General features: G+C 41.6%; 7 protein-coding genes across 18 annotated transcripts; 5 read left to right on the top strand and 2 right to left on the bottom strand.

The window, feature by feature from the left end:
• The first annotated feature begins 17730 nt into the window (after positions 1-17730).
• Sec24b (SEC24 homolog B, COPII coat complex component) lies at positions 17731-87418 on the top strand. Of its 8 annotated transcripts, none has more exons than XM_048333341.1 (24): positions 17731-17934; positions 28972-29709; positions 33649-33819; positions 43330-43434; positions 51305-51385; positions 53970-54208; positions 59179-59360; positions 62195-62297; positions 64478-64604; positions 65579-65688; positions 68902-69014; positions 73200-73318; positions 73407-73462; positions 73705-73911; positions 75566-75689; positions 76050-76208; positions 76385-76558; positions 77674-77784; positions 79851-80026; positions 80576-80713; positions 81422-81526; positions 82513-82605; positions 85691-85794; positions 86574-87418. In XM_048333341.1, the coding sequence occupies exons 1-24, from the start codon at positions 17796-17798 to the stop codon at positions 86686-86688; spliced, it is 3789 nt and encodes a 1262-aa protein (XP_048189298.1). In that variant the 5' UTR covers positions 17731-17795; the 3' UTR covers positions 86689-87418. The 8 variants fall into 8 exon arrangements, with proteins under 8 accessions (XP_048189298.1, XP_048189301.1, XP_048189300.1 ...); XM_048333344.1 differs by having other exon boundaries at positions 17732-17934; positions 33667-33819; positions 59176-59360; XM_048333343.1 differs by having other exon boundaries at positions 17732-17934; positions 33661-33819.
• Positions 87419-93653: 6235 nt separating this feature from the next.
• Positions 93654-128161, top strand: Mcub (mitochondrial calcium uniporter dominant negative subunit beta). The gene is made up of 8 exons (XM_048333845.1): positions 93654-93774; positions 114162-114237; positions 115468-115638; positions 121329-121433; positions 123593-123753; positions 125117-125320; positions 126320-126436; positions 127982-128161. The coding sequence occupies exons 1-8, from the start codon at positions 93688-93690 to the stop codon at positions 128033-128035; spliced, it is 975 nt and encodes a 324-aa protein (XP_048189802.1). The 5' UTR covers positions 93654-93687; the 3' UTR covers positions 128036-128161.
• Positions 128162-128785: 624 nt separating this feature from the next.
• LOC125341720 (caspase-6) lies at positions 128786-157279 on the bottom strand. 5 transcript variants are annotated; one of them, XM_048333840.1, is made up of 9 exons: positions 156866-157279; positions 149899-149975; positions 148807-148972; positions 134786-134828; positions 134163-134309; positions 133624-133700; positions 132105-132280; positions 130066-130222; positions 128786-129375 (listed from the first exon to the last, which is right to left on the bottom strand). In XM_048333840.1, the coding sequence occupies exons 1-9, from the start codon at positions 157080-157082 to the stop codon at positions 129134-129136; spliced, it is 1302 nt and encodes a 433-aa protein (XP_048189797.1). In that variant the 5' UTR covers positions 157083-157279; the 3' UTR covers positions 128786-129133. The 5 variants fall into 5 exon arrangements, with proteins under 5 accessions (XP_048189797.1, XP_048189799.1, XP_048189798.1 ...); XM_048333842.1 differs by lacking the exons at positions 148807-148972; positions 149899-149975; positions 156866-157279 and adding exons at positions 135438-135538; positions 138885-138927; XM_048333841.1 differs by lacking the exons at positions 148807-148972; positions 149899-149975; positions 156866-157279 and adding an exon at positions 138885-139002.
• A 704-nt stretch (positions 157280-157983) lies between these two features.
• Cfi (complement factor I) lies at positions 157984-188993 on the bottom strand. Its single transcript, XM_048333839.1, has 14 exons — positions 188841-188993; positions 185637-185678; positions 183771-184050; positions 182193-182346; positions 179026-179207; positions 178124-178237; positions 177797-177907; positions 174028-174051; positions 170587-170637; positions 165487-165590; positions 165207-165310; positions 162805-163082; positions 160591-160695; positions 157984-158378 (listed from the first exon to the last, which is right to left on the bottom strand). The coding sequence occupies exons 1-14, from the start codon at positions 188892-188894 to the stop codon at positions 158161-158163; spliced, it is 1821 nt and encodes a 606-aa protein (XP_048189796.1). The 5' UTR covers positions 188895-188993; the 3' UTR covers positions 157984-158160.
• A 7150-nt stretch (positions 188994-196143) lies between these two features.
• On the top strand, positions 196144-204521 carry Gar1 (GAR1 ribonucleoprotein). Its single transcript, XM_048333846.1, has 7 exons — positions 196144-196714; positions 197016-197247; positions 198682-198836; positions 199686-199745; positions 201498-201642; positions 203550-203615; positions 204176-204521. The coding sequence occupies exons 2-7, from the start codon at positions 197025-197027 to the stop codon at positions 204187-204189; spliced, it is 663 nt and encodes a 220-aa protein (XP_048189803.1). The 5' UTR covers positions 196144-196714; positions 197016-197024; the 3' UTR covers positions 204190-204521.
• Positions 204522-209125: 4604 nt separating this feature from the next.
• On the top strand, positions 209126-222398 carry Rrh (retinal pigment epithelium-derived rhodopsin homolog). Its single transcript, XM_048333646.1, has 7 exons — positions 209126-209231; positions 212980-213170; positions 215906-216005; positions 216851-217004; positions 217990-218158; positions 220534-220712; positions 222284-222398. The coding sequence occupies exons 1-7, from the start codon at positions 209126-209128 to the stop codon at positions 222396-222398; spliced, it is 1014 nt and encodes a 337-aa protein (XP_048189603.1).
• Positions 222399-225441: 3043 nt separating this feature from the next.
• On the top strand, positions 225442-243632 carry Lrit3 (leucine rich repeat, Ig-like and transmembrane domains 3). Its single transcript, XM_048333645.1, has 4 exons — positions 225442-225557; positions 228739-229211; positions 239619-239924; positions 242403-243632. Exons 1-4 carry the CDS (start codon positions 225442-225444, stop codon positions 243557-243559), a joined length of 2052 nt encoding a protein of 683 aa, XP_048189602.1. The 3' UTR covers positions 243560-243632.
• Positions 243633-257835: the final 14203 nt, after the last annotated feature.

Raw genomic sequence — 257835 nt, 5'->3', positions numbered from 1 at the left:
TGCTGAATATTTACCATGAGTATGATTCGGGATTTTGATGCAAAGTAGATGGAAGTTGGGCAGTAGATTGGGGTGGGCTGTAGAGGCCACATTTCCATCTAAAAATCAGAGTCTGGCTGGTGGGCATGGGGGATTTGTTACATTATTATCTCTTTGAACATATTTAACTTTTTTCTATAATATAAAGTTTTAAAATACATGAGTAGTAAATAAAATAATAGAACCAGCGGGTCTGTTTTTTTAAAGGGGGAGGGAGAGGAAATGTTAGGAATGGTATAGTTTTCCAGATACTGCAAACAAGAAGTCAATAGCAAGTCAGGTGTGGTAGCATATGCCTGTAATACCAGCACTTGGAAGGCTCAGATGGAGGATCTTGAGTTCCTCAACAGCCCAGGTTATTTAGTAAGACCCTCCCCTGCCCTCAAAAAACAGAACAAGTGGCATGTTTGGCACAAGGTATAGAGTGCTTACCTAACAAGTATGAGGCCTTAGTCTAAATCCCAGAAACACACACACACACAAACACACACACACACACACACACACACACACCCATAGGAAAATACCTTCCTAATTTTGCACAGAAATTATTTCCAAACGAGGATTTTATACCTAGATAAAGTATAAATTAAGTACAAAGGAAGTAGGAAGTGCCCATGTAGATTGGCCTTAGATAAATCAATGACTGTTTATTCACTGTACCCATAAGTAAAGTAAGGTATTTGGGTATCAACAGAAATAGGTATATATATTTGATATGGAAAGAGGAGGTCGTTTTCTTCCAATTATTTCTGATTGCTTCCTTTTGAGGAATTCATAGGCTTATGTGTGGGATATAGGCAAACAAACAGATGATTGTTCCTGTGAACTAAAACAATATATCAAATTCTCTAATTGAGCTATACCTAGTCTCCCCGCCTTTTGGCTTGGAAAAGGATTTATGGGGCCGGCAATGTCTGAGATGAAGCTTAAAGAATGTGTAGTGGTTTCACGAAGAAAAAAATGAATTTCACTTCAAGAGAGAAATACTTGCCTTAGAAAAGACACAAAGGAATTGAGCACACTCGGTGTGTAGCATGCCGGCACAGCACAAGGCACACAGCACTGCATACTGGCACAAATAAAGTCACTTGGTGGTTCTCATGGGCCCGGCCTATCTGAGTGGCCTATGGCCAGAGAGGAAACCGGTAAGCTTTACTCAGCCATCTGCAATACAAGTGTTAGGTTTCTTGTTATGAAACAGTAGAGTTAAGAAACAAAATACTAGGCAGGCCCTGGCGGCTCATGCCACTTAGGAGGATAAGATCTGAGAATTGAGGTTCGAAGGCAGACAAATCCTCCAAATTCTTATCTCCAAATAAACAGCAAAAAGCCGAACGTGGAAGTGTGACTCAAGTGGTAGAGCGCTGGAGGAATCCAGCAGGAGCCCTGAGGTCAAGCCCTGGTACAAGAAGAAAGAGGAAGAGCAGGGAAAAGAGGAAGAGACAGAGGAAAAGGAGAGAAAGCAACGTGTTAAAAATTGTATTCCCTGGGAATATGGCCTAGTGGTAAAGTGCTGTCTTGTATACATGAAGCCCTGGGTTTGATTCCTCAGCACCACATATATAGAAAAAGCCGGAAGTGGTGCTGTGGCTCAAGTGGCAGGGTGCTAGCCTTGAGCAAAAAGAAGCCAGGGACAGTACTCAGGCCCTGAGTTCAAGCCCCAGGACTGGCAACAAAAACAAAACCAAATGAAAATTGTCTTCCAAAAAGGCAATTAAGATCAAATAAATTTAAGAGCCACCCAAGATGGTAAATTTCTCAGTAGCTTAAATGTTTCTCCTACCAAAACCACTTCTGTCGTCGGTTTTAGGAGGATTGTAGCTTGCCCACATTCACTAATTATTCTTTTGAACTAAGATTAAATTTAACCTCTCTTGGCTGATATTCTAAATAATATTCTTTTAATTCAGCAATGTTTATCTTTATTTGTTTATTGCCAAGTTTGTTCTACAGAAAATATTGATCATGGATTCAGATAGACACTGTTTATATAAAACATTGATGTGGTGTTTATAGTCAGTGTGAAAGGCAGATGCCAAAGAAATATATGAACATTAACTATATAAATGATATTTTATATGGCATGAGGTCCCTACCTCATAATACAACCAGGGTAAGTTCAAATATTCCAATAACATTCAAGTCAACTTTAATCTTAAAATACACTTCATAAATATAATAGTAATTTTAATAGATGTTATGAGCATGGCAAGGAAAAATGTACAACCCAATTTTGCCTTTACTTGTTCATTTTAATGAAAACACTACCTCCTATTTACTCACCCCTATGAAACTCTTTTTTTTTTAATCTATGGTGAGTCCTGGCCAATACTAGCTAAATAACAGTACTTATTACAGGGAATGGAATGTATAAGAACATACAGATCCATCTTCTCTTAAGTTTGAAGAAAAGGAGTCTTTGACTCAAATAGAGCTTCTGTTTGTTGAATGAATCTGTTGCTCTAACCAAATGACTATAAGTCACAATTTAATTGAAAACCAGAAGGTAAAAATAACGACTACTCACATAATATCCTTCTTTCTTCATCGTTGCTTCTGGAAGGTAGGTCCTTCCTGGACTATGAGTCACAGCCTCAGATCTTGCCAGTTTGTTCCAGGAGAGGGAAGTTTGAGACTGCAGTGATGTTGTCCTTGTGAGCTTCACTGCTTAAGAAGGCAAAAGTTGGGCCCGTAGCTCATGCCTGTAATCCTAGCTACTCAGGAGACTGGAACCTGAGGATTGTGGTTTGAAGCATGCTGGGCAGAAAAGTCCATGAATCCCTTATCTTCAATTAATCAGCAAACAAATGCCAGAACATAGCCTTGAGCAAAAAAGCTAAGGAACAGCACCCAAGCCCTGAGTTTGGGCCCCAATAGCAACACACACACACACACACACACACACACACACACACACACACACACACACTGAGAAAGGTGGACAGTCTACAGTGTGGATAGCTCTATTGTTCCCCATAGGCTACAGAAAGTGAAAAGCAATCTAGAAAGAGAAATACTCCACCCCTTCACCCCCAACCTGGCCTTCTTTGAGTTCATGCCTTGGGTATTTTCTTAACCCTTCATATCATGGAACTTTTAACAACTCAATACTAAAAAGTAAATAGGATCATGGCTCATAAAACATACAGGTTATGCTTGATATTTTATCAGCCTGGAAAGAAAATGAATACAGCTTGAATTTTGAGCCAGAGTCAGAATTAAAGTTTCCTTTTTCCTGTAAGACTTGGATTGGTTGCTACAGACTTTTACCAAATTGTCAGATTTAGAATTATAATATTTGTTATCAAGTGTTTCTTCATTACCAAATGTTTTGGGGCATTGTTAAAAGAGCCTTGAGCTGGTACCTGTGGCTCACGCCTAGCTACTCAGAAGGCTGAGATTCAGCGGATCAAGATTCGAAGCCAACCTGAGTCTGACAGATTATATTTTCAATTAGCCAGCAAAAATCAGGGCTGGCGGATGGCTTAAGTTGTACAGTGACTGACTGGCAAGGCAAAGCCCTGAGTTCAAACTCCAAACAGAAAAAATAAAACAATCATAATAATATAGTAGTGTCTAAAGTTTTATTGCATAGTTTATTTAACTTTTTTGTATTCGCTATACTTCCTGTTTTTATATATTCCTTTTGCTTGTTTTTCTTTAAAATAATGATCGTTAGCATTGACTTATTAGCTTCACACTATATATATATTTGCCAATCCTGGGCTTGGATTCAGGGCCTGAGCACTGTCCCTGGCTTCTTTTTGCTCAAAGCTAGCACTCTGCCACTTGAGCCACAGCGCCACTTCTGGCCATTTTCTGTACATGTGATGCTGGGGAATCAAACCCAGGGTTTTATGTGTACAAGGTAAGCACTCTTGCCACTTGGCCATATTCCCAGCCCTTTCACAATATTTTTTCCATATCCAAAACAAAAGTTGTAAATGACCACTTCTTCAAAATCATATAAAAATGAAAATTATTTTCTTCTTCATTCTTCTAATAATAAATTATAAAACAATGATGATAATGAATTTGCAGATGAAATTATTTTCTTTTGGTTAATTCATGTACTGTAGCGACACCTACTGGACATTTTGGTAGTTTTAGAGACACATTGTTTACCTTCAAAGTCTGAAACTGGCTTGTTTTGAGGAATGAAATGCCTGTGGATATCTATTTTTAAATATTGCTTGCTAAGCAAATGTGTGAACTTACATAGAATTCACTAAAGTAAAAAAAGGCACTCAAAGCTGGTGGTTCACGCCTGCAGTCCTAGCTACTCAAGGGGCTGAGATCTGAGGATTGAGGTTCAAAGTCAGCCTGGGCAGGAAATTCTCACTAGAAGTATCAGAATTTGGAACCTTGAAAGGTGTAAGGGAGCAAAATTGAGTCATTTGCATAGGGTAAAAACAGAATCAAGACATTATTATAAAATCCAATCATGGAAGCATTTGTTTAGTCATACATCATCTGTCAGCTAACGCTAATATATTATAGTCTTGCTATAGCATAGACTAGATCATAATAATATAACAGACCTGTGGCCTGAGTTTTCTATAGTCTATGAGCTGAAAATGAATTTACATTTTTAGTCTTGTAAGAAAAAGAAGGCAAAGACTATCTGGCCGAGATGTGACACTTGCAAAGCCTAAAATACTACCTACTGACCTCCTGCCACAGGAAAATATCTACTATCCAATGAATTCAGGGCCTAGAAAGGGAACAAAAGAATAGCAATAAGTAAAAATGCAATAACTTATCATTTCTAACCCTTTATTATGAACTCAAAACTGGTTAAGCACATATATTCATTATCTTATTCAGTCTTCACAAGAAGTTCCTATAACATGACTATGATTGCCATCAGTCTACCACTGAAGAAGCTAAGACTAAAGAAGGCATCATAATCAAGTCACATAAATAACCAAATCTGGGGTCAAAATCCAGGTGTAAGCACTCCCTACCCAGTTCAGGTATGCACACAAATAAACAGAGATAGAAAGTGGTGGAGATCCAGAAAATAGAAAAACACCATATACTGTGGAGGAAAAGAAAAAAAAAAAGGCTGCAATAATATTTCCGGAGGGACAATCAGGAAAGATCCATGCACAGGGAACTGTGGTGTGGGTGTGTGGACATACATGCACATGCGCATACACACAAGCACAGGCACCACTAGTTGGGCTTGAACTCAGGACCTTGAGCTTCCATTTGGCTTTTCACCTACAATTGACTCTTTATTATTTGAGCCACACCTCTATGTCTGGCCTTTTGCTTGTTATTTGTAGATAAAAGTATCTTGACTTTGTCTACCTGGGCTGGCTTTGAACTAGGATTCGCAGGCCTCAGCCTCTTGAATAGCTAGGATGACAGGTGTGAGCCACCAGCGCTCAGTTGCACACTCTCTTCACTTCGACACCCTAAATACAAAACATCGTTGCCAGGGCTTACACTCATGGCCTTTCAGTTGTACTCTCCCACTTGAGCCTCTCTTCTAGTAATAACTTCTTTTTTAAATGCTAGCCAACACTATCACTTCATTTTTTTCTCCTTTCTATTTTTTTTTATTTTCTGTAAGTAGTTGTATTAAAGGGTTTCGACTCAACATATCAATTTATGAGTGCAATGCATCTTGATCAATGTCATCCCTTTCATCATCTCTCTCAGCCTCACGCAATCCCTCCATTCACGATCACTTCTTAAGCAGAGTCTGGGCCAGGCAATCCCAAGGGTGAGGGTACTGAAGCCAAGTGCAAAATGGCTTTGAGATTGTGAGTGCTTTGGATCAAGGTGAAAATGGGGATGAGAGCAAAAGCCAACACAAAGCCAGAAGTGGCTGTATAAAACCTAGAGCTGAAAGAATAGGAAACCCAAATCACAGAATAGAACCACCCCTGAAAGCTGGGTCAGGCATTTGGGACAGAAAGTCCTTGTAGTGTAATGGCACTATGCAGCTGAAACCAGCATGCCACGAGGAAGAGCGGCCCCTTCAGTGTGGCACCAAGTCAGATACCCACAGTCTACTGACTGGGAATGTTGATAAGATGGATGGGACAATGGGACTAAAGAATCTAAGCACATACATGCTGAAAGGATGACAAATAATGAAAGTTCACATAATCAAATAAGATGAATCAGGTAGGCGCTCACAGAGGGGAGCTTTGACTTGGATTTCGAAGCTCATATTCTTGGCCTTCTAGGCTAATATTGATTCTCTTGGCTAGTTTTCAGACTTGTGCTATGAACTCCTTTCTTCCCCCTCAGCTCCACATCCCTGGCCTCTCCATATATGAATCATCACTGAGCCCACAAGGAAAGTTCCAGTAAAGGAAGCAGGTTGGGCTGGTAGGGGAGCTAGGCTGAGGCCTTCTTGTTATTTGCTGGATACCACTGATTTCAGTGTGGATTTATAATGCAGCAGCTGTGTTTCAATGTCTCCTGCTAGCTGCAGAGAAAAATCCATCAATTAAAACAGACAAAAAGAGACCACAAAGCACTTTCCCAGTTACCCCCACATTGACAGTCGATAGATTACAGCCACATCTTTAAGTGTTCTGTTGGTCGATTGTATTACTTGGCGCTTTTCATGCAGACCTAAAAGCAGGTGATGTATTCGGCTCTACTCCAGAATTGAAAACTTGTGGAATAGAATGTAAACCTACCTAGAGTTTTATGTGAATTTTTGTTCAGCTTTGGGGGTTTGGTCTGTAAGCTGTCATTCTTCATGCACAAAGAATATTTTTTTTTCTTGATGCTAGTATTTCCCACATAAACTTCCCCATTGATGGCTGCATCTACCCTATGTTATATACAGGCTGCTGTTAGGTTCCCAGAACTTTCTGGCCTCAGACAAACTGAACTTGATTCTCTCTTACCACCCATCCTGCTAGGAGGGAGAGAGATTCCAAGGGACCATAGGCTGTGGGCAGTAGAGAGATTTTTTGCTTGTTTATTTTATTTTATTTTATTTTATTTATTTATTTTTGCCAGTCCTGGGTCCTGGACTCAGAGCCTGAGCACTGTCCCTGACTGCTTTTTGCTCAAGGCTAGGTAGTATGCTACCACTTGAGCCACAGCGCCAATTCTGGCCTTTTCTGTTTATGTGGTGCTAAGGAAACAAACCCAGGGCTTCACGCATGCAAGGCAAGCACTCTACCACTAAGTCACATTCCCAGCCCAGTAGAGAGATTTTTATGGAGAGAAAGAAAGAGCTGGGGAGAAGAAGTATATATAGAGTTGCTGGCAGGTTGGAGGCAGGGCTCAGGTGGTACAGTGCCAGGCAATGAGTGAAAGTGTCAGAGGCTGAGTTTGAGTCCATTTTTCACCCTTGTGGGACCTGAACAGGACAAGCTGCAGGAAGGGGTGAGGGACTGGCAGTGAGCTCTGTGGCATGACTGGACCCAGGGACAAAGTGGTGACCCGCAGAGATCCACAGCAAAAGATTGTCCTACTTCAAAACATTATCAAGAAGCTGGGTGCTGGTAACCCATACCTGTAATCCTAGATACTTAGGAGGCTGAGATCTGAGGACCAAATTGAAAGCCAGCCTAGACACACAAATCTGAGAGAGTGTTATCTCCAAGTAGAAAGCAAAAAGCTAGAAGTATGGCTCAAGTGGTAGAGCACCAGTCTTGAGCAAAAAAATCTAAGCAAGAACACAAAGATCTGAGTTCAAGTTCAAGTACTAGTACAAAAGTTTAACTAAGAATATAAAGTGATATCAAAATATCAAGAAATATATTTGCCAGTGAATGGATTTGGGGGACCGTGGAAGAGACTAACGCTTCAAAAAATAAAATAAGGGGCTGGGGATATAGCCTAGTGGCAAGAGTGCCTGCCTCGGATACACGAGGCCCTAGGTTCGATTCCCCAGCACCACATATACAGAAAACGGCCAGAAGCGGCGCTGTGGCTCAAGTGGCAGAGTGCTAGCCTTGAGCGGGAAGAAGCCAGGGACCGTGCTCAGGCCCTGAGTCCAAGGCCCAGGACTGGCCAAAAAAAAAAAATAATAAAATAAAATAAAATAAAATAAAGGCTCCCTCTTTGCTAGACTTAGGAGACCTGGTGTAATTTTACTAAGATCAAGCTATGTGGCCTGAGTTTGCATCCCTTGGTACCTGTGAGTTTGTTCAGGTTACATTCTTGTGAATAAAAAAAAGTTTTGAATAAAGCATGTCTTCGCCTCTAACCTCTATAATCTCCCACTGTATCTGGCTGCCTCAGCTTTTCTAACACTATTTTTTCCCCTAGTCATGTTTACCAGTGGGCCACATCCATTGTTTATGGGACTAACACAAGACATAGAATAGCTGTGTGTCATCAGAAACAAGGGGTTTGGAAAAAGACATCTCCCCACCCCCGCCCAGCCCAATGAAATGAACTATCACTGCTCTAAAAAGAAAATATCAACACCACCACAAACCCACATCTGAGAAACAGTCTAGGAAAACATCTGGAAAATAGCATTCTGTTAACAAACTATTAGATGAAAATGTTTGATTTCCCACTCCCTGAAGTTACACACTGCAAAAGCAGTTAAAGAGTCTTATGAGCAAGCAGATCTTGGCAGCAGATGAACAGCAAGAAAGTCAGGTGTTTGTACTTGCCGAGTAACAAGTGCCAATGTGCAGATTGTAATTCAGTCTGCCCAGTGCTAGAAGAGCAAACCACACTGTGAGAAAGCCAGCTCTCTGATTGGGTGAGAGTAACCAGGCAACTGAGACATGACAGCAAGCCCTCCTTTTACTACAGCAGCCACTTCCAGGGCAACATCTTAATGAAAGGTTTCTTCTTGTTATATTTCCAATTATTTGCTTTTACTCACAATTTATATTGTGGTCTGGAAAGAACCATTTCTAAACAAGGCATTCTGTAAAGCATACCAGATGTGGGAAATACCATAAGACTAGCCTTAAAAAGAAGGGGAGGGGAGGTGTGAGCAAGGACTGTATCCATAACAGACAGAAAAGGAGTCTTCAAGGGAGTGAACAGGAAGACAAAGAAATGGTTAAATGGGCTAAAGATCATCATGTGAGTCTTTCCAAGTCCCTGCCTCAAAGGGCCAGAAGATTATATTCAATTAATAGATTATATGCAATTGACAGTTTGAAAAAAAGCAAGGCCAAAGATGTAAGGCAAGGGGGGGTGGGGAAGGGATGTTCTGAGGTGCAAGTGGTGCAGGTGGCTCAGGCCTGTAACCCTAGCCACTCTGGAGGCAGAGATCTGAGGATTGTGGTTCAAAGCCAGATAGGACAGGAGGTCTGTGAAACTCTTATCTCCAATGACCATACACACACAAAAGCCAGAAGTGGAGGTGTGGCTCAAGTGAACTGGCACAAAAAAAGAAAGAAAAGGAAGGGAGGGTGGGAGGAAGGGAGGGAGGGAGGGAGGGCAGAGAATGTACTCAGACATCTGGGTAATATGATTATTTGCAGTCCTTATGTGCTCATTGAAATTTGCCATTCTTGAGGATTTAGAAGGATAACATTCTTGCAATGATTTATTGTTGAACCCTTACTATGTATCAAGTAAGGGTCTAAAAAGTGTGGGAAGTAAGGAAAAATAATCCTGAACAGAAAAGACAAGAGCAGTCTTTCATGAATAGCAAAAGATGTGGTAAGGTTCTTCGTTAAAATACCATTATTTTATTTTGGCTTCAACGTAAATTTTTATTCAATGAGATGTATGCCTTTTGGGGACTCAGCCCATTCCCCCAGTCACAGAAGAGAGGCTACCCCTACTCCCTTTGAGTACTTTAGCCAGGTAATCTCATGAATAAGTAATCACAACTCAGGAAGTGAGACTCTATCTGAAAATGCCCAGTCAAAAAAGAGCTAGTGGACCAGGCATTGGTAGCTTGTACTTGAAATCCTAGCTACTCAAAAAGCTGAGATCTGAGGATGGCAGTTTAAAGCTACCCTGGGCAGGAAAGTCCATGAGATTCTTAGCTCCAATTAACCACCAGAAAACTGGCAGTGATGCTGTGGCTCAAAGTGCTAGCCTTGAGCAAAAGAGCTCAGGGACAGTACCCAGGCCCCAAGTTCAAGGCCCTTAACAGACCAGAAAAATAAAGGGGATGTGCCAGAGGTGTGGCTTGACAGTTGAGTGCCTGCCTAACAAACATAAAACCTCTGCCAAAAAGTCTGAATCGAGGTAACAAGTTGGATAAGAAATGGACGCACTGCCCTATGTATGAAATTGTAACCCCTCTGCACATCACTCTGACAAAAAGAAATGAAAAAAAATTGAATCAATCATTCTATTTTCTCTGTCCCAAGGCACTTTATTTATACTCTCATCTTGGAAATGAATATTGTTATTTTTACATGTGGTTTCCTTCCCAAAGAAACTGTTAGTTCCCACTCATCTTTGTAGTCAATCAATTGATAGCTGCTGTACATTGTATACAGTAGGCATTTACTAAATGTTTGTATTCAATGCCATCACACTCATAAAAGGTGATTATAATAAATAAAAGTAACTTCATAATTGTCTCTGAAGAGACTTCCTCTTACACCTTTAACAGGAGGTTTGCAGAAACCTTGGAGTACTGGTTTATACTCATTTCTAGAAGACACAGAGACTCAGGTTAGCTTAAGTAGAAAGGAAGGGGAAGTTTCTTACTTTGGGGAGTAGGGTCAGCACTGAGTCTAGAGCTGGCTGGAGTAGGTCTTCACTGCTGGCTACAGTGCCTCTGTCTCCTTCCTGTGAGTCTTCCACTAGCAGTGACAATTTGTCCAGTCATTTGTGTTTTTTTCCCTTTTCTTCATGGATCACAATAACAGACTTTCAAGGCAGAAAAGATAGTGATCGTTATACAGTCTTCTGTCAGGCTGAATATGACCCGCCATAGACCCAGAAAAAAAAATTAGCTCCTCCACTGAAGATTCCAAAATGTTGCTAGTGCCAAAGATAACACTGCAGTCCCATCAATTTTAAGTTTACACCACCAACGCCTGGCTGGGAGATGTGTCTGGGATCAAGATGATGAGGGAGGCCCAGGAGGAAAGTGACTGGAGCTAGGGAAGTGATGTGCTCCACATGAGACACTTAGAAAACTCTAGATCATCTGTAGCTTGCTTTGTAATCATCTGTCAGTATGTTGAAGACAGTGTTTAAAAAAAAAACTTTTATGCTACGATACTTCTTTTGGTTGGACTGCGGTTTGAACTCAGGATTTTGTACTTGCCAAGCCACACCCTGAACCTTTTTTTTTTGATGCTGGTCATTTTTGTGTTAGTTCTTGCTTCCTTCCTGGGAAAATGTCATAATTAGGAAAATAGGTGTATGCCCTCATGCCCATCTGTCAGTTGAAAAAGAATATTGGGAGTTTTTCTTGTAATTCTCCTATGTGCTGGGATTACAGAAATACACCATTGCAGTTGGGATAACATCTTTTTAAATTGGGTATTTTCCTAAAGAAAGTACTGTTTCAGTTTTCCTGTTATTTGAGTTTATCCTTTCAACTAGTACAAAGGAAAAATAGTCAAACCCTCTGTAATAAGAGAAGCATTGTTTCTTAGGATTGTTTAGCTTGCATGGTTGCATAAAAACAAAAATAAATGTGCTTTCTGGTGCAGATTTAGTGTATCAATTCTGGCTGCTTCCAGCAGGTGGTGTGGAAGATCGCTTTTGGCAGTACTAGTCAGCATTTCCAACTCTTTGATGTCAAACATAGCTAGAAAATCAAGAGTATTTTCAGGGTGAAGAAAAGAAGGATGCTCGCAGCCTAAGGAGACTAGTATAAGGATAACCCCAGGACCTGAGGTGTTCTGTGATCTAAAGGCAATTGCCACCTTGGTCCATCAAACAAGTAGTAGCCCACAGTTGCCTGTCGGAAATAATGGTTCCCTGATTTGGGCCATCTTGTTAATTTGGGGGCCTACTGTATATTTTTTAAATGTTCTACAAATGTTAATACCAACATCTATATCAATGAAAGAAAACTACAAAATCTAAAGGTGATAGATGAGTGATTCTAAACAGTGGTTAAAGCAGAGAACTAAAGTTGCATAATAGTGAATAGTAAATACACATTAGACAATCCACTTGAAAAGAGGGAGAGAGGTGAAGAAAAATCATGCCATCTGTGAAAAGACTATTTACTATGGGACAATTTATATCCCTCACAAACTGATATATTGAAGTCCTACCCACCCCCAGGCATGTATTTATTGGAGTTTGGCCTTTAAAGAGGTGGTTAGGGTTAAATGAGATAATAAGGCAGTTCTTGGTTGACTGAACATAAGGCCAAGTGTAGACCCAGCTATTCAAGAGGCCGAGGGAGGAGGATTATAAGTTTAAGGCCAAACTGGGCTAGGAGGACATTTTAAAAAAGAAATTTCTAGAAGGTTCTAGAAATGGTCTACATATAACCTCCTGTACTTGCAACACAATGCAGAGCATAATTGTTCTTTGTAACAAAGAGGTTGAAAGCTCTGAATATGTTTTTGTTATAAAATGTTATAAAACTGTTATAAAATGATAGTAGATGTTCTAAAGGAGCCATCAAGTTATGTGGCAGGTATTCAATAAGTGATGGTTCCTTCTTTCCAGTCCCTTAAGAATATCAGTTTATAAATTCTCAGGTGGCAGAGACTATGGGCTGTGATTCTCATTTCTGCAGTGGAATATGTAGGGTTGCTCAATTTCACTAATTGCATGTGACAGTTGTGAAGTTTGAATTCTTCCATACCCCAATATTCTTGTCTTTCCTGTAGTTCCTCTGCCAAGGAACAGTAATTGTTGTCACTGACCTGTATCTACAGTATTTCCTTTCCCTGCTCTTCATTTCTTGCTTCTGATATGTGGCAGAATGGAGTATATGCTGTAATTTCTGTTGTCAAAAATAATACTCATGTGTTCTGTGTGAGAATGTTCCCTCAGTACATGTACTCTGATGCAGAGTTTGACTCTGGGGGCAATTATTTGCCTCGCCATCCCGTTTTTTTTTTTTTTCTTTTAGAATCTAAGTTGTGTCTTAGACGGTTGAGGTATAAATGATAAATGACATCCACCCAAATGATGTAGAAACAAGAAGGGCAGTGAAGTTATTTATTTCCACTATGGATCAAAGGAGTGGTGGAGCTCCAACTAGAATGCCAGAACAGAAAGAAGCAACAAAGATTCACAAGAAGCAAGCAAAGAGACACGAGAAAAGATAATGTAGCAACTTTGTAGAAGAAATACAAATCAAAGTCAGCAAGAACATACATAAGATTCTGCATACATTTCAGACAGACTGTATTCCTCTTTGTATCTCTAACACATGACCTACTAAAAATGCAATGGATGTGTTAACCATTCAGATAAAGGAGAAATTATAATGGGAAAGTGGCTTAGTGGTAGAGTGCTTGCCTAGCATACATGAGGTCCTGGGTTCAATTCCTTAGTACCAAATAAATGAAACAAAAAAAAAATCATTAAATAAACCCTAACACTTTTTTAAGTTGGGGAGTGGGACATCTAAATGAAAATGTGCTCTACAGAGATCAAATGTGATTTTAAGACTAGAGAAGAGAAGACCTGTGGAGGAGAATGGAAAGCCAGACTACAACTGAGACAACTGGATGGGGGAGATGGTGCTCAAGTGTCCTACTTCTGCTACTGAGAATGAGGCCAAAGCTGGGGATGATAAATAGTGACACATGGAAAATATCCATTCTTCATTTGTGGCAGCTGCTTCCGTTCTAACACCTTCCACAGGACGGAGTTTTCTGTTGGCCTTAGCATCCTCAACAAGTTTGTACACCAAGCACCTGAAACTGCCACACCAAAGATTATGTTTGGCATTTGTGGATATGTAATCACCAATGTACAAAATATCACTTTGGAAAGTCTACAGAAGATTGAAGTCTTTTAAAATAATAATTTTTTAAAACCACCATCATCTTGCTAAATAAAAAAAAAAAAAAACAAGCCAATTGAGCTTAACTTTTCTACTCAAAAGCAGCAGGTTTCCAAAACATTCCTCTGTTTCAGGGCTACTGGGCAATGTGTTAGCCAGTGACAAGATATCACAGGAGGGGCTGGGGATATGGCCTAGTGGCAAGAGTGCCTGCCTCGGATACACGAGGCCCTAGGTTCGATTCCCCAGCACCACATATACAGAAAACGGCCAGAAGCGGCGCTGTGGCTCAAATGGCAGAGTGCTAGCCTTGAGCGGGAAGAAGCCAGGGACGGTGCTCAGGCCCTGAGTCCAAGGCCCAGGACTGGCAAAAAAAAAAAAAAAGATATCACAGGAACAAGGATCTGTTTTGAGCTCAAGCTTCGTTGGTTTCTGTCCATGCTTCACAACTAGGTTGATTTCAGGCAGGCTCGGGGAGACAGCACACCATGGAGGGTGTGGTGGAGAAAAGCTGCTCACCTTCAGGAAGCCTGGAAGCAAAATTAGGACTAGGAAGTAGCCAGATCCACAGTGCATCCTTCCATCCCTGCCCCGGTGACCCACTTCCTTCACCTCAGCCCTCCCTTCCAGGCTTCTGCCACCTCCAAATAGCCACTCCACCAGGGGTCAGGGCAGAGCCCTCCGGACCTCATCTCTAGAGATGAGTGCCTAGGCATGCTTCAGACACACCCAGGGATGCGCTTTACTGCTGCCTAGACACTTCCCAATCCAGTCAAGCTGAATCATCATAAAGGCTGGTTGAGTCCCAGTATTATGGTTCTGACTCTAAGTATATCTGGGGTTGAGCATGGCCATTTGCATTTCAAACGCTTTGAGAGCTACCATTCTAAAGAACACAGCCTAAATACATAAAACTGAAAGTCTGACAAGCAAAATAGGATACTAGAATTTGGACAACATCCCGAGCAGAAACCTAGATTAACCCTACATGGCTGTAATGAATTAAATAGAATTTTGGTTTGATCTCTGGTTCTACTCATTAGAGGCTCATGATTTTTTAACTAAGATTATTTGAGCTCTGGGAATCTTCATTTACTAACCAGAAAAATGAGGATAAGAGAAATATACCAGACTGATTATGAGAATAAAAATATATTAATAACTTATACTTTGATATTTACATGTATTTTTACATATACAACAGTAACAATAAATAACAGTAATAAACCAAGTGACTACTGCAGTGCTTCGTTACCCAGTAGGCATCCGTCCAACCCTTCCTTCGCCTCTCACACAAGTGTTGAAACACTTAGGAATGCTGTGCAGTGATGTGTTTTTGAAAAGATGATGGAGGCCCTCATGCAAAAGATTCTTGTAGGAAAAGCAAAGTATCTTTTCCTTCTGCCCTTCTAGGTTCCCAGCTGGGACTCCTGTCACAAAGGTTAGACTAACAAAATGTATTCCCTACCCATTTTATATGACATTGGGAGCTTCTGAAGGAAATAAAGACTTGTACGGAGGGTTTGATTCATTTTAAACCAATGAAGAATAGAATCAGGGGGAAATGTGAGAGGATAAGACTGGTAAGAATAGAGGCGTGCTCAATGAGACCCTTTGGGCATTCCTGTCTTTGGGACTGAGGGTGCTTCTCTCTGGGATGGGGGGCAGGGCACCGCTTCCACAGGTGTTAAGACCTGTACTGGAGGAAGGCCAGAATATATCTGCCATTCAAAATTCCTCCATCTTAAAATACTCATTGTGGCACACACTGGTATAGTATGTCACATGGTCACAAAGATGCTAGAAGACTACTACAGTGAATTACTGGGCAACTGGAAACAGCTTAGGTGTTAAGGATGAGGGAACAAGTCTAAGGAAATATGGGATCCCGACCCTCTTCATTTAAATGAGTTCCTTACCGGGAGGATACATTTCGGGTGCAGAAAGCCAACTGCCTAGCAATTCCTTCATCCAGGTAACAGCAGCCCTAATTCAAGCTCAGAGGACTCCTGGAAGGGCTGGAGTTTGCAACTGTGTGCTCTCCTTGGTGGAGTGTGATCTTTTGCTCTGTGTGGAGCAAGCTGTGGAGTGGCTGCAAATGCCATGAAAAATGTCTATCTGGGACACAGTGTAGTCAAAAATCCTAGGACTCAAAAAGTACAAATGCAACTACAAAATTCGATTTCTAATTTGATTCAACTGGCCTGTGGGAGCTGGTGGCTTAAGCCTGTAATCCTAGCTGCTCAGGGGGCTGAGATCTGAGGATGGTGGTTCAAAGCCACCCTGGACAGGAAAGTCTGTGAGATCCTTAGCTCCAGTCAACCACCAGAAAACCAGAAGTGGCGCTGTGGCTCAGAGGCAGAGTGCTACCTTTGAGCAGAAGAACACAGGGACAGGGCCCAGGCCGCGAGTTCAAGCCCCACATCCAACCGACCTCCCCAAATCAATCAACCAGTCTTGTTAATTCATGGCAACCACTAAAGAAAGGCTTCACAGCTTTCTAGGACCACAGTAAACTTGGCGCTTTGCCATGGTCTTGCAGAAAATAAGGCTGATACACAATGCTGAAGAATGTTAGACCCCAATCTGGATCTAAGCAATTCCATTTCTGGCATAGGACGATGGGTGTCTACCCAAAATTTGCAGAAGCCAAAACGGCTTGGGCAATGTAGTCCTGGCTTGGTTAGCAGAGTGGGCAGGCCCAGAGAGAAGCACAGATTTCACTTAAACGGAGCCAGCTAATCTCTGACTTTTGGAGACCACAGCACCTCCAAATACCAACAGGATGAGCCAACCCTTAAAAAAAAAAAGATGTGTTCTATCTTTGCAGCTAAGGAGGGAGCTAAAAATCAACAATAATAATTTAAAATATTTTAAAAAAAAAGAAAAAGAAAAAGCCAGGCATGTGTAGCTCCGGCCTGTAATCCTAGCTACACCGGAAGCTGAGAGATCTTTTTTTTTTCTTTCTTTCTTTTTTTTTTTTTTGGCCAGTTCTGGGCCTTGGACTCAGGGCCTGAGCACTGTCCCTGGCTTCTTTTTGCTCAAGGCTAGCACTCTGCCACCTGAGCCACAGCGCCCCTCTGGCCGTTTTCCATATATGTGGTGCTGGGGAATCGCACGGAGAGCTTTATGTGTAGGAGGCAAGCACTCTTGCCACTAGGCCATATTCCCAGCCCATGGAGGCTGAGATCTTAAGATCCAAAAGACGGAGATCTGAGGATCATGGTTCGAATCCCAGGCAGGCCTGTGAGACTCTTACCTCCAATTAACCACCCCAAAGCCGGAAATGAAGCTGTGGCTGAAGCGCTAGAGCACTAGCTAGCCTTGAGCACTGGGCCGAGGCCCTAGTTCAAGCCCCAAGCCCAGCACACACAGCGGCGGAGGGGTGGCGGTGGATGGGCTCTGGTTCTCACCGCTCCGCACCGACATCCAGCGTCCCTCCTCCCCCCCCTCCTCCCCGCGGGCCAGGCACACCGCGGACCCCCCCATCCCCCCCCGGGTAGCCGCGGGTTCCCGGCCCCCTCGCCGAGTGGCGCCCGGCGCGCCGGCCGGCTGGAAGCCAGGGCGGAGGCCGGGATTCCTGCGCGGGCCTGCGACCCGCCCGGCCTCCCGGGGTCGGCGCCGCCCGGCTCCAGCCCGCAGGGGGCGCTGCGGGGGCGCGGCAGCGCGCGCGGGGAGCAGCCCCCGGCCGGGGTCCCGCGCACGGGGGTCGGGGCTGGGAGGGGCTCCGGTGGCCGCGGAAGCACTGAGCGCGGCCACGGGCGCCTGGAGCCCGGGCGGCTCCCCGGGTGACGCGGACGCGTTCCTTCCCCTTCCTCTGGCCACCGGGCCCCGCCCTCCCTGCCTTCCTCCGCCCACCTCCCCGGGCCGAGCCGCCGCCGCCGCCGCCGTCCGCGACGCCGTCATGTCGGCCCCCGCCGGGTCCCCTCACCCGGCCGCCAGCGCTCGCCTCCCGCCTAAGTTCGCAGGAGCCGCCGCCTCCGGAGCCGCCACGCCCGCTGGCCCGGGCCCAGGCCCAGGCCCGGCACCGCCGCAGCAGAACGGTGAGGCGGGCTGCGGCCGGGCGCGGCGCGGGGCCTAGTGCGGGCCGGGCGGCCTGCGTGGCGGGTCGGGGTCGGGCCGGGGCCGAGGTTGGGGTCTGGGCCGGGCCGGGCGGGGCGTCGCGGCCCCGGGAGCGGTGGGATCGCGGTACGGGGGCCGCGAGGGGCCTCGCGGGGCGTGGATGGCGTGGGGGGCCGGGCGGGGCGCGCGGGGGAGGGGCGCCCCGGCGTGGGAAAGCCGGGACCGGGCTGGTTACCGCGGGGAAGGGGACCCCGGCACCCCGAGACCTGAGGCCGGGAACGTAGGACATGGAGCCCACGTGCGGTGGGAACGTGTGACGTCCGTGCCGGGCGCGGGCCGGCTAGTTGCCCCGAGCGACCCCTGGGGCGGGCAGGGCCGGGCCGGGCCGGGCCCGCGGCCACGCGTGCGTGCACGGTCTGGGGGACCGCTAGGCGGATGGTGCCCTCCTGCCTTCCTGGTCAGCACGGATGCATCGTGGTTTTCTTTTTTTAATTTTTTAATTTTTTTCTTTTTTGAGGCCCGGCGAGCATGTTGCCTGCCTGGGAAGAGAACTTCACTTTGCACTCCAGTGTGTGTGAGTGTGTGTGTGTGTGTGTGTGTTTATTTTGGTAGACAAAGGGGTGTAAATGCGAGTGTCCCCATAACGCTGACCCCGTTCAGCCCCCTCGAGATCTGTAGTGGCTGCTCTGCGGGGCTTCTGGCCCCCACGTTTGAAGTTGGCTTGCAGTGTTTTGAAAAGGGAGCCAGGTGTCAAACAGGATCTAAAACCAACACCTTGAGAAGAGGGGGGGGGGGGGCGGGGGGGCTGGTATTCCTCCCTCCTCTTTTCTAGTCCCACTTCCAGAAATAGAAAATTGTGCCAGAGTTGGTTGGTTGGTTGGTTGGTTGGTTGGTCCTTTGGGAGACAAGGCCTTCTCCAGAAGCAGGTACGTGTCAAACTGGTCTGAGTGAACAACAGGGTAAGATCAGGGTATTCTCTCCCTCCCCCCTCTCCTTTGTCTAGATCCACTTTGAGAAATTGGAAGAAAAAAAAAGTGCCAGAGTTGTTACCTACTTGGAGGCTAGGGCTCCTCAGGGTTCATGCTAATATTCTATGCAAGAGTGTCAGTTGAGAAACTGGTCATCTTTAGGACAACTGGCCTCTGGAGATTTGGGGTGGTTGGTTGCCCATTCGACTTGATAGTACCCTCCAATGAAAACCTTCAAAAGTAATGGGCTGGGTTTAGAAGGCACCTTGGTTCCGTGTTGATACAAACAAAACTACTCCCCAAACGATTGACCTATTTCATCTGATTTGCTAGTCAAAATTTACTAGACTAACCATGTCTGAGTTTGGCACCTGATGCTCTTGAAAAACGTGGAAATTCATCATTCAGCCTGTCGTATCTAATTTGTTAAACAAACTTGCTTGATGCTTGTCTGATAACTAGCTACTCCTCAGTTTTACAACTGGTGCCTTTCAAACGTGAAATTCGTCATGCATGCAGAGAATCAGAGGTGGAGGGTGTTCTTTCATAATCCTTTGTCAATATTATATACTTCATTTCCAGCAGTTTTACAATAAAGGGATTTGAATGTGAACAGTGTTGCTGGTGTACACTTGTCCTGAGCATAAATAAAGAAATATTTGTGAGCAGTTTTCATTCTTGTAACCTTAATGTAAGTTCTTGGTTACATTTTGTTTTAACAAATCCTTGTGTGAGGAAAGGAGATGATAATTGAGAAATAAGTGACAGGTCTTTTATGACATCAGTGATTGACAGTGGTTCAAGGCTTGCTTTTTCTTTGTATTTTCTCAGTACATGCTATCATCTGGATGAACTTTTTTTTTTTCCAGTCCTGTGGCTTGAACTCTGGTGCTGTCCCTAAGCTTTTTTTTTGGCCAGTCCTGGGCTTGGACTCAGGGCCTGAGCACTGTCTCTGGCTTCTTTTTGCTCAAGGCTAGCACTCTGCCACTTGAGCCACAGCGCCACTTCTGGCCGTTTTTTATATATGTGGTGCTGGGGAATTGAACTCAGGGCTTCATGTATGCAAGGCAAGCACTCTACCACTATGCCATATTCCCAGCCCCCTAAGCTTTTTTGCTCAAGGCTATATATAGGGCTCTACCACTTGAGCCACAGTGCCACTTCCAGCTTTTTCTAAGTGCTGCTTCAAACCACAATCCTCAATTCTCAGCCTTTTGAGTAGCTAGGATTGCAGGCATGAGCTACCAGCGTCCAGCTAGAAGAGTTTTTAAAGTGGCAAGTGTTTATTTTAGCTTTATAAATTTTATGGATCCTCAGAGCTGCCAGGATGTTTTACTCAGCCAAATAGGATGTTAAATTTGTAAGAACAAATCAGTGTTTTGATGCCAAGCATAAAGGATGCTTGATTTCCACTGTTTATAATCATTCCTTTTCTTTAAAGTTGCAACAGTCATTTCGACATCTGTTGCCTGGCAACCAGGGTTAGGCTAGTAGATTAGATAAAACCCTCTTTTAACTTGACCTGTATGTTGGAGACACTGCTAGTTGGCTGGGGCTGGCTTGGAGAGGGATTTGACAGGTAGTGGTGGGAAGGAATGGCTGCCTGTAGGAGGAAGGTACAGCATGAACAAAAGTCTGGGAATGTTTGTGCACTTTGAAATACTGGGCTTAGGAAACTGAAAGCAAAGGTAGGAGTAGCAGAGAAAAGCATGGGGCTGGCAGCTCAGAGTGGTTACAAGGGGGCCAGAGCGCAGAAAGGCCTTAAAATGCCATGCTCAGGAATTTGGAAATAAAGAGCTAGGGGTCACGTTTGCATTTGTGGAAGGGATTAGTTTAAGTAGAGAAGCAACAAGATTAAATCTATTTTTGTTTTGTTTCCTAGTTTCAGAAAAAAAAAGTCATAAAGATCAGGCAGTTATTTGGATTTCTGATTTATTCTTTAATCTTCCATGAACCATTTTGCTTTATTGCTCTTTGTAGAATTCCAGACATGGAATAGGCCAAATAAGAGTCTAAAATACCATGGAAGACAGAACATGACATAAATATGGTTTCTGAGCTGGGTTTCTGTCAGAGAGCATCTAAAACTTGGAGAACTTCTTGGGTGACAGCAGTTTGTCTTGTTATTTGTGGGAACATCTGGACGTGACTTAGGGTGGGGCCTCAGATTGCTTTGAGATGAGACTGGTACAGAAAGACTAAAACTTGAGAAGGTTAGAAAGTTTGGTCTTTACTATCAACTGGGGGGGGGGGGGGGGGCGGGGCGGGGAGAGGCTGGCCCCTGAACAGTAAGATTTGATGAGCTTCTGGGTTGCTCAACAGTGGTAGGTACATGAAGCCCACTCCCTCCTCCCATTCCTTGCTTTGTGAATCTCCTCCACTGGCAATTCTTTGTATCCTTTCTCATTTTATTGACCTATCTCTATTTGTTTAATTATGTTTGTGGTATTGGGGATTGGGCCACATTTCAGTTATGCCAGGCAAACATTCTACCCCAGAGCTATAGCCAAAACCTCTCCTGTATCCTTTATAATGTCTCTGGTAGTGAGCTGATCGATGTGTTTCTCTGAGGTGGGGATGTCTCTTGGGATGCTGCCCTTTGCCTGTGTGATCTGGTCTCATTCAAGGCGATGGGGTGTGAGTTGAATCCGTTTAGAGGATGTCCAGTTGCTGTCCGCTGGGGAACTCCACACAGCTATCACCTAAGTCTGCAAAGTTAAGAGTTTCTCCCTAAGATACTTTAGCAAATTTTTTTAAAACAGTTGTTTTTTTTTTCCCCCCAAAGGAGATTGTAGAGTCCTGAGGGGAAATCAGGAGGAAAAGAAGGTATAATATTCTCTACATTTTTTCTCTGCCTATTGAGATTTCTTTTAAAGCTGAGTCATCAAACATAGAAGGGTTGAGTGAATTAATAACCCAATAGTTATGTAGCTCCAGAATGATTCCCAATTAACTTGAACCTAAAGGTATTTTTTTTTCTTTTTCTTTTTTGTTAATACTGAGGTTTGAACTCAGTTTGAGGGTTTGAAGCCTGGTGCTTGCTAAGCAAAGACTCTATTACTTGAACCACACACCCCAGGCACTTTTCAGGCTGGGTTTTGTGGGTTTGCCCTTGGCGGGCCTAAATCCCTCTACTTACATGTGTCTTGTTTAGCTGAGACATCAACATATTGGCTGAGCTGGGTGGTTGGGGTGATCTCTTGTAGTTAGGACTCACAGCTTATTGGTTGAGATTGGGATCTTAATTTTTTTTTTCTAGGCTGGCCTCAAATCCTCCTGATCTCTACCTATGGAGTGGCTGGGATTACAGGTGGGAGGCTCTGCCCTCAGACTTGAAAGGGGTCTTCTGTGTGTGTATGCCCATCCTGGGGTTTAAACTCAGGGCTTAGGTGCTGTCCCTGAGCTTTTTGCCCAAGGCTACCATCACTTGAGCCACAGCTCCACTTCCTGCTTTTTGGTGGCTAAGTGTAGACAAAAGTTTCATGGACTTTCTTGCCTAGCCTGGCTTCAAATCTTGATCCTCAGAATTCAAAGTCTCCTGAGTAGCTAGGATTACAAGCATGAGCCACCAGAGCCAGATGGAAAGTGTCTTTTTAAAGTTTTTTCTTTTCCTTACAGCCGAATATGGTAGCAAACACAGGTAGGAGGATCAAAAATTTGGAGAGCAATCCTGGCTACATAATGAGACCCTGCCTCAAACAAAATAAAACAAAACCAAAAATACCCTACACAGAGTAGAAGCATTTTTTTTGTAATATCAATATGCTATTGGTTTTTTTTTCACTTAACTTTTAGATGAACATTTTTGCATGAAAGTGTTTTCTCCCCACCATATGTCCTTTCCAAGAGTGATACTGATGGCACTTTTATCAGTTTAATTGTCAGTAATGCAAGAAATGAGAGTCTAGTTATTAAAATTCATTATGAAAAGGATCAGTAAGCACACCATTCACCTAGCGATACAATCTGGTTCATCAGTTACAGGAAACCCTTCAACTTTGAGACCACATGCAAAATTTAAAGTGATGCTAGTCTCCCCAGTGTGTCTGAAGTATGTTCCCTTTGGCCAGTGTCTCAGGTTTCTAGTCTGTATTTATCACTGCCCAGGGTATGGTATAAAATAGCTCTCTGGATGCATAATTCCTTTCTACACTGACTAATAGATAGCTCAAGGATCGTTACAAACTATTCACTCTGTATAAACAAACACCTTTTATCCATGTGTATTAATTTTTTAAATCTATATGGCTTTATTGGCAATGACTCAGGTTTCTGAGCATATAGTTGTAATAATTTTGTAAACCACAGTCATTTCCATTAATAGTGTTTTAGCTACCTTCCTCTTTTTAGTTCATTTGTAAACCCTCAAGTGTTTGATGCTAGAGACTTTGTGAAGTGGGACAGAGGTTGAGTCAAGCTTTATAAACTTTGCTAGGAGTAAAGCATTTTCATAGAAAGCACTGTAGAGTTGTTAGAGGATGACGTCATACATATTCAGCCCTGGAGAAGCACTATTTGCAATAGACTGAGCCAAACTCAGAATTTCCCAGAAGGCATGGACTGGTGAAAAGGTCGCTCAAGGTTTTGTGGAGAAAAGGTACTTAGCATCACTGAGATCTTTGAGCTTTGGCATAAAGATTCCTTCCTTGTAGATATGGTGAGACGACTGCATTAACTGAGGTGCTGTTTGGTGCTTAGCAGGGAAGTCCCCTCAATTCCACGTCTTTGGAATATCAGCCATTCTCCGAATGGCAAAGATGATGTGGGGTTTTCCTCATCATACTTCCAGGAGCATTCCACAGTATATACTCATTTAAATAAGTGACCTGGACTTTGTATTGCATTATTGTTTTGGGAGACTTGCCACTAAGAGGAATTTACCCCCTTCTTGCCTTTAAGGTTCAGTCAGTATCTCGGCCTTTCATTTTCTTCCACTTTCTAGATCTCTCTCCCACAAATCCACTCTTGGAAGGTTTTTTGTAACAGGCCATGCACCTTAACCAGCCAGCTTGCAGCCAGGTGGGTTAGTTTGCTTTCAAATATTTGAAGATTGTATGTCAAAAGCCTCTTGTAATAGGATCAGGAAAAACACGAAGTGGAGAGAGAAGTGGAGTAGTAAAATAATGTCTAGTTAGCGGCCAGTTGACGACTTGTAATAGGGAAGAGGTCAAGTGGAGCACCAACTGTGTCCAAAGTTATGAACAAAATCTGAATGATCAGGTAGGATTGTGTGGATCAAAGCAAGGCACTTAAAAATATATGGGAGGGAGAGCACTGGAAGAACAATATTCAAGGATATGTTGGGCTTTTGGAGGTTTTGGGAAATTAAGCTAGGAGGTTTGAGCTTCATTTGGATCAAAGAAAAGCCACTGGAGACTGTGTGGTAGAGCAGTTTGGTTACAACTGTCATGAACTACAGGGTAATGAAAGTGGAACAAAAGGAGGAGCATTTTGAAGTTTTCCAAACCAAATTGTATTTCATGTGTCCTAAGAAAACTCATGTATAGTCAAGCACCAGTGGCACACACTTGTCATCTTAGCTGCTTAGGAGGCTGCCATCAGGAGAGGGGTGGTTTGAAGCCACCCTGTGCATCAGTGTCTGCAAGACTCCAACTCCAGAATAGCCCAAGTGGTAGAGCGCCAGCTAAGCAAGCAATCTTGCACCCTGAGTTCAAACCCTTGTCAAAAACCAAACTAGCAAAAAACACCTTCATTTGTTGTTGAAAGCATGGCCCTGGTTCCAACACCAGTACTGCCAAAGACAAATTTAAAACTCTCATTCAGTGTGTGTGTAGAACAGTGATTCATAGCCCTTTCATACATTTTTAGTGGCATTCAGAAAAGAATTTGTCTTTGAACATGTGCATAGAAAAACCAAGTTTGGGGATGGTATTTACTTGATCCTGTTCTGAAGCCTTTAAAAGGAAAAGTAAAATTATTCTGCCATTTCAGCTCCTTTGGGATCCCCTGAGGCGCAGTTCTTACTCGAGCTCTGTGTGTGTGTGTGTGTGTGTGTGTGTGTGTGTGTGTGTGTCTTCCCACCTGCTCAATATTCTGTTTGCTTTCATATCAGAATCATGCATCTTTCGTTGTAGCAAATGTAAATTTTGCTTACTGATCAGACTTTGGCAAAGGATGTGATGTGAAGGACTTAGAGAGTGTCCTAGTATGCTGAGGCACACCTGTTGAAAACCATCTTGTGAAGGAGTAAGCTAGCCCTGAAGCAGGACAGATAGGCACAGATCCCAGGGGGAAGAGCCTTTGCAGCGTCTTTTCTGTTCACTGCTGTGAGAGATTGCCACATGTTGGAGTCTCAGAACAGCATGGATTCATTAACTGTAGATAAGAAGTCCAGGTAGGCTAAAACCAAGATTTCTCTACTAGACTGCTTTCCTTTCTGGTGAATCTAGGGGAGCATCATTTTCTTTGCTGTTTTTCAGTTTGTGGAGCTTTCTACATTCCTTGGCTCATGGCTGCTTTCTCCATGTTCAAAGTCAGCAACATTGTATCTCTGAAATTCTTGTATAGCCTCTTTTCTGCTTTTAAGGATTACCTTGGGACCACCTGGATAATCAGAGCTACACTCTAGTACAGTTCATCTGGTTAATTTCCCTTTGCCATGTGACTTCACATAGTCACAGGTTCCAGAGATTAGATTCTAGATAGATGTCTTACTGACCATGTTAAAGAATTTGAATTTTTCTTAAAGAGAAGCCATTGGAAAGTTTTATACAGGATGGTAATGATCAGATTTGCTTTCCAGGAAAATCACTCTGCTTATATTTGGCATGGTCATTGGCCAAAAGAATTGTGTCATATAATCAATTTAGTAGATCATTCCCAACAATTGTTTGCATAGATGCTTTAAAAAACCTTTTTAGTTTAGATGGAAGTGTTCCAAAAATAGTACAGGAAGGATAAAACCTTTCCCTCAGCATTAATATTAACAGCTTATAAAACCATGGGGCATTAGACAATTTATCAAAACCAGGAAATTAAAATTGGTAAAATATAATTAACTATGCTACAGTTACTTATTTCTTAAATTGCATTCCATCAGTTTTTCTACTGATGTCTTTTTCTGTTGTGGGATCCAGTTCAGGATATCATGTTACATTTAGTTATCTTGTTTCTTGTTCTTAGTCTGTGACAACTTCTTGGTTCTTATTTTTCAATCGAGGCAACTAAAGAATACTGGGTGGATATTTTGTTTTCAGTTACTCATTTTGGATTTCTGATGCTTTCTCATGATTAGATTGGAGATAGCAATTTTTAGAGAGAATATAAAGGTAAAATACATTATTGCATCATATCAGGGGTTACACAATACCAGTTTGTTTTATTACTGGTCCTGTTCACCTTATGTTAACCAAGTAGGTCTTAGCTCAGGCTGCTATTAAAAAGAAAGAAAGCATAGTTAAGCAACAGACATGTATTTCCTCAAAGTTCTGGAGCTTGGAAGTCTGAGGTCAGAGGAAAGGCTTCTTTTTACCTTGTTGCTGTGTGTCACTTGACCTTTGCTTGTTAATTGTGCATAGGGAGATCTTTGTCTTGTAAGGCCATTACCCAATCATGATGGTCAAATTGGGTGCTGGGGCTTCAACACAATAATTCAAAGTAGGTGCAGGGGGGTGGGTAGAGAGGGATAGCTATAAACATACAGTCCATAGCAGAGATGATTACCAAATTCCTCCACCATGAAGGTGTTTTTTTTCCTTTTACTACTGTGTTGGTTAGAGTGACTTGCTTACCTACAGTATAGCTTCAAAAGAAGAGGAATTAAGCTCTAGCGCTTGGGATGAGATGTATTAAATACTGTTTCTACACATGTTAAAATCGTCACAGTAATTAATAACTATTCTTGAGAAAATAGATGTTATTCTATCCCACTTCTCCTTAAAATTTCCCTCACTAATTTTGCCATTCCCCAGGGACACTTGCAGCAGGCATTACTACAGAATCCTAATGGTGAATTTCCTCTGAATTCATTATTTGGAATTTTTCTCTAAGGAAAATGTTGACTGCTAATTCCTTTTTAAAACTTGGTCATATACTTACATTATTATGGACTAAACATATTTTGTTCTTTGAATTTTATACTTTTTTTGCCAGTCCTGGGGCTTGAACTCAGGGCCTGAGCACTACCCTTGGCCACTGCTTGCTCAAGGCTAGCACCCAACCACTTGAGCCACAGCACCACTTCTGGTTTTTTTTCTGTATATGTGGTGCTGAGGAATTGAACCCAGGGCTTAATGTACCACTAGGCCACATTCACAGCCCTATTCTTTGAATTTTAATCGAATTATGTTTATTTATTTTTATCCACATTATTTCAACTTTAACCACTGAGAGATTGGCTTCTGCATCTGTTTTCACCATCCTTTTAATTTTTTGTGGTCATGTGATTCTATAAATAAAGGGAGATTTATCTCCTTTCCAGTCTATGGCTATATTCTTTCTTAGCTTGGTGGAGTAAATATTTTGAATAGGAGTGGAGAAAGAGGGCATCTCCTTATCTTTAGATTTCAGAAACATTCATTCTCTCTCTATCTCTCTCTCTCTCTTTCACTATTACGGATGATTTCCTTCTAGGGGATGTAGGGAGTGATAACTTAGCATGCTCAACTTTTGTTTGATATGCAGCATCACAAACTGAAAAAGGAAAAAAAAAGTTCCTCCTAGCCTTAGTCTTAGGAAGCTTTAAAAATTATTACTAATGAATATTAGATTTTACCTAATGCATTCTAGCATCTATTGGTGTAATATGGCTTGTCTATTCCTAGAATTACATTTGATGTATTCCAATGTTGAAATAGCCTTGCATTTCTATTGTGAACAGGTATGCTAATAATGTATTTTGTTTTTGTATACTCTGCTGCATTCTACTTTCTGATGCTTTTGTTCACAAGAAAAATTGCAGCTAAGTTAATAAGTACTTTTCCTCAAGATAATCTTCCTATGTTAGCAATGTAATACAAGTTCATCATGGGTAGTCTTATTTTCATTATATAATATTAGAAACCTTTACTCCAGGGTTGAGATTTAATAAAATTAATGAATTTTTCTCTGTAACGTAGGATTTGTAAGTGACAATGTCTTTTTTCCCCTGTGATTGCATGTGGTGAAGAATATGATGATTACAGTGTTTGTAGCACAGGTGTAGCATATGCTTTCATATCCTTAGTACAAACGTCAACCCATCTCTCTTATCATGAAGGTAGTTTTTAACCCTCTTGCCTCCAGCTGACACCTGAGTGCTGAGATGATAGGTATATGTCACCATGTCTCATGTAATAGTTAAGTTTTAAAGGATAAACCTTTAAACATCTAGTAGTTTTACTTCTAGGTTACTTATGAAGATTCATCATAGAAATTAACCTCCTTAATTTTCAATTTACCTTCTGAAATAAATAATATCAATGAGGATTTGGTAAATAATGTTACCTCCAATGAAATATTGTGTAGATTTTTAAAGTAAGGATTTATATATTCTAACACAAAAGGATATTAATTACTACAAGCACATTGTAGAACTTAGTCATGGTCCTGTTTGTATTTTTTATTTAATGAAAGTTATGTGTACTCTGACTCTACTGAGTTTGAAAGATGCTCTCAAACTCACTCCTGTGATAGTTGCGGGGCCTGATGTATCTTTGGTTGTTGGCCAGAGAATTCCTTTGCTCATGACATTGCCTTCTCCCTAAAGCTGTTCATAATGTAGCTTGTTTCTACCAAACTGAGTAGTCTTGAGAGAAAGAGTCAGAATCGAAGACTAGGCAAATCTTAGAAGTGATGTGTTGTCTGCTATTGGTCATGCAGGCCATCCTGGTTTGTGAGGGAAAGATACTTAAGTGTCTGAATACCAAAGGTGGGAGGCTCATTAGGGGCCATTGAAGGCTCGCTTCAACAGGTCTATGATAATCTGTTTCTTTTGTAATGAATTGATATTATGAAGGATAAAGTTTGAATTTGGTCAACATTTGGATAGGAACTGTTTGAAATTTTATGTTTATACATACCTGTAAACACTGGCTTTCTTGTTTTTTTCAGGTCCAGCACTGAGTCAAATGCAGGTTCCCTCTGGGTATGGATTCCATCATCAAAACTATCTTGTCCCCTCAGGACATTACTCTCAAGGACCTGGAAAAATGACCTCCATGCCATTGGATAACCAGTGTGATGATTACTATTCTGGTCTGTATTCAGTACCCACACAAAATGTGGTGACTCCAAGCACAGCCCACCAACCAGGAACACAGCAAATGTATGGCAGAGGTCTTCCTGCCCCTCATGTGGTGGGATCCACTCCAGGATCTTTCCCAGGTGCTGCATCATCAGCATCCCATTTGCATACGAGTGCCTCCCAGTTACACCCCTCTTTTGTGAATCACTACAATAGCCCAGCCATGTACTCTGCCAACTCGTCCGTTGCTTCTCAGGGATTTCCCTCTACTTGTGGTCATTATACTATGGCAGCTGTTTCTAACGCGGTGTATCCTAGTGCTTCATATCCTTCTCTGCCTGCTGGTGACCCATATGGGCAAATGTTTACCTCACAGAAGGCTCCAGCTGTCAGGCCAGTTAAAGATAATTCATCTTCTGGCCAAAATCCAGCTCTCAGCCATCCGTCACCACTTCCCCCTCCTCCACAACAGCACCATCAGCAGCAAAATCTTTCAGGATATAACACCCTACCATGGGCCGCTCCAAGCCTTCCATCAACCCAAGACAATCTCCAAAACCACATGGGATCCATGGCTACACCCAACAACAACTCAACAAGTACCGGTAGGTTGCCAAAGCATGATTCAAAATCAATGCATCTCCAATCAGGTGTTTACTTATGGGAAGGCTAAAGATGATTTTGCCTAATAGAAAAAGTGAAAACTAGCTCACCATAGCAGTGTATTTGATGTTTTTATTGAGATAATTTATGGCATATCCCCCCATTGATGATTAGCCACCTAACCATATTCCCTGTATAACTTAGTTCCTTAGTTGGGTTCTTAGTGAATGCTGATGTATTTTATGCCTCTACTATAGGGCATTAATGTGAATTGGGTATAGAGCAAATTGGCAGGGTCCATTTGAGAGAAATGCCTGGTGGCACGTTCTTTTTCATTCTAGGTCAGCTTGATCCATCCAGAGCCCCAGAAAAGTAATGACCTATAACATTACAGTGGCTTCTCTAAAACTGTTTTATTGTCCTCAAATTGGCAACTTAGGATACAGGATAAGGAAGATGGACATAAAGTACATAAAGAATACCATGGTAGTTAGCCTTTCTGATCTTCCTAAACCCAAAGTGTAGTTAAATGGCTTAGCTTTAAAATTATAGAATATATGAAAAAATACACATATATGTTATATTTTATATATATTATGTTTAAATATATATCGTGTGTGTGCGCGCACGTGTACGCATGTGCGTGTGCACATGTGTACACACATGAGCATGTGCACTGGTTCTGGTGCTTGAACTCAGGGGCTGGGTGCTGTCCCTGAGCTTTTATGCTCAAGAATATACTCTTCCACTTAGGCCACAGCTCCACTTCCAGCTTTTTGGTGGTTAATAAGAAATGACTCAAACAGACTTCGGGCTGGCTTCGAACCTTGATCCTCAGATCTCAGCCTCCTAAGATTACAGGTGTGAATCACTCGTGTCCAGCAGGATTTACTTTTATCGGAATAACAAAGGAATAATCTTTTGAGAGGCTATCCAGAGCCTAACCCTCATATATATCATATATGAGGAAATAAATTCTGTATAACTTACAAGGAACTAAGGAGCTACTCGGAACTATCTAAAGAACTTCCTTAATATAAAAACAGACAGAAGATTTACTTTTGAAGTATGCTTTATGTCTCTAAATATTCCATCAACTAAACAGCAGTTTGACAATTTACTTTGCACAGTGCCAGATGTTATGTGTGGTTTCTTCAGTCACATTCCCTTTGGAAAAGGACCAATTCCTTTTTGATTGGCATGCCTCTCTGGTCCTTACTGTTGGTACCTCTGCTTTCCTCTAACGAAAACTTACATGCCTGCTTTGTGCTGAAGTTCTTCTAATGTTGAGAGATTAAATAGTAAGAGGCTTGTTCTTATCCACATGCACTCTGTAGCCCATCTTTGTGGAGGCAGACATCCACACGAATGTGAATGGATGAAACGCTTCCATTATTTATGTGTCATGAAGCAAGGACTTGGGGTGCTTACAGAGCTTAATTTAGGTGTGTTTGGCCTGTTAGTCATGAAGCTTAGTCTGAAGTTAATCATGAAGCTTAGGGCAGTTTTGTCTGAAAAAGTGAAAACTTGGCTACAAGATGGAAGACGAGTAATTCTCCATATATAAAAGAAATTGTAGGTAAATTAATTATTTAAATTCAGAAGGGCAAAACTTAAGAGAAAATATAGAAGGCTGTCTCAAGAGAGTAGGGAAGGATTTCTTAACACGTATGGTACTAGTTATGAAGGGTAAGCATGATAAAGTTGAGTAATTTTAAAAAATAAATAACTTTTCTTAGTACAAAGATGTAACCATGAAATCCTCTCTTGTGTGTCTATTTCCTTTTCTTTCTCTTTTTTTGGTACTGGGGATTGAACCCAGGAAGTTGCACTTGCTCGGCAAGTACTTTGTCACTGAGCCACATCCCAGCCCTCTCTTGTGTATCTAATATAAGCCAGTAAGCAGCTTCTTCATAATTGAAAGACAACTTAAAATGAAAGAACATTTGAAGTGTGAAATGCTTATTCCTATGTTTTTGTTTCACTTCTAAATATTCCGGGGCGGGGGGTGGGGGGGTGGGGGGGGAGTCCTTTTAGAACTCTGTGGATATGAGTCAGTTAGGATCTTGATTCATCAGGTGTGGTAGGCCTAGCAAGTTTCCACATAAGTGCTGCCAGTTGTAGACTATGCTAAGCAAGGAGACCCACAAAAGCAGCATTTGCTATTTTGCTTGCGTGGCACTGTGGCAAATGGTAACATTTGTTTGAAGTACTGGGCCAAATAGACTATAATCTCTCTGTGGACTGAAGGTTTCATCTCCTGCAGTCTGCCCCTGGGGCTAGAAGATTCTGTATTCTGGCTACATACCTCCCCCTAACCTTTAGCACACACACTGTGAAACTATCTTAGGGAAACTTCCACCTCTGCACCTGGGAGGGGCTTCACAAATAGGGTAATGAAAATCTTCCTTAAGTGTTGTGACCATCCCATTATTTAGACTGCTTTCTACCTCCTTCCCCCAGCTGCTTTAAGTGTTCACTATGCGGAAGTACAGTATAGCAAATTGTATTCTGTTATCATAGTCCTTAAACCTAGGTTTGTTTACATATATACATCACAGGTATGGGTGTGTGTGTATTGCTAGAGTACATATACCTATAATAGTGTCTGTTCATAGAACATGGCTCCTGTTGTCATTACTCTTTTACCATAGGCTTTTCAGGCATCTCTTTATAGGATAATTTTAAAGGTGATCCTGTAGGTCAGTGTTTTTATAACTACAGGCAATATATTTGCTAATTTGAGGTATCTCAAAGGCTACTGTGAATCAAATGTACTTTTATTTGAGACATCCAACATGGTGTTATGGTGAAGCCCATAGTTTTTGAAATAAGGAATCTGGTTAAAACCAGCCCATAACAAATAGCAGTTTACCATGTTAAAAAAAAATGCAGCTGAAATATATGTATATCATTTTTGCCAGTCCTGGGCTTGATAAGCTCATGGCCTGGGCACTGTCCCTGGCTTCTTTTTGCTTAGGGATAGCACTCTACCACTTGAGCCATCGTGCCACTTCTGGCTCTTTCTGTATATGTGGTACTGAGGAATTGAACCCAGGGCTTCATGCATGCTAGGCAAACACTCTACCACTAAGCTACATCCTCAGCCCCACTTAAAATATTTTTTTATAATTCAGAAATCACATTACTATAGTCAGGTAAGTTCACTCATCTTCTTACCTGATACATTGTTACATAGTACAACAGTTAATGGTAATTGTCATTGTGTTCATTTTGTTTAATAAGGTGAGGAAGTTTATGAAATGTTTTAGAAAAACTGTCACTAAAATTTGGAACATGGGGTAGGGGCATGGCTAAGCAGTAACACACCATCTTAGCAAAAGTGAGTTAAACTCTAAATTTAAAGGCCCTGAGTTAAACTCAAATGAAAGGTAGGTATGGGTGTGCTACTCAAGAGGTAGAGCAAGAGCAAAACTTTGAGTTCAACTCCCAGTAGCACCCAACTCCCCCCACCCCCCAAACACAGTTAGACAGATAGATAAGTTGGAGAATCATTTAAGTTTCTTTGGAAAATAATTTCTTTAGACCGCCTTTTGTTGTTGTTGGTGGTGGTGGTGGTGGTAGTAGTGGTGGTGGTTGTGGGGCTTGAACTCAGGGCCTGAGCTCTTTTGCCCAAGAATAGTGTGCTCTGTCACTTCAAGCCGTAGCATTACTTCCAGTTCTTGAGTGGTAATTGAAGATAAGAGTCTCATAGGGACTTTTCTTCCCTGACTGGCTTCAAACCTCGTTCTTCAAATCTTAGCCTCCTCAGTACTAGGATTATAGATGTGAGCCACCAGCACCAGCTAAAGGGCCTTTTTTCCCCCTATATAGAACACATGAATGTAATGCTACAAGTTTTCTAAAAAATTTCTATTAAGTTGCATTTTGTTAATACGTCTATTTTAATCTACTTCACATTTGTTGCTGTGGATGAATAGTCTTGTCTTCAGTTGCAGATTCTCTGTCTGGTCCCAGTATGCCTCCCAAGTCCAGTTCAGTAGTACCCACTGTTCTGCCAGGAGCTCCATCAACAAGAATGCCTCCTGCGAAGCCCCCAGCCGAGCCTGTGGCTTCAGACACACCGCCATCAGAGCTGTTCCAGCAGAAAGGTATTGGAGAAGTTTGTTGTTTGATACACACATGTACACACATGCACCAATAGCTGATTTGAAAAAGTCATACTGTAACCATTATCCACAGAAAACATGAAAAAAGTAATTTGTGATCTTAGTTCAATTGTGACTGTTCCTTTTTCATATTTTAATTTCCATTGTCATTTTGATTGTTCTACATAATTACATTTTACATTTTGCTTTTACATTTATTAAACTATACAGTTTTTTATGTATGCAGTCTTTTTTTTTTTTACCATTTTTCATTACTAAACATCCTTTGTGTTGATGTATTATGATTATTGATCCATCCCTTTAGTATGAGCCATTTATTTTTTAATGTTGTTATTGAAAGTTATTAAAGTTATTTTAGGGATAAAGCAGCTGAGATTTCCTTATTTAGTGAATATTTTTGTGCTACTTGATTTCTGTACAGGTTATAATTATTAGTAAAAAATAAACTTTGAGGAGTGAAAATGAGATTATAATCCACACTCTTGCATAGTTGGCAAACAAAAGTTAACTTGTTTATTACTCTTAAATAAGTGACTAGTGATAAAAAAAAAATGTATTTTTTTGTTCCTATTTCTCTACATTGTCTTTTCTTCCAGAAATTTTCTTGGTTAATTTCTGTCTGGATAAAATTTCAGCATATTCATGTTTCAAGCTAATGTATTTTTCATTTCATCAGAAATAGTTGAACTCTTTTCAGGAATCTTCAGTTTGTATTTTCAGAGCAACTATTATAATATATTCAGAACCTTTCTCTGCAATGTCATCTTCCATTGAGCTTGAAGAATACTCCCATTATGTTCTGGAAGTCAGGAAAGGAAATAGCATCAGAACTTGTTAGGCTGATTTCACTGCTTGTATCTGCTTAGTGCTTATATGGCCTGCAGAGCCCTTTCTGTCAACTGGTCAGTTTACACTTTGTAAACTCTTATTTTTGTTTTAATTTCAAAGTTAGCATACACTGATTGTACAAGAGGGATTTCATTGAGACATTGCTGTACATGCATCCATTATGTACCAATCAAACTTCCCCTTTCCATCACTCTCCCTTACCATGCTCCCTCTGAAAATAATTTCAGCTGGTCTCATTCTATTCTCATACCTGCAAATAAACTACTTTGGCTATATTCATCCTCATTCACCATCTCCATTAGCTCTCCTAGTGCTCATGTCCACAACAAAGCCTATTTTACTTGCCTGTCATTCATTTTCTTAAGTATGTACTAATTGTAACATAGGGTTATAATTTCACCACAGTGTTTCAAACATGCATGTGTTATATTTTGTTAAGAATAGCCCTCTCAAATACATTCTCTTTCCCCACCTTTCCAACTCTTTTATTGACCAATAGTTTTCATTGAGATTGCTTATGTCGTCTTCATACATAGTTGTAATATTTTTTTTAATTCTTTACCCTCCATCTTTCTTTTTCCCCCTCCTCCCTCATTCCCCCTAGAGTTCTACAATTAGAATCATGTTCTTTGTGTGTATGTGTGTTGTGTATTTTATGTGTTTAGGCACATATATATATATGTACATATATATATGTCTGTGAATAAGTTTTAAGGTCTAGCTTCTACTTATGAGCAAAAATATTAGGCTCTTTGAAGTTATGATTCTTCTTTCCTGTTTAGGCACATATATATATATGTATATATATATATGTCTGTGAATAAGTTTTAAGGTCTAGCTTCTACTTATGAGCAAAAATATTAGGCTCTTTGAAGTTATGATTCTTCTTTCCTATTTCTCCTCCTTTGCTAATCTATTTGTCTATTAGGATTTATTTCTTTTCTTTTCTGGTTTTTATTCATTTTTTCTCTTCTTTCATGGATAGGATTCCTTAAGTATCTTTTTTTTTTTTTAATTTGTTTTGTTTTTGTTGCCAGTCCTGGGGTGTGGACTCAGGGCCTGAGCACTGTCCCTGGCTTCTTTTTGCTCAAGGCTAGCACTCTACCTCTTGAGCCACAGCGCTAATTCCGGCTTTTTTCTATATATGTGGTGCTGAGGAATCAAACCCAGGGCTTCATGTATACGAGGTGAGCACTTTACCACTAGGCCATATTCCCAGCCCTTAAGTATCTTTTTGCAATACTGGTTTAGTAGTAATGAGTTCCTTAGCCCTTTTTATTTATTTATTTATTTATTTATTTATTTATTTATTTATTTATTTTTGAGTGCCAATCCTGGAACTTGAACTCAGGGCTTAGGAACTGTCCTTGAGTTTATTTGCTCAAAGCTTATGCTCTACCACTTGGAGCCATAGCTTTGCTTCCAGCTATTTGGTGGTTAATTGGAGATAATTTCACAGACTTTCCTGCCCCAGCTAGCTTGTCTCCTGATTAGCTAGGATTACAAGTGTAGGCCACCAGTTCCTAGATCTCTAAGCTTTTGTTTATTTGTTTTGTTTTTGTTGCCAGTCCTGGGGCGTGGACTCAGGGCCTGAGCACTACCCCTGGCTTCTTTTTGCTCAAGATTAGCACTTTACCACTTGAGCCACAGTACCACTTCTGCCTTTTTCTATATATGTGGTACTGAGGAATTGAACCCAGGCTTCATGTATACAAGGCAAGCACTTTATCACACCATATTCCCAGCCCCTCTAAGCTTTTGTTTACCTCTATTATGAAGGGATGAAGGATAGCTTTACTGGGGTACACTAATATAGACTGACAGTTTTGGGTTTTTTTCCCCAGTCCTGGGGCTTGAACTCCAAGGCTAGCACTCTACCCCTTGAACCACCGCGCCATTTCCAGCTTTTTCTGTTTATGTGGTACTAAGGAGTTGAACCCACGGCTTCATGCATCTAGGCAAGCACTCTACCACTAAGCCACATTCCCAGCCCATGAAAATGCGTTTGTCAGTGAGATGAATGGGCTCTCCCTCTCTCCACTAGATCTTTATATTTGGATTTCATGTGATTCATTGATTCCAATTTCCATCTTTATATACCAATTAATGATCCATTGCATTTCAATTTCCATCTTTATACACATAACTATTGAGAATTGTCACATAAAGTAAGAATGGTATTGGAAGACTTCTACTAAAGCGGTATTCTTTTATTTTGTTTTTTAAATCATTTTAATCCTCTAAGTCAAATTTCTTAAATTGCTATTGGTTAGATTTTGTTTTCTAGTTTGTGGGTGGTTGTGTTATTATCACTTTGATCTAGAAGTTTACAATTTAATAAGTGCCTTGGGCTTGCTGCTTACCTGAAATACACGTCCTACCTCATTTCCCTTTTGTAAATGAGGAATCTGAAGTTCAGTGCACTTAGTTTCCTACCCAGAGACCAGCAAACTTTGTGGAGGTGAGGATGACCCACGCAGACCTCGCTCCAAGCTGGCTGCTCCTTTCTCCTTTCCCAGCCGGCATTCAGAGTTTATGTGTCTTTACACTGTCGCCATGCAGTACCTTACCATGTTCTTTAGTATTCCAGAGGAAAAACGATTGGATATTGGTCATGGGTTATGTAAAAGTGTTCTGTCCCTATAACCTGTTTGGCAAAGGCAGTTCTCAAAACAGGCGTGAACCTACAATCGTGAGAAGTAATAAATTCACCCCTGAAAGTAGTAAATATAAAATACAACAAAGTGAGAGCTTTCTGAAATGGATGAATGCTGCATTATAATTACATTAACTAATTTTTATGTAGAACGTCTTTCGTCATTGACTGAGGGATAGGATTCATCTATTTGCTTGTTTATTTTCCTGGTTCTGGGGCTCACACCTTGGCACATGCTGGGCACTCTCCCACTGAATTGTAGCTTCGACCTTGTAGGACTTTTCTAGTGTAGCATGAAAAAAAATCTAGTAATCCTAGAAAAGATTCCATTTGATGTTCAAAGAATTAGCCATGCTAAAGTGGGTATGATAGCATATTCCTATAAGCCTCAGAAGATGAGACAGAAGGATAACTAGCTTCAACCCAACTTGGTTGTATTCTGAGACCCTGTAAAACTTCTTTGTACAACTACTTAGTACTAATTTTATTAAGCACCATAAAAACTAAGTGAATTAGCATTCCTTAGTACACTGGTCACTTAGGTTTGGTGCGTGGTTTTTCTTGGTTTTCCTTCTTCTAGTTAATGACTTTTCTTAGAGATGCATATTACCATTAACTGATACTTGTTTTAATATATACAAAAAATACATGTTTTTAAAGTTCAAACTGATGATAATGGTTAATACTTAGTGTTTAGTTCAGATGAAGTATCATGTCTAAGCATTTGAAATGTATTACTTAAACCTTAAAACCACTTGAGGTAGTTCTCCCTCCATGTTCCATGTTCTCCATATTCAGGTGAGGTCAGTAACGTGGCCAGGACAACACCTCCAGAACTAAAATTGAGCCCAGCCCCCATTCCCACCTGGTCGGTCATGTTGCTTTACTATTCACTAGTTCTTAACCTCTTCTCACTTTATTTTCAGAAGACTTTCAAGGGCAGAGATTCTTAGCTAGTAGGGAGCAGGTTGGGACCTTTGTGAAGGCAAAATTATTATTTAAATAAATTTGTCATTATTCATACCACCCTAGTTTTCATATTTTGGAATGTAGACTTTTGCTCCGAGAGGCATTCCTCTGTTTAGTGTGTGTTACGTATCTATCTCACTGTGGTATGTCTGTCCTGGAAAAGGCCCATGGGTCAGGAGGCAGGAGGAAGTGTTCCATTTAGTGCCAGAGATTTTTTTACCCTGCTGAACAGTGGGTCCATGGAAGGTTTATGTAAGTCAGGGTTCTGTGCTTTCTTTGGGAAGTGAATGAGAAAGACTATATAAACACTGGCACGTCTTTAGGAAAGAAAGTACAGAAATTGATATCTGGAAATTGGTTTCTGAAAGCCCATTCTTTTGGGGGAACTCTTGAAAAGTCTTCTAGTAGTCTAGGAAAGGTAAAAGTTGCTCAAAATTGCTGAATTAAAAAGAAAAAGAAAAATCTAACCCCTCCTAGTCCTCTTAAGATAATTTGCTTTATTGCATCCATACCTTTCCTAAGCAATCCCACAGGATATGACTCCTGGAGAGTTTTGCCTGAGGTATCTTTACTAGTAAGTAGTTTATTTGGAATAGCCTTTCTTTCAAGTATCACCCCACCCTGGGAGAGGCTCAAACCCACTGCTTGTACGTGCTGGACAGGTGCTATACCACTGAGCAAAACTCAGCCCTCAGTATGAGTGCTTTGTTGTTTTTCTTCTCTCATCTTTCATTTTCTTGAGAAGATCTTTTTAAACTACTGGTGCCTGTTCATTGCAGAGTCATTATGTCAGAGTCTCTGGAGTGTTTCTTGCCTCTGGGTTAACTAGATTCATAGATTAGAAACCCTGGTTATGACAGAATGAATTAGAATATAGCATTCTCTCTCCCTTTGATGGTGCTGGTAGTTGTAAGAAATCTCTGAACATTTCTATACTGGGTTTCACTGTGCGCTCTCTCTCCTATACTTAGCCTGTATATTTTCATGCCTATGCTCAGGCGCTTAAAGAGGACCCTGTTGAACAGAAGCACTTTGGGAAGTGCCGTTCATGTATTCACTCATAATATACCATTGGTGTATTCTAGAGTAACTGATGTGGTGGTAAGCTGCTGTGTGACCGGAACTCCTCGTGGGCGGCAGTGTCTGTATCTGCTGCACACACCTCCAGCAGGACAGGGGAATGTGGAATGATTATTCTGGAACTTGTACCCTTCCTTTGTGAATTCACTCAGGTGGCACGCTCTTGTCCACTAATAGCCCCAAGCTTTTAACAGAATTTACTTGACACACAAAGGTGAACTAAATTCTTAACCTAAGAGTTACAGTTGGAGAAAAGTGCATGACATCATTAATGTATGGTGCATCATCAACCAGAGCATAATCTAAACGATTTTTTAAGTATTTCAGTGCACTAAATAGCTGCTATATAATTTTTTTTATCATTATATGGCCAACTCATTGTTGTCAATTAAGCATTGGGATGTTTTTATTCAGTGATCTGAAGATAAATAAGTAATAAATAATAAAGCTGGATATAAATCAATTCTAATATGTGTATGTGCATACATATGTGTATGTATGTATGCATATATGTGCATATGTATGTTTGTCTTGTGTTTTGACTCCTATGGTTGGTGTCAATAACTAGTAACATTTAGTCTTGAAAAGTGATTTTTCTTCTGAATTTTTTCATACATTTTTGCCTTCTCTCTCTCAGTACAGTGAACAGAATTTGTTCTTGTACCATCTTTATCTTACGTACATGTACATATATGTGTGTGTGTGTGTGTGTGTGTGTGTGTGTGTGTGTGTGTGTGTGTATGCCAGTCCTGGGGCCTGTCCCTGACTTGAGCCACACATAGCTCTACTTCTGACTTTTTGGTGGTTAATTAGAGATAGAGGTCCCATGGACTTTTCTCCTTGACTGACTTTGCACTCTGATCCTTAGATCTCAGTCTCCTGAGTCAGATTGCAGACATGAGCCACTGGTACCCTGCTTTGTATGCATGTCTTTTTAAAGTGCAGGGCTAATAGTGTTTGAGTACTTTACTTTAAGCAGGGCATGGTGGCACGGACCTTTAACCCAAGGTCCATACAAAGTGGAGGTAAGAGGATTCTCAGCTCAAGGCCAATCTGAGCTACATGAAGAGGTCCTGTGTCCAAAAAAAAAAGCAAGGGAAAGAAAAGGAAGAGTGAAAAGACTGGCAGGGAGGGAAGGAGAGAGGGTGGAATGGGAAGGAGGAAAATAAGAATGGAAGGACTTTTATAACATTCTTAAAGAATAACTCCTATAAAACCATTTACTAGTGGTTTGCTAAATCAAAAAGCTTCCTGGAATATTGAGTTTTACTCTCAGATGTATTTGAGATAACTCCTAATTTAAAACAATGTTTTAGCAAGGTAGCAGATTTTCCATGGTACTTTCAGTCATGGTGGGAAGGTAAAGCTTCACCCATCTATACTCCAAGCTCAGCTTCCTTTTAGACTGGTTACTCCATAATAGCTTTTTCCTTACTATAGGGATGAGTTTTATTTCTTCACAATGATAGAGTGTACCCCGAAAACACAGTGAAGAATGCATGGCATGGCGGTATGCCTTTGCCATTTCATAGCTTCTTTGTCCTTTCAGTGCCACCAAGTATTTCTAGAATCTTATTAGGTTTCTTAGGTTTTCTTTCTTCTTCTTTTTTTTTTTTTTTTTTGCATGTCCTGGGCCTTGGACTCAGAGCCTGAGCACTGTTCCTGGCTTCTTTTTGCTCAAGGCTAGTATTTTGCCACTTGAGCCACAGTGCCATTTCTGGCCACTTCCTGTATATGTGGTGCTGGGGAATCAAACCCAGGGCCTCATGTAGAGGAGGCAAACACTCTTGCCACTAGGCCATATTCCTAGCCCCTCTTGATTCTTATTTTCAAAGTAGAACCTTAAAATTTTCCTTACAAACACATTCATTCTTATTCATAAAGTCTTTTCATTCTTAAGATTAATTTTCTTTTCCCTTTTAAAAAATGTATGGATGTTCCCAGCTACTCAGGAGGCTGAGATCTGAGGATCACGAGTCAAAGCCAGCCTGGGCAGCAAAGTCCATGAGACTCTTAGCTCCAATAAACTACTCAAAAAAGCCAGAAGTGGCACTGTGGCTTAAGTGGTAGAATGCTAGCCTTGGACACAGAGGCTCAAGGACAGCACCCAGGCCCATGAGTTTAAGCCCCAGGGCGGGAAAACCAAAATTATGGTTGTTAATTTTCTCTGTCTGATTTCACCAGACTAAGTAACAAAAGTATCCAGTCAAGGGGAGTCTTACACAGTTACTAGTACTAAAGATGTCCATTTTCCACAGTCTGCCTTCTGTAGGATTGGATCCCAGGGCTGTGGAAGGTCTTAACCTTCCTCATAGTCCCATGTAGGAAGCAGTATATCAGACCTGATTGATCACCTCCCCTCAGGAGATCGTCCTGTCTAATTGTCAACTAATAAGGCTCTTGGATCATTTGTTTTGTAAGGTACACTGTGGGCCAGAAACTGTGCTGACTACAGTATCTGAGTATGTTTTGTGTACTATATAAATGCTGTTTAGTGCAAATGGTTGCTTTCCATCAAGAAAGCACTGTCCCAGAAGAAAACCACAGTGACCCTAAGTCAAAGTGAAACATGGCTGGGACCCTCTTCTCCCTAGGACACTGAAGACAGAGGTTAATCATTGCTAGAGCACTGTTTTGTATTGCTAAAGTTTTGTTACCAATAAACATTTGTTGTTAGCACCTTTGGAAGCACTTATTTTTTTTTAAATGTGCTAAGATATTGGGTGCTAAGGAGACTTAAGTCCCTGATTGACCTTTTTCTGGGGCCCCAGTTTCCTTGGGTAGAGGACTGCCAATCAGGGAGGCTGGACTGGCCTCATGCTAAATCCCTGAGCACAACTCGCTCCAGAAGACACTGCCCCACAAGCAGCTTAAACTGGTGTCAGGCTCAACAGAAGATTAACTGTCACAACTGGCACTTCTACCCAGGACAGGGTAGAGGGGACGTCAGCTGAACAGAGTACCTCTGATTGGTGCAAACAAATCTTTCATTTGCATAATGGACTTTTTGGTGCAAACACAATCCTTTTGCAAAGTAGGCCAACTGTATTATGATTGGTACAGGCACTTCTTTCCTTCCTCCTTCTAGCTATATAATAGGCAAGAGGCTCAGCTCACTTTGTCAGCAACTGGGAGACACTTTTTTGTTGTTGTTGCTCCACTTACTCCTGAGTGATCTTGCCACCTTGCTGCTATCTCAAAGAAAAAGAGAAGCAGCAGCAGTGGCAGGGAGGAAGCTGCTCTTGCGAGAAGCTGAGCAGCCTGAGGAGAACTGACAAGAGCATGGAGCAGGCAGCAGGAGGCAACAGAGGAGATGGGTATGCATTGGAGGGCCCCAGCTCACCTGGGTACAAAGGTCCTCTAACACTTAGGGCTTCAGGTCCTCTGCAGTATGAGATCCTTGGTGGAGAGACCTCTCCTGCTACAGGAGATGAGTACCTAGAGCTCTGAAACCTGCGCCACCATCCTAGCTGTCAAAGGCCGGGGACTGACTGTCCCTGGCACTGTCATCTACTCTGCCACATGCAGAGTCTGGAATAACGGAAGTAGCTTCTTCTCACTTGCTCATAATTTCTATTTGGGTAGAACAAAAGGACCCCACCTAGCTGGTATGTAACAAAAAGAAGGCAAATGTAGCAAAAGAACTCAGAAAGGCTTTCTTAGAATATTGATGTAGTTTCTAAGTAATGTCAGTGTAATAATACATGTTACTTTTTCATACTTAACTGGTTAGTTCATACTCAAGCTGCTTTTACTAAACTGCTTCGCAGAAATTTTCTAATGGTTGTAGTTTTAATAATACATTTGCTAATATTACTGTGCATGCTGGATGTTCTTTGGAATGTCAGAGTTCTTTCTCACTTTTAATGCAATGTCAAATTTTATTTCTTGTCCTTCATGTCGGTTTGACTCTTGTGTTTGTGCTTTCCACTTTACAGGCATGCAGTATGGTGAATATGTTAATAATCAAGCTAGCTCTGCACCGACTCCCTTGTCATCAACTTCCGATGATGAGGAAGAGGAGGAGGAGGATGAGGAAGCAGGTCTGCTTTAGCTTTACACCAGTTTTTTGATCTTTCCCTACTCACATTTTCTTTTATTTCTACAGTCTTAGCCTTTAAAAAAAGAAAGTGTCTCTGGAGACTTAGCACAATGAATTTACTTGATTTGGATTTAGACAGTTGAAATGAGATATGTGTTTTATTTCTCCTCCTTTGACTATTGCTACCATTTTGTTAGTAATAGAATACATCTTTCATGATGTCAGGTGCTTTTTTTCATTCAGTCACCCGTTTCTTTTCATGTCCTGTGCAAAGCATTGAGTCCTGACTGAGCCATGGCTGTAGCTCCCTTTTAGGAATAATGTTTTCTGCTTTACATGCAATTTTAACTTAACCAAAATGAATCCGGTGAATAGAGAAATAGATGAGGTTCTCTTGGTCTCTCCTGTCATGTACTTATAAAACTCAGAATTTATAATTACTTTCTTGGTTATAAAGTAGTTGTCAATATCATGTCAATTAAAGAAATCATGCAGCTGGGTGCTGGTATCTCACACTTGTAATCCTAGCTACTCAAGAGGCTGAGATCTGAGGATTGTGCTTCAAAGCCTGCCTGGGCAAGAAAATCCATGAGACTCTTAGCTCCAATTAACCACCATGAAACAAAGTGGAGCTGTGGCTCAAAGTGATAAGAGTGCTAGCCTTGAGCACAAAAACTCAAGAGACAGTGCCCAGGCCCTGAATTCAAGCCCCCAACTACCACCACCACCACCACCACCAACAACAACAACGAAAACAAGTCATGCACATGTTTGTGTGGTACAACTTGTTTTTTTCTATCTTGATAAATAGAATACTTCTGAAAATAAGCAGTTCAGTTCCTCTGTTAATTTTAATAAAGACTGAACCAAGAAGTGATGGTCTGTTAAATTCCTATAAAGAGATCCGAGTTCTCTGCTTTTATGATTAAATTTGTCCTATGTGTGTAACCAAATGGTTTAATTTTCTGTACATATTTTAAAATATTTAAATCTTTATGCATGATTTAAGGGGGATTAAAAAATAGGAGGTACCAGATGGGGAATAATTATTGTACTCAATAAAAATAGCCATTTACCTTTCTGAAATTTGTTAATAATATAATATGATCTTAAGAGAAAAGTTGTGAAAAGATTGAAAGAGATTCCTATATGCTTTACCCACTTGTTTTGCAATTCTTCTTATTTATTTTCTGCTACACTATTTGACAGCAAGTTGGAGAAACATTATGAAAAGACAGTGTCTTACCTACCACAGTACAGCTATCAGGAAATTAAATGTGGATGCAATATCTGCTGCATAGCCTATAGTCAAATACTTTAGTTGTCTCAGCTAGATTTTTAAAAATTATTATTGTTAATCAATTAGATCATTTATAGCTACTTCAGTGGTCCAGATCCAGTCCATGTTCATGCATTGAGTTTCATTGTCATGTCTTTTTGTACTCTTCCATAGTTCCTTCATGAAAGCCTTTCTTGACCTTGATATACTCAGAGACTGCAGACCAGTTATTTTATAGTGTTTCTCAATCTGGACTCAATCTCTATCCTCTTGATAAGATTCAGAACGTGCATTTTGACAGGATTTCCAAAGCAATATTTCATCCTATCTGAGGCAGGAGATATTAATTTGTTCCTATATTGATGAGATTAACTTATTCTACTACATAGTAGAATGATCTAGTTTCTCCACTGGAATGCTAACTACATTTTCCTCTGGAAATGAGCAATATATAACAACATTCTTTCAGAATGTTTGTGTCCTATACCTATGAAAGTACATTCCATTGGGTCTGATACTCATTGATGTTTTTCAAACTCGGACAGCCTTCTATATTGATGGGTTGGAGTTTTATTATAAAGAAGAATCATTGATACCCAGCTTGTCTTGGAGTTGGCCAATAGCAGTTCTTTCAAACTAGCTCTTATAGTACTTTAAAACATTCCCTGAGCCTTTGAGTACTTACTTGAAGTACTTAAGTACACTTAACCTGCTGCAGCCTTGGAATGAGCCATTGCTCCAAGGAGCTAGCAAGAGAAATGTATTTGTAGAAACCAAAATGCAGTGTAATATTTGCAGAGCTTGGCTGAAATCTGCGAAGAGATAATTAGATTGATCAATCAAGAAATTCTTGCACCCCTCCCTCTGCCCCGCTCATATTAAGAGTAGGGAAAGAGAAAAGAATATTTGAGTCATTTTTGTTTTCTCTGTGTAATGTTTACTTGTTATACCTGACTAATCTTCATAGACTGCCTGTCATTACTAATAATGAACAACTTAGAAGTGTGAAGAGTTCATTTTTTTTTTCCTTTCTGTTACGTGGTAGACATGGAATTTGGCTTATACTGTTTTTTGTGTTTTATTACCACTGTGAGGAACTAAAACCTCTTCGCTGGTCATTTTCAAATTGAGCACCAAAGCTAATTTATTGGCCTTTGTTGACCTATGTTACTTGTCTTCTAGAGAGAATGAAATCTTAAGTTGCCTTTTCTTACATTTTTTATAAGCTTCAAAGATTCTGTCCTTTTGATCTGTTCTGTCTTCCTTCCTCAGAACTTAGCTCCCTTTTTTCCTCCTCTTTTTCTCCTTTGAAGCTGTGACAGAGTCATTATAAGAATGAACAGGAAATGTCTCCCTAGTTCTGTAGTCATATTTGCTCCCAATGCGGTCTCCTCATTCTTGTTGTCACTGTGGTTGGTGTGAAGAGTAACCCGGAGTCACCTAAGGTTTAGCAGCAGGTCAGTCATTCATGAAACCAGTATAATCATGGGAGAATCACAAACCTTAAGTGCTCCAAAAATCCCAAACTTCCCCTCTCACCATGTCACCACAGTGGACAGTTCCACCTTTACCTCCTGAGAGATCACAGTCCAGCCCAGGCACCCTAGAAACACCATCTAAAATTACCTTTAGGCTATGTTGCTACAACATAAATGATACCTAAGTGAATTTTGTATTTAGACTTGGTTCTAAGATACCATAGCACTTTGGCAACTGTTCGAAAATCTGAAAAGAAATAGAATGTGAAACAATTCTGATCCCAAGCATTTCAGATAAGGGCTTTTTCCACCTATATTTTGGTTTCTATTGCAGTCCCAAAGACCAATGCAGTAGCATAGCTTCTGACCTCCAAAAATTGCTAGTATGGTAGGGAAGCAGATACTACATATGATTACAGAACAACTTGGGAAGAAGAAAATGCCTTAACTTAGAAGAGGAAATGATTTTCCGCAGCCATATAAAGTACATTTTCGAAAAGGATTTGTGAAATAGGCCATATAGGGAACAGAAATCCAGGCTAACAGGCTACCACCATGTGCAGTACAATAAACTAGGGGAAAAGTGTTGTATTGCATGATAGAAGTTTTATATGACTGAAGAGGGCACAGGCATGTCTGAGAAATGTAGGTGAAAGGCAAGCACACCTAAACAATGTTATCTAGGATGATGGGGAATAGTAGAGGTATTTAAGCATGTTCAGAATGTCATTATAAAAGTTCCATGTTCTGTGTGTACTTGTTTTCATTTTAATAAAGTTCAGATTGGTGTTGCAGTGATGGCATGAGCTAATGAAAATACTAATTGACATAATTAAAACATGCTAATTTACATAATAAGATTTAGCACAGCTTAACATTTAATGTTTTGAAGTTAGGTTCCTCTAATAGCAGATGTCAAGCAATTCAATAAGATAGAAAATGTTTCTGTAAAACCAGTACTTTAAAGTTTAATATTTACATTGGGTTGGGCATGAAAATACCTGCAACATGATTAAATAGCATTTGATCTTTGAAATACTTTGATATGTGTAACATTTTATCTTTGGGCTGTTTTCAAGCATAATTCTTACTATATACATTTAAATTTTTATCAGAATTATAGTATTTTAACAACTTTAATTGTGCTATAATCCACATACCATAGAACCACTTACTTAAATTATACTTACTATTCAACAGTTTTTAGTATATTCACAGCTTGTCAGCCATCACTACTGAGTAATTCCAGAACATTTGCATAACCCCAAATAGAAACACTGTATGCTTTAGGAAAACTTTCCAGTCTAGTTGAGCAGCACACAGCTCTAGGCAACCACTGACTTACTTTCTATCCCCATACATATGTGTCTAAACGTCTCACATGAATAGATTACATGATAGTGCTTTTTTTTTTGGCCAGTCCTGGGGTTTAAACTCAGGGCCTGGGCACTGTCCCTGAGCTTCCTTAGCTCAAGACTAGCACTCTACCACTTGAGCCACAGCACTATTCTGGCTTTTTCTGTTTCTGTGGTACTGAGGAATTGGACCCAGAGTTTGATGCATGCTAGGCAAGCATTCAACCACTAAGCCACATTCCCAGCCCACAATCCTGCTTTTTACTTCTTTTTCTTAGCACAAGTATGAGCATTTCGTTCCTTGTTACTGTTTGAAAATATTCCATTGTATATATAGGTTCTGTTCTATTTTATCTACTTATGAGTTGGACTTTTGGATTGTCTATCTTTCAACTGTTACAAATCGTGCTACTAAGAACATTTGTCAACATATGTTTATATAGGCTTAAGTTTTCATTGATCTTGTGTAAAATGTCTGTGTTTATAGAAACTTCATACAGCCTTTTGAGAAATTACCAAACTGTTTTCTAAAATGTCTATGCCCCAAAGTTATACTTTTCTATATTAGCAAAGGTTGGTATTGCTAGTCTTTGGTAATAATTAATTTAGGGGATGTGTAGAATCTCATTTTCGATTTTCATTTCTCTGACAGCTAATGATATTTAACATCTTTTTATATTCTTAAGCTTTTATTTTCTTTAGAGACATCTTTGTCCATTTTTACCTTTTCATTTTTAAGAATTCTTTATATATTCTAGGTAGTTTTAGATAATAGGATTATAAATATTTCTGCCTTGCAAATTGTCTACTTTTCTTGTTGTGTTTTTTTTTTTTTTTTTTTTTTTGGCCAGTCTTAGGGTTTGGACTCAGGGCCTGAACACTGTCCCTGGCTTCCTTTTGCTCAAGGCTAGCACTCTGCCACTTGAGCCACAGCGCCACTTCTGGCCATTTTCTATATATGTGGTGCTGGGGAATTGAACCCAGGGCCTCATGTATATGAGGCAAGCACTCTTGCCACTATTGTTGTGTTTTTTTCTTATTTTAAGGTATAGCAAACACCTATATTGCTGTGTGTTATTAAACAGAGTAAAATTTGTTCAAATAAAAGAGATTCATATGCAGGCAGTAGTGGTTGTACTCTTTAGAGCAGTTTTTTTGTTTTGTTTTGTTTTGTTTTATCTGTTGTGGGGCTTGAACTTGGGGCCTGAGCTGTTTCTGAGTTCTTTCACTCAAGGCTAGTGCTGTACCACTAGCCATAGCTCTGCATCTAGTTTCCTGGTAGTTAATTGGAGATAAGGGTCTAATGGATTTTCCTGCCCTGGCTGGCTTTGAGCTGTGATCCTCAGATCTCAGCTTCCTGAGTAGCTAGGATTACACACATGAGCCACCAGTGCCTGGCTAGAACAGAAATATTTTTTAACTTTAAGCACCCTACTTTTATTCCTTTTGCCTTTGATGTCATATTAAAGAATTCATTGTCTAATGCAAGATCATGAAGATATCCATATTCTAAGAATTTTATAGCTTGAATTTAGGCCTACCATTTATTTTTGAGGCAAGACCAGTATAAGGAAAGGATGTGGCTTCATTCTTCTGCTTATGGATATGCCAAAGGATTCTAACACCATTTGCTGAAAAGAACATTTTTCTCCACTGAAATATCTTGGTAATTGGTTTTGTTATATCAAGGTAAAATTCCTATCACATAAAACTAACCATTTTGAAGTGATATTTACAACATCTATCATGTTGTGCAACCACCACCTCTTTCCTAGTTCTGTGTCCTAAACTAGATTGAACTAGACAGAGCCAAACATGTTGATCATCACAAAAATAGAAGTTTATACTCATTAAGCAATACCTCCCCATTTTAGCCTCCCGTAGCCCATGACAGCTGCCAGTCTTTCCTCTGACTCTGTAGATTTACCTCTTCATAGCATTCATGTAAATGTGTAGCCTGTGTCTGTCTGCTTTCACTTAATGTTTTCAAGCTTCCTTCACTTTGCAGCACTGGTTGTACTTCATTGCTTTTTTATATAAACATTATTACATTTTGTTTATCTATCTGTTGATGACCATTTGAGTTTGGGGTTGTTTTTTTTCTTTCTTTCTTCTTTTTTTTTTTGCCAGTCCTGGGCCTTGGACTCAGGGCCTGAGCACTGTCCCTGGCTTCTTTTTGCTCAAGGCTAGCACTCTGCCACTTGAGCCACAGCGCCACTTCTGGCCATTTTCTATATATGTGGTGCTGGGGAATTGAACCCAGGGCTTCATGTATGGGAGGCAAGCATTTTTGCCACTAGGCCATATTTATTCCCAGCCCAATTTTTGGAGTTTTTTAAATGCTATTACTTTAGGACTTTTTTCTTTGGGGGATAAAAGGTTTCAATATATAGATGAATGGGCCTTGAAGTCCTGCTGCTCCTGCCTCTATCTCCCATGTCCCTGCATGTACCAATATCCCCAACCCTGTAAGACTTGCAGCCCTACATATCAGTGTTCTGCTTTTGTTATAAATTCACAAAAGGAAAAAAAGGAAGACCACTGTTTCTTTATTAAGATGAAAAGTGTGTGTGTGTATATATATATGTGTGTGTGTGTGTGTGTATATAGGTATACATGTATATATTTGTATATGAGTATGTGTATATGCATATACACAGATATATACATATATGTATACATATATGCATATATACACATATGTATACACATGTACATATACATATATACATATATATACGTGTGTGTATATATACATATATATGTGTATATATATGCAGCCGTATTCTTGTTAAAACAAAACAGTCTGCTTACTATTTAATAAATATTTGTGTCTTCCACCTACTGCTTATAACCCTCATACTCTGGATATGAAGTAGCTTCATATCCACTGTCTCATTTATGCCTCACAAGAATATTAGAAATATCATATAGGGAATTAAGTAAAATACTCATTTTCTGGAGACAATATTAATTATTGTAACTTAGCCGCAGTTATGTAGCATGTAAATGACAGAATTTTGTGGACTCCTAGTCTCGTGCCTTCAAATCATATTCTTTGCTGAGAATAGTGTTCCTACAGAAACTGTAGCTATTATGCCATTCATGCTTAATTCTCACAGTTACCCAATGAAATACTGCTATGCATATCCATTCTTTTCAACCTCAGCTGTAATTTAAACATTGATTATACTGTTGATTTTAAGAGCCAAGGTATATCTTCTGTACTAAAGGTTTTGTCACTTTGAAGTAGACCAAAGTCCATTTTTAAGAGAGGGGCCTAATACATTTTCTATTTTACATGTAAGTATATACTGTAGCACCTCTGAATACAAATACAAAGATTCCTATAGTCTTAACACTTACCTTCATTAGATACTCTTCACTCATAATCCCTTACTAAGTATGGCATTCTGCACATGAATAAACTGAGGCACAGGAAAGCTTAATAATATTCTAGGAATCAGCTCATGCTATGGACTCCTAGGAACTTTTCAGAAAGTTTCTTGAATTATAAAATTCATTGAGATTTAATAATCTTATACTTGAATGTCTGTTCTCTTAAATATGTTTGACTGAATTTTATTCTGCTCAACTTCCTGTTCTCCCCATGCTTATCCCCTATTCAATTTAACAAATTCGTGTTTTAAAAAATGTTTCAAACAGAAATCATTTAAATTGTGAATACACACAACTTGCAGCACTGTTGTTAGATGTACTGTAGTTTTAAACTCAGCAGATGTTCGGGTTTTCCCACAGGCGTGGACAGTTCTTCTACCACAAGCAGCGCCTCGCCCATGCCCAACAGCTATGACGCCCTGGAAGGAGGCAGCTACCCAGGTACCTTACTTTGTACTTGCTCCTGTTCACTTTACAAGTTACTGGCCACCAGTTGGTTTCAAAGGAAACATCTTGCATGTAGTTAGCAAACTATTTTTAACAGAAAAAAAAAACAGAGTGGGAGGACATTTTCCTGACATTCCTCAGTCCTAATTTAATTATATCCATTGTCTTAAAATAACTCTAAGTATTGTTTCTAGGAGGCCTAAGGAAATCATCTTATTTTAGTTATTTTTTTCTCTTGCCTTTTTCAAGGAAACATCTAATTTCTGTTTTATGCTTAGATCCTTGAATTTCTTTCAATTAGCTCGACTCTTTATCCCCCCCCCCCCTCTACTTGGTAAATAGCCCCTGGGCGTAGTTTTGGAGGCATCACATAGAGCTGTATCTAGAACTAACTTTAATCATGTGTAAGAGTACAGGAGTAGTGGATAGTATCAAAAGAAAGAACAACTACTTGACACTTCCCCCCCGCACCACACGCACACCCAGTGACTTCAGATTTCAAGACTAATAGGACAAATAATTTTGTCCTCATTCCTTACCACTTTGATTATAATCCAGGATGAAGTTTAACTAAAGTTGGAGTACTATACTTAACCATATGCTATCCATCATTACTGTTCTGTGAATCAGTAGAAAACTTTAAACCTGTCAGCTTACTGTAAAATACCTTCTTTTTCAAGAATATTGAAATATTCAAATTCAAAACATTTTTCTTAGAAATTGATGAGTATGTACATGAATGGGTGTGTAAAGTTACAAATGGTTCCAAAGCAATCAACATTGAAGTGTTGCAGAATTATTTTACTTACTGAAATAGTGAACACTACAACCATCATTTTGTGAATTCTGAATTATCCTGAAACAAATGTCACTTGTGACAATTAAAAGATTATGGCCTCAAAGCCAGACATCGGTTTGTCTGTATTCAATCAACAGATTTCAATCTTCTAATAAATTATGCTTCAACACAAGTTTTCTAGTAGCTGTTTATCCTTCACTAAAATAAAGGAAATATTTAAGCATCTATAGCAAAAATGGTAATTATATGTCCACTACTGGGATAGATATTGGGTCTATAGAACTTTTGAAATATTGTCCTTTCCTAAAGGAGAGATTTAGACTTTCATGTTTATGACTTCAATTTTTTGTTTCTTAAACTGATGCCTTGTCATGTTAAAAGATCTTTCTACCTGTGTTCCCAGAAATAGAAGGCACTATGGACTGTATTAAACCTCTAATCCTTGTTAGAAGTCTAAGGGGTTACCAGAACACACCAATAAGCTAAGCCTTGTGTAATCAGGACAGATGATAGCTAAATGATCAGAAATGTGTTTTCAAAATTAGAGTCAGTAGACTGAACAGAAAGATGTGATTCCTCAAGGAACTTTTTTAAAAAGTTATTAAATCAGCTAATTTTTAGGATGTATGTTGCAATCTTTTTTTTTTTTTTTTTTTGGCCAGTCCTGGGCCTTGGACTCGGGGCCTGAGCACTGTCCCTGGCTTCTTCCCGCTCAAGGCTAGCACTCTGCCACTTGAGCCACAGCGCCGCTTCTGGCCATTTTCTGTATATGTGGTGCTGGGGAATCGAACCTAGGGCCTCGTGTATCCGAGGCAGGCACTCTTGCCACTAGGCTATATCCCCAGCCCTGTATGTTGCAATCTTATTGATCATGAAAATACACCAAGTCTAAGCTGGGCATTGGTGGCTCATGACTACAATCCTAGCTATCAAGGAGGCTGAGATCTAGGATGGCAATTTAAAACCAGCCAGCACAGGAAAATCCATGAGCCTCTTATGTCCAATTAAGCGTCAAAAAACCTGAAGTAGAGCTGTGGCTCAAGTGGTAGAGCACTTGAGCAACAAAGCCCAAAGACAGCGCCCAGGCCCTGAGTTCAAGCCTCAGAATTAACACAAACATAAATAAATAAAACACAATTTTATAAGGAAAAAATTAAAATGATCACCCAGAGATTTGGCTCAGGTGGTAGAGAGCCTACATCAGGAGCCCAACTACCAATCAAACCCCATTATGGCCAAAAATACTTTTAGGGGATTGTGGAGATGTGCTACTCCTACCATGGACATTTACATACTTGGCAGGGTCAGATAAAGAACAAGTTAGGAAAAAAAGGTAGTTGAGACTGTTGTTTCTTCGGCCAGGATCTCGGTATGGCTCAGGAATAGCGCAGGTATCCTCCAGCTCAGCATCTTCCCGCTGTGCCTCCTTAGTCCTGGGGTTACAGGCATGAGCCACATGTCCAACTTTCACACTGCTGCTTTGCTTCAGTTGCCTCTTAACCTCAGTCCTGCTGAGACCGTAATAGCTTGGAACAACAACAAAAAAAACCCAGCATGAGCTGTACCAACTAAAGAATGTATTGATTAAATGATACCCAAGGTGGAGTAGTCCTTAAAACTAGCAAAAAAAAAAAAGTGACAAAGCTGGATGGTGTACATTTAGAGTTTGTCAGAGTATAAAGTTTTGAAAAGAAAAGAGGAAATGCTACAGGTTATTGTTTGCCAGGATCAAATCTGTCCTGATACGCAGTTTGAACACCATGTTTTCCCTCTTGTTAGATATGCATTCTTCATCAGCAAGCAGTCCTGCTCCTGAACCTGGCCCTGAACCTGATCCTGCTCCTTCAGCTTCTGCTCCGGCTTCTGTTTCTGCTGCTCCTCACCCTTCAAAAATGGTTAAGCCTTTTGGCTATGGTTACCCCACTCTACAGCCTGGTTATCAGAACACAACTGCACCTCTTAGCTCTGGGGTACATCCCAGTAACCCCGTGTATTCTGGATTCCAGCAGTATCCTCAGGTATGCATTCAGCTATGTGAAGACTGTACAGGTTACCAGTTCTAACCAACCCCTAGTGAGCAGTTTCTAAAATTCTGGAAGCAGCATGCATTTGTGTTATTTCTGTATGCACACAGAAATGCTCTGGACAAATTCACTCTTTATACCATATTCCTCTTCCTTCCCTCTCTTCCCTCCCTAGCGATACAATTTTTAAAGAGGTTAAATCTAGATTTATCTTTCAATCTGCAGTGCACAAGTATTCATTTTATAATCAGGAAATTAAATGTTAAGTTTTTTAAAAAAAAATCTGTATTACTAAGCTGGCATTGTCCTCAGATAGTGACATAGTAGGATATGGCTTAGGATTTATTTATTTTAGTCCCTCCTCTTCCCTCGAGGCACTCTCTGACATGAAAATGACCCTGGTGAGAGCCTCTGTGCACATAGCTCAGTAACTGCTGCCAGGACCGGTCTGACATGACTTCTCCTGAAGCTGCCTCTGCAGGATTTTATCCATTTAACTGTACACAGAACAGTGAGTGTTTCACATCTTTATCTGAGAGGAAAATAAATACAGAGAAATGACTGAAACGAAACGGAACAAGTGTTTCTACTTAAACTTTTTAGTAGGCTTATGGAAATCACATCTTATGCTAACTAAGAATGAAAATTCAAAAGGAAATTGATTCTTGGAAGTGCTGGACAAAAAGAAAACAATTTATTTTGCATCAATGAATGGTGTCCTATCATGCCTTCAGGCAAGAGTTTAGATCTTTGGACAAATCTGACGCACTGCTGGTTTTTGTGAATGACACTGTTGGAATATGTGAATGTCCCTTGTTTTATGTTATGTGTTGTCTATCGATAAATTTATGATTTGAGGTACAGAACCTGTACAGACCTCAAAATCTTTTTGTTGTTGTTTGGTGCAGATCCTAGGGCTTAAACTCCGGGCCTGGGCACTGTCTCCGAGATTCTTTTTCTCAAGCTAGCATTCTACCAATTGAGCCACAGCTCTACTTCTGTCTTTTTCTTTTGTTTTTTTGTTTGTTTGTTTTTCTTGGCCAGTCGTGGGGCTTGGACTCAGGGCATGAGCACTGTCCCTGGCTTCTTTTTTCTCAAGGCTAGCACTCTGCCACTTGAGCCACAGCGCCACTTCTGGACATTTTCTGTATTTGTGGTGCTGGGGAATTGAACCCAGGGCCTCATGTATATGAGGCAAGCACTCTTGCCACTAGGCCATATCCCCAGCCCTACTTCTGTCTTTTTCTGAGTTGTATTGGAGATAAGAGTCTCATGGAGGCTGGGGATATAGCCTAGTGGCAAGAGTGCCTGCCTCGGATACACGAGGTCCTAGGTTCGATTCCCCAGCACCACATATACAGAAAACGGCCAGAAGCGGCGCTGTGGCTCAAGTGGCGGAGTGCTAGCCTTGAGCGGGAAGAAGCCAGGGACAGTGCTCAGGCCCTGAGTCCAAGGCCCAGGACTGGCCAAAAAAAAAAAAAAAAAAAAAAAGAGTCTCATGGACTTGCCTGCCCTGGCTGGCTTCAAACTATGATCCTCAGATCTCAGCCTCCTGAATAGCTATGATAACAGGTCTGAGCTGGCAGCACCTGGCCAGACCTTAAAATCTTATTTGTATCTGTTAAGAAAGTATGGCTGCATTTCATCTATGATTAACATCAAACCAATTTTAAGGAGGCCATTTACTTTTGAAGTGCTAGAATAAGGATACAGTTCCTTAGTTTAGCTCTAGGCAGCCTTTTGTAATATCAGTGAATGCTATTAAACATTTCACATTATGTAGTATAGTGGCATGTTTGTGAAAACAACTGGCTTTCTTTGTAGTGATTTAATTTGAGATGATCTTAAGTGTTGGAAAGCCTTTGAGGAGAAGAAATTTCAAATTTGTTTTTTAGGAAAAAGGGAGCTGTGGCTCAAGTGGTAGAACACTAGCCTTGAGCTCAGGGATAGTGCCCAGGCCCTGAGTACAAGCCCAAAAACTGGCATGCACAGACACACAGACACACACTCACACATGGTTTTTTTTTTAGTTGAAAAGTAGAAAAATTGTTGCTATTTAAAAATGAAAAAAATTAGAAAAATAAAAAGTATTTTAACGGATATGTGAAAAAAAACCTGATAGTAATATTGTATAGCTTAAAAAAAAACAAAAAACTAGTCCATGAACAGTTGCAGAAATATAGGTAAGCAAAAGGAAGAAAAGATCACCCAATACTCCCTTCATCAAGATATAAACAACATCTTTTGGGGTCTGTTTCCCAGATTTCTGGCTTTGTGTCTTTGCTAGTAAAGAAACTGACCATCCAAATGACATATTTAAACAAAAAAAGTCGAAATGTGGATACTGTTTTGATAATTTTTAACTATCAGTATAAATTTAGTATCTTTCTATATACTATCTATCCTTTATCATTTTATAGCTGTATGTCTTTATAATCAATCAGTCTACCATGTGTTGGGCATAATTGAATGTTAAATCATCCTTTTATATACACACACACACATACACACATGCGTGTGTGCATTTTTCTTATTATCTCCTTAATGAAATTTCTGCGAGTGGAATTAATGAATCAAAGCACATAATATCAGAAGATTAAACTTCATCTCTACTTACTCAGTTGCCTTTTTAAGTCCTTACTTTATGGCAGCACTATTCTAGACACTAAGCGTACAAGTTTTATATATGCAAGAGATACATTTCCAGTGTGGTTGCATGTTGCTTAGCAATGGAGAAGGCAATAGGGATGAGCTAAAGAAGGACCATAGTCAGAATCTAGGATTTTACCCAAGTGAAAAAAGGAGACATTGAAGACATCTAATTTACATACTCAGGGAATTATCTGGGCTATTGTGTAAAGAACTAATCAAGGGTAAGAATGTTTGAAAAGACAGAAAAAATAAAAGCAAGGAAACAATTGAAGCTTTTTCATAATGCAGAAAGTAAGTGGTTATGCCTTGAACGAATTACAACAAAGGTAGTATAAAATGGAAGATAAGGGATAACTTTTGACAGACTGATGGGTATCAAGAGTAACTTCCAGGTTTTTTATGTGCAACTAGGTAGAGGTTAAAGGATTTTATTATGTGAAGACTGGGGGAGGAACACAAATAAAAATCAAGTTGACCACATTAAAATGCCTAATAGATACCCAGAGGGCATGTCAGGTTGACGAGTGGTTGGTAGTCAGTTGTGGAGAGGTAACTTGACAGTTTATTTTTCAAGAGGAAGTACATTTGTTTGCCTGTTTATCCATCAAACTACACAAAGATTATGCTATGTTGTTCTGAGTTTGTATATGTCCTACAAAGCAAGCGTGCTAGAATTATTTTGTATAAGCAAACATGTTTCAGATCATGGTTTCCAAAGTATTTCACTCAACCATGAACTGAATATATCTGAGGAAGCTGGAAATGAGGCACAAGTGGTTGACAATTTGCCCAAGTGTAAAGATCCTCACTCAGTTCAGCATAAAAGGGAAGACAAAGGAGGAGACTGAGAAAGAAATAAAGACTTTTTTCCTTATTGTTCCCTACATAATAAATACAGTGTAATAACCATGTACATAACCATTTACGCTGTAAGATTTAGATTATAAACACTCTGGAGAGGAAGATGTGCTAACCCTTCATGGATACCAAGGGATAATCTTCAATCAGGCTGTTACCACTAGGAACTAAAATTTTCATCAAAAAAGAACAACAGGTATAAAATAAAAGTAAAACTATTATCTTAGTTGAATTTGGAAATCGGTGTTAACTCATTTTTTTTTTCTACTTACCATCATATGTTAATTATATAGGACTCTAGATATTCAGACACGGGGGATTATGAAGAGAGGAACACAAAGGCATAATGCCTGTGTGCATTTGATCATATAAAATATTTATCAAAATGAGGGCTGGGAATATGGCCTAGTGGTAAAATGCTCACTTTATATACCTGAAGCCCTGGGTTCGATTCCTCAGCACCACATATATAGAAAAAGCCAGAAGTGGTGCTGGGGCTCAAGTGGTAGAGTGCTAGTCTTGAGCAAAAAGCCAGGGACAGTACTCAGGCCCTGAGTTCAAGCTCCACGACTGACACAAAAACAAAACAAAAATATTTATCAAAATGAACTCCAGGAAATGGAAACAAGATGTTTTTTCTTTGTTAAAAACAAAGCAAAAAAGGACCATATTTCTGTTTCTACCTATTGCAGAAGTCTGGAAGCAATAGTACATTAAGGCTGAGCAACTTTATAGCCCAGATTCTGGTTTCTAGATACCATCTTTATTTAAAAGGAACAAGATTCCTGCAAGAAAGCTAGCAAAGGCTACTTAGGGTTATTAAAAGGTTACTGGGAGCTTGAGGTGTAACTTAGAGGTAGAGAGCTTGTCTAGAATATGCGAGACTTTCAGGTGCAATCCCTAGCACTCATGGGGGTGGGGGATAAGTACTAGTAAATGAAATAAAATGGCACTGGAGCCAGCTTGAAGGGACTTTCAGTGGCCAAAGATTGAGTAGTTTGAACATTAAATAAATAATGACTAATTTTATTAAACTAATTGGAGTAAACACAAAGCCAAGAACTCCTACTAAAGTATAAGGAACAGAAAAGAAAAATAAGCAGTGCACAATTCAGTGAAGATATTTCTTAATCACTAACTCATTCAGAAAATTGGTAATTGAAAAACTTGGAAATATCTTAACATTTATCCTGCCTTTCCAGTGTGAACAATTTAAAGAAACCACAGTCTTATTGTTGCTGGAGTTTTGTTGTTAGATTTAGTCTTGCTATTGAGAGTTCAGCATATTCAGTATTTGGAATATGTTTTAAATATGACTGCTCTGTTGAGTCATTCTGTTACTCAGTTTTCAATTTCTTCACCTTCTTGGTTTTATTGAAATCCTGTATCTGGAATAAGAAACTTTCTTCATGTTTGTGAAGTTCTTTTGTGTCTTGGCTTTCTCTCTGCAGCAGTATCCTGGAGTGAACCACCTCTCTTCCAGTCTAGGAGGGCTGAGCCTCCAGAGTTCTCCACAGCCAGAAAGCCTGAGGCCTGTAAACCTCACTCATGAGAAGGACATTTTACCCCCCACTCCAGTCTGGGCTCCTATACCTAACTTGAACTTAGAACTCAAAAAGTTAAACTGTAGCCCAGAGTAAGTATTCATTTATTGTGTGATCTTTCTCAATATTATTTGATGAAAATATTGTATGCTTTTCAAAAATAGAAGTAGTGTGGTATGAATTCCCTGATGGAAGCTTTGGTTCATATGGACTTTCCTCTTTCAGTTTCTGTAGAAGCTGATGGAACATTCCGATTAGGTCCCAGGCCCCTGTCACCTGTACTAGGGAGATGAGGTTTATTTGAAGTGTAGGTTTTAGATGCCCAGGCATGACTGCATTTTTCATTTTGTTAAATCTCTTTCCTCACCCTATACTACAATTAATTTCTGATATCTCCTATGTAAGAATTTTCACACATGTTCATCAGGCTTTGCTTGCAAAGGACACAGATCTTGCTTGTGTAAACCCAAGAACAAGTTTATATAAAGCCTGTGTCTCTTTGAATTTTATCTTCTCACGCAGTAAAAAAAAAAAATACATATACATATATGATGACCATTAACCCCACCTTGATCCAGTCTGAATTTAGGTTTGGATTTCATTCGCTAAGAAGAATTTTTTTTGCCTCCCCTGAAGAAGAGTTGCTGGCTACTATATCTGTACCACCACCTCCTGGTGCACTTCATGTGTGCCCAGCTTTGTACTCAACCCCCAGGGCCTCCCAAACTAGATGTTCTTGGGTCTTGCCTGCTTTAGTACTTTCTCTCCTAAGAATAGGTTATTCCTCTTGGTATACATGCATTGTAGAAGCCATTATACTGCTCTGAGACTTTCTCCTCACAAAGTAAACTCATTCCTGGAACAACATCATCATCTTCCTTGCATTACAAAATTGATACTCTTCTTTAGAGTTAGTGTTTTACTTCTCCTCAGGCAATAGTTTTCCAGAAACTGAAAAGTTCTCTTTTCATCAAAAATTTTAAGTAGGATTCAAATATGCAAAACAGGAAGTTGATGACCAGGCATTGGTGATTGTAATTCTAGCCACTCAGGAGGCTGAGATATGGAAGATCAAGGTTCACAGATATCCTAGGCAAAAAGGTGCACAAGATTCTATCTCTAGTTAACCAGTAAGATGCCAAACTGAAGGTGTGGTTCAGGTGGTAGAACACCAGCCAAGCAAGTTTGAGGCCCTCGAGTTCAAACGCTAGAGTTTGAACCATTAAAAACAAAACAAATAAACATTTTTAAACAACAGGAAGTGAAACCTCTGACCATTTCCCTTTTTTCTCCATACCATTATAGACATCCCATCAGTGATTAAGGCAGTGAATGCTCAGATCACTCCTATAAAACTTAGTAAATCATGGATGGTAGGTTGATGACAGCTGCCTATCCTTATGATTGTAAGCTGCTCTCATGTTGATTATAGCCTTGTATTACGAATGGTTAGGTATTCCCTGAGGAGAAGAATGAACTGATCCTGACCTAGCAAAATGGTGATCTTGCCTGTAATCTCAACATCAGGAGGATTAAGCACCAAGAGGATGAGACAGAAGAGAAAAGAGGCCAGCATAGATAAGAGTACATAATGAAACACTTTAAAGACAGTGATAGAAAAATAAAAGTAGATAAAAAAGTAAATGAAACTAAAAATAACCATATATGTTGGGGGATACGGGGTGATACTTAAGTGTTTGTGTATGGTTTATTAAAAGTAAAGTAATTAGGAGTACAGACAGGTTTTAGAGTTGAACAAATCTAGTAGCTTGAGACTACAATTTATGTAACCACATAAAATAATTGATATTGTCAAGTGGGTATCATACTTTGGATTTTGGAACTTTTCATGTTCAATATTTTTAGTTTAGGGTTGAAAAAACCTATAATATTAGGGCCTACATAGTAAGATAAATCATTAATTCAATAAATATTTGCCAACTGCTTTCTAAGTTAATAAGCACAAGCCTCTGTTTCTATGTTTGGAGTAGAATTATAAACCAAACAAAGCTCCTGATTTCTATGGAGTCATTCTATTAGAGAAACATATTATGTACCATCAAAGTAGTAAGTGTGTCATATAATATCAGAATATTACAGAGATGGAAGTGAGGGTGCTGGGTGACTTGTTAGTTAAGGGTCTGTAAATCTGAATACACTGAGAGAGCAGCCACAGGGTGGTGGGGAAAAAAAGGGTTTTAAGCTGCCTAGACAGCAAAGGAAGTCCTGAAGCATGAGCACCTGGGTGCGTTCAAGGAACAGCAGCCTAGAGTAAATCCATAATCCTACACAATGTTATCCACACTTCTTAAAATAACCCTTTATGGTCTCCAAGCACTATGGCTATTTCTTTGGCTGCTCCTTTATTGATCCTTTTTCTGTTGACCTTAACTTACTCCTTCATAGGTTATAGCACTCTGTGTGCTACAGCAGTGGTAGGACGACACAGGACAAAATGACTGTGATCTCAAGGGAAGGGGCAGGCAAGGTTCTTAGCTAACTAAAGCAAATCAGAACGGTGGATAGCACAGAAATGTAAGCTCAGAAAGAAGTCATTCTTTATAGCCTGGAGAGAGACTCTTATGTTCAAAGTAGGAGCTGGTGGAAAGGAGTAGAAATCAGGATCATCTGAGTTCAAGTCCTAGTATGCCTCTGTACTCCGTGCTTGTGTCCCACAGCCTTGTCATAATGGAGTCTGTTTTTTCCTGAATGTGTTGTACTTTTCTCCCAGGAAAATGTGTGGTCCTTGATTTAGGTCTTTTAACAATATATGTATGCCTAGTAAAGTAGCCAGTATCTTCCTCTCTATTGTTATAATAGCATGTGCAAATAATTTTCATCTGTGCCCTTAGATGTTGTTAGTTATCCACTATTTCAGTGTATTTTTTCTGACAGCTAATGAACTTCATGTTTATATTTATTGCAGCTCATTTCGGTGTACTTTGACAAATATTCCACAGACACAGGCTTTATTGAATAAAGCTAAGCTTCCTTTAGGATTGCTGTTACATCCCTTTAGAGATCTAACGGTAAAGTAATATTTTTAAATACCTTGGATTTATGTGCTTCTGTAAAAAATACTCATATTTGATATTTTTTAGAATTGTCAACTTAAATTTTTGTAGTGCTAGAGATCAAAGAATGTTGATCTTATTTATTTGAAGTTACAAATAATCATTTGTGAAATTCAAGTCAATAAGCATTTTCTGAGTCTCTTCCAGTCAACCCTAAACCAAGCATTAATATTACAATGAACTTTTCCCAAAGAAGTTCTTGCCTACCAGAGAGTCAACATGTAAAATTATATTCAGGGTAATTACATGTAATTAGTCAAATTCTAGGGATATTTAACAGTGAATATAGTGTAAGAAGTACTTCCTGACTGCCCCAGGCTCCATTCTTATGCTTTCTTTATATTTAAATAATAAATCCATAAACCTTTAAAAAAAAAAGAAGTAATTCTCTTTGGATGTAATAACAAAAGGTTTCCTATAAGTAATGATCTGAACCTCATTTTCGGAGATTTCAAGCTCCATGACAGATGCATGGTGCATAGGCTTTAGTAGTCCTCTATTAAAACAATAATGTCTAGATTGGGAGGAACATTGATTGTTCCAAGTTAGCAAATAAACTTCGTAACTGTAGGGAAAGTATTAACAGTGTAGGAACTACTGAATAGAAACAACTTTCCTACAGTCTGTTTGTCCTAATACCTAGTTAGCTACATTCTTATATATCCTAAGTTTTTAAAACTTCACAAAAAAGTTTTGTCAGAAACATTTTATTTATAAGTTGCTTCTGTCCTGCACTTTTTTTTTTTAAACTAATGTGGCTTTCTATCCATCCAGTTGCTACAGCTTTAATTTGTCCTCTGTCATCAAAGAGTATTGGTTGCCCAGCCTCCATGTTGGATGCTGGAATCCAAGATCATTACACTTCCTCCTGGAGTTTATTCTATACTCCGTGTGTAGAAAGGATCCCAGTGAATAGAAAGTACAATGGAAACTTAGACTAAGTACCCTAAGTTTATACTTTCAATCAGTACCATTTAGTCACCTTCATACTATTACAACTTTACCCTTAACATAAGCTAAGACAATTAAGTTCCTGTATCTACTCGTGTTATCTCAATACAGATTCTATACACAATGCCCGCTGACCGTATACATTCTACATTAAATATATGTATGTATATCACACTATGATGTTACCAATGATGTCTTTTGGAATTTGGACTTCCAAGAACATTTTTCTTCTTTCATTTTTAGTTAATTACATTTTCTGATGTAGTTATATAATAAAAGTAGTATATGGGGCTGGGAATGTGGCTTAGTGGTAGAGTGCTTGCCTTGCATGTGTGAAGCCCTGGGTTCTATTCCTCAGTATCACATAAACAGGAAAAGCCAGAAGTGGCGCTGTGGCTCAAGTGGTAGAGTGCTAGCCTTGAGCAAAAAGAATTCAGGGACAGTGCTCAGGCCCGAAATTCAAGCCCCAGGTCTGGCAAACAAAAATACAAACAGAAGTAGTATATGTGGAAAAAATAAATATAAAGATAATGTTTGTATTTAAAAATGACAACAAGAAAATGTATGTTATTATTAATAAAAAGCAAGGATAATAATAAAGTATGCTAAAATGAGAACAGGTTAACTCCAGTGCGTGGAATAAATATTAAGTGACCTCTTACTCTTTATTTCCATGTAAAGTTCCATTTCCACACTAAGAGTGGAGATGTGCTTCTTTAAGGCACATTGTGTTTGGCTGCCTCCAGCCTCAGCCCCTACCAGCTATGCTGTTACTCCACGAGGCAGTGGCTGATAGTGTGGTGCCACATACTTTTGTCTTTTTGCAGTGCACAAGTCAAGGCATTGTTGCCTAGTGCTGCTTTCTTTCACTAGTGTTTCTTGAATCCATTTGATGAGCTGTAGCTTACATCATTTTCTTGGCCAACCAGGCTTTCTTTTGGCTTGTGACATTGGTCGCATCTGGTGTGACTTTATCGTTGTGTTGTTACGGTTACAAGAGAGAAAGAAAACCACAGCTGCTTGTGTGGTTTAGCACTGCCCTGGATTTAATTAGGACAGTTCAACACGAAACCACACAAAAGTCCATCTGTGGTTTCTGCTCTATATATGGAGCAGAGCATTTAGTGTTCTGTTTTTCCCTGGGGTTCTTTTTGTTGCTACAACATCTTTATTTTCTTTCCCAGCAATTACCAGTGATAACATCAAATACCATTGTGAGGTGCCGATCTTGTCGAACATACATCAACCCATTTGTGTCCTTCATCGATCAACGTAGATGGAAATGCAACTTGTGCTATAGAGTTAATGATGGTGAGCTTCCGACTCTAACCTCAGTGTGTTTTAGTATTATTCACATTGCTTTCTTACAACTTTGTTGTTATTACTCTCTCTATCGCATCAAAAACAATTTTCATGCCATTTTTAATGGAGAGATTGTAGATTAGGGTAGTTTGATTTGGGCTGACCGCAGAAGTAAAGAAAATGACAGGTCAAAGTAAAAAAAATATTCAAAAGAGTGATGGCCAGTCAGGTGAATTCTTGCACCTGCTACTTCAGATTGTCCTCCATGTTTGTATGTTTGTGTAGTTGGTTCTTTCAATTTAGGGAGAATAGAGTGGGAGGGGAGTTAAGGGTACCTGTGCATCTGTTTGTTTCCTTTATACATTGTGTGTATGTGAGCGTGTGCACACATGCATGCACTAATACTGGGACTTGAACTCAGGGCTTTATGCTGCCTCTTGGCTGCAGAGTCTCAGGGACTTTCCTACCTGGGCTGGCTTTGAAACATGATCCTGAGATTTCAGTCTCCTGAGTAGCTAGGATTACAGATGTGAGGCACCAATGCTCAGTCTCTTCACATATTTCTTGCATCTCCCTATTATAATTGCTTTCATATTTATGTTACTCTGTTTTTTTCCTCCTGTCTCATGTGATGTAATAAACGGTACAGAAGACTAAGAAGCAAGGTTACCTCTAATCTGATTCCCTCATGTGATTGAGAAAATAAGTTTTTTATCTGTCTTCTTTCCTTTTTTTTTACATTTCTTTTTTTTATTTATTAAATTTTGTTGACAAGGTGTTGTGCCAAAGGGGTACAGTTACATAATAGGGCAGTGTGTACATTTCTTGTGCTATCTTATACCCTCGTTTTTCTTTCCCTTTCTTTCTTAAAGGAAGATTAAGGGATTTGTTTTTACCATTAAGTGTTCACAAAACTGTTGGTATTCCTCATAAATATTGCTGCTAAGTGTTGATCTTTAGATATGTTCCTCCCTCTTATCCAGTTCCTGAAGAATTCATGTATAACCCTCTTACTCGATCGTACGGAGAGCCTCATAAGCGACCCGAAGTTCAGAATTCCACCGTGGAGTTCATCGCCTCTTCAGATTACATGGTAACCACTCACTGTGAAAAGTCTAGTCATGGCTAATTACACAATTGGTATTTTCTGTGAAGTAATTTTTTTTGCCAGTCCTGGGACTTGAACTCAGGGCCTGAGCACTGTTCCTGGCTTCTTTTTGCTCAGGCTAGCACTCTACCACTTGAGGCACAGCACCACTTCTGGCCTTTTCTATATGTGGTGCTGAGGAATTGAACCCTGGGCTTCATGTATACGAGGCAAGCACTCTACCACAAGGCCATGTTCCTAGCCCCTGGGAAGTGAATTCTTGTGCACATTTGAGTTGCCCACAGTATTACTTAAAAAAAAAAAAATTAATAGTGAAATTTGTACTTAGCAAATAGGAAACACTTTCTAAATGTTACTTGATCTCCCAGAATGTTTTAGTTCACTAAGAAATGTTTGCAGTGTCTTAGGGTGAGCACTAGCATTTATACTTTATTGCCACATGGATTTGGTTACTTGTCTGGAGTGGATATACATACTCTTTCACCATATAAACTTTAGTCACTTGGAACAGAAAATGTTTTTGCCAAAAACTGCAAGTTTTGGGGGTCTTAAATATATCACTGATTTCTCCCAATACTTTCACTCAATTTTTTTCTTCCTTGTACTATCAGAAAATTCTGTCTGCTCTTTAAATTAAATAGACTCTGAATCGCGTTCTTTTTTCCACTTAGAAATATGAATTTTTACAGCTGGGCATGGTCGTTCACTCCTGTAATCCCAGCAATTGGGTTCATGAACAGGGCCCAGCATGGGCTACATAAACAGCTACAACAACAAGAAAACAGCTGGGTGCCTGCCGATGGCTGACACCTGTCATCCCATCTACTCAGGAGGCTGAGATTTGGAGGATTGAAGTTCAAAGCCAACCTCAAACAGAAAAGTCTGAGAGTCCATTCCCATCTCCAGTAATAACTAACAAAAGCCAGACTGGAGTATGGCTCAAGTAATAGAGCATGAAGCAAGCAAGCAAGCCCAGCCAGTTCAAGGCTCAGAGTTCAAACCTAAGTACTGGCAGGAAAAAGCAAATCAAGCAAAAAAAAAAAAAATAGCCTATGTCCTGCTCATTTTCGTTTTGGCAGTACTGGGGTTTTGAACTCAGGAGTTTGCACTTGTTAGATAGGTACACTAGCCTTGTTAACTCTTTTCAGATCGTCTCACAGTTTCATATGGCCAACCTCAAACTATAATTCTGCTTCCATTTCTCTGTCTCTGGGGTTACAAATGCAGACCACCATGCCTGGCTTGTTGATTAAGTTATGATTGAGCCCAGGCTGGCCTCCAACTGTTATTTTCTCAATCTCTCTCACCACTAGCTGGGATTATAGGCATGAGCCAACCGCTCTCAGCCTTCTCTGTAATATTTTCTGATGTGGAGAGTTCCTTTTTGGTGATGTTGAGGTTTGAACTCAATATCAAACATCACTTTTCAGGCAGGTGCTTTACCACTTGAGCCATGCCCCAGCCTGTTTTAATATATGTATAATAACTATGTTTTATTCTATATCTTCACTTCTAATCTTCGATGGCTATAACAATTTATAGTGCTACTAGTAGAGAAAACTGCATAAGAACAACTGATGTTGGTTTCCCATCTTTTGTAATGTTTAAACTCTTACGTAATCTTGTGTGATTTGTCCTGTGATGAGGTAACTACACTTTCTGTGTCTATTTCCTATCAACTATAGTAAACTTTCTCATCACTTCTCTCAGCTTCTTACCTTTATAACTTACTATGTTCTCAACTTCGGGATCCTCAGAAACTTTAATCTAATTGATATGGCAAAGCAAAAAAACTTGATTTATTTTTCTTATGATTTATAATGACCTTTCATTGGCATTTAAAAAAACAAAACAAGCCAGGCACCAGTGACTCAGGCCTGTAATCCTAGCTATTCAGGAGGCTGAGATCTGAGGAGCACAGTTCAAAGCCAGCTGGGACAGAAAAGTCCCCATGAGACTCTTATCTCTTATCTCCAACTAACCACCAGAAAACCAAAAGTGGCACTGTGGCTTACATAGTAGATTGCCAGCCTTGAGCACAAAGGGGCTCAAGGACAGTGCTTAGGCCCTGAGTTCAAGCCCCACAGCCAACCAAATAAACCCAAAAAGATACACTGCATGAGCTTGAGGTTGGCTCTGTGGTAGATTCCTGGCCTAGTATATATGAAGCTCAAATCTCCAGGACTGGGGGGTCGGGGGAAGACTTGGCATGTACTCATGTATACGTGTACATTCTGGGACTCCAAAGAAGAGAAACATGTTATGATGAGCCTTCATTTACCTGTCACTAAGCTGCAGTCTTTACCACCAATAAATGATCAGTTTAGTCATTACCCCAGCCCACTTCTCTTTCCCTTGCCTACCTTGGAACTTACCAAATGCTAATCTGAGACATCTTATCATTGTACCCACAAAAGATGCTTGTGATATCATCAAGAGGACTTAATTTCCCCTTAGCACTTAACCTTCAGGATTCAGCCACTATCAGGTGACCAAATAGATGACAATGGCAAGTTGTAATTTTTTTATAATAAAAAATAGAAGCTTTCACAGACTGTGGCTACACAGCTCAGTGGCAGATTGCTTGCCCAGCATGTGCGTGACAGCTCCTCACTTCATCCTCAGCACTGCCCACAAGGACTTCTTAATTTAACATTTTATGTGAAAAGTGTGCTTACAACAGTTTGTATTAATAATGAATCAGCCCACCTTTTCCTTAAATGATCTCTTAGCCAACATTCCTTATAAGGAAAACATTTAACACACTTATTCCACTCTTCTGTCTCTTGTGCTCAAAGCCCAACCAATTTTGCAAGAAAGGAATTTTATTTTAAAGGAAAGCATGGCATATCTTAGAAAATAGCAATCTTTTTTTGTTGTGCCATTTCTGGTACAGTATACTCAGTAAATATTCAGTAGTAACACTGATGTAAAAAAAATTGAATAGGGGAAAAAATGAAAGAAGAAGTAACTAGATATGGAAATAACGCACATGCCCCACAGTAGATGAATGGATTAAGTAAATGTGGTACATATACACAATGGAATTCTATGCTTCCATCAGAAAGAATGACATTGCCCCATTCATAAGGAAATGGAAAAACTTGTGAAAAATTATATTATGTGAAGAAAACCAGATGCAAAGAAAAAAAAAATTGAACCTTCTAAGTAAATTGCACTGTTGTTTTTTTCTTTCAGCTTCGTCCTCCTCAGCCCGCAGTTTACCTGTTTGTCTTAGATGTGTCTCACAATGCAGTAGAAGCTGGCTACTTGACAATCTTGTGCCAGTCACTGTTAGAAAACTTAGACAAGTAAGACTATATTTTTTGACAGTTATGTATATGTATATAAATATAGAAAAAGACAAGTGTTTATTTGTAATTTATTGGTTGGGTTTTGTTAAATTTAGTCATATGTATCTATAAACTTTCTGCCATAAAATAAAGAGCCTGCTACTTGAGTTTTTACAATTTCATAACTTAAAATTTGTTTTGTTTTGTTTTGTTGGTCAGGAGACTTGATAGCATGGGTGCTGTCCTTGAGCTCTTTCTCACTTTGAGCTACAACTCCACTCCAGTTTTCTGGTGGTTAATTGGTGATAAAAAAAAAAAAAAGTTTCATGAACTTTCCTGCCTGGGCTGACTTTGAACCATAAACTTCAGATCTCATCCTCCTGAGCAGCTAGGATTATAGGCATGAGCCACCGGGCCCCAGCTTAACTTAAAATTTTTAACGTTTAGTAAAAAAAAAATTAGATAATTCCAAAGTTACCATCTGACTTAGATCACGTAAACACTGTGGCTCAGAAAGGAATAACATAGCCTGGGTATAAGCAATCTGGATGAGGGCATTATCAAACATGGCTAAATCCGAAGGCAATTATGTTGAGTAACTGAAGCCAGGCACTGAAAGCCGAACACCACATGGTTGAGGACCGGATAGGGTCATGGAGATGTTGGTCTAAGGAGACAATTTTAATTAGACAAGAGGATCCACTCAAGAGATGTGTTGTATGAGGTGATGGCTATAGTTAGTACTCTTGAAAAACTAGTTATATAGTTGTACTCTTGAAAAATACTAGGGAGATTTGAAATATCCTCAAAAAAATGTAGTTAACCAGATTTACTCTGACCTATATAAGGGATATCTAGCTATAATTTATGCAGGGAATTATTTTTGTAAGCTTTTAATTGTACCAATGAGTGAATGGGTTGTGCTTCACATTTTGGCGCTTTAGCAGTGAGCTGTGTTATGGAAATGAAAGCAGAGTACAGATAGGTGATAAGTGGTTTATACCCAGCCCCTAGTTTCTGCTTGTGTCTCTGTCAGTATTAGTTATGAAGGAGTCTCTCAACTAGCTTTAAAAGTGATCTTTCCAAATCTCTGGAAACAATGTCCTTTGTAAGTTTTCCTCCAACCTTCTTTTCTTTCTCTCTCTCTCTATCTCTACCTCTCTATCTCTATCTCTCTATCTCTATCTCTCTATCTCTATCTCTCTATCTATCTCTCTATATCTCTATCTCTCTCTATCTCTATCTCTCTATCTCTATCTCTCTATCTCTATCTCTCTATCTCTATCTCTCTATCTCTATCTCTATATCTCTATCTCTATCTCTTTCTCATCCTGGAGCTTGAACTCAGGGCCTGAGCACTATCCCTGGCTTCTTTTTGCTCAAGGCTAGCACTTTGCCACTTGAGTCACAGCGCCACTTCTGGCCGTTTTCTATATATGTGGTGCTGAGGAGTCGAACCCAGGGCTTCATGTATACGAGGCAAGCAGTCTTGCCACTAGGCCATATTCCCAGCCCTAATGTAGAACTTTTGTGTCTTTATTCTTTTTTTTTTTTTTTTTTTGGCCAGTCCTGGGCCTTGGACTCAGGGCCTGAGCACTGTCCCTGGCTTCCTTTTTGCTCAAGGCTAGCACTCTGCCACTTGAGCCACAGCGCCACTTCTGGCCGTTTTCTGTATATGTGGTTCTGGGGAATCGAACCTAGGGCCTCATGTATACGAGGCAAGCTCTCTCGCCACTAGGCCATATCCCCAGCCCCGTGTCTTTATTCTTAATGGAAGTATTTGCGCTTTAGTGCAAATACAAATATCAAAAACAAATATTTTGGCCTTGAGTGGGAAGAAGCCAGGGACGGTGCTCAGGCCCTGAGTACAAGGCCCAGGACTGGCCCAAAAAAAAAAAAAAACACATAAATATTTTAATTCAGAAATAGTTTTAGCAGTCAGTGCCCTGTGGGAGAGTACTCTGCAGAGAAATGTTTCCTTTGTCTTTAAACTGCAAACCTGAATCCTGCAGAGTGCCGCCATGTTTCTGAAGTTCTGCAGTGCCACATGCATTTGTGGAGTGGGTAGAGTGAGCCCCTGGCCCTTCTCACCACTGTAACAGCACACTTCCTATTTGTCCTCAGACTGAAAAGTATGAAACTACATGCCTTCTGATAGAGGCTATGCTTAAAAACATGAGAGACTATTTGCAAATCAAATAGATGGAAAAACTAAAAAGATGAAATTGGGAATGGAAATAGTTTTTTAAATATTTATATTTGATTACAGCAGGCAATGACAACATTAGGAAAGTAAGAACAAAAGTAATAGGCTAGCTACAGTATAGAGCCCTAATTTTGGAAACCATTGGGAAGGAAGAGTTTGTCGCTGAGGCCGTGCCAGCTGGTCAGTGTATTTGGCTTGTGAGGTGGGTCACCTCCCCCCATGCTTCGCTGCTAACCAGTGGCCCTCTGTACTCAGCAAAGAAGAATGTAAAAACACAATATGTCTTCATCAGGTGTGGCAAGCTGCACACCTGTATTCTCTTTTCTGAAATCGTTTACTTCACAGATTATATCTGAGTAGCCTGATCAGTCATCCTTAATAGTAATAATGATGCTTCTTGTGTTAATGCACATTCTAGTTTGGTTTCTTTCAATACCGAAAAATATTTGAAAGGCATTGCTAAAACAATAAATTACATGGCTGAAGTCAACATTGTTGGTGAAGCTTTGAAATAGAATTCAGTAAGATATTCTTAATAGGAAAAGCCTGATGGGCAAGGGAAAGGATCATTTGCTTGTTGAGTTGTTTTTTTTTTTACTATGGCACTGAGTTTTTGAAAATGGAGTTCTAACAGAAAATGTTGTGAAGGTTGGTTGTAATTTTCCATAATGTGTTTTTGTATAAAATTTTACAATAAAATTGGCATCAGGCACTAAGGCTCAAACCTATAAATCCTAGCAACATAGGAAGTGGTGGTTAGGGGATTGCAGGTCAAGGCCAGGTCTGGCATTTAATTCGTGAGACTGTCTCAACCAGTAACTGAGCGTGGTAGCATCTTCCTGTTGACCCCAGCTGCGAGAGAGCCGCAGTAGCCGGGCATAGAGTGTGAGTGAGCGTCTGTCATCTGCTTAACATGGGGAGCACATGGAGGATGCCCAGCCCTGGTTTAAAGCAAGACTGCTTCAAAAAATAAGCAGGCCTTAGCCAGGTGCTGGTGGCTCATACCTGTAATCCTAGCTTATAAGGAGACTAAGATTTGAGGATCATGGTCATGGTTCAAAGCCAGCCTGGGCAAGAAAGTTGTGAGTCTCTTATCTCCAATAAACTACTCAGAAAAGGCCAGAATTGGCAATGTGGCTCAAGTGGTAGAGCGCTAGCCTTGAGCAAAAGAAGCTCAAGGACAGAGCCTAGGCCCAGAGTTCAAGCCCCAGGACTGGCAAAAACTAAACAAAGCAAAGAAACTTACGCAAAAAAGAGGCTGGAAATGTGGTTCAAGTGGTAGAGCACCTGCCACTGTCAATGCATGACTCTGAATTCAATCCCCAGGAGGGAAAAAAGTAACAAACTATAGTCTGTCATTGAAAACTCTACATGTGCCAGATTTCATCTAGGTTTAGTTTCTTCCCACTGAATCCTCCTACCCTACTGCCAGTACCAGAGCTTGACCTGTTGCTCAGCTCTTCGCTGTCATGCTCATGGCTTGTGTTCTACCACTTGAGCCACACCTCCAGCCTTGTTTTGTGTTGGTTAATTGGAGTCTCTGGGACTTTTTTGCCTAGATTAAATTTGTACCACGATTTTCCAAGTCTTAGATTCCTCACTAGTTAAGATTACACACATGAGCCCCTAGTGCCCAATTCTAGTTATTTTTTCATTGGCATATATTAAGTTATACACGGTAATGGGTTTTATCATAACATTTCCATATCTGTATATGTTTTTGTCATATTTATCCTCTATTAGTTCTCATCCCCCTTCTTCCTATGGCCATATTCTTGCTTATATAGTGATATCATTTTTGGAAATACAGATTCTAAACATGGTAACACTTTCATCTGAGAATGAAATAATTCATCCTTCTAGTTTATGTTGTATATTAAGTTTAGATAAGATCTCCTCTGAAATTTAAAGTGTATTGGTTTGACATGACTTACTATCTCAGTATTTTCTGAAATAAAATGTTATTTTGAATTTTAAATTGCCATTTTTATCTTCAGGCTTCCGGGAGATTCCCGAACAAGAATAGGCTTCGTGACCTTTGACAGCACTATTCATTTCTACAACTTACAGGAGGGACTGTCTCAGCCGCAGATGTTGATTGTGTCTGACATAGATGGTGAGCAGGCAGCAACGTAAAGTAACAAATAAGGTTTTCTAATTTGTTATATTCCTTTGACTTGATTGGTTGATTGTTTTCCCTATAGATGTTTTTCTACCTACACCGGATAGTCTACTTGTGAATCTTTATGAAAGCAAAGAGGTGAGATTGATTTATTTCCTTAGAATATTAAAATATATCTGTCAGTTCAGCTGGTAGCTAGATATTAACATTTATTTACTTGATGTGGTAATATCAGGCAGTAGACAATATGGATAGAATTTCTGTGGACTCTTCAGTTTACAATCCCCAGAGATGCAGTGACACAAACTATATTCTGGAATGTTTTAAAGAATATTGTCTTATCTTTTCAGTAATCCAACTTTTAATCTTTGTTTTCCCAGCTTATAAAAGACTTATTGAACGCATTACCAAATATGTTCACCAATACACGAGAAACACACAGTGCCCTTGGTCCTGCCCTTCAGGCTGCCTTTAAATTAATGTCTCCAACAGGGGGCCGTGTGTCTGTATTTCAGACACAGTTACCTTCCTTGGGTGCAGGACTTCTGCAGTCCAGAGAAGATCCTAATCAGAGGTCAAGTACAAAGGTATTCTATGTTTGGTTTCTTTGTCATATCTACCAACTGTGTGAGGACTTGTTCATTGTTCTTTTAACTTTGTTAATAATAATAGTAGTAGTAAATAACTAGGAACAGATTGATTCAGATTATTTTACTTTAATTTGTTTTTGTTTGCGAAAGCTTTAAAAAAAAATTCAGATGTCACTTAGTCTAATCCTTTTATTTAAAAAATGAGGAAATAGCCAATGGCTCATGCCTGTCATCCTAGCTACTCAGGAGGCTGAGACATGAAGATCATGGTCTGAACCCTGCTAGGACAGGAAGTCTATGACTCTTGTCTCAAGGTAACCAACAAGAAGCTGGAAGTGGAGTGGTGGCCCAAGTGGTAGAGCACTATCCTTGAGCACAAAATCTAGGGTCAGAGTTTAGGTCCTTAGGTCAAGCTCCAGGATTGTGTCACACACACACACACACACACACACACACACAAATAATGTGTTTTTCTAAAGGATAAATGACTATTTAATGATCAAGTTGTAGCTTAATATTCTGGCCTCAGTGTTTTTTTTGATTATACATGTGGAAAACTTAGTAAACCTGAGCCATTTTCATTTAAGATGCTCATGCCAATAGTAAACGTTTTTATTATGGATGTAATACCAATCAGCAGAGGGGAAAAATGCCATCAATAGTCTTACTATTAAGATATCAGCATTTAGTTATAAAAATGTATTTAGCATAATTAGGCATTCTTTATACTATATTCTAATGCTGGCCTTCATTATGAACTCTGAGATTCCTAAAATACTCGAAAGTGGGTATGTAAAGCATGTATTTACTAAAGTAAGTACAAAAATGTGCAGTTTAACCTAGCTCTTCAATAGCTGGGATTCAGTACTGAAATCTTGTTGATCTTTGTACTTGTGTAACAGTATGGGTTGACATTTACTGGCACTCGGTCTGGAGTTCTGTTCACCACTCAATAACTATGTCATCTTAGACAAGTTGCTTAATGAGTTTTGCCTCCTTTTTCTTATCTTTGAAAAATAGATAATGGCTGGGATGGCTCTCAGTAAGAGTCCTGCCTAGCATGTGCACAGTTCTCAGTGCAATCCCTAGCATTAATTCATTGATTACTTAATTAAAAATCCTATGGGAAGGCCAGTTACAGTAACTCATGTCTGTGTTCCTAGCTGCTTGGGAGGCAAAGATCAGGAGGGTCATGATTAGGTTCAAGATAGTCACAAGAAATTAGCAAGACCCCTCATTTCAACAAGAAAGCTGAATATAATGATTCAACCTGGCTCTGAGGGGGCCATAGGAGGATTTCAGCCCTAGATGAAAGTGTGAGACCTTATCTGAGAAGAAAACAAAGCAAAAATGGCTGGAAACCTTTTGCTGAGCTTAAGCCTCAGTACCACAGAAAAATACATGTATGTGTGTGTGTTATTATAAATATATGTGTGTGTATATATTTTATGGGGTACATATGAGAATTAAATTATGTGAAACATCTGAATCAATACAGGCTGAAAAGTGTATATTTATAAATTTTAGCTATTATTGTTGTCAGGAATCTGTGCCAGAACCCATAGTGTGGTAGTAGAACAGATACAAGAGAGACATAAAAACGTGTATGTGATTAAACGTTTCTGGCTCTTCCTCTGATCTGTTGACTTAGGTAGTACAACACCTTGGCCCTGCAACTGATTTTTATAAGAAACTTGCTTTAGATTGCTCAGGACAGCAGACTGCGGTGGATTTATTCCTTTTGAGTTCACAGTACTCTGATCTTGCTTCTCTAGGTAAGATGTCATTGCATTTATCTGCTTATGTATACATTTTTAGCATATGATTAAATCTGACCTTGTCCTTTACACTTCTCAGTTTTGGAGGAGAAAGGCATGTGAATTAGATGCTTAATGTCTGTGAGGGTTATCTGTAAACTTTCAAGCCCTAGACAAATATGAAGTGACAGTATTTTGTTTATGTGCTCTACAGTAAATATGTTTGTTTTATAAATATTTTTATTGTCTCAGACTTACGTGTTGTTTGTCTTAAACCTTTTCCTTGTAATTCAGATTTTTTCATAATAGAATCTGTACTATTGCTAGACAGGTAGAACATCCTTGCTTCTGTAGCTAATACTGTGTTTCTCTCTGAAGCTTGCATGTCCAAGTATTCCGCAGGATGCATCTATTACTACCCATCTTTCCACTATACTCACAACCCTTCACAAGCAGAAAAGTTACAGAAAGACCTGAAGCGCTATCTCACAAGAAAAATTGGATTTGAAGCTGTCATGAGGATAAGATGCACTAAAGGTATAAACTTGTAAATGTGTGTGTTGTTACTTGTGATCTCCCCATTTGGTTTTATCAGTAAGCAATGTCTAAAATGCCTCCTTTGATTCAAAATCAGAAGTGCTGACTCTTCTTTTGTAAAGTAACTTTAGAGACTGCTGTTACTCATCTTCTGTACCACACTCTCTGTCTCTTAGGTCTTTCAATGCATACTTTCCATGGAAATTTCTTTGTGCGTTCCACTGACTTATTATCTCTTGCCAACATCAATCCTGACGCTGGGTTTGCGGTGCAATTATCCATTGAGGAAAGTTTGACGGATACTTCCTTAGTGTGCTTTCAGACGGCACTGTTATACACGTCAAGCAAAGGTAAGGCTGTCAGAAGTAGAGTGAGGCCTGCAAGAAGCCCCTTCTGCTTAGTGGAGTGAGGAGAAGGAATGGATGCACTGGGAACTAATGCAACTTCAGCACTTAATCAAGAGTGTGTTCTGATAAGTTCTTTGGCTTTTTTTGGTTTGTTTTTCTGTCAGTCATGGGGCTCAACCTCTGGGTCTGGGCCCGGTCCCTGAGCTTTTCAGCTCAAGGCTAGAGCTCTACCACTTGAGAAAATCACAGTTTTCTGGTGGTTAACTGGAGATAAGAGTCCCACAGACTTTCTGGCCTGGGCTGGCTTTGAACCTTGATCTCAGGTCTCAAGCCTCCTGAGTAGATAGAATTACATGAGCCACCGGTGCCCAGCTAAGTTCTTTGGTTTTAATACTAAGTTTTTGTGGGTTTTTTTGGACAGTCCTGGGGCTTGAACTCAGGGCCTGAGCACTGTCTCTGGCTTTTCTTTGCTCAAAGCTAGCACTCTGACACTTGAGCCACAGTGCCACTTCTGGCCACTTTCTATATAGGTGGTGCTGGGGAATAGAACCCAGGGCTTCATGTATACGAGGCAAGCACTCTTGCCTAACACTAACTTTTAAATCTCTAAATAACACACTATGTTTTGTACAGGCAGGGAAAACTTGCATTCTAAGGGTAATACATTTCTGGCGAGCTAAATCCCTTCTTTGAATTAATTTTTGCATTGTAAATTAAGGTATTTATTTGTTATTTTGACAGCCTAAGTTTTCTTATACTTGATTCTGTTGGGTTATTAAAAATATCAACATTAAAATAAAAACTAGAATGTAAATTTCAGCTACAACTACTCATGTCTTACATAGTCATAGTGTGCATAGTTGGAGAGTGTTTCATTTTCTTGGGCACTTATTACTCAGGCTGGGGATGTCGCCAGTGTGAGAATGCTTACCTAGCACACTCAGGTCCTGGGTTCAGTCTCTAGTACCAAGAGGGTAGAAACAGAAGAGCACACTAACCATGTTCATTTTAAAACTTGGAGATACATTTCAAAGTCCTGTTGATGATTTAATCTGGCAAAAACTGAACTGGCAGTAACTGAAATAAGACTTGTTATCACTCTGTGCACATTTGTTCAGGTGAGCGGAGGATCAGAGTGCACACACTTTGTTTGCCGGTGGTGAGCTCCTTAGCAGACGTGTATGCCGGAGTGGATGTTCAAGCCGCCATCTGCCTGCTGGCAAACATGGGTGAGTGAGAGCGAGGGAGCAAGCGGGCCAACCAAGCCCAGCTCGCCAGCCGAGGCAGTGACGTGAAGGTGGGCTGTGCTCTGCCCTCGCAGTCCCTCATTCAATCCCTCATTGTACATTTCCAATTATTGTAGCATAAAGCAGATTAATCTGTTCTTATATTCCTTACTAATTCTTAGTTTAGCAATCTGTTCGGATTTATGATTGCTAAAAACTGTTTTTAAAAAATCTAAATGTCTTCAAATTGAACGTATGAGAAAACTGAAGTGTAATACAGTGGACTAAGCTCAGCACTGAGCTATTGGTGCTAAAACCAGAAGTCTGTGTCCGGCATTTCCATTTAATTTCAGGAATCAATATGGTGTTTTGTTTTTCACAAATCTTTATTGATAAAAATTTAGACTATTAGTGAGCCTTGTTCTTTCCAATTTAGATCTGGAGTCATTTGGGCAAAATTATAATAGCATTTCCTCGGGACCTTTCTCGCAGGTGTGCATTGCTGAGAACGGAAACTAGGGCTGTGTACACACTTGGGCAAGCACCGCCCCACTGAGCTGGGCTCACTCCTCTCAGGATTTCAATTTTCCAAGTGTCATTTTTCTGTCTAGAGTTTGAATTATGTATACCATAATGTTTTTCCCCCCGATACCTTTATTTTTAGAACATAGGCATATTTATTTAATAGATTCATTTTTCTCATTAGTACTGGGATTGAACTCAGGGCCTTGCCTCTCAAGCTAGGTATTCTGCCACTTGAGCCATGGCTTCAACCCTTTCTGACCTGGTTATTTTAGACGTCGAGTCTTGGTTTTGTTGTTGTTGATGGTGGCGGTGGTAGTGGCAGTGGTGGTGGCAGCAGGGCTTGAAGTCAGGGCCTGGGCATTGTGCCTTTTTGCTCAAGGTAGTACTCTACCATTTGAGCCACAGGGCCACTTTTCTGCCTGTTACTGGGATAAGAGTCTCATGGACTTTTCTGCCCAGGCTGGCTTTGAGCTGTGATCCTTAGATCTCAACCTCCTGAGTAGCTAGGACTATAGACATGAGACACCAGCACCCAGCTAGAGTCTTGCCTTATGCCTGTGCTGAAGACATCTACTTCTGCTTCTTTGTGTCTCTCTGGACGACAGCTGCATGCCATTGAGTTCTCTGGCAGCTGGGGTGGCTGCCACTGAGCACAGCCGGGTGTGAGATGGAGTCTCACAAGCTTCTGTTTTGCCAGGACTGGTCTCAAACCATGATCCTTCCACCTACTCCCCCGTGTCACAGTGATTAAATGCTTAAATCTACACTCAGCCCTAGAACGTTTCATTTTAAATTAAATATATTTATTTTACTATATTATATTTGCTTTGAAATGTCTTATGAAAACACATGTTTAGTCACATGCTGATAGCTCATGCCAGTAATCCTAGCTACACAGAAGACTGAGAAATCTGGACTGTGGTTATAAGGCAGACAGGGCAGAAAAGTTTGTGAGAACCTTTACCACCAATTAATCGGTAAGACACTAGAGTTGTGGCTTAAGTGGTATAGCACTAGCCTTGAGTGAAAAAGCTAAAGGACCAGTGCCCAGGCCCTGAGTTCAAGCTCTAATATTGTACCAGCCAAAAAAGTTCAGCTTGCCCTCTTTTTTTTTTTTTTTTAATCTGTTGACCTGGAATGCTTTGTAAAGAAGATTTTAGAGGATCATAAGAGATTACTTAGATTGTGTGATTTACATGCAGGAATCAAAAAATGGTTCTTCACACATGTGACTTTGCTTTAAGTAATGGAAGCTCTCCAGGGCTTTATCAGAAATAGATGCATAATGTACATTCTTTCTATTAAGAATAGCCAAGTATTTGGATTTGAGAGATTAAAACAAACAAGTGTCCCAAAGAATAGAAGAATTTAGACTTATTCTGATAGCACATATTCGGTTTAGGAAAATAGGTAATGAATTGATGTGTACTGAGGGGACAGATGAAATGCATTCTGTTGGTGTCTTGGTGATTCGTTCTGTGCTCTCTCGGGATGCTCACAGGGAGCTCATGGCTAAGTACCCTTCCGTTTGGGTTGCTCTGCAGCTGTGGATCGCTCCGTCTCCTCCAGTCTGTCAGATGCGAGGGATGCCTTGGTGAACGCCGTGGTGGACTCGCTGTCTGCCTACGGCTCTACTGTCTCCAACTTACAGCACTCGGCGCTCATTGCTCCCGGCTCCCTCAAGTTGTTCCCACTCTATGTTTTGGCCCTTCTCAAACAGGTAGCTCTACATGTTGTTATATTTAATAAAGTTTACAAAAATCTCAGATTGCCTACATGGAGAAATGAAGTTGAGAGGTTGCTTTTTAATACTTAACCGGAGGATTCATGCACTTCAACGTTGTGCTTTTGAAGAATAGGGAAACATGAGTGGGAAATGAAGGAATACAAATACATTTTGACTCTGGTGATACCATATGTATGTTCTCAGTCCATCATCCATGTGAGTATTAATGTGGTCTTGGCCCACTCTTAATATGTGCTTCTGAAAACAGAATAAGGAGGGGATCTAGTTTTTTACTACCTTCCCATTATTTTGAACACCACAATAAGTGTCCAAGACATTCATCATGTTATTTAATCCTCACCCCAGCCTTGAAAAGTAAGTATTCTTTTCTCTTTTTCTTACAGTGGTAATATAGCTCAGAGACACTTGCTCGCTTTCTTAGTAAATGTCAGCTGAAATGGAGTCCAGGCTTGTCAATTTGAAGACATGCTGCTTCTCTGATTGGAATTTCTCTACTCTGTGTGTTTGACTTTTTCCTTATAGAAAGCATTCAGAACGGGCACGAGCACTCGCCTTGATGACCGTGTGTATGCCATGTGTCAGATCAAGTCTCAGCCACTTGTTCACCTGATGAAAATGATTCATCCCAACTTATACAGGATAGACAGATTGACAGACGAGGTATGTGTTTGATGTCACTGTTTTACAATCTTTTCTCTTGTGTGGTAATAGTACATTTAAGAATTATCAGTCAGTAGTTATGGAATTTCATATGTGAAGTAATTTAACTCATACTGGTTATTCCAAAGCTAAAGAGTAGAGTGATTTTCTTTTTTTTTTTTTGGCCAGTCCTGGGGCCTGAGCACTGTCCCTGGTTTCTTTTTGCTCAAGGCTAGCACTCTGCCACTTGAGCCACAGCGCCACTTCTGGCCATTTTCTGTATATGTGGTGCTGGGGAATCAAACCCAGGGCCTCATGTATATGAGGCAGGCACTCTTGCCACTAGGCCATATCCCCAGCCCTAGAGTGATTTTCTTGATAGACAATATTCTTTGACATTAATATTAATTCTGAGCATAGTAACCTGTTAGTAAAGAAATGTAAAAATGTACCTTGCTATGTAGCAGAGTTAGTAGTCATATTTTTAATATATTCTGACACCAAAAAGGGAAATGAATGGAACAGATCCATTTGTGTTTTTACTTTTAAATTTTGAGTACATTTGATTGTTTTAATGCTACAGCCAAAGTGCTAATATATAATTAGTATTCTTTACATTCTACAAAACTCTCAAATGGTACATTTTAATATGTCATAGAGTTAGTGGCCACTAATTCCCAGGTGTGGTGGCAGAATGTTAGCTCACTCACTTTGTACCTTCTTTTTCAGGGTGCGATACATGTTAATGACAGGGTAGTGCCTCAACCACCCCTTCAAAAATTGTCCGCAGAGAAGCTGACGAGAGAAGGTGCTTTCCTTATGGACTGCGGCTCTGTAAGCACCTCTGTCACATTGTTTCCCTGTTCCCGTGGCCCACAGGGGACACTTGCCACCATGCTGGGAGGGATGAGGACACATGTCAGCCTACACGTCATCTTATTATCATAGATTAATCCACTTTTATGATCACTGATTGCATGTGCTCAGTAGAGAAACAAGATGAATTCTCAATGTTTTACCTTGAGAATCATAAAATTCAAAATGACCTCAAGAGATTATCTAGTTCACATTATACCAGTTGAAGATATCCCAGTTAAGAAGTAGCTATTTGGAAGGAGCAGGGCAGGTAAAGGGTGTTAGAATGGTCAGACAGCTTCAAACGGTTTGGATAGCCACAGAAGAAGGACAGCCCCAAGAGTTGAAAATAGAAAAAGTGATTGAAATACAGCATCTCCTTCCTGCGGGAAAACCAGTGAAGTAGGTAAAATACATGTAATAAGAAGACTTGATATTTAAGTGGAGATGTAAACCATTACCTGGATCCTTCTGTGTAGCTCCAGTCTTTGCCAATTTCAGGTTTCATTCCTTCTTTTATGTTTCTGCCTACTGTATTTTAAGTAATTCATTTGACCTCTTTTTCTCATGAATTCTCGTATTCGTTGTACATTAGTTTTGCAGTGAGGTAGGTTCTGTTGTTACTTCTCCATGTTTACAGTGTATTCCAATCAACTTAAGTTCTCTATTACTCTGCCTTCCTAAAACAATCTGAACAGGTTTTATTGTTGAGTTTCCATACATGCAGGCACTCTTCTCTCACCGTATTCTTCCTTCTTGTTAGCTCACCTCCCTCTAGCTAGCTTCCCACTTTCCCCAGCAGAGCCTGTTTCTCCATCCTCACCTCTGCAGCTCCCTGTGTGTCAACAGCTTTCATTGATGTTCTTTAACTTGTTTTTATATACAGCTGTGCGTGATAATTGTAAGAATTAACTAACTAATGTTCACTATTGGGGCATTTAAATATTTTGTTGATTTTTTTTTAGGTGTTTTACATTTGGATTGGCAAAGGCTGTGACAATAACTTCATAGAGGAAGTGCTTGGATGTCCTAATTTTGCATCAATACCACAGAAGATGGTCAGTGGACTTTAGGCTTTTCTTGTGTGCTGGTACTAGGGCTTGAACTCAGTGACTGAGCACTGACTCTGAGGTTTTTGCTCAAGGCTAGTGTTCTAACCAGTTAATTGGAAATGAGATTATCACAGACTTTGCTACCTGGGCTAGCTTTGAACCATGAGCCTCAGAACTCAACCTCCTGAATAACTAAGACTACAAGCATGAGCTACTGCCAGTACCTGGCTTGGCCAACGTTTAACTTTGTCGTTAATGTTAAGGTTTATATGAATTTAACTTTTCATGCGTATGATTTCAGTGGCTTTTAGTATATTCACAATGTTCTACAACCATTACCACCATCTAATCTCAGGACATTTATTTTTATTACATAGTTCTCCTCTTCGCTTTCTCCCTGGCAGCTAGTACTGTGGGGTTTTTTAATTTATTAACTTGCTGTTGTTGGATAGGTCATATTGAATGACTCAACATGTGGCCTCTGTATTTAGCTTCTTTCACTTCATGCATGCCTGGCTTATACTAGTACTCTGTTTTATGTGACTGAAGATAGTCCCTGGCTGGATGGTTACATTGTTTCTTTGGGAGGCTTTTGTGAATGATGCTGCATGAGCATTTGTGTGCATGTTTTGCACTGTCGCATCTACACTGAGGAATAGAACTGCCACGTCATGTGACCACTTTCATGTTTAACTTTCTGAGGACCTGCCAAACTCTTCCCCAGCAAGTTTAAATTATTATCTGCAGAATTATATTATACTACTCTTTTGATTAATGACTTAAAAATGCTGTATTTTAAAGTAGGCCTTAACCAACAAGGAATATGATTTTGAAAGTAGTTCAGTATCTTTAATTGAAACAAAAGGCCTATTTTATTCTTGAGTATTGTAAATACGTTCTTTTTTCTGAAATTCAGACATTCATTTAATCTTTATTGCAATTGTTTTATTTTTTTTTTGCTCTGAAAATTATTCCCACTTCAAAGATATAACAAATGAGAGTATTAGGGGAATATTTGAAAAGGAAGAACAGTTAACAGAGGGGAAAGGTAAATTACAAATATGTCTTACTAAGTAGCCTTATCTAAAGCTGCAATTCTTTAAGTATTGTGACACTGGCACAATAAGCAAATCACTGGAGCCAGTTAAGAGTGCAGAAAGCATTTTAATTCATGAAGAATACTTCAAATTGCTATGGTAAAAATGGAATATTACAAAAATCAGCTTGGGATCATTGATTAGCCACTAGGAGAACAAATACAGCTGAATATTTACCTTATTCCTTGGAGTATATGACTCTCAAAAGGAGGCCAGATGTGGCTGCACACACTTGTAATCTAAGCTACTCAGGAGGCAGAGAACCGGCAGACTGTGGTCCATGGTTTAAGGCTAGCATGGGCAAAAAGTTAACAATCCCCATTGCCAAACAAGCCAGGCAATGGTGGTACACAGCTGTAATCCCAGCTCATAGGAGGTGTAGGTAGAGGACCAAGGACAAAAAGTATGTCTGTATCTAAAATATAACTGAAAGCAAAGGACTGAGAATGTGGCTCAAATGCTAGCAGGAGGCCCTGAGTTCAGATTCTAGTACTGAAGATAAAAAATAAACCCTAGGAAGATGTCAGAAGAAACATTTATACATATATAATATTAAAATGGAAAGGCCTTTGTAAGACAGTAATCTGAAAAAATATCTCAGAGCATCAATAAAGGACATTTCTATTTGTTAATAATAAAGCCAAAAGATATACAGTAGAAGTATGAGATTATCTGCAAGATGTTGTTGGCTTTTTATTTTTATTTTATTTTTATTTTTTTGCCAGTCCTGGGCTTAAACTCAGAGCCTGGGCACTATGAGCTTTGTTTGCTCAATGCTGGTGCTCTAACACTTGCCACAGCTCTACCTCCCACTTTTTAATTGAGGTTAAAATTCTCAATGGTCTTTCCTGCCTGGGTTGACTTTGAACATAGATCCTCAGATCTCAGCCTCTTAAGCAGCTAGGATTGCAGGTGTGAGTCACTAGTATTTTTTGTTTTTGTTTTTGTTTTTGTTTTTCCGGCCAGTCCTGGGCCTTGGACTCAGGGCCTGAGCACTGTCCCTGGCTTCCTTTTGCTCAAGGCTAGCACTCTGCCACTTGAGCCACAGCGCCACTTCTGGCCGTTTTCTGTATATGTGTGGTGCTGGGGAATTGAACCCAGGGCCTCATGTATACGAGGCATGCTCTCTTGCCACTAGGCCATATCCCCAGCCCGAGTCACTAGTTTTTGTTTTTTAGTTTTTGAAAAAAAATGCTTAAACTTTCGTGGAGACCTATTTGACAATATCTATTAAAATTAAAATCATATACTACATAATTCAGTAAATTATTCTTTAAAATATAGACCATAAATGTATTCATAGAAATATAGTTATGTACAAAAATACATATAGCATTACATACTTAGGTGGCTTCTGTGCACTTAGTGGAAAGGATATTAACATGAAAAAAATCCATAATGTGATCCATTTTTACTTTCAAAATTATGTTTGCAAGTATAGGAGTAGCTATGTATGCTGAGAAAATCACCATCTATGTGGTTTAAGACCATCAAAGGCAAAAATGTATGTTCACCAGGCCCCTTCTGAAACAGTAGCTGGGTGTGCCGCTGTGCCTGCCACCCCAGCCTCAGCGGGGAGCACAAATGAGAATTGAGGACAAGGCTGGCTAGGGCAAAAAGTGAAGCCCCAGGTCCAGAACAGCCAGAGGAGAAGGGGCTGGAGGCGTGTTTCAAGTGTTAAAGCAATTTATACATCTTTCCTGTTCTTACATTCAAATTGTAAATGAAAGAAACATGAAATTCTCCGAGTAGTTGTTTTTAGAGTGAAGTACAATGTATGACTGCTAATTGGGTGGGAAACTTGGTGGTAGCTGCCTTCATTTGACTATCACCATCAGAAGAAGCATTGACGATGTAGCAGAGTGCTGGTGGCATGCAGACATTGGGAAGGTTTTAACTACTTGTTTGCTACAAGCTAAAGTGCACTGGTGTGTGATTCCGTGCTACCCCTGTGGAATTATCAGAATATTGCCTAACAGTGCTTCTCTTTCTAGACACATCTTCCAGAGCTGGACACACTTTCATCTGAAAGAACCCGGTCCTTTATAGCTTGGCTCAGAGACAGCAGACCACTAAGCCCAGTGCTTCATGTGGTGAAGTAAGTGTCTCTACAGCTTTTCCTGTGCAAACTGAGCAGGAGTTGCCATTCAACAAAGCAGCTTATGAATACAGTGCATCTTGATCACAGTAATCCCTTTTAACATTCTCACCCACCCCTCCCCGCCCACCCCTTCCCTCACTTGCCTTAATTATGTAGGCTATACATTGTATTCTTGACTGCAATCTTTCCCCCTCCTCTTCATTTCTCTACCCCTCTCCCCTTAACCCCACCCTACTCCTTTCAAGTATCTGTTTCCTGATGTTTATGTTGTTCAACTTTGACTTTGCTTATCTAAGAAATTACACTATTTGATTTCTCCCTTGAATCTTATCACATTTCAGTTAATCCCATTTGTGTACACTTGAATACCACCCAATATATTTACTTATCTGTTTATAAACTAATTCTAACTTCTACCTGTGAGAGAAAACATGGATCCTTTGTCTCTCTGGGCCAGACTTACTTCACTTAAAATTATTTTTTCCAGGTCCTTCCATTTCTTTGAAAATGATACAATTTTCTTTCTAGTACAATTCCCCTGTGTATATATACCACATTTTCTTGAGCCATTCATGTGCTGTAGTGCATCTGGGCTGACTCCATACCTTGGTTGTAATGACAGTGCTGCAGGGGACATGGTTGTCTGAGCAGGATTCCTCCTCAAAGCAGACATTAAATGACACCAGAATATGTCCTCGGGATAGAATGTCCTTCCCTGGCCAGTGAGCCCCCATGTCTTACCCATCATGAATCTCTCCTCCCTTGCTCTCTTTCAGAGATGAGAGTCCTGCCAAAGCAGAATTTTTTCAACACTTAGTTGAAGACCGGACAGAAGCCGCATTCTCTTATTATGAATTTTTGCTTCATGTTCAGCAGCAGATTTGTAAGTGAAGTAGATTGAAACTGAACAAGAAGACAAAGCTGCCTCGCCAAAGCGAAGCCTGATCTTCCGGAGGAACACCGGGCGGGTTGGGAAGGAAGCGCTCTCTGTCACCTGCCTAAGGTGCTGGCAAGAGGGGAGGGGAGAATGGCTTGGCCTAGCTAATAGTGATGATGATGCTCTTTCACTAAGTATGTTTCAGTTGGTTTCTACACATTTCCAGTAGTGCAGTCAGCAGATTTATGTAGCTATGTGGAATGAAATGTCATAATGTAACATTAGATCATTTTTCTCCTTAACATAACATTTCTGGACTTGAACTCTGACAAGAGATGCCAAAAGGCAAGAGGTACTGTGTTACTCGTTTATATGAATTACTTTTTAACAAGGAATGATTCGTATTCATTAAATGAATTGAACATTTTCTCTGTAAAGACAATAGAATTTCAGTACATGAGCTATAGAATATATACATATATATAATGTACATAAGTGTTCCATTTGTAAAGAAAATGTAAAAAATGTAACTACAGAATATGAATTGCTTAAACTGTGCTACATTGTTGGATGACAACTCTTTTTGTCGCAGTTAGAGAATGAGGTTGACTAATGCATATTATGAATTGAGTCCACAAAAGAAACACAAAACTCTTTGTAATTCTGTTAAATCTTTTATGTGGATTTATTTATGATCAGCCTACTAATTAAAAATATTTTGCTTGACAATGGTTTGGTGTTTCCTTTGTTTGGGTTATTTTGGTTGGAAGTTTTTGTGGCTGGGATTTGGTGATCTTTTTACATATAGACTACCATGAAGTTACTTCTTGGAGAAAATACTATACTTCAGTTAGGAATCTGTAAATCCATCAGTTTCATTGGTTTTCTGTTGGTATTCTAGAAACATGATGCTATTTTCAAAATATATGTAACTACCTAGCATTATCTTAAACTATCTTATTCATTTAAAGTCAGCAATTTCCTGTATACTTGTAATAAGAAAACTTTAATAACCCACTTGACTATTGTTTTAGACTTGAAGATTACATCATGAATTTTGACATTGTTTTTGTTCTACTCAAATCTCATTCACTAATAGCTTATTTACAATTAAAAACTGCTGGACATAATACTTTTAGTTGTAGAATACAGCTTTATTTTGTGCACCAGAAAATCCCTGTTGATGACTTTTGAAGAAAAGCTGTTAGTGGGTGTTGATATCCTGCTGGCTTTATGCTTTGGTGGATCTCTTTTCTTTTAGATAAAAATAAAAGAACTCTCACATTCTGTAATGGAAATGAGAGGTTAAATGACTCACCCTAAATGACATTACTTACTAATTAGTGACAGAGCTGGTAATAAAAGACAAATGTTCTCACCACCCACCACCTACACCCACTCCCGCCCCCCACCCCCAGGACTGTACTTGGCCCCTCTAAAAAGAATGATACTGACTGAGCATCAGGAGAGGCTGCAGCTAAACACTGACATTTGACAGTAGGAAAGACAAAAACGGATATTTTGGCATTCAGACAATAAATATTTATAAGCAGGTAATGCTTGCCAGATACTATTTCCAGGCACAAAACAACGTTTTCATGTCAACAAAGCTTAGGTCTAAATGGAGAATGTGGAAGGCAGAGGCCAAGTGTGGTGACTCCTGAGAAGGGAAATGAGGCTGGGCAAGAAGGCTCAGTTAATGCTATGACAGTGACAGGCAAGGGCCTTCTGAAAGGTGAGTGGGGTTTTTTTGGAAGAAAAGCTAAGAGGAACTGGGTGCTGGATGAAGGTGCCTTTGGATAGCCATTTGCGCTGAAAGATGCTACAGCAGGAAAGAGGGAACCATCTCCTACAAGAATAAGGTGCCGAGTTGACCATTGCTGGTCAGTGCAATGATCTAGCAGCAATGTGGGCCATCTGGGGTTGTGAGTCATAGCCACAGAGGGAATCTTTGTTATCTTTGTTTACTTGGTATCTTTCCCCTAAGCATGTTCAGTGCTTGGTAAAAAAGCTGGATTTATTCAGGGTTGGGTACAAGAAACAGAATCAAGGGAATTGAGAAATTTGCAAGGGGGAATGGACTCAGAATGGGTGTAAGTTAGTGGGCTGAGGAATGTGGTGGTTCCTTTGAGACCAAAGAGCTGTTAAGAGTAGGACTACCAGGAGGAGGCACTAGAGAGATCATCAAGATGCTTGCACTTACGTGGGGAGTTGGATATTGCTGGTGCTGTATGGACTATGTCTCTGGCAGTTGCGATATTGAAGAGTGGAGGAGGTCAGAGCATGAAAAGCCCACAGTTAACATGGATCCTCTATTTTGAGTAGAGATAGAGATGTGAGGGTTATAAAAAAATTGGCGGTGGCTGCAGGTATGATGTGACTTGATGGCCTGAGTTGGAGCACCTAAAACAGACAAGGAGAATAAAGAATCTGGAGTCCTACAAATGAGATACAGGAGTGCTCCTGGGGTGTGGAATCAAACCCAGCCACTTCCTGGAAGGTTTGCAAGGGAGGCAGAGTCCTCCAAAGTCTCTCATCGTGCAGTGTGTGGAGGTTGAAGTCAATTACCTGGGCAGAGGCATGATGGGATTGATTACAGAAGCATGGTGGAATTGATGACAGAGTCTTTTGGGGGTTGATTGACAGGAACATGGTGGGATTGAGTGACAGAGGCATGATGGGATTGATGGACAGAAGCATGGTGGGATTGATTGACAGAGACATGGTGGGATTGATTGGCAGAGCATTGTGGATTGATTGGCAGAAGTATTGTGGAAATAATGTGGCGAACATATTCCCTGCCTCTAGTCATGTCCTGTCCTCAGCCATCTCAAGACTCTGCCAGCCGGCATCCCAGAGCCCACTTTCAGTCCTGGACTCATGCTGTGAGCCCAAGAAACCTCATTCCACACATTGCCCAGCATTTTCTCAGATTTTTTTTTTAACCCCTCACTATGTAGCCCAGGCTGGCCCACAACCCATGGTCCGCCTGCCTCTGCCTTTGAGTACTGACATATCTGGTGTACCCTGCACATGCTGTATTCTTTCTTTCATGGATTTGGTTTTTCCTTTGTCTTAAAAGTTGTTGCTATACCCAAAGTCCTGTTTATTTTCTTCTAGGTTATATCTTAAGAGTTTTATGGTCATAAAAGTTTTTAAAAATGAGTTCATTAAGAAATTTGTAATTATTTAATGAAATCAAGGATGAAGTGCTTTATTCTATCTTGTAAAATATATTTACTTGTAGATTTATTTTCTCAGAAACTTCTGCTACAACAGAAATTTAGACATGTTCATTTGTAACAATAAAAGCTATTTAAATTTTCACAAACTGTGGGAACTTTGTCCATGGTATCCATTATGTCTAAAGAGCAGGAAAGTTGCCTGGCACTGGTGGTTCATGCCTCTAATCCTAGATACTCAGGAAGCTGACATCTGAAGATTGAAGTTCAAAGCCAGCCTGGGCAGAGAAGTCTGTGAGACTCAGATCTCCAATATACCACCAAAATAGCCAGAAGTGGTGCTGTAGCTCAAGTGGTATAGTGAGCTAGCCTGAGTAAAAGGAGCTCAGGGACAGCCCCTACGCTCACAGTTTAAGCCCCCCGATTCACACACACACACACACACACACACACACAAAGCAGGAAAACAAAAGTATAAACATAATGCACACTTTATATTTTGGTTTTTATAGAATTGCTCATTACAAATATACAATAATTTGGCATCTTTTGAAAGTTCTGTTGCTTATTTTAGGTTTCCATCATTACATTGTAATGGCTGAAATTTCCTTATGAAAATTCCTTGTGCAAATGCTCCCTGAAGTAGCACGTCACATTAAGTAAGATAGTCACTTTCCTTTAAGGCAATAAAAATAACAAAATGCTTTGTTAAGTGTATATTACTGAATGGAGTTTTTGTTTTCTTTTTTGGTGCTGAACTCAGGGCCTAGGTACTATTCTTAAGCTTTTTTTTTTGCTCAAGGCCAGTGATTTACCACTTAGCCACAGCTCCACTTCTGGCTTTTTGTTGATTAATTGGCAGTAAGAATTTAATGGACTTTTCTGCCAGGAGTGGCTTTGAGCCTTGATATCCACCTCCTGCGTAGCTAGGATTACAGAAGCATGAAATCACTGCCTTGTTTACATTGTCTGTTATTGCCTCTTCATGAGCTGCACAGCCGGTCCCTAACCCTGTGAGTTATGTTCACCTTGCAATACAATCTCTGGCCCTATACTTTTAACCAAGATACTAAGGTGGAGCTTAGTGATTCACACCTGTAATCTTAGCTACTCAGGAGGCTGAGATCTGAAAATGCTGATTTAAAACCAGTCTAGGCAGACACATCCTCCAATTAACCAACAAAAAAGTGAGGCTGTGGAGATGGCTCATTAGTAAAATGCCAGCCATGGTTGAAAAGCCCAGTGAAAGTGCAAAGCCCTCATACTGGCACAAAACTAAGTTGGCCAACTTACTAGTGTGTGGAAAAAAAACTTTTTTGAAGCCAGATGCTAGTGTTTCACACCTGTAATTCTAGCTACTCATGAGGCTGAGATCTAAGGATTGTGATTCTAAGTCAGCCTGGGCAGAAAAGTCCCTAAGATTCTTACCACCAATTAACCACCAGAAAACCAGAAGCAGTGCTGTGGATCAAGTGGTAGAACACTAGCTTTGGGCTGAAGAGCTCAGGGATAGTGCCCAAGCCCAGAGTTCAAGCCCCACAACCAACCAAAAAAATTTTAAAAGACTTTTTTTGAATCACAGAACATATATCTCTGTACCCAAACTAAATACAGCTCCAATTCAACTTACTCTGTGTGGACCCTTGAGAATAGTCAAAGACAGCCACTGCCGCCTGACCTGTGGGCATGTGTGACAGAAGAGGCTGGGGAAGAAAGATGTAGTGGTTTCAGCTATTCCAATTAAGGTATCTTTAGAAATAGTATGGACAACTGAGTGAACACATTGCTGTGCATACACATACCACATGTCCCTGTGCTTTGGGAGATTTTTGGCAAATGAACAGCCCCAAAGCTAAAGTGGCCTTAGTTCTGAGTAAATTCACTGCACTGGCTCCTAACGGTGTGATCACTGGGCCTTTGCACTTAGCACTCGCCCACTTGGAGCCTTTACCGTCACTTCTGTTTGCATTGTGTCTCCCTTTCCAGCTACACTGTGCACGCCAGGGCCAGTGCAGGGCTTCACTCATCCTTGGGTGCTTAGCACAGTACCTGCTTTAAATTAAAGATTCAGTTGATGATGAATAATGAAAGTATGCTTGTGGGAAGGAAGACCTGTGACAAAATTTAAAACATATGACCGGAAGTTGTGGACTAGAATGCAGAATAGTAATGCACAGAGACAGGAAGTTCCCATGCCAAGAGTTAGAGGTGAGAACTAGAGACCTCAGACTGAGCTACTTAAGAGGCTGAGATCTGAGGATCCTGGTGTGAGGCCAGCTTGAGCAGCAAAGCCCACAAGACTCCTACAAATAACCAGCAAAAAGCCAGAAGTGGAGCTGGGGCTCAAGTACTAGTGTGCCAGCCTTAAAAGGAAAACAACAAGAACTAAAAGTGCCTAGATGCTAAGCTCAGGCCCAAGAACCAGCACCAAACAAATGTTTATTTTACCACCATTAGTGTATGCATGTGGAGGTCACCCACAACACACCCCAGCTGTCTAAACACTCAGAGGGGCTCAGCAATGTGCTGACCTTAAAATGGAAAGTAGACATCTTCTCTCCCTCCAAGAAAACTTTTTTTTTTTTGAGCAGTAGTTAATAGTGGAAAAGGACTCAGGTAAAGTCATTTCTTTTCCCAAAGGAACTTTCTGTCTCCTGTGACACTAACTACCCGGTGGGGTTTGATTTTCAAAACCCCAGTGCTGCTTAACTCAATTAGTCTTCAATGGTCCTGTTCCTCGACCAGCCTGGGTTTGTCCTTATGCCTGTGCTAATGGGAGTTGATTCCACTTGAGAGCTGAGGGAGGGGAAGGCAATGGATTAGTGGTTAACAGAGCCTAAGCAGGAGTCTTGTTTATTGTTCTGGTTTACATCTATCTTCCTAACCCCCAGGGAGAGATGTTCTCTACCACCAGTGAAAGATAACAGGGCTGGTGAAACCCCACAGGCTTTATCTAGGAAACAAAGAGCAAAGGTTTTGGGGGGGGGGGGGTGTTTTCCCAGGTTCTTTCTGGTTTGGGGTGGTAGAAGTTTTAGTATCCTGGAGGTTTCCAGGGTTGGTTTTGTTGTTGTTGTTTGTTTTTCCTTAGTGATCGTCCTCAGGGGAAGCGACCCCTGTGTAGTATGACAGCTGGGATCCATTGACTCTGGCAGGTTTCACCAATAAAGAGCCAGGTAGCAAGTTGCATTAAAAATAAATAAGTAAATAACAACAGGGCTGTAGCTCCCTAGTGAGCTGGGGACTCGGCCCGGCCCAGCCTGCGAGCCCCCACAGAGAGGTGAGATGGGAACCAACCCAGCCGGGGGTTCGACCCGGACGCCCCTGCTCCGGCGCCGCATCTCCCTCCAGGCCGGGGATGGGAGGGAGAGGGCAGCTCGCAGCACTGAGCACCCAGCACCCAGCACGCGCCCCCCAGGCGTGGATCTCTCCTAGGAACCTCTGCGGGAAGCCGGGCACGCCCCGCAGAGCCCCGGCTTCGGAGAGCAGAGCTGGGGCGCTCCTGCTGCGTGCTGCTTTTGGCTGCTCTCGGGTTTGAACTCGGGGCCTTCGCGGCCCTCCGAGCCGGGTCCTCCGGCCCTTTTGGCCTCGGTTCTTTTTAGGATGGGAACTTTTTTTTTTTTTTTTTCTTTTTTGGCCCGGGCTAGCCTCGGGAGACCGTGCGCCCGGCCTCCGCCCTCGGAGTCGCTGGGGTTTAAGGCTTTTTTGTCGGAGGGGAAAAATCTCGGCCGGGGCCCCGCCCTCCCGCCCGCGCCCACGCCGCGGCCGCCCTCGGAGCCGCCCCGCTCAGACCCGCCGGAGCCCGCGGCCGGCGCGGGAGGCTGCGGGCCGGGGATGCTCCCGAGGAGGCTGTGGCGCGGACCTCCACGGCGGCCGCCCGTCCCCCGAGCCCCGCACCCTGCGTGCCCGCCCACGTCCTGGGTAAGCGCGGGCGCGAGGCCCCCACCAGGGTCCGCGGGTGGAAAGTTTGCGTCGGGCAACTTTGGCGGGAGCGGCCCGGAGGCCGACAGGTGGTGGTGGGGCCGGCGCGGGGCGCGGGGCGCGGGGCGCTGGGCGAGGGGGTCCCCGGGCCGCTCGGAATCGCGAGGCCGGGATCGAGGCGCGGGATAGTGGCCTGGCCATCCCGCAAACCGGGAGCACCTCGCTCCCCCGGGGGCCTTGAGGACCTACTGGACAGACAGACACACATGCACACTCGCAGACAGACAGACAGCTGACCTAACTAGGGCGAGATGGAGCCCTAGCAGGCGGGAAGGAAGGGGACAAGGGAACATGGGGCGTGGGGGTTCGTTTACTTCCTGCCCCCACTCGGTCTAGTTTCAAACTAGTTTCAGATGGTGATGGTGAGCAGGCAAAGGCTGAGGAAAAGAAGCGTCAGCAGCAGGCAATGCGACTTTCCGGGCACTTTCACTTCTTGTTTTGGGGGATTTTGTTTGGCTTTTCTTTGCCTCCCCAGGTCTCAGGGCATCAGCCTTGGATTGATGCAAAAAGTGTTGAAATGCATTTACAAAAAAGAGTTGGGGGGGGAGGTTCCCCCTTGAATGCAAGCCAGGGAAGAATGTGTCATTGTGTTAAGAAACAGAGCCAAACTCCTTAACTTGTGAAACGGTAGGCTTAGTAAAGGAATTGGGGACAGATGCCTTTTAAGATAGGATCTTCTTTCCTCCTTGTTTCTCATGTGTGTGTGTGGGGGGGGCGGGTCGGGGGGCGACTTCACTAGGGTTTGAGCTCTGGACCTCACGATTGCCAGACAACGGACAAGGTGCTCTACCTTTTTGCTTGCATTATTGGGGTGGGGGGGGGTTAGGCCTCCTGGTTTTCCTCTGGCTGGATTGGCATGGTTGGTAATCATTCTGCTTATCTCTGGTGTAGCTGAGATGACGGGGGGGGGGGGGGGCACTGCATCAGCTGTACTTCATTGAGATAAGGTCTTGGCTGGGCTAGCCTGGAATCTTGATTCCCCCTGATTTCTACCTCTCAAATTACTAGGATTACAGACATCTGGCCCTTTTCGACTTCCTTATTTTTTGGCACAGGATTGCCATAAGTAGCATAGGCTAGACTTGAACTCACTAGGCAGCCCTGGCTAGCCTCAAACCCCACATCGGAGCACTGAGAGGATTACAGGTGGGAGCCACCATATCTGGCTCAAAGGATTGTGCTGTATTAAGCTTATTTAACAGTGTTGGGGTGCTGGGATTGGAACCAAGGGGCCCACAAGCTAGGCAAGCACTCTACCACTAAGCTCCATTCCTAGTCCTTCAACATTTCAAATAGCACTTAATGGATCCCAGGAGTGGCTGATCCTGTCTCTATTATTTGACTGCCCAGCAAGAATGAACAAGAAGAGAACAATGACACCGGTGAGCTTGTTAGGTCTAATCATAGGCAGACCATGCTTGGTGCTTTGGCTGTAATTAATGATTCTCATAAACCTTACACTTGAACGTTTTTTAATTTGCAGACTCTTAGGTCACCTGTCCAAGACAATTTACTGGACTTCAAAAAAAATAGAGATGTTAACATGTCCTCCCTCTCTGATAAAGCTCCCTTCCCTCAAGAACAAAGCTAAGCTCATGCCTATCTTGTATGAGGCTTTGCTTAAAAATCTGATGGTAAGGAAATTGATAGAGGTATCCTGGCCCCTTAGGAGGTTTAGCTAAAATGATTTTTTACTAAACCATTTTCTGCAAATCAGATTAGCTTGCTACATCGTTTTTCATGCTAAGGTTTCACTGATTGTCTCACTTGACCAGAATTGTCCCATGACCAAAGACAGGTATTTTATGTACCCACCCCCATAAACATTTAAACCCCTGGAGCCCATGAAAGTGACTGGGGGGATGTGATTCGCAACCCAGTCTCTCCTAACATCCTAGCCTGCAAGGACTTGTCATGAGTTAGCATCTCAAGCCTTTCCCAACTGTAATTGGTATTTTCAGAAATTATGAGTGTGCCTTACCGGGAACATTTAATGACTGAAAAAAATGTAGAGTTCCCATCCTTTTTTGTAGGGAAATCATTGTCAGTGCTTTCCCAGCAGTAGAGAAAACAGCTCAGTTAGCTGACATGGGTATGTTTAGTGTTTTTGGAAAGAACACAATAACAGAATGTGTGCATCTTGTATTATCTTTGGCCTTGTGTGTTGGTCGCTTCTGGTCGCAACATGTCTGCTGCCAGCATGTTGGTCTGGTGGTTGTCAGGGCGATCTGTGGCTCCTGCTGGGGTAAATGTGTGTGTGTATGTGCGCGAGCGCGCGCGTGTGCGTGTGTGTGTGTGTGTGTGTGTGTGTCAGTGTGTGGGATGCGGATTGGAGTGATCACAATGCCCTGTGAATTCTCTGGAAACAGAAAGCTATTGCTGAGCTGTGCCTTTCTGCTGCTTAGGCCAAGAAACTTTCCTGAAAGGATTTCATGCCCCCAATATAGTATTTCAATCCCTCCTCCCCACGAGCTGTATTTAAATATATATATTTGTGAATTTCGCAGCTGCTTATATTTTGACTGGGCTTAAAAAAAAAAAACCTTTTAGAAACAAACGTACAGGTTGGAGGTGTGAGGTGTGGCTAGATGTGGTAGAGCACTAGCCAGTGTGCAGAATCAGCAGGTACTGAGTTCGAGTTCTAGTCTTGGACCTAAAAAAAAAAACAAAGCATAGGGATGGGTTCAATTCTGTTCTGAGATGTTAATGTGGAAGTTGTTTTTATATCACTCTTACTCACTTTCCTGCTGTCCCACCTCTTGGGCTTTTGTTGTTTTTATTTTGATTTATTTATTTTTACTGGTGCCTTGGGGTCTGCAATGCTGGTTCTAAGGTGCGCTTCTGAGGGTTGTTTTGCTATTTATTTGCACTAAAAAAAAAAAGAATCGATGCTTTGAGCTCAAAGTGCTTCTCCACCAGTTTGTTTATTAAATACTAAACATTACCATTTCAGCATCTTAGGAGTCAGTGCTGTGCGTGTGTACGTGTTGTGGGGCTTGAACTCAGGACCCCCCTCTCTGGCTCTACCATGCCATCACTCTACCAACCACTCTTCCACTTCTACCTTTTTAAAAAAATTGTTATTATAAAGGTGATGTACAGAGGAATTCACAGTTACATAAGTCAGATAATGAGAACATTTCTTTTTGGGCATTGTTACCCCTTCTTTCACTCTCTCCCAGTTTTTCTCTCCCTACTTCCAGATTTTTACTGGTTAATTGAAGACAAACTTGATCTTCAGATCTCTTATTTCGTGAACTCTTAACTGCTGTTACTTGATTTGACACAACACCCAAAGGAAATAAAAAGAGGGAACATATATAAATGGTGACCCTATTGTATTTCAACTGAAGCTGTAACTTTTGTAAGGGATATTATATTTTTCAGGATCCCCTTTTGGGCACTTAAAAGTGCATTAGCTCTTTTCCACACCTTGGACATAACAGTAAATAACAGATGTCTTGGATGTGACTGGAGGGTCGAATTCTTTTTGACAGGTGTGTGTGTGTGAGTGTGTGTTTATGTGGGAACTCTCACTTTTTGCTTTTGGTGTATAAATTCCCCTTCTATTCTAAATGAGCTATTTGATGAGGTGTTTGATTTGTGTTGGTGTATGTATGTATATATGATTTTTTTGTCTTGTGTTTTAGTGTTTTGGCATAGCACCTTGTCTTTCTGTGTGTTGCTTAGGTGTTCTTGAACTCCTCTAAACTCTCCTTCTTTAGTTCTGGTATTACAGATATATACTACATTCCTGGCTTCTGGATGGAAGAGGACGCTTGAAAAAGGTGTTGGTGAAGAAAACTCCTCTTTCTTGAGGCTGACAGTAATAGGACTATAAGCCTGAAAAATGGTTGCAGAAAATATTTTGCAAACAGATATCGTTGGCTTTCTAAGCCTTTGCTAGAGGGTATCTGTGACATTTTATAGCCCAATAACTCACGTCTGCAAGTCTTCCTGGGGAACATTCTGGTTGATGCATAGAAACCATTTTCACTTTCCCCTGAAAAAAGGTTCAAAGGAACTCATCAGTAGCCTTTCATGGGTTTCTTCCTCAGAGCAAGGTAAGCCAGCTTTTAAAAGATGTAGCTGGTGTGGCTGAGCGCAGGCCACTTCCTGTGGCTCCTCTTAGGTTTTCTCCTCTCTCTATTACTGTTTCCGGGATTCCTGGGGCAGCACTCTCCCTCCATTCCCCATCTTCTTTGCCACTGACTCTTGAGTGTCAGTGGCCACCACCTCCATGATGAAGTCATGGCAGACAGAATAATGAGCCCCAGTTTGCTTGTGGCTGTGACATTGCTAGTGACATCACCAGTGACATCCCTGTAGGGAGGGGTGCTTGTTGGCTTCCTGCATGGGTCCCAAAAACCATGTGATAAGTAGTATTTTTCTCCATCTCTTGATCACCTCTGCCCATGCACAGTTGGCACATCATAAATGCTTGTCTGGTAGAGGAATGAAGGAAGGGAAGCAAAAGAATGCTGTGTGTGGTTCCTTTCAGGTCTTGGCTTCTGAGTGTCCTCAGCTCCACTTCATCTACTGGAGGGAGATCTTGAGACATTCTAGTATACTTTGTGTGATAAGAGCCTTGAAAAATTGAGTTTTTAACCAATGTAATCTTAGGCACATTTAAAACACATTATTATTATAAGCCAATAGAGTCCTAACTTGTATTTGGGTTAGCTGTTTGGTTTCAGACATGCTTATCTGTCAGGAATTTTTTTCTAGTCCTGGGGCTTGAATTCAGGGCCTGAGCACTGTCCCTGGCTTCTCTGTGCTTGGCTAGCACTCTACCTTTTGAGCCACAGCGCTACTTCTGGCTTTTTCTATTTATGTGGTACTGAGGAATTGAACCCAGGTTGTTGTGCATGCTATGCAAGCACTCTACTACTAAGCCACATTCCCATCCCGATCTGTCAGGATTTTTAAAGAACCTAATTTGTATAATGTAGAAAAACATAAAATCTAAAAGGAAAGCCTGGTATGTAAGCATTTTATTGAAGTGTGTGGTGTGGTTAGGGTAACTGTTCATATGTAGGGGAGACATTATTTTATTTTCTCCATAGACAAGGAATCTTCCTTAATGGGATTCTGAGTATTAGATCATATTTGCTATAAACTTAAAAAGTGCTGCTTTGTGATTGCCAAAAGCTATCAGTATTACTTCAATAAGCTTAAATCATTAAAAGTTAATGATTAGCTCTAAATAATAATTTAGAGCATTACTTTAAAAATCAGTTATAGGGGCTGGGAATATGGCTTAGTAGTAGAGTGCTCGCCTCATACACATGAAGCCCTGGGTTTGATTCCTCAGCACCACATATATAGAAAAGGCCAGAAGTGGCGCTGTGGCTCAAGTGGCAGAGTGTTAGCCTTGAGCAAAAAGAAGCCAGGGACAGTGCTCAGGCCCTAAGTCCAATCCCCAAGACTGGCAAAAAAAAAAAAAAAAATCAGTTATAAAAAATATTGTTATCTGGATGCCAGTGGCTCATGTCTGTAATTGTAGCTACTTGAGAGGCTGAGAACAGGAGACTCACAGACGGAGGCCCATTCTCAACCCAGAGTTGGGTATAGTGCTATGCACCTGTCATCCTAAGCTCCGTGGGAGGCTGAGATTGGCCAGCCTGGATGGGAAAGCGCATATCCACGGAGGGAAGTGAGATGTGGGGGCATGCATCTTTGATCCCAGCAACAAGTGAAAGCCTGAAGCTGGTGGACTATGTGGGGCATACACATAGGCAGGAAGCAAGACCTCATCCTAAAAAATACTCGTGGAGAAACAGGGCTGGCAGTGTAGCTCAGCAACAGAGTGCTAGCCTAGCGAGTGTGAGGCCCTGAGCTCAAATCTCAATGCTACCAAAAGATAGCTTGTTCATAAAGATGTAAATCCCTGGCATAAATATAAAACATGACAAATTTATAGTAGGAATGTAGCTTGATGCTAGTGGCTCATGCCTGTAATCGTGGCTACTTAGTAGAACTTTAGATTGTGATACAAGGCCAGCCTGGGTGAAAAAGCCCATGAAATCTTTATCTCCAATGAAGCACCAAAAAGCTAAAAGTGGAGGTATGGCTCAAGTGGTAGAGCGCCAGCCTCACTGAAAAAGCTATGGAAGAGTGCAAGGCTCTGAATTCACACTCCAGTATGGACAGAAATGAATATAATTTGAGCATTAGGAAATACATTCCAGAAGTGGGGCCTGTAGAGTTGGAGTGACTAAAGTTACCTGTTGGTCTTCTAGTTCTGGGGGCCTGGGTCAAGCTGACCCTCTAGGGGTGCATGGCAAAGTGTGAGTACTGTTGAGGGTTCAGCTATTGACCGAGGAACCCAGCCCCGTGGTTGCCACTCATGAACCCCCATCTGCAGCCTTGAATGTGGGGGTTCTTCCTCTATGGATCTGGAGGATCTTTGTCATGACAGTAGCAGTGCCCCAGTGTCTCTAGATCTAGGGGGCAGGGTGGGTAAGTAGGATGGCATTTATATAGTGACATGGAGATTCCACTTGTTAACTAGAGTCCATGCTGTAGCTTCTGCTGCTACTGCCCTGCCCAACTCCAAGGCCTGCATGTAAGCTTTTATTTCCCTGCCCTTCACTGGGTTCCCTTACTGTGACTTGCAGGGATGATGAGATGTTCAGACTTAAGGCCCAGTTCATACATTTGAATTGCCCACATTTCCTTTGTTCGTGGAATGGATTGTGCCTCAGCAAGAGGAAATCCTAGAAGAAAATAGATGCTAGAGTGGCACTTGTGATGGCAAAAGGTTGGGTACAAGCTGCTGGATAGTGCCTTGTAGAATCAGAGTTGTGCTACTGGCAGCAGGCATTTGTGGTTGCAGTGCAGCCTCCGTATTTACACCAGTCCAAGGCCTCTAGTCCAGCCTCTGCCAGTTAATTGGAGATGGAGTCTTCTGGAATTCTCTGCCTGAACTGGTATTCTAGGTCTTAGTCTCTGAAATAGAACTACAGGTATGAGAAACTGGCACCCAGCTTTGCAGTATCAAATGATGTTTCTTTTCTGAATACTTGAATGCTTGTAGCATTATCTCCCTCCCCCTCCCCCTCCCCCTCCCCCTCCCCTCCCTCTCCCCTCCCTCTCCCCTCCCTCTCTCTACCTCCCACTGGTGTCTGATCTGAGGCTTGAACACAGGGCCTGGGAGGTTTCCTTTAGCTTTTTTGTTCAAGGCTCTACCACTTGAGCCACAGCTCCACTTCTCCACTTTTTGGTGGTTAATTGGCAGTAAGATTCTCACAGGCTTTCCTGCCTCTGCAGTCTTAAAGCCACAGTCTTCAGATTTCAGCCTCCTAGGTAGAAAGGATTACAGCCAGTAAGAGCTCTGGTTTTTAATGAATTGGTATCTTGTCTTCTATGTGGCTGTAAGAACCTGGTACACAAGCCTTTCGCCCTGATAAACTCCTTGCTAAGATCTGAGTTTAGACACAGCTTTCAGCTTACGTACTACCATACCTCCAGTCCCACATTTTGCTGGTTGGTTGGATATAGTCTCACAGGCTGGCTTTGAACTTTCATCCACCAGGTGGCAGCCTCCTGGGTAGTAGCTAGGATTCTGGGTATAAGCCACCAGTACCTGGCCACATCTGAATTTTTTACTTTTTTTTTTTGCCAGTCCTGGGGCTTGAACTCTGGGCCTGGGCCCTGTCCCCGAGCTGCTTTTGCTCAAGGCTAGCACTCTGCCACTGGTGCCAGCGCCACTTCCGGCCTTTTCTGTTATGTGGTACTGAGGAATCGAACCCACAGCTTCATGCATGCTAGGCAAGCACTCTACTGCTAAGCCACATTCCCAGCCCACCTCTGTATTTTTAATGCCAGTTTTCTTTTTCTTGCCTAGGAATGGTTCTGAGGTGAGCTTTAAAAGCCAGGCAGTGGCTCTACTCCACATCATGAGAAACCTCCGCTGACCTATTCCTCTATCTACTAAGTGCAGCTTCCAAAGTGGAAAGAATGGAGTGTTTGTCAGTTTTGCAAGGCATTGTGGGTTACGTGTCACTTGTCAAGCAGGACCTCTTACTAAGCTCAGATTCCTTTGCATGTGGCACATGGCTGCCTTTAGCTGCCAGGGGGCTTCAAGCTGCAAGAATCTTGTTTCAGCCAAACGTTGATGCCTCAGGGAGGTCTCAGTGAATGGGTAGCTGTATGTGCCTCGGTCCTCTTGGTTGGCAGCAATGTAGTTTTGTTCAAGGGAATCACTGAATTTCAAGGCGTGATGGAGCCTCAACTTATAAAAGTCACTCCACAGTGGGTATTTACAGAGCGATTTAATTCTGGAATTTCAGGTTGGTAATTTAGGCTGGAACAGGAACACCAGACACCCGCTGGGTTCATTAAAAGCTGCCCTCTGGGCTGAAACCTAATAGAAAGGTGAGTGGAGTCGCTGGTGCTCTCTAAGCTGAAGAAGGGGGAGGAAAGCATTCTAATGGCTCTGTGAGGATGGGAGCCTGCCCCCCCCCCCCCCCCCACTATTCAAGTTGGTGCAGTAATACCTGCTCTGAAAAGAAACACAGCTAAGAAAAGATGCTGACGATGTGGCTTCAGGAAAAGATTTGTGATCCGTAAATAACTGAGCCCCAGTGCAAGTTACAGAAATATCATCATGTATACCTAGAATATAAATTTAATGGTGTTTTATAGATTAGCTTGTTATTTTTTTGCCAGTCCTGGGGCTTAGACTCAGGGCCTGAGCACTGTCCCTAGCTTCTTTTTGCTCAAGGCTAGCACTCTGCCACTTGAGCCACAGCACCACTTCTGGCCATTTTCTATATATGTGGTGCTGGGGAATTGAACCCAGGGCTTCCTGTATACGAGGCAAGCGCTCTTGCCACTAGGCCATATCCCCAGCCCTAGATTAGCTTGTTATAAATGTGGTCTTAAATAAAAAACCTATTTGCCAGGTACTGGCAGCTTATACCTAGAATCCTAGCTATTCAGGAGGCTGAGATCTGAGGATTGTGGTTTAAAGCCAGCCTAGGCAGGGAAAATTTGTGAGACTCTTTTTTTTTTTTTTTTTTTTTTTGGCAAATTAGCTGCCAGAAAACTGGAAGTGGAGCTGTGGTTCAAGTGGTAGAGCACTAGCTTGGAAAGAAAGAGCTCAGGGACAGCACCCAGGTCCTGAGTTCAAGCCCCATGACCACCACCACCATCAACAACAAAAAATACTACTATGTAGGATAGCTGAAAGGTGCTGTACCTGAGGGTAAAATATGAGTATATAAGACTAAAATCTACTGTAGTAGTTTTGGGCTTATTTCGAAAGAGATGAAGAGACGTTTTACCATATTCTGTATGTTTCCTCACATTTATTTAATATTATTTTGGCTTATATGCAGCTTTTTGTTGTAATGTATAAACTTGAATATTGGTATTTATCATTCTCTCTCTCTCTTTTTTTTTTTTGCCAGTCCTGGAGCTTGAACTAAGAGCCTGAGCACTGTCCCTGGATTCCTTTTGCTCAAGGCTAACACTCTGCCACATGAGCCACAGTGCCATTTCCAGCTTTTTTATGTTTATGTGGTACTGAGGTATCAAACCCAGGACTTCTTGCATACTAGGCAAGCACTCTGCCACGAAGCCACATTCCCAGCCCTTGATCTTTCTCTTTGTTCCGTTGGTTGTAGGGTTTGAACTCTGGGCCTGAGTGCTATTCTCAGCTTTTTCAAGGCTAGTGCTCTACCACTTTGAGCCACAGAGCCACTTCTGGTTTTCTGGTGGTTAATTGGAAGTCTCACAGACTTTCCTACCTGTACAAGCCATGATCTCAGATCTCAGCCTCCTCAGTAGCTAGGACTACAGGTGTGAGCCACCAGTGCCTGGCTAATCAGTTTTTTTTTTTTTTTCCAGTTTTTAATGTATACTTTTGAGGTGCTAGAAAACATTTCCTGTTGCTTTTCCTGGTACTTCAGTAAATTATTATTTGACATCACATAGCTATAGATTGCCATGGTTTATATCCTTGAGCTTTGTATTTTGTATCCTTGAACTTGGATGTTCTGCAGTTGTCCATGAAACACTAGTAAGGCCTCCAGTAAACATATCCTAAAGAGCTGTACTATAGCAGATGACTGGTGTTGTGCTAGATGGAGTGGTGGGGGGCAGATGATGGAAGGGGTAAACAGTGATCAAAATGAAGAGTACTCATAAATAAGACAGGTTGAATTGAGAAAGAAAAAGATGCTGGATGTGCTGGTGGCTTGTGCTTATAATCCTAGTTATTCAGAGGCTGAGCCTAGGCAGGAAAGTCCATGAGACTTTTAACAATTAACCACCAAAAAGATGCAAGTGGAACTGTGGCTCAAGTGATGGAGTGCCACACTTGAGCAAAATAGCTAAGAGACAGCACTCAGATCCTGAGTCCCAGCCCCAGTACCAGCACATGCATGCACACATACATGCACACACACACACACACACTGTACTATACTATATAATATATACTTATACATTATACTGGAAGTATATAATATTATTGATATAAACACATTTTGAACTGTCTCAAGCCTGGATGTAACAAAACATAAAATATCATTGTAAATGCTGAGGAACCATATTCTTCTAAGACTTCTTATTGTTATCCCTCACTTTGCAAAAGATTAGTTTGGGTACAGTGAGCATATACTGCCTATTTTAGGTATCATAGATGAAAACCAAGTTAGCAATGCTAGAAAAGGCAGTGTCTCTTAATGGAGGGCGAGGGAGAATAGTACAGGTGTGCCTATACTTGACCTGGCAGTTGTGTACCAGAGAGCTGGGACTTCCAGTTCATCTACAAGCCCCCCAGGAATGAGGGATTCCAGAATCCTGGCGTGGTGGCTCAGGATGGGCTTTGCATTATATGTGGGTGACCCAGGCTGCATCAGGGCCATTATGTTTTATTTGGGATAGCATTTTAACAGGACTCTGACAAATCAGTGGAGCTTGGAGACACCCAGGAAAAGTGACTCGTGTTGAGGATCGTATGGGAGATGACTAAAAAGGCTAGATATAGTTTGAATCTGGTAAGGAATAAAGCAAAAAGAAAGGAGGATGCTTGTATTCAAGTATGTGATATGGTATGTTGTGAAAGAAGATTGTCATTCTGTGTTGCTTGAAAACAAGGAAACTACTCTCAAGATTGGAAAGAATAGATTGGTAGGATTTTTATAGTTTAACCAATTACTATTTTTATATGCTAGTACTAAGGCTTGAACTCAGTCTCGTGTTTTCCTGTAGCTTTGTCACTCAAGGTCAGTTCTCTACCAATTAAGTTACGCTTCCACTTCCGGCATTTTGCTGGTTAATTGGAGATAAAGATCTCTGGGATTTATCTGCCTGGGTTGGCTTTGAACTGTGATCCTCAAATCTCAGCCTCTAGAGTAACTAGAATTTCAAGCATGAGACACTGTGGTACCTAGCTTAAAGTGAACTTGATCATCCCCAAGGGCATTCTACCTCCAGTGTTTTCTGAGCTCCCTTAGGTACTCACTTTTGAGGTCCATCACAAAGTCAAAAACTGCTAAGGTTCACAGACTGAGGTGATAAGATAACAGGGGCTGGGAATGTGGCTTAGTGGTAGACTGCTTGCCTAGCATGCATGAAGCCCTGGGTTCAATTCCTCAGTACCACATAAACAGAAAAAGCCAGAAGTAGCACTGTGGCTCAAGTGATAGAGTGCAAGCTTTGAGCAAAAGAAGCTCAGGGACAGTGCCCAGCCCTGAGTTCAAGCCCCAGGACTGGCAAAAAAAAAAAGCTAAAAGTTAGCCTGCAGCTACTCATCCCTTGCTGTGCTCACTCTTCACCTTCTGTTGTGCCCAACAAGAAAAATCTTTGAGTTGTTGATAGTGCCAAATCACTTGTGTGGGAGTGGTCTTGTTTTTAGACTTTTTATGCAGCTATTAATCTTTCTGTAAAAGCTTGGGGTTGGCAGGTTTGTATCCTGGTTTTGCCAGAAGGCCGCACTGTGGTGTTAGTCATAGCTTGCCTGAGCTTGGCTGCTCTACCATCAGGTATGAAATTCACCTCATGTTGAATCCAAGAAGATTCATTTAATTAGTTTACCCTATTGGGTGAGACAATGCTCCTGTTTAATTAGTGGAGTCTGAATTTGTGCCAATGACTAAGCATTGTAATCAACTGTGCCTTGGTAGCCTTGCAATTATGTGAAAAATATCAATGATCTCTTGGAGAGAAAGTGTATATTACCTGAATGTGCCTTTAGCAATGAGTAATTAGCTTTCTTAACATTTCAGAGCTGTGAACTTAAAGCTATTAAAGAATAGACAGCCAGAAGCCAGTGGCTCATGCTTATAATCCTAGCTATTCAGGAGGCTGAGATCTCAGAATCGAGGTTCAAAGCCAGCCTGGGCAGGAAAGTCCCTGTGACTCTTATCTCCAGCTAACCACCAGAAAACTAGAAGTGACACTGTGGCTCAAGTGGTAGAGCAGTAACCTTGAGCTGAAGAGCTCAGAGACAGAGCCCAGGCCCAGAGTTCAAGCTCCACGATGGACAAAAAATAAATAAATCTCTCAAAGATACAACAATGACCTTAAACTTGTGAATATTATATTTTAGCATATTAGTATTCCTGGTTTGTCAGCAAAACTTTGTGGTCTATGCTTGTCACTTTGCATTTCTGGAAACTTCTACTGCTGTCTCCATGGCTCAACACAAGTGACCATCTTAGTATAACATGACTTCCATTCCATGGACTGAACTAGGGATTTGGAATTGAATCTAGGATTGCCAACTCCACCGGCTGCCCTTTTAGTCGTGGAGTTGTACTTGGAGCTGTTTGCAGGTGGTTATTTTTCTGACAAATGTATGGGAAGCCACTTGTGGTGATGCTTATGTCCAGAAAGGAGGTGAATCCTGGGTCGACAGGACATTCCAACTGTAGTACAGCACTGCTCTCTGACTGCGGCCCATGCCTGGGGCTTAGGTGACCCCCCCCTCCAGACCCAGGAGCCCCTGCCTCTGCCCTTAGACTTGATTTCCATTCTAGTTGAAGCAAAATCAGGTACATGTATGTTCCTTCTATCCAGATGGTAAATATCTATATTCATCCAGATGCTAAACCTGTATCTATTTGCCATCTAGGATGATAAGTCCATATAGCACTGATCATTCAGATTTAAAGGAAAATCACCAATATCTTGGTAGAAAAATGGGCCAAAATGGGACTGTGATCTCAAAAGAGAAGAAAAATGTGTTCAAGCTTAGGAAAAAGTGCAGCCTTGCCGTAACTAAAGAAATATTTAAAAAAAATTTTAATGGGATGAAGAGGGACTATCTTGCCCTTTTCTTCATCTTGACAGAAAAACAAAAATAGTGCTCCAAGCATAAAGCATAGCTGGCTGTGGAAGCTTCTAGATTGCTAAGAGAGTTTGGAGTGATTCATAATTCATGGCCCCAACAGGAAACAGATGGCCGCTCCAATTTGGATAATTAAAGGAGAGTTTGTATACAAAGGATTATTCCCAGAGGAACCAGGAGGGGTGTGCAGGAGCCCAGGACTGATTTGGGGGTGGGGGGAGGCCGTGAGAGGAGTTGTGGGCACAGCCCTGCATCAAGCCAGACGTGTAGAAAGGATTCCTGTTAATATTCACATCCATTAGAATTGAAATCGCAAAATTCTCGGCGCCTGTGAAGATGTCAGGGGCATAATGTGGCAAATTTCTCAGTCAAGCGAATACTTATTTTCTACAGTTTAGTGTCAGCAGCGGTTGAATTCAGCACTCCTTTTCCTTGGTTAGTAGTAATAGTGTGTAATGATGGCTCATGCTCAGTATGAGTGCTCTCCTCTCTCTCTGTCCCCCCACTCCAGTCCTGTTGCTCGCTGCCCGCATCGCCCTCACACTGACAAACAGGTGCTGAACCCAAGGTTCCCATGGACTCTCGAGACCCACACCCCCTCCTCCGGTCTGCCCAGTTGTGGATGTTTCCTTTTCTTTTTTTGGTGTCAGTTACTGGGACTTGAACTCAGGGCCTTGCGCTCTTATGCTCCTGCTGAGCCTTTTCTGCTGCTTAAGGATGGCATTCTACCTACATTTCCAGCTTTTTGCTCCTTCATTGGAAATGAGAGTCTCTTGGATTTGTCTGCCTGGACTGGCTTCAAACCATGATCTAAACCAAGAAAGAGCTTCTAAGCCCTGAGTTCAAGTCCCAGTACTGGAGCAAAAAAAAAAAAAAAAGGAAAAAGGGAGGATGGTGTTTTGGTCATCCCATCAGTGGGTGCGAGGAAGAGGGAGGGGCTACAGGGACCCCAAGCTCCCCCTTGCAGCCTGAGTCATCCTGTGCTCCTGACATCTCCCAAGGCTAAATTATGCACCATCAGCATTTGATCCGCAAAGGCCCAGAGACATGCAGCAACACGCTCAGGAGCACTGGTTCCTACATTTGAACCAGGTCTGCCTACTGCTCTTTTTCTTGCTTTCAATGGCTCAGACAGGCAGCAGGTAAGAGCCGACCCTTCCCCTGCATCACCCTCTGGCATCCCCCTCCCCCATTACACCACAAAGGCCCCCAGGGCAGGCAGAACAGACCCGAGTGAGCTGTTGAGCCAGTGGGTCTGTGCATCCGTGTCTAGGGCTACGCTGGACCACCATCAGTGGCCCAGGACACTGATTTTTCCAGAACCTGTGACATTCCAAGAGATGCGGCATCTGATCAACAAGAGGATTACTGCTCCCTCTAGCTCAGTTTCTAATAACCCCAAGGAAGTCAGAAGTCGGGGGGGGGGGGGGGGTTGGGGTTGGGAAGCATAAAGAAGCCTAAGTAAAATAAAACTCATGTTTTATTTATGAGAAATAAGCAAGACTGAAAGCCAGCATCAGTATCAGTGACAAAATGTAACCATTTTGAATTTTTAGTGCTACAATCTCCAATGACTATTTTTTTTCAGGTCTTTTAGCGCAATTACTTACTCCCTGGCATCCTATCAGATAAATGAGGGAGTCGGGGCCGAATTTCCCTTTGTGTCTGCTTTCTCCCGTGCCGCCTGCTGCTCCCTCTCCAGATGTTGGAGGCTGAGAGTCTCCGGGTGGAAGCATCTGTCAGCTTCCCCTGTTCCCAGAACCAGTAATTGGCAAGGCTGTGCTGCTCCTCGCAAAGAGCCTGGGGGAAGAGGTGGAGTCTCACTTCGGAGATAGCTAGGTGTTTCCATTTATATTTCATGCCACCTCCTGAGAAGCCTGTCGTGTCTGTCCCCAATTCAGCAGATCCCTCAGAATTTCTAAAACAGCAGCACTTATTATGGGATACCACCAGCTGCGCTCTGTGTGGCGATTGGGCGTTCAGTAAAGAGCAGTCTGAATGGTTCCGCATGTGATGATGTACACCTGCAACCCGCAATCCCTGCATGAAGAGGCCCGAGAATGTTGAGTTCAAGGCCAGGCTGGGTTATATAGAGGCAGGCCCCATTTCATGGCCTCATGGGTTGTTGAGCAGTGTGGTACTTCTATGAGTGTTACCATGAGGTTCCATTTGCATATTTTCTTCAAGAATGGGCATTAGGATACCTAGGTGGCCTATTTGCATGCGATTCCCAGGGTTATCTCAGAGCTTTTGAAGAGCGCCCAGGGACCAACTGGTTGCCAGCATGGTAGATGATGACGCTGAAAAGGAGAAAAGGCAGCCCCCTAAGTGGCCCCAGCAAGACAGGACAGCACAGCCAGAAGATCAGGCAGGGGTCAGGCGTCCCCATTGGAATGGAGCCCGGGAGGGGCTGCCCCTGAATGAAGCAGGCTCAGTTTCCCACCCCAGCTCTTTCGTAGAATACATACCCACAGTGTAGACTGTAATTGTATTCCTGAAAGGCTTTTCTAGAGTGAGTGGAAATCTCGGGAAAATTGGATCCATTTTATTACCAATGAGGCCTACTTACCAAGGACTGAGAGCTTCAAGCTGAGACTTCTCATGAGTTCTTTTACTCTGTATATGTGTATGTGTGAGAGAGAGACAGACAGATGGACAGAAAGTATATAGCTCCGACTGGCTTTGCATTACTTCAAGATACCCTTGCCTTGACCTCCTGAATGCTTGGATTACAGACATGCGCCACTAATAATTTCCTTGTGAAATACATATATATGTTTATGTATAAATAATAACTAATATATATATAATAATATATATATATAAAATAATATATATCATACAATACATAGGATACATATGTATATGTATCATATACATATATGATATCTAATACATCATAATATAATTGAATATAAATACATGTAAACATTGTATATGTAAACACACACACATATATGTATATATTCTTTCCATAGTCAAATAGATAATTTTATTTCATTACCCAAAGATAATTGTGAGGGCTACGTATGGTGGTACATACCTGTGATTCCAGCTATACTGAAGGATGACAGTTCAAAACCAGCCTGGGGGCTGGGAATATGGCCCAGTGGTAAAGTGCTCGCCTCTTATACATGAAGCCCTGGGTTCGATTCCTCAGCATCACATATATAGAAAAAGCTGGAAGTGGCGCTGTGGCTCAAGAGATAGAGTGCTAGCCTTGAGCAAAAGGAAGCCAGGGACAGTGCTCAGGCCCTGAGTCCATGCCCCAGGACTGGCAACAAAAACAAAAAAAACAAACAAAACCAGCCTGGGCAAAATTTGGGACCCCATCTCAAAAACCAGCTGAAATCAAAAGTACAGGCTCATGTCTCAGGTTGGTAGAGTACTTGCTTAGGAAGAACGAACCCCTGAGTTCTTTCTCTAGAAATGCAAAGTTGTGAAACTATTTCAATATATCATTATACATGATGAGAAGAGAGTCAGCCATTCTATTTCAAGCAAGAGTTGTACCAGAATAGGCTTGGCATTGGTTTTGGGGAGGGTGCTTCATTTTAACTATGGCATGAAAAATCATTGAATGTCTAACATTAATTTTTTTTTTAAAGATACCAACTATCTCTGCATTTGGGAAAAAAAAGAGATAACAGTAGAAACATTCTTACTCGAAGCTATTTAAGCTCTGTAGTCAAAGAACAGAAGTGAATATGGTGGCTCGTAGTGGAACTGGCACAGTTTCTATTTGCACCCCAGTCCTTCCCTCCTAGCTTTGATCGTTCTCTTTGGTCTCTTGTCTGTCTGTCATCTATAGTTGAAGGCATATTGGGAGTGATGGGAACAATCTAAATGGTTGCTATAATGGAACACATGAGGCCAGGATCTAGCTGAGAGCCCATCTGCCAAGGGCCTCTGTGATGGGAGGAACTGCAGTGTGCCAAGATGGCGCAGGGCACCCACCAGCGTCAGCGGCTAACTGGCTTTCATGGCACACTGTCGCGATATCGTGTTAACCCCTTCATCCATGAATGGATGAAACTATGTAGGAAGGCAGAGCCTCCCAGGCCTGCCGCCTCCTACCCACTGATCCCACCTTTGATCTCACAGAGAGGATTCGATTTCAGCCCGGGTTGTGGGAGAAGGGGGTGTATTTCAAGCCATAGCATAGCCTATACTCTCCTTTCCCAAAGTTCAGTCTTTTTAACTCAGAAGCATGAAGTTTTCAAGAAGTCTAGGGCTTTATGGGTAGTGGTTCTGGAGGAAGCTGGGTAGAGAGTCTGCCAAAGTGGCTTGACCTAAGAATGTTCTCTCTAGGGTCCGCTGAGTGATCTTTTTCACCCCAGTCGTGGGGTTTGACCTGAGCACTATCCCTGAGGTTTTCTCCTTAAGACTAGGCTCTACCCCCTTTGAGCTACAGCTCCACTCCGAGTTCTTGAGTGGTTAATTGGAGATAAGAGTCTCTCGAGACTGTTCTGCCTGCGCTGGCTTTGCACTGTGATCCTCAGATCTCAGCCTCCTGGATTATGCCCAGTTTATGAGTGATCTTGGTGATTCCTGAAGTTTGGTTTTGTTGGTCCCTGTGGGTGGTTCGGCCTTAGTGAGAACTGAGTTCTCCTTGGGAAAGACTTAGACCTCTTATTAAAATACCTCTGATATGTGCTGCAGTCATGAATGTTTTCTGTCACATTAAGGCCATGTTTTCCTAGTACTAAGGCATCTCAGAGATGCAAATCGAATCAGAAAAGTGTTTGTGGAGCAGGACATCCAGGCTGTGATCAACCACCCCAGTTGTTACTTTGTTTTTTATTTTTTATTTTTGCCAGTCCTGGGGCTTGAACTCAGGGCCTGGGCAATGTCCCTGAGCTTTTGCTCAATGCTAGTACTCAACCACTTGAGCCACAACACCACTTCTGGCTTTTTTCTGTTTATGTGGTACTGAGGAATCAAGCCCAGGACTTCATGCATGCTAGGCAAGCGCTCTACCCCTATGCTACATTCGCAGGCCTGTTACTGCTTTTATGTTAGTTTTCAGATAGATTCACTTATTTTTTGCTCAGGTCACTTTGAACTGTGATCCTCCTACTTCAGCTTCCCACATAGCTGAGATTACAGGCGTGTGCCAGTTCCTCCTACATGCACACACTTCCATTTTGCTTGTTAAGATAGAAGGTCTCACCGACCTGTTGCCCAGATTGGCAAAATTTGTCCTCCTCCTAATGTCTGCCTCTGGGTAGCTGGGACTCAGAGGCATGAGCTACCACACCCAGCAAAAACAATTTTCTTTTGTAGTGTTGGGGAGCAAACTGGGGACCTTTTGCATTTTAGGAAAGTACTCCTAATCACTGAGCCACATCTCTGGGCCTTTGAATACAACCTTAATGGATGCATAATCATACTTTGTACATTCATAATTTATTTAGCCTTCCCACTGTTATTGGATGGCTGGATTGTTTCCAGCTTTTTCCTGTTATAAATAATGTTACAGTAGAGGTAAAATTGAATTAGATATTTATTAAGCCCATAATAAGGAATATGCAGAGATTTTTCCTCCCCTTCCCCTTATTTTTGATCTGGTTTTATACTTATTTTAGACCAACACCTGTTGGGGAGGATGAGGAGAGGAGTAGCTTAGAACAGCCTGAGTGGTTCAGTTCACCTGTCATTAGGCGTTTGTCCCAGGTGCTCTGTCTCCGTGCCTTTCTCATTCCATGCGTTTGCTGTATGTATCTCTTGTCTCCAGCCAGGGCCACATGGGCCATCTGCCTTGGGTTCCCGTGGCGTCTTAGGCATGGGCCTGGGGAGTTCGCTGAGCCGCTGATCCCGGGAAGGGCTATGGAGTTGTCCCACCTTCCCAGCCCCACCACCCCTTCATCCGGCTCCATAAACCTTGCACGGATGGAAATGTTTCTCTCGGGGCCTGCAGCATCCATCCCTGTTGTCCTTGGCCCTGGCTCTTCTGGTGGCTTTTCTTCCTTCCCGTCTCAAGCCTCCCATTCTCCTGCTCCATCGGATCGCTACCCAGCAAAACGACTCCCAAAAAATGCAGCAGGGGTACTCATTAGATGTTATGTGGAAAATGAATGGGACAATTTGGGGAGGGCAAGGCAGGACAGAAAGGGAAAACCTGGGAGAGAATGAGGGAAGGAGTGACATTGTCCAAAAAGAAATGAACTCTTTACCTGACATATAACTGTGACGCCTCTGTACATCATTTTTTGTAATAACCATTTTTTAAAAACTCCCCAATTTTTGTCTGAGGCTCTTCCTTGGGGGGAAAACACAAGCTAAGACTTGGGTCAGTTATAATTTTTGTTGTTGTTGTTTATAGTGCTTATTGCATTTGTCCGATACACTTCGTTGTCCTCACTCCCCGCCCCCCCCCCTTTGAGAACCCTGTCCCAGTGAGACTGCTACAGCATACACAGTGGCAAGCCAGCAAACGCCAGAAAGTTCAGTGAGTTTCTGAACAGTCTACCACAGCATATGTGGGAGGTTTGCTTGTCATTGTGTTTGTCATAGGAGGTTAAAAAGAATCTTCTGGCCAGGCATCTGTGGCTCATGCCTGTTGTTGTAGCTACTGAAGAGGCTGAGACATGGAGGATCATAGTTCAAGGCCAGCCTGAACAGAACATCTGTGAGACTGCATCTCCAATTAACAGCAAAAAGCTTGACTGAGGGCATGGCTCAGGTGGCAGAACACCAGCTGAGCAAGCAAGCCCGGCAAGTGTGAAGACCTTGAGTCCAAACCCAGAAAATAAGAGGAAATCTTCTTTATTTCAGTTTTTTTTTCCTCCCAGTCCTGGGGCTTGAACTCAGGGCCTGAGTACTGTCCATGGCTTCATTTTCCTCAAAGCTAGCACTCTAGCTTTTAAGCCACAGCGCCACTTATGGCTGTTTTCTGTATATGTGGTGCTGGGGAACTGAACCCAGGGCTTCATGTATACGAGGCAAGCACTCTACCACTAGGCCATATTCCCATCCCAGATCTCCTGCTTTTTAAAAAATGAAATAATTGTATTTCTTGCAGATTTTGTGTGTGAGGCTGCGTGGAAATCCAGAATATTCCCAATTGCACCGTTTTGGGACAGCGGTGCCACTGGACGGTAAGATCCTATCACTTCTTTGCTTCCTGTGCTAATTGGTGGTTTCTGTCATAAAGACAGTGTAGTCAGGGCTGGAGCAAGACAGGGTTGTCCCTTCCTCCAGCCTTCCTCCCCTCCCTCCTTCCCCCCTTCCCCAGCATACCCACCCCTGCTGGGGTGTCTCCCCTCCCTGCTCTTCTATTCTATTTTACTTGTATTCTTATTTTTATTCTTTTATTCTTATTTTTGGTGTCAGTAGTTCTGGGGCTTGCACTCAGGGCCTGGGCTCTGTCCCTGAGCTTTTTATGCTCAAAGCTAATGCTCTACCCAACTTGAGCCACAGAGCCACGTCTGGCTGTTTTATGGGGTAGGGTGAGTAGTTTAGTGGACATAAGAGTCTCACAGACTTTCCTGCCCTGGCTGGGCTTTGAACCATGTTTTTCAGATCTCAGCCTGAGTAGTTAGGATTACAGGTGAGGGCCACCAGCACCCGGCCAGTCCTGGGGCTTGAACTCAGGGCCTGGGCACTGTCCCTGAACTTCTTTTGCCCTAACACTCTACCACCTAAGCCATAGTACCATTTTTGGCCTTTTCTGTTTATGTGGTACTGAGGAATCGAACCCGGGCTTCTTGTATGCTAGGCAAGCACTCTACCGCAAACCCATATCCCCAGCCTCCTCTAAAATCTCTAGGGAGTGATTATCTTTTGACAAATGGCTACCCCAGTAATCAGAGGAGCTCGAGATGAGTATGACAGTCTCCACCCTCAGCCCCTCGGTGCTCACTGTGAGAGCTCTGGCAGAAATCATAGCCTGGGGTGGTACAGGCTACCACGAGATGCCTGGCAGTGCACTGCACTCAACTCACCGGATGCACGGAAGACGTTTGGACAGGAATTCAGACAGGAATTTCACGTGTAAATGTTCCTTTTAGAATTCTTATATTAAAAAAAGATTATTATACAGGTGATATACACAGGGTTATGGTTATATAAGTCAGGTAAAGAGTACATTTCTTTTTGGACGGTGTCACCCCTCCCCTCGCTGTCTCCCAGTTTTCCCTCCCATCCCTGCCCTGCACAAGGTGAATTGTTGATTTTCCACACAATGGCTAGTGAGTACCACTGCTGCATTGGTTCACCCTTGGCTCTACCACTCCTGTCAGAATTCTTGTAGTTAAAGGCCTTTGGAAAAACATATGTTTATCACTGCTGTGTGGGCTCTCTTTTTTTTTTTTTTTTTGTCTTAACAGAAATTACAGTGAATTATAGACATGGCCTTCCTGTCATCACGCTCACATTGCCATCGCGAAGAGAGCGCTGTCAGTTCGTGGTCAAGCCCACGCTGTCCACCGTGGCTTCCTTCCTTCAGGATGTGCAGAACGAAGACAAAGGGGTCAAAGACGTGGCCGTTCTCACAGCAGGTACACAGCTGCACAGCGGCCCCGGACCTGGGTGTTGGTTCTTTTCTAAAAAGAATTTCATCCTGTAATTCATTATAGAATAGTTCATTGTCCTTTCTCGAGTTCTTTGTTTACACACACCAGTGTGATTTTAAAAAGGATAACCACATTGAATACAAAATCAGTGAAATAAGTTTACAGTATAAGTTCAATTACTTGTTCCCTCAACTTCGCCATGAGTACTTCCCCTCCACCCCCCAATGCCCAACCCCCACCCCGCATTGGCATTAGCCCGTTTGTAGCAAAATTGAAATACATAGGAAATGAAGTATAGTTTCATTGGTCAAAATATCTGGTAATTAAATGCACAAATAGTGCATTTATTTTGTCATCAGAAATTATAGTCTAGTATGTTTTTGACAATTCATTCTTGAAATATGTATATACACATTTGCTATATACATACATATTAGCACACATATATTTGATATATATGTAGGTATATACATATGCATGCACACACACACATACACACATATATACATATCCCAACAGAGGCGATTAGTTTGGCACCGCTGGCTCATGCCTATAATCATATCTACTTAGGAGGTTGAGATCTAGAGGACTGTGTTTGAAGCCAGCCCAGGCAGAAAAGTCCAAGAGACTCTCTCCAATGAGCCAGCAAAGAACAGGACTCAAGTGGTAGAGCACTAGCTACTAAGACAGCCCAGCAAGAGCTCTAGGCCCTAAGTTCAAGCCCCATACTGGGAGGGGAAAAGATTAGAGGTGATGAATAATTTAGACGTTACAACCCATTGAGGATATGACTTCTTAGTTTCCATGGTCTGAAACCAATTATCCCCTAAAACAGAATGAAGAATTACTCATTTCAGGCCAACATTCAGAGGGGGCTACCTGATAAAAATAAGTTAACGTTACCATTTTTCCTGTAATATTAAATGCACAGTATCAACTTAAAAGTTAATCATTACTGTTGCAGTTTTGAAAATATTTTTCTTATCCATGTTCAGAACCAATTTGGAGATAGATACAGAAGTTGGAAATTGGAGATTAAAGAATTAGTTCATCCAACAAGTATTTCTGAAGCATCTAACACATGCCAGGCCCTTTGCTAAGGAAATGACCAAGGAACAAAACAGTTACAGTCTTCTGCCCCATGGAACCTACATTTTAGGAGGAAGAAGTAATGGGAGAACACAACAAGTAAAAAGCAATAAATATCCAGGTGCTGGTGGCTCACGCTGTAATTCTAGCTACTCAGGAGGCTGAGCTTTGAGGATCATGGTTTGAAACCACCCAGGCAGTAAAGTCCATGAGGCTCTTATCTCTAATTAACACCAGAATGCTGGAAGTGGAGCTGTGGCTCAAAGTGGTAGAGCGCTAGTCTTGAGCAAAAAAGCTCAGGGACAGTGCCCAGGCCCTGAGTTCAAGCTCCACCACCCAAAAAACAAAAAACAAAACCAGTAAATAAATACAAGAAAGCCATAAGTCATACATTCTGAGTGATTTAGAGAAAGCAGGCAGGTCACAGGTCAGCACTAGAAAGGGTATGTTCACAGAAAGTATTAGTTAAATGACTAAAATAAGGGCATCTTGCTTTTTCCAAAAGATTGAACAGCTTTGCAAACACACAATGCAAAGCAAGAGAGTAGGTAAGTCGAAGAAACTTTTCCCTAAGATTTTAAGTAAACAGTCTGTTTAGTCTGATGTTGAGTCACTTGAGGTAACACCTTTTCCTAAGAACTGACATTGAGTCCATTTTACTGCAGGTGTAAGCAGATACTTGCCGAAGAATACATGAAAAATTTAGCATGATAGCTGCTTTACAGTGTTTCATGTCCACTTTTGCTGATTCATATTTTTGTATAAAGGATAATATATTTCAACCATATTTACTTCTTTTTATTATATTTTCTTTTTGTGCTGGTACTGGGGCTTGATCTCAGGACCTCATTCTTTGGCTTAGATTTTTTGCTCAAGGCTGGTGTTCAACTACTTGAGCCATGACGCTACTTCTAGCTTTTTGTTAGTTAATTGGAGTCTCAGGACTTTTCAGTGTGGGTGGGGTTCCAACCTCCATTCTTACCTCTCAGCCTCCTGAGTGGCTACGATTGCAGGCGTAAACTGCCAGTGCCCAGTAGCTGCTTGCTTTTTATAGTAGTATTTTAAGAAGCAGATTTGAAGTCATTTTATGTAAAATTTAAATGGCATGAGGAGAGTCAGATAAAATGATAGGTGTGTTGCTGTTTTTATCTTGGTGGTGGTGGTGTTTCCATTTCCTGGAGTTTTTTTTGTTTTTTGTTTTTTGTTTTTTGCCAGTCCTGAGGCTTGAACTGGGGCTTGAGCACTGTCCCTGGCTTCTTTGTGCTCGAGGCTAGCACTCTGCCACTTGAGCGACAGTGCCATAGGTACTGTGCCTCTGTGTTCCTCTCATAAGAGTGTCCTCCTTTGGTCTCACCATGAGTGACTGCTTAGAGTCCTGTGTAATTTATCATGTCCCAGTGTATTTTAGGTCCAGCTTCTGCATATGAGAGAAAACATGTGCCATTAGTCTGAGCTTGGCTTACCTCACTTAACATGATTTGAACCGGGTCCATCCATTTCCCTGCAAATGACAGAATATTATGCTTTCTAATGGCTATGTAAAATTCCATTGTGTATAAGTATCACAATTTTTTTTTCATCCTGGGGTTTGAACTCTGAGCAACTTTTACTCAGAGGTAGCACTCTACCTCTTGAACTACAGTGCCACTTGTGGCTTTTTCTGTGATTAATTAGAGGTGAGAGTCTCATGGACTTTCCTCTTTGGGCTGGTTTTAACCAGAATCCTCAGATCTCAGCCTCCTAGTAGCTAGGATTACAGGTGTGAGCCATCAGCACCCAGATTTTTTGTTGTTGTTGTTAACTTTAAAGAGACTGTGGCTCTGGTGGCCCACACCTATAATACTAGATCTGAGGATCACAGTTTGAATCCAGCCTGGGCAGAAAAGTCCCTGTGAGTCTCTTACCTCCAATTTACTACTCAAAAGCTGGAGATGACGCTGTGGCTCAAAGTGATAAAGTGCTTAGATTTGAGCAAAAAAGAGCTCAGAGATGGAGCCCAGACCCTGACTTCAAGCCCCATGACAGACAGAGAGAAAGAGATTCTGTGGGTGACATTTGTTTGGGTTTAATTTGGGCTTCAAAAGTGTTCTGAGCTGTCAGAATTTGTTTTTCCCACTGTGTGGGTTGAATTGTTTGGCAATTCTTGGGAAAATGATCTCACCCCAGCTGATGAGCAGAAACCCAAACAGCCAGACTCTATAGAGTCAGAGCCAGGTGCAGACTTGACAGATGGCAGCAGCAACCAGTTCCCATACCACAGCTGGAGAACGTGGTTGAACCACAGCTGAGCAAACACCTGACTAGACAAAATACACAACTGCAGGTGGACTGCTCTGAACAGAACTCAGATAAGGAAAACTCCAGCCCGCACTAGTTTTCTACTGGTTATCCAGTGGGTTTGCCTTTTTGTTGTTATTTTTGTTATTGTTGGTTGTGGGGCTTGAACTCAGGGTCCTGGTGCTGTCCCTGAGCTCTTTTTGCTCAAGGCTAATACTCTACCATTTTGAGCCACAGCTCCACTTCTGTTTTTCTAGTGGTTAATTGGAGATAAGAGTCGTATGGACTTTCCTGCCTGGGCTGGCTTTGAACCTTGATCCTCAAATCTCAGCCTCCTGGGTAGCTAGGATTTCAGGCGTGAGCCACCAGCGCTGGCTTGAGTTTGTCTTCTTAATACCTGGGTTACTTTGTAATTTTGTTCAAAACAAAAGCCAGAAGTAGGCTATATCAGAAGCTGTATACAAAAATCATGTTGTACTTGAAAAAATTAAGATTCTTTTCCTTCTTATTTTTTATTATGCTTAAGTAGTTTTACAAAGGGGTTTCAGTTCAACATTTCTGTGCGTGAGTGCAATGCAACTTGATCAGTGTCATCCCTTCCATCATTCCCCATCTCTTCCAACCCCTCCCATCCCTCAACTTACCTAGTTCCATTTTGCATATACACATTGAATATTATGACTGCATTTGCCCACCTTTCCCCTTCCATTTTTCTCCCCCCTCCCCTTGGCCTTACCCTCACCCTGACCACACATATTCCAGCTTCCTGATTCTCATTTTGTTAAACTGTAAGTTCACTGTTCAAAGGAGTTCCACCATTGGAACCCTCTCCGCATATATCATGTTTTAGTTAACACGTTGGGCATATATGCATATGATCTTTTCTTTTATTTATAATTTAGATCTAACTTCCACATATGAGGGAAAGCATGTCTCTTTTATTTCTCTGAGTCTGACAATTTTTTTTCCAGAATCACCCATTTCCCAGCAAATGGCAGAATCTTCCTAATGAGTAAAATTCCATTGTGTGTGTGTGTGTGTGTGTGTGTGTGAGTGTGTGTGTGTGTGTGTGACATTTTCTAAGAGATTGTTTTCTCAAATGTTCCTAGGGCAAAACCAAAGCTCTCGAGAGTGCGTCATTTCACTAGAAGGGCTGATGATCTTGCCCGGGACATGCTGCTACAACTCCCAGCAGCAGAGCTAGATGGCAGCTCAGAAAAAAAATGTCTGCTTAGCCCAGACTTAAAGAATTTTGTTTGCACTGAGAAATTGGCAGACAGGGTAAGCCGTGTACGTCGAAGCTACGCTGGCTGCGGGTACCGCCACGGCCATGTGTGACCGGTGGTGGATCAAGTGCGAGCTTCAGTACAGTCAGGAACAGAGAAATCCTGTTAGCAGCTAATGGATGATCGCTCCCCCTCTCTACCCTCTGGCTCCTGTAATTAAATTTAGGACATCACAGAATTTTTAATTGCTGGGATATTACAAGTTGCTATTAGAAATCTCTCCTACCTCTCTCCATGCCCAAGAAATAAACTACACAAATAGAAATTTACTTTTTAGTCTTAGTGATGTTCATTAACACCTTTTGAAATTATCTTTCGTGTACAAAGGGGTTTTAATCTAAGCTATATTCCTTTTTATCCGCACCGCTTTACCTCCTTGGGGTTTTTCAAAAACTTATATACTCTAAAGCTAGGAAGTGAGTGAACCAGTGTACAACCAGGAGCTGTACTTTGTGATGTTCTTTGGCTACTAGGATTCTTTTTCCTGTGTGTATGTGTGTGTGTGCGCACACGTGCATGTGCATACCAGTACTGGGGCTTGATCTCAGCGCCTCGTGCTCTTGCATGATTTTGTTTTCCACTCAAAGCTGCTGCTCTACCACTCGAGCCCACCTCCACTTCGGGCCTTTTGCTGATTAACTGGAGATAAGGGTCTCAAGGACTTTTCTGCCTGGGCTGGCTTCAAACCACAATCCTCAGATCTCATCCTCCTGAGTAGGATTATAAGCATAAGCTATACCACAGCCACTGAAAAGCTGATTTTGTTTATCTTATAGGCAATAGTAGAATTTGAACCCAGGGCCTCCCACCTGCTAGACAAATACTCTACCTCTTGAGCCATGTCTCCAGCTTGGTTACTACAGTTCCTAATTGGAACCATAATTGTCTTGATCTTAGCTTCCGAGTAGCTAGGATTACAGGTGTGAGGCCCCAGGCCCTCCCTGGTGCCTGGCAATTTTCACTGGGTTGGCAAGTCATCATTATTTTAAAGCGAGGACATGTTTTTGCAATGTTTTCTTTCAGATGGCAGTGCGATTCCAGTTTCAACTTTCATGGATGTTTTACTCATGGAAGATTTTAAACTCATCATTAACAAAGTAGCATACGATGTGAAGTGTCCGAAGAAAGGTAAGGAACGCAGCTCTGCAGCTGTGTTCACTTTTGTCGTTTGCTGCAGGGCTTTTACAGAGGCCTGGTGGAGAGGTGATCTCAGAAGTATTCCACAGTGGCCCCTTTCCCCTCCTGGAAGCAGGAGGGAGGTTTTCTCTTAGGTTTTTATTTTCCCTTCTGGAGTTCATTTCGATAAATATTACCATATATGATCAGAGGTACATAGGCATTGTGCCTTTGTGTGCCTCTCCTAAGAGTATCCTCCTTTGGTCTCACTGTGCCTAGAGTTCTGTATAATTTATCATATTCCGGTGTATATTAGATGTAACTTCCACATATGAGAGAAACAGGAGCAGTTTGTCTCTCTGGGCTCGCCTTTCCTCACATAAAATGATTTGTTGTAGGTCCATTCATTTCCCTGCAAATGACATCATATTCTTTCTAATGGCTGTGTGAAATTCCGTAAGTACCACATTTTTTTGGTATCCATTCACCTACTACAGAACATCTGGGCTGTTTCTCTTAGCTTTTTACTATGAAGACTTTTAGAGGTAAAATTCACAAAACTAGCTGGCAGTGGTGGCTCATGCCTATAATCCTAGCTACTTGGGAGGCTGAGATCTGAGGATCCCAGAGTTTGAAAAAATCTTGAATCACCACATTGAGGCTCCTAGTTACTTGTCAAGTTCAAGTGTTCCTGTTCACATACCAAACCTTGCAGGTCGCTGCTGTGGCGGTCTGTTCCAGCAAGTGGCAATGCTCTGTAGCTACCTCTCTCTTCATATCGGGGGGGAGGGGAAATGTAGTTTGCTCCCTTGATCTCATTTCTCCTATGGGTCTAAGGTATGTCTTCCAGTTTGCTCAGCTTTCTGTTTGTTGTTGGGATGAACTAAGGACTTCCAAGCTCCTTAGCATGCCACGTTAGAAACTGGAAGCCCTAGCTTTCATTGTAAGCTAAGCTTGCGCATCCTAGTCTGAAAACTCTTAAATCTGAAATGCTCCAAAATTCAACTTTCTGAAAACGCCACAGTTTGACCTCTTATGATTGGTTGTAGGCAAACTAGTACTAATGCTATGGGGGCTGGAGATTGTAACTCAGGGATTAGAGTACCGCCTAGTTTGTACATGCCCTGGGTTCATTCCTAACTACTGCAAACCAACCAGCCAAGTAATATATATGGACAGAAAATGAGGTGAAGGTAAAATAGATCTGCTTCATAGTAAATTAAAAATTAAAAAAAATAAACAAGCCAGCAGACTAACTACTCAGCTAGCTACTCAAGATGCTGAGAGCTGAGGGTTGCAGTTTGAAGCCAGCCCAAACAGGAAAGTCTGTGAGACTCTAATCTCCAATTAACTCCAAAAACCCAGAAGTAGAGCTGTGGCTCCAATGATAAGAGCATTGCTAGCCTTGAGCAAAAAAGCTCAGGGGCAGTGCCCAGGCCCTAAGCCGAGACCTCAGGACCAGCACCCAAACAAACAACAGCAACAAAACAAGCCAATAAGATGTCATTTCCAAACTGTAAGGATCTAAAATCATTTTCCTTTGGTAGAGAACGGAGATCTTTGTCCATGTATGCCATAATTGTAGGCAGAATGAGGGAGGTCAGAGCGCTTTTCCTCAACCTGCTTCTCCATTTCCCATAGCTCAAAATCCTGTGCCCAAGTGGCTTCCTGGGGAGGGGGAGGTAGATACAATGTAGACAGTATGTATGAATTCCTTTTCAGATCTACATCTTGTTGTGACTCCCTTGTTAGAAGAACATATCCAGACTACTTTTCAAATGTGTTTTTGTGACTGCATACTCTCTACCATCCTTGACGGATTCTGAAATAATTGTTGGAAAGGTGGAGCTACGAGGCGGGACCTGAGGATGAGCTCAGCTCTGGGGTGGAAGGAGGAGAGGAAATGGCCTACATCCTGGCCAGTGGACACTCCCCTAGCTTTCCCTCCATCTACTGTCAATCATAAGACAAGGCCAACACCCAGTCTTATGCCTGTTGGCCATAAACTGATCACTACAGATTGCCCTTGTGGGCTCAGGAGCTGGAGGCCAGACTAACTCAAGCATCCCCACGATGTGCTCGAGTGATAGGCACTAGGACTCAGCATGTTCTGACTTCTCTGGAGGAAACCAAGTGTGGTGACTGCTTCTGTTTCCCCGGTCTCTCCTCAGAAAAAGCCAGTCATGAGCACATGGCAGAACTGGAAAACGTGAAGTTTCTGGTCCACAGACTGTTCACAGTGTTGCACTTAGAAGAGTTTCAGAAGAAAAGGGAGCACCATTTGTTGGAGAAAATCGACCTCCTGCAGGAGCAGCTGCGGCCCCTGGAGCAGGTGGGGCCACTTCCCAGTTGGTCCATTTGGAAAGTAATGCTTCCTGAGGGCGCCTTACCTAGACTGTTCCGGGCCATTCCCCCTCTCCTAAGTCTGCGAGTTCAGTTCTCACGAGGAACTGAGGTGGCAGGGAAAATGGAACAAAGACATGGAGAACTTAACTCACATGACTCAGGGAGTCTGACTCCAGAGCTGAGAGTGTCTCTGTAAATCAGAATCCCAGCAGGAATGGGAAAATTAACTTCCAGTTCTTTGGGGGATGTGATACGAGTTCTGATTTAAGCCTATAATCCTACTGCGATTTTTTTTTGGTGGTGGTGGGGACTGATTTGTTGAGATAAGGTCTAATTAGTTTTGGGCTAGCTTCTAACTGGTGATCCTTCTGCCTCAGCCTCCCAAGTGTGGGCTGGAATTACAGGCATGTGCCACCACACCCCAGGTTCCAGGCCAAGGTTGGTTTATTTACAGGTGAGGTATATCTTTCTACAGAATGGTAGTTTCTGGAGATCTAAGCAACTTTTAATAGTGATTATCTCTAAGGGAATTTAAGGGCCTGGCAGAGAGAAGGACTTGTTTTATTTTTCTGGGTGATTTACTCATTTGGATTAAAGCTTAAAACTTATCTACAAAGATGCCCAGTGGATCTCCTCTTGTCCAGTTGCTCCAGTTGGTATGTTCCCACACCCGGAGTCACTCTGTCTGCAGATATTCTTCTCTTTCCCCTTGCTAGGTACAGCTTCCTTGTTACAGTAGGATGTCCTGATACTATGTGATTGTCTCTTGAACCTGGGCCAGGTGCTGGTGGCTCACACCTATAATCTGCGCTACTCAGGAGGCTGAGATCTGAGGATCACAGTTCAAATCCAGCCCGTGCAGGAAAGTCCCCTTGAGACTCCTATCTCTACTTAACTACTCAAAAGCCAGAAGTGACACTGTGGCTGCCCTAGTCTTGAGCAGAAAAGCTCAGAGACAGCGCCCATACCCTGAGTTCAAGCCCCACAATCAACAACAACAAAAGAGAACCTGTAAATAGTTGTCTGTGTGTGTACAGGTGTGCCTGTTGGATGGGATCCGGAAGTGGTACTGCTGGGTCAAAGAAAGCAGGCCTATGGTTCTAGTTAGTTTTCCGAGAATGACTTCTGTGTTTCTCATTAGACACCTTTCTTTATAGTATTTAGCGTTATTACGATTTTTCTAATGAACTGATTTGGAAATGAGGAATCAGATTATTTCTTCATATGCCTGATCTCTTTAAGCAACATTTGATCCAATGCACCACAGTGTGCATTGGTTCAAATGCTGCTTTTCTTCTTGCCCTCGTTGGTGTGCTTGTAACTTGAATGAAGTGCTCTTCCTCCCCCAGGTGAAAGCTAATATCGAAGCTCAGTCGGAAGCCAGAACCAACGGCCTCCTGTGGGCTGGCTTAGCTCTGCTCTCCGTGCAGGGCGGGGCTCTGGCCTGGCTCACCTGGTGGGTGTACTCCTGGGATATCATGGAACCAGTTACATACTTCCTCACATTTGCAAATTCCATGGTCTTTTTTGCATACTTTATAACCACCCGACAGGTGAGTAGTTGAAAAGGGGTGAGACTATCTTTGTAAAGACCACCTTGTCCAGCTCAAGTGAAAAGCAATAAACCTTTTTAGTTAGTTACTGCTGGCCAAGTTTTCATAAAGTTGTCATATTACCATTATTATTGTGGGGGCGGGGATATGCCAGTCTTGGGGCTTGAACTCAAGGCCTGGGAACTGTCCCTCAGCTTCTTTAGTTCGAGGGTAGCACTCTACCACTTGAACCACAGTGCTACTTTTGACTTTTTCTATGAATGCAGTACTGAGGAATTGAACTCATGGCTTCATGCATGCTAGGCAAGCACTCTAACACTAACCACATTCCCAGCCCGGCATATTATTATTGTTCACAAGGCTGAAGAATTTTTATAGCTCAGGGAAATCATATATAACCTAGATGGGTGAATCCATTTTGACCAATCTGTCACATTTATGTTTTCATTGTTCTAAGTAACTTCAAAAGCCAGGTATTGTGTCTCACACTGATAATCCTAGCTCCTCATAAAGCTGAGATCTCAGGATTAATGTTTGAAACAAGCCCTGGTAGTGAAATGCAAGAGATTCTTACCTCCAAATAACCAGCAAAAAAATTGGAGGCATGGCTCAAATGGTAGAGCACCAGCCTTGAGCAAAAACAGCCAAGTGAGAGTATGAGGCCCTGAGTTCAAGCCCCACTACTGGCATGCCTGTGCGCGCGCATGCGCGCGCACACACACACACACACACACACTTTAACATTGAATTTGTGTTGAAAAACACCCTATAACTTTAGCTTTTGCTCATGGTGGTTTTATCAAAACATCTCCATTTTTTTCCTTTTTTTGCCACTACATGCAATTTTCTTTTCTCAGCTTGCTTGCTCTTAGAAGGAGCAGCCGATCTCAGAGAAGACTCAATGATGAAGTTGTGCCAGTTTCTGTTCTCTTGGTAGAGTGCCTTTCTCAGAGGCAGAATGTTCGTTCATACCATGTTGGGTTTTTTTTCCTGCTTTAGAATTACACTTACACATCTGTGCGGAGTAGGCAGTTTCTTCAGTTCTTCCACAAGAAATCACAACAGAAGCATTTTGACGTGGAGCAGTACAACAGGCTGAAAGAAGACCTGGCAAAGGTATCACCTCTCCTGCGAGCACATCTTACAGCAGGTTTTGTCTAGAGCCAGAGCTTGGTGTGGGAAAATAAGGCAATGGCTGAATCACCATGGAAGGTTTTCCATGTGTTTTGGGATTAGTGAGCAAAGTTGTTGAAATATCTCATAGTAGTTTCATAGACTACTGTTACTGTATTTTGTACTCTGGTATCACCGTAGCTTTTGGGGGGTTTTGTTCCTGGGTTTGTTTTTGGTGGTATTGGGTTTAAACACAGGGCATCATGCTTGCTAGGTAGGTGCTCTACCTTTTGAGCCATGCTACCAGCCCTTTTTGCATTGCTTATTTTTGAGATGGGTCATTGCTTTATGCAAAGGCTTATGCTTCCTTGCATATGAGCCACCATACCCCAAGAGGCTCTCATGGTTTCAGTGTGTACACAGATGTCTCTATTTGTGCTAGTACGATGCATATTTGCAACAGAAACCTGTTTGCAAGCAAAGAGAAAGTGGAATTTTAGGGAGGCAAGCCCTGTGGTGGTGGGCCTTAAGGAAACAAGTTCTTAGCATCACTTAACGAGGCATGCACTGGTCGGAAGTGAGAGACCCATGGTGAACCCAAGAGACGTAGCTTCAAGCCCATCAAGTGGCTTTGAAAAAACTCACAGTCTGCTTCTTAGGCAACTTTGCTCCTGGCCTCTCAGTATACTTGGTTCAGATTATTTCTCAGCATGGGACATAATTTTTATCCTTTGGGTTTTTTGAGGGTACAGTGCTACCATGGCCTCACCTTGAAATCCTTGGCCTCCAATGTGCTGATATTGCAGGTATATACTACCACACTTAGCTTCTTTTTTAATACAAAATTTTGTTACAAAAACAATTGAAGGAAATGGAAGTAGGTAGCTCAAGTGGCACACCACCAGTCTTGGGGGGCAGGGGAGGTATATCTCCTCCCTGAAATTAAAAACATACATAATGGTTTCCTAAGAAAACTACAATTGTACTTTGTGGTTTCTCTTAAGGAATGTTACTTCACAGGGTGTTATTTTCAATCTATGCACTTTTATCAAGGCAATCAACTAGCTAGAAAAAATGGAAGCTGGTAGGTTATGAGGTTAAGATTATGAGCTGTTCAGGGTGCTGGTGGCTCATGCCTGTAATCCTAGGAACTCAGGAGGTTGAGATATGAGGATCATGGTTCAAAGCCAGCCTGGGCAGGAAAGGATTACAGGCATGAGCTACTGGTACCTGGCTTGTAAGACTCCACTGGAATACTGGAAGTGGCACTGTGGCTCAAAGTGGTAGAGTGCTAGCCTTGAGCAAAAGAACTCAGACAGGGCTCAGGCCTTGAGTGCAAGCACCACCACCAGAAAAAAATAAAGAGCTGAAGAAACATTGTGATGAAGGAGATACGTTTTTGTTGTTGTTTTGGTTTTTGGTTTTTAAGTGTAGAGTGCTTACTAGGGCTTCAGTACAGTCAAAAGAAAAAAGTAACCTCACAAAATTAATTTTGGCATTTTCCCCTATTCTGTCAGATCACAGTGCATTTTCTTTTTCCCATGACAGGCTATGGAATCCCTGGACCAGGTCCGCCATGCACTCTCTTGGAAAATTCACTGAGTTTCTCACCCTTTAAAGCACCAATGGATTTCTCCTGTATGTATTAATTTGTAATTTAAAAACGAGACATTTTGGGGTTTCATACTTGAGTTAATAAATCTGCAGAAAACAGAAGTCTTCTGAGAAGTTGTCATGCGAGGCTCTTGGTTTGTGGGCTTGCCTGACTTGGATGTTACACAGGGCCTGTGGGCTCCCAGCAAAGGAGTGCCTGCTGGCTAGACTTCCAGCCCATCCCTGACCAAAACTCATGCCAGGAAGTGCTTCGAATAATCTTAACTTAAAAAAAAATGTAGTAACTGTATAGTTATAATTGATGCTGACAGATTTTTAACTATTACCATGACAGATTTCTAAGAATAACCATGTACTATATTTTATCATCAGAATGCCATAAAACTGTACATTAAGTTTTGAAGTATAGAGTCATATAGCCAAGCACTGGTGCCTCACATCTGTAATCCTAGCTACTCAGGAGGCTGAGATCTGAGGATTGCCGTTCTAAGCCAGCCCAGGCAGAAAAGTCTCCTTGAGACTCTTATTTCCAATTAATCACTCAAAAGCTGGGAGTGGCACTGTGGCTCAAGTGGTAAAACACTAACTTTGAGCACAAAGAGGCTCAGGGACAGCACCCAGGCCCTGAGTTCAAGCCAAAACCGACAAAAAAAAAAGTCTGATCTTTGAATCATCATTTAGTATATGAGACAGTAATAGTAAAACATTTGACAAGAAAAACAAGTCCACAAGTAAGAATATGAATTACAAAATTTATAAAACATGATTTCTTAATATCTCAAAGGATTCATTCTTAATCTGTGAAACTGTTGAAAAACAAAATTCTGTTTAAAAAATGGAAGTTATGTCAGGCACATATTTACTGTTTATATTTTCAGTTTACTAAAAAAACACTACAAATGCTTATAGATAGGTATGTATGGTATTTCCTGAGGACTTTGTTTCAAACCCTTTTGCCATGAACTAAAAAAAAAGGCACTTTGCTGCTAGGCATTAAACCCTGACCCGGAAACGTAAAAATCGCGGGGTCATATGCGATTCAACCTGGTATCAGTATAAAAGGTAATAGATAAAACCAAACAGCCCCTACTTCCTAGATTTGGGCAAGAAATGAAGCTTCTTGGTGAGCATGGAGGCAAAGCATGGCACCTGCTTCTTGCCGATGGCGCTCAGGTCCTTGCAGAAGTCCACGCGGCGCTGGGACACCTTCCTGTTCACCAACGTGAGGAGCTCAGTGAACTCCAAAGATGAGCCGTATTTCCCCAGCAGCTCACACAAATCCTGAATGTACCAGGAGCCATTCACAGTTTCTCGGTGGGAGTAGTACCCTAGAACAGGACAATGAGAGATGCATTACAATTCATCTCTATAGAAGTGCAGGTTCTCAAAGACCCCTGGAAAAGATGAAGATGTATCCATGAGGGAAATGAAATTTCTTCTGTTTCTGAGAGGAAATTCTGAAGAGGGGAATTTTCAGTGACTATAACAAGATATTCTTTTAGCAAAACACTTCTCAACTTCCCATGACTGCCATGTCACCAGGAATTGACAGCAGTGGCAGTATTTAAATATTGTTACTTAGTCAGCACAGGTTGCAGAAATGATTCTTTTTCTACATTTTTTGTTTTGTGCCTATCCTGGGGCTTCATTCAACTCAGGGTCTGGGCGCTGTCCCTGAGCTTTAGTTGTGCTCAAGGCCTGCGTTCTACTACTTGAGCCACATCTCCACATCTGGTTTTAGGAGGTTTTCTGGAGCTAAGTCTCATAGACTTTCCTGCCCAGGCTGGCTCTGAACTATGATCCTCAGATTGCAGCCTCCTGAGTATCTGGTATTATAGGTGTGAGCCACTGGCACCTGGCTTTTTTTTTTTCTTTCTATACTTTGATCTCTGTGCCATGTGATCAAAGAAAGCTCTTCTATGTCTAGGACTTTCTGTTATTTGGTGATTCAATCTCAAAAAACTTGACCCAGCTCACTCCCAGGAGAAGTCAGGAGCAGCCAGGAAACACCCACTCACCTTCGGCTACCGAGTAGCACATGAGGAAGTCGGCTCCAGCCGGCAGCGTGTACACCGAGGCCGCATCGACCTCTGTTACGTTGTCTAGCCGGTCTGTCTGATTGTCCACGGCATCCAAAGGAATGACAGGCACATCGTGCTGGTTTCCCCGGCATGCCTACGAAAGGAAGAGGAAAGTTCTTTGCCTGCTGTTTTCTTCCCACTGTGTAGAGAATGTGGAATTCAATTCAACTCAGTTATCAGAGGAAACAAGCAGTTAAACAGTGTACTAGGCCAGGAATGGTGGCACATGCCTATAATACCAACTACTAGGGAGGTGGAAGTAGGAATGAAAGGCCAACCCAGGCAAAAAAGGTAGTAAGACCCTGTCTCAAAACTCAAAAAGGGTCAGGCGCTGGTGGCTCACACCTGTAATCCTACTCAGGAGGCTGAAATCTTAGAATCGAAGTTTGAAGCCAGCACAGGCAGAAAAGTCCATGAGACTCTTATCTCCAGTGAACCACAGAAAAAGCCAGCAGTGGCCTGGTGCTTTGGCACCAGCTCAGGGATGGGCCTCAGGCCCAGAGTTCAAACCACCTCAGAAAGGCAGAGGGGTAGAGAGAGCACTTACCTAGCATGCAAGCACAAGCTCTGGGCTCATTTGGCAGCACCACAAAATGAAACCCAGAAAGCATTCAGGTTGACAAGGGACTAATAGCTGTTTCCATGACTGTTTCCTTTCAGTTGATTAAAAAAAAAAAGTATTCTGTAGAGAAGGAGAAAGCCACTGCGGTTGTAAATTTTCTTGTGTTACTAATCATATCATAGCACTGGGAGTTACTGTGTTTTAAAAGCTATGGCATTATCTAAGTATTTTAAATCAGGCAGTAGTTCCAGATGTCAAGATGACATTGCCTGGCCTAAGCCTTCGATGTGCCGTTCTCCTCTGGGTCCCACTTTAAAGTAAGGTTCTAAGTTTGCATGGAGAGAGAGAGAGAGAGAGAGAGAGAGAGAGAGAAATGCACAAAGGGAGACCATGTGAAGGCAGAAGGCCAAGATGGCCTGCAAAGCCATGGAGAGGCCCTGCTAACACCATCTCAGGCTCGCAGCCTGCAGTTCTGAGACAACCAAGTCCTGTCTCTCACATTTTGCACACCCCTTTTCAGGCTACCTTTAACTTGGGTAAACTCATCGACTGCTGTGACTCACATGACCAACCATTTCCTGATGACTTCTCCCACCTGGTTTACTTCTCCCGCCCACCAGGACACCTGTTGTAGGTTCTAGACTTCCATCGCCAACTGCACAGAACATGGACACTCCATGCACTTGCCCAAACCAGAAATCTTACCTTATAGCTGCCCCTCAGCCCCACACACCCCTTGCCATGGCTTTAGGGCAGAATGTGGTACCATTTCCTATCCTCCAGGCCACTCATGCACTCGCCACTAGGCCATATTCCGCCCCCTCTGTACAACTCCTTAATAATAAAAAATATTTTAAAAAGAGATCTCTATTGAGATGCCAGATTATCTTATACCAAAGAGTATATCCATAATATACTTTTTTTTTTTTGCCAGTTATGGGTCTTGAACTCAGGGCCTAGGCGCTGAGCTTTTTTGCTTAAGGCTAGCAGGCAGCCATCTTGGTTCTGGGGGCAGGGGAGAGGGGTGGGGTAGGTTCAGACTGGTCTCTTTGCCTATGTCATTTCCAATGCAGCATGCTCTTTGTTCCACAGACTTCAACGCAGCCTGACAAGCTGCCTTGCATGGTCCTCTTGCACAGACATCTCCCTGTTCCCATTGCTGCCTGTGGCACACCCAGTGCAGCACCTGGGTTCGTTCCTGTCATTGCAAATGCCACTCCAGATGCTGCTTGCACAGATACCGGCAGAGGGGAGAGCAAGGGTTATCACTAGTAGCTGGAAATGCAACTCTAATTGACCAAGGTTCACAAAGGGCCTTTCTAATTGCTGGAGAAAATTATTGTGGAAATAGACTTTGAAGCTTTATCATCACAAGTACCAAACCATGGATTTTGATAATTATGATCAGTCTTACCTGAATGATAAAGATCTTGGGTTTTCCAACCAAGCTCTGACATTTGTCTCCTTTGAACAAGCCCGTTAATGTCTGAATTTCAATCTTGGCGTCATAAGCATAAATGTGATTGCCTTCGCCGTGGCTCAGGAAAACACACACAAAGCAGTCGGCATCAGCGTGGCTTGCAGTTGATACTAGGCAGGTCCCCAAATATGCATACAGAAATGAAAACAAAGGCTTGTTATCTGCAGAGAAATTCCATTTACTAATGCTAGAACACAGATACGTCCGTATGGTCTGGTAGCATTTTTTACCCTTCAATAAATGCAAAACTTCAATGAATGCAACTTTTAAAAATCTTATACCAAACTCTCTCTGATCTTTAAATATCTGAATCATTAAAGCTCAAAGTGCCACACTTGAGCAAAAAGTCAAGCAAGAGCATGTGGCCCTAAGTTCAAGCCCTAGTACTGGCATATGCTCGCATGCACACAAAAAGGATCCAATGGCATTATCTTTAAAGTTCTAGATGAATTTCCTGTGGCATACCCTATGTGGTCACTGTATATGATTTTGGCATACTAGATATTGTATATATGCCTACCTGATCTAGGGAAGGGAAAGAAAAATGAGGGTATAAGATATCACAAGAAATGTATTCACTGTCTTATTATGTAACTGTACCCCCTTTGCACAACACCTTGTCAATAAAATTTAATTTAAAAAAAAAGGATCCAAGTTAGTTGGCAATAAAGTATCTCTGAGCTTCCCCAGAGCGGACTGGAAAGACCCAGATGCGGCCCCTCAAAACTCCAGCAAGGGCCGCACCTCCCTGGGGTGTCTACAGAGTATTAGGACAAGACTGGGCTCCAAAACTCTGACGTAACCTCAAAATAATTATGTAGATAACAGCCCATTAGCAACTGATTTGAAAACCCACGGCATCAGCACTAAGTTATCAAATGCCTCCTACAAAGTGATGTGGTAAAAAGATACATGTAAATATGCACACATATATACATATATACATGGTATATGTTCATTTGTATATATATATGTGTGTGTTACACACACACACACACACACACACATGCCAATGTTATTTTGAAGCCAGTAAAAACCTGGTGAGGGTGGTAAGAGGGGTAAGAAAGGAGTCAATTTAAAAATGAGCCTATCAGGTAGGGAGTAATGACATATACCTATAATCCCAGCACTCTGTAGGCTGAGGCAGGATTGTGAACATAAGGCCAGCCTGGGCTACTTAGCTAGACCTTACTATAGACAAAACCAAATGAGAGGTCATTTCACCCCATCTAGAGTAACGAGCTCTAAACTAGTGGCATGGTAAATTCAAACTTTGGAGAGATACTTTGCCAGCGTCTCTAGATCTGATGGGTAACCAGGCCCAGGACCTACAAACCTGAGCTTAGGACACTTTGGTTTTGCCATACAATGAACAACTTGTGCCTGTCTTTATGGATACCACAAAATAATCCCATCAGAGCAAGATGAACCATTTAAATGAAAAACTACTTACCCTCATGAATTTTAAGCAGAAGTTCTTCTGCTTTAAGATCATCAAAGCATTTCACTTCAAAGCCTAGATCTGAAAACCTGGTGATGATACATTAAATGAAACATTACCTTACTTTTTCCAACTTGTATAATAGCCTTACTTTGGAGGAAGTTATACACGTTTATGTCATATATATATATATATATATATATATATATATATATATATGCTTTTTTTAGAGGCCCTTCCTCCCCCCCCAAAAAAAGAAAGTGATGGTTTTCCTTGATCATCCACAGTAGAATTTAACCTGAATGAGAGTAATTTAACTATGCAAATATGTTAGTGATGATGCAAAGCCTACTCACGTTGAACAGGACTGGGTAAGGAAGTTGTTCTTAAGCGAGGCCCTGTGTTGAGTTTTGTGATCGTGGGGCTGACATTCCTGTATTCTTGATGCATTGTGTGTGTGTGTGTGTGTGTGTGTGTGTGTGTGTGTGTGTGTGAAGTTCAGATCAAGTTGAGTGTGTCAGTCATCTTTCACATGCACAAGCAAGCGCTACCTGCGAGTGAGGTTGTCCCTATCTGCACAGGTGCCCCTCCGGTCCGGCAGAGTCAAGTGCCAGAAGAATCTCTCATGATTGAAGATTAGGGCAATTCCTCTCCTCTTGTGGTCCATCTTATATTTTTCTTCTGGATCAAACATGTCCCTATGGATCAAAGGTTTAAAAAACCGTTAAGTCACAATTAACAATGAGCCTAAGTCCAAGGTCAATGTATGGTGCAGGTCTCCCCTGGGGTTGGTACAGGTCTCCCTCCGGGGTTGGGGCAGGCATGCAGGCTGGGCTGGGCAGGTAGGGAGGGGGTGCTGGTTCTCATGGTATATGCCATGTCCCTCCTGTGAGCTCCCCATCCTATGGGGTGCTCCACGGGGATCTTTCCCCCTGTTCCCCAGGATCCAGTGGCCAAGATCAGTAGCTTGGCCCAGGGCAAGCTCTACAGCACTGGGTCATGTTCTGTTCATTATTAAACAACCAAGGCCAGCAACTAGGTGGTCTAGAAATCAATGTCCCAGATGCTGAAACCTGACAGACTCCGTGCTCTTCTCAAGCTCCCATTCCTGCTGGAGTTCTACAGGATGTTCATGACCAGCAAATGACCTTTATTACAAAGGAACACACTTTACCTTCTGTACAAGGCATCTGTTTCTGTCATGTTTTGTTCCTTACCTATTTAATAAAAAAAAAAAAGTTGACTTTGGTTAGTTGGCTTTGTGATTTAACGTTGTAAAACACAGCAGAGCTCCCTTCCCCTTCCTTCCCTTTGGAAATGGAGGGAAGCTGCTCAAGAACCAAGGAATGAAAGCTCAGTGCTCCCCACAGCACCTAATACATGAAGTGGAAAAAATACTCCATCAACACAGCCACTGCAAAGCATGCCTGTGGCAAGCAGTCGCTATGCTAAGCAGAAGTTGAGTCACTGGGGAGTTGAATCCAGGTTGTGGCTAACAGCTGGGATTTACACACAAGAGAATCCTGGGTGGAGGAAAGGAAGAGCGAGTCTTGCAAGGCTCAGAATTTGGATGTCCTGACTAACACATACAGTGAGGCCCCTCTGCTCTTTCCTGTCCAGCCTCCGCTTGCGGCCTTCCCTCCCCTCCACCTTGCTCTGCAAATGTATAAACATCTCCCCACTCCTGGTCTCAAATGAAAACTGGGTTTGGGCCTAAACCAGGTAAAGCAGGCTCACAATTGTCTTCTGCCCATTCCCATGGTATCACAATCTTATTGCACAAATATCCCCCACCTGGGGTTTGGTTCCATGGTCCTGGCAATTACCTGGGTGTGTGCATAAAGTGGTTCTTGAGATGTGTTGTAATTCAACCTCATGTCATCCACTTCCGGTCTGGTTCTGGAGAGAGGACTTGACTGCCAATCCCCTGGGGAAGTGGTCACTGTTTTCAACTTCTCAGAGACAACCTACCAGCACCTCTAGAATTGTGTTCTAATACACTGTACTATCCTAAAAAATCCTGGCTATCATTTCTACACTTCACACCTTGAGTGAAATTCTCTCCCAGGACACAAGACTGGAAAAGGGCACTGACTTTGCGGTAACTATGGCAACCCTCCACCTCACCACCTCTATCCTGGCAGGTGGGCCAGGCTTCAGTCCTGCACCTCTGACACCTGCAGAGGTAGCCAGGAGACTTCCCCTCCTGCCTCAGTCAGACGCTGTCCAAAACGCCCTCCTTATCCTGTATTCAGTTACACAGTAAAGACACCGAGTAGCCTCCAACTAAGCAAGGAAGAGCCAAGTCAGAAAGAAAACCATCACCTCTGACACTGTTCCTCCCCCCCCCGCCCAGGCCCTCCAGTGCAACTGGAAAGTGGGTGCTGGTGCTAGGCATTGTGCACCCATTCACCCCCAAGCCCAGGGAGGCTCAAAGTGACCTGAGAGATGCTTCGTCAAACACCCCATCATTCAAAGCCCCGGGGCCCAAGGGGAAGGCAGTGGAGGTGTGCCCTTCACTGGGGCTTCACAGCTGTTTTTACATTCCTCGAGGAACTTGGAAGGACTTTCTGGTTAAGGCGATTTAAGGTGGGAATTGGGTTATCTCAATTTTTTTTTTTCAGCTTGGTTGAGAACTATGGATTTTGTTTTAAATAGCTGCTCCAGAAAAATCTGGGATTTTTAATTAAAAAAATTATCACTAAGTAAGTATACAAAGGGGTTTCGATATGTCAGTTTACGAATAAAATATATTGTGATTAATGTACCCCTTTCAAGATGAACAGATTTAATAACCTCAATAAGGGATTAAAAAACTTTTTTTAAAAAATGTTCTCAGCTTGCCTGCTCTATCACTTGAGCTATTATGCCTCCAGTCCAAGAATTTTGATGGTTAACTGAAAATAAGGACTCCTGCACTTTTCTGCCTAGATTTGATAAACTATGATCTTCTAGATCTGAGTAGTGAGGCTTCCAGGCATGAGTTTGGGGTGTGTGTGTGTGTGCGCGTGCTGGTGATGGGGCAAGATCTAGGCACTGTCCCTTAGCTTTTCTCAAGACTACCACTTGAACTCCACGTCTTTTGGGTGGTTAATGGAAGATAGCAGTCCCAAGGACTGTCTTGCTCAGGTTGGTTTTGAACCACAATCCTCAAATCAGACTCCTAATACAAGGACTACAGGCATGAGCCACTGGCACCATGCTTTCTTTTGTTATACATGCTGCAGACTTACAAAGAAATGACTCTAGAAACCTTGGTTCTGATCCAGAAACCTTGGTTCTGATCCAACGTCAGAACTGCACCCTATACCTGTAGCAGCAATTTATGGCCAGATGCAGAGGCCACTTCAGAGTACTAAGTCAGCACAGAAGCCATGGAGGCAGACCTCAGGACCAAAGTTCCTGTATTGGATCAATTTATCCAGATGCAGAACAAGAATGCATCACACCTGCCATGACCGCCCTGCGGTACTTCCGAGCCCCAAGCAGACAACCTTCCAAGAAGAGCACATTAACAAGCCCTTGTCCCTGCACAGCTGAGTAACAAAGAAACAAAACCCAAACTGAAAACAAGAACAGCTTTGTGGACATGGAGAGAATATTTTGGAGGAGGCCAGTTCTCCCTATGTAGCCCAGGCTGGCCACAAACTTGACATCCTCCCACCTCAGCAACAGCATAGCAACTACATTGGAAAATATAATTTTAAGAGGTTTACAAATTTCTCCTGTAATTTATCAAACATGAGTTTTTAATCACCACTTGGTACTAGTCGTGGGACTTGAACTTGGGATCTAGGTGCTGTCCCTTAGCTTTTTTTGCTCAGGCCTAGCATTCTACCACTTAAGACAGCTCCATTTTTGGCTTTTTTTTGTGTGTGTGGTGAACTTGAGATAAAGAATCACGTGGTCTTTTCTGCCCAGGCTGGCTTTGAACCGTGATCCTCAGATCTCAGCCTTCTAAGTAGTCAGGATTACAGGCGTGAGCCACTGGCACTTTAGCTTTTTTTAAGATGTGGGATCACTGTGTTGCCCAGGCTGTCCTCAAATTCAATCTTCCAGTCTCTACTCTCGGGCTGGGATTATAGGCAGGAACCAGTACACCTGTCTTAAATCTGATTCTTGGACCTTTTCTGTTCTACTGTATTATAAATTCCATCTTCTAGTTCCTTAAAAGTCTTTTGTGTTTTAAAAAACACATCCCATTTCTTCTCCTTACTATAATCTCATAATCTCTCAGATAATGCTACAGCTACCACTTTAGCCACTTTATTGCCCAGTGGCAGTTCCACAGCTCAGGGGCAGTGATAGTGGGCCACACCTGTCCACACCTGTCCAAGGTCGGCGCCGTGGAGGGAGCTGGGATCGGAAGCCTGAGCCACCAGTGCATCACACAGTCTCTAGGCAGCTCTACCTCCTCTCCACACTGCCCATATTCCCAGTCAACCACCTCTTCAGTGACCCTACAGAGAAAGAAAGCCACCTGAGTCTAGAACGCAAGGGAAGAGGAAAGAGAAGGGAGCAAGCGAGGAAAGGACTCGAACCAACGGATGTGGGGGAAGGTAGCCTCCTGGCCCCCGCCTGGCTTCACAGCTCCAAGCAGAGCTGCAGACGGATGGCCCCTGGTCCAGCAAAGGCCACTCCCCGCACAACCCCGGTGCCTTCCGTAACGCTGGAGGGCGACGGGTCCAAAATCAAGGCCCGGACTGTGGGCTTGAAGTTGCTCAAGTTTGCCAGGCGGGTGACTGGCTCCGGGGCAGGCAGAAGGGCGAGGTGGGCCTGGCTGTTCAGGCTTCGTAAAGTTGACGGCGGGGTGAACTCGAACCGTCGAGGAGCAGCGGGTCTGCTGGCCGGGAGGAGCTGGGTTACAGGGTCCTGCAGGCCCGGCCTCGGGCTCAGCCCGGGCAGTCTCCGCTGCCGGGAACCGCCGCCTTCACCGGGCACTCGCGGGGACCGGCGGGCCGAGAGAGTCCGGAGCGAGGCGGGCTAATGGAGGGGAGCGCGCGGCCTTTAAAGTTTAAATGGCCCGGCCGCGGAAGGACAAAGGCGGCAGGGGCCCCTCCCGGCTGGCCGCCACCGCACCTGCCAGCAGGCGGCAGTCCCGGGCTTTCAGGGTGCTCCGTCCCCCGCACCGGGGCCCTGCCGTCTAGGACCCGCAAACTTGTGGTGCTACCGCAGAATCAGCGACCCAGCACAAGGACCCCCGTCCACATGCCCTGTGTCCCCCGTAGACAGGCGCATGCGCCGTAACCTGACCTCCGGATGCCCCCTCCTACCTGCAGGGCGAGCCCCGGGTGACCCCGCGCCGAGCTCAGTCATTGATAGTGACCCGCTGCCCCCGAGCCGCCGCCGCAACTGCTGCAAACTAAGGTCCAGCACAGACCCCCCAGCTTCCTCTACGGCCTTCCTCCTGGGAGGCCACGCCCTGAACACGCCCCCTGCCGCCCGCTGCTTCCTCCACGGCTTTCCTCCACGAGGCCACGCCTTCAGACACGCCTCCTGCCGCCCCGCCACTTCCTCCACGGCCTTCCTCCAGCGAGGCCACGCCCTCAGACATGCCCCGCTGCTTCCTCCTTGTCTTTCCTCCGTGAGGCCACGCCCCAGACACGCCCCCTGCCCCCCTGCCGCTTTCTCCTAGACTTTCCTCCCGCAAGGCCCCGCCCCCCGCCGTCCCACCACTCCGTCCACGGCCTTCCTCCCGCGAGGCCACGCCTCTGGCACGCCCCTCCATGGCCCCGCCCCCGTTGCTCTCTCCACCCTCCGGTGCCGGGTGCCTGGCGCCCCAGGGTAGCGCCGGTTGCCAACCCCGAGGACTCAGGCCGGCTCAGGGTGCAGGCCCAGGGGACCAAGCGCGGGCATCTTCCGAGCACAGCCTGGGAGTCCCTGCAGCTCCCTCTCTCCCTGGGAGTAGCGCTGTTTGCCTGCTTTCTTCCCTGTAGCGCTCGCTCCAGAGCCAGCTCCTAAACAGGGCTTGCAGTGACACTGGAGAAAGAAAAACTAAATGTTTTTGGCTGTACCAAGGCGTCGGGCGGTCTCTTGGATCCTCAAATCTGGCTTGCCGAAGTTTTGCCAATTGGGGGAAGTAAAGGGGAAAATCGAAGACCTCCAAGAGCCTACAGATGCTGGCTTTAATTTAGGCAGAGCCTGCCGCTCTCCCTTTCACCTATTAAAATAATGCCTCGCAAACAACGGGCTTTTCTGGTGCCTGGGAGCAGCTCAGTGTGGGATGCAGCTTCTAGCTTCTTTGGTTGGCTTTTCTAAAATTTGCTTCAACCAACAATCCCTGCAGATCAGATGAAAACGTCACTGTTTTTCTCTTTCTCTAATTCCTCTGGACCTTGTCATTTAAAAAGTAACCACCAGCAAATGGTTGACAGCATATTGTCTTGTAAGTATTGCTGTGGCTGTAAACCAACTGTACAACTCAGGAGGGAATGTGGAGGGAATTGTGGGGAGGGGGGAAGGTAGGAGAAAAAGGAAGGAGGTAGTAACAAGTTTGATAAGAAATGCACCGATTGCCTTATATATAAAACTGGGACCCCTCTGCACATTGCTTTGACAATAAATATTTAAAAAAAGAATTATAAAAAGTAAACACCACCATCTGATGCTGGTAGCTCATGCCTATTATCCTAGCTACTAAGGAGGCTGAGATCTAGAGGAGCCTCCATAGGAACCAGCTAGAGCAGAAAAGTCCCTGAGACTTTTATTTCCAAAATAACCGGCATGCATGGCAGCATGCATGGCTGCATGGCAGAAGTGGTAGAATGTTAGCTGCGCAAGAAACCCAAGCAAGTACCACAGCCCAGATTTTGCAACTACCAGTATTGCAAAGAAAAAATGCACATAAAAATAATCACAAAAGGCCAAGTTGGCTCCCTTGGGTGCCTTGAGTGTTAGCAGCTCTTGATATTAGCCAGTTACCTGCTCCTAGTGCAACCAGCTCAGCCTGCTCTATTTGATACAGAGATCATGGGTACTCAAAATAAAAACATATGAAAGGCTTTTGTTTTTCTTGTTTTGCCAGTCCTGGGGCTTGAACTCAGTGCCTTAACCTTTTCCCTGGCTTCCTGTTGCTCAAGGTTAGCACTCTACCACTTGAGCCACAGCACCACTTCTGGCCTTTTCTGTTTATGTGGTGCTGAGGAATCGAATCCAGGGCTTTATGCATGCTAGGCAAGCACTCTACCACTAAGCCACATTCCTAGCCCCACAAAAGGGTTTTATTAGGACTTAATGCTGCAGTATAAAGAGTGGTACATGGAAAGACCGGTGGAGGGTAAGGGGAGAATTGCTTTTTTCTGGTTGGTCCTTGGGCTTGAACTCAGGGCCTGGGCATTGTTCCTAAGCTTCTCTGCTCAAGGCTAGCACTCTACCACATTGAGCCACAGCCCCACTTCAGGTTTTCTGATGGTTAAATGGAGATAAGGGTCTCATAGACCTTTCTGCCCAGGCTGGCTTTGAACCACGATTCCCAGATCTCTCAGCACCCTGGAGTAGACATAAAGGGCAAGCTCAGGAATAAAGGCTGCCACACGCTATGCCTGCCAGCTGTATGGACCTGCTGATTTGTGCAGTTGGACTTCCTCTTGTTTCAAAGGCACCATTTCTAATACATTCAAATAAACACAAGGGATAGTCAAGTATAAGGGAGATCAAGCAGGCCCTGCCTGCTCTTACTTCAGACTGCATACTATGGCAGCTTTCAGATCGTTTGTTGCCTGGAGTGATTCTATTTTAGGAAACAGCAGTTTGCTTCTGTGTGTGTGTGTGTGTGTGTGTGTGTGTGTGTGTGTGTGTGTGTGTGTTGGTAACCTGACTTGAACCCAGAGCTTCTTGCTCAGCTGTTCTACCACTTGAATCATGCATTCAAACATTTGGATGGTTAACTGGACATCAGAGTCTTGAAGACCTCTCTGCTTGGACTGGTCTTGAACCTTGTTCTCCAGACCTCAGCCTCCTATGTAGCTATGTCTGCAGTTTGTGCCATTTTGAGTGTAAATGATGAGTCAGAATGACTTGGCATTTTGTTTGTGCAAATAACCTGTGCAGCAGGTACAGATCACTGATAACTTATTTCTGTAAATCAAAGATTACCACCTATGAACTTATCAAGGTAATTCATGTGACTGTATCAAATTCCTATCAGAAGGCCCAGGTCCGGGAACTTGGAACACACCAGACCCTCTCAGCTGACTCATATACAGAAAAGACTGATGGAAAGTGGCTTAAACAGAAAACCTTCACCTTTCCCCCTTGCAGCCGTATCTTAGAACTACCTTTGCTGCCCACCCCTGAATCATCTCCCCTCCCCATCCCCCGGAACAAACGCATGTGGCAGTCGCAGAAGAGAGCCTGAGAGCTCTGACACCTGGAGAACACAGGTGCTGTTGAAACCTTGAAACTCCTGTCAAAATGACATTGCTCACCCTGCTTCCATCTGCACCATCTGACTTTGCTTTTCCTGCCCAATACTTAAAACCCCAGTGCTAAGGGGGTGCACTGGTTCCCTGTCAGCTGGGCTGAAGGAGACTTGGTCGTCCTTCCCAGGCCTGTTGGGATGTTGTTGAGTTCCCCCTTTGCCTTTACTTACACACATCGATGCCAGGCTCCCAACTCTGACATCTGCTTGTTTGAGGCAACTCACTGGTATTGCCATCCACCCAAACCCAGTGACCCTGGAAGCACCTGTATCCGGAATTGGCTGAGGTTGGTCACCATTTTGGAACCACCAGGCCTCACAGCTGTGAGGGGTTTCTTACATCAACATAAAGTCACCTGTAGGACCTCTCTTGCATCCTATCAGCAATCTGCTCTTGCCTACAAGGCTTCTGAACTCTACAGCCACTTTAATCCTTTTATAGTATATAACGTGACTGAGATTTAATATTAGTAATTAAAACTGGAGTAGAAGAGCCCTAGATGACCAAGCAAAATCAGCAGTGCTTGACAACCAAATTGATGGAGCATGTGAACTTGGTTCTGTCAGATTTTGAAATTGTGGAAAGACACAGCTCATCCACCTGTTTCTTTTTTATGCCAGTTCTGAGGCTTGAACTCATGGTCTGGGTGCTGTCCCAGAGCAGAAAATTTCTGCTCAAGGCAAGGACTCTACCATTTCCAGCTTTTTGGTGGTTAAAAGACTATCAGACTTTCCTGCTCCAACTGGCTTCAAGCTGTGGTCCTCAGATCTTAAGCTTCTGAGTAGCTAGGATTAAAGTATGAGCCATCAGCACTGATTTGCGCTTGTACTGGTGCTTGAATTCAAGGCCTGTTATCGCTTGGCTTTTGTGCTCACAGCTAGTGCTCCACCACTTGAGCCATTATCTCCAGTTCAAGTTTCTTGGTGGTTAATTGGAGGTAAGATTTGTCTGCCTGTCTATGAACCAAGATCCTCAGATGTGCCTCCTGAGTAGCTAGGGTTATAGGCATGAGCCATGGCACCAGCACCAGTTCATGGTTTTTTGTTTTATTTTGCCAGTCCTGGGCCTTGGACTCGGGGCCTGAGCAGTGTTCCTGGCTTCTTTTTGCTCAAGGCTAGCCCTCTGCCAATTGAGCCACAGCACCACTTCTGGCCATTTTCTATATATGTGGTGCTGGGGAACTGAACCCAGGGTTTCACGTATACAAGGCAAGCACTCTTGCCACTAGGCCATATTCCCAGCCACCCCCCCCCCCATCTGTTTTTTTGGTGGTTTTTTTGTTTTTTTTTTTTTTTTGGCCAGTCCTGGGACTTCGACTCAGGGTCTGAGCACTGTCCCTGGCTTCTTTTTGCTCAAGGTTAGCACTCTGCCACTTGAGCCACAGCGCTACTTCTGGCTGTTTTCTAGATATGTGGTGCTGGAGAATCGAACCCAGGGCTTCATGTATACGAGGCGAGCTCTCTTGCCACTAGGCCATATTCCCAGCCCCTCCATCTGTTTTTGATATAGCTTGCTCACAATATTATTTGGTACAAAAAATCTAATTTCACACTTTTACACATTCATGTTTAAAAAAAAGTTTTAATTCAAATGAAGCCATTTACTGTTCATTTCCTGATGTGCACAAAGTATTTCAAAAGCCACATGGCCATGCTGTAGCTATCCTTCCTAGAAAAAGTCTCTTTGTGCTTCCCTGAGCATGCTGTCATCAGTAGTTATCTAAAGTGTCAGTGCAAGCCATCTCCTTCCCCTTTAAGACTCCCAGATGCCAGTCGTTCTGTCTGCAATCCCAACGGTCTATGGAGAGCTCCCTTCTGTGGCAGTTGCGTGGCACTCTGGACAGTGCTTGCCCGTGGAAAGCACATGAGCAGTGCTTATTCGTTTTCTTACGGCCGTCCCCTCACGTTAGCTCAGTGAAAGCAGACCTGCTTTCTCTCTGGTTTCTTCACCAGTCACTGGTCCGGTAGGTGTTTATGTTTAGTAAATATGTAGCCACAGAGTGAATTTCAGCATTTCAACATTTGCACTCTGGACCACATCCAGCCAGAGCGAGTTATCTGACTACCAACACTTCCTGTTCTTTTGTCTGACTTCCCAGATCTTTGCCTGAGTCCTAAAAATTCTTGCTGGTAAGAGGAAAGCCCTCATTGGCTGGCCTTCCATTGACATGAAAGGAGAGGAGAGGAATGATTATTTTATTATTTTGGATTTTTTGAGATGGGGTTTTGCTACAGTAGTTCAGGCTTCCCCTCATTGTGATCCTCTTGCCTCCTCCCACCTAAGCACACACTGCTAAAATACTGCATTACCTTTGTGGTTCCAGGCTGACCTTAGGACCTTACTGCCCCAGTGCAGTAGTCTAATGGAACATTTTGTCTATTTTAAGGCACCTAACACATTTTGGTAGTCACATTTCCATTCGTGTAACAAATACCTGAGATACATTGGCTTAAAAAGAGAAAAGGTCTATCTGTGGCTCACCGATGTGCAGGTTTTAGTTTAGGAGGCTGTTGAGGCAGGACATCTGCACAGGAGTAGGTTGCAGAGGAAGCTCCTCCCTTCAGGGAAACCATGAAGCAGAGGGGAGGGGTGGGGTCTCTGTATCCCCTTCAAGGTCATGCCATGACCTTCCCACTAGGCCCATGCCCTTAAACTTCTGTCAACTCCCAATAACGCCATGGGCAAGGGACCAGGCCTTCCACATGAGCCACTGGGGGGAAGGGACATTCAAGATCCAAACCACAGCAGTACTCACTGCAGAACTACAAACAGATGTTAGGCTTTTAAACCAACAGCTATCCAAGGTAAACAGGTGCATGCCTGGGACTGGGAAACAGGCTGGTGGGACCCTAAATCCTGGCTCTCGACATGGTCAGGTAATGGAATTTAACCTGACTAGCATCAAATTCTGTTCTGAAAAATGTGGACCAAATGTCCTTCAAAGTTTTTGAAACAATGAATCCCAAACTCCTGGCAAGTACCTGGCTTTTAGTACATTTGCTATTTTCAGCTTTAATGAAGACTGCATATAACCACTTCTCAAAATGGTCTCTCAACCCCCCAGCACTAACACCTCATGAGAACCCACATTCTAGGGTCTAACCAAGGCACTGAGAACTCTGGGGATGGGTCCAGCAATGTCTGAACAAGCACTTTGTTGCTTGCTATGTTCAAAAACCATCTAGATTGAAGCCTTACCAAGTGTTTGCTCATCTCTCCCCTCCCCTGCCAGAACAAATCTGTTTTATTAATGTAATTCAGATACTTTAAAGCCCTAAAGGAAGCAGATAGAGTGGCTTAGTTCTTCCTGTATCTGAATATCTGGGAATGAGATATAGTTAATAAAATTTAGTTCGGAAATGATTAGAAAAGTTAATTTTGGCCAGTTTTCAGTACTGACTCAATTTTATAATGTTTTTTCTTATTAGACATTGTAAAGACATTAAGTTTCTGTGATTCTGACACTTAAGAAAAGGTCCGTTCTAGTTTCGATCTGTAACATCCTCCATAGACCGATGTTGAAATCTTGTCTGCCCCAGCAGGTGGCGCTATCGAGAGGTGACTGAGCTAATCTCATCAATGGGTAAATCATTCATAAATTCTTAACTGAATAAGTCTACAGATGGTGTTACCTAGTTGCAGGAAAGACCTTATCCAGGATGCCTCTTGGCTGGGGCCCTCTCTGTCTCCCTCTGCCATGATTGAGTCCTGCATCACCACAGACTCAAACAATGTGATTATGACCTGAAACTTCTAAATCATCAGCCAAACAAAACCTCTTCACTCTGCAGTTAAAGACTTGAAAAAAAATATAAAGACCAATCTTGTGTGTGTGTGCTAATACTGAGGCTTTAACTCAAGGCCTGGCCACGGTTCCTAAGCTTTTATAATCAAGGCTAGCCCTCTACCACTTGAGCCACAGTTCCACTTCCAGCTTTTTGCTGGTTAATGGGAGATAAGAACCTCACATATTTCCCTGCACAGGCTGGGTTCAAATGATGATCCTCGAATCTCAACCTTCTGAGTAGCCAGGATGACAGGCATGAGCTAACAGTGCTCAGCTGAAGAATAATTTTTATTAAGGCCACAATTAGTAAAAGGGAAGTCTTTAAGAAATACCCTAGAATCTACAGTGCAGAACGGGTGCTAGGGAATAAACACCAAAGCATACAGCATGTAGTGCTCTGATGTGTGGTGTCCAGCAATTCTTCACATCTCTCGTTAAATCTGTCTTTTCTCCCAGTCAGGCAAAGGTTCCAGCAGAATGTGACTGTGAAGAGTGGCCCACAGATTGGCGCCCGGCGTGCTGTGCTTCTGAGCCCCACTCATGCGGCGGCAGTGCCGCGGACGGAACTCCCATGGTCTCCCATGGTCTCGCTCAATCCCTGAGGCTACTGGCGACAATTCCAGTCTTCAGGGAGAAGCAGGCATGGTACCCCAGACCTGGTAACTAGAATGTCTTATATATGTGCTCACTGAGCTACCAAGAAACAACATATAACTATATGTAACTAAAACAGAGAAAAAAAATATGTCAGCTCCCTTGAGGCCTAATGTATGTTCCAAATTTCACAGTAAATAAGTAATACTTCTAGGTAGAGATTTTTCCGGTATTTTCAAATAAAGTAACATTGAGTAGACCTTATGAAGCATTTTATATACGATCTCATTTGCTTTTGCTAATATGGTTATGAAAATTGAGTTCTAGATGATTCTATACCTGTTTTTGAGCTTGGTAAAGACCCAGGGAGGCGGCAGTGTCAGGAGAACACCTGGAGGGGCTGAGGGGCCTCGCCCTCTCTTCACCATACTTTTTGCTTTGCGGTTTTGCATGCAGTTTTGTAAGGCCTGTAAGTGACGACTCCACAAAGGTGAGGCAGCTTGTACTGACAGTGAAAAGGTCAGTTCTTTGGCAAAGATTGTATTGTTCCATCCTCATGCGTCCCAGCTGTGAGATCCTCCTCAGAGGTCAGTTTTCTCTTCATAACGACACCAGCATGCGGCTCGCTGGCTGTCCAGGTAGGGTTTACAGCCTAAATGTATAACACTGTCGAACAAGAGCTCCACTGTGGTCTCACAGGCTGTGAAGGAAGGAAGGAGGGCCATCACTGTAGGGCGCCTGCGCAGCATCGCTCTCCTCTCCTCTCCTCTCCTCCCCTCCCCTCCCCTCCCCTCCCCTCCCCTCCCCTCCTCTCCCCTCCCACACACTTCCAACGTTTACTGGAAGCCTCTTCTTTCCTGTGTCTTTCTTTTTATTTACAGTTAACTGTTGAAATCAACTCTTTTTGCTGTTGTGGCTTTGGTGCTAGATGAAATAGTCTTTATCGAAACATGGATTAGTTTACTGGTGATAACTTTCCTTCTACCTGAGAATGAAGACCTCTGACCACTTCTCAATTTACATTACGTGGTGAGATGTTTCCAAGGTTTGGGGGAACGAGGTTTGGGGGAACAGCAGTGCTGGAGGGCCTTGGTCTTGTGCATGCTAAGCGCATGGCCTAATGAGTTACTCCCTCAATTATGGAAAGATGTATTCTGTGTGGAAGAAATCAAGTGTAAAACCCAAACCTCAGAAGTTGGGATCGCACTTGTTAACCGCCAGTTATTTAGGAGGCTGAGATCTGAGAATCAAGGGTTGAAGTTAAGCAGGGAAGCAAGGTCCAGTGAGACGCAAATTTCTAATTAACCATCAAAAAGCAGGACGCAGAGGTGTAGCTCAAGTGAGAGTGCTAGCCTTTAACAGAAAAAGTTAAGAGACAGCGCCCCTGAGTTCAAGTCCCCATACCAGCACAAACAAACACACAATCACTGAACCTCAATGTCACTGTTGCCAATGGCTTCTAAAAAGTGACCACACATAAGATGCTTAAAGCAAATGGAATCTGCTTTTTTCCCTTGAGCAACATCTAACTTTGATTTGGCAGAGAGCAGTCACAGAAACCAAGTTTGATTTTTGGTAGTATTTTTCAACTTCTTACAACCTCTTTTCTTCTCGTGCCTCTGAGGATTGGACTCAGGACCTCATCCTTGCTAGGGAGGCAGTCTACCACTTGCGCCACTCCACTAGCCCTTCCTTATCCCCGTTGTTTTCTAGACAGGGTTTCACTTTATACCCATGTAGGTGTGAGCTGTGAGTCTCTCATTTGTGCTTCCCTGTATCACTGGGAATGATAGGTGTGAAATGATGGCTTCAACTTGTACCTACTGTAGTTTGTCACAGCAGCCTAAATGGACTAAGACAACTAGAGTCCAGGTTTTGAGTGACAGGCCCTGAACGGTTTTTTTTTTTTGTTTTTTTTGTTTTTTTTTGGCCAGTCCTGGGCCTTGGACTCAGGGCCTGAGCACTGTCCCTGGCTTCTTCCCGCTCAAGGCTAGCACTCTGCCACTTGAGCCACAGCGCCGCTTCTGGCCGTTTTCTGTATATGTGGTGCTGGGGAATCGAACCTAGGGCCTCGTGTATCCGAGGCAGGCACGCTTGCCACTAGGCTATATCCCCAGCCCCCCTGAACGGTTTTGTATGTATTCCAGGGCACAGGTAGATGTCTCAGACAACTCTCCTCCACGTTTTCCTAACACTTTTTACTTCTGTGACCACATAGCAGTCTGAATTACAAAACCAAGCTCCTCCCATCAGGAAACTGAAGAGGCTGCATGTGTATAGATAACAGATGTGCAGTAGTTCTATGGCTAAATCCTACGCTAAAGCACAAAGCATTAAAAAACAACAACAAAACCCAAAACACCACTCATTCCCAAGCAGCCAGCCAATCCGTACCCTGAACGTGCTGAGCCAGCCCTAGCGTTTTCTGCACGTCGCGGCAGATCTTGGCCAGGCAGTACTGGAACTCCTCATCGCAGTCGTTCTTGCTTTTGCCACACGTCTCATAGCACCGGTCATGTTGGTTGCAGCACTTTGTGAGGGAGGGGATGCCTATGTTGAGCTGCCAGAAGCAATTGGCTTGATTACTGCCAGTGATATGCAAAGTGATGACAGATGCACAGGCCGTTCCACAGCCCGTTCCTGCCCACAAATGCTTCATGTTATCCATCTTCCCGTTATATCTCCATGACCCCAGCCACATCCTCCCCTGCCCAGCCCGCCCTGCCGCATGCACCCCAATTTGCAATGTTAGTGTAGTCACACACCTGCCAGAAACACAACTGTCCAAACCTCAAGGCACAGTTTTAAAACAAGGCATAATGCTAAGAAATCAAAACTTCCTTGGGCAGCTAGGCAAATACGATTTCTTTTTAGTATATCTTGATTTTTTTTGACATTTTGTATTCTTCCCTCCAAGTAAAATGTCCTTTCTGTAAAGTGTACAGAAAACAGAAAGCACAACTCACCTCAGGGTTTTCAAGCTTTAAGTACTTAACCATACCCCAAAGGTAGTATTTCTGTATTATCTATGACTTATTTTTATTTTAAATAACTCACAAACCCTTGTACTGGAATCACTCTCATAAACATCCCCCCCCCCCAATTACTGGCTTAGGTTCCATCCCCAACATTCACATTCCCACCCCACATAGCCTTGTTTCAATACAGAAATTTGCATTATCTACCCTGTCCCCTTTCTAAGTAGTATAATTTTTGCACCTTAAACTTCTAAGTTGGATTAGTAACATTAGGCATTGTAATTTAAGTGGTATTAACCACTTAATACCAACAAGCTTAAAAAAAAGAAATTCCATACAGTCTTGCTAGAAATTAAATCTTTTATTAAAAAATAAATGTAATGCACTCAATCACTATTACCACAAGGAAAATTACTTGTGAACTTTGTCATACATTAAGTCTTGTATTATTAAAAGCATTATATAGCCTATCAGTCATAAAACTTATCAAATAAAAAGCAATATTTACATGAACGCCAAACAATGGAGAGCCACATCCATTTGGTGGGGAAGGTTTATATCCATAGCGCGGTAAAGGCTTCGATCCTACAAAACACAAATGGGTTCTATAAAACATAAATATATAATTCTCAAAGAACGGAAACAAAGTACATGCTTGAAAAGGTCCACAATGTACCAGACTAGCCTGGAAATATTTAGTTGGATGCTGACATAAAAATATTATGTCTTTATTCTGATGAACTAGTACTAAGAATGAGAAAGTTGTCTCATTTTTATTTCTCCTATGAAGAATACGACTTCTTTATAAATGTGCACTTTTTTTTTTTTTTGTCAGTCCTGGGGCTTGGACTCAGGACCTGAACACTGTCCCTGACTTCTTTTTGCTCAAGGCTAGCACTCTGCCACTTGAGCCACAGCGCCACTTCTGGCTTTTTCTATATATGTGGTGCTGAGGAATCGAACACAGGGCTTCATGCATGCTGGGCAAGCACTATACCACTAGGCCATATTCCCATCCCCTAAATGTGCACTTTTACACATATGTACAGTATCTTAATGAAATAATTATTATTTTGTATGTTCAAAACATATAGAAGCTTCTCCTGGACCACTGTCAATTTCAAAGGTACAGGCCATACGTAGGAACAATAAATCCAGGTTGTTGTCCTGTACATTCCAACTCTTGAAGACTTTAGGTCAAAATCTCCAAGGCATAAACTGTATCTTCAAACATGTAGTGAATGCTCCACTTCACACAAACCTCTAAGGTAAGGGGGACCAGAGTCATTCAGTGGTAATTTAATAATGTTAATTCCATAGATGATGTACAGGACTGCATATGTTGCCCTCATTCCATGCAACTTTTCTCAAACAGCTCATGGAAAGTGTGAGGGGCACTTATTATCTGGCCCCCAGAAGGGAATATAATTACCACTTGGATGCCCTCTCTGAGCAGCCATGGAGTTGCCGACCAAACCCCTTGGCTAGACCACTTAGCCAGTGATGTGCTCTGACCTGAATCAAGGTTTGTCTAGTTGACATGTCCCATGAAAACATCATGAGAAACTATACATTCTTTCTATGGCTCTCCTTGTCCTGCCAGGTTAGAAACCTCTAGAAGGCAGATGTCTTAGTCCATTTTCTTTTTCTTTTCTTTTTTTTTTTTTGCCAGTCCTGGGCCTTGGACTCAGGGCCTGAGCACTGTCCCTGGCTTCTTCCCGCTCAAGGCTAGCACTCTGCCACTTGAGCCACAGCGCCGCTTCTGGCCATTTTCTGTATATGTGGTGCTGGGGAATCGAACCTAGGGCCTCGTGTATCCGAGGCAGGCACTCTTGCCACTAGGCTATATCCCCAGCCCCATTTTCTTTTTCTTTTTTGTGGTGCTAGAGATTAAACCAAGGTCCATACACATGCTAGGCAAGTGCTCTAGCACTGGGCGATACCCCCAGTCCAGTCTTTATTCTGTTGTCAATATCACCACACCCCAATAACACATGGTATTGTAGTATCACACACCCTATGGAAGTTGTGTGCGTGCACATGTGCGTGTGCATGTATGTGAAATAGGTCTATTTTGGTTTATTTTAATCCTTTTATAGTCCTGGAGTTTGAATTCAGGGCCTTGCACCAGATTTTCTAACACTTGAGCCATGCCCCTAGCCCATTTTTGCTGCAGTTATTTTTCAAATAGGGGGCTGCCTTTTTTTCTTGGGTAAACTAGACCGCAGTCTTCCTTTCTTATCTGTATCTCCTGCATAGGCAAGATGAAAGGCATGTCCCTCAATTAGCTTATTGATTGAAATGGGGCTTGGCTAACTTTTTGTCTGACTGGCCTCAAGCCACAATTCTCCCAATTTCTGCCTCCTGAGAAGTTTAGATCACAGGGGTGTGCCCAAAAGGCCAGATGGTTCACAGCCCTGATCCAAGATCCAGGGGCCACATCTGGTGCTGGCCTTCTTGCTGGCAGCATCCTGAGGTGATGTAGAGTGTATCACACGGTGAGAGACAGAGTGTAGCAGAGATTGTGGGGTGAAGGTATTGGGGTTTGAACTTGGTTGGGACTTGAGCCATTTGAGCCAGTGACTTTTATAGAAGACTCACTCTCAAGAGTCTCTCCCCTTCTCAATCCATTAATTTCAGAAGTGGATCCACTCATAAGAACAGATCACTAATCATCTTTTAAAGTCCCACTCATAATACAGCATCTATTAGTGAGGATCACATTTCAACATGAGATTTGGAGGGGACAAATCATACTCAAACCCATCACAGGGAGAGGCTAAATTATATTCTTGGGGAACCCATTCTAGTTTCCTTCTAGAAAGCTGTCTCTTATCTGGGGTTTTAACTGTTTATATTACATTAAACAATAAGTCGAACTGTATCTCTCAAAAAAGCGCAATGCACTAGTGTGTTCAAAAAGTGCTTTCTGCAAACAAGAACGATTAGGGTATTTATACATTTCTTGGGTTAACAACTGGACATGATGCTTTACATTTAGAAATCTATCACCTAAAGCATCAATTGTCTGGAAATGGAAGAAGGGTGTATGGGGTCTATTAGTGGAAATGACACTGCTCGTCTTATGTGGTCCCATGTGTGTCCCCCTCCTGTACATCTGCCAATCTACAGACTTCGAGCACCCCTCTTCTACGACCATCAGATGTCCACTGCAATGACATCAGACAATTGGGAAGGGCCCAGCGTTTAAAGACAGAGGGGATTTTGATACCCTCTGCTTTTCAGGTATCTACTTACTTTTTCTTTGTTATCAGAAAGCTATTCCCTTCAATGTTAATACAACTGCAATGCTTCTCTGTCTTTCCTTCCCTCTGCATTTAACTAAAGCCAGAGGCTTTGATGTCAAGTCTGTAACAAAGCATCCTGACAGGTGGATATGTGGTGACACCTGTGCATATGGAGGTGAGTCTATTAATACAGGAACCACTTTCTCATTTGTAAGGTTATTATTATTAGATGGGAAAATGATCAGAAGCAAAGTAAGTGAGGAAGAAGAAGCCATCAGACATGCCTACACTGAGAACAAAGAAGAAAAGAGACAGTACAGATAAGGGATGGAGGATGGAGGAAGTAGCTGTCTCTAGTAGGGCTGGGCTTATAACAGTCTTAAGGAGGCAAGTTGGCAAAACTGAGTGATAAAGATCCAGTATGTGCTGTGTGTGAAACACTGGATAACAAATTATGCATAAATGATGGCAATTTGGCTCCTTAGGATAAGTCACACAATAGGTGTGTGTATTGGTTTTGGGTTTCCTGAAGTGCAGCAGCCTTCGAGAGGTCCTCCCAGCTCACCCCATGTGAAATGCACTCCTCCCTTCCTCCTTCAACTTTACTGGCTGCCTTTTTCTTTCCCGTGTGTCCTGAGGATGGAACATTGTTTGGCCCACCTAGAAAACACAGCACTTAGGCCCTGGGTGCCAGCTCAACCAATAAAAAGAGCCAGAGTGCAGCATGCACAAGCAATCAGTGCAAACGAAGCTGGCATGGGGGGAGAGGTGGGAGGAGCCCTGCACTACCATCAAGGTCCTCCCAGAGGACTTCATGGGGCTCCTCTGTGAGGCCCCACTCCAGATGCAAACTCTCCCTACTTTCCTTTCATGGCTTTCCTTTCACTTTCAAATAAACTTCCTGTTTATTTTTTTAAGAAAGAAAACATAGGACTTAATCACACAGAAAAGGATCTTCATGGAATCACAGCCTTTCTGAAATTCCCAAATTTATTTGTGTTTTTCACACTGGAGACCTTGCTCTCAATCAACCCCAAATAGATTTCCCCCCTCCCAAATGGCAGATCTTATAAGACCTAGGGTCGGTGGAAGATGAAACCAGATGAAGTAAAAGGAAAAAAATTAGAACAGTCATTTAATAAGAATAATATGTGCTCGGCTAGGGATATGGCCTAGTGGCAAGAGAGCTTGCCTCGTATACATGAGGCCCTGGGTTCGATTCCCCAGCACCACATATACAGAAAACGGCCAGAAGTGGCGCTGTGGCTCAAGTGGCAGAGTGCTAGCCTTGAGCAAAAGGAAGCCAGGGACAGTGCTCAGGCCCTGAGTCCAAGGCCCAGGACTGGCCAAAAAAACAAAACAAAACAAAACAAAAAAAACAAAACAAAACAAAGAATAATATGTGCTCAACTTCAGGGGCACTTTAGATGTAAATAAATGCTACAAGCCTTGACTCATAGCTAAGTTTACAAGGACTGCTCAGTCCAACTCGTCCTTATCTCTGTAAATAGCAGCTGCAGCTTCCCTGTGGCTCAGGCTGCAACCTTTAGTCAACCTTGTGGGCTCGTCCTGAGGTCCTAGGCATTGCCCTTCCCTCTGCCTGGAACACACTTCCCCCAGATGAATCAATGTTACTGTTCCCACCTCCAGATTCTTCTCGAATACGCTCTCATCAGGGAGGCCTTCCCTGAACATGCTGCCCACCAGTCTCTGTTTTCTGAGCTATTCCCACTCATCTGCACACCACAGAGCTGCTCACAGTCCATACTCAGTGCATTTTAATTGCTTACTGCTTTGCTCATGGAGTCTCCCCAACGAAAACATCAGCTTCATGTCAGGCCTTTTGTCTGTTTTGTGCACTGATGAATCTCCCAATTACTAGAGCAATAACGAACTAGTGGATAGAATGCTAACATTTGTATAATGACTAAGTCAAACTCTTTTACCTCAAGAAAGACTATCATCTAAGTCCTAAATTATTCATTTACTTCTTATAAACTCCACAAGAACAAAACCATCTTTGCTCATCCACAATGGTACAAACATTTAGCACCTGGCTCAGCACTTGCAAACATCCTACATAAAACACATGTCTTTAGTAACAGAAAACTAGTGACCTAAGAGCCCAATAGCTATACCTGTTAGGTCCTCTCCCTGAGGGTTTCATGTAGATGCCCCCACCTCATTAAGTCTCTACCCAGTTACCTGGGTAACCTGCAGACCTGGAGGCAGTTACCTCCCCTTTCCCTGAGGTCACATCCTAATTCACCTGGCCACACCCCTTGCCCCTGCCCTAGATATATGGCAGGGCTGGGTGGGGGTCCCTCGCGCTCTCTCTCTCCCTTCTCTCCCGCCATGGATCATCTTGGCCACAGGCCAGCAGTTCAGTAATAAACTTTCTTTCCTGCCTGAATACCGCGTGGTGTTCTCCTTTACTGGCTACCTACTTTAAAAACCTAACAATACCCTTATGAACACATAAGGTGATGCTAAGTGAAATGAACTCCATGTTATGGAAACGATTGTTATATCACAGTTGTAACTACTTTCAACGTCCCATGAGTATCTGTAGCTTCTATTATTGATGATGTTCTTGTATCACCTTCCTGTGATTGTATATACACTATCTCTGTAATCTTATCTGAGTATATTGGAAACCGTGTATACTGGTATTAGAAGTAGGAAATTGAAAGGGAATACCAAAATTGAGAGACACAGGGTAAAAAAAGACAAACAACTACAAAAGCAATACTTGCAAAACTTTGGTGTAAGTGAACTGAACACCTCATGGGGGGAAAGGGAAAGGGGGAGGGGGGGTATGAGGGACAAGGTAACAAACAGTACAAGAAATGTATCCAATGCCTAATGTATGAAACTGTAACCTCTCTGTACATCAGTTTGATAATAAAAATTTGAAAAAAAGAAAAAAGAAAACTAGTGACCTGATGACTTGGAGAAGTACAAGCAACAGGTGGCATCACAGGTTGAAATGGAAGGAGTTCCTTGTAAGTTCATGCAGACAATAAGGTTTTACCACAGAGACATAGAGTTCCCGATTATTTCCAGTGGCTGGCATTAACTGCCTCAGATCTTGGCTACTCTTACTGGAAACATGATTTTCCAAGTGCCAACTTAACACTGAGTTTCCAAACAGGAGCCCAAGTTCTTTTCTGAACTATTAAAACATTTAAGCATTCCAAAAAAACTCAACTGCTTAAAAATCCCCTTGAAATACTGACTTTATCACCACCATGCTTTCCCGAAACAATGCAGACTCAAGGTTTTAAAAACTGAAAACATTAAGTGAATATAATAGACACACACACCCCCAAAATAAGGAACAGGGATCACTGATATCCAAGGCAGGAAAAGTGTCAAGCCTGGATGGGCTATTTTCTTGAAGTTATCAGTTATTAGTCCGTTACACTTCTCTCCACAGAGGAGTACATCCGGAATCTGTACAAAGGTCGCAACTGATTTTTCCACAGCTTTGCGGAGGGGGGGGGAAGCATTCAATGCCCTCCAGGAAGCTAACCGGAAGATACATCTGAGTTAAAAATTCTCCATTAGCGGGACAGAGGGTGAACGAATGCAGCAGTGGTACTCACTAGACACTATGTTGAAAATGACCCACACAACTTGTGGGTGGGGACAGGAGGGGAAAACTGGGAGGGAGCAAGGAAAGGGGTGACATTGTCCAAAAAAAAATGTATTCGCTACCTGGTGAGTGTAACTGTAACCCTCCGTACACCACCTTGATCATAACAAAAAATTCAATTAAAAAATCCTCCATTAGCATGGCATGGTTATCTGACTCAAAGTTAAAATCAGTCTGTTCTCGGGATTCTTACGTCAGTCAGTTCTTAGGCAACTCTGTGCAATTGCAAAAAAAAAAAGAAAAGAAAAGAAAGGAACGAACGAAGAAAGAAAGAAAGACAGAAAGAAAGAAAGAAAGAGAAAGAAAGAAAGAAAGAAAGAAAGAAAGAAAGAAAGAAAGAAAGAAAGAAAGAAAGAAAGAAAGAAAGAAAGAAAGAAAGAAAGAAAAAGGAGCTAAACTGCAAGTCTGACAAGCAATGGTCAGGCGGGCCGGGGCGCGCTCGGGGAGCGGGCCCGGCTCGGAGCGCCGGGGGCCGGGTGGCTCCGTCCCGTGGGCGGCGTGATTCCGCGGCGGTCCGCCCCGCACTCGCCACCCCTCCGGCCGCGGCCCCGCCGGCCCCGCGTCCTCACCGTCGCTGCACTTGTACTGGCAGAGGCCGTCCTCGCCGCCCAGTAGGTCCAGCGCGGCGTTCAGGTAGGTGTCGATGCGGTGGATGCCGTTGCGGATGGTCTTCAGCGTGGCCCGCCAGTCCGGGCTCTGCTCGGGCTCCGGCTCCTGACCCCCGACAGCCGCCGCCGCCGCCAGCACCAGCAGGACGACTAGTGCGGCCCGCGGGCGCAGGGCCATCCGCGCGGCCGGGCCCGTCGCCCTCGGAGCGCTCTCGCCCAGCCCACCCGGCAGCCCTAGGCAGCGGCGTGGGCCTCGGGCTCGACCGCAGCGGGCTCCATGCCCGCGCCTTCTTCCGGGCGAGCTGGCAGCCCCGCGCCGCCTGCACCGACTGGCTGAAGGGGACACGGGACCGGTGCGGAGGCGTGTGACGCCTGGAGCTTGCTCACCTGAGCGGAGGACTGCGCCTGCGCGCCTATGGGGGTGGGGTGGGACACGGAGGGGCGGGGCTAGAGCGGTGGGCGGGGCTGGAGGGGCGGGGCGGAACGCAAGCACGCGCCGGGAGCATAAGGTCGCTTAGCCCACGTGGTTATACTGGTGCAAGCCCGAGGCCTTCCACTGGAGAACCACTGGAGCAGAGCCTTGAACACAACCCAGCCCCGGCCGGGCGCCCGTGGCTCGCGCCTGCCGTGGTTCAAAGTCGACTCTGGCAGGAAAGTCCAGGAAACTATTATTGATCTCCAGTTAACTACCAAAAAGCTGGAAGTGGAGCTGTGGCTCAAGTGGTAGAGTGCTAGCCTTGAGCCAAAAGAAGGTCAGGGAAAAGGCGCTCAGGCTCTGAGTTCTAGCCCTGAGACCAGCATAAAAAAAAAAATCATGTTTTTTCTCCAGGAACTGTACAGGGGCCATAAATACCTATTGCAGTACTTATTTTTTAAACCAGGGATATATGTTATATATATATAATATATGTATACATATACATATATATGTATATTTACCCCCGACTACAATGTGTGAAGAAGGGTTATGCAATGTAACTTTCTGACAGATAAAACCTGTAGGCTGAGGGTGTACTCAACGGTGTTGTGCATGTATGAGTCCCTGTGTTCAGTCTCCAGCAACAAACAAAACCTCAAACAACAACAACAAAATCGTGTATGTTTAACCAAAGTATTTTATTTGAGAATTACACAGCAGAGTTTCAATAGGACATAAGCTTTGCATTATTTTTCCCCTGGAGAAGTACTAATTATACAGTTTTATTTCAACCAGAATGGAACTCCTGAGTAAGTGTAGAATGTTGGAGATCACAGTGTCAAACATTGTACTGAGAAATAAGAGATCTTCCTACATGATAGCTAATCCAGTCAAAATAATTGGCCACCTTGGTGTAAACCCCTGGGAACTCTGGCTTTCCACAGTTTTCACCCCAGCTCACAATGCCCCAAACATAAGTCACGTTGTTGGCATCCATACAGACTAAAGGGCCTCCAGAGTCCCCTTTGCAGGCATCGATGGAACCATCTTCTGTACCTAAGAAAGAGAAATCACCTGTTTCCTGCTGCTGTTCAAGGTAGCTGTACCACCTTCCTTCCTTACTCCTCCACCAAGAGTACAGCAACTTGTACTCCCCTGTCAGGAAGTGATAGGGGCTCTCCCACTGTGGGCCCCTCCTGGGTTGGCAGATTGGAATGTGTTCTGCTTGATCTCCTAAGTTATCAGTTGCTTTCTGCCTGTGTTCTCTTTGCGACTGTATACCAATGTGAGATTACATTATAGCATCACACACGAAGTGGGAAAGCAATAGAATACCTAGGACTTATTGAGTGCTCCGTGGTGTTAGTCATTGTCTTCATCATCACCACAGCCTGATGAGGTAGTCTCATAATTTTCCTCATTTTACAAGTAAGACAATACACTGAGAGGTTCGCTAACTTGTCCAGGGTCACCCAGCTCACAAGTGGCTGGCATGATCCTAGGCAACCAGACTTCAGAATTTGTCTTCTTTACAATGGCAGATCTTTGTTCACTAAAAGCATGAGCTCCATTTCAAACTAGAAGGCCAATTTCTCCTCAGGACCTTTGAACATTATTTTTTTTCTTTGATGATACTGAGTTACTAGGTGGTACTGAGTTGCTAGGTAGTACTGAGTTGCTAGGTGGGTACTCTACCTCCAGTGACTTTAAAGCACGGGTGGATGTAGTTTGAGACTGGCTCCAAATGTTGTGAGCATAGGTGGCTCACACCTGTAATACTAGCTACTCAGGAGGGTGACATCTGAGGAGTAAGATTCAAAGCCACCCAGGGCAGATAAATCACTGAGACTCTTTTCTTTAATTAACTTGCAAAAAGCTGGAACTGGAGGTGTGGCTCAAGTGCTAAAGCTCCAGTCTGGAGCAAAAAAGCCAAAGGGAGTGAAAGGACTTGAATTCAAGTCCCAGTTTTCTCTCTCTCTCTCTCTCTCTCTCTCTCTCTCTCTCTCTCTCTCTCTCTCACACACACACACACACACACACACACACACACAATTTTAGGTGCTCCAGGCCTGGTCTTCAGTGGAGTGATAAGAAGTCCTTAGATCAGGGAGGTGTAGTCTCAGAGGGATTAAGATGGTTCTTGTGAGACTTCCAAATAAGTTCTCAAAAATAGAGTAAGCCCAGGCCAAGCTCCTTTTGGGCTTCCTTTTTTTTTTTTTTTTTTTTTTTTTTTTTGGCCAGTCCTGGGCCTTGGACTCAGGGCCTGAGCACTGTCCCTGGCTTCTTCCCGCTCAAGGCTAGCACTCTGCCACTTGAGCCACAGCGCCGCTTCTGGCCGTTTTCTGTATATGTGGTGCTGGGGAATCGAACCTAGGGCCTCGTGTATCCGAGGCAGGCACTCTTGCCACTAGGCTATACCTCCAGCCCATTCCTTTTTTTTTTTTAAAAAAAAATAATTTTTGGCACTACTGGAGTTTGAACTCAGGACTTGCAGAATGCTAGATAAGTGCTCTACATCCTGAGCCCACATCCTAGCCCTGGATGCTTTCATTATATTCCACATAGATTCTTGAGCTTTTGCCAAGGCTGGCCTCAGACCTCCATCCTCCCACTATAGCTCTTATAAAGCTGTGAATATGGTTGTAAACCACCACACCTAAGGCTTGTTTGGTGAGATGAGGTTTTGGTAACTTTTTGCCTCAAACCTCACTCCTCCCAGTTTTCATCTCCTGTCTTTCAGTTGAGCTGACTTCTGATCTGGAACTCTTGGGGTACTTGCCATGAAAGCTCAAGACAGCTGAGTGGATACCAACACCATGCCCTCAAGCCTCTGAAACTGTGATAAAATGAACTTCAGTTCTTTTTTCCAGTATTGAGGCTTGAATTCAGGGCCTCACATATGCTTGCTTGCTTGATCAGCTGGTACTCTACCACTTGAACCATGTCTCTACACCCTCTTTTCTTTTTTTTTTTTTTTTGGCTAGGCCTGGGGCTTGAACTCAGGGCCTGAGCACTGTCCCTGGCTTCCTTTTTGCTCAAGGATAGCACTCTACCACTTGAGCCACAGTGCCACTTCTGGATTTTTCTGTTTATGTAGTGCTGAGGAATTGAACCCAGGGCTTCATGCATACTAGGCAAACACTTTGCTGCTAAGTCACATTCCCAGCGCCCCTCCTTTCTTTATAAATTCTCAGCTTAAAGCATTTCATTAAAGTTATAACAGCATATTAATATAACATATGTCCCAGATAAACCACTTGGCACTTACCTGCACACTGCATTTCATCTTCATAGTAACGATTTGAGTAAAACTTAGAGCAGTTGCCTATTAGCTTGACTTCACCCCATCTAAGTGAAAAGACTTTTTGGTTATCTAAACAAAATGAGGAAATAGACATTAGAAATCATAAATGAAACATCTAACTAAATGGTCTCATAACTTAGTAAATCATTGGGACAGTAAATTATCTATCTATCTATTATATAGAGAATAACTATCTATAAAGACCATATACAAAGACAAGCATGGTGGCTCATGCCTGTGATCCTAGCTACTCAAGAGATTTGAGATTTGGGGATTCAAGCCAGCCCAGGCAGAAAAGTCTGTGAGACTTTTATATACAATTAACCAGCCCAAAAACATGAAAGGGAAGCTGTGGTTCAAGTGGTAGAATGCCAACCTTGAGTGAAAAAGCTAAAGAAAAAGCACACTGATCCAGATTTCAAGCCCCTGTACTGGTACACACACAAATACAGAATATATATCTATATATATATATGTGAATATACAGATATGTCTGTATATATTATATGTCTGACATATATATTCTTTAAGACACATATCAACTTTTGAGAACAATCTCTTAGCACATTTAATTGCCTTCTCTTCAAATGCTTAGTGCTGTAATTGACTTTCTAGATTTGGGTGAAGTCAAAGGAGAGCCTATAGCTGAAGTCATTACTGCTTAATAAAGGCCTGGTATCCTGAGATCACTGGGGTGCAATCCTTGCCCTCAAGTCACTGAGCTCATCAGGGAATTGGCTAGATATTGGAAATGAGGTCTTCTCACAAAGGACTTCTTCTTAAAGTTCCTGAATACCTTGTCCAAGCTTGTTAAAGTGAAAACTTTTTTTTTTACAGTGACCAAATGCAAAAGGAAGTTATCAGTGTAGAATTTTGTGTGTCTGGAAGGAAATCCATCTTTTGGTAATCTGAAGCACTTGGAAGGGGAGTTAGAATTTGCTTTATATTGAAGTGACCATTTGGGTTCTTGACATTTTTGGTCCATGGAAGGAGAGGGGCCAGGTACTGCTGACTGACAGACCAGAACAAATGAGGAAAACACAAGAACATAGGATAAAACATCTCAGGTGTGCAGAGTCAATCTTTGTCCTATCTCCCTTTTCCCCCCCAGCTCACAGCAATCTCTTTATAACATATTTTATCATTGTGTGTCATCTTCCTCAATACTTACAGTTCTAAGAAGCTAACTTTGTGGGGTACATTATAGTAATTCAATGCATGTACACAGTGGGTAATAAATTAGCACAAGCACATCTTTCTCTTCAAACATGAATGTTATTTATGCATTGAGAATTTTGTGCTCTCCACAAAATTGCTCATTTGAAAATTGCAACATTTGAAAAATCCATTGCTGGGTTGGGAATATGGCCTAGTGGCAAGAGTGCTTGTCTCGTATACATGAAGCCCTGGGCTCCATTCCCCAGCACCACATGTATAGAAAAGGCCAGAAGTGGCGCTGTGGCTCAAGTGGCAGAGTGCTAGCCTTGAGCAAAGAGAAGCCAGGGACAGTGCTCAGGCCCTGAGTTCAAGGCCCAGGACTGGCAAAAAAAAAAAAAGAAAAGAAAAATCCATTGCTTTAGCAGCCACAGTGCTAAAGAACAGATGTAATTCTTCCACTTTAGCTGTTTGGAGCCCCTCCCTTAGGTGCTTTCCATCCCACCCTCCTCACTTCCCTTCCCAGTCTATAGGGACCGCTATTCTGTTTTTCTTCTCCAAACCTTTTACCTTCTGTCCACATCCCTCCAACAAATTCAGGGAGTCCACACTGGGTGACAATGTCTATTCTTTTTTCTTGGTTCATATTGACCTCTCAATATCAACTTCAGGGTAGAGTTTGGTGTCCTTTGAAAGTCTGCATAAGGATAGGCTATATCATGTGTAAGACCCAGTGCAAAAGGGCATGTGGGATGCAAACCCTTCAAAACCCATGAAGAACTTCACAGGAGTGACAGGACAGCAGAGCAGTAAACCAGTCTGGGGATTGTCCTGTTCATGATGTCCTGCTGAGCAAATGCACAGATTACAAAGCCCACCAGCATGCTCACTCTTCTGCGTTATGATAGTCTGTCTCTAATTCTAAGAAGTTCACTCACATGCATTTCTATTTCTTCTAGCACCTCTCACTTCCCACCCCTGGATGCTGAATAACAATTAAAAAATTAGTTATAAAACAAGTACCTTTTTCTCGCCCCCAGCCAGAAATGATGCATCTCTGGTTAGGTTGAAATAGATATGGAGACCAGGGGACGCAGGCAGGGATGGAATTAGAGATATCACATTCTTTGCGGGTAGGCTTTTTTTTCATTTCAATCAAAGCTATGTCATTTTGGTAGGTGGTTCCATTGTAGTTTTCATGGACAATAACTTTTTCCACCCTCTCAACCATTAAGTCCTCATCATATCTTATCCAGTTTAGAAATCCGGTCCATATTCTGTAAATGTGTGCTCGATTGGGTCTATAAGAAATGAAAAGGGAAATAACACGTATTGAGAAAAACGTATAAGTCTTGAATTGTAATATTTCATCTTTATATTCTCTCTTTAATTTTCATCTTCCTAGCTTAAAAAAAATCCTGTGCTCGTGAAGCCATGAGATTAAATTTACTTAGGAGAGAGCTAGATCACTGGGAAATGAAGAGCTGGCCAATTTATCTCACTCTTCCTACCATCTCATAGTCTAGTGCATCTTCACAATGAAGCATTTCAAAATGGATTTTCCTTAAGCAATAAAACTTAACCAACTTAGTGGATTTTTTTTGTCAGCACCAGGGTTAAAACTCAGGGCCTTTCACTTGCTTTGGGCTGCTGCACTACCACTTTAGCCATACCTCCAATTCTCACTTTTTGCTCATTATTTTGGCTATATTTCAGTATCAGAAATCTTGAATATTGTCTGATGGTTAAATGTGCTCATTTGTTCAATTTACTCAATTAATACTTTGGGCATATATACTACATGAACAAAGAAGGCACTGGTGCTAAGCGGGGGGACACAAAATGAGTAAAATACAAAAATCACCCCTGCTTTCATGGAACTCAGCAAACGATACAGCACAAAATGGATGATGACACTGAAAAAGACAAGTGTTCTCCTGTAAAACATGTGAACAGACACTACATAATTGTTTCAGTCAACAAGTAAGCTTTGACTTAAGGTTCCATGTGGGGCCCAATAGGCCATGTTGGAGTTTTTGTTTAGATTTTCTTTTATCTTAAGAAGATTGCAAACCACTGAGTTTTAAGTGGTAAAATGAAGTGTAGAAATGGCACTCTTGCTGCACAGGAAAGAATGATAGGTGGAGGCAGTGGCTAGACAGTGTGAATTATTACTTAAGAGGCAATTCACCCAAGGTCAGGTGAGAGAGCAGGGTAGTAACAAAGGAGGAGAAGAGAAGTTTTGAGAATTAAATGATTAGAAATTAAAATTGCTTAGGCGGCAGGATTGTGTTTTGAGGTCAGCCTAGGCTGATTGTCACAAAAACAAGCTGGGAAGCTGGGTGCTCATAGAGCATGCCTATAATTTAGCTACTCAGCAGTTGAGACTTGGAGGACCACACAAACAGCCCAAGCAGAAAAATCTGTAAGACTCCATCTCCAATTAACCAGCAAAAAGATGGATTAGAGGCTCAAGTGGAAGAGCACCAGCCTACCAAGCTAGCTGAACAAGGACAAGGCCCTAAGGTCAAGCCTTGGTACTGGAACCCCCTGTGTCTTCCCCCACAAAACTGTAACCAGCTGGGTATGGGGATTCATGGTGATTGTGCCTGCATCACAGGTATCAGGAGGGAGAGGGAGGAGAATCATGGTCCATGGCCTGCAGCCAAGGTGGGCAGTAGTAAAAGTATGAGACACTGTCTGAAAAAACAAAAACAAAAACAGACTAAAAGCCAATTGAGGCATGGCTCAAGTGGTAGGGTATTTGAGGTAGTTTGGGTCCATTTATCTACAAAATAGGGTGAATGACTTTTAAGAATACTCAATAAGATATGGCCTGGTCCAGCATTAAGTCTGTAAGAAGTACTCAATAAATGTCATTTCCTTTACTCTAAGTCACACCTGAGACTGGAAACTTGAACTTAGCCCTTCTCCAAGTTAATCTTGATTTATTCATCAATAAGCACCTTTCGAGTGGTGCCATTTAGCCATCATCAGACCGTTTTGTCTGTCACACAGACTGGATCCCCATGTGACTGTATTTGGGGACAAGGTGTTTTCAGAGTAAGGCTAGCTCTTTAAATCTCTTTGAGTGAAACCAGAGAAAATGCTAAGTTAGTATCATAAACTCTTCTGAGCACTTTGGTTTCTGCACTAGCAAATGAGCCAAGCAAGCAATTCAGTCCCTATGCACTTGGTCAGCTGTTTGCAATGGAATCAACAATTGAGTCTGTGGAGAACACAGAAGTGTCTGAAGAACGGTGTCTGGACTCCTGCTTATGAATATCAGCAAGTATTTAGCAATTAGTGAAGTGAAAATTAATGACTTCTTATAGATGTTTTTATTTATCATCCACCACAATCTCCATTACTCCTTTTCATTGTTTCAAGAAAGCGAAGACATACTGAAGACAATTTACTTTTACCTGACACAATGTGCAGCAGTCAAAATCCAACAGCCACCAATATAAATTCCCCCACAGCTGATTTTTTCATCATCCTTAATGGCCACTTGCCATGGGAAGTCTCCCTGTAAAAGACATTTGTGTGGTCACAGCCATTCACTGCTGTTCTAACAGACAGTGGAGTGGGCAGGCAGCCCTGAGATATTTCCACTGTAAGCCTCCAGTCTCCTATGATCACACCATCCCGTGTTCTGACTTGGCTATTCCAAGGAAGAAAATATGAATGGTCATGAAGGCCTACCGCTTGTGCTGGCTTTCCTCCGACCACTCGCTTCCTTCGAATGTGTGTGTTTCTTTTGACCCCACAGGACATTTTAGGCAGTAAGGATTTTGTCAGTTTTCTTTCTTCAAGGAAGGAAAAGATCATATTGTTATTATCCTGAACCTGTTAGCATCTGTCCAGCCATTTCTTGATTATCTTTGCCACAAAAATCAGCAGGATCACAGCTAATACACCATAGGCCCTAGTCATAAGTTGTTTTGGATTTCAAATGGTACTATTTCTCTTGCTGAACATTTCTGGCTTACTACTCAATTTGGCTTGATTCTCTGACATTTTCTCCAAAGGTGGCCTTGAGGCAGAAAGAAGCTGGCCGAGGGGTTAAACATTTACAGGCTTCTGGCAGATGAGAAACGCCACCTGTCCAGGCATCTGTGCCGTGAGAACTTGGGATGGGTGGGGAAGGGTGGGTCACATTTTGAAATTGTCAGAATAAACTGACAATATGGGAAATTGCATCCTTTCCCTATGACAGTCTTTCCTTTCCACAGCTATTTGTACAGAGCTCTTTAATAATACTAATGTTAACATTTTGAAAATGCTGAGTACTCTGTGTCTGCCTCCATACTGAGCATTTTTTATATAGTTTACATCATTTAAACATCATATTAACCCTAGGAGGTAACATGCCTGGAACCCTGGACAATCAAAAGAGCAAGACCTATCAGGCATTGGATGATCTTTCTTCCCATGTGAGCATGGAGACAGAACACATTTGTCACTGAGAACAGCACAGCTTAAGACATGAGCTTGAAAGAGAAATGATGACAGAATAAAGTACAATATATTATCTTTTCTTTTCTATGTATATTGATCGTTTGTGAAATTTTTTTTTGTAAACTTGTTCCTTAGCCCCAAATGAGGAAGGAAATTTAGTGCTACCATGAATGATTTTGTGCATGCTTAAGTGAGAAGGAATGTGCACAGAAGTTTTGTTTGTTTTGGTTTTGGTGCTATTCATCCAGAAACCTGGGTTGGAGGAAGTGTAGTGGCAAGCATTAAATGTTGCTTGGACTTTTGACAGAAGAAAGACCTCATCGGTTGAGGCCTATTTGGGTAATGTCTGAAAAGTAATACAATCTTGAATAAAAAATAGAAAAAATGCTCTTGATTAGTATTTCTTGCTTTGAGGTCTAAATCTGTCACCCTTTGAAGGATTTTTTTAATATAATGAATTTGGGGGTCTGGCAACTAGAAGTGAGTATGTGAATTTCATTTAAAATGTCCTAAAATAGCCAGGCACTGATTGTTTTTTTATTTGTTTATTAATTGAACACAAATTTTTTTTACAAGGTGTTGTGCAAAAAAGGGTACAGTTACATAGTAGGGCAGTGTGTACATTTCTTGTGATATCTTACGTCCTGTTTTTCTATCCCTTCTCTAGGTCAGGTAGACATATATACAATATATAATGTATCAAGAACATATACAGTATTCACAGACTTGGTCTCTACTGTCTCTCCGTCTCCCTTTGTTAACAGTCATATATCAGGGAGATCATGCCCCTTTGTTTTCTGTGTTCTAGGCTTGTCTCGCTCAACATTATTTGTTCGAGTTCTGACTATTTCCCTGCGAATAACAATATTTCACCATTCCTAATCGCTATGTAGTATTCCATTGTGTATAAGTACCATATTTTTTGGATCCATTCATCTGTGGAGGGGCATCTGGGTTGTTTCCATATTTTGGCTATTGTGAATTGTGCCACGATAAACATGGAAGTACAAATATCTTTTTGATATCTTGGGTTTTGCTGTTTAGGATAGCTGCCTAGGAGTGGTATGGCTGGGTCATAGGGTAGGTCTATATTGAGCTTTTTGAGAAACCTCCATACTGTTCTCCAAAGTGGTTGTACTAATTTGCACTCCCACCAACAATGGAGAAGGGTTCCTCTTTCCCCGCACCCCCTCCAGCATTTGTTGTTTCCTGAGTTCAGAGTATAGGCCATTCTAACTGGGGTGAGGTGGTATCTCAGGGTTGTTTTTATTTGCATTTCCTTTACTACCAGGGATGTTGAGCATTTCCTCATGTGTTTCTTTGCCATTTTTATATCTTCTCTTGTGAAGTCTCTCTTTAGCTCTTTTGCCCATTTCCTAATAGGTTTATTGGGCTTGGAGGGGCTTAGTTTTTTGAGTTCTCTGTAGATGACAGATATCAGGCCTTTGTCTGTTGCTGTGCTGGTAAATATCCTTTCCCATATCGTTGGCTGTCTTTCTATTTTGGTGGCTATGTCCTTAGCTGTGCAGAAACTTTTTAATTTGTAGTAATCCCATTTGTCGAGTCTTTCCCCTATTTGTTGCAGGCACTGATTGTTGGTGGGAGTGTAAATTAGTACAACCACTATGGAGAACAATATGGAGGTTTCTCAAAAAGCTCAATATAGACCTACCCTATGACCCAGCCATACCACTCCTACCTAGGCAGCTATCCTAAACAGCAAAACCCAAGATATCAAAAAGACATTTGTACTTCCATGTTTATCGTGGCACAATTCACAATAGCCAAAATATGGAAACAACCCAGATGCCCCTCCACAGATGAATGGATCCAAAAAATATGGTACCTATACACAATGGAATACTACATAGCTATTAGGAATGGTGAAATATTGTTATTTGCAGGGAAATGGTCAGAACTCGAACAAATAATGTTGAGCGAGACAAGCCTAGAACACAGAAAACAAAGGGGCATGATCTCCCTGATATATGACTGTTAAGGGAGATGGAGAGACAGTAGAGACCAAGTCTGTGAAACCCAAAACTGCTTGCCAAATAGTATTTCCCACAGGATTGGGGCAGCGACCCAACAGTATGTAACTAAAACCAAACAATTACTTATCACATAAAGGTCAAAAATTGACCTCTCAGTGGAATACAATAGCTCAAAATCTAGGTATATACGTTCATATTAGACTACTGTTGACATATTGTCTAATATCGACATTGCATTTAAAGCCCTAGGCAAATTTTCTTGGGCGCGGCCACGTGGCTAATGTATATGTTCTTGATATATTGTATATTGTATATATGTCTATTTGACCTAGAGAAGGGAAAGAAAAACAGGGCATAAGATAATCACAAGAAATGTACACACTCCCCTACTATGTAACTGTACCCTTTTGCACAACACCCTGTCCAAAAAATTTGTGTTCAATTAATAAATAAATTAAATTAAAAAAAATAGCCAGGCACTGGTGACTGATGTCTGTAAGCCTAGCTACTCAGGAGGGTTTTTTTAAATTTAATTGTCAAAGTGACATACAGAAGGGTTACAGTTACATATGTAAGGTAGTAAGTACATTTCTTGTCATACTTGTTACTCCTTCCTCATTTCTAACCCACTTTCCTTCCCCCAACCCACCCTCCCTCCCCCTCTTTCTTTTCTTTTCTTTTACTTTCCCAATGATGGAAATCATCATTCTAATCTACAAAGCTTATGAACCCTAGGAATATTTAACAATTAAACAATTTCTTGGCTTGGAATGTTGCTCAGCAGTACAGTGCTTACCTAGCATACATGATGCCCTGGGTTCGATTCCTCAGCACCACATAAGCAGAAAAAGCTAGAAGTGGTGCTGTGGCTCAAGTGGTAGATTGCTAGTCTTGAGCAAAAAGGAAGCCAGGGACAGTGCTCAGGCTCTGAGTTCAAGCCCCAGGACTGGCAAAAAATAAAAATCTTCTGATTAGGTGATATGTACATTTCTTTCCTTTTGCTTAGTATCATCTGTTCCCTCTTTTTCTCTCATTTCTTCTATACCCCCCACCACCCTTGGCCACTCAGGAGTTTGAGATGTGAGGATCACATTTTGAAGCCAGCCCAGGCAGAAAAGTCTGTCAGACCCTTACTTCTAATTACCTTCCAAAAAAGGTGGAAGTGGAACTGTAGCTCAAGTGGTAAAGTGCTAGCCTTGAATTAAGGTAGCGCAGGGACAGTGCCCAGGCTTAGCATACACACAAAAGTCCTAAAACAGGTATCTATTTTATTCCCTATTGTACATAATCTAAAGTGATATAGAAAATAACAATATTTTAACTGAGTCCAAGTTTAACACAAATAACTTAATACTTTAACTTAATTTGACTCTTAGTGCGAAACAAGCCAGATCTTCAAAAGCTTCCTCTTATCATGACTTATAACACAGCAAAAGAACAGGTTCATTCAATTACATTGGTTATATTTCAGTTTCAGGGGGTGCATTGCAAGTTCATGTTTGAAAGCTGATTATTTTGGACAAAACTAACCTGACAAAGTTCATATTGCTCTATGTAAGTCTGGAGAATTGTTTTATTTCAAGATTAATTGTATGAATTAACCTAGCTTCAAAAGTAGTTCTCTCAAAATCATTTGTGCTGAGTTGGGCACTGGTGGCTCACGCCTTTAATCCTAGCCACTCAAGAGGCTGAGATCCGAGGATTGTGGTTCAAAGCCAGCCCAGGCAGGAAAGTCCATGAGACTCTTATCTTCAATTAACCACTAGAAGTGGAGCTGTGGCTCAAAGAGGTAGAGCACTAGCCTTGAGCAAAGAAGTCAGTGTCCAGGCCTGAGTTCAAGCCCTATAAGCGACAAATATACATATATATGTATGTATATGTGTGTATACATATATACTCGTGCTTGTTTTCCTTGAAGTGATAAGGAAAGGAGAAGAATGATATATTTTTCAATTTCAATATATATTAGGGGCTAAATGGGGGTCAGAACGAGTGGGAGAGGAAGTATGAAAAGAAGAAGGTAGAGGGGATGGTGAACATGACCAAAGAACTTTATATGCATGTATAAGAATAGAATAATGGACTCCATTAAGATGTTTAAAGAGTGATGGGGAGAACCAAAAATGTTTAGGGGTAAATTTGACAAAAGTACATTTAGATGTACATATGGAAATATCACAAATAAACCCTTTTATACAACATATCTGATAAACATTTAAGTATTATTTTGATAAATTACAAATACAATATAGTCATATTTAATGTACATACGCACATGACATTAAAATGCAAAGTTAAGTGAAACCAATGAGCCACCAATAAAAAGTGAAAAAGTATGATATTAACTTACCCACATCCATACCAGGAGTCAAAAGCTCTATTTCTTCTATTTCTTTTTCTTCTATGATAAAACAAACAAAAATCCAGTGATTACGGTTACGTTTATAGAGAAAATGAAATCATTTAAACAAAATCGACAATAATTTGTCTTAAAATTTGTCCTCCCATTTTAAATGAGTATACAGGATTCCCCAAAGCATGTCATCTGATTTTCTTTCTCTGGCTGGTAAAGGGTAGAAATTCTTGCTGGCACACACTGGAGGTGTTGTTGGTATAAGTTGTGAGACTCAGGGTTCTGTAGCTTTCCATAGTAAGAGCAGACAAAGACTTTCTTTCCTCAACTCTGCACTCAAAACTCTTTCCATGAGAAGGAAGCAGTTATGGGCATGGACAAGAGAGCGGAACTATCATTTAAAAGGACCCTCTCATAGTGTACACTAGAATGCATCTCTTAAAGGGGTCATGCCCATAAATATAGCTCATTGGTTTCAGGAGTAGATATAGGTAGCAATTGTACTTTTACTTCTATATCCTTTTCTTCCTTTTTCTTGAAGTTATATAGGGTGTTGCCATCTTCACTCTGCTGTTCTAGAACTTTTCAGAAGATAGAACATGATTTCTTTGGCCTGGGAATCTGGAGGCCTACAGCCACCAACATGCTGATGGGTGTCTGGGATATGATGGAGATAGCATAGTCCAGAAAAGGCAATGCTACTTAGATGAAGCAATCGTGGCTCACATTCCTGAATTTCCCAAGTTCTCTTTGGGGCAAAGGTACATATGTCTGTTATAACACACACCTAAGTTGTTTTCTGGAGCAAGAAGTTTCTCAGATGCATTACAAGGCACACTTGTGAATGAGAGGCAACATTCATATTAAGTGCTCAAAAAGCAAAGTAGGGGAAATCTAGTGTAGCTCAACTACCTTGAGTATTAGAAAAGCAGCACAAACCCTCAAAAGTATGCAAGAGGGGCTGGGAATCTGGCCGAGTGGTAGAGTGCTTGTCTCATATACATGAAGCCCTGTGTTCAATCCTTCAACACTACATATATAGAAAAAGCCAGAAGTGGCACTGTGGCTCAAATGGTAGAGTGCTAGCCTTGAGCAAAAAGAAGCCAGGGACAGTGCTCAGGCCCTGAGTTCAGGACTGGCAAAAAGAAAAAAAAAAGGTACGCAAGAAAAACATTTGGTTACATAAAGGTTAAGGGGTTTCATTCAACAAATTTCAAGATGAATAGCATTAACAGATAGAGGAGTGAGAGAATAGAACAAAGTATTTGCAATATCTAAAAGTGACACTTGATCAATATCTAGAATGTAAAGAGAGTCCTTGGAGATCAGTAAGGAAGAACAATGCAATGGAAGAAATCTTAAATTAAGCAAAAGATGTGAACTATTGAAAAGATACTAACTGGAGAGAGTAAAGAAAAAGTAGAGGAAACTCAAAATGCTCCTATACACACGAGTCTAAAACCAAAATCGTTGGCTATTTCCAGACTATAAGCAAGTAAACAATGCTATTGTTTGACAGTTGGTGACTGTCAGAAAGTTGGATAATGCTAGCTGCTGTTGGGGTGAGGAGAACCCCCAGGCAGTATTGGGAGATGGGAGGATGGGTGCATCACAGCTTTGCCTAAGAACATGCAGGGACAAGTGGCCCATTAGAGATATGCATTCCTCAAGACTCAATAATCCCTTGCCCAGTTAGGTGTCTCAAAGAAATCCTCCCATATACCCTGAAGCAGAGAATACTCATTACAGTGTGATTGTAGGCTGCAAGTCCATGGCTGAGAAAGCAGAGAGTAAATTAGGAAAGACGAACATGGCAGAATATTTTATGGAGGCATAAGAAGTAACAGATTAGATGAATACATAAGAATGTGGACAGATCTTTAAAGTGTAACACTTTTGAAGAGGAAAAAGGAAACATGAGACCTACAATACAATGCTATATGAATAAAAATGCATGCTTATAGAATAATGAACATTAGAGAACACAGCACACAAACAAAATGACACGTGCATTATGTCGCATTAGAATGTGAATTAGGGGGGGAAGGGAATGGGAATAAAGTAGAGGGATAAAGGGAAAAGAAATAAGCTAGATGGGGGCCAGGCCTGAAACAATAAAGATCACATACAGTGAGTTGAGCAATATCATTAACTCCTCTGAGGTTGAGTGCTGAGATGAGGGAGAGAAAAAGGGAGGGAAGGAGGAAGGGAACCACAACAAAGAAGAAGAAATGGGATCAGAGAGGGCAGGGAATAGTAGCTCCCGAGAGGCAAGATGGTGAGTGAGAGCTGACGCTAAGAGGAAGGAGTGGTTCTGAGTTGGTTAATTCCTCAGGAATCCCAGAGTCCTGAGAAGGACCACGATCCATGGGCATTATGTGGGCTGGAACAGTGATCATTTTATACAAGTAACTAGGGAAAGGTAGCCCCAAAGAGCTGAGGATTTGAGGATATCTGGAAATGTGATACATTTTTTCTGGTGACAATTCTTTAGGAGCTGCCTACATTTTGAAAAAGAAAAATTAAAGGAAGGGCAGAGAAATATTTGGCAGAGGTGAAATGTGGAAGGGGCACTGTGGCTTAAGCACCATCCTTGAGCTGAGGAGCCCAGGGACAGCGCCCAGGCCCAGAGTTCAAGCCCCACTTCCGACCAAAAAAAAAAAAAGGCAAAATGTGTAAGGAGGGTTCCATTCAGGGTGGTTTTCTGGTCTGCAGGTGGTAGATAGGAGTGTGAGATTGAAAGTTTCATCACCAAACAAAGGCCCCTGTGCCTAAACTAATGGAAAAGCTCAATTATTGGTAAGGCATCATCAAAACATGCTTAGTTAATATTTGCATTAAAGTATTAAAAGGCAATTGCTTCAAGTTTTGAATATTGTAATGATATTGCAATAAAATTTTACCTTGAGAGCGTAAAAGTCCTGAAGAAAACCAAAACCAAGACATTTACCAGAGCAAAGGAGAACTTTCTAGCATATTCATACAACTGTACATTTATTTTACTGGTGTATCTGCTAGTCATTCTATCAATCCATGCAGAACCCAGTTCCTGTTCCCTTATAATGAATTCCTTTTATGTATCTAAATTTTAACAGAATAAACCCCTACACCCTACGTATTACTCTAGATATCATAAAGATTGAGACACCTTATTTTCCACAGTAATGTAAATTTTCTATTATAAAAATAGATTTACTAGCTGGGCACTGGTGGCTCATGTCTGTATCCTAGACATGCAGGAGGCTGAGATCTGAGGATCATGGTTCAAAGTCAGCCTGGGCAGGAAAGTCTGTAAGACTTTTGTCTCCAATAAACTAACAAAAGGCCAAGAGTTTAGCTATGACTCAAGTGGTAAAGTGCTACCTTGAGCAAAACAAGCTCAGGAATAATAACCAGATCCTGAGTTCAAGCCCCAAGATTGGCACAGAGAGGATTTACCTTGAGTTTCAGGAAGTCTGGATCCTAAAACAAAAATCAAACAAAACACTCACTAAGGCAATAAAATAATTTCATTTCATATACCCACACCATTAATATTTTAGAAATACAGTATAACAGTTCAAAATTCATAGTTAATAAAAGCAAAAGAAAACCAAACAGTAATGACATTTACTTTAAAATTTTACAATGACTAACTGAATTTATGCTTTAACCATATGCCAATTTTACAGCTGTAGAAATCATTCTAATTGGGATTTAAAAGACTAGTATTTCAGGTCCATTTGAACACACACTTGGTGGCAAATTTACTACAGAGTTATAGAGAGTTTGTAACTGTTTTAACGTGTATTAATAAAAGCAGAGCTTATAAAAGAGAAGCACTCAAGATACATTCTAAACTTCCTTTGATTTATGATTTATTGATTTGTGTCCCCGTAAGCAAAAAAGTCACAAGTATTAATCTCACATCTCTGCCCTTACTTGTCCTTTCCTGATGTTTCCTCATAATTTTAAAGAGAAGCAGGTAGCACGGGGAAAAGGACAAAGTCTAAAATATTATTACATAAAAGAAGTGCGATTAAATGTATAATTTCATTGACAAGAGTTGTGGCTTGCTCTTCTCCTATCTGAAATATTTCCCTTTTTTCTCTGTCTCTATTAAGGACTGAACTAAACTGAAAACAAAAGCACTTTTTCCTCATCTCCTTTTTAAAATGAGATAAAATTAAAATCCTAAAAAAAGCTGATATCCTAAAAAAATGTTGTTTAAGAACCAATATCAACAGAAAATTAAACAAGATGTCAGTACATCTAACATTGGCCTATCTAGTAGTGCCAAATATAATTGGTCTCAATTAATTTATTCACACATATTGTCAACCTTTACTCAGTGTTTATGTGTGAGGCACTTACCTGCGGACATTTGAAATATGAAAATAACTGGATAGATTCTATTTTTAAGTAGACAGTTGAGAAGGAAAGGCAAGCACAAAGCCCACGAGAAGCAGTTGAAGTAACCCAGTGATGTGTGGTATGGTCTGATACCAGTTCTCAAGAACCCGTGGTGCCTCTGACTCCTCAACTTTCTACCACAACATGCCAATGGCTTGAAACTACCACGGTGGAGTATTTATACCCCAAACATTGGCAAGAGCTACAAATCACAGCTCCCACGTCCTCTCTAAAGCTGGCTGTTAGGCATTTCCAAGCATTCCACTGGTACAGTCCACAAGTGGAGCAGTTATGTACACTGGTGGTCCTCCCCTGCCTTCCCCATGCTCACTGAAGGCAGCCCCATCCTTTCAGCTCGCAGGCTAACATCTTGCCACTACTCTTGATGGCTCATTTGCTTGCAATCACTTTTTAACTGAATTCCATCAGTCGATAAGTCTTACTGTCTCTATCTTTAAAAAACAATGAAGAACCTTGCTGTTTCTTATCACTTCCCTTTCAACCAACGGGTCCAAGTCACACATCCTTCTCTTAATTACGGCAGTCATTTCTGAACTGGATCCTTGCCTCTTCCCTGTCCCAACAGAAGCATTTCCTACCTAGCAGTCAGAAAAATCTAGATTTAAAGTATGAGGTCAGTCTATGTCACTGTGTTTAGTCACATACTGGAGCATGACTTCATTTCTTATTTGATCTGCCCTGATGCCTTTCACCTCTGCTTCTCTTGCATTCTTGCTACTGCCTCACTACCATCACTGGGCCACCTATTACACTGGCTTCCTTCTGCTGTTCTTCAAACGAGGGATGCTCTTGTGCTGAGAGGAACACTGCCCTGCCATCGCTCTGCCTGGGGTTCTCTTCTGCTTGCATCATCTCCCTGAATCCTTCTCATAACACCTTATCTAAAATTTCACAATGTGCGTCTAACAATTTATTTCCTCTTTTCCTTGCATACGATTTGCTCTCTTAGTACATTTTTTCTTTTATTAAGCTTTTACTTATTTCTCATATTTATTGGCATTCTTTCCCCACTGCCCTGTAAGATCTACAAAAGGGCATGGCCGTTTACATGTGCATTGTATATTGTTACCTCCACAAGGTCCTGGTACACATTTGAGAAACTTAGTACAGACTCATGGGGTAAGAAAGGTGACACCCTAAAGAGAAATATCCTTCATGAAGGACATGTCCATCTGTGTGGCAGAGATTAGGCACATTGTATTTCTCACCCTTAGGGACTATCCAGAGCACCAGCATGAGCTCCAAGACTTGGTTAGTAAAGGGAGAGTTCTGGTATTATTCTACCTTTTTGCTATATATTACATTTTATGGAAACAAAATGTATTTGATGAAACACATTTTCCCTATAGAATTTCAGTCAATACATGCAGAGAGGATCATGCAATTAGGAACAGATATTTTATAGCCCCTACTGACAAAACAGATGGAAGCAACAATCATAACATCTGCTAAAAGATGTGGGGATTTTTAAAAAATGAATCCATCAAAGTTGCCCAGGGATCAATGTTAGTCAGCATCACTGGAAATAAGACAATCAGACAGGAAGACATTATGAGTAATGGGAAGTTGTTCTGCAAAGTTTATCAAGAATTCAAGCCCAGGGCTGGGGATATGGCCTAGTGGCAAGAGAGCTTGCCTCATATACATGAGGCCCTGGGTTTGATTCCCCAGCACCACATATACAGAAAACGGCCAGAAGTGGCGCTGTGGCTCAAGTGGCAGAGTGCTAGCCTTGAGCAAAAAGGAAGCCAGGGACAGTGCTCAGGCCCTGAGTCCAAGGCACAGGACTGGCCAAAAAAAAAAAAAAAAGAATTCAAGCCCAAAATATGGAATTCTACATCTAACCAATTCATAAATCCAGAGACATACTATAGGCAAAGGATCCATTTGTTCTTTAAAAAAATCATTGCATGAAAACACTGGGGTAAGGCTATGGGGAGGCAACTTAAAGACTAAAAGAAAAATTTAATAAATCCAACATTTGTGTTCTCATTAGCTTGATAGGGACATTTCTGAGATGGGAAATTTTACACAGGGCTGTTATTAAATGATGTTATTGTTTGTAGGTATTGTTATTAAATGAATATTACTGTTTGTTGGAAAGAGAATAGTATTTGATATATAGTATATATGTGTATATATACACTAATATGTACATATACATCTGAAGCATTTTTGAAAATACTACAATAAAAAAGCCACAGACAGGAAAATAAGCTGGAAGAAAAATGAACAAGTCTAGCAAGATACCAGTAACTAATAACAGAAGATAGGTTCACAGAGGATCAGGCCTTTTTGTTTTTTGTATATGTGAGAATATTTCATGTTCTGCAATAATAGGCAGATATGTGAAAATGAACATTCTATAGTTTGTCAAATGCCTACTCAGAAATATCCCTACTACTACTCTCACTTAAGATTATAATCCAGGGAGCTGGGAATGTGGCTTAGTGGTAGAATGCTTGCCTAGCATGCATGAAGCCCTGGGTTTGATTCCTCAGCACCACACAAACAGAAAAAGCCAGAAGTGATGCTGTGGCTCAAGTGGGAGAGTGCTAGCCTCGAGCTAAAGAAGCTCAGGAGAGTGCCCAGGCCCTGAGTTCAAGCCCCAGGACTGGCCAAAAAAAAAAAAAAAAAAAAGATACTAATCCAGGCCTTAGGGTGGTTATGGACTCAAATGGACACTAGTGCTTAGCTAGTGCAAGGTTCTGTGTTCAGTGTTTGCCCAACAAAAAGTGCCATAACCTCTGGACTCAAAAGTGAAAGGGAAAAGACACCACAAACTTTAGATTACCTTCACAACCAACTTCATCTTCTCCTGTAATGCAGTCCACCTCACCATTGCACTTATACTGGCTGGGGATGCAGACGCCTGACTTACAAAGGACGCTTTTACCTCGGCATTCTGTGCAAACACAAACAGAAGTTTCTTCAGCTTCTTAAAACCGGATAAGGTGGATGCTGGGGTAGTTCAGTGGCAGAGTGCCTGCCCTGGGCCCAATCTCCGTCATCATAATTACAAATGGAATGAACTGGAAACTTAAAGTCAACAGTAAGATTGCTTCTAACTTTTTTAGTCAGAAGAATGAATGTGGGGGTCGGGGAACAGCATTCTGTCTACCTTTACAGCACAGTTCATCGCTCTGGTCTCCACAATCATTGACGCCATCGCACACTTTCTCCTGAGCAATGTATTTCCCATTCACGCACTGGAAGGACTGACTTGTTGGAGAAGCTGTAAAAGCAGGAGTTATCTTTGTGAAATTTATTTATGGAATGGTGCATAATATCCTCATCACATGTTTTGGAACAATGGAGTCATTAGGATAAAAATTAGACCTCAAGAAATTATGTAAAATCTACTGGTATAATCAATATAAGACATATGTTTGATGATGACAATAAATGTCAAAACTGGCTCATGGGGGCCCTTTCAAAACCAGTCCTGGTTGGGGCAGTTTGTAGTTACTGGGCCAGAGGGGAATCAAGAACCAGGAGCATTAGCTGACATGAGCAAACACTGGTGCTCACCTTCTCTTTTTAGTGGCAGTCTTCTTGCTAGTGCCACCCCTACTTCCAGGGCACACATGGACCATGCCACTTACATGTTGATGGGACAGGGTGTGGCTTTGGTGTTTAACACCAAACCTATGGCCAACATATCCCAATGAGATGATGGAGGAGAAAAGTAGCAGTGACTGCTGGGAAAAGTAGGTATTGGCTGAACATCTTAAAGAAAGATACATGAGCTAAAATGCTCAAAATAGATGCTAAAAGTTCTTCTTATCCTCATGTTTGCTGTAGTAACATTAATACAAATGTTAAAGGAAGCAGAGAGGAATGGGGCAACTTTGCTTTCATCAAGGAAGTAGAGAGGAGTAATATTTGGGTGGCTAAAAGGAATAATGGGGAAAGCAAGTCTCCTTGACTGAGAAGTGGGTTTTAGTCATTGTTTATTACAGGCCTGAGGTGAAAGAGGCAGTCTTGAAGGAATGGAAAATATCAGGCAAGTAAGTCACTAACCTGTATTCTGTGTGTAGCACACCACACCGCCTAAACCCTGGTAATTCTTAGTTCTTTTCTTGGTAAAAGTACACTCTGCTAAAGTGTTCTCTAATCCCCGACACTGCACATGCAGGCATTCAGTGGTGTTGATATGGAGATCTGAAGGTAGATGAAACCTTCCTTGAGTACCAAGAGCACCCCTGCAAATAGAAGAAATCAAACATAGGGGCAGAATAATTGTACTTTAGAGTTTATAGTCCTGTTGTAGAAGGTAAGGGACTAATGTAGTTACCTCTCAACTTGTAAACAGATGAGTTATACATTCTCTGAGCCTTAATAGCTTCATTTGTAAAGGTGAATAGACCCTGGTGGCTCATGCCTGTAATTCTAGCTACTCATGAGTCTGAGATCTGAGGATTATGGGTCTAAGCCAGCTTGGGCTGCAAAAAGTCCATGAGACTCTTATCTCCAATTAGCCACCAAAAGGCCAGAAGTGGAACTATAACTCAAATAGTAGAGTGCTATCCTTAAATGAAAAAGTTAAGAGACAGCAATTAAAGTTCAAGCTCCAGTACCAGCACCATAGATAGATAGATAGATAGACAGACAGACAGAAAGACAGACAGATAGTGAATATAACTATCTCACTAGACTAACCACCCAAGGTTTTAAAAAATGTCAAGTGCTCCGCCAATAATTGATTTTCCTATTCCTATTTCTTATTAAGGAAGAATTCTTCTTTCTCATTGCTGAGGTTTCCTTCTAGTCTGACATATCTTCTCTCCTTTCATTGATTTTCTTTCCAGGTGAGGGAGTAGAATAATTTAATCAGAGGTTTAAGAAATACAAATCAAGTATGCTTGGCTCAGATTTTTCATCTTTCCCTTTGGGAGTCTCTCCACATGCCCCATGCTATAAGCCTTAGTTAACTGGCACATTATTGCTTAAGAATTAGTAGATGAATTGGGCTTAACTCTAATCATTACAATTTGTTTTTATACTAAGCTGAATCTTCAATTCAGCCTTGGTATAGTATTGATATTTTAGCATCTCTTTACCGGTACTTAGACTTTAAAATTTGTTCAGAATTTGTGTAGAGAAGTTCTCAGTTACCCAACATCCTAGAGATGATGACTTACAGTGAACTATTCTTCTACCACATTCAATTGTTCTTGTTACTTTTCAAAAGCAAATAAGGAAAACTAGGTAAAAAAGAAAAAAGATACATAGACAAATGGAACCATAAATAGAATTCTAATGGCAATCTATTGATCAGACTAATTGAAATGAAAAGAACAAAAGGTTAGGTACTATATTCCTTACCATTCTGAATCCATATGAAGATATAGTAGTTATGAAGTTGAGGCAATGTGGTAGATAAGAAAAACCTCACAACTGAACAGTACTATATAAAATACAATAAAATAACCTCAAGGAGCCCTTCATTTTATGCAAAACATGGCAGGAGAAAAATACTGAGAGATTGAAGATTAAGAGAGTTTACTATTAGGTTGAAACTAAGTTGTTTGCCACTTGTGCACTTGGGATGTTGACGTAGGAGGAAAGGAGGGAAAAAAGGAGGGAAAGAAGAAGGAGGAGGGAGAGGGGGGAGGAAAGAAGGAATGGACAGAGGAAGGAAGGAAAGAAAAATACTTATCATGGAGATACAGAAAGGTTAAAAGCGAAGAAATGGAAAAAGACTTGAACGTAAGAGTTAACAACCTTGCTGATCCTAATAGATAACATGTCTATGTTTTAAAGTACTCTACACCTGAAGTATTTGAATATACCCAGTACAAAGCAAATCCCAACAAATATTAAAAAGTTATCATACAATGGAATTCTCTGACCACAATGCAATTAAATAGGAAATCCATTTTAAAAAGTTAATCAAGTGGGCTGGGAATATGGCCTAGTGGCAAAAAGTGCTTGCCTCGTATACATGAAGCCCTGGGTTTGATTCCTCAGCACCACATATATAGAAAAAGCCAGAAGTGGCATTGTGGCTCAAGTGGCAGAGTGCTAGCCTTGAGCAAAAAGAAAACCAGGGACAGTGCTCAGACCCTGAGTCCAAGCCCCAGGACTGGCAAAAAAAAAAAAAAAAGTTAATCAAAAGCAAGTTAATATATCCACTCAAACTCCTAAATTATATAGGGACCAAAGAAAGATACTACTGAAGATTAGAAGATAGTTTAAATTTAATAATAAATAAAGTAACACTTATGAAGACTTGTACCATGCAAATTAGAGGAAAATTTGTATTTTGAATGTTTATATTAGGAACATAAGAAAAATAGGAAATGATAGAGTTATGCATTCAACTTGAGGAATTAGGAAAGATACAGTAGAGAAAAAGAGGAAGATTACAGTGAAGGACTGGATGTGGATAGTGGTGTATGCCTGTAATCTCAGCTATGAGGAAGACATATATAGGGGAAAACTGAGGTCCCATCTTTCCCAGGCAGAAACTCTCAAGACTATTTGAAAACAGATAAAGCAAGAGGCTAGAGGTATGGCTCAAGTGGTAGAGCACTTGTCCAGGAAACACACAGACTCTGAGTTCAAATTGCAGTACTGCTAAAAAATAAAAACAATAACAGTAATGATCAATGAAGAAATTATTAACACATTAAAAGACTGATCAAAGGCTGGGAATGTGGCTTAGTGGTAGAGTGCATGAAGCCCTGGGTTCGATTCCTCAGTACCACATAAACAGAAAAAGCCGGAAGTGGTGCTGTGGCTCAAGTGGTAGAGCACTAGTCTTGAGCAAAAGAAGCCCAGGGACAGTGCCCAGGCCCTGAGTTCAAGCCCCAGGACTGGCAAAAAAAAAAAAAAAGACTAATTGAGCCTGAAAATCCCTGCAATGTAATCAAGGAAAAGAAATACAGGGTATAAGCAGACAACAAGTGGAAATAGACAGTAATGAGTGCATTTAAGACTTTGAGAGTCACTAAGGGTTTCAGTGCAAGTATTTAAGAAAGCTTACAAGTGATCAGTGATCAGCACATCTAAGTGCTAGGCAAACATGAACATATTTAATCCTCCCTTCAAGCTCTGAGGTGGAAATTAATGCTCTCAGGTTACATAGGAGGAAAAGGATGCATGGAAAGAGTAGATAATCAGAAAGCAAACAGTTAGGACAATACAATCAACCCTGAGAAAAATCCCCGTCTATAAGTTCTCACTGTTGAAATCCAAGATCAACGCAGGCCACATTGGCTTCAGTTATGCTCCAGCTGCTTTTACATACGAACATTTTCTCATCCAGGTCCACAAGTTTCACTTCAACAATTCCCTCTGAATCTGTGTTCCCATAGCTTAAGGAAACACTAAATTTTCCTAAAATTAAAAAAAAAAAACAAAACCACGAGCAACACTTAGGCATTCACTTTTCCCCTTGTAATTTAAAACATTTAAAGCAACCATTTCATGAATGCTTATGTCAATGGCTATGCTGCCCAATTATGTAGGAAAAAATCACTGAACCCTAACATCATATCTCTGAAGATGGAGCCTGTACTTATGTTCCTTTTCAGACACACAGAACCTGTCTAGAAATTATTTCTGGCCCTGGAGGTAAAGGCAGGAACTGAAATTTGCTTCATTGATCTTACCCCAAAGTCCACAGTCTTAAAAGTAAGCTAAGCAATTAACAAAACTATAGAGAGGATTTATATCTCTTTATAAATTCGAAGCATTTAATGTCAGACACTCACAGCATAAACTCAACTAGGGCCTTCTTCCTCTTCAACAGGGAGAGGAGTCTGGCTCAGCTAGGGAGCTTTGTTCCTTTTTCTCCACAGTACCTCCCCCACCTTAACACCAGGAAATTATACAGGCTATTGTAGGCTGAGGTATGTCTTGGTACCTTTACAAAGAATGTTTCAGCATTCCTCTGTAAATTCAGAAGTATCTTTGGTCACTTCCTGAGTTTTGCTGTGAGAGGTGGAATTATGAGCACTTTCTGTGTGCCCTGAGCACTGTGTAGAGAGCTTCCTTGCACCATTTTGTTGATTTCTACAAGACTCTGTGACTTAGGAGCTTTTTATTCACATTGCACAGATGACGGAGTTGGAGATGTCACACAGATTGTTGGTAACTGAGACAGGACTTAGAGGAATCTGAAACTCAATCTAAATGTCAGTGAAATCTCTAATCTTCAACAGTCTACTGACCCACAGGTGAGAGTCCCAGCCTCTGTGCCGCATAAAGCACCTGCATGGAATGTGGATGCATTCCTGACCTGACATGCCAAGTGTGGTAGGATGGAGTGCATTATCCTAAATCAGTGCTGTCCCAAACTTCTTGGAAAGTCAGGGACAACAGGTGGGGTCTGGAGGAGAAATACAGACCCGAGGTGATGAATGCTACAAGAAATACTGGGGCTGGAGATCCAAAGGAGGAGTTGAGGCCTAATTAGACTACATGTAAAAACCAACCTCCTATAACAACTTGTTTACTGAAGTCTAAACTAGTTGAGTGGCTTTGGAAATGATTCCTTTAATTAAGCAGAGCAAGTGGGGACAATTCTAAGGCACCAGGCAGCAGAGAGTGTCACCTCCAGTCATATGCTCTGAATTCACAGAATTGGCTAGATTCTAGTGACCATAGATTTCTTTAGTTCTCATCTCAGTTACTATTGATTCTTAAAATTTGGGGTTGTCTTCAGAACCTTTTATAGTAAGAGGATTTTGTAAAAGAAAAGATGGTGTCCAATGTCCCTCTCATGCCACAGGGTGACTTGGAAACTAGGTTTTCCCTACCTTCAGGTGTGCATGTTCCTTGATTTAAGAACTTTGCCCCTGGACGAAGACATTCAAAGCTTTTCTGATGACAATAAGTCGGGTAGCTTTTTCCATTGGCTGAACACACCGTGGTGCCATTCTTTGGGCACTGATAAGGGAGTTTACAAGCACAGATTCCATCAATGCACCTCTGCCATGGCTGACAGAAGACTTTAGTGCAGGAAAGGTGTGTGTATTTCTTCAGTAAGCACTTGCTGTCCAACGGATCCTCTTGAGGTGAATCTGACAGTGCAATCGGCTGTAAAACAGAGATGGACCCAGCCCACAAAAGGATGCTGTGGTCTGCTGTTTTAAGAACCAGACAAACCTAGTTTCTAGTCCCAGTTTTGGGGTACTTGCAGTTATATGGGCAAGTTACCGTTTCCTCATCTGTAAAACGAGAAATAGTCTCTGCAGTTTTATTTTAACAAGTTGAAGCAACATGTATGCAATGGTTGGCACATACTAGGCATGCACTTAGTGGGAGTTATTAGTATCCTAAGGCTGATGCAAAGCCCAGTCATTAACGCACTGATGAATCTCAGCAGTTATGTTAAAAGGAATGTGAAACTTGCTGCTACATAAAGTCTCATGGACTGAATTTTATGCATTAATTTATTCATCTATTGCTAAATGCAAAATTACTTATTGACCCCTTGATAAGGTAAGCATGAAATGGTTGTCTCTTAAAGACTTAGTATATAGGTAATAAGATAGAAACACAGGTTAGTTAGTAGGATGTGAGGCAGGCAGTGGTTTGTAATGTGACTAACATTACCTAATATAACACAGTGTTCTTAGAGACACAGGATAGGGTGATGGCCTTTCTAGGTCTCCTAGAGGTAGAATTTGAGCAAGGCTAGGAAAAATAGCATTGTCAGAGGGTTGTGCTAGCAGAAAGACAGTACAGACCTATTTGTGATGTAATGAGCTGACCTGACTCTGGAGTGAAAAGTACTGAGTGCACCTGATGCAAAACCTGGGGAGGAAGAGGCAGCAAGAGTAGAATGTGATTATGATTTGGTAGACGACTTGAAGAAGGTAAAACAATAAGATACAATAATTGATTCCATGTAGGGGTTAAAGGAAGGCCCTAGGAGGTTTTGTTTTTGTTTCTTTTTTTGAGACAGAGTTTCCTTATGTCTATGCAAGCACTTATTTCCTAAACTGGCTTTGAATACATGATCCTCCTGCCCCAGCCTCCTGAAATTAGACATGTGTACCACCATACCCAGCAGTTCCTAAGTTTTCATGTTGAGTGAATGGATGATGCCCAACCAGCTGTTAGTAGTGAGGACTATTTGAAATATTGTTTTACATCTATGTTTCTACCCTCTAATATCAATGATGAACCTCTCCCTGTGTATTCATTGAATATGTTGCTCTTTGTGAGGTATCTTTTCCAGTTAGTATGCCACTGAAATTGAAAAACAAAAAAACAATTCTCAAAGTAAAAAGGATAATTAATGATATCTCATGAAAGAGCAACAATCAAGTTATTAAAATATTAAACATTATTAAAATATTATGTTCAAAATTTAAGGTGTAGTTATTTGTATAGCAGTGCATTCATTATTTATAAATAAACATATTTGTATATCCTAGTAACAAGCACATAGTCAAAAGTGTCCAGCAGTTATTATACTCTAGTTAATCTACCAAATGTGTACCAGCATCTGTACCAATGAGTTGAGGGTTTTTTTTTTTGACCCTTTCCTTAATGTAATGATATTTCTTTTTCCTCTAGACAGAACTACCATGAAATGTAAAATAGTCATTTGACAAACAAGAAATATTCTTCTAGTCTAGGTCTTATCAACAACCATACCAAGTCTTTAGCTTTACCTCAGGTTCCAGTTTCTTTGTCACCTTGCTTTTTCTTGTAACCTGTAAACAAAGGGAACAAGATGATCAATTATGGCTAAAGAAAGAAAAAAAATCCACCACTCTTTCTTCACCCCACTGCTAACTTAATTTTTTTCCTTCTCATTATGTAGTCTCCAGGGTGGTCCTGAACTCTAGGTCCTCCTGCTTCAGCCTGTAGCTGGGATCACAGGAATTCACTTCCCTCTGCCCCCACTTTATTTTAAAAAGAAACTTTTACAAAGTCCCCTTCTATGAGTAACTAGGTAGATAGTGTTACCTTTCTTATTGTTTCTTCTTTTATAAAATATGTAAATTACCATAATGATCTCACTGTTACTATGAAGATCAAATGCAAAAAATACAAATAGGGGGGCTGGGGATATGGCCTAGTGGCAAGAGAGCTTGCCTCCCATACATGAAGCCATAGGTTCGATTCCCCAGCACCACATATACAGAAAACGGCCAGAAGGGGTGCTGTGGCTCAAGTGGCAGAGTGCTAGCCTTGAGCAAAAGGAAAGCCAGGGACAGTGCTCAGGCCCTGAGTCCAAGGCCCAGGACTGGCCAAAAAAAAAAAAAAATACAAATAGGCTTTAAGATCCTATACAGATTCTGGTATAATTGTGTGTGGTACATTGCACATAGAACTGATTTTTCTACTCTATTATTCCAGTCCTCTGTAGCCTCTCTCTGGGCCAAATTATATTTTGCCCTATACTTTGATTCTGATACTGGCCTTATGACTTCCTCTAACTAAGGGGAAGTGATCAGATGTGACTCACGAGAACCCAGGAAAGACCTTGTGCTCCTGGGTTTCTCTGCCATTGCTATGAAAGCTTGAAGAGAAGATCATTCCAGCTATCCACTCCATAGCCAATCTACAGATTTACATCCTAAACAAAGGTTTTTGTTTCATTTTGTTTCTGCCAGTCCTGGGGCTTGAACTCAGGTCCTGAGCACTGTCCCTGGCTTCTTTTTGCTCAAGACTACCACTCTACCACTTGAGCCACAGTGCCACTTCCAGCTTTTTCTGTGTATGTGGTGCTGGGGAATTGAACCCAGGGCTTCATGCATGCAAGGCAAGCACTCTACCGCGAAGCCATATTTCCAGCCCCTTAACAAGACTTAATACCAATGAGATTTTAGGGTAGTTTTATTATTATGGCATTAACCAATCAGTACAATGATAATTTCCATAGAAAACAGTAAGGGACAAAAAATGGGGAAAGGCTTCAAGTAGAATACAATAAATAAAAAACAACAACAATGCAAACCATTTCTTCCTTGTGCAGCTACTTGGATCCTAAGCATGAACAACCAGGTAGAATTTTTCCTTATTGGAGTTTCAGGTCCCTTTAGCCTTAGTTTCTCAGCATGGTCATCACTTCCCATCTACCTTGCTTCATCCATGGAAGTAGTCCTGTGCCTGTTATATAAAGCCTTGCATCAACTTCTAAACCAGCAACCAGTCTGTTTCGCTTAACAAAAATAATTGAGGAAGGCTGGGATGTGGCTTAGTGGTAGAGTACTTGCTTAGTATGCATGTATCACTGGGTTCAATTCCGCAATACCACATAAACAGAAAAAGCTGGAAGTGGAGCTGTGGCAAGTGGTAGAGCGCTAGTCTTGAGCAGAGAGGCTGGGGGCCAGTGCCCAGGCTCATTGTTGACTGATGAGAGGGGGGGGGGCGGGAGAGGGAGAGAGAGGGGGGAAAGAGGGGAGAGAGAGGGAGAGAGGGGGAGGGGGCAGAGAGGGGAAGAGGGGGGAGAGAAGGGGAAAGGGAGAGAGGGAGGAGGGGAGAGAGGGGGGAGAGGGGGAGAGAGGGAGAGGGGGAGAGAGAGAGAGAGAGAGAGAGAGAGAGAGAGAGAGAGAGAGAGAGAGAGAGAGAGAGAGAGAGAGAGAGACCTTAGTTATAAAGTGAGTGAGCCATTTCTCTTTCAGCCAGGCTGAAGGAAACTTGGTTCCCCTTCCCAGGCTTCTCCCCTGAACAAAGCCTGCTGGTCTGCTAAGTTTGCTTTCTGCCCTTTCTTTATTCTGATGCCCTCCTGACTCAGTTTCCTTACAGAAAGTCTATGAGACTTTTATCTCCAATTAACCACAAAAAACCTGGAAGTGGAGCTGTGGCTCAAGTGGTAGAGTGCTAGCTTTGAGCACAAAAACTCAGAGACAATGCCCAGGCCCTGACTTCAAGCCCCAGAATCAGCACAAAACAAAGAAAGAAAACTAAATGTAGACACTTATACATACATAATTATTTTATATATGACAACTAAAATATTCTTGCAGGTTATATATCAAATATTTAACAGTATGTATCCAATGTTTAACAGTTGGTATCTCTGAGTAACATGATCATTTTATTTTCTATTTCAATGAAACCTGCTGAAATTGTTTCACAATGAGGTAAGGGAGAGTATAGGTAAACATCAGGTACATTGTAAACATATATGAAAATCTAATAATGAAATTCCCTTATACAATTACATATGCTAATAAAATGTAAGAAAAGAATATTGCCTCCCAAACAACCATAGAACATTCCTTGATTTAATTATTATTAATCACTTACAGTGCTTATAGAGCTGAGGGCACAGTAATAAATTGCAAGGGCAAATAAAAGTAAAGTAGGCTAGGTGTTTGTGTACTGATAATACAGCAATAAACTACAAGGACAAATCAAACAATAAAATAGGCTATGATGTTTGGCTGTATTAAATGCATCTTTGAGTCAACAGTATTTTATTTAATGTGGATGTATTAGGACATAATGTCATTGTAAATAAGGAGTATTTGTGCCACATTGTGAAATTCTCTTATTATTTCCCCAGTGATATATTTATCTCACCTTTCTGTACCTGTACTAGAAGGCTACTGAAGAAAGATATTAGGCTTCTTATTTTCCTAGCATGGAGCCTTACATATAAAAAGAGTGTGGTAAATGTTTGTTGACTTAGTGTGACAATAAATGAAATGCTTGTATTAATAACAGCTCAATATCTATGCATATATACAAGTATATAAAACCTTTTCATTTTTAGTGAAATTATTAACACTTATTAATAGATAACATTCTTACTAACAGAAATATGTGATATTTGTCTAAGTCACATCTAAGACTTTTGCCATATTTTAATAATCTTTAAAATATTTATTTAAAATGAACTGCATAAAGAATGAATTACTTACCATGCAAAGATTTAAGTGGAAGCTCAAAAGTAATAAAACATGAATGAGCTTCATGTCGGAGGTGTTCAGGTGAGGTGTCTGTGTTGAAGACTCTTGTCCAGCCCAGATGGGCTTTAGAAATTTAATTTTTAACCTTTGAAAAAATATTTAAAAAAGGAAAAGCCTCTCAAAGAGCTTTGTACTTTTGAACTCTTAAATTGGCTATAATCCAGAGTTTTACCGGGAACTGAAACCCAAATTGGCTTTCCCCGTAACAAACAGAGGAAGGTAACCAATAGGAACTGTGGGCTCCAGGAAAGATCAACTGCCCTAGTCGTTAATCACAACTCAGTCTTGTTTTCCATACAAGACATAAATTACTCTGAAGAGACGAGTACGAGCCCATAAAACTGAAAACATTCTAATACATGAAAAACTAAAGAAAAAATCTATTTTTTGCCATGGACTGGCTGTGCTTTAATTATATCCTCTTAGTACAGAAAACATCTTAAAACAATCTTGCCAAAGGATGATTTTTTTTTTTTAGTTTGCCCATCCTGGGGCTTGGACTCAGGGCCTGAGCACTGTCCCTGGTTTCTTTTTGTTCAAGGCTAGCACTCTACAACTTGAGCCACAGTACCACTTCTGGCTTTTTCTATATATGTGGTACTGAGGAATTGAACCCAGGGCTTCATGTATACAAGGCAAGCACTTTAACACTAGGCCATATTCCCAAATCCAAGTATAAACTTTTCTGAGCCAGAGAGACTTGAGGCACAAGACTAGACTTACCTGGGTCATTCTGACCTAGCATTTCAGGTTCCTCAAGACTACTTGATGCTATAAAGAAAAAAATAGTTAACTCAGTAAAAGCCTTTTCCTTCCTATCACAATTCTTACCTGGATGAGTGAGTACTCCATTACCAATCAGTGTCCTACATTGTTCTTGCCAACCAATGCAGTTGTAGCAAATTGGCTGCAACTTTCTTCTTCTTTTTAAAAAATTACATATAGTTGTCATATGGAGGAACACTAATTCTTTTCTTAATTATTTATTTATTGTCAAAGTGATGTACAGAGGGGTTACAGCTCCATACATAAGGCAGTGGGTACATTTCTTGTATAACTTGTTATCTCCTCCCTCATTTCCCCCCTCCCCCCTCCCCTTTCCCTCTCCCCCCTCCCCTTTCCCTCTCCCTCCCATGAGTTATTCAGTTGATTTACACCAAACAGTTTTGCAAGTATTGTTTTTGTAGTCATTTGTCGTTTGACCCTGTGTCTCTCGATTTTGGTATTCCCTTTCAATTTCCTAGTTCTGATACCAGTATACACGGTTTCCAATGTACTCAGATAAGATACAGAGATAGTGCAGGTACAACCACAGGAAGGGGATACAAGAGCATCATCAATAATAGATGCTACGGTTTCACATGGCATGTTGAAAGTAATTACAACAGTGATATAGCAGTTGTTTCCATAACATGGAGTTCATTTCACTTAGCATCATCTTATGTGTTCATGAGGGTATAGCTATTGGGCTCTTGTGATCCTCCGCTTTGACTAGCCTAAACCTGTGCTAATTATTCCCTATGAGTGAGACCATAGAGTCCATGTTTCTTTGGGTCTGGCTCACTTCACTTAGTATAATGTTTTCCAAGTCCTTCCATTTCCTTATGAATGGGGCAATGCCATTCTTCTTGATAGAAGCATAGGATTCTGATTCCATGGTGTATATGTACCACATTTTCCTGATCCACTCATTTACTGAGGAGCATCTGGGTTGCCATATTCTAGCTATGACAAATTGTGCTGCGATGAACATTGTTGTGCTGGTGGCTTTAGTGTATTCTTTCTTGTAATCTTTTGGGTAGATGCCCAAGAGTGAGGCTACTGGGTTGTAGGGGAGCTCTATGTTTAACCTTTTGAGGAACCTTCATACCGCTTTCCAGAGTAGTAGGGTTCCCTTTTGGCCACATCCCCTCCAGCATTTGTTATTGTTAGTTTTCCTGATAATGGACATTCTTACTGGGGTGAGGTGGAATCTCAGTGTTGTTTTGATTTGCATTTCTTTTATGGCCAGTGATGTAGAGCATTTCTTCATGTGTCTCTTGGCCACTCTCGTTTCCTCTTCAGAGAATCTCTTTTTAGGTCTTTAGCCCACTTGTTGAGGGGACTGTTGGCTCTTTGAGGATTTGTTTTGGAGGAATTTAATTATTTTAGTTATGTATATATTTTAGATATGAAGCCTTTGTCCATTGTATGGCCGGAAAAGATCTTCTTCCAATCTGTGGGTTTTCTGTTTATCTTGCAAGCTATGTCCTTTGCCCTGCAGAACCTCTGCAGTTTGATGCAGCCCCATTTGTCCAACCTTTCTTTGACTTGTTGCATTTCTGGGCCTTTAGTAAGGAAATTTCATCCTGTGCCAAGGAGCCCAAGTGTTTCTCCTACTTTTTCTTGTACTGTTTTCATGGTATCTGATTTTACTTTGAGGTCTTTGATCCATTTGGAATTTATTTTGGTGCAGGGTGATATGTAAGGATCTAGTTTTAGTTTGTTGCATGTGGTGAACCAGGTTTGCCAGCACCATTTGTTGAAGAGGCTATCTTACTTCTAGATTATTTTTTAGCTCCTTTGTCAAAGATTAAGTAGGCATAGTTTTGTGGGTTTATTTCTGGGTCTTCAATTCTTTTCCATTGGTCTTCAGGCCTGTTCTGGTGCCAATACCAAGCTGTTTTTATTACTATAGCTTTATAATACAGCTTGAAGTTTGGTATTATAATTCCTCCAGCACTGTTCTTTCTGCTTAGGATTGTTTTTGCTATTCTAGGTCTTTTATTGTTCCATGTGAATTTCTGGATTGCTTCCTCTATTTCATTTAAAAAATGGTGTTGGGATATTAATGGGTATTGCATTGAATTTGTGGATAGCCTTTGGCAATATTGCCATTTTGACAATGTTAATCCTCCCAATCCAGGAATGTGGGAGGTTTTGAGGAACGCTTAATTCTATGTGCTCACCAATCATTCTCTCCTGGTAATCATCCTCATTTTGGCTGGAATAAACTGTAGTGTTCTCATACTTGGTAGGCTCAATTTGCCTTTTAGGCCAACAATACTAATTATTAGCATTTGTGTTTTATAAACACAACTCTATAGTCGAATGTGGTGATGATCTTTTCCTTTTCCTTTCCTTCCTTCCCTTCCTCCCTCCCTCCCTTCTTCTTCCTTTCCTTCCTTCCCTTCCTCCCTCCCTCCCTTCTTCTTCTTTTTTTTTTTGTGCTGTTTCTGATGCTTGAACTTGGCATGGGTACTGTCCCGGAGCTTTTGTGCTCAGGTTAGTGCACTATCACTTAAGCCACAGCTTCACTTCCAGCTTTTTGTGGTTAACTGAAGAGTCTAACATACTTTCCTATGCAGGCTGATTTAGAACAGAGATCCTCAGACTCAGCCTCTCAAGTAGCAAGGATTACAGGGTATGAGCCACAACACCCAGCTAAATGTGGTGGTGATTTCTGATAAAGTGGAACATGGGAGAGAATTGTGATAAAGAATCCCAACTTATAAATGAAGCAATGGCTTCAGGAAAACTGCAAAGGCACTTAACTATGAGTCACAGTAAAGAAGAAGAAACCTTTAAGTAACTTGGAAGCCCAGAGTTTAAAAAAATGTTTTTAGCTTTTAAAAGTGGCCTTTAATAAAAAGGTATAGAAAGCAAATTATATAGAACTTTTTAACCAGAAATAAAAAACCTCACAGCTGGTGGAAACCTCACAGTACCAGCATGTAAAATTACAGGTCATAAATGCAAGGACATGATGCAATATGGAAACTGAAAATGTTTCACTTTCAAAGTTTGATAAACTGATAAGACTAAAGGCACATCACACGATGATAAAGCACCAGAAAGCCCAACTTCTTATCCAGGTTGATGAGTCATCAGACTTGAATTACAGCAGTATTTGCAATATTTTAAAATTAGGGTGAAATTCAAGAAATATTTTCTGCCATAAAATGCTTTCCCCGAAAGCAAACGTGAAGGTCTATTTAAGGTTATCTTCATATTGAAAAGGCACATCTTGGAAGAATTATGTCGGTATCTGTATGGATGTTACTCTCCAATGATCAGCTCACTGTTAGGTTTCACCTTTTGTTGAAAAAAGAAAGGAACAAAAAGAACAAGGAAAGGAAAGGTATTTACAACACATTATTTGTTTCCACAGAAATGCTGATGTCAAGACATGGTACTGAAATGAAAAAAGTTCTGGATGAATGAATGGGGTGTGTGAGGCACATTTTAAATCCCAACATTTAGGAAGCTAAGGTGGGAGGATCATAAGTTCAAAGCCAGTCAGTCATATATCAAGACCCTGTCTCAGAAACAACAAATGACAACAAAACCCCAAACACCACAAAATTTCTGGATGATGCAAACTTCCATGTTGCTTTGATCAAATAGTTCACATAAACAGCTTAAGGGGAGACTGGCTCCAGGTTTCAGAGGTGTTGGTCTATCATGCTGGGGAGGGTGTGGCACAGAGCACAAAAGCTCACATCATGGTGGTCTGGAAGCAAAGAAAGGTGAAGGGACATGGGATGAAGTGTAATCTTCAAAGTCAAGCTCCCAGTGACCGGTTCCTCTGGCTAGGCCCCATACCCCAAGGTTCCCATCACCTCTCAAAATAACTGCTTCCAGTGGGGGAGCAAGCATGTAACTCATGGACCTCTGAGGATATTTCATATTCAAGCCATAATACTTGTCAAATCTTATGGTTTAGGAGATTATTTGTTCTAGAAGAAGGCAGTTGATGGCAGGTAAATATTCACACACCATAAAGAAAACTGTGTAGGGTTGGGCAAGGCCTGTAATCACAGCCCATTGCGATGATTATGGTCCAATGCTGGCCTGAGACCCTATCTGGAAAAGGAGTGGTTGTGTGGCTCAAGTGGTAGAGTATGTGACTAGTGAAGTACAAGGTGCTGAATTCAGAATCTCAGTACCATCAAAAAACAAGGCCAGGGCTGGGGATATAGCCTAGTGGCAAGAGTGCCTGCCTCGGATACACGAGGCCCTAGGTTCGATTCCCCAGCACCACATATATAGAAAACGGCCAGAAGCGGCGCTGTGGCTCAAGTGGCAGAGTGCTAGCCTTGAGCGGGAAGAAGCCAGGGACAGTGCTCAGGCCCTGAGTCCAAGGCCCAGGACTGGCCAAAAAAAAAAAAAAAAAAACAAGGCCAGCCAGGCCCCAGTGGCCCATGCCTATAATACTAGCTACTCCAGAGGCTGAGATCTGAGGATCATGGTTCAAATCTAGCCTGGGCAGGAAAGTCTGTGAGACTCTTATCTCCAATTAACCACCAGAAAACCCGAAGTGGCACTTGGCTCAAGTGGTAGAGTGCTTCCTTGAGCTGAAGAGCTCAGGGACAGTGCCTAGGCCCAGAGCTCAAGCCCCAGGAACAAAACAAAACGAACCCAAAACAAAAAACAAACTAACAAAACAAGGCTGCTGTGGCAAGCAACTGAGACTTCCTCCTGTAGGTGAGCAGTGTCAGGTTTCCAAGCTTGACAGGAAGCCCATTTAGAAAAGAATCTTGTAGTCAAGGTTTCAAAGAATTGTACCCCTGAGTGAAATCTTGATTCCACCTTCCTGAGAAACCTTGAGACAAAACTACCCAGCTACTTACTCCTGAATCCTGCCTTACAGAAACTATACAAGACAATGTTTGTTATTTTGACCACTAAGTATCAGGGTAATTTACTACATGGTAAGAGAAATACAGGTTTTAGTTCTTAACAGCATGTTTGATTTGAAAGATGAATTATAGGAGTAATTCCCAGAAAACAGTATGCCGACACTTTGAAAACTATGTTAAAGATAAAGGATGGCTGCAGAAACAGCCTACTTGGCAGACATTGTTTTATCATATCAACTAGTCGAACAAGTACCTTCAAGGGCCTAGGTAAAATATTTGCACTCAGGAAGATTCCTGGGTTTAAGTGGAAATTGAATCTTTGGGAAAAAAATCATTTGTTTCAAAATGTTTCCACTTTTGCATGGAGCTGAGAAGGAGGAAGTCCTAAGTCTTTCTGACAACTACTTGGGAGAATTCGAGAACAAGTTAAATAACATTTTTGTTCACCTTGACATACTTGTATGACTGAATGAGGGCCTCTTCCCTGACTCTTCTCAACCTGAACACGTGTGAGAAAAGTTGAACTTTGTGCATTAATGACTGTAAGCAGAGAGTAAACATTCGACAAGTTGTGTTTTTCTGTGAAGAAAGGCATTCTGTTCTTCACAGAAAAGAGAAACAGCTGGGCACCAGTGGCTCAACCTATAATCCTAGTTGCTTAGGAGGCTGAGGTCTGAGGATCATGATTCGGTACCAGCCAGGGCAGCAAAGTCTGTGAGACTCCATTTCCATCCAATTAACCAGCAAAAAGTTGGGCCAGACACATGGCTCAAATGGTCAAGTGCCAGCTGTGAGTAAATAAGCCAAGCTCACTGGAGGCCCTGAGTTCAAGTCCCAGCACTGACAAAAAGAAATTTACCAAATTCCATATATGGAGCTGTTAGGTGCTCCTTCAGGAAGCTTAGATTTTACATGATATGATTACAAAGGTCTTTCAAACCCCATTGCAGTAACTATGTGAAGTGGGTATCTATGTCAAAGAAGTGGAAGTAGACTGTATCAACCATAAAGGCAAGGTCTCCAAGGAATTGAGTATAAAAGACGCCAACCATATTTTAACGGAGGTCATTACTTTTATTATGAGAGAGCTTTTACTGAATGTTGAGTGGGGAGAGCTGATGTCATATAGCAAAGGTTTAAGGCCAGGCCAGGAGAGGAAGCTTCTAGAACAGGCTGGTCCACAGTCTACCATCGCTCAAAACACTATTTGATGAGTGAATAAACTAACTGGTGAGTTTGGCTTTCCACCAGATAACAGTTTCCTTGAACATATGCATACACACGCTGCTTCCCTTGCTTTAATAAAACCATGAGGCTGGGCGCCAGTGGCTGAGGCCTGTAATCCTAACTATTCAGGAGGCTAAGATCTGTGGATAGTGGTTCGAAGCCAGTCGGGGGTAGTAAAGTCTGTGGGATTCCTATCTCTAATTAACCACCCAAAAGTCGGTACTGGAGCTGTGTGTGGCTCATGTGACAGAACTCCAGCTATTAACCAAAGAGCTCAGGGACAGCACCCAGGCCCCGAATTCAAACCCCAGGAATGGCACAAAAACAGAACAAAAATAAAAGCCAATGAAACCACGGGCCAAAGGTCAGCACAGGGCAGTACACCAAAGTGCACAATCAAAAAAAAAAAAAAAAAGTCAGGGCGAGACTGGGAAGGGGAAGGAAGGGCCTCAGAGGAGCCTCCCAGGACGTGGCCAGACCCACCTGCCTGGAGCTGGCAATGAGCAGATAGAAGAGCCAAGGCTGGGGCGACCATTTCGCCGGCTGAGGAGCAAGAAAGCCCCTCGACAGCAGGCCACAAAAGCCACAAGACCCATTTTGACACAAACACTAAACTACCCCGGCCTCTCGGGTATCCACCAGCGTCAACGCGACAGCACTTCCGGGAGCATCTCGGCGCAGACGGACGCAGATATTTGACGTCACTTCCGCCGCTCCTCATTCCGGAAGTGGCTTTACTGTCGTAGCGTCTGGAGTTAGATGTTGTTATTCCGGTGTTGCGGGCTCTGTGGGGGCATTTAGGATCGCTAGATCTTCCCGTGGCAGGATTTATTTTATTTCTTTTTGCAAGCTAGTTATTTGAGGTTCTGGTCGAGTTCTTTTTAAATTCGACGGTGGCCGAGGAGGTCCCTGCGGGACGGAAGTGCCCAGCGGGTGGGTGTGTGCGCCGAACCCCGGCCCGGGCTGCACGTGGCGCCGGTGAGTGCTCGCGGAAGCCGCGGTGTGGAGGGCGCTGGGTTGGGAAGAGGGAAGGGAATGGAACGTTTGAGTACCTGACTGTCTGCTGCGGGGAAAAGTACGAACCGGGGGCGGCAAGGCTGGCAGGGAGCCCGTCAGCGACCGCTCAGAGCCTTGGGGATGTCACACGCCTCTCTCGGGCTTTGGCATTGATGTGGCCAGTTGACAGGGTTGAGCGTGGTGTTGGGAGCGAAGCTCCGACGTGCACCAAGAAACCACGGTCATCGTCAGGAGCGGATTACTTTGTTCTGTTTTGCTCCAGGCAGGAGAGATGTCTTTTCGAGGCGGGGGTCGTGGAGGCTTTAATCGCGGCGGTGGAGGCGGCGGCTTCCATCGTGGCGGTGGTAGCAACAACCACTTCCGAGGTGGAGGCGGCGGCGGCAATTTCAGAGGCGGCGGTGGCGGCCGATTTGGACGAGGCGGATTTGGACCAGGCGGTGGCCGCGGTGGCTTTAATAAAGGCCAAGATCAAGGACCTCCGGATCACGTTGTCCGTATGTTGGCTTCCTGGCTTAGTCTAGCCGGAGAAGTGGGGGTTGAGCCGTAGGTTAATGCTACTAGCGAGTTTGCGGTGCTGGGTATTGAAGGATGCTTTCTGCAGCTCTCTGGGTGGTAGCAGTTTGGTTGGGGAAACAAGTCTGTGTGGACTGTGCTGTAAACTGACTTACAGTCTTATTCCAATGTATGGCTGAAGGATACCGAAAATGCGGGCTGGAGGTGGACCTTGAGTTTAGAAGGAAAGGATGAAACTAGGCAATATCGAATGCTGTGTTGGAGTGTTGTGTTAGAAGGGGTTGCACTTTTTAACAGATGAGAAAATTGTTAACCATCACAAGATCAATGATAAGTGGCCAGATAGTGGTACAGTTCAAGTTCAAACCAAGTTTTCAGACTCCATAGACTGTGCTTTCAGTAACTAAAAAGTAGGATGTGAGAAAAAAAAATTGCTCAGGCAGTAACCTACAGGAGAAAAAAAAGTAAAAAACAGACCTCTTTAAAGTAGTTTTGGGGGTAATTGTCAGTAGGGTGGGGAGGGAAGTCGTGGGAAGAAAGACATCTTGGGCAATAGCAACCTTTTGGAAAGGGGAGAGAAGAGGGCTGGGCATGTGACTCAAGTGGTAGTCTTCCTGCCAACTAAGTGCTTGGTCCTGAGTTCAAGTCCCAGTACTGCCATAAATAAATAAGTAAATACAAAGAAGAAGGGGAGGGATAGCATTTAAGAGTGTGTGGATCTGTATGAGGTGGTTTGAAGGAAACAACTCAGAGGTTCCACCCTGCAAACTTTGGTAGCAATCCATAGAGGCATTGAGAGCCCAATTTAATATTGTGACCAAAGGAAAAAAGGGAAAGCATTAGATGAAATAGATTTCAAAGGAGAGAAAATAAAGAGAACTTGTTAATAGTGGAATAAAAGATGGGCTGGTAGGGATTAGAGAGTTACTTTTGTGATGATATTTTAGTTTGGAGTAATAGTTAGAAATGAAGGTACTTATTTGGGATTGTAGACTTTCCTAACAGACTAAGAATCATTGACAAAGTGGGAACAGGTTCTAAGGAAGGAGGAAAAAACAGACAAGAGCAAAGAAGGGTTCCCATTTTGGGGGTTGGAAGCAAGAAGGAAAGATCAGGAGAATGAAGAATGAAGTATAGTGTTCAATAAAATTGTAGTAGCTATAATAAAGTAACTTTACAGGTTGAATGGTCTCAGGTGCCAGTGTTCTAAGTACTTGACATTCACTGTTTAACTTAATCATGTGTATGCGCAACTGATAATGTTATTAGTTACATATTAAAGAGAAGGCTGTAGCTAATGTGTTGTTAGTAACTGTCTGCCTTAGAGGAGAACGGGTAGGATAAAGTTCCAAGTGGGCAAGATAGAATCTTGAAGAGGTTGGTCAATATTTTAATGTTTTCTTATCCTGTTTCAGTACTAGGAGAATTCCTGCATCCTTGTGAAGATGACATCGTTTGTAAATGTACCACAGAAGAAAATAAAGTTCCCTATTTCAATGCTCCTGTTTATTTAGAAAACAAAGAACAAATTGGGAAAGTGGATGAAATATTTGGACAACTTAGAGATTTTGTATCCTTTCTAGTTATGTGAGGATCTACTATTTTCTTAAAGAGGTTAAATACAAATTAAACTTATTGCTTAAAATAACAATGCTACAGATTAAATAATGAAAAGAATTAGGAGGAGGGAATATTCATCCATATTTGGAAATGACAAATCCAAAGAGAGGACCTTGTATTTCAAAAGTTCTATAAACCTTCCCATTTGGGAAGGTGACACAAGGATTTTTTGGGTGCTTTGGATGTGACAGTGCCACTAGAATATTATGGTAACATTGGAAGGTCTTTGGGGGGGGGGCAGTTCTGGGGCGTGAACTCAGGGCCTGGGCACTGTCCCTGAACTTCTTTTTTTTTTTTGGCCAGTCCTGGGCCTTGGACTCAGGGCCTGAGCACTGTCCCTGGCTTCTTCCCGCTCAAGGCTAGCACTCTGCCACTTGAGCCACAGCGCCGCTTCTGGCCGTTTTCTGTATATGTGGTGCTGGGGAATCGAACCTAGGGCCTTGTGTATATGAGGCAGGCACTCTTGCCACTAGGCTATATCCCCAGCCCGCTTCTTTTGCTCAGGGCTAGCATTCTACCACTTGAGCCACAGCACCCCTTCTGGCTTTTTCTGTTTATGTGGTACTGAGGAATTGTACCCAGGGCTTTGTGCATGCTAGGCAAGCACTATACCACTAAGCCATGTTCCCAGCCCAGGTCTTTTGTTTTTCAAAGAAAACGTTACTTCCTCTTAGAAATGCATTTCTTATCTTTCCTATGTGTCTGTACGTTCTAATCTTGTTTTTAAAATTATACATGAATTCAAAAGACTTAATATCTTTCATCTTAATTTTTATTTGTTCCTTAACAAGATTAATAGTACTTTTCAGTTAAATTGTCAGAAAATATGAAGGCAGGTTCCTTTAAAAAACTACAGAAGGTGAGTTAAGCTTATTACAGCTTAGATTCTTTTTTTCTTTTTGCTGGTACTGGGTTTGAATTCAGGTGTTTGTGTTTGTTTGGTTGGCACTTTACAACTGGTGTCATGTTTCTAATCTGACTTTTTACTTTTTTTTGTTTTTGAGATAGAGGTTAGCAAACCTGGCTTCAAACCATGGTCCTCCAAATTGCAGCCTCCAAGTAGCTAGGATTACAGGTGTGAGCCATGGAATGCCTTAGCCCTTCTTGGGGGGCACTTTAGACTCCCCTAGTGTATCACTACTGATGCTCTTAAACTGGGAAGCAAAATGTTCTAAGTAAAATATTGAATTATATCATATTTGGAGGTTGAGGATGTTAGCTCATGGTACAATGCCTGCCCAGTGTTTTCAAGGACCAGGTTTGATCTTTTTTCTCTCTGAACCACAAAACCCCATATTGAGGAGAAGGTAGGTATTAAAGGACTACCCAAGTACTCCAGTGACATGGTCTGTGCTATGGAGAAAACAGGCTGCTGTAAGAACCTTCATAGTGGGACCATGTTAGTTTATAATAGGCTTCATTGAGGAAGTGATTTTGAAGCTGAGACCTGAAAGTCAACTAGGAAAGTCTTTTAGACCTGGTTGCATGTTATAATTAGGGGGTGGGAGGGTTCCTTTTATAGTGAGTGTCCTTTTACATAGATTCTATTCTTAGAAATTTGACCCATTTGCTCTGAAATAGGGCCCAAGATTCAGTTTAAAAAAGGAAAAGCTCCTGCATAATTTTGATGTAGTTAGACAAGCCCTTGGGAACCCATTGGGCTCTTCACAGAAAAAGAAGTACGTTCTAAATACAGAAAGCTGCAAAGTCTCTGAAACAGTGAACAACTTGAAAAGGTAGCAGTATGCTGGCTGCTGGTAGCTCACATCTGTCATCCTAGGAAAGTCTGTGAGACTCTATCTCCAATTAACCACCAGAAAACTGGAAGTGGGACTGTGGCTCAAAGTGGCAGTGCTAGCCATGAACAAAAGAGCTTAGGGACAGCACCCAGGCTCTGAGTTCAAGCCCTACAACTGACCAAAAAAGAAAAGTAAAACCTATACTAGAAGGGAGTGTCTTAAGAGGGAGTGCTCAGCTGTGGCACAGTGCTAGAAGGGCATGAACTTTATTCACCATGTAGGGGATAAGGACTTCAGAAGCCAATGGCCAATGGAGCGGTAGCCCCAGAAGCCGGACTATAGTCGGAAATGAAATGAAAGGAATTCCTTTTGCCACTGGATGTGGAAATCCTGACAAGTTGTGCCCTGGGCTGAAGATCCTACAGAGAAACAGTGCTGAGAGTAGATCTTTCCATGACCAGAACATAAACTACCCCTTAAAGCCACCTGAATTGATTTGCATTGACTTTTCTCACAGTATTTTTTATTTGAGGATTTATTTTTTAGTGCTTTAAAAAAAATCATGTCTAATAAATTGGGCATGTATTCTAGTTTCCAATCCATTTCTGTGTTTTAAGTTTAGGCCTGCCTTATCCAGCCTAGATTATTAAAGTCTGAAGACAGTGTATGTAACTTTTCCAACCTTACACAAACATACGGTGGTAGGTATTTTGTTGTACCTTTTACAGGTAAGAACACCAAGGTAGTATAGAAGTAAGTGCTTGCCCATAGATAAACACACTGTGTGGTATGAGTGGCTTTAAACACAGGCAGTTATGATTGTATTCTGCTATTCACAAGTCATTGCCTAATTGCTTCTGTTACACTTTCAGTTTTACATAGACCCATACAAGCTGTTGCCACTGCAGAGGTTTTTACCTCGGCCTCCTGGTGAGAAAGGACCTCCAAGAGGCGGAGGCAGGGGAGGTAGAGGAGGAGGAGGAGGAAGAGGAGGAGGCAGAGGTGGTGGCAGAGGTGGTAAGTTTTGGGGGAAATTTTCTAATGTGATTTCATAGCCACTTCTATTTTGTAGGTAGGCAAACGTCCTAATATTTATCATATTTATAATATTATAACTTCTTAATATTTATTTCAAATGTTGGCAGATTGCCTATATATAATGCTTTTTTTCAGCACCCTTAAACCTAACTGTACTTTGAGGTATTTTAGCTTTTGGAGATGTCTTGGAGATTCTAGCAAAGTAGTCATTTGTTGTTCAATGAGAGAGATGCAGTTTGAAAATAAACTGTCAGGCAATTTCATTGAGGGAAATTGCACAAACCTACAGGGTGGGGGTTATTCGCTCCGCTCGGCCTCTTGATGCAGTTGACAGTAAAATCTGAGATGTATGTTATAGCATGCAGCATACTATGTTGCAGTGAACTGTTTAGAAAGCAAAGGGGATACACTGTAATACCTATACAACATAGAGGAAACAAGCCAGTAGCAGTGGTTTGTAATCAGTATGGTATTATATACACTACCTAACTGTGTGTTATTTACTTTATAGCACATAGTAAGTTTGTTTATAGGTGCATTCCCAAATACTCCTGAGGAGTACAATGCTCCACAATGTTACTAGAATTTTCCAGTCTTGTTAGAATTGTATGAGATCAGTCCTTTTGTTGATTGAAACATTGCTATCTACTACATGACTTTATGAGATTATTAATTAACTTTTAGTTCCTTAGGTTATTGAGCTGGTCTTACATTTAATATCCATGTGTGTTCTTTTAATACTCAGTAAAACCTTTATCTTATGTATGCAGAAAGAGTCTTAGAAGAATTAATTTGCACTAACAACTAGCAGAACCAGAATTAAAACCTATGTCTTTATCTTTAATTAAGTCTTAATTATTTATTTTTATTATCTTTAAGTAGTTGTACAAAGGGGTTTCAGCTCAACAAATTAGTTTGGGAGTTCAACTCATCTTTGTTCATCATCCCTTGCATTCCATTTTGTAATGTCGTGTGAGGAATACAGATCAATGCAGATGCTCCTCAATTTATAGTGGGCTTATCCTGACAAGCCCACCGGAAATTTAAAATACGTTCAGTCAAAAATCCATACACCTGCCAAGTGCTGATGGCTTATGCCTGTGATCCTAGCTACTGCGGAGGCTGAGATCGAGGATCACAGTTCAAAACCAGCCCTGGCAGAAAAGTCCCCATGAGACTCTTATCTCTAATAAACTAATCAGAAAAAAACAGTAGTGACACTGTGGCTCAAGTGGTAGAGTGCTAGCTGTGAGCACAGTGAGGCTCAAGGGCAAAGCCTTGGCCCAAAGTTCAAGTCCCAGGAACAGTTAAAAAAAAAAAAAAAACCTTAGTCCAGTTAATATTCTTAGTTCAATTAGGAATATTTAACATAGGCAAAGGCTAAGGTCATCATAAATCCAACAGTAAGGATTTAATAAGCTTTTCTAACCCACTACAATGGAATACTTGGTAAAAAGGTGATAATCTAGGGTTTTCCCCTACTATGTACTTATGAAACTGCTATGGTTTCTTCATTAAAAAAATTTTTTTGTTATTATTTTTGGTTTTTTGGTTTGGTTTGGTTCTGGTCCTGGGGCTTAAACTCACTCGGGGCCTGGGCACTGTGTCTGGGCTTCTTTTGCTCGAGGCTAGCATTCTACTACTTGAGTCACAGTGCCACTTCCAGCTTTTTTCTGTTTATGTGATACTGAGGAATCAAACCCAGGGCTTCATGCATGCTAGGCAAGCACTCTGCCACTAAGCCAAATTCCCAGCCTGCATTTTATCTTTTAAAAAAATGTGTAAAACTAGACACGAGAGTATACGTTCCTTATAACTATAAGAATTGGGTGAAATTAGTGGAATATAGAAGGCCTCAGGTACTTACAATGTATTTTCTGTTCTAGGTGGTTTCAGAGGGGGGAGAGGAGGTGGAGGCTTCAGAGGAGGAAGAGGGGGAGGTGGCTTCCGAGGTGAGTATGAGAAAATGTGAAGTAATGGATTATTTGATGAAACTGTCAGTTTCTCTACAATTGTAGAACACTGATTTTTTTTCTTTTTTTTTTTTTTTTTTTTTTTTTTTGGCCAGTCCTGGCCCTTGGACTCAGGGCCTGAGCACTGTCCCTGGCTTCTTCCCGCTCAAGGCTAGCACTCTGCCACTTGAGCCACAGCGCCGCTTCTGGCCGTTTTCTGTATATGTGGTGCTGGGGAATCGAACCTAGGGCCTCGTGTATCCAAGGCAGGCACTCTTGCCACTAGGCTATATCCCCAGCCCCCTGATTTTTTTTTTCTTAACTAATGGATTTGTTCTTCATCCCTCTTCTTTGCATTTCCCTTTTAAATTTTCACCAACTTCTAACTAACTTTGCTATTATTTGAAAAATAAATGTGTAATAGGATTACAGTTACATTTAGTAGTTAAGTTTTTTTATTGTATGTTATAGAAACTGCTGTTGAATTTAAAAGTGATACTCTGATAGTGATAGTACTATTATTAAATATTTCTTAACACTTTGACTTTTCTTTTGACCAGGGAGAGGACATTAGATGTAGTCAGACTTGGCCAGATGAGTTCCGTGATGACTGTGTGGCCTGCTTCTCCTGTGGACGAAGAACTTGTGTCTTGAGATATGTTGGAGATAGCGGTCTGTGACAGTGGGATTGGAGGGGGCATCGTGTAAAATCGGGCCATTGGAACCATCCGTTCTCTAAAAGAGCACGAGCAGGTCTTACATGTGGTACAATGCCCTGCACTCTGTGGGTGCTCAATAAGTGGACAAGAATTTTCATTTGAACCATATTTTGAATTTTTTAAATAAAACATTTTATCCCTTTAAGTTGTTTACAGTGTGTTTATTTAACCAGACTTATCTTTGGAAATTTGAAGGAACTTAAGCCTAAACCCAGGAGATTACAGAAAGGAAATGTTCACATATTTATGATATTCCATAAAACAAGCTACTTTTGAGATGATAAGCTAGCATCTCTATCAAATATTTACTTTTTTGTTGTTGTTGGTCATGGGGCTTGAACTCTGGGTTGGGTGCTGTCCCTGCGCTCTTCAGCTTGAGGCTAGTGATCTACCACAGTGCCATTTCTGGTTTTCTGGTTGTTGAGTGGAGATAAGAGTCTCACTGACTTTCCTGCCTGGGCTGGCTTTGAACCATGGTCCTCAGATCTTAGCCTCCTGAGTAGCTAGGATTACAGGTGTGTGAGCCACCTGTGCCCAGCAAATATTTACCTTTTTATATGTGAGAATACTAGCATCCTATATTGTAGTTCACAAGTGTGTTTTAGTATAGAGAACAAGGCAGTTTAGAGAGCTGCAGTTAATAGATTCTAGGCAGGGAGCTTGGTTCAAATGGTAAGAGTATGGCCTAGCAAGCACAAGGCCCTGAATTCAAGCTCCATACCTTCAACCCAAATATTTTTGCATGCTTATTAATTATGATTTTATTATTACTAAAAAACTAAATTGTTATTTCATTACAACTTAAAATTTGGGCAGCTTGGTTTTAAGTGAGAACTCTAGTTCAAGGAATTGCCGAAGAAAAAATTTTATTATTCATAGATCAGTTGTTGAAGGTTCTTTTCTTTTTTTAATAAAATAACTAGAGGTGTTACCATATATATTTATTTAGTGGCCTAGTGCATGTTAAAACACTGAGGTGGTTACAATGAAATTGGTTTGGGTCTTCAAGTTATTATAGTATTAAGAAATACCATAATAGCAAGTTAGAATATTTCAGTATGGAACCACTTGCCAATTACCATTGTTTTCTTCACTTGTTACTTCTCCAAAGGAAATATCTTTTTTTAAAAATTTGTCACATAAGTGATTGATTCTCAAGTGTTCATACAATTTTGTCCGAGGGCATATTTTAGATTTTAGTTATTAACTGTAGTGGGATTAATAAATGCATAGACCACAAATATGCATGATGAATAAGTACAAGAAGAAGAGATTTTATAGCTTCAGAAAGATGGCTGATTCCAAATCCTTGAGATGAACGTATTAGTGGTTTGTAAACAGTCCTAATCCTAGAGGGGAATGGTATTGTCCAAAGGATAGACAGTAGTACATTAGGTGTTTAGTATTAAACTCAAATGGAAATGATGGAAGCAATGTGTAGATCAGTAGTTAAGCCACTTGGAGAGTTTACTTCCCTTTGTATGTATGTGTACATACATATGCACACACACACACACACACACACACACACACACACACACACACACACACACATTGGGTCAGTCTCCATCTTTAAACATTTCCATGTCTCATTTGACGAGTAATATTCAGTTTGCTTTGGGATATTTCGTTTTGAATTAAGTTGGCATATATATGAGCCTAACATTGAGTTTGGTAGTGTGGTAATGATCAGTAAATTCTGTTGTAAAGGAGACAGATGATCACATTTTACATCTTTTGGTTAAATTGCTAATTGAATAGCATGTTGATGACTTTCATACTAAAATATACTTTTAGGGCAACCAAACAGTTCAGCATGCATACTTTCTGGTGCTTAAAACTTTGTGAAGAAGTTTGAGGAACATTGCTATTGGCTGCTTAGGAAGGAGCTGAAACTTCTTAAGAGTTATGAGCTGTATAATACTCTTATATTAGTATTCCTAAGCCTCATCCCAACATTGCTTTTCTGTGTTACTCAAGCAGGAAGCATAAAGAATTACTAGGAATTACCTACTGTGCTTCTGTCTCTGAGACTCAGCTACAGGAACAAGCTGGCAAGCCTTTTATTCTGGTGGTACAGGATGGGGGGGGGGGGCGAGCTTAAGCTTTCATGCTTACTAGGCAAGTGCTGTACCATGTGAGCCACACACCCAGGGGATTTTTACCTGACCAGACTGGCCTGTGATTCTATTTCCTCTTCCTGTGTTGCTGGAGTGGCAGGTGCTCATTGCCAAGCACAGTGTTAGTGGTTGAAGTGATTGAAATTGCTCACTTATTGCCCAGGCTAGACTTGAACCAAGATCCTCCTTAGTAGCTTGGAGTACAGACATAATGGGCCTGGCTTTATGTTTTTCAGTTCTTATTAGATAGGACTAGTTACAGAAAAATTTTGAATTGCCTGCTACAACTAGGTATAATCGGTTTACCACTTTAAAATTTTGTGTACTGAAAAACAAAACAAAAAGCCAGTAAGGACAAACAACTGAAAGACCACGGGCTTATGCCTGTAATCTCAGCACTTAGGCTGAGGAAAGGGGACTGCAAGATTTGCAAATTGGGGGCCAACTTGCTCTAAAAGCAGAAACAAACAAACAAATGGGTTATGAACTTTATGACTTCCACAGACTCCCTCCTCCCAATAGGCTTTTTTTTTTTTGGCCAGTCCTGGGCCTTGGACTCAGGGCCTGAGCACTGTCCCTGGCTTCTCTTTGCTCAAGGCTAGCACTCTGCCACTTGAGCCACAGCACCACTTCTGGCCGTTTTCTGTATATGTGGTGCTGGGGAATCGAACCCAGGGCTTCATGTATGGGAAGCAGGCACTCTTGCCACTAGGTCATATTCTCAGCCCCCAATAGGTTTTTAATAAAGTTTCTTCATGCACTATGTCTATTGCTTTAGGCTTATATTATGCTTATTGCTTTAGGTTTATTTGAGAATATTTTGAAACTCATGAAATTCACTTTCCAAGTATAGATATCCTTATGTTTTTAGTGGCATTGAGGTTTGAACACAGGGCCCTGAGATAGCTATACTGATGCTCTAACACTTGGGCCACATTCCCAACTCCACTTTTTGCTGATTATTATTATTATTATTTTTCCAGTCCTGGGCCTTGAACTCAGGGCCCAAACACTGTCCCTGGCTTGTTTTTGCTCAAGGCTAGCACTCCACCACTTGAGCCACAGTGCCACTTCTGGTTTCTGTTTATGTGGTGCTGAGGGATCAAACCCAGAGCTGCATGCATGCAAGTCAAGCCCTATACTGCTAAGCCATGTGTCCAGCCCTTTGTTGATTATTTTTTAGATGGCATCTCAAGAACTGTTTTGCCCAGGCTGGCCTCAAACCCCAGATCCTTTCCTTTTCAGCCTCCTAAATAAGATTACAGGATTGAACCACTAGCTCCCAGCTATTATAGGTACTCTTGAGAGTACTACTTTACATCTTAAAGAATTTAAGTACTGGAGTCTATAGGATTTGGTACCCTATCTATCAACTATTCCCTATGAGTTTATATTCAGAGGAAGGAATTTGCTGGAGTTATAAAATTAAAGTCAATGGGCAAATACAGCCCTCTAGTGGATCTTTTCTATGCTTGCTCTGTTACCTTTGGTGCATTTCTCTGTCATAGTACTGATTTGTAAGAAATTGACAAATGCTATATATCTGAATAATTTTGTAAGGCATAAAGAAGGTGAACAAAAGACAGTAGGGCATACTTTATCATTCTAACAATGCATGTGACATTAGATTGTGATCCATTTTTTCTTGTTATAACAACACAATCCAGAATATTAAAATTAACCTACACTTTACAGGATTAATGAGCTATTAAATACAGTTATTTTATTGATATTATTACTGTTACTATATGATATTGATTACTATGCACATACCAAAATGTGGTGTAAATTAATTACATAGATTGTGGAGTATATATCATGGTATATCCATGTTGTGAAATATATAGATATTGGTAAAATTAGACCTAGGGCTATTAACCTGAAATTTATGGTGTGCTATTTATGGGAAAGCAAGCTATATAATTTATACACACACGGTGGTTTTATACAATACAATGATTGTACACATACACATAATGAGTGTACATACATAATATATTCTCTGTTTTGTTTCAAAGTAAAAAAGGGGGAGAAACCTCAACTGCTTATAAACAAATATATATACATTTATATGAGTGGATGTTTGTATAAGCAAAGTAAAGGATATACACTAAACAATATTGATACCTGCAGGGGAGTGACATGTAGAAATACAGAAGGAGGGAGGTGGTTACTCTTTAGCTCTAAGTATATAAATTGTTAAAAATAAAGGAAACTGAAATCTAACCGCTAAATGGGCAACAGACCACAGAGTACTTAATTTGCTTAGTTACATAGGACAAAACAAGTTCTTAATTTCAGACAGAAGGAGTTAAGTCACCTCCTTCACTGACTGACCGTTGCTTAAGTAGGATGTGTGTGCTGGGTGAGCTGCTTCAGCTTAAAACTGGAATGGTACTTAGTATTCATCTCTTTGTTTTGCTAATAAGCTTTTCCCATGTTCTGAGCATTAAAATCTTTTCCTCTTTAGCCCAATTCCATTTGTTAAGTGGGACCCTGTATGAAAATGCCCTTCTTTGAGTTCTATGCAGGGCCCTGGATGAAAAGACCATTCTTTCAGCTCTGTAGGTGGAAATGATTGGTTCTGACAAAGCTTTCCTCCCAGGCTATTAAAGCAGTTCCTAGTTATTGAAGGCTTATTGTGCAAGTTGTCTCCATAGCTCCCCCCATAATGCTAAGGAATAATATAGGTAACAGTTCAGGCTCTAGAAATGAAGATGGCTCTGTCTTTTCACAGACTGAACACAACATTGTTGCTACTTACTTGATTACAGCAGGTAGGGGCCATTTTGGCAAAAATGAGATGTTATGGTAGGTGTGGGTGGTTGTGGTGAGAATGGGCCATTACTGCAAAATTATTATGTTGTTTCCAGTGGGTGAAGAAATACAGATTTTCAGCACAGATTTATAAAGCTAACTTGCTCATGCAAAAGAGGAGGGTTTAGAGAATTGAAGAAGAAAATACAAGTGAGAGCATTAGGTTTTGCTTTGTCTTTTTATATATGGTTTTTGTATTTTCATAATTTTTTTATATTACCTTTGAGTAGTTGTACAAAGGGGTTTCAATTCAACATGTGAATTTGAGTACAATGCATCTTAATCAATGTTATCTCCCATTCTTCTCCCAGAAGGCATTGTGAATGGTGGATAATGTCACAAGACATTTTAATAAATAACAAGCAATGAAAGATGACCAAGAACAATTTTCTACAAGATGACGATATATTAAAAACATCCCTATATTTGATAATTTTATTATTAAGCTAAATTTGCTTAGTGTGTACCATGCAAAGTATATTTTTATTATTGTTTACTATTCTCATATATAATTGTCACAGTTTGCTTGTTGGTGGTGCAACCTGGCTAAAGATTGAAAGCTACTAGAAATGAAAGTTTTAAAAAGAGAGCAAAATATAATATTATCATGAAAGGCAGAGTTTGAGAATTCAGTTCCTTCTGGAATGTCATAATAGAATACTCTTTGAGCTTCAGAAGTCATATTTTAGTATCTTTGAAATGGTGAGCATGTTCTTTCACCCTTTTACTCTGTCGTGTTTGTATCTGTGTAATGAAGGAACTATCATGAATGTTGTGAGGAATGAATTAGGTGTTGGGCAAATACTTGCTTCTCTTTGATACATATGCTCAATTCTAATATTAGGTTGAGATAAAGGCTTGTTTGTAGAAAAAAAGTGGTAGAGGAAAGGACAGTAGGAATCATTGATCTTTACATATTGGCTTAATTATGGTGTAGCTTTTAAACTGATCACTCATTTGATTTCCAACTTTATTCTCAGTGGCAAGTTTTAGAAATAACTGATATTAAATTCATTGCTTTTTTCTGGATTGACTTTTATGGAAAGTTTCAGACATGTTCAAAATAGAGTGAAAAATATAACAAAATCTATACCTACTTTATCCTTCATGACTGTTTAGGTTTTTCCTCATAATCACAATTAGAGTATGATTTCCTGTGCTAGAAATTAATGAGCTTCTTAATGTCTCATAGTTTTAGAGTTATGCAAACTAACTTATTTAATACTTCTATATAGCACTGGGAAAGTTCTTTTTTCTTTTTGCTGAAGAATGAGACAGTCTCACTGGTAGAATTACATGGAAGTATGTTGCATTTTTTCCTTTTAAAATTTTCTCTTTCTCTTTCTTTTTTCCTTTTTTTGGGTATCTATCTATCTGTAGCAGAAAAAAAAAGAGCTTCTAATGCCTTTTGGTAACAAGAGTCACATGCAAAGGAAATTTCCTAAGATAATCTATTTGACTGATCTTTGCAACAGAGTTAATAATAGGAATCTTCTTATTAGTACGGATGTCATTTGATAACTTGCTATGCATCAAACATTGTTCTGAAGCCTTACATGTACAAAATAATCCATTCTTACACTAACTCAGTTAAATTTTAGTTTTGTTTCTCCTGCTTCTACAGGTGAAGAACATGCAGAATTTGCTCAACACAAGGCAACTTCTAAGTAGCTATGCTTGGATCTGAACTTGGCATTTTGTTTCAGATCCCTCACTTACATAACTGCAAGGGTCAATTTTATCAAGCAACTTCAGGGTAATAGAAATTAAGCTTAGTTGTGAATTTTTGTTGTAATCCTTTTATTAAGTAAAGCTGCTATGTGTCACATACTTGAGACAGAGTTCATTAGGAGTCTGATATGTACATGGACAAGAATAGGAAGATATACCATTAAATAACACAGGATCACGTAAGATTAAGGGAGGAAAACATATAATACTATGCACAGAAGAAGGAATTAGCGCCAAAGTAAATCTAGACTGAACATTGAAGGATGGCTAGCATTTGCATATGCAGACTAAAGGATTAGAGTGTTTCCAGGGGGGAAATTAAAGTCAAGATTTACAATAAACATGGTGTATTTGACAAACTACTAGAAAGGTGGGCTTATTTGACAAGTGTAGAACTCAATATGACAACAGATCAGGCCAAGACCCTGGAATATCAGGTCTGCACACTTCCGTTTTATCATTCAGGCACTGTGTGGTCCAGTGAAGGACCGAAATTCTGAGGAGAAAAGCCACTGTTAATTCTGTACTGTAGCAAGCATATTCTGCCTTCAGTTTCTACAAGGAAAGAATGGGAATGTGAAGATTAGTAGAACAGGATACTAAGGCGGATGTTTTGACACAAGTACCAACTGTGACAGATCTTACTTAGCTGATTCTTTTGTGTGTTGGCACTTTGAAACCTTCCCTTTTGCTGACAATAGCTAGGGATCACTCATCAAGGAGTTCTCTTCATAATTATTCAATTCTATTCTGGTGTGTGGCACACCCCTCTGTCAGTCTCCCCAAGTCTAGGACTGGGTGTAGCCTGCCTCTCTAGGGACATCTCTGTCTAGCCAACCCCCAACCATATGAATTAGGGTCCACGTCTGCTTTAGGGAAAATGTATGTATCCTCTTCAACATCAAGGGCCTGTTGATTAGGTTTATGTGCAACACTGGTCTAATGAACACTATTTCTTATAAATTAATACACTAGCATTCTAATCAATAAGTTTTATCCTTGGTCTATCAGAGACCAGTCAATTCTGGGACACTGAGAAAGTTCAGCTTTAGACTGCAAGGTTAAGAGTCAGTTGACTAGGGTGGTATCACTGTGCCATAACTCCTAGTGGACCAGATAGCTGACTTAACTGTCTGGATAGTCAAATGTTGCAGTGGGCTTTGTTTTACAGGAGTGAGTGTGTGTGTGTGTTGTGTGTGATGAAGAATTCGGATTTGGACATGTTGACTTTCAAGGAACATTGGAACAATCACATGATCTTCCACACTTAGTACATGTTTAATAAATGTTTCATGACAGCAAGTTGAATAAAATGTGAACCTGGAGCATAGGTCAAGGGTCAGAAACAGCGATAAGGATGGTGTTAGGATGGTAGTTGAGGTTGGAGAAAGGAAGTTACAGAAAAAGACAAGCCTCAGGCATCAGGGAAAGGGAGGAGGAAGTTAAGTTACTAAATGTGTGGGCGTGGCTGCCATTCAGGCACCCTGAAAGACAAAGGACACAGTCCCCAGTGGATGACTGGGTTAAAACCGACCTTTCCTGCTGCCTTATGCAGTCAGCAGAACTTTTGTGTTCTAACCTTATTTCTGTTTCACAGAAATGGTTGTGACATTACAACCTGATATTACAACAGCAAGGGAATGCTTTAAACAAAAGAACCAAAGTTCCTTGGCAGTCTTTTCTTGAAGGGGCTCGACCATTACAATATGATTCTACTTTTTTTGTTTTGTTTTGCCAGTCCTGGGTCTTGAACTCAGGGTCTGAGCACTGTCCCCGGCTTCTTTTTGCTCAAGTCTAGCACTCTGCCACAGCGCCACTTCTGGCCGTTTTCTATATATGTGGTGCTGAGGATTGGAACCCAGGGCTTCATGTATGCGAGGCAAGCACTCTTGCCACTAGGCCATATTCCCAGCCCAGATTCTACTTTTTAACATTCAGGTTACACACAATGCATGATGTGTTTGTCTGTATCCTCAGGTGTGATAAGTATTCTCAGCAACCTCATAGTTTTGAGCATCTTCATTAAGTACAAGGAACTCCGGACTCCCACAAACGCGATTATCATCAACCTGGCGCTGACCGACATAGGGGTGAGCAGCATCGGCTACCCCATGTCTGCTGCCTCAGATCTGTATGGAAGATGGAAATTTGGATATGCAGGCTGCCAGGTACTGCAGATCTTTGGAATAAAGCAAAAATGAAGTAGATCCAGTAGATGTAAATTTAAATGTCTTAAAAGTCTTAAGAATTTAGATTAGGGCTGGGAATATGGCCTAATGGCAAGAGTGCTTGCCTTGTATACATGAAGCCCTGGGTTCGATTCCTCAGCACCACATATATAGAAAAGGCCAGAGGTGGTGCTGTAGTTCAAGTGGTAGAGTGCTAGCCTTGCGCAAAAAGAAGCCAGGGACAGTGCTCAGGCCCTGAGTCCAAGGCCCAGGACTGGCCAAAAAAAAAAAAAAAAGAATTTAGATCAAATAAGATACTGTGGGATATGGTACTTTTTCAAAATAAAATAAAGAAGGGACTAAGGATCTATTCTTTAAGAAATCTTTAAAATTACTCGAAAGCTCCAAAAATATTAACTGAACTAGCATTCAACCAAAAAGTGACACTGTATAGCCAAGTAAAATCTGTGTGTGCAAATTAAAAAAGAAATGCCTACTTTTATTTGAAATAAAATATTTTGTGACAGTCATTGTACCTAAGGAATGTAATTATGATATAACATTAATTTTCCCTATAAAAATCCTTTATCAGGGGCTGGGGATATGGTCTAGTGGCAAGAGTGCTTGCCTTGTATACATGAAGCCCTGGGTTCAATTCCTCAGCACCACATTTATAGAAAACGGCCAGAAGTGGTGCTGTGGCTCAAGTGGCAGAGTGCTTGAGCAAAAGAAGCCAGGGACAGTGCTCAGGTCCTGAGTCCAAGCTCCAGGACTGGTTTAAAAAAAAATCCTTTATCAGAATTGTTACTCTTATTTCTACTGACAGTGAAATGAATTAAAACTAATTTATCTTAGTAGGTATCTACAACTTTGGCTTGCCTTTTTAAACCATTTGTTATTACAAGTAAAAAATTACAGAGAATCAAGCCAGAATAACAGAATCCTAGGTGTCTATGTATACTCTGACCAATTTTGTCAAATTTCATAGGTTTTCAATCTGTGTTTCTGTTTTTCTTCTTAAAGATATAAAATTTCAGATCTACTGTGGAAAATCATGACTTCCCTTCCCTTATCTTACTTTTTCTCTTCCATGAGTTTTTTTTCCAACTACATATATGTGTGTATGTAAGCCAGATGTTGAGTTTTAAATTTCACATCAATGTCATATTGCTAGCAATATGCAATTTACTTGTTAAATATGATGTTTTTGAGATTATTTATCCATTTTAATGGATATGGATGTGTCACTTATTAGACTGCTATGTTATTTTCCATTGTATGACTATAGTCCTAAATACTTTTTTTATTTCCCCATTATTGAGCATTTAAAGAAAGCTTCAGTAACTTCTTACATGTCTCCATTACTAACTGGTGAGAAATTCTCTAGACATTTCACCCAGAAGAGGGAAGTTTGACTTGTACAGAATTTTTATCTTCCATCTCATTAGATATGGACAGATTACTTTCCAAAATAGTTATTCTGATAATGAAAACCTCTTCAAATCTTGGGATTGTCCGACTTTCAAATTTTCATTATTTCTGTGTTAAGTGATATTTTAAAATCTGTATTTGTTTGAATAGCTACTGTAGTTGTTGGTTGTATATTTTACATACTGAACATTTATGTAAATAAATATTCATATTACCTGGACTTGGGTGAACAGGTTATTCATTATTGACCATTTTCCTACTGAATTTACCTGTAACCCTTACCTGCCTATCTTCTGAATACCAAACACTTGTTGGTTACTTGCATTTTACATTTTACTGTCTGGCTTATTTTGTATTTTGCTGATGTAATATCCTGTATAGAAGTTTCACCTTAAATCTCAAAACTTAAAAAAATTTTTTTTTTTCCAGTTCTGGGCCTTGGACTCAGGGTCTGAGCACCGTCCCTGGCTTCTTTTTGCTCAAGGCTAGCACTCTGCCACTTGAGCCACAGCACCACTTCTGGCCATTTTCTATATATGTGGTGCTGGGGAATCAAACCCTGGGCTTCATGTATACGAGGCAAGCACTCTTGCCACTAGGCCATATTCCCAGCCCAAAATTTTTTTTTTTTTTTTTTTTTTTTTTTTTTTTTTTTTTTTTTTTTGGCCAGTCCTGGGCCTTGGACTCAGGGCCTGAGCACTGTCCCTGGCTTCTTCCCGCTCAAGGCTAGCACTCTGCCACTTGAGCCAGAGCGCCGCTTCTGGCCGTTTTTTTCTGTATATGTGGTGCTGGGGAATCGAACCTAGGGCCTCGTGTATCCGAGGCAGGCACTCTTGCCACTAGGCTATATCCCCAGCCCCCCAGCCCAAAATTTTAAAAATTTAAAAGTCCAAATACTTTCCAAAAATGCCTTTATAAAACCAGTAATAACTTAACAATGGAAGGTATGTCTTGATTTTTGTTTTGTTTTTTTGGCCAGTCCTGGGCCTTGGACTCAGGGCCTGAGCACTGTCCCTGGCTTCCTTTTGCTCAAGGCTAACACTCTGCCACTTGAGCCACAGCGCCACTTCTGGCTGTTTTCTGTATATGTGGTGCTGGGGAATCGAACCCAGGGCCTCATGTATACGAGGCAAGCTCTCTTGCCACTAGGCCATATCCCCAGCCCAGAAGGTATATCTTGAAACATTAAAAAAGCATTCTGTGTGTTTGAAGTATATTCTAAGGATGAGACACACTATTTAAATGTGTTTGGGGGAGGGTGTTTTGGAATGGTGAATTCTTTGCAATTTTGATTTGTTTTTCAGATTTATGCTGGATTGAATATCTTTTTCGGTATGGCAAGCATTGGCTTACTCACGGTTGTGGCCATAGATCGGTACCTGACTATCTGCCATCCTGACATAGGTAAGAGCAAGTTCCCAGCTATTCGGTGAGGCTATTAAATGCCTGATTGGCACACAACATGCATTCATTTTAAACCAAATTATGTAATGGTTTGTAGCCACTATAACACCTCTCTCTCTCTCTCTCTCTCTCTGTCTCTGTCTCTCTCTCTCTCATCCTGGGGCTTGAACTCATTGTCCCTGGCTTCCTTTTGCTCAAGGCTAGCACTTTACCACTTGAGCCACAGTGCCACTTCAAGTTTTTTCTGTTTATGTGGTACTAAGGAATCAAACCCAAGGCTTCGTGCATGCTGGACAAACACTCTACCACTAAGCCTCATTCCCAGCCCCAGCATTATTTCACTATCAATCATTTGTTCAAAAGCTTCCATGAGAGCTGGGATGTAGCTAAGTGGCAAAGCGCTTGCCTAGCAAGTGAAGTGCAAAGTCCTGGGTTCGATCCCCAGTACAAAAAAAAAAAAAAAAACCCACAAAAGTTTCCATGAAATGGGTGGGGGTGGGGAGGGGAAGTTTCAGGCTCTTCCTAGTATTATAAGATAGGGTGTAGGACTGGCTCTAGCTACCTGCCTACCTTTGATTAGGGCCCTTATCACTTGATGTACTGGCCAACTTCCTTCTCTCTTTGAGACTTTTCTAAATTCTGTTTTCCTTTGCCTGGAAATCTCTTCTCCCTGCTTATATTCTGGTTGATCCTTTTTATTATTCAGGTTTTAGCTTCCAGAATGTGAATTCCTATAGATAGGCCTTGTGTAGATAACACAAGGATAATAGTTTTGAATGATGAATGGAAACAAGGTGAGTCGTACCCTTGAGAACAATGCTAATATTTCATATACTTGACAGCAGGAAGAAGCATGACCACCAGGACGTACGTCACCATGATTCTGGGGGCCTGGCTCAATGGTCTGTTTTGGGCTTTGATGCCCATTGTAGGATGGGCCAGTTATGCTCCAGATCCTACCGGGGCTACCTGTACCATAAACTGGAGGAAGAATGACATGTAAGAGATATGTTTATACTTTATAATCTTCAGGTTGATGCTCAATCGTGCTTTCCTTCAGAGTGATGGAAGCAGGGGATAAAATATAACAGTGAGTTCTGTTTGTTTGCAAGTAAAGGCCATCCAGGTCCCTTCCTCCCTCCTTCTGCCCTTTCCTAAGGATATTTAAGGGCATCAGAGCCAGGGTCCTGAGTAGAAAAAGAGGACCAGTGAAGATGGACAACAGTCAGCTATAGGAAACCCCGGGTGGCTTCTATTATCTTTGCAAGGTGATCTGGTGTTCAAGCATTTTCTGAGAGCTTTGCAGCCAGAGTCACTGTAAGAATTTACCTGTGAGTTTGTGATATTCTTTTAGCTTTTTTTCCTCTGGGAAATAAGAAATGACTCAGAAAAACAAATTTAAAAACTGTATCTCGGGCTGGGAATATGGCCTAGTGGCAAGAGTGCTTGTCTCACATACATGAAGCCCTGGGTTCGATTCCTCAGTAAAACATATACAAAAAGGCCAGAAGTGGTGCTATGGCTCAAGTGGCAGAGTGCTAGCCTTGAGCAAAAAGAAAATGAGGGACAGTGCTCAGGCCCTGAGTCCAAGCGCCAGAACTGGCAAAAAACAAAACAAACAAACAAAAACTGTATCTCAAGTCACATCTGTAAAGAGTCAGTGTAATTTAGACTTTATAGACCAGATGGGCTCTGGCCATCTATTTCACTCTGTCATCTTACTATAAATGTATCCATAAACAGTGTGCAAATGAATGCATATAGTTCTGTTCCAATAAAACTTTTATTTGTAACAACAGCTGGCTGCCTGGCTGGAATTGGCCCAAGGTTCATGATTTGTCAACCCCTACTCTAAGTGAAAGATCAAATATATTTTTAAACTAACAATAAAATTCTTGTCAATATTTCTAATAGTTATATCTTCTCCCCACTTCCTTGTTAGGAAATTAAATGAATCATCACAATTGTCCTTTCTTATTTCTAGATCTTTCGTGTCTTACACAATGACGGTTATTGTGATAAATTTTGTTGTGCCCTTGACAGTGATGTTTTACTGCTATTATCATGTGACCCGATCCATTAAATGCCATGCTACTAGTAAATGCACTGTGACCCCCAGCGGAGACTGGTCAGATCAGGTAGATGTAACAAAGGTAAGGAATCAAAATTTCTCTGACAAGTTTTCACACATATGTAATTATAAGAGTTCCATGCGTGGGGGTCTGGGAATATGGCCCAGTGGTAATGTGCTTGCCTTGCATACATGAAGCCTTGGGTTTGATTCCTCAGCACCACATATATAGAAAAAAGCTAGAAGTGGCACTGTGGCTCAAGTGGCAGAGTGCTAGCCTTGAACAAAAAGAAGCCAGGGAGAGTGCTCAGGCCCTGAGTTCAAGCCCCAGGACTGGCAAAAAAAAAAAAAAAATCATTCCATGCATGGTCCCAGTCTCCTTTCCCCATCTCTAATTTTTCCACTTCCGCAGCTCTTCTGTTTTCAAATGATACGCATATCTGCCCTTTGGATGTTTCTGGTGTGCTGCATCACTGGCATTTGTACTGTAGAAGAGGAGGGTTTGCATTTCTTATGCCACCAGCCTGCCCCACCCCTTCCCTTCCCCCTTTCCTCCCCTCATCTCAACAGTGCATTAGTAATAAATAGATGAAAATTGCATTCCAACACATCGTAGATGGGAGTTATTTTCTCCTCTTCTTGGAGCCCATCATTCTTTGATCATTTCTGGGTTGGACTCTCTCAGACCAACTGCTCAGAAAGCTGACATGCCCTGCTCTCTCTTTACCAGCTGAGATGCTTTCTCCTTCTGGCTCAGATCACCAGTTTTCTGGATTGCTTATCTTCCTTTTGTCTTTTTGATGTATTCCAGCTGTTTGAGTAAAACATGTTCTCTAGTATATTCTCCAGGTAGCCAGGAATTTTTTTATTAGCATAATGGTGTGTCTGGAATTCTAGGTACCATAGTAACACTCAAGGAGCTTCTAAAACACTGCTGTATATATGTAATTGCAAAAGCTCTTGGCATTCTGGTGACTGAGCCATTGTCCTGATTTGTGAATTCTCTTCACAAGCTTACAGGATTTTCTCCTTGGCTTCAATCTTCTAAATCCCACATGGACATGCCCTTGTATGATTCTCCTTTTGTTCAGTGTGGAAACTCTAGTTTTCCCTTTCTGGGTGACTCTTGTTTTGCAAATTTCAACCTTGGTTCTATGTGTACCCCCATATTCAGAGATACCTAATACCTCCAGTTCCCAGATATCTGTAGTTATGTAGAATGGATTAGTCTGTATCTGGTTTTCTCTCGTTTTTGTCTCTTTTAAACATTTTATTGTGTAGGGTTTTTTTGTTTTGTTTTGGTGTTGGGGGCTGTTGGGTTTTTTTGGGGGGGGGCACTTATAGCTTGTGCACTGTTTCTGAGCTTTTGTGCTCAAGACTAGCACTCTACCACTTGAGCCACAATTCCACTTCTGGAGTTTTGGGTGCCTAATAAGAGGTAAGAGTATCATAGACTTTTCTGCCCAGGTTGGCTTTGAACTGTGATCCTTAGATCTAAGCCTCTGAAGTAGCTAGGATTAGAGGTGTGAGCCACCAGTGCCCAGCTTCTTATGATTTTTAAAAGTGGTAATTGGCCACTTATTCAATGGTTACTGTTTCCATTAACAAAACAAACTATTTTGTAACTGTGGTTCTCTGACCTTAAAGGGTTCTCCTGTTTAACCTCTGTTCTACTATTGTAGTGGTCAATGAGAAAGGAGCAATGTCAAGTTATAATTTTTTCCACTGAAGATGCAGAGAAGTACCTTTACAAAATTATCTGCACTCTACATAAAATATATTCAATTCAAATGGCTTGTGTTAGAATCCGTTGAGTAAGAGAAAACTGTTTATTGAAGATGAAGAGGTATAGATATATGAGAAAAGGAGAGATAGGTACTTTAAGATGATAGATGATGGATAAGTGCCAGCAGCTCACAGCACAATTACTAGAAGTAGATTTGAGCGGGTTCTGTCTTTCACCAAAGCCATCTTTCATACTCTCCTGTACTACACTGAAAGAAAAGGGACATTCCACATACATAGCATTCTTAAAAGCAGCATTGTGGGGCTGGGGATATGGCTTAATGGCAAGAGTGCTTGCCTCGCATACGTGAAGCCCTGGGTTCGATTCCTCAACACTACATAAACAGAAAAAGCCAGAAGTGGCGCTGTGGCTCAAGAGGTAGAGCGCTAGCCTCGAGCAAAGAAGCCAGGGACAGTGCTCAGGCCTTGAGTTCAAGCCCCAGGACTGGCAAAACAAAACAAAATAGCAGCATCATGTGTTACTCAACAGCCATTTGCCAGGCTCTCATCACAGATTATTTCAGGCACATAAACAAAGAACACTGATGCTAAAACCCTGGCTATTTCCTTTACGGTATCAATTCGTTCATCCAGGTAGTTGTTTCATACTATTTTAGATACATTAGTAAGTATTTCAGATGTTGGACTTAGCAACATCCATTTATTTTCCAGATGTCCGTGGTAATGATCTTGATGTTTCTGGTGGCATGGTCTCCTTATTCCATCGTGTGCTTATGGGCTTCCTTTGGGGACCCAAAAAAGATTCCTCCCCCGATGGCAATCATAGCTCCACTGTTTGCAAAGTCTTCAACATTCTACAACCCCTGTATTTATGTGGTTGCAAATAAAAAGTAAGTAATACAAGCCTGGTGCTGGTGGCTCATACCTAATCCTTGTTAGTCAGGAGGCTGAGATCTGAGGATTGAGACTCGAAGCCAATTGGGACAGAAAAGTTCATGAGACTCCTATCTGCAATGAGCCAGTTAAAAAGCTGGAAGTAGTGATGTAGCCCAATTGGTAGAGCATCAGCTTTGAGTGAGAAAGCCAAATGAGAGCAAGAGGCTCCGATTTCTAGACCCAGTCCTCTCTCTCTTTCTCTCACACACAGACACAGTACAGTAAGTTAATACAGAAAGAATGTCATCCAGGCAATGGATAATGGTCTAAGACTTATCAAGAGGTGACAGAGACTCACTTCCACCTAATGCACTGTCACTTGAATCATGGAACCAGAATGGCATCTGGGACCCTAAGTGTCCAGAGCTCCAGCTTGGTGACAGACTCTTCTCACATGGTGGCCAAGATCTTGGCCAACCCAAGACCCAAATTCTACCATCTAGGCATTCCAAAGATGAGCTTCATCTCAGATGGCTCTCTGGTGGCAAGTATCATGTTGGTCCTTAATGAGCTTGGTTCAAATGTTTCTCCCATTCCAGTGAGAGGAATGATTCTATGGACAAGGAAATGTTAAGCTGTCATACTGTAGAGCAAAATTATATATTTACTGAATAGGAGACATAGTCAAATGCAAAAGAAGAATCTAGCGTTAAGATAAAGTCTTCATTTCAGGGTAATAGAAAAATTTGCCCCCCTTCCTCCATCTTTCTTAAGACTATTACTGAAATGTTCCTTTTCTGGCTCTTCTGTGAGATGTGAATTCCCTCTTATTGTTGGAAAATGAAAAAAAAAAAAGGCTGCACTTAAATATCTGGCAAAAATTCTCAGTTGGGGCCAGCTCATTTCATCCCAGAATGTCATTGCTGCATCCTACACAGATGTTTGGGACAAGCAGCTCTGGCTGTAGATATGTGAAATAATACAACACTTTTAAGATGAGACGTGGGCATGGTGGGTATGCCTGTCATCTTACCACTTGTGAGGCTGAGGCAGGAGGAGCTTGAGCTTGAGGATAGCTTGTGCTACACAGTATGACCCTGTCTCAAAAACAATCTTTACAAACAAACTTACAAGCAAACAAAACCACACAAAATCAAAACAAAAACTGAAGACCAAATAGACCAATGCAAAATGAAGAAAAAAGTACATTTTAATCTCAGTTCTCTTTGGAAAGCTGTTTTCCTCAAGCTGTCTCAAATTTAATTAGCCTTTGCTCAGAACAGAAACATGAAACATGCATCCTTCCACTCATATGAATAACTCACTGCAATTGACATTTGAAATGTCACTGTAAACCTGCATAGTTGTTGATTTTATTAAATATCTTCATTACTTACAATCAGTGGTACAAAATCTGTTCCTAATTGTACCATATGCCCTATGAGTTTATAATGGTTCTCAATAGTTGATGGTAGGTAGCATTGGAGGCCAGGATTGATGTGTTACAGTAGTGATACCTTTGCTTAAAAAATATCTTGAAAGTTCTGTGATTAGAGAATGATGCTAGATTTTCCCTTTATTGTAGGTTTCGGAGGGCAATGTTAGCAATGTTCAAATGCCAAGCTCGCCAAACAATGCCGGTGACAAGTATTTTGCCACTGGATGTGTCTCAAAGCCCACTAGCTTCTGGAAGAATCTGAAAGAAGAGAAAGGCATGCACCATCAAATCACTTTGTGACTTTTCTTTTGTCATGCTTGGGGCTAGAACTCAGGGCCTAGGTGCTGCCCCTGAGCTCTTTTGCTGAAGTCTATAGCACTTGAGCCACAGCTCCATTCCAGCTTTTTGGTAGTTAATTGGAGATGAATCTCATAGACTTTTTTATCCAGGCTGGCTACTAACTGCAATCTGAAGAACTCAGCCTCCTGAGTGGACAGGATTACAGGCATGAGCCAATGGTGCCAGCCATTCTGTCATTTTAATTACTATTTTTCTGCATATGTATTGCCATATTTGTTACTGGAATTTAGTGAAACCAGACTGGGAAGTTTTGTGTAATTTTTTTGATACATCTTTAGCACATAAATGCATCCTGACTGGCACATAGTAGGTACTCAATAAATATTTGTTGAGTTGAATGAATTTTTAGTCATAAAGTCATGATTTTAAAAGGTTATTAAACATAGTACAACAAACCATTGTTTGCATAGTGGACATCTGAATTGCTCTCAAGTTTCACATTCATGGTTGCACAATGGGGAACACTGGTACTGATGTCTATTTTCTTTGTAAGAGGTTATTCTGTTTGAGTTTTTTTCTGAATAACTACTTATTTATTGTCAAAGTGATGTACAGAGAAGTTACAGTTTCATACGTAAGAAAGTGAGTACATTTCTTGTATAACTTGTTACCTCCTCCCTCATTTCCCCCTCCCCTTCCCCCTTCCCCCTTTCTCTCACGCCCCTATGAGTTGTTCAATTAGTTTACACTAAATGGTTTTGTAAGTATTGCTTTTGTAGTCATTTGTCTTTTTATCCTTTGTCTCTAGATTTTGATATTCCCTTTCCCTTTCCTAGTTCTAATACCAGAATATACAGTATACAGGGTACTCAGATGAGATACAGTGATAGCGCGGGGACAACCAGAGGAAGGGGATAAGAGGATCATCAACAAAAATAGCTATGGTTTTTTAATGGCATTTTGAAAGTAATTACACAGTGATATAACACTTGTTTCCATAACATGGAGTTCATTTCACTTAGCATCATCTTATGTGTTCATAAGGGAATAGCTATTGGGCTCTTGTGATCCTCTGCTGTGACTAGCCTAAACCTGTGATAATTATTCCCTATGAGGGAAACCATAGTTGTTTTTTTTTTTTTTTTAGCAGATTAGGGTTATTGGATGCAAATGTAAAAACAATATGTTACCATCATTAGTATGCTATAGGAAAAGACTGAACTCACTTAAACTGGACTGAGTGTGTGTAAGTGCAGTGTTTGCCTTGCTCTCCTGCTCATAATATTGTACCACTGTATTTTTAAACTCTGGTTAAACATTGGAACATGAAGTCATTTCATTGCACATTTCTTTTAGGCTGTGGATCTTTGCATATCATGTTTTCTTGTCTGCTTTTGCTTTCTTCATAAGCAGTCTCCCTAAGTAAAGCAGGCTCTAGGGAAGCTAAGAGGAAGGCTAGGAGAAAGGCTAGGACCAAGAGGACAAATATGGTCAAAATAATTTGTAAGTGTGAAAACAAACAATGGAACCTGTTCTAATTGTTTTAAAAATGGACATAAGAGAAAGCAGTAGAAGGGGCGAGGCTGGTTGGGGCACATTGTACACACACGTGGAAATGTCACAGGGAAACCACCCTTCTACAACTAATGTCGGCTGACAAAAATACATTGTCTCAACACAGTTGACTGCATATTAAGTGAAATCTTGGTATTGGGTTTCTACATACAATTCCTTATATTTATGCAATTAAAATGCTATGACAGTCTACTAGTTTAGTTTTTACCCTGTGCATTTCATTTCTCCACTGCAACCAACACCTTAACTTAAAAGACTATAATTTTATTGTTATTATTAAGGGGTTGTACAGGTCTTCCTCCTCCCCCTCCCCCCTCCCCCTCCTCCTCCCCCCTCCTCCCCCTCCTCCCCCCCTCCCCCTCCCCCTTCTCCTGCTTGAATTCAGGGCCTGAGCATTGTCTCAGCTTTTTTTCCTACTCAGGCTAGCATTTTACCACTTGAGCCACAGCTCTACTCCAGCTTCTTGGTAATTAATTGGAGATAAATGTCTCCTGGGCTTTCTTGCCTGGGCTGGCTTTGAACCCCAATCCCCAAGTCTCGGCCTTCTAAATAGCTAGGATTATAGGCATGAAGCCACCAGTGCCTGGCATTGAAGAGGTTTTCTTAAATTCCTATGATCTGAATTTAGTTCACTTTGCTTCTAGAGATTACTAGTATATGGCAACTCTATTAAAAAAATCAGTTGTATGTCTTATTTTTCTACCTTTAAAATAAATGTCATAAAACTGTTATAAAAAGCCATAAGCAAAGAGTGCAAAAAAAAAAAAAGAGCTTGGCACAGTGGTAGGTACCTGTAATTCCAGCTACTTGGGAGGCAGCATCAGACAGACTGAGTTCCAAGCCTGCCTGGACAAAGTTAGCAATGAAACTCTACCTCAAAAATGACAGGAAAACAACATGGTTCTCTCTCTCTCTCTCTCTCTCTCTCTCTCTCTCTCTCTCTCTCTCTGTAACAAGTAAACAAGTACTGGAGTTCAATCCCAGCACTGAAACAACCAAACAACCAACACAAATGAAACAAACACAAAACTCAAACACCAAACAAAGATAATACAGTGGACACACAAATAAGACAGAGGATTTTCTGCTTTCTTCCAAGACACTGGGCTCTTTTTAACATCAAGTACATTTTTTTAAGGTGTAGTGATAATGACACCCACAGGCAAGGGTCTTAATAGTGTTGCTTTGCAAATCTAGCTGGTTTGATTTTTTCATTTTCCTTAGAATGCCTTGCTTTGCTGAGACATATTCAAGAGCCTGGCTGATTGATCCCTGGGGAAAATACACTTGAAGGTTAAGTAACTCAGATCTCAGCTAATCCTGTGTAATCTGCCGTTACTAAATGACGGCTGGCCTTGCTGGAACACCAGTTTCTGAATGCTCAGGGTTCGGCTTTTTACCTTTTGTTCTAATCACCTCTGGGAAGAGCCATGCTACTCTTTGCATGTGTCTATGTGGTGCTTAGCTTTCTGGAAGGAGCAAGCTGTTCGTGTCCATCTCAGTGTACTTGCGATTATCATGGCAGAAATGACGGCTCAGGATCAAGGTATGCTCTTCTCCTTCCTATGTGTTCTAATTATTCCAGTTTTAAAAAGAAAAGAAAAAAACGGACCCAAATAATGTAGCCTTACTTTGAAAGAAAATTGCTTGATTGTCACAAATCAGAGATGAGGAGGCTTGATCAAGATGTGCTGTAGACAAACATGGCTGCCCATTGTTTGCTTCATCACTTCTGTTTTAAGCCATTTGCTTCTCAAAAGACTCACAAGTTAACTGAACTTCCAAAACACACTCTGTATTATGAAAATACCCATTACACTCACATTCAGGAAGCATCTCTTGCAGGAAGTCAGGCTATTTTCAATGTGTGTACCCTGCTCAGGCTGTACTTATAGAAAGCCCAACAGGACAGCTGGGCAGGACCTGCTAGAAGGACGGAGCTGCTGGCAGCGTTCCCAGCATCTGACTCCGGTCTCATTTCATCTGTGAGTTATTTGTGCCAGCAGCTGGACAATGGAAAGGAAGATCACACGAGTGAGGTTAGGGAGGCTGGCAACTGGAATTTCTCATTTTAGCTTATGGAATTTAAAAAGTGAAGACATTGGGCCATCTGTTTAGACACTACAGGGCCTCCTAGGAATTACTTAATCTCCACATTACTTTATCACCAACCTGCCTTGTAAGCATAGTAATTTGTTTATAATATACATAAATACATTTAAATGTAAGTTAAATGCAAAAGTGAATGCATAACAGCTAAACACAGTAGATCTTGATGTTTTTAAGAGGTTATTTAATTACAAAGTCAGATTATCTGTGTCTTAACTAGTAGAAGTAAACTGAGAGTTGTTCACCTTAATAAAAGAATACCACAATTTTCAACACATAATAGCTATTAAGGATGGAGTGTAGTTCAGTTCTAGAACATTTGCCTAGCATATATGAGGCACTGGGTTTGACCTCAAGCCCAGCCAATATATCATCATCGTCATCATCATAATAATAACAATAACAATTAAAATTTATTTGTGAGTAGCTAGGCTTGTTATTGTATAAGCTTTACCAGGACAATTCTTGGTATCTTTTTTGAGATGATTATGGGACGTTAAAGATAATGAAAAGAACACACATTAAATACTTATTTGTCCAGGGATGTGTAATAATTAGTAACCAGACCAGAGTTATTTCTGGGAAAACTACTAGAAATGTTTTCTTCTCTATAATATCCCCATCATTTATTGATTTTTTAAAATAACAAGTATAAAATACCATGCACAGTAAGAACCCTAGAACTAATATAGCTCAATTCCTGTCATTTCACAAGCAAGGTGATGAAACTGAACACAGACAAGATGACTCGTCTTAGGTTGCAGAGTTGTATAGGTTGTAAAGACTGTGTTGATCAGGGTTTTTATAGTATAGCACCCTGGAAAGCTTATTTAGTGGGTAGATGGCACTTTCATTCAGGTATGTAGTAGCACTGAAATTTGTGCTGTAAGTTGGAGATGAAGCATATCCCCAGAAAATCTCAATAATACCACAGGGTCTTCCTGGAAACTGACAGGAACAAGATAGTCATATTAGGACCGCGGAGCTTTATGCTTTTCACCTCTATTTACATTATGGGTCAACTTAAAAGGCACTGAATCAAGGTGCTATGTCTTATTGAGTGGACATCTTGTGATTTACCAACTATGTCATGTGCATACCATCGTTTAGATGATATTTTGAAAAATTGCTTATGGTTCCTTTCCAACAATTGAAGTGGGTATGAAAGGTATAATCTAATCTCCTCGCAGGCTAAAATGAATCTAACTTCTCAGATTCCTCATACTTTCAGCCCTCATGTGAGACAGACTTGTTTTTCTATGCCTGTGGGCCATATGCCCCCAACAATCAGCATGTGACTAGTTCAAGGCCACTTCAATTAGTGAAGACCAGAGAAATGCATTCAATTTCTGGTTTCTTCCTTAGGCAGAAAGCAATGCACAAGTTCTGTTAAATCAAAGTTGAGCTTTAAATGTCTAGTGTGAATTCTTGCTTTTTCCCCCCAATAAAAAAAAATCCTCATTTTAATTTTTGTCTATCTATATTTATTATCTTTATGGTTTGGTACAAAGGGGTTTCAATTCGGTGTGCCAGTTCATGAGTACAATGTATTTTGTAAAGGGAGCCTCTTAAAAAGAATCAACTTATGACATTTAACAAGGGCTTTTTTTTTTTTTAACCATAGTCCATTTCTGAAGGAGATATACTTCAAAGTGGAAGTGGGTTTGAAAAGTCGCTGTATCACCCACTAACTGTGTGTGAAGTCACCAAACATTAGTAAAACTGAACTTGTTGGTAATAGCATCAACACGTACTGATGAACATATTGATAGGATGGTGTGGAATTTTCCATTCATTTAAAGTAACCAACATTTTCAGCAAAGTCACCCCTTCCCAACCCCACCTTTCTCCTCAATTTGCCTAGTTCCATTTCCACACATGTACATGGCAAAGTTCTACTCCATTCGCCCATGCCTTCTCTCTCTATTTGCTACACAAAATGCATTGTACTCGCAAACCGACACAGGGAAATGAAACCCCTTTGTATAGCTACTTTCAGATAATAAATAAGTAAATATATATATATTTTTAATGAAGTAACCGGCTTAATGGTGTCCCGTGGGGAAGTGCCACCTGCAGTGTAGGAAATGGCTTTCCCTGGTTTCCTGCTCACTGGAGAGGGAACAAAGTTCAGAGCTCAATCAAGAGCAGCCTGACTGTAGAGCGGATGCGTTTTTGCTTATTTGTTTCAGTCCTGAGGTTTGAACTCAGAGCCTTGTTCTTGCCAGACTGATGTTTTACCATTGAGCTGAGCTAGTACTTTTGCCACTCATCTTAGGGCTGTTGAGGTGTGATTAATATAGTCATGGATATGACTTGTGTCACACCAACCTGATATGGAAAGAGCTCTATACATACCAAGTTGATAATCCCATGAAATGACTGAGATTTGACCATTTTATTGTAATACACGGTTCAACCTAGTAATTATTTCAGTCATGATAATGATAACAAACATGTTAGTCACATCGCATTATTAATTTATTAGACAGAGCACCTATTTGGGAGAAAACCATTAGAGAATGAAAAATCAAATGTGTTTCAAACAAGGGATTCTTGTTTTTCCCCCCAATGGGTCTTGGAAAGTGGGTCTCCCTGCATTGCTCTTGTGACACTAGGTCAGTGCTATGTAATGACCAGGATATGAATGAAGTCCCTATGAACTTCCCCGTGGACACTGTGAAGCTTCGCATAGAGAAGACAGTAGTCCGTAGGATTCCGGCCGAGGCCTTCTATTACCTGGTGGAGCTCCGGTACCTCTGGCTGACCTACAACGCCGTGGCCAGCGTCGAGCCCAGCAGCTTCTACAACCTAAGGCAGCTGCATGAGCTGCGCTTGGCTGGGAATTCTCTGGCTGCCTTCCCCTGGGTTTCTCTGGGGGACATGCCCCATCTGAGGACGCTGGATTTGCATAATAACAGGATAGCCAGTGTGCCAAGCGAGGTGACCCGCTATCTGAAGAACCTCGCCTACTTGGATTTATCAAGCAACAGGCTGACCACATTGCCATCAGAGTTCCTCGACAGCTGGTCCCACTTAGCTCTGGTACCTTCCAGAAGCACAGACCTGGCACCAAGAAGGATTATTCTTGGTAAGTTTCCAAGACTCTGACCTTTTCAGTTGTCTGGTCTTTTAGTTCCTTCCTTCCTTCCTTCCTTCCTTCCTTCCTTCCTTCCTTCCTTCCTTCCTTCCTTCCTTCCTTCCTTCCTTCCTTCCTTCCTTCCTTCCTCCCTTCCTCCCTTCCTCCCTTCCTCCCTTCCTCCCTTCCTCCCTTCCTCCCTCCCTCCCTCTCTCCCTCCCTTCCTTCCTGTTGGGAACTTTTATACATGCTGAAATACTCAACCATTGAAGTACCTGCTCAACCCTGAATTTGCACCTTGCTAGTGACTCTGTATCCCCAATGTCAGATAGAAGGATGGTGTGCTTGCGCGAGAGCAGATGCTTGTGCATAAGCAAATGTGGGAGGGTGGGGCGGAGCTTCACAAACCCAGGGCATGCATTGTTCTCAGTGGAAGCTGAGAGACAGAAGTCACCACCCTGGCCTACTCTGGGCTCAACTTCCACCATCTGCACACTCCACACACTAGTCTGTTTACCTTTAACCTGCCAGAAGTTTCTTTAGGAGTGGGAACTGGGTTTTGTTATTCTGTTGTGCCAATACTGAGGCTTAAACTGAAGGCCTCTCACTCATGGTCTACTTTCTTGTTCAAGGCTGATGCTCTACCACCTGAGCCATACCTTCAGTCTGGCTTTTGCTGGTTAATTGGAGACAGAGTATTAGAAGTAGAGTTTTACAGATTTTTCTGCTCAGGCTGACTTTGAACTATGATCCTCTAGGTCCCAGCTTTCTGATTAGGATTACAGGCAAATGTAGCTACTTCCCTAACTACTTTAAGATATGCAAAAGAAGCAGAATGAAAAATACACTAGCTAGCTGGATACCAGTAGGATCAAGTTTCGAAGCCAGCCCTGGCAGGAAAGTCCATGAGACTCTTATCTCCAATTAATTACCAGAAAACCAGACATGATACTGTGGCTCCAAGTGCCAGATTTGAGCAAAAGAAGCTCAGAGACAGCACCCAGGCCCTGAGTGCAAGCCCCATAAACAACAAAAATATAAAAAAATAAATAAAATGAAATTTACTACCTGTTTTATTATCTTTTTTGGATGTTGGACATCTTTTCATTTTTCTTACTGGAAAATGTTCTGCAGTATTTATGCCTTACTTTTATACTGATAATAATGATCATAAACAAGATACTGTAAGCTGCCTTATCAACAGATTCATTAGGTGCAATTTTCACTAAGATTGGTCGATAAATCAATAAAAGTGAAAAGAAAATTTAGAAGCAGAAATTTAAATTTCTGCATCATCAGTTGATTCAGAGAGGTTCTCAGTCAGGCTCTGCTGTTGTCACCTGTATTTCATTGTGTGAGCAAAAAGAAATGTTTCCCTGCCTTTAATATGAGGAAAAATTTGTCTCCAAATTAACAAATGGTGATCCCCAAAGTGAGATCAAAGTGAATGTGACTAGTTTAACTGATGAAGTACAACTCGGAGATGTGTTGAAAGTGAGCATGCCGTTAGCAGAATTTGGGAGTATTATAGAAAACACAAACCAGGCATCTGAACTCTACACGTCCTGAGCCTTTTGTGGCTTTTCTCCGGTGGTGGTCTCCTTGAACCATACACCTGCAGATACCAAGGGTTGAACTGTGTTTGCTGCATTATGAAAGGGGAATGAGAGGTATCACACACAGAAATCTGGAAAAATGGAGTGCAGACCTAGCTCCATCTTGTTAATAGATCATTAGGGGTATACAATGAGGCTCAGCCTCTGAGTGTGTGCTTTTAAATCAAGTCATCACCGTCATATAGTGATAGAGCCTAGGCATCTCATAAAGAAAGACTACTCTATGATGTATGTATGTATGTATGTATGTATGTATGTATGTATGTACGTACGTACGTATTTACTGGGACTTGAACTCAGGGACTGGGTCCTATCCTTGAGCTTTGGTGCTCATGGCTAGCTCTCTACCACTTGGGCCACAGCACCACTTCTGACTTTTTTTGGAGTTGTTTATTGGAGATAAGAGTTTCGTAGGGATTTTTCTATCTGGGGCTGGCTTCAAACTGTGATCCTCAGATCTCAGCCTTCTGAGTAGCTAGGATGACAGGTATGAGCCACTAGTGCCCTGTTTGACTCTCCTCTTAAAATCATGTATATAAAAGAAAAAAACAAAACCTCAAGGATAAGCTTTTCCATTACTCCTTTTCCTCTATATGAGTAAAAATATCAATTTAGCTAAAACCATCCTTTACTATATCCATAATAAGCATAAGTTAGTATCTTCCAAGTAAACATTTAAATTAACTCTGACAGGGTTGGGGATATGGCCTAGTGGCAAGAGTGCTTACCTCGCATACATGAAGCCCTGAGTTTGATTCCCCAGCACCACATATATAGAAAACGCCAGAAGTGGAGCTGTGGCTCAAGTGGCAGAGTGCTAGCCTTGAGCAAAAAGAAGCCAGGGACAGTGCTCAGGCCCTGAGTCCAAGGCCCAGGATTGGAAAAAAAAAAAAAAAAGCCTCTGACACTCAGCTTTTCATCAGTAATTCAGGTAAATTTCCATGGTTTTTTTTTTTTTTTTTTCTGAAGAAGCAGTATTTACACAGGCCTCTCTGTAAGGCCGGCCACTGTTTATCTTGGTGGAAAGGCTGCACAGAAGACAGCCTGAAATGCTTTTATAATTTTTTAAGTTTGCTCAGTTGTAAACATGGGCTGTAGTATTCACAGTGGAAAGTATCTGAATGTCACTGGCAGCCTAAGTATTTCCACAGAATTTCTAAGATGACATTAATTCATTTCAGCAAACATTTCTCCACGTCTGTCAATATGCCTTGCCCTTTGCTAGACCTCTGGAGACAAATCCACATAGGAAAGGCTTCTGCCTTCCTAGCAACTCTCTGGAGGACCTCCTAAGTGTGTCTCAGCCCTACAGCAACCCTAAAAGGCAGGCCTGGAAATATTATCACAGAGGTAGCATTGTGTGTGTGTGTGTGTGTGTGTGTGTGTGTGTGTGTGTGTGTGCCAGTCCTGGGGCTTGAACTCGGGATCTTGGTTCTGTCCCTGATCTTCTTTTGCTCAACACTAGCACTCTACCAACGTGAGCCACAACTCTACTTCCGGCTTTTTTGGTGATTAATTAGAGATAAAAGTCTCATGGATGTTTCTGCCTGGGTTGGCTTTGAATCAGGATCCTCAGGTCTCAGCCTCCTGAGTAGCTAAGATTAAAGGGGTGAGCCACTGGTGCCTGGCAGTGGCTTATTAATATTTACTGATACTGAGGCTTGAACTCAGGATCTCATACTCTTGCTTGGCTTTCCTGCTCATAGCTGGTGCTCTATCACTTGAATAACACCTCCAATCTGTCTTTTTGGTTAATTGGAGATGGAGTCTCAAGCAAGGACTTTTCTGTCCTGGATGGCTTTAAACCTTGATCATCCACCTCTCAGCTTCCTGAATAGCTAGGATTATAGCCATGGGCTACTGGTACCTAGCTTTAAGACTTGGTTTTTAATTGAGGGACTATGACATGTGTTGCCTATTGCTTATAGATTTTGTAACTTCTGATCAGTGTGTATCTCCAAGTCGTCCACACCCTCATCAAGATATATAACATTTCATCACCCCAGAAAATTGCCCTGAACATCTTCTGGCCAGTCCCCTCTCACGCCATCTGACCATTTTTTCTGCTTTGCCATGGGTTGATTTTATCTGCTCTAGAAAGCCATAGAAATAGAATCACACATGCACTCTTGTGCTAGGCCTCTTTCATTTGCAGTATGTTTCCAAGTGGACCCATTTTGATGGATGATTGCTTACTGCAGAATTCTACTCTACTGTGTGAAGGGACTAATTGTTCATGCTTTCTGTTATTAGACTTGGGGGCTGTTTCCAGACTTTTTAAAATTAACATATTTCTTTGGTCAGTCCTGGGGCTTGAACTCAGGGCCTGAGCCCTGTCCCTGAGCTGCTTTTGCTCAAGGCAAACACTCTACCTTTTGAGCCACAGCACCACTTCCAGATTTTTCTGTTTATGTGGTGCTGAGGAATCGAACCCATGGCTTCATACATTCTAGGCAAGCACTCTACCACTAAGCCACATTCCCCCACCCTTTTATTAACGTTCTTTTACAAAGCTTTATGTGGTGTGTGTCTTCACTTACTCTTGTATTAATCTGTAGGATTGACATTGCTGTGTTGCAGGATAGCTGTAATTATAATTTTTAAGGAACATGCCAGTATTCCACTGGGATTGTCTAATATCATGCTTCCCTCTCTGGCACAGTCTGGTTAGTCTGTATCCTCTCCATCACTTCATGAGGTCAGTCTTTTATATTTCAGCTATTCTGTGGCAACCAAGGGAGCAGTGCCACATTGTGATTTTGGTACTCATTTCCCTGATGACTAATGGTGTTGGCCACTTAGGTATCATCCTTCATGAAATATTTGTTCAAGTTTTTGGCCTTACTTTTAGCATATTTGTCTTTGTTAAAACGAGTTTGTGGAAGTTGTTTTTCAGTGATTTGCATTATAAATCTTTTCTCTAAGGCTGACTCATTTATCCATTTTTTTCAGGGACTTTTTTTGCGACATTTGATATATTAATTTTTTTTCTCTTACAGTTAGTGCTTCATTTTTTTCTTCAGTTAGTGCTTAATACATCCTTAATATTCAGTTATATTCTTAGCTTTTCTGCTTATGACGCTAGCCCATCTCAGACTAGTCTTTGAAAATAGTACAAGATGGGACCTGAGGTTTATGTTGTTCCAGAGATGTGTCAGGGGTTCCAGCACCATTTGTTAAAGACTTTCTCCATCCAATCACTAAATTCTGCTCTCTCCCACAGAGCAGTTTGTTAGCCAGGTGCAGGTGGCTTTGGCCAGCAATCTTAGCTACTCAGGAGGCTGAGATCTGAGTATCACAGTTCAAAGCCAGCCTGGGCAGGAAAGACTCTTATCTACAATTAAATACCAGAAAACCAGAAGTGGCATTGTGCCTCAAAGTGGTAGAGTACTAACCTTGAGCAGAAATGCTCAGGGACAGTGCCCACACCGCAGGCCCCACGTTCAAGCCCCACAACTGACAAATTAGAAGAATTTGTTGTTGCTAAAGAAGGAAAAGTGACAGAGGGTGTGTATCAGATACCGTGCCACTGTATGCATCATTGATATGTCAAATGAAACCACCTTATATGATGTAAATGGAAAATAAAATATTAAAAAATGAAAAAGTTTACTGCTGACTTTCATACCTACACAGGTAAATAGCAATGTAATGTAACTATGCTGACGAATGATAAATACTATAGTCTTCTTTTAGAAAGGGATAGAAGTGGCATTGTGGCTCAAGTGGTAGAGTGCTAGCCTTGAGCAAAAAAGAGGCCCTGAGTTCAAAGCCCAGGTCAGGCAAAAAAAAAAAAAAAAAAAAGAATTGCAGTTAAAATTTCGGGCTGGGAATATGGCCTAGTGGTAAAGTGCTCGCCTCGTATACATGAAGCCCTGGGTTCGAATCCTCAGCACTGCATATATAGAAAAAGCTGGAAGTGGTGCTGTGGCTCAAGTGATAGAGTGCTAGCCTTTAGCAAAAAGCAGTCAGATGTTGGGGTTTTTTTCCCCTCCTGGCTCGGACTCTTCCTTCTTTCTTTCCACCCTCCTTTCGTCCTCTCCCCTAACCCTCGGCCTGCAGGTAAGTTAGAGTGGGACGTGGGGGTCGCTCCGACCTGATGAGCACGTGATCTGCCGTAGTTGTGAGGAACCGGTTGGGCAAACAGCCACCAACCTTCTAGCCAGCCCGGTGCGCTTGAGTGACGTTAGCCCTTGGGGGTCAGGTGATACCTTTCAGCCTATCGACATCCTGGCCAAACCCCTCCCTCGGAATCATCTCCCCTTGTCCTTATCTCAATAAAGTCAGTTCGCTCTAAGAAGCTGGTGCCGTTGCATGTGTTCGTTGCAGGCGATCACACATCTACGGCAGATCACGTGCTCGTCAGGTCGGAGCGACCCCCACGTCCCACTCTAACTTACCTGCAGGCCGAGGGTTAGGGGAGAGGACGAAAGGAGGGTGGAAAGAAAGAAGGAAGAGTCCCAGCTGGGAGGGGAAAAAAAACCCCAACATTGTGGCCCCCAACCCTTCCATCAAGGCAAGAAAGATGGACCCCAACAGTCAGAGACAGTGCTTAGGCCCTGAGTTCAAGCCCCAGGACTGGCAAAAAACAAGACAAAACAAAAAGAAAGGGATACAGCAAAGCTCACCGGTCCCATCAGGAAGAGTTATATAAAGTAAATAAATTAATGCAAATTATTATGACTGTGGTTGGTGGATTGCCTTGAGGGAATGCAATACTAGTAATAGTTTAACTTTTCCAAGCTCTTGTACCTTTGTCCCCAGAAGAAAACACCTTAGTGAATGTATTCAGTATTTGGATGTCTATTTTTGTTCTGGTTTTAAAACTTGTACCATTGACCTTAGTTATTTCAAAACAAGCATAATAGGCTTTCCTCTTTCTTGAGAGAGAAATTTAAAAAATCTTTATTCTGGATTTGCATCACTTTTCGGTGTGAGTAGTTGGAGCACATTTAAAAAATAACTTTGTTTTGTGGTTAACAAATTTTTATGATAGTTTCAAAGTATGAAGGAAACAATGTTACATTAACTCTGTAGACATTTATATTGCAGGTTTCTGCTGCAATGACTTTTTTGTAGATAATAGTATTTATCACTGTCACTTGTGACTTGTAAATGTCTTTAGATGATAAAGAATTTAGGTAGAGAGAAGCATTAGATTTAGAAGCGAAGAGTGTGGGATTAGTCAGGACTGTGCGTGACAGAGTCGGGATGGTAATCTCTATATTCTTCTTTCCTTTCTGGAGTGAAATCAGAGCAATCTCACTATCCACCTGAGGTGGCACAATGGCATGGTATAGCTCATGGCACAGTAGCTTGCTAAGTGCTCTGAGATCAGGATACTTACGTTTAAATGCTGGCTGCTCAACGGTGTGATCTTGGATAGTTTCCTTAAACTTCCTAAGCCTTGTTTTTCCCATCTTTATATTGTTTAATTTTATATAGTAGTTCTATTTTTAATTTCTTCAGAAATTGCCATACTGTTTTCCATAATGGCTACCCTGATCAACTTCAGTGCACAAGGTGGACATTTTGTGGTGTTGTGGGACAATTCTCCATGCTATTTTCTAGTTTGTGCCTATCTGGTGAGTATATGTGGGCTTCCTTTCATTCTGCACTGTATTTTCTTCTTGTGCTGCCCTTGGGGTGAGCTTGAACTCAGGGCCTCTCTCAGCCTTTTATGCTCAAGGCTCTACCATTTCAGCCACACTTCTCCTTCCAGCTTTTTCCTAGTTACCTTTTTTAAAATTTTATTTTTCTGGTACCAGAGTTGAAACTTAGGGCTTCATGCTTGCTCAGCTTGCTTGGCTGGCACTCTATTATGTGTGCCATGCCTCCAGTCCAGCTTCATGCTGATTATTTTGAAGATAGAGTCTATCAAACTTCTCTGCCTGGGCTGGCTTTGAAGAAAGATCCTTCATATGTTCGTGTTCTGAGTAGCTATGATTACAGATATTGGCCCTGGCACTTGGCAACTGTTTTTATTTTATAGACTGACAGAATATTATGGCTACAGCAAGCTTTGCAGTTTACCCATCTTTCTCACCTTACAGATGAGAAAGCAGGCTCACTAGCAGCTTCAAGGCCACAGAGAACCATATCTAGATAGTTAGACGAATTTTGTGAAGATGTCATTACCTATTGGTTTCTCATTTCCGTACATCTTGTCTTCACATATCAGGTTTTTAAAATATTAATTTACAATAGTGAGCTAAGACCTAGTATAGTGTCTAGGAATTTTAAGTGTCTATTTCATTATTTTAGGCATTTTCCCACTTCTCAGGTCACATGACACCATTACATATGTGCTTCTGTTTACAGTAGAGGTGCTGATTGTATAAGCTTTATTGCTTTATTAACAGGAAGAAGAAAGTCAGTAATGTGTAGCAAATATTCTTTTCTCTGGGTAAAAGGTCCTTAACCAGAATTTTAAACCATGAATATTAACAATAGGTTTTCAGTATTATGCTTAGCAAGAATGGTTATAAGTTTGCAGAGATTTTTTTTTTTGGGGGCCAGTCCTGGGCCTTGGACTCAGGGCCTGAGCACTGTCCCTGGCTTCTTCCCGCTCAAGGCTAGCACTCTGCCACCTGAGCCACAGCGCCCCTTCTGGCCATTTTCTATATATGTGGTGCTGGGGAATAGAACCGAGAGCTTTATGTGTAGGAGGGAAGCGCTCTTGCCACTGGGCCATGTTCCCAGCCCTGCAGAGATTTTTTAAAAATCATAAACCAGCCATTATTTAGAAAGGGATACAGTATTCACATGTCATACACATGTCATACAAATCTATGAAAGAATTACTGCTATTGTTTTTCTTAATTCTCTACTTTTCAGTTAGTTGTAAATTGCTGTATAAATAGGTTCCAATTCAACAGGTTAATTTATGAGTATGATATATCTTGGCCTGTGTCATCTCTCCCCATCATTCTGTTACTGCCATTGTTAACTAGAAAGTCAGCACAACTATCCACTCAGTCTTTGTGACCTGTGAGAGAAGAATTTAGGCAAGACATGGTGAAAGTGATTGGAATGTTTACTAGAAAGGAATATGGCAGAGAAAAGAGATTTTTTTTTTTGGAACAGTCCTGGGCCTTGAACTCAGGGCCTGAGCACTGTCCCTGGCTTCCTTTTGCTCAAGGCTAGCACTCTGCCACTTGAGCCACAGCGCCACTTCTGGCCGTTTTCTATATATGTGGTGCTGGGGAATTGAACCCAGGGCCTCATGTATACGAGGCAAGCTCTCTTGCCACTAGGCCATATCCCCAGCCCAAGAAAAGAGATTTTTTTTTTAAAGTATGCTATGATGCCAGGGAAGACAGCATCTTCAGCTTTGAGGTACAAACAGCATTAGGTTTAAAACAGAAGAAGAATAGAGTGAGTAAAGGTTCATTAGTGTCCCAGTTACAGACATAGTTTAGTGGGTCATTATTGCGGTTCTGATTCTTCTAGGTTTCCCAGTAATTGTTATCGCTGTCTTCACTCTCAAAGAGCTACCTTGTTTCCAAGAGGTGATTTCTCCAGCTCCAGGGTGCAGCCTCATGTTATTATTGGTGATGATCCTAATGTGGAGGGGTCCATCCTGCTGTTCCTAAGGGGGCTCAGTCCCTTGTCATAAAGATGCTATCTGGGGCTGAGGATATGGCTTAGCGGTAGAGTGCTTGCCTTGCATGCATGAAGCCCTTGGTTCGATTCCTCAGCACCACATATATGGAAAAAGCCAGAAGTGGTGCTGTGGCTCAAGTGGTAGAGTGCTAGCCTTAAGCAAAAAGAAGCCAGGGACAGTGAGTGCTCAGGCCCTGAGTCCAAGCCCCAGGACTGGGAAATAATAAATAAAGGTATTATCTAAGCATCCTGTTTTTCCTGGAATGCAAGGACTGTGGAGAGAAGGGCTTTGAACAAAGACAAACTCAAGGAGGAGATAGAGGTGCCAAAGCTTTTCTCCTGATCTGAGTTAAGGTATGGCAGCAAAACCCATCTCAGTAACTATTGCAAATATACTCTCAATAGACTGAAAGTGGCTTGTATGTAGAGACGGGGTTTGAGTACTTATTGACATTGCTTGTTTGAAATTCCTATACCTAGGTCTGGTCTACAGGCCTGAGGTCATCTGTGAATCAAGAGGTTTAATTATAACATTTTCTCTAAGAGTTCCTGTCATCTCATCCTCCATTTTGTTTCATTTGCATTTTTCCATTGCATTGCTCATAGCTAATTGTGTGTATCACCATTATATAAATTCTGCAGGTAAAGCTAAGCCATGTTGTCAGGCACCTATCCACTGTTGGGAAACTTTCTAGAGCTGGGATTTCAGCACAGATACTAGATTTCACTAACCACACTCGGTTACCCAACATAAAAATAAACTAAAAAGTGTGCTGTCATCACCACAACCATCACCACAAATCTGTGAGCTCCATTATTTTCTATCTTGGGCTTCCTGTGAGGCTGGTATAAATAAGGAAATAGGATCCCAAAAGAGATGCTTGTCTCAGAGGACTCTGAAACAACATCTTGGATTCTTCTGAGATGTTAGCAAACACACACACACACACACACACACACACACACACACACACACACACAGAGCCATTCCTGGAGTTTGGACTCAGGGCCTGTGCACTGTCCTTGCCTTCTTTTTCCTCAAGGCTAGCACTCTACCACTTGAACCACAGCAGCACTTCCAGCTTTTTTGTTTAAGTGGTACTGAGGAATCGAACCCAGGCTTTATGCATTCTAGGCAAGCACTCTACCACTAAGCCACATTCTCAGCCCTGACCCTTTCTTCCCTCTTACATTTTAGGTCTCCAGGACAACCCTTGGATCTGTGACTGTCACATTTCCAAAGTGATCGAGCTGTCGAAGGCTGCCAATCCCGCTGTGGTGCTGCTTGACCCACTGATGATCTGTAGTGAGCCTGAGCGCCTCACAGGAATTTTATTTCAGAGAGCAGAGTTGGAGCAGTGCCTGAAGCCATCGGTGATGACATCGGCCACCAAAATCACATCGGCTCTGGGCAGTAATGTCCTCATTCGGTGTGATGCCACCGGCTTCCCCACCCCACAGCTCATGTGGACCCGATCTGACAGCTTGCCAGTCAATCATACAGGTATGAGACATGGGGTTTACAAAAGCCTATACCTAATTTCATGTTTTTGTGCATTATTTTTTTAAGCCATTATGGGCTTTGAACTCAGGCCCTTGTACTCCCACAGTCTGCTTGCTCAGCTGAAGCTCTACTATTGAGTCACATCATCTGCCTAGCTTTTTGCTGGTTACTTTGGGAATGGCATCTTATGGACTTTTCTTCCAGGGCTGCTTTGAACTGCAGTCTTCCGGATCTCAGCATCCTAAATAGCTGGGATTATAGGCCTGGGCCACAATGTCTGTTTTTGTTCCCAATTTTCCCTTCCCACTTCTCCTCCTCCTCCATCTCTTTCCTCCTTCCTCTTTCCTCCTTCCTCCCCCTTCAGGATTGAACCTAGATCTTGTGACATACTATAGAAGCTCTCTACCAGTTGATCTACACTCCTAGTCTTTTTGTTTTTATTATGTCTTTGAGATAGGGCCATCATGACTTTGCTTAGCTTTACTTAGAACTTTCAATTTTCTTGCCTCCTCCTCCTGAGTAGCTGGGATTACAGGCAATTTAACATCCCAAATTATTAAAACAGCTCAAAATTATTGGATTTTAAGGGATTGTGTGTGTGTGTGAGAGAGAGAGAGAGATAGAAAGAGAGAGAGAGAGAGGGGGGAGGAGAGTTTCTTTTCCTTTTCCTCAGTGCTGAAGCTCAACTCAGAGCCTATGCATGCTAGGCAAATTCTTTCTCCTCCTCCTCCTCCTCCTCCTCCTCCTCCTCCTCCTCCTCCTCCTCCTCCTCCTCCTCCTCCTCCTCCTCCTCCTCCTCCTCCTCCTCCCCTTCCTCCTCCTCCTCCTTCTCCTCCTCTTTCACCCTCCCTCCGTGGGGTTAGACCCCACAGTTGCCTGGTAAAATCAGAGAAACTTCTGTAGGTGGAGGCTTCAGTAACATCCTTTGTGCTTGTCCCCTTGGATATAGCCCATTTCAAAATGTAAAGCCACCGAAAAAATGTATAAGGGGTTTTCATACTTCTTACTTAAATAATATACCATATAGAAGCCTTATGGGGCAAAAAGTATGAGCTTTAGAGCCATTTGTTACATAGATTTTTCAGATCCTCTTTAGACCAAGTTATGCCTGGGTTCTAGCTTCAGCGGTGATATTCTGGGGATTAAAGGGATGTCATTTTAAAAATCTTAGGAATTACATTAAAAGTAAGGTTAAAAAAAAGTGATGGGCTAAAAAATGTTAAGAGCTGGGTGAGATGGAGCATATTTGTAATTCTAGCATTCGGGAAGCTGAGGTAGCAGGTCTTGAACTTAGGGTTAGCCGTGTTACATAGTGAGATTCCCATCGCACACAAACAAACAAAAACAAAACAATGAAAAAAGATAAGGCTTAATATTTGTATGAACAGCTAGTGAATAGCCATAGTTTAAGCTACCGAGTTAACTTTTGGGCTATTTGTATATCTATTATTTTGTTATTATTCTCCAGAAAGCTTTTATTTTAATTTTTTGAATAATTACTTATTTATTGTAAAAGTGATGACCAGAGGGGTTACAGTTTCATACATAAGGCAATGGGTACATTTCTTGTACAATTTGTTACCTCCTCCCTCATTTCTCCCCTCCCCCCTCTCCAGAAAACTTTTAAAATTAAGACACACTGGAAGTATTTTCAGATTTTTGTGTTTCAGAAAGCAAACATGCTATATTATTCTGCAAACAAAAGAACATGTAATTTACTAGATTATTTAAGTTAAATAGGAAATAAATGATATAGAATATGAATGATGATGCCATGCCAAAAAAAGGAGTCTTCTGTTCATGTGAATAGATTTATGTAATTACAATAAAAAAGCATCTTGAGAACTACCCAAGGAAAGTCTTATGGTAAACATTTCATAGCTCACAACTATGATTGGAAGGGGCCCACAGGATCTCTAGCTTGTCTTCTACTACAAATACAGACACAAAAACTCTGCAGCCGCTAGCTGACTTGTCTAAAGTCACCTATTTATGTCACGTACCAGTGGCTTCTACCAGTACTTGTAGAGGCTTAGGAGGCCTCAGAGATTTAAGGATCCTGGCTCAAAGCCAGCCCTGGTACAAAAGTTGTGAGACTCTTTATCTCCAATTAACCACCAAAAAGCTAGAAGTGGATTTGTGGCTCAAGTAGTAGAGTGCCAGCCTTGAGCAAAACAGCTCAGGGATAGCACCCAGCAGACAGACAGAGTTTATTAAAACCCAAATCTCCTGATTTCCATCTGTATATCCCCTTCAATGTTTAATTCTTCATATGGACCCCACAGCACTAAACAAGTCCTAGGATTCATGCCCACAATTCGCAGATTCATCAGCCACCATCAGGGACTGGCAAAATGCCATTTCTCCCTTGACTTACATGACAGAAAAACAGGTAAGACACACTTATTTCCTTCTAGATTGGCACAGCAGCTCCACTTTTCTCTTTTTCTTACCAAGTATGCACTTGTTTTCTTCCAGTAATTCAGGAGTCACCTGAGGAAGGCGTCAGATGGTCCATAATAAGCCTGACAGGCGTTTCTCCCAAGGACGCTGGGGATTACGCCTGTAAGGCCAAAAATTTGGCTGGGATGTCAGAAGCGATGGTGACAGTGGCTGTGGTTGGGGTTGTCACAACTACCAGAACCCCAGATGTTTCTGAAAGAAGGACTGGAGACCACCCCGAGCAGGAGGACCCCCCAGGACCTGGACAGTCCACGTCTCCACCTAAGTCTCTGTCAGCGCCCTGGTTCTCTTCTTCCCCTTCTTCCTCCTCTGCGGCCTCAGCTTCTTTTTCAAATTCTGCTTCATCTCCGTCTTCCCCTGCTTCTTTCCCTTTATCTCCTGCCTTCTCCATTCTTTCTTCCACCTCAACTCCAAGAACTCATCTTAAAGCCAGCACCATGAGGGCCAGCAGGCTGTCCCTTCAGCCGCACTCAGGTGAGAAGAGAAATGCCAGAGTGGACATGAATGGCAGTAAGCTTCCTCCGGCCAGTGCAAGTAAGAAAGAAGAGTTGGCATTATTGGACCAGGCCATGCCTTTGGAGACAAATGGCACCATAGAAGACCTCAGGGTGGTCAGTGAGATGGCAGAGAGCGTGACTCTGGCATGGACCAGTGTCAACACCACACAGAATGCCATGGTGACTGTGTTGTATTCCAAGTATGGCGAGAAGGACCTGCTGCTGCTGACTGCAGACTCCAGCAAGAATCAAGTAACCATAGATGGCCTGGAGCCTGGCAGGCAGTATGTGGCCTGCGTCTCTCCACAAGGAGTGCCAGCTCAGAAGGACCAATGCATCACCTTTTCCACAGCCAGAGCAGATGCTGGCGACTCACAGTGGTCTTTCCTCATTGTGGTGACCAGTACAGCCTGTGTTATTCTCTTCCCATTAATTTGTTTCTTACTGTATAAAGTTTGCAAACTGCAATGTCAATCCGAATCCTCATGGGAAGAGGATTTGGCAAAAGAGACTTATATCCAATTTGAGACCCTCTCACCCAGGTCTCAAAGTATAGGGGAACTCTGGACACGGAAGCACAGAGATGATTCAGAAAAGTTGCTTCTTTGTTCTAGGTTGAGTGTGGAATCGCAGATGAATAAAACTGAGGGCTCAAGACCAGAGTATTATTGCTAACGGTTGGCAGGGCAGGTCCATATGAGCTGTGAGATGAAGGAATTTCTTGGATAACTTTGGTAAAGACTTTTATATCCTGTAAAAAATCACAAGGAAGGTGCTTTGCAATGTGTGTGTGTGTGTGTGTGTGTGTGTGTGTGTATTTAATTTTGATACTTCTGAACTGAAAAGACAAATAATGTTGATGTTTGTGGTATGGGAGGTGTTCATGCAAACACATTTTAGGATGGTGGTGTTTAATAAGTCTGTAATAATTTTTAGAGTAATGTTTTAGTTAAGATAAATTTATGTGAAAATAATTATAAATGAACTGTACATTAAAGCATTTGTTTCTTAGAAGTGAAGAAAGATTGGTGCACTAAGGTAAACTCCAATGCTCAATCATGTCTAAAGTGCTTTATACCATTCACTATGGGTATTTGCTTCTACTGCCTGGTGGCTTATTTCTGTAATTCCAGCCACAGAAAGGTGGGGGTCAGGAGGATTATCAGCTCAGGCAGAAAAGTCTACAAGACCCTACTTCAGTGAAAGAAGCTGGAACTGGTGAAATATGCCTATCATTTTCAGTTAGATGGGAGGTTGAAACTGGGAAGACTGTAGTTTCAGGCTAGCCAGGCAGGAAAGTCTATGAGATTTCATCTTAACAGAAGATGCTGGGCCTGTGGCACATACTTGCTATTCTGGCTTTCGCCAGAAGCCTAACATAGTAGATCTCAGTTCAGGCATGAGTCGTGACAGGAAGTGAGATTTTTTTTTTTTAAAATGACTGGTGCAGAAAAGTACTGGAAACTTGTGTACATGGGCTCAGTGGTGGAGTGCTTGACTAGCAAGTAGGAGGCCCTGAGTTCAAACCCAGTGCCAGCAAAAGAGAAATGAATCTATGCTTACTAATTTGTTTCTCTCACTTGTATAAAGATAGATACTAGAAAAATAAGCATAAAGAGCATCAGGACAATACACCATTTCTAAAAAAAAATGTTACCTTTGGATTTTAACATGCCCACTGAGATTTTGTGGGTCTTTTGAAATACTGTCTGATTTAGAAACCATCTCTTTAATGATTTAATGTTTGTTCTTTTCCTCTGTCTTTCTTTACCCTGTTTTATTTTTTTTTTTAAGTTTTACTTTGTCAGAAGATGTATAGGTAGCCAAAGGAACACAAGCTAAACTGTTGCTTTGTTTTTGTTTTGTTTTCCATATATTATTCTCTGGATAAGCAGAAGGCCTTTGAAATAACTAGTTTTGGACTCTGAAAGTCATTTTCAGATCCCATAAGGACATTTTTAGGATTTTTGAAAAAGAAAGCCTTAGTGATTCACTTGCTCAAACATATTTTTTCCTAGATTAAAAACACGAGGGAAATTGGATTGGGCTCATGAATACATAGCAAGGAGGCTCCCTAAATAATCTTTAACTTTTTAAAGAGAAACAAACTTCTTCACAACTACAGTGCGTACTCTAAGAGAGAGTGTGGTCAGTATAAACGAAATTCCAACTTCAGGATAATCCACCAATCAAGTGGGACAAGAGTGGGAAATTCGTGCAACTTTTGTGTCTGACTATTGATCTGGGTTTATTAATCTGGGGTGGGGGAGACAAAGAGCTCTGGGGGGAGGTTACTAAGGGGGAGGGGTGGGGCTCACAAGGAGGGTGAATAAGGAAGAAGATGGTCAGAGTAGATGGTTTGCATGTATGAAAACAGAACAAAAGAACCTGTTGAAATTGTTTTAGGAAAAAGGGAAGGCTTGATAAAGGAGAGTGCCAGGAGAGCTGTGATTGTGAGATCGATTGGAATATATTGTTTACATGTATGAAAATATCACAATGAAACCTCCCACATGTATAAGTAATGTATGCTAATAAAAAAGAGGAAGTGATGACTGCTAATTCTCTCTCTCTCTCTTTTTTTTTTTTTTTTTTGGCCAGTCCTGGGCCTTGGACTCAGGGCCTGAGCACTGTCCCTGGCTTCTTCCAGCTCAAGGCTAGCACTCTGCCACTTGAGCCACAGCGCCGCTTCTGGCTGTTTTCTGTATATGTGGTGCTGGGGAATCGAACCTAGGGCCTCGTGTATCCGAGGCAGGCACTCTTGCCACTAGGCTATATCCCCAGCCCTCTCTTTTGTTTTTTGTAGTTCGTGGGGCTTGAATTTGGGGCCTGGGCACTGTCCCCGAGCTCTTCTACTCAAGGCTAGAGCTCTAGCACTTTGAGCCACAGTGCCACTTTCAGTTTTCTAGTGGTTAATTGGAGATATGAGTCTCATGGACTTGCCTGCCTGGACTGGCTTCAAACTTCAGTCCTCAGATCTCAGCTGCTTATTCTTTAAAGAGATCTATGTCATTAAAAGTAAAGAAAGGCTTCAAGCTAGGCACAAGTGGCTCCCTGTAATCCTAGCTCTTCCAGAGACTGAGATCTGAGGAACATGATTCAAAGCTTATACGGGCAGGCAAGTCCAAGAGACTGTATCTGCAATTAACCAGCAAAAATGCCAGATGGCAGATATGGCTCAAGTGGTACAGTACCATCCTTGAGCAGAAAAGCCAAGTGAATGGGTAAGGCCCTAAGTTGAAGGCCTGGTACTGGCATGAAAAACAATCTATGAGATCATTTCAGATGAAAGGAAACCATAGACTGAATAATAATAGTAAAATATTATCTTGGACTGGAGAGGAAATATGTAATAAATATTACTAAGATACTGGAGGAAATTGGGGTAAGGATAGCCAATTAAGCAAACGTATGTTACCAATATTCAATGAATGTCCTGGTCTAAGCAATGTCTCAGCTACTGAGCTTATGTAAAGAGGGCAAAGTCAATATTCATGTGGTAAGGAGATCCTTGAATAATATTGAAAAGTAAGAGATGGCCACTGGTGGTGCGTGCCTGTAATCCTAGCTGCTCAGGAGGCTGAGATCCGAGGATGGCAGCTCAAAGCTAACCTGGACAAGAAAAGTCCTTAGACTCTTGTTTTTAATTAGCTACCAAACAGTTGAAAGAGGAGCTTTGGTTCAAGTGGTAGAGCACCAACCTTGAGCAAAGGAGGGCATCCAAGCCCTGACTTCAAGCACTAGTGCCAGTATACACACATGAAAAAAAAAAAAAAAAGAAAGGCAAAAGAAGAAAAGCAAATGGTCAGATTATTAATGCATGCAGTCAGTTCTCCAAATATATAAGGTGAGAAATTAAAGCAAAAAGCAGCAAAATTTTAGCAACGGGTGAATCTGGTAAACACTTATTAGGTGTTTACTTTTAAGTTTCTTGTGAATTTGAAATGATTTCAAATTTTTAAGGTAAAAGAAGAAAAAGATCTCAGTCAGTGACTAAAACACAGGTAGGAAATACAAACTTGGCTCAAGTCTTCTGAACTAGAGACAGAAATGTTATCAAAGCATTTTTGTTTAGGTTGGCAGAACATATACACTCGTGATCATTTTTCATGTGTTCAACACAGGCTAGACAAAACACTAGCGCCTCCATGATCATCAGTGTTCTGATTCCCTAGCTGGTTAAAGGAAGACTAACATGGAAGAAGTTGCAACAACTGAACATTGACTTTGACATCAATTCAAGTGAAAAGCATTTTTAAAAAGATAGCATTCAATGTTGCACATGAGCTCTTGAGCTCTTAGAATATGACTCCTTCAGGCAGGCATTTTTGGTATTTGTTTAAACATGATCTATGTCATTTAGTAGCCAATCTCCCAAACACAGCAGCTGGCTCCCTTTCTTCAGCCTAGTAAGTATTTCCTTAGCCCTGGGGAAACCCAACATTCATTGAATTCCCTTTTCTTAGGACTCACTTCAACCCTTCTCCACACACCCCTGCCAATCCTACTATCCTTCTACCCTCAGCAGAGTAGTTCACGCCAGCAATTTGCACATTTGCAAAATTAGACACCTAAGGTTTTTATTTTCAAAGCACTGGTCCAGGGGGTGTGTCCCAATTCTTGGCTTCTTGAAATAAGCATGCAGGGCAGCCTGCTCCTTGATGAGCCGAAGCTCTGGTCCTTTCCTGGGGTTCAAATCAACTTCTTGATATATGATTACAATGAGATTTGCTATGGTCATACTTTGGAGAGTAAACGTTCAAAAGGAAGTGACCATGTCTCTCTGTTGCTCAAACAACAATGCATGATTTGGGGCTGGGGATATAGCCTAGTGGCAAGAGCACTTACCTCGTATACATGAAGCCCTGGGTTCGATTCCCCAGCACCACATATACAGAAAATGGCTAGAAGTGGCGCTGTGACTCAAGTGGCAGAGTGCTAGCCTTGAGCAAAAAGAAGCCAGGGACAGTGCTCAGGCCCTGAGTCCAAGGCCCAGGACTGGCAAAAAAAAACCAAAAACCAAAAAACAAAAAACAATGCATGATTGTTTAACATATGCTGCCAAGATGACAAAGAGAACTCCTGGAGAATAGTGTTTTCACTTGGGTGTTCACTAATACATTGAAGTAGGTTAAGCCCATTAATTGTCTTTTTACTCATGAAAGGAAAGAATCACTACCAAGGATGATAAATGATTAAAGTGAGCAGTTACTTCAAGAGAATGAAATCTTTGTTATAGACAGTATAGACTGCATTCATTGTTTCATTCATTTACCACAAGGGTTCCAAAATCTTTCTTTGATTATAATAAGCCATTTTGCAGTGATTAGCAGTAGAACTTGCTCACAAACAAGAATAGAAACAACAACAGCAAAAATGAGAAAATACACTAACATGAAAACTCTACCCTGTAAACTCCGTTCCTTACCTTGTGTTGGCTTTTGGATATGCTTTAATGGATTTTTCTATATTACCTATTTCAGCATATAAAATTACTTATTATAGTAAAGATGAGAATGGTTTAGACACCTTGAACTATTTGGGCATTCTGAATTTGTGGAATTATTCTTAGCAGTGAGGTTTTCCCCCCACCTTCCCATGGGTGGTTTGTTGTTTTTTTTTGTTTTTTTTTTTTTTTGGCCAGTCCTGGGCCTTGGACTCAGGGCCTGAGCACTGTCCCTGGCTTCTTCCTGCTCAAGGCTAGCACTCTGCCACTTGAGCCACAGCGTCGCTTCTGGCCGTTTTCTGTATATGTGGTGCTGGGGAACCGAACCTAGGGCCTCATGTATCCAAGGCAGGCACTCTTGCCACTAGGCTATATCCCCAGCCCTGTTTTGTTGTCTGCTCACTCATTAACATTTCTTTCTTTCAAGCACTTCCCTTAGCATTTCCTATAGAATATGTCTAGCAGAGAACCGTTTTCTTAGCTTTTCTCTGAGTTTGTCTTTTTTTATATCTTTGTTTCTAAAGGATAGGCTTTACTGGGTCCAATATCCTCAGCTGACAGCTCGTATGGCTTTAAAAAATGTTATTATAAAGGTGATGTAGAGAGAGGTTACAGTTACAAGTCAGGTAGAGTACATTTCTTTTGGGACAATGTCACCCTTTCCCTTGCTTTCTCTCATTTTTCCCTCCCATCCCCACCCACAAATTGTATGGTTCATTTTCAACCTAATGTCTAGTGAGTACCGCTGCTGCATTTGTTCACCTTTTGTCCCTCCATTTCTGTACTCTGGCATTTAGGGTTTCTATTGAGAAGTCTGCTGCCAGGCAAATTGGGATACACACCTGTGCTTTTTGTTTCCTTTCTCCTGAAGCATTGCAGACATTCTCTTTCACTCTTGAGACAGCTACTTGGTCTTTTAATCCTGCCTCAAAGTTCTTGTATGCTTTCTTCTTTCCTCTTCATTCTTTCCCCTTCATCCCTGTAGGTTCAAATAGTCTTGTCATTAAGCTCACTAATTCTTTCTTCTGATTGATCTATGAAGTTATTGATGACTTGTAAATAGCACTTTAAATTTCACTGGTCCTATTTTTCAGCTCAAAACAATTGTTTTAAATGATCAGGTAGTTCTCTTATACTGGTTGCTGCTCCCTGGTTACCTTCTTGTACCTTATTTTGAGTGTTAGCTGGGGCAATAGTCTCCCCAAAGGTCTTGATGCTTGTTGGTGTGAGGTGTTTGTGAGCACTGCAGGATGAGGTATTTATCTTACTCTTCTTAATGTGGCTTTGTTTGTGTCTCTCTTTCCAGAAATTCTAGGTAGGCTTCTTGTTTCCCCTGACTCTTTAATCACTTTTGTTATTTCAGCACTGGATGAGGCTCAGCTCTAGATTTTCCAGGAGTCTACTGGTGGTATGTTGTCACTGTTTCAGTACTGAAGGGCCATCCAAGCCCATAACTGCCCCAAATATATGATGATTGGTGTCTTGTTCAGAAAGAACCAAGACAGCATTTAGAAGACATTCTCTGTAGCTGGAGTAGTCTTAGTGGTTGGGCACTGTGAGATTCTGGGCATGCTCATCACATGGAGCAGTTCCCAGCTCCTATGTCACACTTGTGGTCACTGATGCTACCAAGTCGTTGTATCGCACTCAGCTCACAGCCTATGAAGGCCAATACAACCCAGGGATAGGACTGAGTCCCACACTGCTGTAAGCTAGTACTGAAATGGATTTCTGGCTAAAGATCACTGCAACCAGCTACAGGTGATGCTGCTAGCGCTAATAAAAATCCAAGTTTCCCTTGACATTGGAGCTGTCCCAGAGCCTCCATCCACAAGCAGGATTGGGTGCCATTAGGATGAGGGCCTACCCACTTTCTGCAGTCCAGGACTTGGTTCTAGGAAACATCTTGTGCTTCCTACCTTATCTTACATCCCTACAAAAGGGTCTTATGCCATGCTCCATGGCCCATGGTTGGAGAGTGTTGGTGCAGGGCAGTGATTCAGTTAGCACTAAGTTGAGCTCCATCTGAGTTTCAAAGCTGTGAGCATCTACACAATATCAAGGATACATTGAGGTCCCCACCCCAGTGGTGATGCAGGCTGACCCATGCAGCTCTCCGCTGGAGCACAGGTCTCTGTCTGGGGTTGGAGGATGTGCACAGGCTCTGTTTGTGAGCATGGGCCTGGTCATGATTGTGCTGCCCAAACTTCACTAAAGGAATGGCTCAGAGACAAAGTCTTGCCTCCACCCTGCTCCCCGGGGGTGGAGTCTTGCTCTGTTCAGCAGCTGAGGAGGAATGTTGCAGGATTGCACACCATCAGGTCCAACACAGTTCAGAGATTCAACCTGCAAGTATTGGCCTTGTGGGAGGGTTTGTGAAGTTTTGTCCAGGACTGGCATTTCCTGTGGCAGGCTTAGTACCAATTCAAGTCATTGTTTTTAATATTCAGTTCTTAAGCTCTCTTACCTGTTATTATTTTATGTAAACCACTAGAACCTTGGCAATGGTGAATTAAATTACATCTCTCTAGGTGCATTTGATTTTTCACAATGAGAACTGAGAATTGATGTAGCTAATACAAATGTCCAAAGTCATTTCCTGAAAGTGAACTTATTACTTACCTTGGCAGTATCATTTTTCTTCTATGATTTCTTTGCAGATCAAAAGGCAGGAACGTTGTAAGGGCTTTGTAAAAGCAAACTTGAAGATAGTTGTGGCCGCTTTTCATTTTCGAGTGTGTGTGTGTGTGTGTGTGTGTGTGTGTGTGTGTGTGTGTCCATATTGGGCTTTGGACTCAGGGCCTTGCATTCCCTTGATTAGCTTATTTGCTTAAGGCTCTACCATTTGAGCTACTTCATTTCTGGTTATTTGGAGCTACGAGTCTCTTGAATTTTTCTGCTTGGGCTGACTTTGACCATGATCCTTAGGTCTCAGCCTCCTGAGTAGCTAGGATTACAGGCATGAGCCACCTATGCCTAGAACATTTCCTTTAAAAATATATATTTTTTAAATAAAGCAACATTACAAGTCACCTGTGGATATTAAACTATCGACTCACAGGCTCTCCTAGTTCCATACAAGGGAGTTACTCGAAGCCAAAAGTTAAACAAGGGCTACAGAATTTGCTTATGGGTTGTTGGATTAAATGTCCAATAGAATTTTGCCCAACGTAATGAGCATAAAATAAATGCATGCCACCCAAGGGAATCTCAGGTGAGACACGTTCCCTGGGGTATCAGCTGGGCATTCTTGGTAGCAAGGGGTAAACGTGGCTAGGAAAATGGCTGTGAGCGCCAGTGTTTTCTGTGTCCCAGGAAAGTCACCCTTCTCAAGAATGTGATTAAGTGGATATTTGGGGACATAAAAAGCATTGGAAACAGGCTGCAAGGCACTATTTTCTCCCTTTTATTCATTTAAAAAAAACAAAGCACGTTTACAGCCAACTATGTGAAAGACCTATTAGTATGTTTTGGTGAACTTGGTGTTCTCTAATTCTTGATTTATTTACTTTATAATCAGTACTTTTCAGGTGAATACTAAATACAAGATCTTTATGTATGAATTACTCCAAGCTTTATGGCATGTTGGGAAAAATAGGAACAAGGGACCATCAAATGAAGTTCTAGTTGAAAATGCATTCATTCTAGTAAAGTTCAGTTTGTTCAGACGGTGAGAGTCCAGCCACCAAATCCACTCCTCTGACCTTAGCGGAGGTCCCATTCTGTTGGCCTCTTTTTTGTCCATCCCATCCAAGAACAGCATAGACAGCTGTGATGAGAATCAGGGCATGGCTCTAACTGAGGGGCTCTGATGCCACATTCAACTCTCTCTCTCTCTCTCTCTCTCTCTCTGTCACTCTTTCTCTCTGTCACACACACACATACACACTCTCTGTCGCTCTCTCTTTCTCTCTGTCACACATACATATTCTCTCTCTCTCTCTCTCTCTCTCTCTCTCTCTCTCTCTCTCTCTCTCTCTCTCCCCCCCACCCCGGGCATGGCATGTGAGGTTCAGATTCACGCATTGGCTGTGCTACCCTGGGGATCTGGGAGGTTGTGTGGGGTCACAGGGCTTCTTGCTTCCTTTTCCAAGTGGCCTCATTTCCTTCTAGGGTAGAAGAGATACACTGCTCCTTGGGGATTCTTCATTAGTTTTCAGATAATCAGTAGGGTTTTTACCTTGTACCAGTATCTATTTGAAACTGACTTTAATGACAGAAAGGCACTTTATGTAACTGTCAGCCTGCTAGGGGATTTTGTTAATAGGGCATTTGGAAACTATTTGCTGGTGGATCAAATTTTCAAGTCTTTATAGTTATGTGTGCACAGAGGCACACCCACCTACTGTAAGATATTTCTCTTTGCTTCTTTTTACTATAATTGGATCATCATCCTTGGGTAGTTTGATGAACCTTTTCTGGGCCCCGTGTGTGTGTATATTGACAAGAGGGTATGGGTGCTCATATAACTTAGAAATCTAGCTGGAGCATTTTGGAGAAGCTTCCTCTGAGATAATTTAACTTTAATAAAGTCATCCAGCAACCATATATTTTAAGGACTCCAGAAAGGAAAGGAGAACTTTTTATAAGATCCAGGATCTATTTCTAGCACAAGCTTTCTTGGTTATGTGATCGTAAGTTAATGAACTTAGGTGCTGTTTTCTTCAGCGTGAAGGAGTTCTCTGGCTCAGAAATTAAAACCTGATTCCTTTAGTGCTGCAAGAACAACTAAAAGCACATGAATCCCTTCCAGTAGATGCCAAGGCTGTGTGACTTGTTTATAAAAGCCAGAAAATTCCTGTCACTTTCATAGGCAAATTACTAGGGACACTTTTTAAAATTCTAAATTTTACTTTAATTACATGCTCTTTAAGATTCCCTGTAAGTAAATCCTCTCAGTACATATGTTTTTCTCATATATACTAAATAGAACACAATCCAGTGACAAAGAATAAAACCCTATTATTGGCAGCAAAATGAGTGGGATTGAGGGACATTATGTTAAGTGAAATAAACCAGGCAAATACCACATGTTCTCTTTCATATCTGAAAGTTCAAAAAATCAGAAAGTTGGCCTGAATATAAAATAGAATAAAATATAAAGTGAGGAAGGTGTTGGGAGTGGAGGTGGATAAGAGAAGGCTGGATCTGATCAGATTATCTTATAATGCATATATTGAAGTGTCACCCTGAACTCCATTAATGAGTACAATTAAAACATGCTACTCAAAAAATTTTTTTCTCCATAAAATCTTTAATTTACAGCCCCTAAATCCTTGCCTTTGTCTTTTCACCGCAATGCTAGTATAATCCAGATAGAGCCAATCTTCTGGGGAGCATGCTTTCTACTGCTAATTGGACTCCCTTCTCAGGGAACAGAAATGGCTCATCATTAAGTCCTATGGGGACAATTTTACTATGCATCTAATACCTTCTACCTGAGAACCATTCTGAATGGACTTTTGTCATAATCACATTATCATATTACTTGGTCACTTCGGGGAAGAAAAGAGCCACATGTGAAAAAGAAAAGAAAAACTGTTAATAGGCGGTCAGTGGCTCACACTTATCATCCTACCATCTCAGGAGGCTGAGATTTGAGGAACATGGTTTGAAGCCAGCCAGGGCAGGAACGTCTGTGAGATTCTTATCTCCAATTAACAATCAAAAACCTAGAAGTGAAGTTGTGGTTCAAGTGGTAGAGCACTAGCCTTGCACACAAAAGCTCAGGGACAGCAACTTGGCTCAGAGTTAAAGCCCTAGAGCAGGCACAACAATAACAACAAACTGTTAACAGTGAAAAAAGATAGACTTAATCTTGAGACATGGCATTGGGACAAATCCAGATGTTCCCAAAAGAACTCTTGAAGGAAATGTTTTAACAAAACAGAAGGGGAACTAGCCAAATAAGGGAGAAATATAAATTTATCATACAAAATGACACTGATTAAGCAAGGAATTCCTCTCAAACATATCTAGTTTTAGTCATCATGTTAAGAAAACATCTGCTTTCTTGAATATTTTTTGAGAAAGTTTGGGAAAAACTGTCCTGTTGAAGTTTTGTGTTTTTCTCTCTATGTTGAAAACCTGTGGTATGGTATATAAAAATTTACTTGCCAACAATGGATAACATACAGATATGAAGTTTTAAGCCATACCTTTCAAGATTGATATCACAGTTGTTTAAAAGAGTATGTTTCAGCTGGGCACTGGTGGTTCATGCCTGTAATCCTAACTATTCAGGAGCTGAGATCTGAGGATTTCAGTTCAGAGTGGCCTGGGCAAACAATTCTGAAAGACTCTTATGTCCAATTAACCACCAAAAAGTCTGAAGTGCAGATATGGCTCAACTGGTAGAGCACTAGCCTTGAGTGAGAAAACTAATCACAGTGCCTAGGCCCTGAGTGCAAGCCTAGTACTGGTATAAGAAAGGAAGTAAAGAAAGAAAGAAGGACAGAAGGACAGAAGGAAGAAAGGAAGGAAGGAAGGAAGGGAGGAAGGAAGGGAGAGAGAGAAGGAAAGAGAAAAAGAGACATAGAAAGAGAAAAAGAAAGAAAGAAAGAAAGAAGGAAGGAAGAAAAAAGATAGAAAGAGAAATGAAGAAAAGAAGGAAGGAAGGAAGGAGGAAGGGAGAGGGGGGAAGGAAATAATGAAGGAAGGAGGAAAGAAAGAAAGAAAAGAAAAAAGAGGAAGGAAAGAAAAGGAAAGAAAAAAATGATTGGAGAAGGCATAGATGTTTGTATGGCTTAAGTGTGTTATGAAATGTCATTGTACTGGCAACTTAATTCCTAAGTTGATATGTTAGTAGTATGAAGAGGTCAGGCCTTCCAGTGGTAATTGTGAGTAGTGATCCTGAGGGGAGAGGACCCGGATGATGTGTTAGTGCCAGTTAGCATGCTTGTTCTGTCATGATATGGCACAGCCAGGAAGTCTTCACACCAGATGCTAGTGCTCTTGGACTTGAACTGTAAGGAGTACCAGTCTATAGCATTTAGAAGTGACTAGGCCATTGGGAGGGAGACATGGATGTTGCTCTAATTGACTAGAATTCCCCAAATCTCAAAGCACCTTGGGAAATTCTTCTGGCCAGTCAGAAAAAGAAGCACTTGTTCTGTAGTAATCTGACCTAACAAAATTCCTCAGAATTTAATACACATATGAATCCCTTGGAATCTCTATGTAGTACAGATTCTCATATGGTAGGGCCTGAGAGTCTGTATTTCTAACACTCTCCTGATAGTGCAAAGACCCAGGTGTGTAGGACTCACTCCAGAGGCTAGAATTCCACTCATCTGAGTAAGGCTAGGGTTATCTGCAGCTTTCCACACACACAGGCCACCCCGACCCCCAGGTGGTTTTAAGGTACAACCAAGGTTGACTATTACTAGCCTACAGTTGAACAGTCTTTTGTACATGCTTATGTGTACAATGATTCTTAAGAACATACCATGTAAGTGGTCTTGATTTAAAACTGTCCAAAGGGTTATTCACCATTTTAGAAAGTGATAATACCAGTCAAGGTATGTGGGATGTTCATTCAGGCTAGCTGTATCAGCAGCTTCTGAGCTCACAGTGGTTCACCTAAGTGGATAGGTTTCTGATGTCTTCCATAGCTCTCTCCTAGTACAATCATGCCCAAACATGTATAGATGAATGGACATATTTATGTTATGTTTTTTCCTTGCTAGTTACAGAGACATAATTATGGAGAGTGACTATGATCTGTTCCTGTCATTTGATCAAAGCTGTAGGGGACACTCTGATGCGATGCTGAGCTCCTGGCCTGATAGTGGAGGGAAGGAAGGTACAACTGTGGAGCACCACGCTGAGGACAGGGGATTGAGGGCAACACTAAGGTAATATGGGCCACCGGTGGCCAGCATCAGCCAATGGCTTAGTAATCCTCATTGGAATGTAAAACTTCCCATGACAAAACTTAAATCAAAGGGCTGGGAATATGGCCTAGTGGCAAGAGCGCTTGTCTCATATACATGAAGCCCTGGGTTCGATTCCCCAGCACCACATATATAGAAAATGGCCAGAAGTGGTGCTGTGGCTCAAGTGGCAGAGTGCTAGCCTTGAGCAAAAAGAAGCCAGGGACAGTGCTCAGGCCCTGAGTCCAAGGTCCAGAACTGGCAAAAAAAAAACACAAAAAAACAAAAAAAAAACAAACCTTAAATCAAAGGGAGAAAGAAAAACCCCATAATTTGACCACCTTGTCACATGAACTGTTTCCATCTTTCTGTATTCCTTATTCATCATGAAAAATAATGACAATAAGCCTACTATGAATAAGATTTTGTATTTTTTTGTTAATATCATGAGAAATATTTTTCTTTTCATGACTAATATATGTATATTGCCAGTCCTAGGGCTTGAACTCAGGGTCTGAGCACTGTCCCTGGCTTCTTTTTGCTTGAGGCTAGCACTCTACCTCTTGAGCCACAGTGCCACTTCCAGCTTTTTCTGTTTATGTGGTGCTGAGGAATTGAACCAAGGGCCTCATTCATGCTAGGCAAGCACTCTACCCCTGCGCCACATTTCCAACCCTCATAACTAATATTCTTAGAGCAATTTGTAAGTAACTTTTGTAACAGTGAATGAAAACTGTTGCTAATTTTGCTATGATGAATAATATCACAGTACATATTTATATACTTATAACTTCTTTTTTTTTCAGTAGAGACAATAATCCTTTAGGGAGAAATTGCCAAGAGTGAGATTAAATGGTCAACACCTATAAATACATTTGCGCCTGGGGAGGCGCTGCCAAAGTGCTTCCTGGAAGGGTTATATGAAATGAAAGTTGGCTTTTAAAGGTCACATTTATTTTGATAGAAGACCAACGTACATGTTATATTAAACTAAGCACTTACCAGCTAATGGGAAGCAAACCACATCATTCCTTAATACAGAGTAAAAATATAATATAGGAATTGTGCTAATGTCTCTCCTGTTGTGAGTGGTACACACAATCACATACATACCTCTGTTCTGCTTACTTTGATTGGAATTGTGAATTAGAGGGTCTCACTGGAAAGTTCTCCTTCAGATAAATTGTAGCCCAAGCCTCAGTTATAATCATTCCAAAGCTTTTTTTTCTCTATAACATATATGGCAAAGTTGTGGTTGCAACTTCTACATGTCATCATATTCTGTATTTGAGGGGATTAAAAAAAATGAAGGATATAGCTGTGTCTAACTCCCTGAAAACAATGAAATTTCCCTTTTAGTAAGGCAATCAGAATCGCACTGCACATAGAAGTTTCATTGACATAATGCCAGAGTTGAATTATTTTGTTCTTCTGGGTTTAGCATGACCAAGATACATTTCACACAAAGGCTCAGATGAATACATGGATGGATCCGAGGAAGCCAGAGCCTCAGGTGACTGAAGTGAAAACTAACGCTTCAATGACAAGGTTAACTCAGGTGAGACCCACATATTATTTAGTCGTAAAGTGTTTATATTCCTTCCTCCCTACTTTCTCCATTATATTTAGAG

Source organism: Perognathus longimembris, chromosome 24, assembly GCF_023159225.1.
Source record: "Perognathus longimembris pacificus isolate PPM17 chromosome 24, ASM2315922v1, whole genome shotgun sequence".
NCBI lineage: Eukaryota > Metazoa > Chordata > Mammalia > Rodentia > Heteromyidae > Perognathus > Perognathus longimembris.
The sequence above is the reverse complement of the archived record's forward strand: the minus strand, read 5'-3'. Positions and strand labels throughout refer to the sequence as shown.

Bases quoted from the DNA above. Each gene is read 5' to 3' on its own strand.
- Rrh (XM_048333646.1), top strand. From the start codon at position 209,126: ATGCTAAGGAATAATATAGGTAACAGTTCAGGCTCTAGAAATGAAGAT. The intron at 216,006-216,850 runs GTAAGAGCAAGT...ACTTGACAGCAG, and splicing joins TATCTGCCATCCTGACATAG to GAAGAAGCATGACCACCAGG. The intron at 220,713-222,283 runs GTAAGTAATACA...CCTTTATTGTAG, and splicing joins TATGTGGTTGCAAATAAAAA to GTTTCGGAGGGCAATGTTAG.
- Cfi (XM_048333839.1), bottom strand. From the start codon at position 188,894: ATGAAGCTCATTCATGTTTTATTACTTTTGAGCTTCCACTTAAATCTT. The intron at 184,051-185,636 runs GTAAAGCTAAAG...TCTGTTTTACAG, and splicing joins CAAAGAAACTGGAACCTGAG to CCGATTGCACTGTCAGATTC. The intron at 177,908-178,123 runs GTAGACAGAATG...GTGTTTGCACAG, and splicing joins CGATGAACTGTGCTGTAAAG to AATGCCGAGGTAAAAGCGTC.
- Mcub (XM_048333845.1), top strand. From the start codon at position 93,688: ATGCTCCCGAGGAGGCTGTGGCGCGGACCTCCACGGCGGCCGCCCGTC. The intron at 115,639-121,328 runs GTACACAGCTGC...GTTTTCTTTCAG, and splicing joins CGTGGCCGTTCTCACAGCAG to ATGGCAGTGCGATTCCAGTT. The intron at 125,321-126,319 runs GTGAGTAGTTGA...TTCCTGCTTTAG, and splicing joins ACTTTATAACCACCCGACAG to AATTACACTTACACATCTGT.
- Gar1 (XM_048333846.1), top strand. From the start codon at position 197,025: ATGTCTTTTCGAGGCGGGGGTCGTGGAGGCTTTAATCGCGGCGGTGGA. The intron at 198,837-199,685 runs GTATCCTTTCTA...CAAGATTAATAG, and splicing joins TTGGACAACTTAGAGATTTT to TACTTTTCAGTTAAATTGTC. The intron at 201,643-203,549 runs GTAAGTTTTGGG...TTTCTGTTCTAG, and splicing joins CAGAGGTGGTGGCAGAGGTG to GTGGTTTCAGAGGGGGGAGA.
- Sec24b (XM_048333340.1), top strand. From the start codon at position 17,796: ATGTCGGCCCCCGCCGGGTCCCCTCACCCGGCCGCCAGCGCTCGCCTC. The intron at 64,605-65,578 runs GTGAGCTTCCGA...CCTCTTATCCAG, and splicing joins GTGCTATAGAGTTAATGATG to TTCCTGAAGAATTCATGTAT. The intron at 69,015-73,199 runs GTAAGACTATAT...TTTTATCTTCAG, and splicing joins CTGTTAGAAAACTTAGACAA to GCTTCCGGGAGATTCCCGAA.
- LOC125341720 (XM_048333840.1), bottom strand. From the start codon at position 157,082: ATGGCCCTGCGCCCGCGGGCCGCACTAGTCGTCCTGCTGGTGCTGGCG. The intron at 149,976-156,865 runs GTGAGGACGCGG...TGTGTTTTGTAG, and splicing joins CCAGTACAAGTGCAGCGACG to GATCGAAGCCTTTACCGCGC. The intron at 133,701-134,162 runs GTAGCGCTTGCT...TATCATCACCAG, and splicing joins AGGGACAACCTCACTCGCAG to GTTTTCAGATCTAGGCTTTG.
- Lrit3 (XM_048333645.1), top strand. From the start codon at position 225,442: ATGCTACTCTTTGCATGTGTCTATGTGGTGCTTAGCTTTCTGGAAGGA. The intron at 225,558-228,738 runs GTATGCTCTTCT...TTGTGACACTAG, and splicing joins AATGACGGCTCAGGATCAAG to GTCAGTGCTATGTAATGACC. The intron at 229,212-239,618 runs GTAAGTTTCCAA...CTTACATTTTAG, and splicing joins ACCAAGAAGGATTATTCTTG to GTCTCCAGGACAACCCTTGG.